Here is a 288,358-nt window from a genome sequence, read left to right as displayed (position 1 = left end):
GAACCACCAAAAAATGTCGTATTGATATATACCCCAGACATATCTTTAATAAAGATATCTTCTTAGTCATAATTTTCTATACATGTGCTTTCTTTTGTTCCTCTAAATGGTAAATTGGTAATCACACCAAATATGAATGTTTCTATAGTGCCCTGGGGAGTAGAAATTATACACACATCGTTGAAAATGTGATAACAAGGGTGAGAGCACAGCAGAAGCAATGACAGACACAGGGGAGAACACACTAAGCAAGAAGGCAACAACAACAGGGGTGCAATTAGAAAGCAGGACCAAAAGAGCAATTACAAGGCCTACATACCTTAAAGATTTCGTATGATAAGCTGGGGCAACAAATCGGATAGAATGATGCTGGTAGTATAGCAGGGGGACAAGCACAACAAATTCCTGATATTCTTTGTACACAAAAGGACAAATTTTGTTAAGTGAGAAAATCAGTATAAATAATACTATGTAATAATTCAGCATCATCAATTAAATATCAGTTTTTCTCTCTACTTATCTTTTTCCTTGGAGGTCCCTGGTTCCTCGAAAACCAATGCTCACAATTCTTTTATCATTTTGGTGCTCTCGTTGCACCCTCCTATGGCTGACACTTCACATCCTTCCAACAATTCTGATGACCTCAAGGAAGCCATCCTCTGTCTCACCCACCACCAACAGTCCCTCGACGAAACTATGCAAACAATGACCCTCCGTATTGATGACCTCCTCAGCCGTCTTCCCCCCTTCCTTCCACCTCATCAACCTTTTGCTTCCCTACCACCACCAACACCCCCACAACCTGCATCAAACCACAGAATCAAATTAGAGGTGCCTCGTTTTGATGGATCTGACCCTCTAGGTTGGATTTTTAAAATTAATCAGTTCTTTGAGTACCACGGTACTCCTAAACCTGAGCATTTGACGGTGGCCTCATTTTACATGGATGGCAGGGCGTTGGCCTGGTTTCAATGGATGACCGGCAACGGTCAATTCACGTTGTGGCCGGTCTTCCTCCAGGCACTTCAGACCCGTTTTGCCCACACCCAGTACGAGGACCCTACCGAAGCGCTGTTGAAGTTGACACAGAGAGGGACAGTTGCACAATACCTTTTTGAGTTCGAGGACCTCGCCAATAGGATTATTGGCCTCCCTGCGCCGTTTCTCCTCAGCTGCTTCATATCGGGGCTGACGCCAGAAATTCGTCACGAAGTCCAAGCCCACCAGCCTTTAACCTTGGTTCAAGCTGCGGGCCTAGCTCGACTTCAAGAGGAGAAGATCCTCGATACTCGATCGACACCACGGAGTCGAGCACCACCTCAGCCGCTATCACCTTTTCCTCCACCTCCTCGCGCGCCTCCACCACCTCCACACACCTCTCTTCCTCCACCTCCTGGTCGCCCAATGCCACCCACCGTCAAACGCTTGCCGCAAGAGGAGATAGCCTCGCGCAGGGAGCGCGGGCTTTGGTTCAACTGTGACGATAAGTTCCATAGAGGGCATCGCTGCGCCTCTAGGGCTTTTCTTCTCATCACTAAGGACGACAACCCCTCTCTGCCTCATATAGAAGCATATGACCCGCTCCCTGAACCGCTCGACCCAATGGACCCGTACCCGACCCAAATCAGTTTTAATTGCTTAGCGGGCCATGTGGCTCCAGAGACGCTAAGGTTCTTGGGCCTTGTTGGCGGTCAGGCGGTGGTGCTCCTGGTGGACGAAGGAAGCACCTATAACTTCATCCAACAACACCTGGTAACCCGCCTTGGTCTTTCTCCTTGCCCCACTACTCCGTTGAGGGTGATGGTTGGAAACGGACAACAGCTGGAGTGCACGTGCGTCTATGAAGCAATTTTAGTGGAAATTCAGGAGACCAAATTCATTGTTGACTTGCATGTCTTACCGATATCAGGCGCCAACGCTGTCCTTGGCGTGCAGTGGCTCAAGGCGCTTGGCCCTGTCCTCACGGACTACAATTCCTTAACTATGAAGTTCTTTCATGATGGCCGCTTTGTGGAGCTGAAGGGCGATACATAGTCTACTCTGAGTTCCATATCGGTGCCACAGCTTCGTTGGTGTATGCGAACACAGAGGGACAACATGTACTTCCACATCACGGTGCTCACGGATGATCCACCATCTACCCACGACCTTCCTCAACCAATTCAAGCCTTACTCCACAAATTCAGCCTATTATTCCAAAACCCCACACCACCTTCCTCCGTCGAGGGACACCGACCACCACATTCATCTTCTACCCAACACTGCCCCGGTGAATGTGAAGCCTTATCGTTATCCTCATTATCAGAAGCGAGAAATTAAGACTCAGGTGGAATCCATGCTCCAAAAAGGCCTCATACAGCCTAGCTGATAACTTCTAAATAATAGTGAATTAATAGTGGAAAATCGGTCTAAAATTAACTTAGAATTAATTATTTAGCAGTTATTTATGCTTTAATTTGGAAAGATTTAATTAATTTTGAATTTTGATTGCAGATGTGGAAAAGGAGGTACAACAAGCAAAAAGGAGCAGAAATAAAGGAAAAAAAGAAGAAGAAAATAAGAAAAAGGCCCAAGCCCAAGTTTGCACCTATAAATAAGAGGGTCAGCCTAGGAAAAAGAACACACTTCCTAGGAGCTCAGTTTTCAGACCTCTGGCACTCAGTTCTCTCCTTTTCCTTTTCTTATATTCCTATTTCTTTCTTTCACCCCTCCTCTCATTGTAAAGCCCTCATGACCATGAGTGGCTAATCCCCTAGCTAGGACCTGGCAGGCCTAAAAAGCCAATGATGTATGGAGCATTGCAAGAGTTATCAATAAAAAGAGGAATTCCCTCCAGGTTCTTTATTTATTTACCGTTCTTTCTTTTTACATCCTGTATCTCTGAACTTGCTTTCTGTTAGGGTTTAGTCCACTCGGGAGAGGGTAAAACCTAATTAGGGGTAAGGAATGAATACTTGAATCTGTTTTAAGGGATAGGCCACTCGGAAGAGGGTAACGCTTAAGAGAACACTAAAAGGAGGAAATTATCGGGTTATCTTTTAGAGGGTTTTTTCTTCCAGTATCTTTTATCTGCTTTTCTTTCTTGCTTATTCTGCATCTCGGACTTTGTTTCCTGTTAGTCTTTAGGCCACTCGGGAGAGGGTAAAGCCTAATTAGGGATAAGGAATGAATGCGTGAATCGGTTTTAAGGGTTAGGCCACTCGGGAGAGGGTAACGCTTAATAGAACAATAAAAGAAAGAAATCATTGGGTCAGCATGACTTAATGCCTCAATGCCCATGCTTTAGCAAACATCTAGAATGTAATCCTAATGCATCTTAGTTATTGAGTCTTCGCAAAGGGCATTTGGAAGATAGGTAATTAAGGTAGGCTTGTCATCATGAGGCATCAGGGACAAGTAAATGGATAGATGTGGGGCAGAATTAGTTCACTGGTATTGATAACAGACAAATCCAGAATCCATATATCTGGGCTAATTAGACTTGTCAGGTTTTAGCGATTTTAATATATAGGTTTTATTTCCTATTTTCATTGTTGGTTTTCCTTAGAAGTAGTTATTCCTTATTTTACTGTTGGGTTTTAGGAGTAAGTATTTAGATTTAGTAGATTTAGATTTTATTTATTTGAATTTCGTAGAAGTAGTTATCTTTATCGCAATTTAATATTTTATCTTCTAATCTTATCTTTAAATCTTTTATCTTATCTTATCTATTATCTTTATCTTTTATTTTAAATTTCAAATTTCTTTTATCTTATCTATTATCTTTATCTTTTATTTTAAATTTTAAATTTCTTATCCCTTGCTAGATTTAGATTATATTTACTAAATTTACAATTTACAAACTAAAAAGTACTTCACATAAGTGCAACAAAATCCCTGTGGTACGACACTCGGCTTACCGAGAAATTATTACTACGAGCGATTTGGTACACTTGCCAAAGAGCTAACACTAGCCATAGCCCGTTCTCATTCCCAGTACTATTAGTCAAAAAGCACGATGGATCATGAAGGTTTTGCGTTAACTATAGGGCCTTCAATGCCCTCACCGTCCGCGACAGGTTTCCCATCCAAACTATAGACGAGCTCTTGGATGAGCTCGGTGGAGCCCGTTAATTCTCGAAGCTGGACTTGCTCCAAGGCTACCACCAAATCAGAATGCATTCTGACGACATTCCGAAGACGGCCTTTCGAACTCATCATGGCCACTATGAGTTTGGAGTAATGCCTTTTAGACTCGCAGCGCCCCTTCCTCATTTCAAGCTACGATAAACACCCTATTCAGGCCCTACCTTCGTCGTTTTATCATCGTCTTCTTCGATGATATTTTGATCTATAGTGGCACCTTCGAAGAACACCTCTTTCGCCTTGAAACAACCTTTCAGGTATTACTTGACAACCATTTTGTCTTAAAGCTAACCAAGTTCTTCTTTGCCCAACCTCAGGTGGAATACCTTGGGCATGTGGTGTCGCATCAAGGGGTGCAGTCAGTGGATGCCAAGGTGGTCGTGATCCAGCATTGGCCTGTTCCAAAATCCACGAAGGCCGTGCGTAGCTTCTTGGGCCTCGCGGGGTTCTACCGCCACTTTATCAAGGGATATGCCACTATTGTAGCACCCTTGGTCAAGCTCACTACCCTTGACCATTTTCAGTGGACCACGGAGGCGCAAACAACATTTGAACAGTTGAAGCAAGCCTTGTCTGATGCTCCAGTCCTTGCCCTACCAAACTTCGAGCTGCCTTTCACGGTGGAAACGAAAGATTCAGGGGTGGGCATGGGTGCAGTTCTGTCGAAGAGGGGACATCCAATTACTTTTTTTAGCAAGCCGTTGAGCCTGAGACTGTTGCAGGCGTCCACTTATGTGCACGAACTCTTCGTGATTACCTCTGCCGTTAAGAAATGACGCCAACACTTATTGGGTCATCGTTTCACCATTGTTATCGACCACCGGAGTCTCAAGGAACTCCTCACGCAGGTCGTTCAGACCCCAGAGCAACACAAGTACCTGGCACGTTTAATGGGGTACGATTATCAGATTCATTATCGTGCCAGCAACTGCAATCTAGCAGCAGATGCTCTATCCAGGCTCCCAAAACAGGACACCTCGACATTGTTGACGCTCTCAGTCCCTTGCCTCACCTTCATTGACAAGCTCTGTCGTCAGCTCGAAGATTGCCAATATTACTTACAATACCGGCAGGCCATCAACAGTTCGCCGGAATTACACCCAAACTCCGAGATTGTCCATAACTTAATCATTCACAAAGGACACATTTGGTTAACTCGCGGCCTACCAATGATCCCCACCCTGTTAACTGAATACCACTCCACCCCGACGGGAGGACACATGGGAGTTGCAAAAACGATAGTTCGGGTGTCAGAAAATTTCTTTTGGCCTGGTCTCCGTGACGATGTGACCCAATTTGTTGCTCAATGCCTTGAATGTTAGCAAACCAAATACGAAACCAAAAGAATGGCGGACCTGTTATGTCCTCTCCCTGTACCTCACTGTCCTTGGGAGGATCTTTCGATTGACTTCATCACCGGTCTCCCTCCTTACCATGGCAACTCAGTTATTTTGGTAGTGGTAGATCGATTCTCTAAGGGCATCCATATGGGCATGCTACCTCCCTCCCACACTGCACATACAGTAGCTTCCTTATTCATGGACATCGTAGGGAAGATTCATGGTCTTCCACACAGCTTAGTTTCTGACAGGGACACCCTGTTCATCAGCAAGTTCTGGCAAGAACTGTTTTATCTTAGCGGCACCTAATTGCGCATGAGTTCAGCATACCATCCACAAACTGATGGTCAAACGGAGGTGCTGAATAGGGTCATCGAGCAATACCTTCGTGTCTTCGTGCACAAGAAACCACGAACGTGGGGTAAGCTCCTCATTTGGGTTGAGTGGTCTCATAACACAACTTGGAATGTCGGCACGGGATCCACCCCTTTTGAAATCACCTTCGGCCGTAAACTGTTCAATGTTCCTGAGTACATTGCAGGCTCTTCTAAGATTGACGCGGTTGACGACATGCTGACTAACAGAGAGGAAGTGTTTCAATCTATTCGTAAGAGGCTCCTGAAGGCTCAGACCAAGATGAAGCATTTCGCTGATGTTAAACGGCGTGAAGTGAGCTACGAAGTGGGCGATTAGGTCCTTCTCAAACAGAGACCCCACAGGCAATCTTCAGCGCGAGGATCATAGGAACTGCGAGGCAAGCTTACCAAGCGATTTTATGGACCCTTCCGTATAATGGAGCGTGTTGGTCCTGTTGCCTATCGCCTTCAACTTCCCGATAAGGCCCGCATCCACCCTGTTTTCCACTGCTCAGTGTTAAAACCATTTCGAGGATCTCCAGACTCCCAGGAAGTAGCTCCATTGCCCAATGAATTCACCCAGAATCAACCAATTATTTCTCCTCTGGCCATTCTGAGCTATCACAAGTCTTTTTCATCAGCGGGCTCCTGGGAAGTTCTTGTTCAGTGGCATAGGTTGTCCCCTGATGATACCACATGGGAAGATTGGGACCAGTTGCAAAAGGATTATCACCTTGAGGACAAGGTGATTCTGCAAGGGCCAAGGAGTGATAGCAAGGGTGAGAACACAACAGAAGCAATGACAGACACATGGGAGAACACACTAAGCAAGAAGGCAACAACAACAGGGGTGCAATTAGAAAGCAGGACCAAAAGAGTAATTACAAGACCCACATACCTTAAAGATTTCGTATGATGCAGTAGGGGCAACAAATTAGATAGAATGATGTTGGTAGTATAGCAAGGGGACAAGCACAACAAATTCTTGATATTCTTTGTACACAAAAGGACAAATTCTGTTAGTGAGAAAATCAGTATAAATAATACTATGTAATAATTCAACATCATCAATGAAATATCAACTTTTCTCTCTATTTATCTTTTTTCTTGGAGGTCCCTGGTTCCTTGAAAATCAGTGCTCACAATTCTTCTATCAAAATGCATGCTCACGTGTTAGGACAACACACCCACATTCATCTCACCTCTTCATGATTTCATTTGAATCAATTCCCTTTTTTTTCCTTCCATTAATTAGGGATTCTCATAATCAACCTTGATGAACTTATCTATTCCAAGATCATTAATTCTTTCTTTTAGACCGAAAGATAATTAGAGCTAGTAGCTAGCTAGGTACATCGTAGATTTATTAGCTAGTTGAAATAGCAGCCGTTGCTGACAAATGGCAATGGCATTTTCCTTCAAATGTGGGCTCACGTGTTAGGACAACACACCCACATTCATCTCACCTCTTCATAATTTCTATGCTAGCTATATATTGCACCCCAGTGTTACAGCACATGCAAATTCTAGCGTTGAACTTACCCCTTTTATAGTTGCCCCTGAATATAATTAGTCAGATTAATCATTTTGTGGTTATGATTTCCTTACTAACTTTCCCCATTCACATTTCACATATTTATTTTCTAGTAATTAATTTATTATACAAAGCAAAAGCAATTATTTAGACTATCTATAAACAAAACATGTTATTCTAAAGTCACTTTTCAATTAACCCATTCAGACATGAAACTGATTTTATTGCAAATTCCAACCTGGCCCTTATTTCTCTTATGACCAATTTGGCAAATATATATATATATATATATATATATATATATATATATATATATATATATATATATATATATATATATATTTGCTTTCCCTGGCTTCCGCGCCAGCATATCATCTTGAGCTATCACATACTAAAGCAAGCCAAGGTACGCAAGTGTTTATCGTCCTAATGAATTATGTGTTTTGTGTGCATTTACAATTGCTATGATTTTTTAATATGTAATTAAGAAAAAGAAATTTTTACTAAACTTGAGTATAAGAGGTACTTAATTCTATACATATACATTAACTCATGGTTTTTGCACCCATGTGAATACAAGATGGAGTGCTATCAAACATACTTTGTTAGCACATTTTTCACCTTTGATTGAAATTTATTATAAATTAAGAAGAATAATTCACTAAATGAGAAGTTAGATTGATTATAATTTATGATTTTAAATGAATTTTAGAGTGCATTCAAAAATGGATATTGCTAACATATTATATATACAAGATATAGGATTCAAATTCTACTGTGAGAAGAAAAAAGAAGAAACCTGCTTCTCTCTCTCTACCTTATAACTAACGGTTCACGTTAACTTGACCACCATGAACCACCTAAGTTACTTCTCCACCCTAGACATCGTCATGTCACAATGGAAAACAAAAATTTCTCATTCGTTTCTCTCAAACAATTGAGCCATGTTGTGTTGTGTTTTTGAAGAATTTCAAAAGGTTAATGCTCACATTGTTTGGTTTAGCTTAATTAATTAATTACCTTCAAATATTTATATATCTATAAGTTTTAACAAATTTCAAACAAGCAACGTAATATAAATGGACTCATATGTGGGAAATCGAGCATAATAAGCCTGATGTAGTGAAAATCGTTCTATTCTCCCAGCATGTGGAATAATTAATGGGCCTCATGGATTTTTTTTTAATTATTTTCATAAATTAAATTTTAATTTTGATTTGAACCTCATCCGAAACCATTTAATTTTAATACTACTCTTCTTTATCTTGGTCTTATTTTCGCCTTTCAAAAAAAAATCTTGGTCTTATAAAAGATTCTTTATGATCCCGAAGGAGGATATATTCTTCCAACACAAAGAAAAAGCAAATCCACTATTAAATAATTGTGGCTTTTATTTTGTGTGCGGGTCCTAAGCTTTATTTAGGCGGCTATATATGCTTCTCGTCGAAGAAATTGACCAAGCTAGAATTTCCTCTTTTGCTAATATTGTGTTCAATCAAGAAAATTCTGTAAAATTTCTGGCTTTGCAAAGCTCAATATAGCACATATAATCTGCACAATAAATTGACCACATTACGAGAGAGGAAACACTAGTGGGGAAAGTGGTGATAATCTTAAATAATTTATTTCATATTGAAAAAAAAAACTTCATTTTTCAGAAGTTTGATTAGAATTAAGCTTCCCCTTCCCATTAATTTCAAACCCCATCATAAATCATATATAAACATTATAATAAAGATATCTCATGATGTTTATCTTTTTTTTTGACATTTTTATCTGTAATTTTTATTAAGTAATTGCCACATAGTTATATAGTATGTTTGAAAAAACCTTCCAACCCATGTGAATGTACGTTCAACACAAAAAACACCAAGAAATCTTTCTTTAAACGTACGTTGAAACTGTCCCAAAAAAAAAAAAAAAGGTACGTTGAACCTCCACTAGTATTTCTAAACATTGGCTTAACTATTCACTGTCGTATTATATTTTACCTCCTTTTTTTTCTCTCTCTCTCTCCTTCTTTACTTTTATTTTATTATATATACAATATATACACTAAAATATAAATATTTCGTTTTGGTGTACATTTTTTTTAATATTTTTATCTCTTTTTTATTATGTAACTAGCACAGCATTAACTGTTCACTCATGTTTTATTTAATCTCCTTGATTTTCCTCTCTTCTTTTCATTTTATTTATAAAAAGACATTACGTGCGTGCATGCCTCTCCTTTCCCCTAGTATCATATATAAATAAATTATATTATATTGTTTTATTAATTAATTATACAATTGTTTAGGCAATTAATTTAAGCAATTGCTTAGGCAATCTAAACAAAACATATTATTGTAAATTCACTTTTCAATAAACATATTCCAACATGAAACTGATTTTACCATCATCAATGATTAAATTGCTATTTTGACAACTAATTAATCCAAAACACATCTGAATTTTTAGAAAATTCCCACTTTTCCCTTATTTCTTAGCTTTTTGAACGATTTTGCAACTATATATATTTGCCTTTCCTGTCATCAGAAAAACACATTTCGGCATGCAGTTGGTTTTCTCACCTATCATATATACCATAGCAAGGGAAAGGTACATTTACATATTTACTTGTTATATAATATAATGAAAAAAAGAAAGAAAAATATCAGATAATTAGATTTAATAATTTACTCTTGATTATGGAAGCATTATTTTTATTTAGCATTTACTTGAGTCTTAATGACTTCTAGTCAAGTTATATCTAAGTTTAATATGGTTCTCAATGTCTAATCTCTTCTTTAGGTATCATTATTAAAAATATATGTAGTTGTACTGATTCTATTTTCTAGCCGTACTTGTAACTTGATGTAATTTGGTTGAACGACATAAGAAAATGAAATTTAATAAGCCATGTATGCATGCAATTACTGATCTAAGATGGAAGTATATATATATATATATATATATATATATATTTGTTAATTCGGTTGAAGCATATAGGTAGGAGAGATCGATCAGTTACTATGAACGTTGAAAGCGAGAGGAAAGATGAACAAGAGGTGAAAGGGTGGAGAAAAGCTTTAAAAAGTGTAGGGAATTGGCTGGCACATAAGGATAAGGATGAATGGTTGAAGGACATGAGGGGAATGCTGAGTTTGGTGTCTACGGTGATCGCAACAATGACCTTTCAAAGTGCTTTAAATCCACCAGGTGGAGTTAGACCCGGAAACGAGAGTGGAGTTGTTCAATGCCCAGTAAACAAAGCAGATAATAATCCATGTCCCGGAGAATCTATCCTAGCTGTTGTTTACCCTGATGAATATGAAAAATTCCTCATTTGGAACACAACATGTTTCATTTCATCTTTAGCAGTGTGTGTCTTGCTTGTAGGTGGGTTCCCTCTCAAACACAGATTCTTCACCTGGCTTTTGTCAATAGGGATGTGCATCACCATCTCCAGCCTCACTCTTACCTACATGTATGGTGCGGGAATGGTCACCCCGGATACCCTTTGGAAATCAACCGCATCATCCTTGTTTGAAAAAGTTATTTATATTTGGATTTCACTGCTAGGACTCGTCGCATTTGTCCTTTGCCTACGCCTAATTGTTTGGATTGTCTTTGCCTGCATGTAATTAAACCATGAAATCCAATATCCCATGCCATACTTTTAGTACTCAAGAGGTGTGATTTCAATAGGAAACGAGAATGTAACTCATGCTATTCTCTCTATTCTTGTATCATTTTGGTGTAAGCATGTGTGGTAGGCGTGTATAATCTTTGTGATTCTCAAGTCTTTATATATTATGGGATATATTTCTATAATAATCTCCTGTGTTTCGCATTTGCATCAACTTTATCCATTCGGAGTATACTAGCTTAGAAATAGCAAAAGCTATGAAAAGTAAATAATAATAGGCCGAGGATATGGTCATACATATGGCCTAAAATAAATTGGGCTGACTTTTTATTTAACCTAAAATTCAACGGTTCAGCCCGCCCTTGTCTATGGGAGTATGGCTAAGATGGAGCATAGAATAATGACCCCACTCCCTAGTGCAATAATGAAGTATAGATGGGTAACATTTTATGAAATGAATAAATGAGCTTGCTTACAAGTAACAGTTTATGCAGTAAAAGAAAAACTAGTAATAGTTTATGATTCACAACACCACCCAATAACGTCATGTTGCTGACTTTGTCGTGAAAGAGATGGGGTAACGTCATTTTTGTAACTTTTGCTTGTGAGTGAGTGTGTATAATAACGTCATGTTTGATTACTTCTTAAATATGTTTGAGATTAAAATTTTATCTAGAAATTCAATTTTGAAGAAGTAATAGATAAGTGTTTAAATTTTTTAAAAAATAACTTGAAAATAATTTCTTTTATTTAATTTTTTTAAGAAGAAGATAGGATTTATTTCTTAAAAAAACAAAAAATAACTTATTTGAAATACAATTAGTTATTATTGTTTTTGAAAAACACTTATTCAAAAAAATAAACAAATTAACCTATATTTGAGATACTTTTGTAAACTCAATTTCCAAACTTAATTAAATTTGATTCAAACTAAAGTTTTAAATTTTAATCTAAACATACACTTATTTATTTCTCAAGATTATAAATTCACCCACATACTTGATAATATTATAAAACGCAAATGCTTTAAGGGTTTTTTTTTTTTTGAAAGGCAAATAAATACCATGAGCAAATGCTTTAAGGTATTACTTTTCGCAAGATTTTAAGGTATTTTATCTCCTTTTGTCTAATTTATTTTCTATTTATTAAAAAAAATAAAAGCAGTAGTAAACGAAAATCAAAACAAAGTAGGGTAACCGAGCTAAAAAAAACCACTAGCAAAAAAGGAATTTGTTCTAGGCAAATTAAATGATTATCAAGTGTTTCTGGCCCAAATTCTCACTCTTGTGCAAATAAATAAAATAAAACAAAAACCCAATAGCTAATAGTTAATACAGTTTCAAATCACTAGTGATTTTTCTTGGGTAAAAAGGTCATTACTTCAGTAAAATGGCCAACAATTAATTTCGGCTCTACCAGTAGTTCCTCTGCACCTTCATCAGATCAAATAAATGAATCGAGATGCCTATAAATTCAGGGGAATTTGTCAAGCAATTATACATATACTTGGAGAGTTGGAGGAGCAAAAAGGAGAAAGTTGAGCAACAGAAATATCTGTGGGAAAGGTATAATTTGGTAAAACCAACCACCGAAACTCGATCAACTATATGTTGTTGCTCTTCTTTTTATTCTGATACATGTAATATAATTTGTCAGTCATGTATTCTGAACCTCTAAGAACGCTTATCTCGAACATTGGTTGCTTAATGAATTGTTTATTGTTATATTTTTTTTTATTTAAGATAATTTACATATCATATTAGTTGCTTAAAATTAAGCTCTAGTTATTTGTGAGCAACAAAATATTTTCTTATCATTTAAGGATCATTTAATAGTTACTTAAAACTAGGGTTGGACAAACTGATTTGGGTTCATATAGACCTTATTTTTTAGAGTCCTTCCGGCTTTTTAGCCTGATATATTTAATCCATGGGTTTTACCCACGGACCTTGCAGGTCCCACGGGCTTTTTATAATTTAATATAAAAATATAGAATACTAATAAATAAGAGATAAAAATTGAGTTCGAGTTTACTGTTGCCGGTAAGAGGTAAGAGTGGGAGATGATGTTTATCCCGAAGACTGATTTCCATCCTTATTACAAGAAGTAGAAGCACGGTGTTGATGCACCATTTTTTACAATGCACATCGGCTCATGAAGTTATAGTGTAGGTCATATTAATGAGCATTTTTTTGTCTAATCTTTCTTTTGTTATGCTGTTAATAACTGTAGGGAAAGGATAATTATCAAGGCATATTTTGAAGAAATGGTTAATAAATGCGATAAGCTTATTCTTTGGCTGGACTGTGATCGTGCTTAAAATATTTAATATTTTTAGCTCATGAATTCATTGACAACATACTATATATGCAAGTCCTTTAATCATGAACCTTTCCTTCTAAACATTCGTTAGACGCCACCAATTTATACAGAAGCCCTTTCAAAGCACAAAGATTCCTGGGCCGAAGCCGCCACAAGAAACAAGATCCTTCATCAGCAGAAAAAGGAGGATCAAATGTTTTCTTACTTGAGACAACAAAACTAGTCTATGCTCATCCTTCACAAAATGCTAGCTAGTTCTATTCACTTCGCCCAAAGAACTATAAAACCGTTTGCCTTATTCATTCCAAAAAAAAGTATATCACTTTAAAAGTTGTCTTTTTATATGCTCCAGCCTCCAGCATTGTTGAGACCGAAATGGTTGTTGTTGTGCTCATAGTTATCGCCAACCATATCATGACACGGCTACACCAATGTAACAACAAAATACCCATTTCACCATTTCTGTTAATTCTTCTAAAAAGTCCATCCCACAAAAGAGGAAATGGAACTCTACCCTGGGCTTCTCATAGCTGGAACACTGGTAATTTCTTTCACATTTTTCACTCTCACCAAGCTCGGATGGTGCATTACCAATCACACGTGATCTCTTCCCCCAACAGGCTTATCTTTTGATGACAAGTTCTCTCCTTGCAGGAGTTTAGAGTCTCATTCGATTACCTTCCACTACAAGGCTGCAGAAGGCACAAACCAGACTGAATGTGTTATCTGCTTGACAAGTTTTGAAGAAGAGGACAGTGTATGGAAGCTTCACACTTGCAGGCACATCTTCCACACCTCTTGCATTTATAAGTGGCTTGCCTCTCATTTTGGATGCCCACTGTGCCGCACTCAGATTGACAAAGTGAATTCACCAAATAGTAGAGTGGCTTTGGAATCAAATGATCATGGTCATTGTTAACTCGTGAATCTGAATTTCCTTGATCGTTACAACCTTTCAAAACCAAAACTTCTCTCCTTTTCCTCACATATATCATCTGTGAATGATAAGATTTAAAACTTCCGACAATGAACTCATTTATGTTCTGGTATTTATTTCTTTCTAGGATCATTTTGTTATCCCCTTTAAAAATTGTTTGGGGGTGAAGTGGTAAACTATTCATGGGCTAGTTTTGCATTATTTGAATATTTATGCAAAACTAACCCTTGAGGTATTTAGCATTAGTGTATATACATTTGAATAGTTCTATGTAACGAAAAGGATTTCATATGAATTATATTATTAATGCAAAATTGAACTTTTGATAAGTTGCAATGAACAATCGTATAAGGAAATTTGACAACACACTTTAACTTAAAATCTCAAATCTTAGATTTATGGATCTTCTCCTCACTTATATGATGCTCAACTTTTTTCACTTTTACTCGATTTGAGACTTTACTTCCCACTTGTACTCTAAATTCTTCCTTACATGTTGATTCAGCTTGAGCAACCCTGTTAATTTTTGCTGCTGGTGCGCTGACAGAGGTTGTAGCAGGTGCATTCAGAAGCTGCATATTGAACAAAAGAAATATGTATCATCATTGTCATTATTATTATTATTTACTTCTTCACCTAGGGGAACAATAAATTTGTTCATATATAATTAGCTCTTTTCTCTTAACAAGAATGATAAGTTACCTCTGAGTTGACGTCAATTCCAATCTCATCAAGAACCTATTCACAAGCTCTTCCGTCTCTTCATCATATTCCAAAGCATCATCAATGGCATCTCCCATTAACTCAGACACGACTTCCATCTTCTCATTCTGCCTTTCAAACTCAAGCATTATCCTCTGTCCTTTTCACGGAAACATGATTCCCTTAGCAAAAGGGAGTGCAAAAAAAAAAAAAAAAAAATACTCAGCCAAAATATTATTCCGTTATGTATTTTATGTTATTTTATGAATGAAACGTGTTTTTATTGTGTCATTTTTTTATATTCCTTTTTACACAATAAATTCGTATTTTTGTTATTTAATTTCCCCCCTACAAAACAAGATAATTATGATTCGGTTGAATTATTAAACAATGGAATCTTATTTTCTTTATTTTTTTATTTTTTATTTTCTATCAAACAGAAATATAATTCTGTTGTCCAAATCCCCTCTCTCCTCCCCTTCCTCTTCCCCTACAGACAACACAAGTGACGCGCGGATCTAACATAAGGAATAATTAGTCTTTTCGGTAGTGAATCAATGTTTAAATCTTAATTGATAGAGATATTTGTATTCAATATTTGATTGTCTCAAAAAAAGATTGTTTATGAATGAAAATACACGGGAAACAAAAAAACTTCTCTTATTAATGTCACCAAACCGAAGACATTGTGCTTGATCATTTACATAACGTTGGAACCCCTCATTCTAGAATGGAAATGAGTCAAGTTGAATTAAATTTGATTTAGTTAGAATTGATTTGATTAAAGTTGATTTAACTCAACTTGACTCAAATTTGACATGAATTTTTTCAATCTAATTCAAGTTTGTGAATAAATCTATTCAATTGATTAACTCAATTCAATTTAAAATTATTATTATTATTGTAGTACATATTTTTATCTCTTTGAAACAAATAAAATTGATATGAAATTAAATATATGAATTTAATAATATACAACTTAAAAAGTTAACAATACATATAATATTAAATGATTGAACTCGTTTGATTGATGAACTAATGACTAATTATAGATAACTAAAAAATCATTATTGACTATCACATGGTCTGTAAGAAAATAAATATTTAGTACACAAATTTTTGCTTAAAAATAAGATAAAGTTACTAATGATTTTGTTGTCAATAAGTTGGTCCCTAAATTTTTGCACCAAAGTGTGCAAAATATACCAACATGATAGTTTAGATGATGAAAATAATTTTCAAAACAACAAGTAACTGATAGATAAAATCATCAAAAATTCATCAATTTTCATCGAATCCTTAGTTGTTGGTAAAAATTCATCGCAAATACATGAATTTCTTGTAGTGAGAGAAGTCCAATATAATTTAAGTGCATAACAATAGAAGCATAAAAAACAAAAAAAAAATATTCAAGTATAATTATTAAAAAAGGGAGGGAATACATCTAACAATACAAAGATACTATTATGAATTATCATCAAAGAACTTAACAATAAAAATATATCTTTAATCTCTAAAGATTGGGCTCTATACTTTCCTTCCTCACTTTATGTCATTGACAAATTATTGACAATGAAGTGGATATGATAATCAAACACCGATCATATAGAAATTGAGATCCGTAAAATGAACTAAAACCTAAAATATTTAGAAATAAGATCTTTAAATAATCTACGCAACACATACCTTTTGACGAAGCATTTTCAGTCTAAGAAAAGCGAAACCCTACCGATTAGCTACCATAAACTCTATTAAGCATGCGAAACCATTAATGAAGCGAATGCTAATTAACTTTTGTTGCTGTCAATTAATATGTCCATTTCGATTGTTATCTCAAACTTTCCATCAGCATGTTACATTGAGATGATTTTAATGAATAAATGGGAGCTTCATGGTTGCTTTTATTTTCAAGACTGTTCAAAATTCAACTTTGTGTACTCAGTATATAGTTATTGATAACGGACAACTTGTCACTAATTAATATTTGAGAATAAAAAAATCGAGCATATATGAATTTGAACAGCTAAAATTTCATTTCAGGGTCTAAAGTTGATCATATATATTCAATTTGGAGTAAGACAGCCATTTACTAATTTACTAAGATAATGAAAATTTATCACAATTGTTAGTTTAAACGACACAATCTTAAAGGCATGGAAAACCAAAAATATCTTCTTTTTCGTGATTGCTTGCCTGTACTTTAATACTTTAGTATACATATATGCTGAAAGTGTAAAAATTAATTATTTACAGTCCAGTTATAAAATGTTATATATAGTAAGATTGCTAAATTTTATAATAATAAATTTAAATTTATATCAAAATTAATTATTAATTGATTAATAGTATAATAAAATTGTAGTGATGGTGCATAACAATTAAACCCTACCTATATAAAACTTCCTTTCTATTCTTCTATGTCCAAGGATAAAAAGAAAAATTCATTTATTTTGCATTAGCAAGTTGTGATAGTGGTGGTCTTTTTAGTGAAAGACCTTTTGATGTTCAACAATGGTAGGGGATCACTAGCAAGGACCTGACATTTAAGTTAGTATATGTCGAGTTAAGAGGCACTAGTAATGAATGAGCTAGTCGGAGAATGCATATCTTGCTATCATTGATCCAGAAATTTTAGAATTCCATTAACTTATTTTTAACAATAAATATTGTTGAATATTGATTATTTCATTTTTCGGAATATTTGAATTAGTGATTGCCGACAACTATGCAGTTTAAATGGTTTTTCATTATTTTCCGCGTGGCTATAACTTTGGGTTATGCTTCCCACTCTTCGGACGTTGGGCCGTCTTGTTGTTTTAGCTTCATGGGCCACTACAGGTGGTGCCTTGGTCCAAAACACTTTCAAATGAAAATTTTGATTTCAAGAAGAAAGAAAAAAAAATGCGATGAAGGTAATTAAAAATCAAGGAAATAGGGTATACTCTTGTATGGTAAACATATATACTGCATAGAGTGATTATATTTTGACAACCAAAAATTTTAAATACTTAATTAATAACTCTTTTTTGCTATCTTTTTCTCCTGAAAAATATTTTTTGGACAATCTTAAATTATATATAACTTGAGAGAGAAAAGAAGAAATGAGGGATGTGTAACTAATTTGATAGATGATGTAATGTGATAAAAAGAAGAGAAAAAAAGTTATAAATCGAGTTTAAATTTTTTTTATTCTCAACATATAATCAAATATATAGATATCATGGAATTGAAGTATGGAACTCCTTTCATGCGGGATCAGTTTCTGCACTATTCACAATTCAACTTTTTTATGAAGTTGAATGTACATCTTTAGCTAATAGCCTAGAGTACTGACGGGACAGTTATATTGGGGAGGTGGGGTGAGTGAGAGATAGTATCAAAGTACGTTAATAGCCTAGTTTTGGAGTTTTCTCATAGGGACAAGTTGGATATTTGAATCGATGAGTTCTTATTTCTAACCCAGCCTTCGGTTAAAAGTAGAAGATGATAATAAAGATAAAAAAAAAAAAGGGTTGAATTGCACATAGTGCATAAATAGTTTTGAGTTATAACACATCATAGTTATTGATTCATATGGATATAAAAACATCAAATCAAACTGTCTCGTACCTAGCATTTTGAATTGTAATTTTCTCCAAATCCATCCCCATGTGTTCAATATAAAGTCAAATTCCTTAATTAGGAAGAGAAATTGGCCATTGAAGTCATATTTGATTTGATGAGAAGTACTGTTTAGTTAAAAAAAAATTATGCACAAATTGGTGTATATTCAAATGGGTGGGTGACTACTATTTTTTTGGTCAAATTCAGGTAGGTGACTATTTCATTGATTCATTAATAAATTAAACAAGACAAACTAAGGAATAATCAAACAGAAAACAGTCACCTCATTCACATATTTAGTTTAATCCCATATACTATGAACCACCCAAAAATGTCGTATTGATATATACCCCAGACAGATTTTTAATAAAGATACCTTCTTAGTCATAATTTTCTATACATGTGCTTTCTTTTGTTCCTCTCAATGGTAAATTGGTAATCACACCGAATATGAATGTTTCTATAGTGCCTTGGGGAGTAGAAATTATACACACATCGTTGAAAATGCATGCTCACGTGTTAGGACAACACACCCAGATTCATCTCACCTCTTCATGATTTTCATTAGAATCAATTCCCTTTTTTTTTTCCTTCCATTAATTAGGGATTCTCATAGTCAACCTTGATGAACTTATCTACTCCAAGATCATTAATTCTTTCTTTTAGACCGAAAGATAATTATAGCTAGTAGCTAGCTAGGTACATCGTAGACTTATTAGCTAGTTGAAATAGCAGCCGTTGCTGGCAAATGGCAATGGCATTTTCCTTCAAATGTGGGCTTCAACAACCTGTCTTTGTCATACTATTTACCATCGGTCATGTTAGCCTACGTAGAATTCTTGGCCATCTCAATCTCTATGACTCTTATCCCTTAGCTAGGTCTTCCTAGATCCGGGTCATATAGTAGAACTTTTAATTTAAATATTAAAATTAGAACCCCATTAATTAATTTCTATGCTAGCTATATATTGCACCCTAGTGTTACAGCACATGCAAATTACTAGTAACAATTAATTTTCCTTGCACATAATTATTATAATTTTTTGCACTCTCGAACTTGATTGAGTGTCGCTCTCAAATGTGTGCATGTCCGAAAATGATTAAATATGTACTACTATCTTAAATTTTAATTTATAAGTATATATATGGGAGTGGTTGGCAACGAATTAAGCACTTTTACTGTGTCAGAGTAATATCTAATACAATGTGTGCAGGAGATGAACTTTGACTCTTGGAGCCGTTTTCAAATGATTTGATTTCAACCAACAATAATGAATGATTAGAGAATGTCAGAATGGCCCACTTTTAGGAATCTACAGCACTGACTAGAATTTAACCACTTCGCTTACGGAGGTCAGGTGCAATGTGCATGTGATTGATGATCTGCTGCTGCATGCAAAACGAAATTGTACATGTACAGTACTCAACTCACCAGTTTCTCAAAAGTAATTTCTTTGATTGTGTGTGTTTGGTCCCCTCCTCTACCCCCAATTTATTTCTTTAACTATTGAGCCCAATTAATCACCCTCCTTCCAATAATTCATTTTTTTTCACCATTTGATGAACTTCAATCAATCACATGTCAACGAATAGTAGTAATTCTTCAATCAACACTGTAGCTAGATCAACTACATGTACAGTGTAGAGGTTAAGTACAGTATAGGTAGTCATTTTTCCACGACGTGTCCAACCTTGCATGATATGATGAGCATGTTTAATTTGTTTATTATCAATATCACAATGACATATATGTGAATGATCAAAAAGCTAGAAAGTAGTCCTAGCTATTAAATTCAATTGTAAGGTACCATGCCTTGTTTCACTATGGAGAAATAATGTGCACCCCTTTTCCCATGGATGGGGCTTATGTTTGGCCAAGCTTCATCAAACTTACGTTTCACAGATTTCTTTCAAGGACAGAAGATATACGTACGTAGTCGATCGACACACATTGTGTGGTGTGTATTGGTTAGGCAAGCTAATGCTAATAGGCTAATAGGAGGCATTGGTGGATTGTCCCTTCCTCAAATCCATAATAACTATTATAACAAGTCACCATTATCCCATTACTACTTACTCTTAGCTATGACAAGTTTTGTGCTTTTAAGTATCATTCGATAAAATGAAAAAAAAAATGAAGTAAAATAAGATAAAAGTTTTAAATTAAAGTAAAAGGCAAAAATGTAAATTCCACTACATAGTACTGTTTATTTACTTTCTTTTTCGTTCTCTTTCACTACAAACGAACGGAATCTTATTTTCTTTGAAAATTATAGCACAAGTTATGTGAATTTCTTTTTCAAGTTATCTAGATATGTGCTCTGAGATGATTAGGAAAATCATATTCTAGGTAAGGATTTAACAGCTGTGAAAAAAGAAATGAACTGTCGTATATTCCTAATGTTTATATACTTTTAAATTGACAGTATATATTGTGCGTGATGAGTTGAGAAGGCAAGTTGATGTTACACGAAACTTATATATATATATATATATATATATATATATATATATATATATATATATATATATATATATAAAGAGTTGTCAGATGCAGGGAAGATAAAGAAATGCAGCACAAATTGAAGATTGTCTTTTATAGAAAAACGTACGCTAGTTTAGAAATGGTATAGAGGTAGGAAGAAGTGCTAATGCTAAGAAGTTGTTTAAAGACTATATTCCTTTGCTTTCTTGTTGAAACATAAATAAAAAATATATTGTTCTTTTTACAGCTATAATTAATCTTCCTTTAAATTCTCATTAAACATTTTCCTCCTCTTCACTAAATCTTGAATCATGATTTTTTTTTTCTTTTTTTTCCTTTTCTCAAATTTAGATACTATGTAATAATTTAATAAAAATATATACATGAATAATTATGTTACATCTCTAACATAAAAAATCAGAGATTTGATGCATAACTAGTTGTTTTGTATTAAAACTTGAATTTTTATTAGAATAATAATTAATCAACAAAGAAGATAGAATCAAACTCTATAATGTTTTCACTCATAAAAAAAACTCTAGAATGTTTGGTCATAAAAAATTGTAATTCAACATCATGAACGATATGATGTGGCATCCCACTTAGGCCACACAACCAAGAAACAACTGAAACTTTTTTTTTAACAAAAAAACAGAAAAAGAAAAGTCAATACATTAGATAAAATGCAAGATTAGTGACCATACTGCCCATACATTTTGATAATTTCGCGTATACATATTAGTAGGTGTTATTATATGCATAAAAAATGTGCACAAATAATATAAATATATAATATACAATATATATATTATTATCAATTGATAAATTTTCACAGTAAATTTATTAGTTTTTATAATATTTTTCTTAAACAATTAATACATCAATAATAATTTTTAACTGATTAATACTACTAATTAAAATTCTTTAATATTTCATTAACAATGCACGTTTATTAAACTCTTACTGTATTTCTTCTTTAGTTGAATTTAGCAATATTTCTAACTCTACTAAACTGAACTATATAGCTATAAACCCAAATCACAAACCATCCTTTATAATTAAAAATAAAATCACGAACCAACCCAACATCAATTAAGCGTAGTTTATATTAAATCATCAAATCATCAACCAATAAGTAGTTGGTATGAATTATCTTGAACTTCGTTCCCTTAAACAAAATTTCGAATTCAAGTCACAGTAAGATTTTCTGATAAAAATTAATTCGGTGGATACTCTACACTAATATTATGATATGGAAAAAAACCATCATCAAACCGTCACTTTATTAAAATTAATGCAGCCAATCTCATTTTAGATCAATAATAACTGGTATACTCCACATACAGATTAAATATTTTACAATTCAGGCTTTTAATGGAAGGAGTAACGTAAGAATTGAGACATATATAGTCTTGTCCTTTCCTTTTTGCTTTCTCTTTGCTTTTGCCAAGTTCTACAGATGGAGAAAGATCGATCGAGCAAACAGAAAAGAACAAAAGAAAGGGGTAAAAAACTGACCAAAATGAAGATTGTAAATAACGAGATCGAATTCTCTATGATTAGTACATACCACATGTTAGAACTGTAATTAACTAATCTAGTAATCTGATCTTGATTATAAGTAAAAAAAAAAGATATATTTTATATTTATTATGAAAATTAGTTAATTATATTAAATTATGTTATTTTTAATTCAAAAATAAATATTTTTCTAAATTATTTTCATTGAATTTGATATTAAATATAAAAAAATATTTAATCTTATTAAAGGAAGAATATTTTTGAGAGAATCTTATTAAATAAATATATATAAATAATGTTAAGATTTAATTATATTTGAGATAAAAAAATTACTTATATTTAAGATCAGAGAAACTACAATTTTCTTACATGATCATTTTACTTGTTCTCGAGAAGTAACCATGTCTGTTTTGTCTTTAATATAAAAGATAAAATGGATGTACTAACATGAAAGGCACAGTTCATACCCCGAATGAAACTTGAACTTTCACATCCCCTCAGCGGTGGAAAGTGACATCATTTTTTTACACTAACGTGGCTCAATGTATAATTATCCTTCATTGGTTGGACGAGGAACACGTTATATGGTCCCTCTTACAGAATTTAAAGATGTGAACTGCATGCAATGTTGCAATTCTATGCTGAACATTATTGCTATTTGGATCTCTGCTGAAGTGGAAAACTAGAAGAACAAAGACTGCAGATTCTAGTTAGCAACAATTTTCAAGATTCTGATGTCTGAAGTATACTGAACAACTGCACAATAAATCACCATGTTATTGTCGATTGAGAAAGATGTCTTGTCTTATTGAGGTTAACTGCGTCATTAGTTGTGCCATCATTGTCATCAGGGACTGCATGCATTGATTGCATAACATATTCAATTTAATTACGCTTCCTTCTAGTTATCTTTACACGATTACCTGATTTAATTTATGGTTTAGTTCTAAAAATTACTGTAATTTGTGACAATATCAAACTTCTTTTTTGGTAAAAGAATATTGGGAGAATGTTCACCATTATGTATGCATGGTTATAAAAATCACAAACATAAAAAAAAAATCTGTTATATATGATTACATATTATATATTAACAAGCAGGTTAACATGAAAATGAACCTAATGACTTCAAGGAAACAAAAGGCGATCTAAAATTAAGCTAGTATAAGTATTGTTTTCTAGAAATTGTAACCATGCACATTCATATAAACAACCTTGATTTTGAGATTATTAATATAAAATCTCTGCTGTTCTCTGCATAGTATGGGACACCAAATGATTGAGCATTAAGTAATGTATAGAGATTCCAAATCCAAACTTTATTGGAATGCAGTAAGGCTTGATGTATAAGAATCAAACAAGCTCAATTCCCAACACATATTACCAAGTTTTCAGATTAAAAAATGAAACATCAGAAAAAGAGGCTAAGAAAAATGAAGCAGGAAACTTGGTCTTCACACAAGTTAACTAGTTTCTTTAACTTGTTATGGCAAACCCAAGTAAAAAGTATAAAATAAATAGTTAAGAGAAAATAATATAAAAATGATATTATTCATATATATATATATATATATATATGTATGTTAACTTAATTATATTTTGTATACCTATATATACTTTAAATCGACCCCATAAATTTATACATATGATCATTATTTTTGAAATCTAGCTAGATGCTTTTTATAAGCTAGGAATCTGCCATACTCCTATAGACACTCTCCCACTCCCACACAAGTCTCTGTCTCTCCAAAGAGAAAAATTAAAGCTGCTACCAATTAAGTATTTCAAGACAAGCAATCTTCTTGGGATCACCAAAAATTTGTTCACTTTCTCTTTTTTCTATTTTCCGTATAGATAAACACAGTGATTCACACATCCAAATCCACGATACCCCTTGTATATATTTTTCCCTTTTACTTTCTTTTACTATTTACTAAAGCTGCTACACTTCACTCTCATCACCTCTTCGAAAACCCTGCCGATTTCACTTTACTAATACCATTCCATTCCAAATTCAAAAGAACCAAAACCATATACCCAGTCATAATTTTAAATTGTGATCGTAGTTGCGGTTATAATTGTGTTGTAGTGAACCAAATTAAAAAATCTTTATATTGTGGACAATAATTACAGAAAAATATGGTTATAATTGTGATTGCAGTACAATTGCTGAGAGCTGAGTAAAAATTTCTTCACATTACGGTCACAATTACTATTGCATACAACTATTTAAAATCATGTCACCCTTCAATTCCTAGCTTCTCCACATCAACCCATATCAAAGTCAAATAAGGCACTTGCGGCACCAAACATGGTGATGGTGACACACGTGGGAATCTCTCACATGTGTCAACACTTGAGTGGTGTTTCTTACCAGGCAGAAGGGGAGCAACCCTAATCAAAGTGGAAGGGTCCCCTACACACTACCCTTTCACAACTTTAAATCAATTAATGTAAACACACACATATATATATATATATATATATATACTAATCTATGAACTAAAACTTAATGTGGTTCATACAGGTGGTGTGAGTATATGTAACTATATTCTTCATTATTTAGCTTATAATAAAATAATTTCTAATATATTATATACAAAAATTATAATCCCTAACCACTTATATGTTGAAAGATGTATTAAACGATATACATACATGAGAATGAATGATGAATTATAGAAGTAGGCGTGTATGGATGAGAATGAGTGATGAATATAATCAATATATTCATTATATTTCACATTATATTGATATTTCAGTGTTGTTTGCTTTACTTTGCAGAGAGAGAGAGTTTCTCAAGGGGATCAGTGAAGGAAGAGCACACGTGTGCATGCGCGACAGTTATGGGACATGTGGGGCCAATTCATCACGTGTGGGTGCAAAGGGAAGAAAAGCAAAAAAGAAGCTCAAGGGTACAATGTCTATGTGGTGTGGTCTAAAGCTGTCTTTCAACTTCTGAATCCAATTTGTATGTGACTCATTTTTTCGTATACCTACCTAGCTAGTTAAGTGTGCAAGTGTGAATTTAATCAACACTAAATATGTGAAATTATGAATTAAGAAAAAAATTATCCTCTCCAAATATATAAAAATTATATATGGTTGGTAATTGGTATGCAGGCTTCGCAAAACTTTGAATAAATGACGACATTCAACCTATATATTCTAAATATCTTTTAACTTTGGGTGCGCCCTAGTTCCACGGGCTATGCTTCACTTATTTCCCACACACTGATATTGGACAAGCACAAGCCAATGAACAATCAATATTCCAGAACAAAACAAGAAAAAGAAACAATGAAAACATTATTAGAGAGACACGACCAAGGGAGAGAGTTCGTTCACTAAAAAAGCTAATTCAACTTGTTCTACCTTTTAAAGATTAACAGCGTGTAAAAATTAAAATTTTAGGAAACAGTTTAATTGGTAGTCTTAACTAATTAATTGATTAGATCGGTAGTACTAAAAACCCTTTGAAAAAAAAGAAAATAACGAATTGGTGACCAAATTTCACTCATAGATTTTTTAAAAAGTATATATATATATAGATGATTTTATATCTAATTTTAATTATTTCAATAGTGAATAATGAATGGCAAACTGTTTTGGACAAAAATGGTTTGCGCGCATGCATTCATGTGTATGTCCATATATGGGTTGCAAACATATTTTGTGTTGGTAACATATTCTTATATTACATGCATGCATACCTTACACATATATGCATGCATGCTTAGATGAGCGGATCCAGGAAACTTCGCTTCTCATTATGAGTTCCATGAAATATATTCTTATCAACAAAGAAAAAGGTTGTAAAGATATGCTGATTTGTGCTTCTCATCATAATTTTAGTGTAGAGAAGGAACGGAATAAAAAAAGGGAATACTTTTCTTTCTTTTTTTTAATTAATAAAAAAAAAAGGAAGATTTGATTTGTAAATCCTGATCGATCCAACTTTTTTGTCATCCCATAACCGTTGAATACCCGCACCTTTGGATATCAGAGCATAGACGCAATATTAATTATTTGAATGAAACAATAAACAAGAAATATTAACTTGTTGACGTCAAACGGAATAAAAAACTATATAGAACTTGATTATTATTTTTTGTTCATTTTGATCAACAAAGCACTATTTTTCGCATTTATTGCTTCGAGAAATAATTTGTTTAAATATATATGATCATGAAACCGACATGTAATTAACTTACACTATACATATTTTTTTTGTTTTTAATAAACAGTTTGTGCTTACTTTTGGTCTTATTAAAAATTGTTTCGATCAATTATCAAATTTAAATAATATTCGAATAATTCAATTTTAATTTTAATATATTACTTATTTGTGTCCGATCACAATCACTTCACTTGATTAAATAATTTGTACGTGCAAAAGTAGCACACCTATATATATAATAATGCATGTCGCCGTTGATTAGAAGGAATATGGTAGTAGAAAATTAAAAAGGAAAGCGTGCATAAAAACAAAGTTGACAGCCCAAACAAATGAGTAAGCTCGTCACAACCAGTTATTTAAATTATTTTTTTTCAACTGATTAGTAGCTACTAATTATTGAGAAGATTATCTTACAGTTAGAGATGACAAATAATCCGTTAATCTAGCATCTTCTAAAAGACAATGGAACAAAGCGAAGCAAATTTATTTGACCCTATTTGTGCCCTTTTGTTTGGACAGTGATGAATTAAACCACTTGCTTGTATAGAGAATATGTAAGCATGGTTGGTGATGTACCTTTAATAGCCACATAAGTTGGTAAAGTCTTATCTTACCATTCCTTTATTTTACGCATAAGTGGTTTGTGCATGGTGGGTAAGTGGCATACACAACACAGCAAAGGAATGCCACAGTAGTAGTACGTACTCATTACCATTGTTGACAGCACGAATCTATCTGTAGTGTTGGATGTTGGATTATGTGCTTAGCTTAGACGGACAAATGTTAGCTCGGGGTATTGAATCGAATCATTTATCCCTGCTTTTTTTAATATTATTTAGTTTAAATTTTGTTATATAAAAATTTTATAATAATTAATTAAAAATTTAAATAATTTAAGAATGGAAAATTAGAATTTTTTTATAAAAAATAAAAATAAAAATGATAGCTTAACACAACTCTCAAATTAAATTGGGGTATACTGTAAAAGTATTTAAAAACATTTAAAGAAACCAAAATTTACTAATGACGGTGGAGGTAAATAGTAACGGCTTGTATCTTTTAAGTAAGTAGTTCAATATTTGAATTTGATTGATTATTGAATATAAAATAAAATATGTTAAAGAGAAAAATATCTATTTTATATGTGTTTATAATTTTTGACGAATATTTGTCATTACTTTTGAGCAAAATAATAGGTTGGAATAATAATTTATTAAACGTGACATGTTTTATTATGATTGTTATGTTAAAAGTTATAAAATTGATTTATGATTAAAGAGAAAAGGAAGGAGAAAATTCATCCTACTAACAAATTAACAATTAATATTAACTCTCTCATAAAAAATAATTATTTTGTTAAACTAACAATTTTATAGTCAATGTTATACCTATTTCCAATTTTATGTCTAAATTTTATTATACTTTCTCGGATGATCAATTTCAACCCTTAACTAGTAACTCCCCTAAAAAATCCCTTAACTAGTAATTGTATAAATTAATTGTAATTTATAATAAATTTTAACTTAAATATAATAATTTTACCATCAAGTGTCTCAATCAATCCATGATGTAAAATTATTCTAATTTAACCAATGATTTTGAGGTTTTTATAGACTTAATTATTGTCTGACTTAATACTAATAAACATATATAAGTCAAAATTATTCATGGATTTTGTTTGTAACTATTTATTTTTTTAATCATGATTGATTTTTGGGCATTCATTAATTTTTATACAAGAACTTTCAAATCAAATTGTTGTTGTATATCATTAAGTACGTAGATGAATTGAAATAAAATTATATCTTTTGATTCAATCTCTGACCTCAAGTTTAAATATATATATATATATATATATATATATATATATATATATATATATATATATATATATATATATATATATATATATATATATATATGTGTGATCCAGCTCAAATCATAGAAGATATATGTAGTATGTGCTAAAAGAAATTATTTTGTATTCATTATTTGGAATACAAATTTTTCCAAATAATCTTCTAATAGTAATAATCTTGTATTGTAATTTATTGCTCGTAGAAGAAATAATTTAAAGACACGGGGAGTAATAGTTAAAAGTTATTCATTTTAACAGAATTTTCAACAAAGATTATAAAAAAGAAAAAAAAGAAGTAAAAATGAAATCTATATATAGAAATTAATAACGATATGATTCTGTTCTTTTAAAAACCTTTTCTTTTCTACCATCTTTATTTTCCCTCTCCTCCCCTCCCAAATCACCTAATCCTCTTTTAATTTGTTTCCCTATTGTTTTAGGCTTTTGTCTTTTAGATATGGTTTTGAGGATTTCCTTTGCTTTTCCCTCTTGCGCGTGCCAAACTATCACTAAATGATTAGTTAAATCTTATATCTGTTTTATGTTTTGTCTTCACCGTTTTGTATTAAGTTTCAACAACATTCAAAATAATATTGTTTTAAGTTTTGCTACGGTTTCTGACCTACAAGCTTTTTGTTTTCTTCCTTTTCTTGATGAAAGAGTTAATTTCAGCATAACCATGTTGATTGATGTGTATTATGGCAAAATCTAACAGTCTTGTCCTCAACCCCTAAATATTGAACATGATCATAAGATCTTAAAGTAATGCAATGAAAGAGCTAGACATAAGATATACAATATAAGAGATTAAAGAAGCTTAGATAAAATATTATAAATTTAATCATTTTGACAGATCCTGTTTTTTACACTAATCTTTAAGTAGAAAAGAAAGAAAGAAAGAATCTTACCATACAGCGTTTATGAGCTTCGACCCACCACACTTGGACAAATATATTATCTTTTGGTTCGTTTTACCATTTTAATTTAGCTCATTATTTTTTTAGAGTATAACTAATAGTAGCAATAAAGTTTAACCTAAGATATTGTGTAAGCTATCTAACTTCCTTATGCCGACTTTAGTAGATATGAATTTAGTTTAATAGGTTGCCTATATATTTTTTTTTATCTTGCCAAATTCAATTAATTTCACAATCCAACTCCATCTTTTTTCCTATTCCTATTGATATAACTGAATGGATAAGGGAAGAAAAGAAAAAACCTAATAGTTTTCTTCTCTTACAAATAATTAACATTAATTTAATTTGAGAAATTGTTTATGAATTTTTAAAATATCATCCAAATACAAATTGATTATATATATATATATAAAAGTTTGTTTAATTTTATATAATAACTAACCAAAGAATCATATCTATCATGATTTTTTATTAGTTAATAATTAAAATATATATACTAACACTATGCAAAAAAAATAAACTCATTTAATTTACCCATACCATAATCTATATATAAAAAAAAAGGTAAAAGAAAACCTTCCCACTTGCGTCTACTTTATAAAGTTTCAACAAAATCACATGTAAGACTTTCCTTCAAACTGAAAATTAACTTCTGATGCATGATAAAACTCCCCAAATCATAAAGATAGTTTTAATTCCATATAAAGAAAAAAAAAACAAAAAAAAAGAGTTGCATAGTTGATTAAATTATAGGGGAATTAGGAAGATTGCTGTCATTATTTGAAACCAAAGGAATCGTCAGCACTTGGGATGAGTAGGTGGTTTCACACCCACTATCCGGTATATATTATGATTGCTGTACTCCCCCACTTCACCAACCATATGAAAACAGTAACAGTTATGGTGTTTAAATTTGAAACAAATCATTTTTATTAGATTGCAAAGTGATTTTTTAAGCCAATAATTATACAGTTGCATGCCAAATTCCCTTTTCTAATCAATTTTTTAAAAGTGTGTTTGGATGAGGAAATTTAAAATTTTAAGAATGTCAAATACCTCAATTGAAATTCTTTTATTTTCAAAATTGTGTGAATAAAAAAATTAAAATTGTGAGGGTGAAAAAAAATAAATGCAAAGAGAAGAAAATATATGATTGATGTGCTTCCAAAGAAAAGAATATTGATGCGGCATGGGGAGTGGTAGCGACGGCTGCAATTTTACGTACCCCTATGCATGCACCCGATCGACGCTCTACGAGCTCAGACGGTGTTTCTTGAAGAAGAGGATCATCGACGTGAAGGATTTCGGGAATGCTCAGGTGAAAGATAAGATGAAGGTTATAAAGGAAATATACAAACATTTTGAAATCAAGAAGAGAATTTCAATTTCCCATCTTTTAGAAGGAAATTAAAATTTCACATTTTTAGTTTTTTAAAATTCTTTTAAATTTCCTAAAATTTAAATTTTTTATAAAAAATATTCAAATAATAAATTTTATATTAAAAAAATTTAAATTCTGTAATAATTTACTTTTCTCAGTTAAAATTCTCTATCCAAACGCAATCTATCGTTTTGTCAATTGCGGTTAGGGCATCACATGTCCACGCCACGCCCTACAAAGCCATTCTTCGCCTATGACGCTTTAAAGCATAGCATATATAGCCTTAATTTTCTTTTCCTACCGTCCAAGATAGCTAGCTAGCTTTGAAAGTCTAGATTTTTTTTTTGCCTTAAAAATTTGTTAGTTAAGGCCATTCAACTTAATTAGCATATCACACTGTTATGATTTAGTGTTCCTCCAAAGTTTGCGTTTTCATTAACCTAATTGTTTTTGTTTTCTAAATTGACTTATTAGATGACACTTTTTAAGCTATTTTTTTTGTTATCATTTTATTGATATAAAAATTTATTATTTTTATCAATATCAATATCCGTTGAAAAATTATCTTTAGTGTGATTTTTTAGTTTTAATCACATTTTTTTCATAAGACTCGAAATTAAAACATTATTTAAATGAATCAAATCTAATACTACTCACTATTTTGATGGTCTTTTCAACTTAATTTAATTTGAAGAATAAAGGAAGAGATAAATTAATTTTTATATTGGACAAAAAAGTAAGATAAAGAGAAGGAATGCCATTACATTTGATTGCAGAAGAACAAGTTAGAGAAAAATTAACATAAAGAAAAGTAAATGAGATTTTGGACAACGAATTTGAACATTCTTGTTTTTTTTTTTTTTCAAGTTTCCCTTATTTAAGATAATGTGAGAATCCCCATAAAGTTTTTTTTTTTCATTTTTGTTCTTTTTTCCACCTCATAGTATGTATTTTACGTAGTCTTTTTTGACATCATAGAAGGTACATAATGTTTATGATGAACAAGGAACATTTAAAGGGGAAAAGATTAAATTTGGTTTGAGATCTTATTTCATTGAAGAGGATGAGACAAAAAATAAATAGAAAAAGCAGAAATGAAAACACGTATGAAACAAAAGAAAAACATAGAGAAAGGAGTTTGAGATATTGGAGTGATTTGGGGTTGAAGGTAAGATATCAATAGCAATATTCAGCGGTTTGCATTAGCCTTTCAAATAATTCAAGGACAACCTCTTGGCTTAGAAGCCAACTAATTTGACATCAAGGTTTTAGAGAATCCAAGAAGAGATCTTTTGTCCACATCTTTGGAGACCATGCCTTATATCTCTACCCTTTTTTTTTCCATTAAACCCATCATTTGAGCTCTTTTTTGTTGCCTCTAAAATTAGCAATGCTTCCATTGAAAATTTTCACCTAGTAATTTTATCCCCCAAAAAAATCATTTGAGAAGATTAACTAAAATAATTTCAAAATTTTAAAAGAGAAGAAAATAAAATAAAGGATCCCATATTCCCATTAGATTAATTAACATAGCCACTTTTTGACTATTGCTCCCACACATGAGATGCATGAAGATAGTGTTAATTTCAAGCAAAAGGGGCCCCCACACATATGAGAGAAAGCAAAAGCCCTCTTTTCTCTTGCCACGAATAAGTGTAGAAATTCTGCCTTTGCTTTCAACTTCATCTTCATCTTCTTCCCCTTCTTTAATTGCTTTTTCACCCCTTTTCCACATTTCTCGTGCTCAATGATATTGCATGAAGTAAACATTTTAACCATAAAATCAGACACGAAATCATGAAGAAATACTAAAAAAACAAGAAGAAAAACATAATAGAGAAATTAAGAAAATAGAATTAGATTAAGGTCCCAATAAAACCAAAAAAAAAAAAAGGAGAAATCTTATTATCTGATGTAAACCCCGACACCATTTAATTCTAATTAAAAAGTAACCCCGCTTTTGCCCCCCTCAAAATTACAGAATGAAACCATTGGCAATGGCTCTATTGGTATTGAAATGGGTAGTTTCGTACACAGGCAACTCTTCCCTATACCTCTCAATCCCAATAGCTGATAGATTATCCAACTCAAAAAGATCAGAACTTGCACAACTAGCCACATCATCATCATCTTCTTCTTCTTCATCTTCATAATGCATGACATCATCAAACTCCACTTCACTCTTTTTCTGATAATTCTTCAACAAGTCTCTTGCTAACTCCTCCACCCTGCGACTCTCCTGCATGACATGCAGCCTAAGTTCCTCACTTCTGTTCTTTCCACGGGAATCCACCAAACTCTCTTCACCTTCATGAAGATTCTTGTGACCACAAGGCCTGCAATCTTCATCCACTATCACACTCACAGGACAAAACCTCACAGACCTTTTTGCACCTGATCTTGAAGAAGGGGTTTTGCTCAAACAAGACCTTGAAAAAGAAGATGCTGATGAACAAGTGGAACCAGGTTGTTGTTGTGCTGCTGATACTGATTTAGTATCAGCAACACGATCTGTCGCAATCGGGATCAGGACGGGACGATAAGTAGATGTTGTTGTTGTTGAAACCTTTGCTTTCTTGGCATTTCCAGTTGAAGTGAAGAGAGAGTTGAGGAAGCTAGCAAGTTTTGCACCAGGTGAAATTGGTTGCTTTGCTTTCTTCAACTCACCATAGAGGATTTTCAAGGCTTTGGACTTGGTTTTGCCAAAACCGTTCTCATGCTTTGGCTTTTGGCTTTGGGAAGAGTGGCTCCTGAAGTTGTGACTGTGGAGTGAAGCATCGAAGTTGGTTTTGGTTTTGGTTTTATCAGAAACACTGGTTTTAATTGGCTTTGGCCTTTGCACTCCATAATAGAAGGACTCTGACTCTGAAGAAGAGAACCCTCCAACAGAGCTAGACTCAGAGGAGGTTGAGCTTGAATACATGGAGAGTGTGTTTGAAATTGAATTGCTTCGCGTTCTTCTTTCAAATTCCGTCAGTGAGTTTCTCCCCATGAGAACCTTCTCGCTGGCTCTCTTCTCCATCCAATTCTCCACCTTCCTGGCCCTGCGAGAGTTGTGCTTCTCAGCTTCGGGTTTTTCTTCTCTGAAACAATTGCCCTGTTTCTGCTTCCTCATGGTTTCTCTGTAGAAGATGAGTTGGGCTTCTTCCTTCTCCTCCGTTGGATCTTCGTCGATGGAACGGTAGATAACGTCAAGAAGAGTGGAAGAGAATGAAGGGTTTTCTCTGTGGTGCTGTTTTCTTGAGGGTTTATTGTCCCACTTGTCCATTCTGTTTTTCTTTATAGAGAACAGAGGAGAAAAAACAGAGAGGGGGTGAAACAGGGGATTTTGGATGGTATCAATTACTTGGCCTTTGTTGTCTGCTTCAAATAGTGGAAGTGTGAAAAGCTCCAGTAAGGAGAATTATGAGGAGAAAGAAATGATTGTGAGAAAGGACAAGACCATGGCTATATTTCCAAAAAACAAAAGACTGTATGTAGGAGTGGTGTGTTTGGAAATCACTGTGGGAGGACATAAGAGGAAAGAGGAAGAAAGAAAGGAGACATGAGTATTGATGAGTGCTTGATGCTTTAGAGAGAGACAGTAATGAAAGCCAAATTCCACGCCTCAGAGGAGAAGAGAGAACAAAGGATGTCCGAGACAGAGAGTTTTGGAGAGTGGTTTCTTTTCAATGCTCTTATAAGTAGGATTCGGGAAGAGTATAGCTTGCCAGCCTGTCAATAATGATGTGGAATTTATTTCACTTATTTTAAAATTTTAATATTCATGCATTAATAATATATTATAATTCAATCACAAATCAATCATATTAGGATGGAAAAAAATAATAACTTAGAAGAGAAAAAGAATAAATAATCAAAAACATTAATTTAAAATAGAGAAAAATGATCATATATGAGTTGTGATTGAGTGGTTGTTTATAACTCTTTATACTTTCAATGTATGACCCTATTTCTGTATTTTAAATCAATGTTTTTTATTATTCAATTCAACTTCTCGTTCTTTCTCCCTAAGTTTTTTTGTTTTTTTATTTTTTTCCCTTCGTTGCATGAATTGACATTAGATCCTTACTTTTTCTTTATATAAGAAAAGAAAAGGAAAATGTATAGTTCAGTAGGACCATGCAAAGCAGATATTGATCCTAGATGTTTTTGATCCTGCAAAGAAGATTCCACTCTTGCTTGATAAAAAAATTATTGATATATCAGTCTTAATTTGGATGTGGATATGCAGCTTCCTCCTTTCAATGTACAAACAAATGTGAATTAGTGGAGCTTAAACTTGGTTGTAAAATCTTGATTATTACCATCTTTAAATTGGTGTCTTTTATGATTAAAAGGGGTAGTGTTTTTGGTCATTGATTAGAGATAGAAAAATGAGGGCTATGAACATGTGTGGAGCACTTCCAACATAAGGTATTATACTGTATTATGAGGCATTGCCATTATACTCCTCTTTGCACAGTCAACTAATGCGGCTACTGAACTAAACTTTGGGCTTTAAGTGTTCATTTATTTTTCTGGATTCTATTAATGCCCGTGACTTCTTCAAATTAAAGCTGTTCTCCTTTTGCCTATTTTAATGAACTGCAGTGTGGTATATATAGCTTTGGAAAGAGAATTTACTGGTGTGAAATATATAGAAAATATGAAAAGGGAATTTTTTTTATTGATTTGCAAAGGTTACACAGGGATGTTATAAGTATTTATAACAGTGCAGCAGATAGTTTGTTACAACTGAATCAGTAAAAGGTAAAGAGATTTGAATTTAATCTATCCTAACAAAATCATAATTTATCAGCAGAATTTGAATTACAAAATGATAACAGCAAACATTTGAATTTTAGTTGGAACTGACCCTTTTATTTTTTAATAGAGAAAAAATTAAAGGAAGAAAAATTAAGAGCTTGATTGATTCACTTCTCATTTAAAAATTATCTTATTTTTTATTTAGCAATCAACTTCTCATCTAAATTTATTAAGTTTTAAAATTATTACCAAAACAAGTGTTTTAAAAAAGAGTTTAACAACTTCAGTGTAAGCTTTTACACTATTAAACCAATCAAAAATCACTATTAATGTGATTTTTAGAATAATTATTAGAAAAATTAATAAACATCGAATATAAAATTATCTTATGTATGACCTATTATCTCTTTAAAAAACTAAAAAGAGAAACGGTTGAAAAATATTTTTTTTTAATCCTCATTTTCGATGTTTTATCTTAGTTACCAGGAGAATTTTTTTAGAAAACAAGCATGTGCTCATGAGATATACGGCTTCAAATGTATTGAGAAGATATATAAATTAAAAAAAAAACGGAAAATAATAAATAAATAAGGCATAAAAAATATTTTTAAATTTTACTCTTTTTTTTAACAAAACAAAAAAAATATATACGCTGATAATCATATATTTTTCCCTTTTCTTATTTCGTCTTTCCCTCGTTAACCAAACTTATTAAAATTTCTTTACAGAAATTAAATTGCTTCAATGCAAACATCCACAACTCTTACCATATTTAAAATAAAAGGAAAAAATGGCTTAATTTTACAATATTAGTAAACAAATAAAAATATCATTATCATATATTTGTTGGATTTATTCATTTAGGAGGGGGGGAAATATCTAACACAGAAATGGGGTGGCTAGAAATAATAATATTGCATGAGTAATGTAGAGAGGTATATGCATTTTGAATCCAGGCCATGAATTAAAAGCATAAGTGCTATGCTTGAATTATAAAAGCAGGATCAATAGCAATCTATCGTTGCCCCTGTCACTTATGGAAGCTGACTTGATTGACAATGCAAAAGAAATATATAAACACAAAAAATGGTCCTTCAGTCCTTTCAATTGTCAAACTTTCCTCACCTACGTGTCTACACTTGCGACTTGTTTGTAGGGGTGCAACATACAAGAGACATAGTTAGTGGGAGCATTCTCTGCTTATTTCCACAATCATTGCTCTCGTCAGAAGGAAACAGATTGAAACAATTTTGAAATCAACAATTAAGAAATCCCCAAGATATTTTTTTTATTAATTAACACTAGAAAAGGATCAGAATATACAAAGAGATGAAAAGATCAACAACAACACATATTGACACAAATAATACTGATTCTTATTCCTTAACTAAAAGGAATTCAAAATTTGAATCATGATTTTAAATATAAAATCTATTATATTGAAAGAAAAATATTTATTTTATGTATATTTATGATGTGAAATGAAAATTAATATTTACTTTTGAAGTTATTTCATACTAACATCGTGTTAAGGAAAAAAAAAACAGATGAAAAATGAGATTAATTAAGTTGATAAGGTTATCATGTTAAGGAAAAAAAAATGAAAAATGGGATTAATTAAGTTGATAAGGTATTGACAAAGGCACCAAAAAAAAAAAAAACGACCTGTGAGTTGAGATGTTCTTAATTCTACTATTCTTTTTTGGTCTTACCTCACTCTTTCTCTTTCCTTCTGCCTTCCCTTCGGTCTCAAGAAAATATTTCATAATGAAACGTACCAGCTAGGCTGATAATATAATAACACATCCACCAAGTGTCGTCCATAATTATATATATAAAAAAGCAACTAATGCACAACCCATATAACAATCATGGGGTGTTATGATGATACACGAGTCTCAACTCTCACGTTTCATGTGTAAGAAATTAATATATAATTTAGTACGTATGAAGTACTTGGGCTAGTTAGAAAAATGATTTTCAAATTACAACAATTTTATATCATGCAAAACAAATTCGAGATTCCATTATCATGTCACTCGTATGCACACTACTATTAACCATTTATGAGAAATTGATGAGTAATCAGTCCAAAATTCCATTCTTAAGAATGAAGTTTAATTCAAGTATGAGTTGGTTTTCTAGAAAGAGTGAGTCAAATGATATCTTGCTTGAGTGAAACAATAGTTCATTGGTAAACTTGACTTTTTCACCAATTTATAAAGAATTTTCAAACTAATTACTTACAAAAAATTATTTATTGCTTTGAGGCAAATTTTCCATATGATAAAAAAAAGTTATTATTTTATTATTTTTCATCTCTGCAACAAGTAAAATACACCAAAAAAAAAATTGTAATAATAAGTACACATTTGTTAATTAATAATTATTAAATAAAATTTGCCTCTTGCACATACGTGGAACTTGCTCGACATGCGACATAACCAAAGTGTAATATGTCTAATTAATGCAAAACCAAAAAAGTTAACTATGGCATACATGACTTACAAACAAGTGTAATCCACCACAAGCATATTCTTCCACGTTAAATGCCAACATTTAGGTCCCCAATTGTCACCTAACACTATACTATTACATGGCTTGTGGTGAAGGTAGGTTGCAGAACATTAATAAACATGTGGTACGTACAAAGAGAAGTTATAGTGTTTTCTTCCATTGTTTCCATTTATGTAAATGACTCTCACATATGTAAGGGACAAAACTTGTTTAGTATTTAATACATTTTGCTTGTTGCAGTGTTTTTAATTTTTGGCATGTTTCGCATGTTATAAAAATAACAAAATAAAATAGTAATCAGTCATCATATGACAAAAACTATCCCAAACTAGTAAATGTTTTTTCGGTGATTAATTTGGAAAAATGTCTTAAATTGATGATGAAAAATAAGACAATATAATTTTCAAGTAAAAAAATGGTGTTTACTTTTTTAGTGGATACAAATTGAGCAGACAAGAAACACTAAGCCTCTTTTCTCTTCTTAATGTATGATCAACATAGAGAGTAAAATGGCGTTCATTATTATCTCCAATATCCGTTGACCTTGCAGTGCAATAAGCTTGTTGAGTAAAACCTATTATTTTCACTCATACTTTCATCATATAGCTAAGCACTTCAATTTGGCGTTTCCTCCTAAACCAAATTTAGCTCAAAACGTGCTCTACTTATTACTTCTGTAATATCTCAAAACTTAAGCAAGATGAGTTTTATTCCCCTGTAATTATAAGGAGAAAAAGCTATGTTTCTATCTTTCTATTACGGTGAGAAGCTAAATCATCAAGAACTTTTCACAATAGTATATAAATCGGAATTGAATTCACAATCGCATATTTTAATTATTTGAGTTCTTCTTCAGTCTGAACAAAATATGTTAGTTGTGTTTTTGTTTATTTATATATGTGTATGAGTATGAACCATCAAAACAAAAAGGTCGATCAATAATAAAGATGAGTTACTCACCAATAAGGAGTACATGTGTTACATTATATATTAATTCAGATATCAACTTCTACAAATGTTAATAAAAAGTAATTATATATATATTTATAAACAAATTTTTATTTCTTACAAATTTCATCATAGGATTAAAAATTTATATCATGCATATCATATTTATCAAATTTTTATAACAATATCTAAGGACGTTGTAAAATATTGTGTTTTAAAATTAACGCTTAAAAATATATGTTGTTAATAAAAAAGGGTTTATTTCAATTCTGATACTTATAAAAGTTAGTCCTTATCATTAATCAGATTTACTTTGTTAAATGATAACGTGTCGAAAGAATTATTTATAAAATTGAATATGTCATGTATCTTAGCTATTAGAGGTGTGGAGATGTTGTCCTTCATACTAATATACAATTATGTAAAGCTTTGCAACTTCTCATAGATTTTTGTATACGAATAATTAGAATATTCTTCATACTCCTAACAATATATATATATATATATATATACACACTAAAACTAAAGTTGACCAAAATTAGTTTATAATTAATATGATTTTTGTAATTATATATATGTTTGTGATATAATAACTAAGATTAATTACTCATCTTACTTTCAAATAAATCAATATTAATCTTAATACGTATTCATGTTGTTGCTAACTACTCTAATAGAGAATCTATATAGTAATCTTATGAAAAAGGTTGAGGATTGCTTTCATATCATGGGGTTAGCAAACGAAAGTAAATATTGTGAGGGTTAAGATTCCATTTAGATCATCGCCAATGACCACAATATGGGGACCCAAAGCCAAGTCATATGCCACATATTGACGTGGCCTATATAGCCCCCAATTAAGAAAAAGTTACTTGCATTGTGCCCCATGTTTCCATTGTCATCATCCTTCCTAAGAACGTATAAAAGTTTATTCCTTATGGATGTACGCTTCAGTCTCCACCAATATATAATCCCTTTCGAATAGACATATCACTACTAGGGCATGCTATAGCATTAAACCGTTAAAAAGTTATAATTATGCTAGCTGGTGGATGATGCTATATATGTAGCTAGATTCTTAACTATTCGTTAAATATAATTTAAAATGCATTTGCAGCATTATATAAAAAAAAAAGTATTACAAATAAAATTCACGTATAGAGTTAAGGATTATTCCACACATTAGTTAGTTATATTTTTTATTTCTTGATCCACGTATAATTTTTTTTACTGTGCTATACGATATCATTAATTGATGTTTATCAATATGAAAGCTGTCATTTCACATAATGCGTTTGTTTTTTGCCTTTCCGAAACTTTTGTTTTTAGCACATTGTCGAAATAGTTATTGTCCTAAAAATCTTTGTTTTCAAGCAACTATTAGTCCCACGCTAAGCACACTTTGTCTTTGAAACGCAAAAGGAGAGAAGGCCGTGAGATAGAAATAAAAAGATAACATGAAAGTTCGTAAGGTTTGCTAATACAGATTTAAGTATAAATAATGATATAACCTACACAGAAATCTAATTCTAAGTAATTTTGAACACTCGATCTGTGCAAGAGGACATTTAGGATGCTGCTAATTCAGTTCCTCGTGTTAGACATATAAATAGATAGATAAATAAAATTAACTAAATATGCAGAAATGTAAGATGATGTTCAATAAAATCGACCAAAAAAAAACATTATAACAATAATGTGGGTTTATTTCAATCAATTTACCACGGAGATCATAGATTGTTTCCTATAGATCATATATACTTGTGATTTCTTTAAAAAATAATTTCCATCAATTTCCCTCCTATATTTGGTTCCGTAAATTATTATTTAGCCAGGGTACACATTGATTCGACACTTTTTAGTGCTTATTTTTTTTTTGCATATTGCTCAAGTCGGTCGAGTAATCAAGATCATTATGAGTTATAAATTAGGGTCTTTCTGTATGTATTCAGTGAAGTTAATCACATACATGGAATCCAAGATAATTAATTAAGTTCAAATTAATAATCATACGTTCATGCTTCCAGTAGTTTTCTCTTAGTACTATAACACCTCGACTAACAATTTATTTCTCATATATACGTTTGTATTAGAAAATGCTTAATTTTTACTCATTTTTCAAGGGCTAGTTGAATACGGAACATATTAACATGATTATCATCCTTTCAAAAAGTGAAATCAGTCAAATCCAAATGGACAATTTTATTTTAATATGAGAGCCGCTAATTTATGTTCTAGTTGAATAATTGACTTGTATTAATGTAAAGCATCATTGATACCCTTCAATATGACAAAGTCAAATTGAATATGAAAGTTCATTTCCCTAGGCTAATTTGTTTCAACTGTCAATAGGTTAATTGCAAGATATTTGTAAGATAACCATTTTCAAAAATTGCTGAAAACATGATTCTCCATGTATATTAATCATGCTACGATGTTAGACCACCTTGTCTACCACACATGCACAAGAATGAACCAATGGTGGTTTCCACGAGATCGATGGAGATGTAAAATTCGCATGATATGTTCTTTTCCCTTTTGGAAAAAGAAAGAGAGAGAGATGCATATGTGACACCTCTCTACACTACAAATTAACACACACTTTGCAAAGTTGGTTGGTAGCCATTTTGCAAAGGCAGGCCATGCCTCCATTCCATCATTATAACTTGGTTTGAAACCGTGGGTCACCCCCACAAACCTTAGCTTTGGCCCATTTTGATCGTTTCCGCAATACAAACCACTTATGATAAATAATAAATCAGCAAGACTGCGCCTAGCTTCATGCCTATCCGTTTAACTATTGCTGCACGGTTTTCATATTAAATCATTCTAAATCATTGAATATATATTCCATGCTTCTTCATACATATATCGTTTTTCTTTGGTATCTATTATTTATCCCACTAAAGAGTTCTATCTATATATACATGTGTCAAGTAAATATGTAAATATAAAGATATTTTTCTCTATATATCTTCGCCAAACTTTGGTATATACAAGAGTTTGAGTGAGAAACCTTCACATCCATATGCTTTGCTTGTGTTTAGGCTCTAATATATGTTATAGCTTTGACTAATTTATCTAACTCAAACAAAATGCGTTGTATTATGAGACAAAGCGCTCATTAGTTGCTGATTATTAGGAAGCAAAAGCAAAATATATTAACAAAAATGAGGTTATATGATTTCACTAGGGAGGGAAACCCTATTCTGTGGGTGCTCAGTTTCATTGAAAGGTGAGATATATTTTTAATTTTGACCTGATAAAAATCACGATTTTACCTTTCAAAATGCAATTTACATAGGTCGGGTCAATAACTAAATTATTTGGTAATAAATAAGCCGTAAATTACTAATTAACTTCATATATTGATAGTACTTATGTATGAATGAATGATGGCACATGCAGTATTATATTCGTTGAAGTAATTTTTATATACTTACGTACCACTTGTTGCTTATGTTTATTTTCACATATAACTACTATTTAGTTGGTACCTTAATATAAAGGGTCTTGATCCTATAATTAATGATATGGTGCTAGCTAGTAGTTTTGTAGAAGTAGGAGACAATGTTATGTTTATACTGCCAGACGCTAGCCATCAACTCCTATTGATCTAAAAGAAAAGCAATTTAGTTTTGTTTAAAGAAGATCAAGTTTGGGTCTAACAAATAAAAAAAATAGAGTATAAAATTCTCTTTGCTGGATTTTAAAAAAAGTTTTAAAAAATATGGTTAGACATTAGTTTAAGGGGTTTTATGAGTTTTAGAGGAGGCTTGTATAAATATAATGTTTCAACAAGGGAGTTTGTAAACTTTACACGTAAGAAGGTGAAATTTAGAGAGATATAGATTTTTTACTTTCATGAAGTTATAAGATTAATTTGGTGATTAAAAAAAATAAGAGAAGAGAAATAAATTATAGATTCAAATTTTTTTCACTAATATTTTTTAATAAAAAACTAACCACTAGCATTGGTTGATAAAAAATAAAAAATATAGATTGAGGTTGCTTCATTAGCAAGTTGAAAGGTGATTTAGTTTAGGTTGAAAATGGTTGTTCAATTCATTCCTCTAGCTTGGGAGTTGTTAGAGGTTGTTGGAATGTTGGCCATTATAGTGTTGTATTATATACTTTTAAGTAAGAAAGAAAGTAGAAAAAATAAATGAATTTTCCAATAGCATTCTCTCCTTTTTTCAAAAAAAAAAGTTGAAAAGGGAAGAAAAAAACAATTTTAAATTTTTCTTTGGTTAGATGAAACAAAAGAGAGTGAAGGGTGGGTGCTTTGTTCTCTTTTGCAGATGTGACGATAGAAGCATAGCATAGCTTAGCTTAGCCGTGCCGTTGTCATGGCATGGGGGGGTTCACATTCACAATCACACTTTAAATTTGTAGTATGTAGCTGGTGCCTCGGGATTGCTGTAGCTTTTCTTTTTGTATTATCAACACACACTTTTGTTCAAAGTCTGAAATCTCAGGGTCACTACAACCGTGTTCATAGGGACAACTTACCCTTCTTTATAGACCCGTCCCAAGGGTAGTAGGACCAATGCATGTTCACACACACACTCCACAAACTAGTTAACTTATACACTAAATTTTCCAAATCATTCTTTACCTAAGCTAGCCTTTTTTGCTCTTTGATTCCTCCAACAAACTCCCTATAATATTCATTATTATAAGGCTAATTGGAATTTTAAGGGATTTAGCTTGGCATAGCACCGTATCTTGCTTTTTAGATTTCACGGGTTGTACACTCCCTTCAGTCCCTTGTCACGTTACAACTTTCACTGTCCGTGAAAACATTTTTTTTACAATTATTTCTAAAGCACTCATGGTTACGTAAGAAATTTATTAAATCAATTTAATTACAACTTTAAATATGAAATTCAAAGTTATTGATAACTTATGTGTATAAGTATATCTTGTAATTAAGTCAATAAAAATTATCAAATTTTATCTTTTTTATTGTTTTTTTTTGTGTGAATGATTAAAATTTTGACATCATCTAAGTTTTTGTCCATTAAGTGTTTAAACGGATGAATTTATACTATTTTATGTTATATTTGATGCAGAAACATAGAATAAAGCTTAGAAGGAAAGTTGAAGATCTAGAGATTCTCACTCAGCGCACAATACACGTCTAGAGCGACGCAGTTGCTCAGTTGACAACACTCGCTTAGCACAAAGAAGACACATGGAGAAGTCTGATATCACGTGAAGACGCGCTTAACGTGAGTTCTGCACTTAGCGTGTGACCACTTACTCCTCGCTTAGTGAGAGTAGCGTGCTTAACACGAGATCACTAAAAATAACAGAATAAAGTTGTGTTTTAAAAGGAAGAAGAAATGGGGAATATTCATTCATTCAGTCTTGGATAAAATTATTGAAGATCCCACAGAGAGCCAAGGCTAAGGTTTGTGCGGGAAGAAGGGAAATCAACCATTAGGAGCCATTTTGTCCCTCTATCTCTATTCTTCTTCACCTTCTTCATGTTTGTGGTTTGATCACCCATATTCATGTATGTGTTTTAGGGTTTAGGCATTGGGAAGTGTTTATCTCTTAAAAACTGGAGAAGAACATTTAAATAATTCATCTCTAGGAATAGAATGATTTTATTTAACCTGTTGTATGCATCTTCGTTAATAATGCAATTTAACTAGTTTATTCTCTTAAGGAATTAAGAGAGAAATTAGATAAATTAGACTTTTTCATATGAGAAATCATGGTTAAAGTATATGAGTAGATGTAGATGATGATTGAATTAATATTAAATAGAGAAAAATTATTGACATTGCATCAAGAGTAATTTAGTAAGCTAAACCCCAACATATTTGTATTCTGAATTAACCATCGCTTCATCGTTCTGAGTGTTTGTTTTTCTTTTCTTGCACATGTTAGATAACTAGTTTAATTTTATGTCAATTTACTTTTAATTTTCCATCTCTCAAATCTTTAAATCAATTTATTAATTACTTAAAAATTGGATAAATACAATTTCAAATACAAACAAAGTCCTTGTGAACTCGACATTCGAACTTCTATTTTACTTTATTACTTAGGACAATTTGGTACACTTGTCAAATGAGTTAACAGATATCAAATAAAAAATGATACTCTAAAGCATCCAACTATAATGAAATACGCAATCAACCAACCTTTATCCAATGAATCATTAGATAATAACTTTGTTATCCCATATATACAATTTTATGGCAAACTTTTAATCACACTGATGAAGAAGTAACATTAATGTATGTATGCAGTTAAAAAAACATTAATAATATATGTATTAACTTTCAAATGTAATTCCTTATAAAGAGACAAAAATTTAAGTATAATTAAGTCTTAAATTAAAATTAATTTTATATTCAACCCAAATAACAAAATTTGTAAGGATATCTTAGAATTCTCACAAATTTTTAAGATGATAATTGTTACCGACAAACTTTTAATCACAATGAATAAATAAAATTAATGTATGTCTTAAGTTTCAAATGTAGTTATTTGTAAAAAAGACAAAAACTTTTAAATGTGATTAAGTTAAACTGAAATTAATTTTATAACCAATTCAAGTAACAAGTTTGGGAAAATATCTTAAAATTCTCCCCAGTCAAAGACTCCAATTATAATAATTATAAAAAAATCAAATGTAGTTTATTTCTTCTATGCCCAAGTAATATTTGTTGCTTTTGCATTGAAAGAAAAGGTTGTTTGTATTAACAAAAAGCTAACAAAATTATCCTTATAATTCAATATCATATCATAATTTAAAAGTAGTTTATTTTTACGTTTCTTTTCAAAATCAATGATAAGTGTTCCAACATAAATCTGGTTCAAACTCGAGCCTAATGCACACATAATCTCCTCACTGTTTTGAAATAGTAGTATAAGACCTGTTAATAACCAGCGCCACATAAACGTCGGCAATATAGAGGGCTTAACTCCACTACAATATAATCAAACATGTACAGTTTCATGTACTAGCCAAAAGGAAAATTATAATCCTACATTAGAAAATTTACAAATACATTATTTCCTTTACTTTCGGTACATACATTTTTTTCCCGTAATATATATGATATTATAGAAACTTACAAAATAGTATTAAAGGACTTACAAAAACTTATGTATATGTTTTACTGCTTGAAATTTATTTTACATACCACTGTTAAAGCTTTAAATTCTTAAATCTAAATAGTAAATAACACTACTCATTTTCTTGGACATCGCTATCAGCTTATCAATCTTCATTAGTTTACACTCAACAAAAGTGTTTCTACCTTTAACTTCAATTTTCTTTCCTTATTCACTCAAGATTCAAATCCATAAATCCATAGTTGCCGCTAAGTTTTTTCAAGTGACATTCTTGTTAATTTTACTTGACATGGACAGGAAGACGTTTTTATAAGTAACTTGTGAGTAATTGATATCAGTTAAAAAATACAGCATATCCTATCAGTTAAAGCTTTTCAGCATTATCTGAAGGAATTTTCAGAAAATGACTGAGATTTCAACTTTTGAAGCCAAAAACTCTATTTCCCACACCTACTGCAAACAATGGAGACTAAAATTTAATGCCTCATTGCATTTGTAAAACGAAAAAACAAAAAAAGCATAAGTCATTCATTTCACAATGAAAACTGGCACTTTTCTTCTATACCTACTTTCAGTCAGTCCCTTGTACACAGGTTAAATTCACTTTCCTTTTTTCTGTTATCCCATTTCAGAAATTTGTTGTCCAGTTGATGTGGCCCAATTGAGGCTGCTGATATGCACCAACCTGTGCTCCAGGAGCAGCTGCAGCCACCCCAACTCCAACATTGTTGCCAATGGCTGGTGGTCCTAAATGGTGAGGACTAGCCATGGCTGCCGGCTGTGGAGGGGTGTGGTACATGCCGGGGAACTGCATGTGAGAAGACTGAGCTGTGGCTCCATTGAAGGAAGCATGACCAGTGTGTGATGGCATGTAAGCCGCATGAGGTGTTTGCCCTGGCATGTTATAGTATGGAGTAGATTGCATGCCAGGATGGTCCCTTGGATTCTGTAACCAAATTTCTGATGTCTCAGCCTGTGAATTAGGGGAGTAAATAAGAAAATTGGATCTTAGTTTTGTAATAGAAAGCGATCATGAAGAAAAAGGTGATTAGGAAGAAACAAATTATCTGATTGGTGATATATAATATGCAGAGATTTATTTATGACATGAGGATCAACTTAGTAAACTTTACTAATCTTTTCCTAATATTCTATTTCCTACTAGAGTTCATGCGTTACACAAATCCCAAGAGTTGTACTACATTCCTTGCTTTCTTGCAACTGCAACTGTTAAAAGCTACACTTTTTTTTTCTTGTGAACTAACAGGTATAAATGATTTTTTTACCATTAAAAAATGAAAGGGTTACAAGTTATATCCTTTTGGCACCTTCGGCACATAATACCAATTCTAGCAAAATAAGCTACCAGAGATAACTAAAATGAAGCACATAATTAGCTCAAGCACTAGGTCAAAATGAGATAGTTGCCAAGGAAATTAACCAGGAAAGCTATATTAACAGTCCCATTTCTGAATAATGCTGTTATAATCAAGATATTGGTAAGGGGGGAACACACGCCCCTTGGTGAAGTCCCTATTTTGAATGAGAATGAAGTGAGAGAGAAATGGGCAGTAATGTTGGGTGCTTGCTAGGTTTAAATAATTTAATTAGCTTGTAGCCTATGGCTTTTTTGGTTAATGCTTCTTTTGTTGACAATCAAACAATATGTTCTTGAACACTACCAAAAGCACATTACCTGAGGATTTGGGACATAAAGATTATCTTTGTACTTGACTCGAGATGAATCTTCTAAAGCCGTTGCACCCCCAACCACACCAGGAGTAATCATGGCATATCCAGTTGGGTTAGCAAAATTTCCAAACCCTGTAGGACTTCCAGCAGGAACAGGCTTGAACTGTTGAACTCCATATTTGAGATTGTTGGCATTAAGATGTGAACCACCTCCAGGCATTAACAAGTAACTGCTGCCATTTGTTGGGTGAGGATAGGGAGGATTACTTGAATATCCAGGCATGGCCATGGGTGGAACATAGACCGGGGACAGAAACTGACGATATGGCATAAGATTAGCGAAGTGTGAAACATGAACTTGTGGATACATCTGTGGCACAGGAGGTTGCTGTTGTTGCACCATGGCAATTGTGGAAGCAGGAGTGTTGGTTGGATGGGAGATCAAAGCCTGCATTCACCCAATAATGTGTCAAGAAAGTAAGAATTTATGAGTTTATTAAAAAGGTGAAAAGACCAAAAAAATACAATGTGAATAAGTGCTGTCCAAAAAATACAATGTGAATAAGTGCTGTCAAAAAAATACAATGCAAGAGAGAACTGTGCCCACTGTGTATAATGTCAAAGTATTGTATCCATCCACAAAAAGTAAAGCAGAAACACTAAGAAATACTCTTCCAAATGTTCTTTACAAAACGGACCATCAATAGAAAAGGTTTCAAAGAATGTCAAAAGTTGTTTTCTCAATCAAATTAAAAACAAGTCCAACTGAGTAAACTGTTTTAATAGACTTGTGCATTTTAATAATAACCCTTGTGTAATTAAACTTTATCACTCTGCAGATATTGATATGGATAAACAAGAAATACTCATTAAAACTCAACTGGTAAACTCCAACGTTCACTATTGAAACATTGGATCAAGGAAAAAAGTACCCTTCCATGCATAAATGATTTCAAATATGCTATTAGCATATAAATTTATTATACCTCCTGAGGAGATGACAAACCCTGCCCTCGTACTGTTTCATCAATTGTGGGTCTGAAGTAAGGAATGTCATAACCAGCTGGAGAATCGTAAGCCTGTTTGGAATTTAAAAGTGAGGATGGAAAGACAAGGCACAAAACAAATACATATTTTATTTTTATAACATCAAGTAACACTAACACTTCAACAAAGATGTCTAATATGTTTAATTTCATACACATTATCAGTGTTACCAATGGCGGATGGCTGAAATTCCACCATATAAACACACCATTGTGCCTTATGGCACCGCCATGGCAGGCCTCCCTTCACAAATTGCCTATGGCCATTGGCATGGCCTTATTATACAATAGACAAATGGTGTAACCGATTCAAGTATATAGGATAATTCTATTTGGCAATCATTGCACTGACACAATCATTAGGTGACAATTTCTGAATTTTAATTAAAAAACCTGCCAGGTATGTGCCTGTATGGTTTGCGTGGTAAGTGACATTGATCATATGTTTTGCAGAATCTGCACTGACTAGTGAATATCTATGGTTTCAACATTGTGCAGATTCTTCACAACATATAATGATCGATGGGACTTGCCAATTGAACCATACAGGCACAATACCTGACCAGAGGTTTTGTTATGCAACCCCTCATTGCCAAGGCCATACTACCATGAATTGCACAACTTAACTTAGCATAGACCATAAGGAAAAGTTCAACAGCATATAACCTAAGACAGATTTCGTAGGATTCACTAACCGCAAAGCCTGGCATATCATGAGAATCTTGTTGCTGCTGTTCTGAAGGTGCATAGGATGGACTACTATCACGAACTAATCCAATATTGGCATAATTGTCCAGATTCTTAGTGTTTGAAGAGTCTTTGTTGTCAGGCAATTGTTGCTCAGAAGTAGCACCAGATACTGGAGAGTCTGACCCCAAACTTCTAATGTGTTCATCCCGCAAGTCCACCTGTTTGCTCCCAGAAACATCATCAGTGGACAACTCTGGAGCAGGTACTGTCAAGCTGACATCAAATGTTCAATAACATTACATCTTGTTTTATGGGAAACGCATACTAACTATTATGTACTTGTTAGCTGTGTGTGAACAGAACATAATATATGTCTGAAGAAATATTTTCTAAACCATATGAAAATGTCACATCCAAAATAATATCAAACTTACAAAGAAATTCAGTAAATAAGTATGAATTGCATAGCTATCACCGCCAAGGCCAAAATATTAACTCTTCAACATAAAATAAACAGGCAAGACAAGAATGCCAACCTTGCAGTCAATTCCTCATTTGATTTTTCAGAAGCTCCTATAATGTGATACTTAGATTGAGGCCTTGAAGAATCAAGTTCAGTCCCAATGGTACCAAATGTAAGCCGACAGCGATCAGTCTCTGGAACTCGAATATGCTGTGCTATAATCACATTTTGGTTCTCATATATATTTACTTGGGAAAGTTTATCTTGAAGCTCTACAGTATTTGATTCTATATCTCCAGAATTTTCTGCTGGAGGTGAAGCAGCAGCAGCAGCCTTTTTTGGGGTTCCTATTACTCCAGGACTATTATTACAGTTTGGCTTCTGGCTTGATTTAGGCTTCCATTCTTTATTTTGCTGAGAAACTGCATCAAAACTCATCAAATTTCTAGGCATGGATATAAATGGCAAACAATAAAAAAGAAATCTACATAAAAATTATCTCATCTCATTGATGTGAATAAGGAAATTAATAGTTTTACAATTATAAGTTCTTCAATCAAATAAAAATACAAAGATAAAAGCATAAAATGGGTCACTATATACATTTCAATAAGCAAAGATCTCTGACACGGGTAAAAAAACACAGCTTAAACAAATGCACAACAAGTTATCCCACTCAATTGTTTTGGATTACTAACATAAACCTTCGTTTTGACTGAAATATAAAATGCTTGATATACCTTACCCTTGAAAATTTAGATTAAAATCATAATTTGGTAGTGCCATTTCAAAGATATATACCTCTTTGATGTCCCACAAGTTGTTGATGTGGCCTATTATTATGCTGGTTGTTCAGCGACGGTCTGCTAACTGGCATACCAGATAATGAAGGTTCAGTTACATTAGTTTGACTAAATTGTTCAGTCTTTGAGACAGCCCCAACTGATTGAAAAGAATCTGCAGATGTACCATCTTTACCCACAACATGAGGGCTACTAGGAGCAAATGATTGCTTTGCTTTGTTGTCTGAAGACTGTCGCCGAACACCAACAAACCCAACTTCACGCCTAATGGCTCCAACAACACCTGGTGATCTAGAATCAGGAGAGGGCACATGAACTGGATCTGTTGAAGAGGAATACACCCCAACAGCAGAACTGGTTGATGCCACCAAGGCAGAATTTTGATGGACGCTGTTAGGCTTAATTGGTTGCACCCGTCCTGCTGCATTTGAAATCATGCCTTGCTTATCCTTATCCTCATATACAATTTTTCTGTCAATGGTTTTTGGCGCGTATCTAGCATGTGAATCAGAAGGACCATTTGAAGCTTGAGACGAATTCCTAGAGCCAGATGACCTATGATTGGTGGAAATTGATGAGCTGTAACAAAGATAATTACAATATTCAATTATCTAAAACTATCAATACATCAAAACAGTGATCTATTATCAGACAAAATTCCTCATGCTATGATGATGATGCTATCTGATCCACATACAGAGTAGAAACAATCCATTTTCTGTTTTATGGAGGAAACAGAGCAAGACTCTGTTTTTAATGTAGTATAATACTTTCAAAATCTTTAAAGTATTTCTTTAGAAAGACATGTGCATTTCGGTGCCTCTCACTTCAAAGTTATAAACCACCAGTACCTTAATGGCACCCCTTTCACATTGGACTACATTGGATAGAAATAGTGAAATACAATTAACAAATTTAAATTTAGTCTATTATTATCTTATCAAGATGGGTTTACTCTTCTCACCATTTGATTCATTTCTATCTCATTCTGTTAAACATAAACACTTAACTTTCTATATGTGGCAGCAAACCTTGCATCAGTTTACATGTATCTAACCTTGGGATTCATGTCATGTGTATTAGTTAAGCAATCTTCTACTAATTGTTTTCAGGGCTCAGGTATGCAGACTTTCTTATGACCTCTCACACAGAAGTTCTCAACAAAAAAACATAACCCAAATTTATTTGTCAGGCTAGAAAGCAAGGGATATATGCACAACTACTGACACTGGATATGCAAAGGGGCAAAGGGCAATCATTCAAACCTTTTAAATCCATAAAAACTAAAATTCAGAGCATACCCCTTATCAGATATGTTTACATTTAACTGCTCAGTGACAGATGTTGAGTGCTGCTGTGAAAGAGGCGTTACTTCTTTATATATATGATTTACTCTGTTGTCTCTAACAACACGAAACTCTCTGCTGATGCCTGAATAGTAAGAAAGAATTTAAAGATCAGTACACATGATAACGACCATACAAGACAAGTGATCCATTTAGTTATTCTGAAAACATGCACAAAACAAGTTATCCATTTAGTTAGTTGAAACCACATACAAACAAATGAAGGTTTGAAACATAAAACCACAAATTATTCATCAGGAGTAAATTTTTCAGATGGATTGATGACTAAAGTATCACTGATCAATTGGTTTCATATAACATTAGAAGAAGAAGCCCCCCTCCCATATGAACAAAAGAGAAAAGCAGCATAAAAACCACAGCCACCAAAGTGAAAAAGCAACTATTAAGTATTAAGTGAATTGGAAGTGCAACATAATTTAAATTAAATCGGGGATATTCCCCACAGCTATGTTTACTATCAGGTTATCACAACAAGAATAAAAACTATTGACAAATTTATTGGGAGTAAAAATGAATGCTCATTCTAAACAAGATGTTAATCAGGGCACCACACTTTTAACTATCAAAACAAGCATATTACCAGGAAAAGTACTGCGAGAATAGTTTGTTCTTCGAACATTGCGTTCAGAATGGGTGTGAAATTTCATTCCTTGACCACTATTATTCTCAGATGGCCTTCGTGAGTCAGCTGAAGGCTGACCCCTGTTCCCAACATTCTGAGTCTGCAATAACAGATGCATGTTAATAAATTACTGATAAGAAAACCACTACTCTGTAACATAATAATCATGCATTTAATAAGTCATCCACAAAGATACAAGAAGTGATACCTCCTTCTTCCGGTCTCTCCTTCTCTTCACCTCGTGAAATGGATCTGAATAATAAAAAAACAATGAACATTAGGAGATTTTTTTGCTTAATTTTCTTTCAAAGGACAAGCAAATTGACAAGAGAAAAGCATGCATCAATTGCAGAATCACATACCATGGTTTAAAACAATGTGATTCAGAAACATATCTTAATTTAGATCACCTAAATATTGCAATGCACATCAATGAGCATTCATATGCAATAACTATTTATGCACATCAATGAAAAACACTATATTAAAAAAATTACATTAGACCATGTAAATTCCAGGACTCTAGGAAAAATTAAGCTGAATATTCCGCTCCCAAACCATTCAGACACCAAACAACCCCACGATCTGACATTATTTTTACTCACATATAGTTATCAATTTTGGATAGCAGCACATCGCAGCTAACTCTGAAAATGTTATAGTGGACTAGCAGGATGGCCACTATTTTAAAAATAGGTTTTTGAAGCCTATATCATGGTAGTGCTGCTAAAATCACATATATAATTAGGTCTCACAACAGATACAAAACTTTATGGATTCACCATGTAAACTGGTATGAAGCTGATCAAACATCACCCTGCCTAACTGCTTCGGGCCTTCTGACCATTTCATTGAATATTAACAACTATTTTTGGTTCTCCTCTCTGCTCAGAATGCAGAAGGGAATGGAAATGAAATGATAACTAGGTAGAAACTAAACTTACACCAATGGAGGGGTAGAGCCAGTGGCACAAACGGAAAATTTTATAGACAAATTATTCAGCTTTATTCTTTCCCTCTAAATTCTCAAACAAAATACAAAAAGGCAAGGGTTTTAATGATTGCTCTAAAATTTCACTTTGATGATGAAATCACAAATTTGCTAGTATTGATCAGCTCAAAATATTATGATAGTGGCAAACTCAAAACCACCAATTTCAGCTCCCAGCCTAAATAAAGAAAACAAAACCAAAAAATATGAACAAATGCAATCATACAAGGTTTAAAAATGCTTCGGAACCACAATTTCGGTCACAACATTTTTGTAGTCTCCACAACCACAATTGAAGGCCACATTTGTCCGCAGTTTTCCATAATATCAAGGATAAACGCAATTTAAAACATTGCAATCATGCAGAAACAGCAAAGAAAAGAGAGAGAAAAATACACAATCACAGAAATATTGATTTTTCAGACCAAACTAAGATCCACAAAGAGGCACAACCTAGTCCACCACAAAAAAATCAAGTCAACAAAAACCATTGCAAACTCTTAGCATCTCTATTCTCATACAGGTAAATTAAACACCAAAATGCAGCCCACACATGAATTACACTAACACCAACCAACCTCATGAAACATTCTCCACCAATCCATAACCTCACACAAGAGGGGGATACAATACAAATGAGAGAGACAAAAAACAAAAAACCCCATTATTAATCAAAAACCAAACCAACAACATTCAAAACCCAAAAAATCAAAACAATATTTAAGAGTATGGGGAAAGAACAAAACATGGCCCCACCAAGGCAGGCACGAACCTTGGTTGAGCAATTTCTGAGTGGTTTCGTTAGGATCCATGTTGGCTTCCTTAAGGGCGACATAGATATCGGCATCAGAATGGTTCCCCACGATTTCCTTGATGGATTGAATGGTTTTGCGCACTCTTGCAGAGAGCAAGTGAGTGGTACCAGTGCCACCACCCTCCGTTTTGGAACCAGGGACCATTGCACCCAAAACCCCAAAAGGAACGCGACCCACAAGACAAAACACAACCACAGCGCCGAAAAAACAAAACTTGAGGCCAACACTGCAGGGAAAAAAAGATGGGTACTTTGGTAGGGTTTTGTTCTTCCCAATCGAAACAGAGAGAGAGAGAGAGAGAGAAGAGAGAAAGAAAAGGAAGCGGCTTTGGAGCGACAGTGAGGGTTTTGAAAACGTTTGACAATGACTTTTTAGTTTTGAGGGGAAAAAAAGAAATTTAAAAAAAAAAACTTAAATCCTAGTAGATTGCTTCCTTCATGTGTTGTGTTAGTAGATTGCTTCCTTCATGTGTTGTGTTGTGCCCTAGCTTAGTATTGTGTTGTCGTCGACTAAACTACGGTTGTGCCCTTTGCTTAAACCAAAAATTGCGAATCATTTCTAAAGGATTCACCAATAATATGAAAACCAACACGTGGTTATTCATGGTGATAGAGTATATCCATTTGGCCATTATAAATTTTGTAAGAGTAAAAAAAATTACTATTAAATAAACTAGTAATCTTATTTGTGTAATGTATATAATAAATAGTTATTTTTATATGATTGAAATTATAATAAATAATTTTGCATGTATAAATTATATTATATTAATAATTTGTTTGTTTTATGATGTATTCTTTTTTATTCTTGTGTGTAATAAAAAAAGATGTGTGTTTTTTTTCATATGAAAGAAAGAGATAAGTGATTAAATAAAGTGTATGAATAAAAATAATAATTTGAGATTATTTAAAATAAATATTCTTTTTTCAATCACTTTATCATGTATTTTTTTCTCCTTTTATCTTTATCTTTTTTCATTGTTTCTTCTTTTAATTTCCAATAATATGAAAACATATATTCTTCTTAAGTGATTTCTTAACAATTATTATTAGGTGAGTAATATAATCCATTTATATTTAATACATTTTCATAACATAATTAATTAATAGAAAATTTCCTATAAATATAAGTAAATATGACCAGTTTTACCCTATTTAATGATATGTTTCTTAAAATATTCTTTATTTATTTGTGATTTTATCTTTAAATACTCATTTTTATTCATGATATTAAAATTCAATGAAGAATATTTAAAAAATAATCTTGTTTTTTAATGAGATTGATAAAATTAAATGATTTTTCTACAGGATAAAATTAAATGATATTAACTAACTTTTTAATCAACTTGGAATTAATTAATTTTCCTTATACTTGAGTCTAGAAGAAGGTTTCATTTTTATTATATATTGGTCATGAAGTTTCTTTGTGACATGTAAAATTGATGAGTAACATCTATAATCTTGGGGTCTTAAAAAATGTTTGATTGGTTTTTTTGTTTAAATATATTTTCTATTAAGATTACTAATATAATTATATATTTTTAGAAGCATTTGAATATTTCATATCAAACTGATGATTATATGAATTTTTTTCTTAGTTGCCTCCCTTAAACCTTAAACCTAACTTTCTCTTTGTACACGATAATTTGAGATTAAATAATAATATAAAATTGATTTAAATGGTCAATGCAGGATTTATTTTTATCAAAATTATTATCTAACTACTAAGGGGATCTAATTGATTGAATAGGATGCATGAGTGGTATAAATTCATTATACCGTGTTCAATTCATATGGATGAAAAAGAAATATTGTCTAACTAGTATCCAACTTCACTCCTTGTGTATGGACCGCTAAAAGAAACAAAATTTGTGCCTCAAAACTTATTTACCCACATAATGCATTCTATTTAAATATCAAAAATAAATTAAAGTTTAAATGCAATTTTAATATTATATTTTGCTTAATCTATAATTTTGGTCTCTCTATTTTAAAATAAATATATTTGATATCTTTGTTTTAAAAATTACACAATTTTAGTCTCATATTTCAAAATAGAGACACTTGGTTCTCTTATTTTAGAAAATTGATAACTTTAGTCAAATTTTTAGTTTTGCTTATGTTTTATTTTTTGTATTTTGATCATGTTGAACTATGGGTCGAGCATATTCATTTACAATATTATAAAAATGATTTAATTAATTATAATGTAAGAAATAAAATGTAGATAAAATTAAAGATTGACCAAAATTGTAGATTTTTTTTAAACATAGGAATCAAAATTATGAATTTTCTAAAATAGAATAATCAAATGTCTTTATTTTGAGATGAAGACTAAAATCATAGATTTAAAGGGACCAATGTCTCTATTTAAAAAAAAAAACCAAAATTATATATTAAATAAAATAAGAAAACCGAAATTGCATTTAAACCATAAATTAATAATACTACATAACCGGTGCAAATGTGAATAGGAGCAAACAGTTCTTCCAATCTTAACTAGATAGACATAAAATTCTATTTGATGTGTATCCTCTGTTTGTTACCTAAGTGGGTACACCGTACACCTTGTGCTGCACTTGGTGTTTTTTTTTTTTTATTTTGGTAAAGTTCACTTAGTGAAATTAATAAATTAATTTTCTTTTACAAAAATAGATAGGTATAATTAACGAAAAATAGGTGGCTAATTTATGATTCACATTACATATAACTACTTAAACCAAATGATTTTAACCTACCTTCTTTATTTTCCCGCTTGCTTCACTATAAAATTAAGCTCTCACGTGTGTTAAATTCTGTTTGAATAAGCACTTTAGTATTTACCAAACATTTCCAAAATCTTGAATTTCAAAGCCAGAGGGTCCAGAGAAAAGGGAGAGGAAAAATGTATGGTTAGTTTGGGTGAGGAAAAATAAGTTCTTCCTGTGATATACCACCCAAAAGCAAAAAACTTGGACCTCACATCTAGGATTTTCTTTTTAAGACTGATACTTAGTTTATCACGTTATCAATCTTCCTAAATTCCTTTAAAATGGTCATCATGATAATGCATTTTGGCACTCAAAGATTAATGCCAGAAGGAAATAGCAATTGCCTTGCACATGCTCCCCTATATAAACTTGTGTTAGCCTTTGAGCTTACATTTTCTAAGCTTTAGAAACATGCACTTAGTTACCAAGTTTCCAGTGATTCGTTTTGTGCAGGGTTTTTTCAATCTACAGCAACAGCATTGTATTTTCAGCTTAATCATTTCGACAGAACCAAACTTGTTATCTCAATAGGAATAGTTCAAAATTAATACAAAGATGGAAAACATTTGAATTACAATGGAAGGAACAAGTTAACTAAAACTAAAATATCACTATCATATTTTAGTATTTCCCAACACCACCTGCATTTCTCCACGTCTAAAGTGAACTACAATTACTAAGTTGAAAGTTGCAGTTACATGCAAATTATCCACCAGAAAGAAGGTAACTGGATCTAGAATGCACGACACTGTTGTAAAGCTTTCAAGCTGTACTGTGTTAGCCTGCTGAAGCAGTTTATCTGTGTAAAGGCTCTTCTATAGTCACAGTCATCACAAGTATTGTTCTTGTATCCTAGCACGATTCTCTTCCCACCACAATCTCGCATGCATTTCTCCAAACCTTTCTCGGCTGTGTAAAAGAATGAAGAGAGAAATTTTTGAATTAAATGAATGTGATTATTTAAGATAAAAATCAATCTTGATGACTTAGCAATCCAACTGTTAAGACTCATGAGTCAGGTATCAAAGGGATAATTCAAAAACTTAGTTCACAAGGAGCTACATCCAAAACAGGCTTCATTTTTTATTCTCTCCATAAAGCTTAAAAGCATAATAAAAGTAGATCCTATAATCAAATCACTAAATGCAAATCAAAATACCAAAAAAAAAAGAGCTTAATAGGAAGGCACTACCACTATAAAAAAATTTACATTGTCAACAAATCAGAAATCATCTTCTCCGATATCACTTTTAACATACACGATGATGTGTGATTGGATAACAATGTAAAAGATCTTAACATTGTTAGTGTATGGATGATTTATTCTAGAAAAATGTCAAATCAAGGAACATGAGCAAGTTTTCATACAATACAACTTGTTTAGATAATTAGTAACAGAATTAAAAAGCTGTTGCATTAAAACTAAAAGTAATTTATTATCCACATTAATGACTTCTTTGTACCTGAACCGGACACGCCTGAGTTCTCTGGTTCCACCTGGCAGTGCTCTGATAGTGATGTATACTCCTGGTTCATCCTGTTCAACCCATTCAGTTTCCATATCACTAGCATTGCTGATTGAAAACTCGCCCGAGTGATCTTCTCCAGATGAACTAGTCCTCACAGAAGCATCAAGGGATGATCTTTCGGTCTTTGGTGCACTAATGTTGGAAAGATTAGGTGTCGATGTCAGACCACTTGTTTCATAGCAAGGGTGTGGTTGTATTTGGTGGCGATCCAGTGAATCTGATGAGGAGTAGCCCATTCCTGTTGGATGGTGAAAATGTCGGGGTGCACGTTCTTTGCTGAGTGGAGGAGTGGCAGGACTGTCCCTAGCAGATTCAATCTTTGAGCTCTGAAAAAGGAAAGGAAAGTTATATAAAGACCAAATAAAATATATCCATGCAGCAAATGTACGGAAACAGAAGATTATAAATGAACTAATCATGTAAATACAAAAGATAACATCCTACTCCCGTAGTTAATTAATAGGTTACCCATTAATTAGGAAGCAGGTCCTTACACACTTCTTGCTCATTCAAGAACTAGGTTTTTAACTCAAATATCTCAAGTTCAGACCTCAAGTATGAGTTAGAAGGAATTTGTGATTGATTGCTAAACATAACATCTAAGCTGAATGAGTTCCTAGGATAAAGAAGTTTTAATCATGTAACTCTTAACAACAAATTACAAAAACTGTATGTTCACCTCATCTTCAGATCTAGGTGGGGTTGGAAGAGGAACTGCTTGCTGATTGAACCTCTGAACATTGTACAACTCCATGACCTTGTCATAATTCTCTGCCCACCACCTCTGAGCTTGCCATTTATTAAACATTTCACGACTGATCAAATATATCAAATAAAATAATTAGCACAATCATCAACGGGCTAAAAACAAAAGAAATGAGACACCACACTAGTATATTTCCCATATTTAATTATTTTTTAGCTGTATAATATTGACTGGCACAAAAATATAACAGGGAACTCCAATTGCTACTCTGGGACTAGACAACTGATATTCGAGGACAAAAAAAACTTGCTGGTTATAGTAGTGTAGAAACATTTCAAAATGTCTACAAAGAGCCCCCACCCCCTACTTCAAATGAAGAGCTGCTAGTGCTACAGTAGGGGGTACAGAAATCATTTACCTGTGGATATTTTACAGAGAATAAAAAATAATAAATCCAACATAAAATTTGGATAGATATTTCGAAAGTGAGTCCAATAAGGCAATTGCTTCAGGTTGCTACCACACTAAGAAAATAAAAAAGCAGGTTGATTTTAGTAGAGGAAAAAGTTTTGTCCCCGCAGCATCTATATTGTTCAAATTAGAATTCCATATCTCTTAACTGATTCAAGATTCATGGTCTTCTTGATTGTTTCCAATTCAATTCTGACTTCTGATACTAGCTAAGGAGAAACCCAAACTTTCATGAAAGACAGATGATCCTGACAAAAGGACACTTAACTCCCAACAAAAAGGATTTGTTGTTAACTTAGTTAAAGTAATGAAACTATTATCAAATATCAATAAAGTAGAATTTCTTATTCATAAACTATTAATGATTGAATGGTTCCTTCTAATATTCCTTTTATAATTATTGTATTTAAATTTAGAACAGAAAGGGGGAATGTGATGACAAACTTGCTTGTGTTTCATAAAATGAATATTACTCTAGCAGTGGCACAAAACCAAGCCTGGCCTTTTTCTTTGCATAGGTTCCTTCCTTTTCTTTTTTCTTTTTTTCCTTTTCCTTTTTCTCTTTTGTGGGCTGAGAAGGAAGAGGAGGGAGGGAGTGCATTTGAATGATCAGGCCAGAAGATAAAAATCCTTTTTGTTTTTGTCCCAGCCAAGCCAAGCCAAGCATGAATTTTACTGACAATGGAACAAAGAGGCACAATAGAAACAAACAAGATAGATCCTGTCAATCTAGAATCTGGACAGCCTTTGAAAAGCATTTGATCACTCCCAAACAAACATGTACTTAGTTTTTCCAGATCAAAGAATAATAAGGGAGAGGGTTTTAAACCACAACAAAGGACAAAGTCACATTTGTTAAAAGGCCAGTTGCCTCTACCGCATGACAAAGGCATGTGCTCTCACACTCCTCCAAATGTGCAAAATCTCAAAACACACACAAGAGGATTATTAGCAGTAGTAATAGTACCTGAACCGTATTCTCTTGAGATCATTCCCTCCCTGAGTCAATGAAACAAAAGTAATAAGCACACCAGGCTCAACTTGTGCAATCCACTCCTTAGGCTCATCCTCCTCCATGAACACCACTGACTCAGTTCTTCCACTCACTGATGCTGGTGTTCCTTCTCCACTTGAAAGCCCTTTCACCCTACCCCCATTTTCCACTTCCTTCCCCCACATCCTTGGGGTTGAATTGGAGCTCCCAGTTCTGCGGTAGGCCCAGTTGAACCTTGCTGAATCTGACCCAATATCTGAGTCTGCATACTTCCTATTCCTGTTACCATTTGAAGATCCTGAACATGGCCTGCAGCTCTTATATGCCCCAGAAGCCTTCACTGCCATGTCCTTGATCTGAAAAACAAAAACCACCCTTTTTTCTCACCATAGTTCCCTCTTTAAGTAAAGCAAATCATTAAAAGTTAAAACACAACACAAAAACCATAAATTGAATCCTTTTAGTACTCTTGGCATTATTACTATTAGGCTATTAGCTTCCAAGAATGTAGAGTCACATAATTTGAAGATTTGGTAATGAGACAAATCAGGAATATAAGGCAAATGGTCAGTCAATTTACCTGAGAAGTTAGAGCCTTGATGGCTTGCTTGGTGCTGGGTGTGTGAACAGAAACAGCTTCTTCCTCTTCTTCTTGGCGAAGAGATCCATTGTTGAGTTGCTTGGTACACGCTATGCAAGTCAACATTTTTTTCTCAATGACAAAAAGATAAACCGAGTTGAAGTGTCACACTACCAGAAGAAAGGATGAGACTTTGCAACAATCAAACAAATTGAAGATCTGGGGGCCAACTTGATCCACTCCCAGAAACTCAAAAACCAAAAAGCTTCATTCATTGAATGTGCTCCTCTCTGAACAATCACAAACCAAGTCAAACAGAGAAAGTGAGAGAATGAAGACACGAAATCATAAACATTTCATCTCTCAAGAGTCAATAGAGGGGAGCTAGAGATTGAAGGTTTGGAATAGAGATGTAAAGGGACATGTTTCAAGGCGATTTATGAGATCAAAACTCATTTTCTTTTTTCTCATTTTTTTAATATCGAAGTTGGAGTGAACTTTGATACTCTCTCTCTGTCTCTGAGTCAGAGGAGGGAGAGATACTAACATAACATAAGACACACATACATACACACTACACACACACATCAAAGACAAAGAAAGAGTGCAAGTTAAAAGAATGAGAACCCACCACACCACCCTTGGTTCCTTTTCAGGGCCATTGAGATTTGAGCTCCCTATAACTATGAATGTAGCTCTACAACGTGAGACTGTGGTGGCTTATGTGTCCCTCTATAACGTGTGATAGTGCATATATATAGAGAGAGAGAGATCATAAAAAAAGTGGTGTGTGCATGCGCCACCCTATTCTCTCCGATGAGAGAAAAAAGTTGAAAATGGGAACCAGTTCTTCGTAGTTGTTGTGTCATGTGTGTGCTTTGTGTAGAGACTCAGAAAAAAAAATGGGACATTGTGCGAGATGTTCTTTTAGTAAATAATATAACATTATATAGAATTTTCATTAATTTTACTCATAATTAATTTTTATCAGAAAATTATTTTCAATCAAATTTGTTATTTTAATCATGTTTTGTTTGTCACAAGACTTAAATTGAAAATTACAAGACTAAATTTAGTATCATTCGGAACAATGAGTTGTCTGAAAGTTACTTTAAACTTGCCCCACGTAATGAAAATCACATATGCTATTATTCTCTACAAAAGTTGTCTCAGTTTCTTTTCTTCTTTTTTCATCCTTTGTTTTTTACTTTTGTAAAAGATGTAGATGTAGATTATTTTTTCATAATGACACATATCATGTTTTATAACAAGAAATAGCAGTATCAAGCCACATGATTATCTGTCATTATAATTTCTAACAAAAAAGCCATCATTATATAGGTTAAATATTTTTTATATATTAATTATTTAATTATATAAATTAAAATGATTGTATTGAAGGTAATATTATAATTATAACAAAAATATTTTAAAGATAATAGACTTCGTTAGGTCTTAAAATAAAATACAGTTGATTTGAATTTAAAAATAATAGCATACTTATAATAAACAACACTTAATATAGTTTAATTTAAATTTAGAAAATAAGATAAAGAGTGAGTTAATTGGCAAAGGGATGGGAAGAATGAGAATCTCACTCTTTAGAATGAGTGCTCAAATTTATAATATAAAACTAAATTCTTTGTACTGATTTAAATCAGGTAATTAATAATTAGGACTTAGTTTACCATGCCCCCAAGGCTGATGCTATTTGCACCTCCTATTTTAACAATTTATTTTAATTGCATTTTCTTATACTACGTTTTACTATCACTTCACCCTTCCAAATACTTCCCTCCCTACTCACATCAGTTCTCCCTTATTTCTGGAAAGTCCTTGCCTCTCCTTTAATTTCCTCTCATTTTCAGTCTTTGTCCTTCGTCCCCTCTAATGCCACTACCTCTTTTTTTTTTCCAGTTATCAAAGGGTTTATAATATATATATATATATATATATATATATATATATATATATATATATATATATATATATATATATATATATATATATATATATATATATATATATATATCGATGCATTTTTTATATAATCTAGAAACAAATTTTTGGAATTACTTTTACCCTTTTCTAAAACAAAAATTCATAATGGAGTTTCTTTTATGTTCCAAAATTATATTTCTAGAATATATAGAAAGGAACTTTATTAAGGAATTTTGTTTTAGGAAGCATATATGACAGCAATTTTACATTTTTGGAATGATTGAAAATTATGCAAAAGTGTTACGCATGCTGAATTTTGTTTGATGATGCATTTATGTTTATATAAGCATATATATATTAGGTCTATTGAAACATTAAAATCCTTCATCCATTGGTATATCCTTGAATTTACGGTGCAGGTTATCTATGAGAAATTAACCTGACATACTACATATCAAAATCCCCTGGTGCTTTTGCACCAATGAGTGCAAAAATTGGGGCACATTATTTTTTTAAAATCAATTGACTCTTTGAACTAGTAGTCATTGATGTATGAAGTGTGTTAAGTGTTACAAAGTGTTTATATATATAATGCATGTCAACAACAAAAAATGATTTATAAGGATCTTATTTATATGTTTTGGCTCTCAACGGTCAAGAAATATGATATGAACGCATGATGTTGATTTGTTTAGGATCGAGAAACTAGAATCTTAATATTTGTCTCAAGTCTCAACTCGTGTAACTCTTGATAATTGTCGATAATTACCTATCTTGAAGTACTCGGATTCTTGTCTAGAATTTTGTTTCTTTCTCAACACAAGTCATTGTTAATTGACTTCTTTCATATACTTAACTCATATTCATCATCATTTCAGTCTCAAAATGATTCAATCTTTAAATCTTGAGTAATATTTTTTCAGTATACATAACTCAAGACTTCAAGGCAGGACTTTTCGAGAAATCAAAATTTAACCATGCAATTTCAAAATGATGTTTCCAACACTAATAGAAATTCTAAATGAACTCAACACTTTCATAATTTTATCATATTCACCAATCACCACTTATAATTCACTTTTAAATATCCTCTCATTATTTCTAGCTCTTTTCCCTATTTATTTCATTCTTACGCGTTTCTTAATTGTCTAGATTAAACAAAGCGTATGTAAAGTAGCCTAAGCTAGTGTCATTCGAATAATAGTGTTACTTGAATATGAGATTACGTTGACTGTACACATGAGTGGCATATGACAGACTGGAGGGAATACGATATTACTTTGACTATACACTGAGTGGCACATGAACATGACAGATTGGAATTAGCTTAATTATTAACAAAGACACGAACATCTTAGTACATCATTAATTTCCTTTGCCTTGAAATAATGAAATGATGAGATAGGGTAAAACCAACATTGTTGAGCAACAAGTACTCCCAGGTTTGGATGTTTGTGTTATGAAGGGAACATAATTAATTGGCACTGGAATACGCAACACTACTCCTACTCCTATACTCTGCAGTTTCCACCACACTATAGGATCACAATGTCAAACATATACTCCTTTATCCTTAATTATAAGATTTTTTTTCAAAAATTTATTTATTTTTTTTAAGATTATCTTCTAATTTTTAGACGTATTAATTATTTTTTTTATATATTTTTATTTTATAATTCTTTCTCCAAACATTAATAAAAATAAATAAATAAATAGAAAGAATAAAAAGGTAATTTTAAAATAATATAAATAATTGAAAATTTTAATATGAAAATAAATTTTCTTAAAAAGTGTAATTTAATTAAAATAATTTTATAATTAGAGACAGATGAACTATATCAATTCCACGACCATCACTTTAAACATAGCTAAAATTTTTAATTTGGATCATAATATTAATTTTTAGAAGGAAAAAAATGTTTTTAATCTTTATACTTTTATAAAATTCTTGGTTTTAGTATATGTACTTCATCATTCAATATTTTGATTTCAGAACTTTTAAATATGTTTTTACTCTTTGAATTTCAATAAATAATGATTCTCAAGAGACCAGTGCTTATTTTTTAATTTTCAGCGATCAAAATATTGGATTGTGAAATAGCTAGAAATATTAAAATTAAGAATTTTATAATGTATATAGGAACTATTTTTTTTTCCTTTTTAGAAATACCTTTATAAGTGTATCGTCCGATCAATATTATAACATTATAGCCATGATTAGGAAAATACGAATGTATATTGTCTTTTTGATGTCATGTTCGCGAACTGCAACAAAAAAAATTGTAAAGAGTTGTAGCTGCTACGTACAATTACTTTCTTTCACGTGATTTGTTGTATAAAGTTATTGAATCATTTTTAACTTTATTTTCAACATATTTATAATGACACTAACCACGTACAATTTCTTCTAAACTGTGAACTTGTGAGCATTATTTATTTTCACTTTAGTAATCTAGCAGAAGATTAATATCCAAGCTAGCTATTATGACAATTAAAATGATTATCCATTTTCTCAAAATTACAAATTCCTTCTTTAGAAAATTTCATTTAAGTTTCTTGAGACAGCTTGATTTTTCTCTTTTTTGGTATATAGTCCATCGATATTTTTCGGTGAAGGTAATTATATTTAAATTAGATAGTATTATTATGATAAAATTATTTTTTTGGTATTTAAAACAATTATATATATAACAATTTAGTCTTCTAGTCAAATGCAACGTCAAGATTGTATAATAGTATCAAAACATCGATTCTTTCCCCTCTAAATCTGATTATCTCAACTTAATTATAACATTCAAGTATTTTGCAATATTTTTTTACGGTCTATTTGTTAAGCCAAAAAGTACACTTTAACTAATACCTCATTAATTAAATTTATAAAATTGAATGATTTCAACGTTATTAAAAATTCATAGTGATCTTACTTTATAATGTGTGCCAAAGTACAGTGGCAATAGGTAGAGTTTCTCCACGTGCTGGCACCCGGCAACCATGGCCACTCGTGCACCTGTTCCATCTCTCCTTTTCCTCTTAGATCTGAATTCTAAAGCTATAATATTTAATTACTTTTCAGCTGATTTCTATTTTCATTAATTCATAACTTTTTACCAGAAATTGTTTGGTTCACTTTTTACTCATATATTGCCTGCGTTGAGTTTCAATTACACTTCATTTCAATAAACTATATAATATAACCGAAAGGCAAGCTTTATTTTTTTAAAAAAAAATGAAGAAAACATTATCTATCGCATAATTCCAGGGGAACAAGAAAGAGGTTTGGTTGCTGTAAAAAAAAAAAAAAAAGAGGTTAGGTTAAGGTAGAGATGATAAACAAGACGTTTGTTTAGTTTCAGGAAACATTAATTATTTCATTATTAATAATTATAAAAATAATCTTATTATTGTAAATATTTGTAAAAAAATAATAAAATTAACATTTTTTTCTATAAATTCTCAAAATAGTGTGTGATAGAATAAGAAATATAGATATTGATTATTGGATATTATGAATGATTAAGAATATTAAAATACATATATAATTGAATTATGTGAGTTTTTTTAAAATAAAAAACAAGTCACGTAATTCTTTTAAGTGATTATAAGACTTTAAATTTTAATGGGAAAAAAAGATTTGAGAAGAAAGAACATAATTTATATGTTGACGGGAAGAAGACACAGATTATAAGGAACTGCTCTAATTGTGAATTTATGTGATTGCAGTGTTTGTATAATAAGTACGAGTAACATAATATCATATTCAAGATCTAATTGATGATGACAGCCCTAGCAAAATTGTTTGAATTGGACCTTTAGTTAGATGCTAGATAATTGTCTTATTAGCCTTGTAGCCGTTGAACTTAAAAAATAAAAATGTCCAGAGTCACGGGTAGAATAATTGAAGTCAGGCAATTTGTTCTATAACAATAATATTTATAATACATTTGTGTGATACTTCTTTTTATCTATCTTTTTTCTATTTTTATGTTTTTTATTATATCAATATCATTTTTTTAATGCAATATACCGCATAGATTGACCCAGGATTCAGTCAATCCAGAATACCTGCTTGTGTGTCTGCCACACTTTTGTCCATTTCTTCCACAGTCGAAACATCAAATTTTCAAAGATACCAAAAACTTCCTTTTCTGATTATTTTTTCTCCTATTTCGTTTCATGACACAGTTTTGACTCAATTCCAGTTTGCATAAATTTGGTAACTCTGTTAGGCCATTCAATGACCATAAAAGTAAGGATTAAGGAATACAAATTAGTAAGAAGTTCGTTCATTCTTGTAGTTTATGAAGTATAAAAGTGGTGTAGGAATTTTTTTATGCATGTATAAATATATTTTTTTGGCAATATTTGTACCACACATATTTGCAACGGTGAGGGCAAGATACTATAAATGTTGTACTTGTTGAAAAAGTGAATAATCGTAAAACAATGTTGCAAATCAAACTCTACAATAACATTGCAAAATTTGAGAGACCAGGCAAATCTATGCCCCATAAGAATACAAAAGAGCTTTGTATCCTAAATCTGAGGCAACATGGAGAATTGAAAGATGCTAGGCTATCAAATATGAATAGGAACTGCAACAGCCACCCATAGTGCCTAACTGTTATCCGTTTCATGTGTTCAAATATCTGTTTGTGTTCGTCCGTTAATCCCTGAATACCTGTATATGTAATTAATTTGTAGTATTAATTTGTTAGATATTTTAAAAGTTTAAATCTCATTAATTAGTTAGTTTTGTTAATTAATTTTAAATTTATGCTATCATGTGTTAGAGGTTTTATTATCCATTAATGCTTTTATTAATGATTTTTAGTTTTTGGATTTATTTAAATTGTATTTGTCTTTTTTAAAAGGAAATTGTATTTGTTAAACCCTTTCAGCTATACGTTAACTTGTTTTTCTAATCGCGATCTCTCTATTTTCTTCTCTCAAATTATAAGTTCTTAGATCATTAACAGTTAGGAGGGAGTATGTTAAATCTTGAAATACTTTTACACCATGTAGATAAATTCTTAATCATAGTGCTTGTGAAGTCTAACTATCTCATACATCGATCTCTAGGTTTATAATAAAAGAAATGAGAATTATTACATCATGTACATCGATTTTTTTGGTGAAAGTCTGGGCTAACCGTCCAAACTAGAAACTTCTATAAAAAGAAATATCAGCCGAGTTTGCCAAAATTGGCAAATAAAAAAATCAAACAAAAATTCAAAAATATGACAATCACTACTAATAATTAACCCATGCTTATATTCTAAAATAAAGAAAAAAGAAACTCAAAGAAAAAGACGAAAGGAATACTTCTGATTACTCAAATCAATCATAAATACATATTAAGAGTTCTAATACTATGTAAAACTCTGATATAAACATATTTTAAAACATAAAAAAAAAGAAGCTAAAAAATAAAGACAAAAAAAATGGTTCTCATTACTCAATTCAATCATGAATAAATTATATACAAAAGTTAGTTTATAACAAACTAACTGACAAGCTAAGAAAATAAAAGTTAGATGACAGAGAAGGCTAACAGAGTTATAACTACTCTGGCTAAAACGAGAGAGAAGGCTAATAAAAGCATCTGCGTATCGCTTCTCTGATAATATGAGAAAAGGTGACTTGAGTTCTGGAATTTGTCAACATTTTGATCTATGAATTCTTAGTACACTTATTAACGGACATACGAGAATAGATAAGAAGGTACTTGTGCTAGCATGTACATGGAACTTAAATTATTTCAATGCCCTTGATTATATATATAAACATAAGTTGTCCCAAAAATTAACTACAGACTAATTAAAAGTTTATTCAAATTTTATGCTTCAAAAATATAACAAAGTGATAAAGTGTTGTACGTACTCTAGTTGTAAAAGCCGTGAGTGATCAAACTCTGCTTGCACCCAACATCACAGGCAACGAAAGATAAACCTAACTCTCTCTCTTTCTATCTTTATTTTTTTCTCTCTTTTAATTTTAAAGAGCTGAAAAGAACCATCAACGGTTACTACGAACATTGTATGACAAAGTTTGCCTTTGCCTCTACTAAAATTAGAGAGTCACTACTCATTCCTTTTAACAGAACAATGCCAACTTGCTATGCATATTAAAATAGGCTTGCCTTCAGCTTACATCAAAAAATTATTTGGTTTAATTTTTTCTTCGGTTCTTTTCAAGAAGCTGGGAGGAATATGTAAAGTGAAATATACACTTTTCTTGAACAGTGGAAAACTCTTTTTGTTTCTTTCCATAAGCAACATTATACGGCCGGGAAGAGAGAAATTCTAGATTCCATATTTGAAAATCTTTAAGCAAGAAATCTTACCTCTTAAGGAATTCTAAAACACTAAATTTTGATTTTCTTCATAAAGTAGTTTGGATTCTTGAATATAAAATATGACTTGATTACACTAGTGCAATATATACATTTTGTTAAGTCATACAACTTTTAATCAAATCAAATTTTGTGAATGAAAAAAATCTTATAAAAAAGAGAAATCATATTAAAGATATTTAATTTTTGTCAATAAAAATAGATAATTAATCAAGTTTTTCACAAAGATTAGTTATTCGTAGATAAAACCAGTAAACACTGTGATGGTGATAAAAAAAAGTCATATATAAAACACAATATATAACAATATTTTTTATGAAAAATAAAAGTGATAAAATGAAAAAATACCATCAATATAATCGGACATGACACTAATAATATGGTAACATACCTAGAAAATTAATACGTATGTCTAAACCGCAAATAATTTTACTCGATTACAATTATCATTTAACTAATCTCTGAATTAATAGATCTCGGATCTCTCTAATAAAGATTGCCAACCAAATAAGATTTTAATTATTTAAGGAGAAATAGAGCTCAGATTTATAAAAAAAAAGAAAAAAAAGAATTAACTTTTTAAATCTTTAACCACTTATGACAATTAATGACCATTGACCCAAAGTAAAGTAACATAAAACCAAGGCAATTAAGCTCCCAGCTGAACATCCCGCGAGTCTTTTGTCCCTAAAGCAAAGCAACAAACCTTGTCATGTGGCGCTCAATAGTTATAGTACATATATATTTAATTTGTTAGCTCTTTCTAAACATATGTTGATGAAGAAAGAGATCGAAACCTCTTATTCTGTTTTAGGAATTGATATAATATTAGCCACTATAGTCTATAGCTCCATCCATATGAAAGTTTTATCAGTCATGATAAATAAATAAATAAATAAGGTAGAGAATATTAATTAATTAGTAGGGGTAGGAACTGTACTATGTATTTTGCTACGTGTCCCTGATTAACAAAGGAATGTAATTAAGTTGAACTAAGTTATGCTAATTAGTGCTTATTGTTTGATGATCTGCAGATGAAAATATTACGATGTGCATTTTAATACAAATCTAACGAAGAAAAAAGAAATAAACTTTAAAACAAAGATTGTATCCGTTGGTAAAATTATTTTAGCCTAAAATACATGTAATTTTATAACTGCAAACCAAACATATATTGTTTAAATCATTAGAATTTAACTTAGTATGTACTGTACGTATTAATATAATTTGTGATGTATCCGTAAATACACTTTAACAGAATACTCCATTATACATTATGGTGAAACAGACACGTACATTTTTATTATGTCCGTTAAGCAATTACGTTTGCATGTAATTTAATTCCACCAAAATCTTTTTCTGCTTCAAAAGTCAGAAGAGTTGAAATAAAAATTTATGACACACAATGTACAACATGGAAAAATTAATGTATAGAAGCGTAATAAATATTTGTTCATATTTGCTATGATAGTTCAGAGTGGTTCAAACACTATCTCTTGGTACGTAAATCACGTATATAAGGGTTAAAGGTGACGGTGGATTCAAGGAGCCTTCCCATCTGATGAATAGAGTGAGGTCCACCTAGTTCCGTAAAGGAGACATTATCATATGAATGATTTCAATGGCATTAATTTATTGGAGTTAATGTTCATCAATAGTGAAGAAGATATGATGTCATATGTCAGTGGACCGATAAACAAAGTTGATAAACATCACTCATATTTCATATTTCAAAAGAATGTTTCAGAATTTTATTAGTGAATAATTTATAAATATTTTTACATGTACTTAATAAGTTTTTTTAGTCTTTTCTTATTTTAAATAATCCTTTTGAGATTTAATTTATCTAAATTTTTTTAGAATAAAAATAATCATGTGGGTGTACCATGAGTCACATGCTTGCAAATGAAAAGATAGGACGTGATTGGCTTTGGTACTATGTTTCAAGAATTTAGAGCATATGAAGACTTGTTGGATGAGATAGCAAAACAATGATGGTACTTTGGGTGCTTCAATCATTCTATCTGGCCTGTAAGGGAACGATGTGGGCAGAAGGGAATGGTGAATTGGACATTAACTGGTTTTAGACATAATGTTCATAACTCTTTTTAGGTGGGTTGATGAAATTGAAAGGTAAAGACGTGGAAGAAACAATAATAATAATAATAATAATTGCTAAACGAAAAAAATAAAGGAAAACTTTTTCTTTCTTCTTATTTGGTTATATAAGAAGTGAACGAAAAAAAAGGTTATAAAATGACATAATATCTTAAAGACTTTAAATTCATATAAGTATACTTTTTTTCATTTGTTTCAATCCATATTTCCATATTTAAAATTAAAAAATTACTTTTTAACGTAAGATTTGCATTATTTTTTTTTCTTCTCTCTTGTTTTATAAAACTCGATCCAAACAATTGAAGATAACTTTCATCCTACCGTTTTCCTTCCTTGTTCCTTGTTTGGGGCAAAGGATGGAAATACTTTTGAGTAAATGCAAATAAATTGGTGGTGTTTAATATGTCAGATTTAGAGCGAGGTTGATTAATTTTGACTCTGATGAGACATAATTTATTATTTCTCATTTATTTTTACTCCTGTTATAATTTTATAGCTTGTTTTCAGAAATGTATTTTATTTTTTTACGTTGAGAAATGTATAACTATTATTTTATAGAAACCAGCTCTATTTTATGTAGACATGACAATGGGGCGGGGGCGGGTATGGGTATTGTCTCCCCAATTCCTTATCCCGACTCCCCAACATATTCTCATATCCGTACCCGATACCTGACGGGTATAAGTTTATTGTCCCATCCCCATACCTGTCGGGTATTCGGTATCCCCGACCCCGTCTCATACACCATTCAAATTAGAAAAATATTTTTTTTGTAAAAAAAATATTAAAAATTTGATTTTTAAAAAAAAATTTGATTGTTAAACATTTATTTTTAACTACTTATATATCAATAAATTTATTATAGTGTGTATGTCTACAAAAATAGTTAAGAAAATAATATTAAATTATGTGAAAATTCTAAAATAAAATTAATTAGTAATAAAAATTCTATGCCTTTTGATTAAATTATGCAAAAATTCTAAAGATTTTAAGTGGCAGGGCGGGTTCGAGTTCGGGGTCGGGACGGGTCTAATAATCTCATACCCGTACCCGTACCCGACTTTTGGTTACCGGGGAAAATCCGAACCCGAACCCATACCCGATCAACTCGGATATTACCCGTTAAAGTCGGGACGGATTCAGGCGGGTATCCACGTGTATAAGTTGTCTAATTTTATGATGTTACCAAATGCATGTGCCAAACTAATTAATCCCCCATTAAAATAATGAAATGATCTGTATATTTTTTCACAAGTGTGTTCCGTGGGTTTGAAAATCTCATCTGACCAAAAAGGTCTACTGAGCTTGTAATGTGAATCATATCTTGTGTATAATGATTGTAAAGTAACTTATCATAAAGAATACAACTTTATAAAGGTAGAATAAAGACCTTATTCTATTTTATTTATTTATCGATTTCATGAAAATATCTTTTAAGAGGTTTTTCTTTTCAGGTGGAACTTAATTTATCTGTACTTTATAAAGCATGTTTTAATGATTTGTGTAGAAAATATCGTAAAGAAACTAAAGGTAAGAAAATGAAGCATGATGAACTTTCAGCTGATATAATCAAAACTCAAATCATAATGGTTTCCTTGATAAATAAGCTATCTGAAATCTATCCAGAAAAAAAAAAAAAAAACTATCTGAAATCATTAGCGGTCTTTTTATTTACGTCTTAACATGCAACTCATTTTATAATACACTATTTTTAACATATATATTATTCATTTTTTTTTTACTGAATTTATTAAAATTTATTAAAAATTACAAAATCAAGTGAGATATTTATTAAATAAGAATAAAACTCATAAAATTTGTAACATTTAATAAATTCTAATCAACAATAAAGAAAGCGTTAAAAAAATATGTTAAAAAGTGAATTGTTAATATTGTTCTTTTTATCTTTTACTTTTTTTTTCTGAAAACATTTGCACTCAGTCTGTGAGAGATGTTTTCATAAAGTGGGCCGTGTCTGAAAGGGCCCTTTACTTTTCGAGCCCACGGCCTTGTTGCATTATTAATTGAAAATTTCATCTTGTGCAACTTTTTAACTATTTGCAATTGCACTATTCTTTATTTCTTTAAATAAAAAATATTTCTCTTAAAAATCAATTAAAAAAATAATTTATGAATAATAAAATGTTCAAGTATTTTTATATCTTCTGGAATCTTATTTTCGAAACCTGTTTAAAACAATATTCTGGAAAATAATTTTATAAATGTATTAAATATTTTCTGGAAATTTAATTTTGGAATATTTTATAATTATTTTCTGCCTTTTAATTCCAATGTACATTTAAAAATTTTCTAAAATTAAATTTTGCATTCTTTTAATAAATTTTAAAATTAAATTTTTGAAAAAATGTTGATCATTTTGCAAAAATTAATTTCGAAATATTTTCTAAATCACTTCTGAAATTTCAATTTTAGAGTACATGTACTGATACTTTAGAATTAAGTTTCTGAAAGAATTTTAATACTTTTAAAAATTAAAATTTTGAAAGAAACTTTAATGAACCTATCTTTTTTAGTTTAAAGAAAAAATAGGAGTAGTGTGTGGATAAAAAGCAAACGGTAACAATCGTATTGGTCGTTTGCTGGAGAAACTCTAAAAATTAAAAATAGCTTTGTTATATGGCGAATTCTAGGATGCGAAAGTGAAATTACTTTCGCACCTGACGTAAGTTTGGGTAAAAAAAAAATGTATCGCGTCCGTTGTAACACCCTAAAATGTTATTAATTATAAATCAATGTTGGATTGTGTTTAGCTTGTTGTTTGAATATATGTTTGACTTGAATGATTTGAAATATGACTTGAATTAGTCATGTGTGAATTTCTTGATGTGGATGTTGAGTTATTTGGAGTTTTGTTGAACAAAGTTGAAATTATGAGATTTTAGATTTTTGTCTAAACCTAGTCCAGTAAAATTGCAATCCCGAATTTGTTAATCGTTGGATCATCTTCAAATTTTGTCTGGAGCTTCTTAAGACATGTTTCCACAGTTTGACCACTGGGATTTTGAAAATAACAACTTTTGGTCTCTCGCTAAGCGTGAATGACGCGCTAAGCGCAATTCCAATCGAGAGGAAATTGCGTTGAGCGCCCAGAGGTGCGCTAAGTCCAATTCCAACCATAGTTTCCCTAAGTGAGGTGTTGTGTGGACACGCTTAGGCTATTTCCTTGGTTGATGGTACGTACCACATTGCATCTGAGAGTTGAGGTTAGGTGCATGCATCATTCTGAGCAATATTGATTGAATACATGGATGGACGATGAATAATTGTTGAATGTGGATGATGAATAATTGTTGAATGTGGGTGTTAAATAATGAATGTTCTGTAAGCTCATGATGTTTGCCTATGTTTTCTTGCTAATTGTGATTATTTGGATTTAGCATTGATTTTTTTTATAATGAACTCACTCTTGCAATTTTGTATCGTGTGGTTGATACCTGTGATGATCGCGAATCTTGTTCGTGGGAGCAGAATGACAACAGTAGGGTGCAGGAAGTGAGATTTTGTTGAGGAGCCACCAAACCGACGTGATGACGTTGAAATTATTTTGGGAGAGAGTTGTGTTTTGTTAATCAACTCCTCCATAATTGGTTCCATGATTCTTTTGTTGAATTAAAGATGTAAATCACATTTAAATTATATGTATGGACAAGTTTAATTTCTATTATGTGAATGATGTGTACTGAGTTACTATACTAATATATATGTATCCACTTAAGTATTGTGTGTTGTTTGGTGAACGTATGAAAAAACAAAAATTAGTTTCATTTTTTTATAAGTAAATTAACGGAGTTTTTATTTAAAATTTGAAACAATCGTGGTTTAAAATGATGATATCGTAATGACGAGACGGGTCAATCTCTTAGTGATTGCAACTTGCAAGGTCAATCTCTCATGCCATCATATAGTGTTCAATGTGGTTCATGCATTTCCTGCCAAAAGGATCTTTTTCGCGGCTAATATGTCACCCATATAAAGGCCATAGTAAATGAGAACAACAACCTTCAAAATCATTTCATCAAATAATGTTTTTCTTTTTTTAATTTCCCCTATAAAATAACTTTCAATAAATATAAATCAAATAAAGAATACGTTCAAACAGATCCAGGTTCATATATACATATGGGCGAAACCATGGTTATAAATATAGAAAGTACTATAAATATTTTAGAGGGAATTGAATGCCGTAGATCATTCTCACCACTTACACCATTAATTAATTGAGGAATGCCAAATTAAATATTACTATAAACTATAGTTTCATTAAGCAACTTAAAAGCAAAATGGAATCTTTCCACATTATTTCGTTCAAGGTTTGCGTCTATTATGAAAAAAAAGAGACCCACTAAGAAAAAAGCATACCCCAGATTTTAACGTAATTTATTATCAACAACAGTTTTAATATCTCTCTTAAAAAAACCACTCACTTTCTTTTTTATTTGACTTTCTCATCTGTCTTTAATAAACTAAGCAAATTAAATTAAATTGAATTAATAAACTAAGATTAATATATACATGAGTATATATAATAATAAAACTCTGTTACAATATATAAAATTTAATATTTTATTCAAAAAATAAAACAGACACGGACAGATTGATATTTTTTCCGCTAATGTACATAAGGTCCTTTTTCACTCAAAACACGTGATATTATTCAGAAAAACACAAATATTCATGATTTTTTTATTTATATTCACTCTGTATGTTTTAAAAATCATAATTTACAATGACAAAAAAATACAAATGTTTTAAGATAAAATATGTTTAATAATTATTATTATTTTTCAAATTACTCCTTAAACAGTTTATTTGTGAATTCAAACCGCAACTAGCTCTTTGTCGTTCCCTTGACAAATGTATTAATGCAGCAGACACAATAATTGATATTGGTAGGAGTACAGTTATCATGAATCGAACCAATCAAATTGAGCCACGTTGTCAAATTCGTTTTTAATTTTACTCATTCTCAGAAAACACATCCAATCCAATACCCGCACCTTCTTCCAAAATTCTTGATAAGCTTCTCCTTGTTTCTCGAGGAAATCACAGAGAAAAAAAAAAAGACACAGCTTCCACCAGATCAGTTTCCGTTCAGTGGTTCAGAGATGCTACAACCAATCAATAGTCATCATCTTCAGAAAAAAAAACCACCTTTTTTTTTCTAAAAGGAAAAAAAATTCCGAGCTCAACGAGCTACCCAAAGCGATTTTGATTCGCGGGCTTTTCATTTCTGTATAAATCTTCAATCTTCGAGGAAAATAACGCTACCCCATCTGTTTATAATCATATGGGGCACAAGTGAACGAAAAAGAAACTGTCGAGAAAATTGAGGTTTGAAGCTTGTAAGTTGTAACGTGTCCTAGAATATTATTATGTCTTTGCTTCGACGGAGAAAAGGGTCGGAACCGGGAAAGGGTCCGAGCCATAGTTCGGAACCGAAGGTTCTAAGCGAAGAGGAGACAGAAGATGATAAGAATAAGAAAAATAAGAAGAAGAAGAACAACAAATGGTCGTGCTTCGATAGCTGTTGTTGGGGGGTGGGGTGCATTTGCACTTTGTGGTGGTTTCTTCTGTTTCTGTATCAGATGATGCCTTCTTCGATTCCCCAGTATGTGACTGAGGCCTTCACTGGGCCCATGCCGGACCCACCGGGCCTCAAGCTCAAGAAGGAAGGGCTCAAGGTGAAGCACCCTGTGGTTTTTGTGCCAGGGATTGTCACTGGTGGGCTTGAACTGTGGGAGGGTCACCAGTGTGCTGAAGGGTTGTTCAGGAAACGCTTGTGGGGTGGTACTTTTGGAGAAGTCTATAAAAGGTATCAAACTATGAACTACAAACAATCTTGCTTCTGCTTGTTTTTTGTTTGTTGCCTTAGTTTGAATATTTGTTGGTGATGTTTGCATATGGCTTGTTTTTGTCATGCTAGTAGGTAAGTTGCTTATGGTGCTGGTATGTTGTTTTTTCTGTTTTCGGTTGATAATGATGAAAGCTTGTGCTTGTTACTGTTCATTGAGTTTAATTTCTCTTATATTTACACTGTCAACCAATCAGAAACCATAGTTGATATGACTTTTAAGGTGGCTATTGAGTCAAACAAACTTACTATACATGATAGTTAACGATTAGATGACAATGTAAAAACCCTTTACACGGTTAGTGGATAGACTATTTACTCTTATTGATTACCTTAATTTGATTTCATGGCTGATGTTTGGATGTGGCTTTTTTTTTGTCATGCTACTAGGTAAGTATTTTAATGGTGTTGGTTTGCTTTGATTCTGTTTTTGGTTGATGATGATGAGGATAGTGATTGGTTGTAGCAGATTGAATGGTCTTAAATAGGCAACTTTGATGATGTTTGGAGGGTGAGGTGTTTTGGTGAATACGTCATTCTAGTTTCGGGTTGTTGGATGGATTTGTCATTTGTCAACTTGTTTCCATGTTGCTGAAGTCATTGCAAGCCGTTAATTAAAAGGGAACTTCCCTTTTGTGGTCTTATTTTGGTTCACGATGAGATTGCTTGAGACGGTTGAGTTTTGCGCTTGAGTTATTTTGTTTGTGCTTTTGTTACTGTTTGAATTAACTTGTACGAAAGTTTGTTTTCAGAAATTGTCTTTATTTGAATAGTGTGTGGTCTGATCATTATTTTACTGTAAAACTTTGACTCTGATCAAGAAGTCCTCAAGCACTGTGCCTATGCCCCTATTAACATTCATTTGGAAAGAAAAAGATTTAATTGGCGAGTTTTAAGGTCCATCTTGAACTTGTTTAAATGTGAGTCTTGCTTGATTGGAAAAATTTTAGTCGCGTTTCTGTCTCAATTTTGTGAATAGAACTGTGGAAAGACTATTCAGCTTGAAAGTATACTGTGTCAATTTTAGTCGCTTTTCTTATTGACATTAATTCATTACTTTCGCAAAACAAATAATTTCTCAAGTATTCATCGATTGATGGATGAAGCAACAACCTGTCATCGGTATGGTCAAACATTGAATTTCTGATATAGGAATTTCCAGTATTCTTGAACTGCAGCACTGAAACATTCGAAATTCCTTACATAATTTATTCTTATTAAAAATAACAGTAATCTTTTGACTTGAATTGGTACAGAAGTACAATTATTGGTTGAGGCTTTTATTTCACGCATACCACAATGAAACACATTTCAATTTTTCTTACCCCTGGTTAATTTAATGTACCGAATTTATACATCAAAGAGAAGATAACTTTCGAAGTAAAAATGATTATCCTAAACACCGTATGATAAAGTGTATAAGATTGTTCACCATTACTTAGGTTTTTGGAAATGTCAAACCTTAGCACTATGGTAAGTTTGTTGCCTTGTAACTTGGAGGTCATGGGTTCAAATCCTGCAAACAGCCTCTCCTTAGGTAGGAACCTCATGCATTGGACTGCCATTTTTGTTGCTTTGGTGTGAGCATAGATACTGCTGAATTCTTTGAGATGCCACTTCTCACTTATCCCATTTTTAACTTGCAATCTTAACTTATGCTTGTAACTACGTTCCTGAAGGCCTAGAAATGGTGGGATAAGGATTTATGTGTTGTTTCTTGATGGATGTTTTGCAGACCTTCATGCTGGGTGGATCACATGTCACTGGACAATGAAACAGGATTGGATCCACCAGGCATAAGAGTTAGGCCTGTCTCTGGACTTGTAGCTGCTGATTACTTTGCTGCAGGATACTTCGTTTGGGCAGTCCTAATTGCTAACTTGGCACGCATTGGTTATGAAGAAAAAACTATGTACATGGCTGCATATGATTGGAGAATAGCATTTCAGAACACTGAGGTATATATTCTTTAACTGGTTTTACCTAGAGTTCTTATGCCTCATGTCCCTCACCTAAAGAAGTACGTTGATTATTCATCTATAATAATAAGATACAAACAAAGTAGTACATATATATTTGTTGAACAATTGCTGAATCTTTTTTTTTTCCACCTAATTGTTAAATTAATTGATCAGGTGAGGGATCAAACACTAAGTCGGATAAAAAGCAACATAGAACTTATGGTTGCTACTAATGGTGGAAATAAGGCAGTTATTATTCCACATTCAATGGGGGTCTTGTACTTCCTACATTTTATGAAATGGGTTGAAGCACCAGCTCCAATGGGTGGTGGGGGAGGACCAGATTGGTGCTCCAAATATATAAAGGCAGTTGTAAACATTGGTGGACCATTTTTAGGTGTTCCCAAGGCTATAGCAGGGCTATTCTCAGCTGAGGCCAGGGATATTGCTGTTGCCAGGTAATTTTACTTATTGGTCATGTTAATTGCTAAGTAGCAAATTGGTGATTACTTAATGAGTTTAGCCTAATTCAACAATATTATATTAAAAAGAAAATTTAATTTTTATGCACTGACCGTGTAAAAAATATCACACTGTCAAGTGTCAACTAATTATTAATCATAGTTGGGATCATTTTTAAGATAATTATCATAAAAGTTAACAAACTTATCATATATGTTAGTTTGTGAATGACTATAATGTATAAATATCCTTTATACTATTAGGGCATCCACTATTTACTCAAAAATAAATTTGTCAGTCACTCTGTACTATACTACCTGTTTGCTCCAATTGTTTAAATAAGCTGTTTTATTATAATACCTATTAAGATATTTCTTCTCCTTAAAATTTCTTTTCATTACAGATTTTGCGAAGTAAATAGTCTTGTTCAACATTTTCTGCTTCACTTAACTATTTATTTGCATGAGAGAAAGCAAATTCAGATTGCATCTGGCACTAATGCTATAGCAATATTTTTCTTTGTTCGGCTCACTGTTCAATATCTTAGACTCAAACTAAATTTGGTTCTTTCGTGTCATATATCCAGGACGATAGCTCCAGGATTTTTAGATAACGATCTGTTTCGCATTCAAACCTTGCAACATGTAATGAAGATGACCCGTACTTGGGACTCAACAATGTCAATGATACCAAGAGGAGGAGATACTATATGGGGTGGTCTTGATTGGTCACCAGAAGAAGGCTATCACCCTAGCCAGAGGAAGCATAGCAGTGACTATACTCAGTTAACAGACCAAGAGACAAATCAAACAAATGTTGTCAACTATGGAAGAATGATATCATTTGGCAGAGATGTGGCCGAGGCACACTCCTCTAAGATTGAGATGGCTGACTTTCGGGTGAGCCTATTTTAACCATGCATCTTGAAATTTCTCTAGTATTGTATGCTTGTTCCTTCTTTTACCAAATATCTTATTCAGTTTTTTTGAATCCCTTATGTTTATACTCTATAGCTTATACTGAGTTTCATGTTAATAGGGTGCCATCAAGGGTCGCAGTGTTGCAAATACCACCTGTCGTGATGTGTGGACTGAATACCATGAAATGGGATTTGAGGGAGTGAGAGCAGTTGCTGAACATAAAGTTTACACAGCTGGCTCTATCGTAGAACTCCTTCAATTTGTTGCTCCAAAGATGATGGCTCGTGGTAGTGCTCATTTCTCTTATGAAATTGCTGACAATTTGGATGACCCTAAATATAATCACTACAAGTATTGGTCAAACCCTTTGGAAACAAAGTAAGCAATTTTCGGTTCCTTACTTATGTAAGTTAATTTGAAAAAGGGTAAAAATTTGAAGCAGTTCCATATGGGCCATTTGTGTTGTTCTCCAATCAAAATTGAACTTTTACCTTAGTAATCTTAGTGAATGTCTATGTGGATTACCGAGGTGAAACTCCCATTCTGATTGGAAAATAACACCGAAAACACTTATGGAACTGCATCGAAGTTTAGTCCTTTGAATCTTGTTACACATTTCTGAATGTGATGCTTTGGTGGAAGTGCTCCAAAATAGTTTAGCTCCTACAATGTGGAATTCTAGAGCTGGTATATTGGCTGTCAATGTATTGGACTATTGATCACTTCTCATATGTTGTATTTTGTGTACTCTATTTGGTTCCTTACTTTTGCTACTCTAAAATAACTGCAGACTACCAAATGCTCCTGATATGGAAATCTTCTCTATGTATGGAGTTGGCTTACCAACTGAAAGATCTTATATTTACAAGTTAACTCCCTTTGCCGAGTGTTACATTCCTTTTGAAATTGACACCACGCAAGATGGTGGAAGTGATGAAGATAGTTGTCTGCAAGGTGGAGTCTACACTGTTGATGGGGATGAGACTGTGCCAGTTCTAAGTTCAGGCTTCATGTGTGCTAAAGGCTGGCGCGGAAAAACAAGATTCAACCCGTCTGGTATGCGCACCTACGTTAGAGAATATGATCATTCTCCTCCAGCCAACCTTCTAGAGGGAAGGGGCACACAAAGTGGTGCTCATGTTGACATCATGGGAAACTTTGCATTGATTGAGGATGTTATAAGAGTGGCTGCTGGAGCCAAAGGAGAAGATCTAGGAGGTGATAAAGTGTATTCTGATATCTTCAAGTGGTCTGAGAAAATCAAGTTACCCCTATGAATGAAGCACAATGTAATTCCGCAGTTCCACTCAGACACACTTCTCTTGAACCCCTTTAAGGATCAGATCAGACTATATATAATTTTTTGCAGTATATTTTCACTGCCACCAGAGTTCTATGAGTTGCTGGTTCTGCTGATCAAAGTCCAGTTCCATGGAGGGGTGAACTACGCGAATTGGTTATATTGGAAGAGCTTGCATTGAACATTTTTGTTATTAAAGTAAGGATTTTATTTGTCATCTCTAAGAAACCTGACCGGGGGCATTATTCTTAATAAGTTCAGCTGGTTTAGTTATGATATGGCTGAGGTGTACAACTTAAAGCATGTGTAGGTAGGTGGTCCTTTCATTTTTTGCCATTATGGGGCTATGTTTAGATAATTTTTTTCAATAAACACTTATCAAAAAGTGACATAATCTTTTTTTTATAAATTAAAATTATCTTATGCATATATTGAAATCAACTTTCAAAGAAATTAAATGAGAGTATACATAAAATATCTTATCTATAAAAGTTAATTTTAGCTTATAAAAAAATATTTTTATTTTTGCTATAAATGTTTATAAAGAAGTTTGTCTAAAAATAGTCCCATAACATTTTGTATTTACAAAATAAAACTTATCATCTCATCTTAAAAGTATAGGATTTAGTTCAACTTAATCTTATAAAACTCACTTGTAAAATAAGATGTCACTCAGTTATATATCCTATCTTTTGATATTATATTTAGTTAACATAAGATTTATATTTTTTCTAATATTTAAAGAGATTAGCTTTCACCGAATGCTTTTTATTATAAAATAGTTTAACTCAAACATTTAATATTTTTTTGTAAATCGTTGTCTAAAGATAAAAAATTTTATTTATAAAGTGATTAATGATTTATCTGTCATTATATAGTAAATATTAATTAAAGTTGTTTTTTTAGAGAAATAGTTAATGCTCAGCCATAACTTGAATTGAAGTACCATCCCACCCTCTAAATTATGATTACCAAAGAAAAAAAAAACTTGATGTAATCACTTTCTTAAGTTATCTGCAATGATGCATTATTGTCTTTATCTTGTTGTCGCCACCTCATCAATCATCATGCATGCTACCCACCCATGACCCGTAACTCATGACATGGCCTTCACTAGCAACTTTATGCCATTGTTGTTATTGTGTGAATTAAATTTTCATTTTACATAATTTGATGTAATTTTATCTATGACTATTCTCAATTAGAATTATAAAGATATAAAAAAAGGGATTTAACTTAAAATTATAATTTAACGCTCTAATTATTTGCGTAACTTAAGCATATGAATTATAATTTCAAATAAATTTAATTAACAGTACTTGCGTAACTTAAAGTCAGTGATCGTTCCTTTTTTTTTAAAAAAATAAAGTCAGGGATCGAGATAAATTTCCGTTACATTTGAAGAAACTATGGTTAAATTAAAAAAAAATGGTTATTATATTTAACGTTATTTAGTGTTTTATTTATCATTTTTTAAATTGGTTATTTTATATTTCTCGTTAGACAATCTTTATATTTTTTGAGCATATTGGTGTAATTTTAATAATCTATTTCAAGTTTTTTTTAATATAGGTTAATTCATCTTTACAATGTCACATCATATTTAAACAATTCTATATTTACTCTAATGGTATAATTTTAAACAACTTTTAAATTATCTCTTTAAATAATTCTGAAATAATAAAAAAATTAATTTTTACTCATAAATAATCATTGCTTATATAAGTAATCAAAATTTAATCTTAAACAATTCAATATACCATAAATCACCAATAATATTAAAAAAAATTAAACAATAATATCTAAAAATAGGTAATATGTCAAGCAATTAACTTTAAAAATACTCTTGATGATTTAATTGTGTTAAATTGATTTTTAATAACATTTTTCGTTTTAATCTCTGTACTAGATAAAGTTGTTCTTATATTATGATCCTCTAGATCTCTACCTTTAAGTCTTTATAAAAAGGTACACTAATAATATTTTAACATTGAAAAACGATTAAAGACTAATTTGTAAACATTTTTTTTATGTCAAAACGATAATGCATAATTTTTTTAAAAAACAGAGACATAAATCAAAATCCAAAATTTCCCGAAAACTAATAAACTATTGAATAGTTTTATTTTTTTCATAACATTTTCTTATCAATCTTCCTACCTCTTTTATATCATAAGTATATAACGAATCTACTTTTTTTATTTAATATTCTTTTTTATAAAATATAATAAAAAAATTGTAGAAGAATATAGATTTATTCTTTTAAAAATTAGCATTGAGAAACACGAGGGAGTAGAATGCTAGAATTTAGCAACATGTATTATCTGGCATAATTAAATATCTCGAATTCAACTATATATGAAAATATAAAAATGTAATATCAGGTAATTTTTATTATATTTATGACCTTGTTTATTTCGAACATTAATTGATTCCTAAACTTATACATAAATGAATCTAACAAAATAAGTTTAATGTCTTAAATCCTTCATAGAAATATTCAATTTTTTTTGTTAAAAAATAAAAAAAAATTATCATTTTTTTGAAAATACTAACTTATGAACTAAATAATAAGATGAAAGTTAGGAGCGAATTTAAAATAAAAAATTATTCTAGAAAAAAAAATGCTAGAATTTAACTTGATTTCTAATAAATTATCAATTTTAAGAAACAATTAATGATCGGAATTTACAATTATCTCCAATCGTTCATTTTTTCAGAAAAAAATAAAAAAAATCAGTGTGTGAATTGTTAAGTTCTTTCAAGCGTTCGTTCTTTTCAATTTTTGTTGGCCTTTGAAAACCGAAGAAGAAGAAGCACTGTGATTCTGATTCTCTCTCCGTCGTTGCAACTGGTGCCTCCGTCGTTTTCATCCCTAACCCCACACCTTCGACGCCCTATTATGATATGATCGCAGGTATCCTTTTTCTCTTTTTTTATAATTCCATTAAACCTACGAACACGACTTCGTTTATTTCGTCTATGAATTCAATTTCAAAATCAAGCCACGGTAGCATCGTGCATTTGTTGTTCCTCAATGCACGGGGTAAAAATTTAATTGATTACTTAGTTTTTAATTGATGAGAGAAATTGATCAAGCTAGAGGAAACGTGAAAACATAGCTTCATCACGAAGAAGAAATGATGACAATAAAATTTTATAGTTGAAGCCTTATCTAGCGTATCTCTGCTCCCTTAGGCTTTGTAGTCAACTGCTGCTGGTGGTGTTTGAAATTTTGAAGACCTTGTTGCTGGTAGTGGGTGATATATATTGAGGTTCTAATTTCCATGCTTTGTTTTAGGTTTAGAAACGGGGGAATGGGTTTATGTGTTTTGAATGTTGATTTTGCTCGGACTAGATTGAGTTGTAACAAAGTAAAAGGGGTTTGGAATGGGAGGAATAAAATGGTGTGTGTTCAATGTGAGTGGGACTTTGGATGATTTGGATTAATATAAATACAAATACAGTTCTTTTGCTGCCTTGAAAGATTTTGGGGATGTTGGTTCTGTTGCTTATGAAGATGGGGCAGCAGAATTTGATGTTGCAGATAGGAAGAGGAGAATGAGGGCTGAACAGCAAGTCTTGGGAAGTAAACAAGAGACTGGAGGGAACAGAAAATTTACTTTTTAAGCATTAATAAAAATTACCAATCACATTGCATTGACAGAACCCATGTTGTAAATTTGAAAAAGGTTGACCTCCTTGCTTCATAAGACTAAATTAAATTCATGTGAAATACAGTTTAAGATCTTTTTAAGAATCTTGAATGTAAAAGTACTTGGCACGGTGTTGTAGGTCCATCTTAATAAATTTATTTGAAATCACCAAAATTTGTAGGTCCAACTTCTTATTTAATGAGATCCATTCATGGTATTGTAGTTCTCAATAAATGTTAACCAATAATAGAGTGTTAGAAAGAATATGTTAGAGAATGTGTTGCTAGTACTCCTCTCATGCCTCATATTATAGACTCTACAGCTCTTGACCAATTATAACCAGTTCATCACTGCATGAATGTTGACTGTGAATAGACAAATAGTAGAATCATTTGCTGTGAAGCCCACATATTCCAAAAATGAAATAGTTTCAGTGTTGTACTCATATCCAATACCAACATGCCTACGACTACAATTCTCTGCTAGATATGCATCCAAAGGAGTATCCTCCAATTTTCTTGTTTATATATATATTTTTTAAAAAATTATTGACTAATATACGAGATACAAGTCCAAACTTTAATATTACTAAAATTACATATGAGTCGATCCTTTTCTTTGTATCCTTAAAGCTATAGTAAAAATAGACAAATACAGAGTAAAGACTAATTTTGAATAAGACTAACGATGCTTTTGTGACATTCAAACATATATTGGGAAAAAATCTGTAATTCATATGCCATGTTTATAGTGGAGGGAAGATATTGTGGTAAGGGCAAGGGAATGATATGTAACTATTTTTGTTTTATTAGTGTGATACTTACTAGTATATTTTCTTTTATGTTTTGCAAATTGTGACTATCATCCCCTGATATAATCATGCATCAATGAAAAATGATCCATATCTCTTCAACAATGTGCATTTGTGTAAAGAATTATTTTTTTAATCCATGTTAACATATTTAGGCTGTATGATATCTTGAATGTTGAAGGTGTCGTATCATACTTGTGTCATATAAAGTATCTGGGTTTCATAGATCCTTTGAGGTTATTTCATTTTATATGCTTCTACTCTGTAATGTCTAAAGTCTTTGGAGATTATTGTTTTATGAGTATATATGTATATACCCTTTCTTTGCCATCTTTTATAGAATGAAATCTTGTAAATTGACTTTCTACGTGTTCTAGATTAGTGGGCAAGGGCTGTGGGTGAGGATGAATTTGCAACAAATTGGGCAGCCTAAATCATCTAATGGATATGGTCATCAGAAATCTGAAAAAGAAGGGGCAACTAAGTCTGATAATAAGCTCCCATCTGTAAAGTCAAATTCTAGCAGCAGATTAGCAGGTACAGGTGAACTTCAGATCTGACTTAAATATTTTCTATTTTACTTTACGACTTTGCTGATATTTATTATTACAGGAGTAGTGACTGGCAATAAAGGTGGTGGTTATGGGAGTCCTTCACATGATCGATTAGTATATTTAACAACATGCCTTATTGGGCAGCATGTGGAAGTCCAGGTGAAAAATGGATCTATATACTCTGGAATATTTCATGCAACAAATTCTGACAAAGATTTTGGTATGTTCTGTTATGCTTGTGTAATTGATTTGATGATATTGAGGGCAATAATATTTTTTGTATTGTAGTGCTTAATTGATTCCAGCTTCCAGTTTTCATTATTATATTTATGGATCTTACAGAATTTGACATTTTTTACTGCTTATGTCATCATTACTGTTCTCTTAGGAATCATTTTGAAAATGGCTCGCTTGACAAAGGCTGCCTCTTTGCAAGGACAGGGATCTGGTGTAGAATTTGTCAGCGAAGCTCCTTCTAAGACTTTAATTATACCTGCCAACGACCTTGCACAAGTTATAGCAAAGGTTTGCTACTTTTCATTTATTTGCATTGTACTGGGAAAATCATGATAGTAATTCCACTTTAAATTCTACTATGTTGTATAAATCAAACAAACAAAAAAAAGATGATGTATAGTAATGAATGGTGTTGGGAAAGTTTTAGTTCAGGAGTAGGTGAAATTGCATTGAAAACAGTGTCAATTTTTTTCCTGATGATATTTTTCATGCATCATTTTGGCAGGATGTTGCTGTTTCCAGAGATGGCCTACCTAGTGAATCTCACTATGATATGCATCACGAAATCATGGTTGATTCAGTAATATCTCAATCCTGTCATGTTGAGACAGGGAGAGAATTACAGCGATGGGTACCTGATGAAGATGATCAACAATGCCCTGAACTGGAAAATATCTTTGATGGCCCTTGGAATAGGTGGTTTTATATTTCTCTTGTTATTCCTAAATTTTTCTTTCATGAATGATAGGATTGTTTTTAGTGGATCCCAAACATATCACAAGCTTTATAGCACTAGGCTGCATTTTTTAGAAATAATTTTTTTTTCTTTTCTTGAAGCCTTGACACCCAGATGCATGCCTATCAGCCTCTTATGTTATTCTTTAAACTTAGAAGTTGGCTGAGAAACTATAGTATGAACCTTGTCTTGTTTACATTTGGAAGTTTATAAAAAAATATGATGTAAGATGCAAATAATAGATTTCTCAATGACATCTTTCCCCTATTTTTTATAACAGATCTTTCTCCCCCTTTTTAAAATTATAAAATGGGATATTGGGTATAGTGGAAAAAATGAAAGTAGGCACAAAGAAAGTCATACTCCCTATATAATGGTGTTTCATTAGTCATGATGGAGTAGAATTGCCTGTGGACAATGATTCTGCAAATTTACTTCCCTGTTTCGTTTACTTTCTGATCACATATTTCTTGTTCATCTCTGTGGCTTTTTGGAACTAGGTTTTTTGTTAGGGACATTTCAGTTCACTATGATTCTAAAATCTTTTTGCTTGGGACCCTCTTTTTCAGTGAAATTTTTCCTTGAGTAATGACTTCAGCAAAACATGACTAATCTCTCTTTAGAGGAAGATAATAGACTTATTGATTACTGGACTAGTATAATAGCTAGGATGAGATCTTTGGTGAAATCAGAAATGCCTATGGGATGTTCCTGTAACAAGTGAAGAAAAAGTAATAAATATTGTTTCTTTGTAATGATGAATAGAATTCTTTGGAGCAGCTTAATAATAATTTTTATTTTTATTTATTTATACATGTTTCCTAGGTTTTCTATTTTTCTCCATTTAACTTGGGTGACATTACTTTCATTTCTGTCATGTGGTTGAACTGTTCCTCTTGAAGCCTTCTAATACATTATTCTTAGAACGTGGGTTTGGGCCTAACTCAACCCTAAAAGCTAGCTCATAAGGTGAGGATTACCTCCCACGTATATACTTTATCCTGGCATTATCTCTAGTCCTCATAAGGTGAGGATTACCTCCCACGTATATACTTTATCCTGGCATTATCTCTAGTCAATGTTGGACTTGGGTTTTTCCCTATAATTATGATTACTTGCCAAGAAAAAGTAAAAAATGGATCTCTATTATATTCTCAGTGCTGAAGTCTAGGAGCCGTTATGGAAGCTAGGAAATGCTCCTTGTGGAATTATTGAAAGAATAAAAAAAAAACTTCGTACCCCATTGCCCAGAGGCTCTTCGCTATGCGAAGGTATGGGGGAGGGATGTTGTACGCAGCCTTACCCTTGCATATGCAAAGAGGCTGTTTCCGGATTCGAACCCATGACCAACAAGTCACCAAGGCACAACTTTACCGCTGCACCAGGGCTCGCCCTCGGAATTATTGAAAGAATATTGGCATAAAATCTGGTTATGAATTATTCTGACATTCCAAAACTGAAATAGGGGATTTTGTGCTAGGTCTTTACTTATTAAGATGAGGCTTAATGGAATATATGACATTGCTACTACCATTATTTATATCCAGGTTTTTGTCATTTGTTTCTTATTGCAGTTCTTAATAGCTCCTCTGTTTTTGTTTTACGTTGACAATTATTTTTTTATTTTTCTAGGGGATGGGATCAGTTTGAAACAAATGAAATGTTGTTCGGTGTAAAAAGCACATTCAACGAGGATTTCTATACAACAAAGCTTGAAATAGGGCCCCAGACTAGAGAGTTGGAAAAGCAAGCTTTAAGAATAGCAAGAGAAATTGAGGGTGAGGAAACACAAGATCTTCATCTAGCAGAGGTCAGTGTGGCTTCAGTGGCTTTTTCTCCCTTTGTGAATTTCTTAACATTTTATTTAATTGTCTATTTGAATTCATTCAAACTCTGTTTTTCTCAACAGGAAAGAGGCCTTTACCATAACTTTGATATTGATGAAGAAACCAGATTCTCTTCAGTCTATAGGGGTAAAGGTGTTGATGATAGTGGATATGATGAAAATGAGGACAGGCTCTTGGATTCACATAATTCTGAAACTTTTGATAATATTTATGGTTTAGTCAATAAGAGCCCAGGTGAAGCAAGTGGTCGGAAAGGCAGTAATGGAGCTCAAACGTGGTCAAATTTCTCCTCTGTGGTACCTCCTCAACCAATTATTTGATAAGTGTTGTGTTTTAGTAAGTCTATACCATTTGTCACTTTGGATGTCACTAGCTTGTCCTTTCTTGTGACTGAATACTACCATATTGTGTTTATGCATTCTGTTTTTAGTAACAATTTCTTTTGGATCTGCCGGCATGCAGCATTTTTCAGCTACATGAGGGCACCACTCTGTACTGTTGTTTCAATATTCTAGTTCAATTTTGTGATTCTACAATTTGAAATTATTATTAGAGTATGAGTGTTATAATGGGAAGATGTGTTAGCTGTTTGGGAGGCTAACCATGTTGCTGGGTCAATGATATATTTGTGTCATGGTTTTTTATAGTGGTTATTTGAACTCTATTTTTTTCCCCTCCTGGTCTTCAAGTTATGAGTGAGACAACTGGAAGACATTTGCTTCTCAGTACTTTTAGTTCAGTTTTCCATCTAGAAGTACTCATTCTCTTTATGAGGGTTATCATTGTAATCCATCTTCTAGCACAAGAGAGAACTCATGTAGAATGTTGAGAGTGAGAGAGAGAAGAAATGCGTATGCTGAAAACTGTGTCTCAATATTATAATAAATACAAAGATATAATTTTCTTAATCACCACATTTACATGATACACTGAACCTATACATACACCCGGAAACCGTCCTAGTTTTAAGGCGGGAACACCGTTTAGCAGTATCCTAGTGTTGTCAATATTGTGTCTTTACTTGGAGGATCACATGATCCTGACTGTATTGAGGATTGTTAAACTGAAAGATTCGGGTGACAAACCCGGTAAATTTGCCAGAACAAGCCTTGCTGTGATGGGTTGAAAGACCCACAACTTCCATTTGAGAGATCTGGAATCCGTAAATCTCTTTTGTCTTGACCTCTCTGAATCACTCAACCTTTCTCTTCTAGTCTTCTCTCTCTCAAACACCTGACCTCTCTGTCTCTTACCTCAACTTCCCTCTCTCTCTTGGATCACAGATCACTATGGTGTGGATCTTGTTTCTTTCTTTTTCTTTTTTTTTTTGGTTTCTGAAATCCATGAACAACGGGTTTGTTCTGGGCCATCATTTGAAATTCAATCATTGTTGTTAAATGGTGGCACCATGACTGCCATGGCAGACTTTTCACTAACTGCTATAGGCCTGCATTCTCGGCCCACAACGTGTTTATATGGTGGAATTTTGGCCTTCCACCAGATTCCACCATGGATAACACTGAATTCAACCTCTTTTTGTCTTCTCTTTCTACCCCCTTTTTCTTCCTTTCCATAATCACTATTGAATGTAAATTTTAGTAATACAATGCAATAACTATGAAATAAATACCTAAATTCTTAATTGATTTTTAGTGGTATTATTACATGTTTTAATTGCTTATATTATTGTATTTTCTTTGTTCAAATACCCTTTTATATTTTTTATACTATTTGTATTTCAATCGCATTGATTTATGATTTTTCATCCCCACCACCCCACCCCAAACCTAAGAGTTTTGGTTTTGATAAACTCAGTATATCCAAATCCCAAACTGGGTATGTGTTAGTATCTTAAATTCCAGCCCCCTGGGTTGATGTTTTCAATGTAGCAACTCTGCAGTGGATAAAACTACTTGTGCTGATAGTATTGGTAAAATATTACCAGTAAGCAGGAAACATTTGATTAACTTCAAAAGTGATGAACTGATGATATTTTCATGAACAATTTCTGCTTGAAAGTGTGCTAAATGTTGAGTCTCATTCTGTTTTTGAAGTTAGTTCAGCTTTAACATCTAAACATATTACAAAATTTATAAATTGTGTCCAAAACAACATAAGCAGAAGTTCCTTTTTATCCATGCTTTTGCTTTCTCCTTCCTCCTTCCTGATAAAGTAATTACGTTATTTCCTAAATTCAGCTTAATATTTAATTTAGTTTCATGCACAGAATCACTCAGAGTTATCTCAGTCAAGTTCTGGTGTGGATTTATGTCGCTCTGGTTCTAAAGATCATGCTAAGCAGTTATCATCTGAACTCCCTGCCCTGAGTTGCTCATTTTCAGATGGAGAAAGCAGGTATTTGTTGATTTTTTTCTTTTCTCAGTTTTCTGTATATAATTACTTGTTTCATTGTAATTGTTTGTATTCCCTTTGCCCAAAGGTGGCCTTTTGGAACATAAAAACATAAATATCAACATCATTATTCATTCTCAAATCCAACTGACAGGATTCAGCTGAACTCAGTTAATAACCTACATGGAGTCAATGATAATACTGTGGAAGAAAATTGGATAGTGAGTTGAAATTTCAGAGTTACAACTCTCATATCTGCTCTAATATCTCACATGAAATTGCTATAAAATCTTAAATCTCATTTTTTCTCATTTCCTTTCTTTTTTACTGTTAATTGATGCAGCAAGCTGAGGATGTTCAACTTTTAAAATCTGAGGGTTTGTGGAATTTCTTTCTCAGCTCCCTGAATTGATTACATCTAAAGCACTGTGCCTGAAATTAATGTGAATGAAACTAAACCAATTTCATTTAAGCGATTATTCTGTTTATTATAAATGAAGTATTGAAGCTAACTGTCAGTACTTGATAGTAGTTCTGAATGGAAGCTCTCACCTGCAGTTCAAATTTCATTTCAGTGATTGATTTTTTTGTTATGTATTATATTTATCTGATCTTTGCAATTTGTAGTGCAGATTTACAGTCATCACTTAAGTTGAAGAAAGATGGCTCTGATGAAGGGGGTTTATCTACTAATGTGGCCTTGTGTGCCCCTTCTACTCGTATTTTATCAAAGACTCCTAAAGAAACTGGGTCAGTTGGGGAATCAAAGTCTGTAATTTCACGTGGAAGACTAGGTAGATCATTGGGTTCTGATTATGTGGCAGCAACCTCTGGTCCTGGTCTATCACCAAGTTCTTCAGTTGGTTCACTGTCTTCGGAAAAATCAACTCTGAATCCCAATGCCAAGGTGTGAAAGTACAAGATTGACTTTTAAAATAGGAAATAGCACCTACAAATGATGGCCTTTTATTTTAAGGTAGACACAAATTTTGTTTTTTATATTACCAGCATTTCTCAGAGCTTCCCCTTTTTTTGTTTTTCCTTTGTTGTTGTCAGGAGTTCAGGCTCAACCCTAATGCAAAGAGTTTTATTCCGTCTCAATCACATGCTAGGCCCCGCTCCCCCATGTCTGATGGTTCCTTCTATTTCCCAGCTACTGTATCCACCATACCAAATATGCCAGCCATGTCCATGGGTATTGGAGTAAGTATTTAATGGAATGATATTCTCAATCTCCAACAAGGAAATTATGTATTATGCTATTGTAGTTTGCTTCTTCATATTTCACCCCTGTTCTTTCATAAAGCTTTCTTCTATGCCATTATTGTATAAGATTTATATTGATTGCCACTAGTTCTAACAATATTTCTGTCTGCTGAATTGAACTGATATTGAATGGATTGGGGCTTTTAATGTACTTTTCAATTTTTATTGGGCTTCCAACTTATGTTATATTAACCTGGGATTTGTGAATTTCTGATGAGTTTTGGGATGTGAAAAAAGTTGAATGATAGTAATTGCTTGCTTGCTTGTCTTGTTTCATATCTCTGTAGACCATGCTTTGAGACTAACTTTGCTGCTGGGTAAGCAAACCATACTATTTAACTTTATGGTTAAGTGCCAAATTGGCCTAGCTTTCCATAGAACACTATGTAGAATTATTAGTAAGGTCTAAATGTTGTACCCAGAAACCTCTGACATGCTTCTGATTGATTATGTTGCTTATGTTCTGCAGGTTGGGACTACTTTTGCAGGGCCACAACCAGTCGTATATAATCCACAAGCGGCACAAATGCCATCCCAACCATATTTTCATCCAAATGGACCACAGGTGGGATTTCACTTGTAATATCGCATTCGTGACTCTGAATATTGATACTTCAGAAAGTTATTTAATTTTATTATCAATCTATTTGCAGTATGGACAACTTCTTGGTCATCCTAGGCAAGTTTTATACATGCCAAGTTACCTCCCTGTAAGGACTCATGTTTTGCTCATAATTTTTAGTTTTTATTCTTTTTGCTTGTTTTTTATTCGGAAAATGTTTCTAGTTAATTTCCGTTTTCCATTACTCTGGTTCAAAGAAGACTTAACTTGTATATGCTTTAGTTTTATGCATCATTGTGTTGCTGTCTTTAACATTGTGACAAAGACATGATAAAATCACTTATCTCAATAATTTAATGTATGCTTATGTATCATGGATGTTAGACATCCTTCCTTGTAAGAGCCATGGGGCAGGACTTTTCTTCATTTTAGGAATTTGATCTGGACTTGAACAAACTAAGCTACACCCCATATTTCCATGATAACTTCTATGGTCAATATTTTGGGAACTCAATCTTCGAATTCGATTTTTTTTTAACAGGAGATGCCATATAAGGGACGGGATCATTGACCACTTATAGTTGAATGCATTCTTGACAACTTCTCTCTGCTTGAAAAGAATGAACTGAGTGGATGGCTTGAAGAGTTTCAAATGACAAGAATATCTTCGGCTTATGGGAGGATTTCGATAAAAAAAAAAATTATAATTTCTAGGCAAGTTGGCTTATTATTGGATATAAGTTAATTAATCTTATATTCACTCATACATCTTTTGGGATTTCTCAGTTTTCGGTTATGTAATAGCAGTAGCTTAACTCAGATTGGCATTCCCCCCCTTAGGAGGAGGAGGAGGACGGCTACTACTATTATTATTATTATTATTATTATTATTATTATTATTATTATTATTATTATGCAATATTTACTTTAAAGTTGTGTCTTCCCTATTTTAATTACTACCACTATTTTGACCTTTAGTCATGTCTACAATCATCAGGTTATGAGTTAGATACAAGTATATTTTGTATGTGTCATTGTGTGATGAATTAAACAAGTGTGAACTTGGAATCAATACTTTTTTTTCTTTATTTTTTTCTCTCTTTAGAACTTAGGCATCTTTGAGTGTCGAATCACCACGGCTACCCTACTATTACATGAATTATTTATATTAAAATAGATTAAAATGAAGTATATATATATATATATATATATATATATATATATATATATATATATATATATATCTTATTTTATTTTATTTGTGAATCTTCAACTTTTATTTGGTACATCTTTCAATTTGGATCATAAAGTACAACGACTAACTTCAATGGGTACATGCATCTGCCGATAAAATAAATTATTTTTTATTCTATTTGCTTATTAAAGAGACATGGATAAATAATAATCCAAATTTATGGGTACCTATAATTTAAAATTACTTAAATAATTTTAATTATATATAAGTTAAGTTGTTCTTATATAATTTTAGTATATAAAAATTTAAATTATTTATTTTCAGTATAAATATATGTTTTAAAATATGTTTCAAATTTGTTAGTTTTTAATTTAATTTTTTTTTATTTTAATTTTTTAACATATATATATATATACACACACACTTACAAACATACACACTCATGCACATATGCATGCACAGACATAAAGACATATATATAAATATATATTTTAAAAAAAGGATTACAAATATATTAAAAAATTATATTAATATAAGAATTTATAAATTATAAGCTTAAGACCCATGCATGGCACAGGTTATTACACTGGTTTTAGTTTTATAAAATACTATACTTATTTTCACTTTTCAGTCTTAACATGTAAATAATACTTTATTTTAATGTTTTTTTACTTCATTTTTTATGTTATTCTATATTAAGCTAATAAATATTAAAGTTAATAATATTTTATAAAACTAAGAATAAAATTTCAGTAAAAAAACTAAGAATTAAAATTAAAATATATTTTGTAAATTAAAAAGTATTTCATTCGTCCCATAATAGTTGTTATCTTACATTGTTTTATATAGACTAAGAAAGAATAATAAACAGGTGAAAACGATTAATAATTTTATATCAACATTAATATAATTATAGATTTTATAGTCAATCATTAATCTTATTATTATAAATTATATATATAAGTGTAAAAAAAATTAATGTTATACTAAAAAGGTAAAATGATCATTATTTTGAGATATATTTTTAGATTATAATTACAATGAAACAAAGAGATTGTCTTATAAAGTCAAAGATATTGTAATTGATAGTATAAGTTTGGATTAATTTTAAAAAAAAAATTGGATTTAAAGCTGAGAGATTAAATTTACTAAAAAAACAAAACAAATTTACTAAATTGTATATCTTATAAACAGGGTGCAAGCAGTAATTTGTTTTTTTTTTTTTTTGGTTGGTTTGGGACTGGTTTAGGAAGACTCGGCCTAACTCGCAATTATGCATTAGGGGATTGGAAAACCCTAGTTATCTCATGCAAAAAACAACGCAATCAAAGGGGAAACCACCACGAAGGGTGGCGCGTCGCCTCCAGCACCGCTAGTGCAGGGCCTGACGATACAAGACCACCACAGGGCGACAGTGGTGTGACAGTGACGACAGTGTAAAGGTTTCACAGTGGTGCAAATAAGAAAGAAAGAAAAAACGAAGGTGATAAGGGCCCCTAGCGCCACTGGATAATGACGAATGGTGGCGGCAACATGGACAAAGGCACCACGCCCTTGTGGGAGTTGACAAGAGGAAAAAAACAAAAACACATCATGAACGAAAATGACTAAGAAGAGGCATTTGAACAACGAAACGAATATAAAAGAATAAGAAAATAACAATGTTCGTCTATGCATGTCTCGCCAACGACTAAGGCGCTCACTGGCAAGATGATATGAAAAAAAAAGAAAGAAGGAACGGGAGAGAAGAAAAGGAAAAAGGAGAGCTAAAAAAAAAAGAGCGAGGAAGAGTCAAGGAATGGAACAAAGGATACCTTGAAAGCCCTCTCTCTTCTCTAATGGTGGAGTCAAGTGTCGCCCTATGCCGATGCCAAGTAGCGCTACTGGCGTAGGGCCCAAGGGCGTGAAGCTACCACATGATAACGACGAATGGTGGCGGCAACATGGACAAAGGCACCGTGCCCTTGTGGGAGTTGACAAGAGGAAAAAAATGAAAACACATCATGAACAAAAATGACTAAGAAGATGCATTTGAACAATGAAACAAAATAAAGAATAAGAAAATAATAACGTTTGTCTATGCATGTCTCGCTGGCAGCCAAGACGCTCACCGGCAAGATGATACGAAAAAAAAGAAAGAAGGAATGAAAGGAATGAGAGAGAAGAAGAGAAAAAAGGAGAGCTAAAAAAAAATAAAAATAAAAGAGCAAGGAAGAGTAATGAATGGAACGAGGGATACCTTGAGACCGACTCTCTTCCCTAACGATGATGTTAAGTGTTCTCATGATCCCATTTTTGTAATTAGTGCAGAGACCTTTCTCCTTTGAATTGAGCTCTCCTCTTCATCTAATGGACTCTCAAGGAGAACCCAATAGATCACACAAATGTGTTTTTATATTTTTATTTTACTCTTAGTGTTATTTTTTTTCTCATTCATATTATTTTTTTCATGTTTTGATTTCTTTTTTTAATACTTTTTTTGTCTTTTTTTTTGTTTTTACTGTTCTTTTTTTCTGTCTTTTCTTTCTGTTTTTTTAACTGTTCCTTCTTTTTTTGTTTCTTTCTTTTTCTTTTGTTTTTTTTTTTTGTTTTTTTCTTGTTATTTTTTTTTCTTTTATTTATTCTTTTTCAAGGGTATCATATCATCCAACATCTTTCTTCTCTCTGGATTTTTCTCCATCATTTCAGGGCTTTCTTTCTTCTCTTTTCCCTCCCATATTCCATTCTCCTCAAAATATCTCTCTATTTTCCTCTCTACCCCAACAAAATTTCAAAAATTTCCCCTCCTCTCTCCTTTTCACGTCACTTACCACAACTGGAATGCTCCAGTTTCTTAAGGTAAGATCACATTCCTGGGGTCTTCAAAAGTTTGCATCTTTTCGTTTCTGGGTCTGTCTCTTTCATCCTTCAATTGTGGTTAGTTTAATTTTAATTGCAGAATTGAATCAAACTTTTTTTTTTTTTTTTTATGTGGGTTTGTGTTATTTTATTGGAAGGGAAGACTTATTGTGGTATTGCCTTGGCATTTGGGATTCCCACTACTATGGTTGTTAGGTGCTTGTTTTGTGTTGTGTTGTGTTGTGTTGTGTTGTGTTGTGTTGTGTCCTGCTATGTACCATCTTGATTTCATTGGTAACAGTAAAAGGAAAAGGTTTTTCCACCAAACAAAAATCAAATCCCTCACTCTCACCCAAACTTCTTCTTCTTCCTCTCCCACTCAATTTCAATTTTTTCAATGGCAGCAGCAACAACAAGTTCCGAGTCTTAATTAGATAGAGAGAAATTGAAGTCGAAATCAAAGAATACGACGACTGAAGATGTTGAAGACGAAGCCATTCCAAGGCGCGAACGTGTTCATGTCGCGAAACCTCGTGCCGCCGGAAGTCTTCGACAAGCTACACGACGCGGTCAAAGATAACGGCGCCCAAATCCACCTCTGCTGCGACCCTTCCCGAAACGGCCCCAACGATTACCACATTATTTCTTCCAGCAAACACGTAATTGATAACTCCTCACCCACTTCCACTCTCGTTTAATCGTTTTCCCTCTTTTTCTCGCTTGTTTTTCTTCTGATTCCTTCCTTTCTCCGTTTTGCAGGAAAAGTTCGATGACCTCAAATCCAAGGGCTGTAAATTGCTCGGTAATTTTCCGTTTTCCAATTCGCGATAACAATGCGCGTTTGAAATTGCTTTCTGTTGTTGATTGAAACAGTCTCTATTCTAATGTCTGTGTTAGACAATTCCAGTTCTAGGTTTCAGTGATAGTATGCGAGAAATTCCACAATGTTCTCTGTTCATCTTCACATGACATGTAATTCAGTGTTATTAATTCTTTCTCATTTCCACAAAAAAAATATTTCTCATAAATTGTAAAATTTAAATGTGTTATGTAAAAATTGGTTGGGACTATGAATAGGTGATAGTTTAGGATCACCTAATAATATCTAGATGGTATACACACACTCTATAAGTGTGCCTTTGCGTTGGTTTGAGTAAATGATCACTTTGGTCCCTAAATTTGTCCATAATTAAAAAAAAAACATGTGACTAAAGTGATAATATTAGCATATATTTAGGCACTAAAAAAAGGACAGTAAGTAGTTAAAATTAGGGACTCTTTTGACATCTCAAGGACTTATTTAACATTTCTATAGTTTCAGGGACAATACGACTGTGTCTACCACTTTTAGGGACCAAAGTGACCATTTGCATGAAATTGAAATTGGTGTTGTTTGAGTTTTGTTTCTTTGTTATTGTTGAACAGGTCCTATATGTGTTCTTTCATGTGCCAAAGGAGGAAGGCCTCTTCCTAAACAAGGCTTTACTTGTTGCCTTGCCATGGACGGAGTCAAAGTACTTGCATCTGGCTTTGACACGGATGAGAAGGTATTTTCATTGTTGTCCATGTTTGCATGTTCCTGTATTTTCATTACGAGTAAATTTCCATTTTTGTTCACATGACTGTAAGCACTATTTACTTACCCTGACTTTACAAAACTCTCAATTCAGTCCCTGAATTTGTAAAATTTCTATTTTGGTCCCCATGACTGTAAGCACTATTTACTTACTCTGACTTTATAAAACTCTTAATTAAGTCCTTGAATTTGTTAAATGTTTCAAAATTTGTTTCTCTTTTGTCCTTTTTCGCTGGCATTAGGGATTGAAATGAATGAAATTTTACAGCATTTTATGGAGTCAGGGACCAGAGGGAAAGTTTCGTAAAGTGAGGGACTAAAGTGAATAACACTTACAATCTTAACAAAAAAGTGAGAGGTCTACTCAATTGGATATCAGCAGCAGGTTGTGATCATATTCAAGGTAGTCAAACTCGAGAGTCTATGTAGACTCGTGGAGCTTCCGTAAACTCGACTCATAAACTCCTAAGAGTTTACTTAATATAAAATAATAATCTATAAAAAGCAGGTTGCAGGTTCACTCATAGAATCGGAGGAGTTTACGAGTTTATGAGGTATCATTTGGCTCACTAAGCTATTTAATGAGATTTAAGAAAATGTCAAATGAGTGTAGAAAGAACACTTTGGTTTCTATATTTAAGAACAAGAGAGATATTCAAAATTGTATAAATTACAGAGGAATAAAAAGTCATACTACAAAATTATGGGAAAAATGTTATTGAGCATAAATTAAGAGAAGAGATTGCATAGAGAATCAATTTGGCTTTAAGTCAAGAAGGCCTACAGCATAAGTTATTTATCTTTTATGAGGCTTGATGGAAAGGCATCAAAGCAAAGAAAGAGACTTACATATGGTATTTATTGACTTGGAAAAAAATATGATTAAATGTAAGAGAAGTGTTGTGGAAGACTTAGGAAAAGGTGTTTGCATAACCTATATTCGGGCTATACAAGACATGTATGATGGGGTAACTATTAGTGTGAAAACTTCAGGAAGCAAGACTAAGGACTTTCCTATAAGGATAGAATTACATTAGGGCTTAGCCTTGAGGCTTTACTTGTCTACTCTAGTCTTCAATGTGCTTTTTTTTTGCTCAGCCAAAATATATATTATATTCATAAAATAGTACCAGAGGTACTAATCAAACAGATGATAGAATACAATTCATTGGTAGTTAGCAACAAGCATTGTGATTATGCAAGCTGAAAACTACCACTGATAGATGAGATTACAGAAAAGAAGCCTATATTCCTATGTTCTTGTCCAACAAAAGCCATCTTTGAGATTTGAGGACCACTGGTTGAAGTGAGGTGTGAAATTTTTTTCAAAGCATCTTAGCCATGACCATAATAAAAATACTGCGTCATCCATTATTTTCTGGGCATTGAATGAGCCATTGGAGAAAATGATACTGTTTCGGTGCTTCCACATAGTGTACGTCAGCGCTAACCACCATTGCTGCCATCTTTTCGCATGTAATCCTTCGAAGACTCCATAGAAATGCTGAAGAAAAGGCAGACTTGGTTGATGTGGGAAAACCCCCACAAGATTCACCCAAGCCATTGATTCCCACCATAGAGGGATAATTTTCCTGCAATAAAAGAATAAATGACTTGCGCTCTCATCCTCCAATCTGCAGAAAGGGCATAAGTAATCTTGTAACTCTACCCGCTTCTTTTTCAAATTGTCCCTGGTTGGTAATCTATCTTTGATTAGCCTCCAAACAAACATGGCCACTTTTGGTGGTACCTTGAGCTTCCATAATTCCTTGAATCCTCCATCCTGACCCTCTGTTGGTATGCCTTCTGAAATGACTCTATATCCTAGCTGAATAGCAGCCGCTTGGTTCTGCCACCCAAATCCAGTGGTCTTGCAAATCTGATCTGATTGTTGTCCCTTCGATATCTTGCAAGAAAGCAATTGCTAGTTCAATCTCGTTATCAAATAATGGACTCCTCCATTGAAATTGCCATTCCCAACCTTCTTCATTAAAGACTCCTAATTGCTGGATGAGTTGATGTTGCTGAGTCGATATGGTGTACAATCTTGGGTACTTTTCTGATAGCTTGGCCTCTCCAGTTAACCACCTGTCCTCCCAAAATTTAATCTTGTCTCCGCGCCCAACCTTCCACACAGTCGATCTGCCCAGCTGCTGCCCCTGTTGGGTGAGCTGATTTATTGTCTTGAGGTCCCTCCACCATAAGGATTCCGAATTAGCCCTTGGTGCTGCATCTAGATTCCTCCATCCTCCATACTTTGATTCAAGTATTTTTGTCCATGTCTCCCCCTGATTCTGTACCATATCCCATTTCCACTTTCCCAACAAAGATATATTGAACGAGGTGATATCTTTTACTCCCAATCCACCTTCTTCCTTTGGCCAGCAAACCTTATCCCATCGGACCCAAGCAATCTTTTTTTGATCAGCCACACCTCCCCATAGGAAATTCCTCTGTAATTTAAGGAGCTTGTGAGCCACCTGTCTGGGAACCCTGAAAAAGAGAAAAAATAGATGGGAATGGATGTTAGCACTGAATTTATGAGAGTCACTCTCCCTCCAAAAGACAAATGTCTTTGCTTCCATCTCGCTAATTTTCTCTCGCATTTAGTGATTATAGGTTCCCAAGTCTGACATCTTCTGGGATTGGCTCCAATAGGAATGCCTAGATATGAGAACGGGAAAGACATCAAGCTACAATTGAGGTAATTGGAAGCATCATGAGTCCACCGGTCCGACACACCAAAGGCCCCGTAACTACTTTTGGCAAAATTTATCTTTAGCCCCGATACTAGCTCAAAAGCACGAAGCATTGCTTTGATAGCTCTTACATTCTCCATAGTTGCCTCTCCCAAGAATATAGTATCATCTGCATACTGGAGCAGGCTAACTTCAACCTTATTTGAACCCACTAAAAATCCCCTGTAGAGCCCTCTGTCAATAGCTTTTGACATTAAACCGCTCAATCCCTCGGCTACAATGTTGAATAGGAGAGGTGATAATGGGTCTCCTTGCCTGAGCCCTTTCTGTGGTAAGAATTCAATGTGCTTAATAGGGACATACATAAGATTATCCTTAGAGAGAGAAACAACTTAGAGAGAGAGTGGCTGAGAGAGAGAGAAACAACTTAGAGAGAGAGTGGCTGAGAGAGAGAGACCTCGTAGAGAGAGAGTTTGCGAGAGAGAGCCTGTCCTAGTGAGCGTGAGGGAGAGAGAGAGAGGAAGAGAGAGTGGGAGAGCGATACGGAGAGATAGCAGAAAAGAGATATCGAGAGAGAGAAGCCGTGGTAGGGCCAGAGTCAACCATAGAGTGAGAGTCAATAGTTCACCCTCACACAGATGGCGCGATTATGGAAGGAGGAGAGACGTGTTCGAAGTAAACACTACCTGCATAGACGTAGAACAGCAACGTGAGATTCAAACCAACCAACTTCAGGGCACATGGACTCAAGTCAAGGGTAGGAGAAAGGCTCGATCGAAGCCCCATTCGGCACAAGGAAAGGATACAGTTGGTCATCCTGCTATTTACCAGAACACATCTCGAGGAAGGCGATCAACATCATCATGGAGGGACAGACCAGACATCACATCTTTCTATTTTTCTCATTTTCCTGACCATGTTCACGAAAAGGACCTTTGGAAGATTTTCCAGGAGTGGGGTAAAGTGTGGGAGGTGTTTATACCTATGAAGAGGAACAAACAAGGCCATAGGTACGGCTTCGTACGGTTCAAGGCGGTAGAAGACGATGAACGATTGGAGAGAAGACTTGATAACAATTTATACATAAAGGGGATGAAGTTGTTCGTCAACAAACCAAGATTCCAGAGAGGAGGCCACAGGGCAGATGATACTCAAGCAGGGAATCAAGGTAGAGCAGGAGTTAAGCTCTTGGAGCACGCTATATCGGAGCAGAAGAAACACCATAGCACTCTTCCGCCAAAGGTAAAATCATATGCGGAAGTGGTGAGACATCAGGGCACGCAGGAAGGAAAGGAGCTACCGGGGCTCACGATAGGGACCGCTGTAGAGTCCATTTTTATCCAAACGAAGAAGGAGCAAAAAGAATGGCTTGACAACGTTTGGGTGGGACGTCTAAAAAATAAGGGAATGTTCGAAAGGGTGGAGGAGGAGGTGCAGGGGTTGGGTGGTATGAATGTGAAATCAGCATATTGGGGAGATGATATGGTCATTCTTCATGATATGGACGATGACACGGCAGCCAAAATCAACCAACAAGAGACCGATAACGGAGGGACTCCTTTCTCTTCTATTCAGAAATGGACGCCGGAGTTGGCGACATCGTACCGTCTAACCTGGCTTCTCATTTGGGGCGTTCCCCTGCAAGCTTGGGAAACAGACCATTTCGCATCCATGGTGGAGACATGTGGGGAACTAGTGGAGCTAGACGCAGCAACGGAGGACAAGGTGAGGATGGACGTTGCACGGGTTTTGGTTCGCACGAAGAAGAAGCCTTTCATAGCTCAATCGGTGAACGCTGTAGTGGACGGAATTCGGCACCGCCTGGAGATTCGTGAGGACATGGATTCCGGATGGAGAAGAACGGCGCGTTTTGAACCTAAGGAGGGCTTTCCGCCGTCTCCTTTCTCGACGGACTATGAGGTCTCTGAAGCAGAACCAAACATCCTCGTCCCTCGTGGAGCTTCCCCTGACCGACGTTCTGATGATTACTCCGGAGATTGCTCCACCCAGTGGCTCTCGCCTGGTACGGTGGAAACGGGTCGGAGACGCCGGGACCACGGTTCCCGACGGTGGCGGAAACTCGGTAATTCCAACAGCGGTGATGACGTGGCGTCGGGCAGAAGGCACGTGACAGTACATGCTCCTGTGGAACTGTCACCTAGGAGAGAGGACCAGCAACTTTGCAACGACCATTTTTCTAGGAAGTTACATGTTAAGGGTATGACTGACCCTAAGCCTTCCTGCCCTAACCCAAATCAGACACCATTTGCGGAAAGTGTAGAGGCTGAAAAGGTCAAAGATGCATCAGGGCTAGGAAGTATACATCGGGTTTTGGAGGGATATCCCTCGGTCATGAATTCCGAGGAATACCCAGTGGGTAAACATGATTTAAATCTACCAGGTCTGTTTGAAAGGGCTAATAGCTCCCAAGGCTTGGAGGGGGACGGGGTACAGAAGGTTTTGGGCTTGGAATATAGTGGCCCAAGTATAAATGGCGGTAAAACTAGTTCTGTTTTCAAAGTGTATAGGAGAAAAAAGGAGGGTGTATCAGCGAATTCCAAGGCCCAGTTAAAGCTGAATCCAGTTTTTAACAACACTGGAAATGTAGTTGAACCAGAGAAGATGGGTACAGCTAGTAATATTAATCATAACAACGTAGGGGGCATGTCTCGGGCTTTAGATTCAGTCCTTTTGACCCCCAATCAGGAGCGCTCTTCTCATAGCCCTATTTCACCAAGTAGTTTCAACACTGAATTTTATGGAGTGGAGGAAGATGCTCACTGGGAGATAGCTAGAGACTTGGGATTATCATTTGCGGAGGTCACTACAAACATGAACAAGAAGAAGAAGGCAGAGGGTAACAGCAGTAAGGCAGATGCAGTAACAGCAGAGATGGGAAAGCAGCAGCATGACCCATGAATATTTTATCTATTAATTCGAGAGGTTTGGGAAGTGGAGTCAAGAGGTCAACCATTCGGAAGTTAACTCTGGCCAACAAAGTTGATATCCTCTGTATTCAAGAAACTAAAATGGACTCTATTGATAAAAAACTTTGCCAATACCTGTGGGGGGACAGCCATGTATCTTGGGAATATCTCCCCTCTAACAATGCAGCTGGAGGTCTCTTATGTATTTGGAATAACGAATCCTATGTGGTGGATAGAAGGGTGGTTGGAAATGGTTTTATTTTGCTGGAAGGAAGGTGGGTTAAGGAAGATAAGAAGGTTATTATTACCAATGTCTACGCCCCCTGTGATTTACAAAGGAAGAGAAACCAATGGGAAGAACTTCTTCAGCTAAAATCCTCCTATCCTGATGATTTATGGTGCATCTTAGGTGACTTCAACTCGATAAGATACCATCATGAGAGAGTGAGTTCTTCTCAGACAGAGGGCAACTCTCCTGGCATGGCTGAGTTCAATTCCTGGATTTCAGACATGGCCATGGAGGAGGTCAGATCTATTGGCAGAAACTTCACCTGGTACAGACCTAATGGGAGTGTAATGAGTAAGCTGGACAGGTTCTTCTTATCTGATAATTGGCTGGATCAATGGCCTGATACCACTCAATTTGTGCTGGATAGGGACTTTTCAGATCATTGCCCTATCCTTTTGAGATCCAAAATCATTGATTGGGGGCCTAAGCCTTTCAAGATCATGGACTGGTGGTTGCAAGATAAGGGTTTCCAGGATATGGTGGTTTCCAAGTGGAATAATTATCATCCTAATGGATGGGGAGGGTATGCTCTCAAGCAAAAGGTGAAATTCATTAAAGATTGCATTCGTCAGTGGAGTTACTCCAATGGTATTATCTCTGAAAAGAAGATTCAGGATCTCAAGAAAGAGCTGAATGATTTGGAGGCTGGTATTAATGATAGAATTCTGACTCCAGCTGAAGCGGAAATAAAGAAATCTCTTCAGGAGCAGCTGTGGAATGCAGCAAATGCCTATGAATCCATGTTGAGGCAAAAGGCTAGAGTGAATTGGATAAAAGAAGGGGATAGAAATTCTGCTTATTTTCATAAAATAATCAACTACAGAAGGAGACACAACGCTATCCAAGGTTTGACAATAGATGGGATGTGGATCCAAGAGCCTAGTAGTGTTAAAAATGAAGCTTTTAACCATTTTAAAGAAAGATTTTCTGAGCAGAATCTTAACAGGCCAACCTTAGATGGTGTCCAGCTACCTTCTCTTGATCAAGGAGAGAATGAAACCCTTGTGGCCCGATTCACAGAAGCAGAAATTACAGCAGCTGTGTGGGAGTGTGGAGGAGATAAAAGCCCCGGCCCGGATGGCCTTAATTTCAACTTTATCAAGCAGTTTTGGAAGACCTTGAAGCCTGACTTCATGCGGTTCTTGGATGAGTTCTACATCAATGGATCTTTCCCAAAAGGAAGCAATGCCTCCTTTATAGCTCTTATCCCCAAGCGAAATGATCCCCAATCTCTCAATGATTATAGACCAATCTCTCTCATTGGTTGTGTCTATAAAGTTGTTTCCAAGCTTTTGGCTAATAGATTGACCCTCGTTCTACCTCATCTTATTGATGAAAGACAAACAGCCTTCATCAAAGGAAGACATATTCTGCATGGAGTCATGATTGCTAATGAAGTCATAGCTGAAGCTAAAACAAGAAATAAACCCTGTATGTTCTTTAAGGTTGATTTTGAAAAAGCTTATGACTCGGTCTCTTGGGGTTTCCTTAATTATATGATGATGAGGTTGGGTTTCTGTGAAAGGTGGAGAAAATGGATTCATGGATGTCTATCTAGTGCATCAATATCCATCTTAATTAATGGCAGCCCCACTAGAGAGTTTGTCCCCGAGAGAGGCCTAAGGCAGGGGGATCCCCTTGCCCCTTTTCTCTTCAACCTGGTAGCAGAAGGCCTTACAGGTCTAATGAGGACAGCCATATCTAAGAATTTATTCACCAGTTATCAAGTGGGAAGCAAGCAGGAGGATGTCAATATCCTGCAGTATGCAGATGACACTCTGTTTTTTGGAGCTGCAAATTCGGCCAATGTTAGAGTCCTAAAGTCTGTTCTGAGATGCTTTGAGATGGCTTCAGGTCTCAAGATCAACTACTCTAAGAGTCAGTTTGGGTGTTTGGGTAAAACAGAAGCTTGGTGTAGACACGCAGCTCAATTTCTAAACTGCAGTCAGATGGCCATTCCTTTTTCCTACCTGGGAATTCCAGTGGGGTCAAATCCCAAAAGCTGGAGTGTTTGGCAACCAATCATCAACAAGTTGGAGTCCAAATTGGCATCTTGGAAGCACAGGTGTCTATCAATGGGGGGCAGAATAACCCTCATTAATTCTGTCCTGACTGCATTGCCTATCTACTTGCTGTCTTTTTTCAGAATACCCAAAAAAGTAGTCCATAAGATTGTTTCTATTCAGAGAAACTTTCTTTGGGGTGGTGACAATGATACAACCAAGATACCTTGGGTTAAATGGGACATTGTCTGTCTTCCTAAGAGCAGAGGGGGGCTAGGAATTAAAGACTTGAACAAGTTTAATATAGCCTTACTTGGCAAATGGGGCTGGAACCTGGTGAATAATCAGCATCAGCTTTGGGCAAGAATCTTATTGTCCAAATATGGAGGTTGGCATGCTTTACTATATGATAAAAACAGTGCTCACATCTCTCCTTGGTGGAGAGACTTAAAATCAGTCTTCCAGCAGCAACATCATAATATCTTAACCAGTAACTTAAGGTGGAAGGTGGGTAAAGGGGACAAGGTTAAGTTCTGGCTGGATAAGTGGAGGGGGGACGATTACACCCTCAAAGACAAGTACCCGGCTTTGTACCAAATCAGTCTTCACCAAGACTCTACTATCAACCTAATGGGCCAATTTGCGGATAACAGGTGGGAATGGAGAATTCTATGGAGGAGAAATTTTTTTGATCATGAGATTGATATGATGGCTGCCTTCATGGAGGACATTGCTGATGTTCAGATCCACTTTTCTAGTATGGATTGTCTTGAATGGAGGGCTGATTCTACTGGGTCTTATTCTACAAAATCAGCACACAGCCTCTTGATGGGTGATGGTACTTCTGCTGCTGAAGACAGTGCTTACAGGAGTTTGTGGAATCTGAAAATTCCTCCAAGAGCAAGTGCATTCTCTTGGAGGCTCTTAAAAAACAGATTGCCCACTAAGGCTAATCTAAGAAGGAGGCAGGTAGATTTACCATCTGATAGATGCCCTTTATGTGATGTAGAGGAGGAAACAGTTGGCCATATTATGTTTTCTTGTTCAGCAACTAGGAGCCTTTGGTGGGAGGTTTTAAATTGGGTTAGTAGAGTGGGCCCTTTCCCCACTGACCCTATAAATCATTTTATTCAATTCTCTCACTGGAACAGCAAGAGACATATAGTCAAGAGATGGGAAGTACTTTGGATAGCTCTATCCATGACTATTTGGAAACATAGGAATTCAGTGGTTTTCAATAACCAGATTTTCAGTCCCGAAAAAGTCATGGACGAAGCTCTGTTTCACTCTTGGTCTTGGCTAAAATGCATGGACAAAGACTTTGATATGCATTTCAACCAGTGGTCTTCTAACTTGAAGGAGCAGCTGTCTTAGGGGGGTTATGTCTGTATTGTTTTTGCTTTGTGTCTATCTTTATGCCGGTTGGGTTAGGCAACTTGCCTTATATTTTTGTATCCTATTTCCAGTACACCTAGTACTGAGTTATATATAATAATATATGATTTTTGCTGTGCAAAAAAAAAAAAACATAAGATTATCCTTGACTGTGTGCATGTAGCAGATGATATAGTTTCAATTGAGGAATCAAGGGAAGAGGTTAACTTTAAATTTGAGCTTTGGAGGTAGACTTTGGAACCAAAGAGTTTTTCCTTAAGTAGGAGCTAGACGAAGTATATGCATTGCAATTTTAGCAAGAAACAAGAAGAAAATGACTTGGAAATAAATATGGGAGAAGATGTCATACCTTAGCGTTCTAAGTGTAAATATATGGGATCAAAATTACAAAAATGATGGGGAAATTAATAAAGATGAAGCACATATGATACGAGCTGGATGGTTAAAATGGAGAAAGATGTCAAGGATTATGCGATTGTAAAGTACCTACCAAACTCAAAGTAATCTTTTATTGTACTACTATATGTGCAGCTATATTCTATGATAGTGAATGCTGTGTTTTAAAGGGACAACAAAAGAAAAAGGTGGGAGTAATAGAAATGAGAATATGAAGATGGATGTGTGACCACACAATAAAGGACATGATATGAAATGCTTATATATGAGAAGATATTGGTATGACCAAAAGATGACAAAATCGGTTAAAGTGGTTTGAACATGTGCAAAGAAGGTTACTAGAAGCTCTACTGAGGAGAGTAGATTTTATTGTTTTATCCTTGTGAAAAGGGGGAGAGGGAAACCAAGGACATTGGAGAAAATTGTAAAGAGGGATCTCATGGCGAATAATATTCCTGAAAATTTGTTCTTTAGTTGAGCTCAATGGCATCATGCAATCTATGTAGCCGACCTCACTTAGTGAGATGCGAATTTTTGTTGTTTGTTGTCTTCTCCTATACTCCTTCGTTTTTTTAATCTCAATTGTCAGTGTTTAATGTATGTGATCCTGCAGGTTAAGATAGAAGAGTTAGTGGCTGAAATGGGAGGAGTTCTACACACTAAAGCATCATTGGATTTGAACTTTGTCGTTGTGAAAAATGTTTTAGCTGCGAAGTACAAGGTCCGGTAACTCAAGCATATTCTTAATTATCACACACACAGACACATAGATTATGTTATGTAAATATTTTTGCAAGCAGGAAGCTCTTTCTTTTCTGTCTTATTGCTGCATTTTATTCATATTACCGATTAGCTTATGTGTTATATTCTATCTTGCATCTTATTATCCCCTCCCTTAATGAATCACAGTACCACTCACAGAAGTTCAGAACCAGGGAATTTGTATGCAGTTGTGCATGCTAAAGTTAATTGAAAGAGTTATCTCATTGCTTGACATTTGTAACACAGTATTTGGTCCAAAAAGAGGAAGCTTCTGAACTTGGACATATTTGGTGTTAATTGACTTTGTTAATGGCTAACAATTTAGAAAGTAGTATTTATTTATTCTATTCAGGATCATAGTCGTGTCTAATTTAGAACAATTTGGTATGATTACTTAGTAATTACATTCAAAGTTAGTCAATGTCATATCAAGGCCCTTATTATTTATTGGATGGGTTACTGCTTAAACCAGGAGCAATGTACTTGGACTGCAGAAGTGAGGAAGTTGTACTGAACATTTGTTAGGTTACTCAGCTATTGTAGATTGAGGTGATAGGCAAAACAATTTAATCTCAGATGTAGCACAGAAACAAATCAACAAACTGATAACAATACCATTCAAATTTGTGGTTGTGTTTAAAAACCTAAAAAGACTGATTTTTGTGTCCTCTTAGCAGTATATTTTATTTGATTGGCTGCAATACATTTGAGGCCCATTATTGGAGGGTTCAAAGTTTTTATATATTCAAGCTGATGCATAGTTTGTTGATCCTTCTCGCTGTAATGATTCAACTGATTTTCTTTTCCTTAGTCATGGCTCAGTATTCAAGGAAGTTTGATATATCTATTTGGATTGGAATAAATTTCTGTTTGGCATTCATTTTTTTGTGATTTGAATAGTTTAGCTTCCAAACTGTTGGTGGCTAATATGGTTCTTAATAGAGCTCACATATTCTGTTTCATGGTCTATCTCATTGAGTTGAGTTCGGCTACATCTCCGTACTGCATCTAGATGGCCATTTGATTGTGGAAATGTGCAGATACTAAAAACTCATCTGCCTTCTCTAATTATTCAACCTGTTAGCTCTGATTGTGTGATAATTCAGCAAACTGGTTACACTGTCATATTCAATCTTTGTGGAGGTTTTAATTGTCAATATGTTTGATTGTTTATGCTATACTATCTAATATACATTGCTTTATGTCTGGCAGTGGGCTTTGAATATATTGAAGAAACCAATAGTCACTTATGAATGGTTAAAACAATGCTCAGATGAGCATCGTGTTGTTCCTCAAGAGTCATACAAGGTCCTTCCTTTCTCTGGGTTAAAGATTTGTGTTACTGGAATCCCAGCAGGTTGAAATTTAGCTATCTGTTAGTATTGGTCATTGTAGAATGCTTCTTTTTTGGATGCTAATGTGCTTGAGATTTTTTTCAGATAATCGTAAGGAGATGGAGAAGCTTATTTTACAAAATGGTGGAAAATACTCCGCAGAATTGACAAAGAAGTGCACACATTTGATTTCTGAGATATCCTTCTGATAGTTCTTATAAATGATCGTGTATCTATTGGACATGCAAATATTCATTTATTATTTGAGTAGAGAACACATTTTCATTGTTTTTTAGCAAGCATTTTGCCAAATCTTCAATGTCAACAACATTTATGTGTTTCCTAATTTTTCTTTATGGACTATTTGGTTCAAAGGAGGAGAGGGAAGGGGAGGGGAAGGGAAGAGAAGGGATTTTGATTAGACATTATGTTTGATTGAGAGGAGGGGAGGTAGTCAATTCCTTGTTTGGTTCACAAGGGGAGGGGAGGGTTTTAAAAATAAATTTACCTTTGTATCCTTATAATTTTAAATGTCATTTAATTTGAAATGTTTTAAATCCCCTTCCCCTTCCTTCCAAATCCCTCCAATATTGGAGGGGAACAAAACTTAGATGTGGAGGGATTTTGCTCCCCTCCATTCCCCTCCCCACCTTTCCTAAATATTGAACCAAACAACCATTATTTAAAAAAATCCCTCCCCTTCCTTCTCCTCTCCTCCATTTCCCTCGAACCAAAATTATGTTAAGGTCATTTTTATTGTTGGATCATCAGCTTCTTGCTACGGAGTCTCAACACCGTGCTATTACTTTCCTTTTTTTGTGCTAATGACTATCAGCCAATCATAAATTATTCATAATTTCGAGTAATAATCTGGATACCCCCTCTAAAATAAAAAACTCGATAAAATTGTACTTCATTACACTTCATGCACTTTTTGATACTGTGTAATGCGACACATATTATTGCTTATTGATAATCAGTTTACAAGATTGCCCTAGTGCTTTCATTAGTTCCAATGCATTGATCATATTTGACCATGCCTCCCATTGTATTGACAAATTTCTAAAGACATTTCGGTTTAAAAGATAAGAACTGAGACTCATTTAGACAAGAATAATATTCTGATATTTGTTTCTTGTTATTCTTAATCTGTTAGAATGTATGACATTTATTTATTTTTATTTTCTAACAATCTGCAGTGAATCTTTGTATTGCTTTTTTCTACACTAGGTGGAATTTTGTTTCAACTGTATTAGTTAGCCTTTTGATAAGACAAATTCCTGTATGTTAAATATTTCTATGAATTAGCATGCTGTATTTTGCTTGTTTCCGTGTCTCCTATTGCACTACCTTATGGGCTTAGATGCCCTACTTTGCTTGCAATTGTGTAAAGGTTTGAAAGGTTGCTCTTTTCTTTTTCTGTATGAGATCCTCTTTGCCTGAATAATTTAGTATTTGAACTCAATATATGTTATTATGGTTTAGAAATGGTGGATATTTGTGTTCTTGACTGTTCTTACGCTCCTGAAGGTGACAAATATAAGGTGGCAAAACGATGGGGCCACATTCATATTGTGACAAGGAAATGGTTTGATCAATCTATTGCTCGAAAAGGTAACTTCTATGTTTTAATGATGTCTGTTGCAACAACTTTCAGGTTTGAAACTAAATAGTAGGACATCACATGTTAGAATATAATGTTACTATTGTGTTAGTGGTCTCTTAGAATTTGGGTTTGGACAAACTCAACCCCAAAAATTTTGCTCAAAATGTGAGGGTTACCCCTCTTCTCTTATATACACTGTTTTGACCATGCCACTAGTCATTGTGGGATACCCAACACCCCTCTCATGCCGAGGATTGAACATCTCAAGTGTGAAATTTGCAAAACTAGACATTTGAGTGTGGTCTAATACCTGGTGGCCTCATTGGGCCAACAACAGCTACTACAATAGACTCTGATACCCTTTTAAAATTTGAATTTGGGCCTAACTCAACTCCAAAAAGCTAGCTCAAGTTGTAAGGATTACCCTTCACTTTTATACACAATTTTAGCCATATCACTAGTCAATGTGAAATCTCCAACATGGTCTTATTATATCTCTCTAGAGTTATTAGGGTGCTCTTGTACAGGTTGTAATGCACTTGAACCATATTTCATTTTGGTCCTTCAGTTCAGTGATATATGTCATGTCACAATGGTACTCTGAAGATAATTAATGCCATCAGTTTTGTCTTTAAAGGGCCAATTTGATTTCATATTTAATGGTAAATTTGATGTTGTGCATTGGAGGACCAATTTGATGTACTTATAAATGGAGGACCAATGTGATGCCAGTAATATCTTAGGAGGACTAAATGAATTTTTACTCTGTTCGTAGGAGTTTAAATTTAGTGTTTGTAACAGTATACAATTATTTAGACCCGTATTAAATATATTATCTTCTTTCTCCTTTCCATTATTTAGACCGGTATTTGACCATCAGTTTTCATTTGTTTGTAGCATGTCTGAATGAGGAGTTGTTCGCTGTTCAGCATGGATCTGTATCTTCGCATAAAGTAACTAGGGACTTAACAATGCAACATAGCCAAGAAAAGGATTTCGGGAAATTGCACTCTGCGGCATCCTCAGGTGCTACAGATTCAAATGTGCAAGTTTTTTCTTGTGCTGAGTTTATGGATAGAGATCTCGAAGCTACACAGTCAGAACACATGTCTTCAGTTTCAAATGTTCCTTTATTTGCTAAGGAGGCAGATTCTGAACCTCTTCCATTGCAGACCTGCAGTGAATTGAACTTTGATGGTGCTGTTGCTAATGATTCTGAATCTGATGATAATGACCTGTACTTGTCAGAGTGCAGAATATTACTAGTTGGTTTTGAAGCATGTGAAATGCGGAAACTAGTTAATATGGTGCGTAAAGGTGGTGGCTCCCGGTATATGTCTTTTAATGACAAATTGACACACATAGTAATTGGGAATCCTACTGAAATGTAAGTCCAGTCTGATGTTAAGAAGAATCCTTATGGATGCATTTCATGTTTGTGTATCTCGATAGTTTCCTGAATTTATGTTTTAGATTGTTACCAGTATCAATCTTAAATGTTTTGGCAAACCTTTTTCTTTTCTTTAGTATTTAACATGGTTGTTTGTTTTTTTAAGGGAAAAGAAGGATGTGAGGAGTCTTGCTGCTTTAGGTGTAATTTATGTTGTTAAAACTGCATGGCTTGAAGATTGTGACCGTGAAAAGAAACAAGTCCCTGTTCTTAGGAGACACATTGCATATGATCTACTTTATCCAAAAGGTCTGCTATTATGATGTTCATGTTCACTTTTGTAGTATGTCTATTTTCTCTTAATCATGTTGAGCTGGAGAACACTTTTTAGTTAATCTATTAGATTTTTCTTGAATAATTTGTAAACTTGATTTTATGGAATTCATGCTTTATTTGTTCTCTGATTTCTTAAACTCAGCAAAAGGAGCAGTAACAGGCAGTATGTCTATGGATCACGCTAAAATCTCCAGCTTTCATCAAAGATTGCATCAGGTGGACTTTGAAATTGTAAAGCCAGAATCTTTGGAGAAAAGAAAAGAAGAGAAAAAAGATATGGGTATAAATGGTCACTCTTTCAGTGAAGCAATAGGCAGAACGATGCTGCAAAATCAACTTCCTGATAATAAATTGAGCTCACAAAGGATGACCCAACATAACTCCAGTGTTCAATACACGAAGTCAGCAAATGTTTTTAGAGGGAAACTATTTTGTTTCTCAAATTTATATCCTGAAGAAAAGGCAAGTCATTAGGATCTTAATAGATTTAATATAATTTTGCTGTAGAATTGTGAGTTAGGGATCAATGCCCAGGAAGTTTGAAAGACAGAAGTAGGATAAGAGGAATCTTGAATGTTCTGATTGATAAAAAACTATTTAGTTGGTGAACTTTGGGATTGATATAGACTTCATCTCAAAATTATTTCAAAATAGAAAAATCACCGGCATACATGGACAAAGTATATTTAAGTTTTTAGACATCAATATGCCACAACCTTATTCTATCAAAACCTGGAACTTAATCAGTATTAGAGATGTAATATAAAAACCATTCATTAATGTTTAATTTTAGTTTTGATTGCTTTTTTCAGAGAGGTGAGGTTGTTCAATGGATAACTCAAGGGGGAGGAGAGATAATAAGTGGGCAAACAAAACAGAGTACGTACTATACTATTGAGTGTCACGGTGTAACACCCACGTTGACACGTGATTCCAAGAGTTTGTATATTTCTAGTCATTGGATACGATCTTGTTTGGAGGTAAGCCTTATTAGTCACAAATGTATATTTCCCTTTTCAGCTTTATTTTTCAACGTTTTTATCTTCTGCAATTGTCAGGTGCTTGTTTGGCTATAAATCTTGATTTATATATTTAATAAATAAGATGAGTTGATGGGGAAAAGCCAAAACTGTCTTGGCCCAAGTGTTCCAAGTTATTATCTCAGAAGTTCTATTAACAAGAATAAAATAATGATGGAAAGTGGTAAAAGTTGGTTCCATTTTTACATGGCTGCAAACACTTAATACTTGGATCATATGCTATCAAAGCTCACAATCTTCATCGTTTAGTCGTTTCTCCTCAAATTCCACTGCGATTCCTTACTGAAGAGGATCGCAATCTCGATCATGTTAATCTGCAGTATCAAGTGTGGGAGAAACAAGATCAATTTCTGCCCGTATGGTCGCAATCATCTCTTTCAAGCTCTATGCTAGCTCGTGTTCTTGGATCTATTCATTCCTGTTGAAAGGGTTTACTGTAATGTGTTGTGTGCTTGGATGACCACACTTAGTCTTTATTTATAATAAGCAAATAGAATCAGTATTGATTACATAGGATCAATCTATTAATGAGTAATAATGACTAAATCCCTAATTGCTATCTAATAATAAATAGGAGAATAAAATATAATCTAATACTCCCCTAAAGTTGGAGCATATATGTCATATGAACCAAGCTTGTTACAAAAGTGGTAAACCCAAGAGAAAAGAAAGGCAGTTCTGGCTGTGTGATCGTGCTGGATAAATGATGGCTTGACAGCAGCCAACAGAGGCCCACAGGTAATGGGTACTGTTCACTTGTGAAAAGAGCACGCACTGAGGCAAAAAAAGTAAAGAGAGAGCACACCTTGAGGTGGAAAGGTACTCACGTGCTGATGTGGTGTGAGTGCGTGAGATGCACGTGTGTAGAGTGGGATAACCTCAGTGCTGTTAATCTAGCTCATAACATTCCTCTGGTGCTGTGAGATAACCTCAGTGCTGTTAATCTAGCTCATAACCCTGTCCTTCATGCAAGGACTAAGCACATGGAGCTTGATGTTTTCTTTGTTTGCGAGAAGGTTGTTGCCAAACAATTAGTTGTTCAACATATTCCTGGCCAGGATCAGTGGGCAGATATACTTACTAAGCCCTTGCCACCTGCTAGGTTCTCTTTTGTTCATGCCAAACTCAATGTGGCTGAGCTCCCTTTGGTTTCTCAGCCTTCTTGAGTTGCGGAGGGGGGTGAGAGTGTATAACTCCTTTCACTGTTTTGTAATTACCTATTGCTAACTGTAGTAGCTAAACTCTGGTTAAGTATAACTGCCTTGGTCTTGTAGTTATGACAAACTCCTAACTGAGCCTCTGTAGTATATATAGGTTTTGTAAACAGAGATTCAGTGTCTTTGTATTTTCTCAGTTTCATAATAAACATTTTCAGTTTCTCAACAACAGATAATGGCAAAAAATTAATATAGTAATGTTTACATCATCATCAGCATCATCATAATTATAATAATTACTCTTTTATCCCCTTGTAGTTTCACACTTTGGCCCAATTTTGGATTATCTTTATACTTATGAGAAGTTTTCATTTAAGTATTTGATTCCTAACTTATAAAAGACCCTTGGATTGAAAGTTTATAAGTATTGAAGGAGAAGTTAGATGGGGGAGCTTCTGAAAAAGTTGAGGTCTATAAGTTGATTTAACTTATGTGAGAAGTTGAATTCATTTTACCTCCTTGATTCATTTTATTTGCTTCTCCTGTTGGTGTAAGTGTTTGTTAAGAATTTTATCCAAAAGATCTCTTTATCAACTTACCTCCCTATTGTATCACTAAACTCCCTTGTCCCTTATTTTTGCTTGATTGATATGCTTATTAACCTTGCAAGTTTAACCATGGTTTTTCACTTTAACCTAAACTTTAGGAGGGTTTACGGGTTGAAAAAGTATAGTGGTTAAAAGTTGAGAAAATGGAAAACTACAAAGGGATGAAGTGTAATTTACTTTAACAGCGATAACAATAATAATAATAATATAGTGATAATGATTCCTTTTCTGTTGAAAGCTGGATTCTTTGAGAATATATGCTGGTTTACATACTTATACTGTGATTATGGTGTTTTTGTTCAAGGCTGGATCCTTGCTGGATGTTGACAGTCACATTCTTTATTCTCCACTTCCCTGCCGTGTTCCCTTGCCTGGGTTTGAAAGCTTCCGGTTTTGCTTTTCACAGTATGACGAGAAAGACAGAAATCTCCTAAGAAACTTGTGCTTTCATCTTGGAGCTAAATATGGGGAGAAGTTGACTAAGAAGGTTACCCATTTGTTGTGTAAATTCACCAATGGGCCCAAGTATGAGGCTGCTTGTAAATGGGGGATTCAATCGGTTACATCTGAATGGATATTTGAATGTGTCAAACAGGTAATGTATTTTGATGGTGACTGAGTACTGGGCAGTGTGAGCTTCAGTGTATATTTATGCATATTCATTATGCATGCATGTCTACATGTATTTTCTATGTTATGTATGTTTGACTAAGAAAAGTCCTTATCAATATGCAACTTTTTTTTTTTCCAGAATGGAGTTGTGGCCATTGATCAGTTTTTACCAAAAGAAGTCACTGCTCAAGACCGAGATGCAGGAATTTGCACTGTGAGTCAATTTCCTACCCAGGCTGTTCAAATGATAAGTGACTTGCCCTCCCAGTTGTCTAGTCAATCACAAACTTTGAGAGGCACGACAAATAAAAATGTCAGTTGTGGAGTTGATAATCATGAGACCAGTTTTAGGATACCAAGTAATTATAGCAAAAAGGCAAGGCTTGTGGAGGAACCTTGCCTATCCAATAAGAAGCCTTCAGCTTCAAATTCAGGTATTCATGCTGATGACAAGAATTTTTCCAAAGACAATATGCTTATAGATGCCGGGGAGGCTTTTCATGCTGTTCCAGATGTTGCTGCTGCAATTGAGGACTTGTTAGAGCAGACTAGTAAGGTAAAAGCAGATTTTTTGTTAATGGCATGTTGATATATATATATATATATATATATATATATATATATTTTATTAAATTGGTTTTACTCCACTATGTCCGAAGCATTCCTGCTTAACTTTCTCTTTTTCTTTGGTATAAAGATGCATGATCAGAGGTCCCCAGCACAGACTGGGTGTGAGAGAAGTGTATCCTTAAGTGTGATCAATTCTATTGGGGTTGTGTTTTGTTTTATAATTTTCTTAATTTATTTTTCTGAGTAGTAGTGATCCTTGATGATAGAATAGATTTACCCATCTGATCGCTCAGTCCTTAGTGAAGATAATTCCAATCCTCATACTGTCTTTGGATTATCTAAACACTGGTTAAACAGGTTAGCTCTCTATAGTTTGCTGTTTAAAATTTATCATACTGTTGTCATCTCTCCACATAATCTTCGTTTGTCAAAATTAGATTTTTGATATCAAAAGGCCTTTAAAAGACCTATTTGATCAGTTTATATAGTTCAGCATTTCATGAATTCATTATGTGATGACCGCAGAACTTTTTGCCTTTATAGTTGCAGAATGTTGCATTGTGAAATCCATATTCTCAAAAATAATTTAAAAATTTGAAACAAGCAAACTCTAAATAGGAAAAAATTGCCTTAGTAACAATTAGCAATCGGCATCACCTATATGTTATCATCAACGAATTCATCTTAAAAATATTCTCTCTGTTTATTTTTATCTGTTTTTTGCATAATATATAATTGAAGAGAAATGAAAGATAGAAGAGATTTATTCAATGCTTTTAAATTGTGGTGACTAAGTTATTATTGATTTGAATACTTAAACTTAATGACTTTATTTGTCTATTGTAGGAATCAATTTGTTTCAGTCATTTTAGTGAAATATTTTTATTTTGAAGAATCACTTTTAAAAAGAAACCACTGTATTTGTTTAAGCTTTTACAAAAATAAAATTGGAAAAATTTATTATTTATGATTTGGTTTAATACCTTTTTTATTCCTATACAAAATCCGTTTTTCAATTTGCTCTTTATATAAAACAGATTTATAATCAAATCCCAGTGTTTTTTTTTTGGAAAGCAAAACTATAATATATTAATTAAATTAGTACCAGAGGTACTACAAAATACATAAGTAGAGTCCTGTGAATCATAAGAAAAACCGCCCTACACAAACAGTACCCTACTAGGGGTCACACTAGCTAAAAGCTATAGACATTCCTGAAGACCAGCAGTGGAAAGGGGTCTTGAAGTCTTTTTCCCATCCCCTCAGCCAAGTCCATAAAAGAAATAAGATGCTATCTGTCAACTTAGAGATTTCAAAGGAGTGATTATGGAAGATCATATCATTCCTGAGTCTCCAAATTGAGAATGTAGCTGCTACCCACCACATTTTCCATCTCTTGTTAGAAGCCTTTGAAGCTGCTGCAGAATAATGTTGGAGGAAATTATCCATTGGGCTGCAGTGGATAACCTTGTCTTCCTTGACCCAAGAGAAGAATTCCCACCACATAGGCATAATCTTATCACATTTGAAGAAAAGATGGGATGCAGTTTCAGGTTGACTATGGCAGAAAGGGCAGAGGTCATTTTCAACCTGAATTTGTCTCTTGAGCAGGTTATCCTTGGTAGGGAGTCTGTCCCATAACAACCTCCAAGCAAAAGAGAGAGCCTTAGGAGGAATTTTTATCTTCCAGAGTTGCTGGAACCCCTCATACTGACCTTGATCATCCAGCTCAGGTTGAAGAACTTGGTAAGTAGATTTAGTTGTGAACTCTCCATTAGCTTCAGCTCTCCAAATCCAGGTGTCCTTCAGGTTAATATTTAGGCTAGATGCATGGATTTGATCAATGAACTTAGACGCTAACTGCAGTTCATTGTCAAAGAGATTCCTTCTCCAAGACAAGTTCCAAACCCAACCATTCTCAGACCAAGATCCCATCTCTGCTACCCTGATATCTCTTTGGGAAGACACTCTAAATAGCTCAGGAAATTGATCTTTGAGGGGGATTCCCTCAACACCCCAAGGATCTTCCCAAAAGAGAAATTGGTCACCTCTGCCCAGCTTCCAACAAATTTGATTATCAGCAGCAAACATACTCTGCCCAGTGTTGATTATACAATGGAGCATATCATTATATACTATGGGTAATAAATAAAAAAAATAATTACAGATATTCTAGTTTCTTGATTACCATAATGTTGGGAAGTCCCACATAGCCTACCTCAATTTTTAGGGTGAAACTTAAATATCTGTTGAACCACTTCACTTAATGTCAATTGGTTTTAAGATGAAATCTAGTATGGTATTAGAGCCTATGGCCCATCTAGGTTCTCCTATTTTGAAAGGCTCGCATGTTCTGGTATCCATATGTGGAGGAGGGCTGTGCAAAAACCGGTTTGGAAAAAAACCGAACCGAACTGGTTTTCAAACTGGTTTAACTAGTTTTGTTTTTAACCCAAATCTGCGAACTGGTTTTCAAACTGGTTTGAAACTGAACTGGTTTAGAAAACCAGTTTTGAACTGAACTAGTTTCGAACCAGTTTATAATTCTTTTCAGAACCGAACCGGTTCTGAAGTGGTTTTAAATTAGTTTAAAACTGGTTTTAATAGTATTTCAAATACTCATTTTCAAATAACCAGACTAAACTCTGTTTATACCTGAACCTAGTCCAAATTTGAACACATTCTTCTAAGAGGAATAAAATATAAAATGACATACACCAAATTTCATCCTTAAAGGACCAAGAGTATATTATATAGCCAGATTCAGTAGATATAGACTTGTATGTAGCCAGCTTTTGGTTCCTATCGAGATTGTGTTAAGTCTGATATCTGAAACCAATTGTATGGACTATCACAATTATGTAATCTTTGTACCTCTGGTACTCGTCTATATATATATATATTATCTTTGCTGATAAGAAAAATAAAAAATATAGCCAGATTCAGTTAAAACCTCAAATAAACAAACATAATTTTGGCTTTCTAAATTTAAAACTTGCCTAGCATTCCAATGACAGAAACAATAAAGGAAAAAAAATCAATATTCAAAATGAAGAACAATAGTAACAATCTTTTAGATATATAACACACTTATCTTAAATTCAAAGTGAATACATTCATGCCTTAATTATATAGTGAAAACTCACTTATCTTAGCTGAAAAAACAGAAAAAAAAAATGTTAAAGTCTTGCCTGAAAATGCTGCAACTAGGCCTTGGAGTAGGGTGCTACCTAGTCAAAGGGGGAACTTATGCTGGCTCAGCCATATTGATCCTAGTCACAATGTGTTCTGTAAATGGTCCAGCTTTCGCAACATTAAAATCCAGCCAAGCAAATCAGCATCAACATACAAAAGTACACAAAAAAAGTGTAACTGTCTGATAACATAGAATAACAAAGGTTCTATATAAGCTGAAATTCAAACACACTATATCATGAACCGATTATCCTAAAATGATAATAAACTGGGTGAGAAAACATAAATGACTTTACATTACATATTTAACGTGTCTATTTATGCAAGAAACCTTTAGACTTAAAAGTAAACTTTTTCGAGAAAAATGAAGACAATAAAAAGCAAACTTGATATAAAGGGATTAACATGTAGATGAAGATGTCGGAAGAAGCAAGAAAAAATGTGGTATGACTATTCTATTTCTACATATTGTCCAAGGGAAATTTGATGGATGGTAGAGATATCACTGTAAGGATGATCTGATTATAATGAAAGAAAAAAGACCATCTAGACCCCTATCTTGTTTTTATTTATTTATTATTATTAAATATGTTTTTAGTCATTTTAAATGAAGTAATATTTATTTTTTGTCTCTAAAAAATAAAATCATTTATTTTTTTTGTAAAGGACAAAGACTGATACGTTTTCATAAAGAGAGACAAAAAATATAATTTATTTTTGAAAGATAAAAAAATGAACTTTGTTTGAAACAAAAAAATATATCTTTTGTTCGATACAATATGAATGAAAGAGGATGCATAAGGTGTAGAAGTAACATTTTGTTTTCTCACCCAGTTTATTACTATTTTAAGATAATTGATTCATGATATAGTGTGTTTGAATTTCAGCATCAACAAACAAATAGCATAGGCTGACAAATTATATTGTACATAAAAAAGGAAAATTGGAAAGAGAAAAAGATTTACAAAATAACAAGATAATGCACGCTGCACAGCAAGTTAAAAATATCACGAATAGCCCTGCAATTATCATAAATGCCACTATCACTAGAGCAAGGAAGTATTGCTATTCCACTCCAGTCACATCATGCTATCAAAGACATTAACTCAGACTAATTGGTATATACTTTATGATTACGTTAAGTAGAACAGTGATGAATTTATAAAAAAGAACAACAAATGAAACAAATGCTATAGTTCTGAGATGGTGACCCTTTCTCAAATTAGTGATCTCAAATTACATGTGAAGATTAAAGACCAGCTGTCAAACACAATATAATGAAATAGCAATGAGGGTCGACATTGATTAATTTTGCATTTTGACAGCTCTGGGAAGCACAATTTTGGCATGGAAGACAACTAATAATATTACTATTGCTGGTGCCTTTTGGTTATATAATGATGTTTAAACAGAAGGTATCCACCTTCTCCAAACTTAACAAAAGATAAGGAATCAAGACAGTACAGTTAAAGGCAGAGATACACTATGTATATAGCCTAAGTACATACTGTAAAGGAAATTGTGCATCGACATGCAAATTTGACTTATCTTATGGACAAACCATCAATTTTGATTAATAAATATGTTTTGCATTTTTTTAAAAAATGCAAATTTTGACTAGCACCAGTACTGCTACATCAAACAAATTTCTGCTCCAAATACCTAACAAACCTCTCAGAAAATCCCATAAGCAATCAGTGGAGGGGAACTCACTCATTCACAGAATCGTGGACAAAACAAAATCCACAATTTGAATTCAAGACCCCATGGATGAAATACATAAGAGAGGGAAAGGGATACTCACAGCCCTCAAATCAAAGTTAAGACTGAAGACCTTGTTTTCCTGTTACTCTGTTAGGCCGCTAGTGTTGGAAGGTCTCTGCATCCACTCTGCATGAATAATCATTTTATTTTGTGGATGATGGTCAATTAAATATTTCATATGCTATCATTTTATGAACTTTTTACACTTCAAATGAATTGATGCATGATCTACGACTGCAACATGGTGACATTGGTTTATCACAATGAAACCAAGTAGAATTTGGTATTTTAATAGTTTTTAAAAAAACCAAATTATCGTTGTTAAAGGCTAAAGTGAAAGGCCTACTCACCAAGCAAGAGAGTAAGAAATAAAGCAAACCCCCAAACCCACAAATATCACTCAAAACCTGCCTCTTTTTCCTATATTGTTACAGAGTCACTCTAAGGAAAAGCAAATTAATCAGTTCTGTCAGAGTGTTATGCACATTTTAGCAACAGAGAAAGAGAACATGCCTGCGGTGACCGGCGAGAGCACCTATAACCTCATCAGTGGACACGAACGTTCCGGTGAAGGTTCCGAGAAACAAACAGTATCTCAGCATTTCCTTCAGATCCGCCACAATCGCTTCGCCATTCGAACTTCAAAACCACAATTCCCTTCCTAAACAAATGAAGCTGCACAGCAAAAGGATCGTAGGATGATGAGAATGTGCAATGCAGTTCAAGTTCAAATGTTATCTATCCAAAGCTAATGATCCATAAAGATAACAGTGTTGTTAGATTACATTACGTGATCTTTTATTTATTATTGATAGAAATCAGTGATTATATTCCCTATTAATCAGTAATTGATTGATCATGTAATCAATATTGATTCTGTTTCTCTATTATAAATAAGGATCAAATGTGGTCATCTAAGACACACAATATTATAGTAAAACACTGTTATAAGTATAAACTATACCAGATTGCATATCATTTTTCACCTTTCTCAAAATCAGTACTGAGCTTATATTCTTTTAGAAGTGGAAGAAAAGATGATAATGGGGAGGCTTCTCAAGACAGAAGAGCAGGAATATATGATGGTTTTAGTGAAACACAGACAGAATCTCAGGTTATATATATCAGACATTGGCTACTCCCTTTACTGTTCAATTTTTGCAAGTACTTTGTCTTGATTGTGACTTCTGTTTTGTTTAAACATTTGTTGTTAGATACCCATCTCCCGCTGGATTTGCACTGGCTGTTGACTAATTACTATTTCTGAGTATACTTGGTGAATGTCATTTACTTTTGTCATAATGCAGGTTGTTAGTTATGAAGAAGATTTATCAGGAAGGCAAATGCTTATAGATAGAGTCCGAACTCGAAGTAGCTTGCAGTGAATGGAAACACAAACAGAATCTCAGGTTTTATATCTTTTGGACATTGGCAAGGTAACTCTTACTGTTCGATTTATCCAAGTACTTTGTCTTGATTGTGACTTCTGTTTTGTTTAACATTTATTGTTAGATACCTATCTCTCCCTGGGACACGAATTAGTTAACTTTCGCACTGGCTGTTGACTAATGACTATAAGAATACTTAGTGAATGCCATTTACTTTTGTCATAATGCAGGTTGTTGGTTATGAAGAAGATTTATCAGGAATGCAAAGTCCGATGGCAAATGCTTATAGAGTCCGAACTCGAAGTAGCTTGCAGTGAATAGGAACAAGAATCTGTCATGTCCTGATTTCAGAAACAAAAGAAAAAGAAAAAATCAACCTTGGTCAGCTAATGAAGGGAACATCGGCTGCTGCTTACTATATAGAAGGTCAATATTAATTATATTTGTCGTACCGTTGGAACAAGTTGAGTCTGATCAAATAAGTAACACCCTTAATTCCGTAGTGTAATAGTGTTTTACAGTAATATTGTATTGTCTTATCAGACCACATGAAATACTCTTATTTATAATAAAGAAGGTTTACAAAATACGAAAACTAAATAAGGAAAATAATTTCATACTAAACTGTTATAATTAAAATATATCAAATCATATATTTCATACTCTCCCTTGAGAGCTTATGTTATAAGAACAAAACTTATTAGAAATGTGGTAAATCCAACAAAATGAAAATAAAGACGGTTGCAGTTGTGTGGTTGCACTAAAAAACATTGGTGGCAACCAATAAAGGCCCTTAGATGCGACGCGTATTGTTCACTCGCCAGAGATGTGTCACGCGTCGTGTGCATGAACTTCTTTCATCAAAAAAGGTCCTTGCGTGTGGTCGTTGTGGCAGTGTTTTGAGTTGGTTGTGCATGCGGATAACATGATATTCTTGAAAGCTTGTTGATGCAAACCAATAAGAGGGTGGTGTACAAATGTGTTTGTGTGAGGGATGTTGGCGAACATCATTGTGGAAGTGGATTTTGAAATAGCCAGCCAAATGAAGGTGTTGAGAGGGGTGTTTGGTTTCAAACTGAGCCAAACAGTCTAAAGGTCAGCCAGAAGTAGGGAATGGTAGCGGAGGAGCTGCCGAATAATGGGTCTCACCGAAAACGACGTCACATGTGAATTTTTGAAGAGCACGTGGGTTACACGCGTTGGAGAGAGGAGGCGCGAGCAAAGGAGTTATGCATCGTGACTCTATTTTAGACATCATTAGCAAAAGGGATGGGTGGCGATGGCCAAACGGCGGATGCAAGTGTTGCAGGTACTTATTCACCCGAAAAAGAAAAAAGATGTGCATGGAGGCACATGCAGCAATGGCTGCCCGATGACCAACGTGGAGGTCATTGATGGTAGGATGCCAAGTAGAGAGGTCCATCGGAAACTTGATAAAGAATGATAGAAGAAAGGTAGCGAGCAAAAGTTCCCAATGAGAGACAATTTTTCCTTTTTCCCTCAACCTAACTCTGATATCATGTAACCGTGTTTTAGTGTAATGTTGTGTTGTCTTTTCAAACCACATCAAATACTCTTATTTATAATTAGTGAGGTTTACAAAATAAGAATTAAATAATGAGTAATAAGGAAAATAGTCTCATAGTTATAATTAAAACATATCAAATCATATATTTCACACATAGAATTAGGAGGTTGGAAAAGTGTAACGAAAATGATGGGTGTTCTAATTAGATTTATTGTATCTAAAACTAATAAATAAACTCAGTTGATTAAGAAAAATATAGTTATTACTATTTTAGTGGGAAGGGGCAGAAAGAAAGGGGATAACCATATGCTAAGTTGTGTAAGTTAGTAATTTTTGTTCGCATGACTGATCTAATTGGATAATTAAAATGCTCTTCATGAATCCGAAATCACATGACACCTTTAATGAAACAGTTAATAGATTCTCAAGATTCATTTTTTCAGGCTAAATTATCTTTTTAATCCCTTTTTCAGAATATTTATTTTTAGTCCTTGAATTATTTATTATATTTTTAGTCCAATTTTTTTCCATCCTTATTTTTAGTGCATGAACTTTTTTTATCCATGGACTAAAAGTATGGATGAAAAAAATTAAGGGAGTAAAAATAAAAATGATAAAAAAATTGAGGGACTAAAAATAAATAAAAAAAGTTCTAGGACTGAAAACAAAAAAATAAAAAGTTTAACAACTAAAAATATAATAAATCATTTTTGTATACTATTGATTGGGGCAGTTTTTATTGTTACTTTTTATTAACATTGAGGTTGTTAAGAAACCACTTCAAGAATTTAAATCAATGTTAATGTTGTAGCTCACGAACAGTTAGAGCGGAGATTAAAAGAGGGATTCTATTTGTAGATCCCATTTTTCTCTTCGCACTGTTTCCATTTTATTTTTGTAATTTTTTTTTCTAAAAAACAATCTTGATATAACTATTTTAAATCGAGATTTAAGTACTCTTAAAATATTGAGGAACCACATAAAAGTCTTATGATAACCAATAAATTAAATCCAAAAGTTACACTTTAATGTTTTAGAAAGTTAATTAATTAGTTTCTTTATATTCAAAAATGTTTTTTCTAATTACACATATTCTTCTCTTTTTTTATAAATTTTTCCCCAAAATTCTATTACTAAAATTAGGGGATTTCCTCGAATACATGATATATATATACTTACTTGAAGCTACTATCTTTTATAGTTCTCACTTTCCTCCAATTTATACCCTGTCAAGTTTCAACTCGTATAATGTACAATGTACATTACTCTAGTCATTTTATAATTTTTCTCACAATTTCTCTTAAATCATACTTTACTAGAAGATTTATGTCTCTTAAACCATACTTTACTTTCCTACATTTTTGCCCTATGGTTCCTAATTCCAATTTAAATGCAATATAACAAGCGTAGTTCAAGTTCGTGGTCGCCTACCCTCGAAACACATCTTTGTCATACTTGAACCTAAATTCACAATGCCAAATTAAAGTTTAGATAGCAACAATGTTATTTGTGTCCAAAATTCATGAGTTTTGTTGAAGACTAATTTTTGTTAAAGAACTTTATTAACCACCTTTAATGAAATATTATTTTTCAATCACATTTTTTTCATTCACAAGACTTCAATTCAATATTTTACTTAAAAAAATTAAGTCTAATTTCACTTATATACTAGTATTTGAAAATGTAAACATATTTTGCAAAAAAAAAAAATAGGCACATAATTTTATTAAATATGATACTATGAATACATTAAGCAAATAATATAATTTTAACAAATCTCAACAAGTAAAAAGATACATAATAATTTATGTCACTCAAAAAATTACATGCAACAAATATTATACATAAGGTCACTTTAAAAAGAATATATACACACACAATATGAATATATAACTTTTTTATATAATTTTATTTCTTAAAAATTCTCTTTATTTTCCTCAAATGAATCACACCAATGGTATCAGCCAACAATAAGGAAGCTAGTGAACGAGGACAATGATCCCAAGAGAGGAAGTTATCATCATGGGAAGTGCCAAATTTCGCAAGTCAGTCCGCGCAGGAATTGGCCTCACGAAAAATGTGTTGCAGTTTGCATTCCAATCCAATTCCAATAGTTTGTGAATTGAAAGGATGAGAGTAAAACACGGATGAATTGGATCTGGTTAGAAAAAAAATGGAAAAGATGTGAAGTCCCAAATTAAATAAAAGAACAATTATAACTATACTCGGAGTTTGACACATAGATTAACAATGTAAAATTAAATATACAACAAGCACAAAGGAAAAACAAAATGTAGAGAAGAAGTTTTATAATAGTCTGAGTTAAAGGGCATAAGAGTTATTCTTGAAGAAAAAATGTTCTCACCGCATAGGTAGAAGAATTTGATTGTATTTCTCTTCTAATATACGATAACATGTTAGTCTCAATTATTTATATTTAAAGGATCTTCAAACCATTTTGAACACCAATTATCTTTATCTAAAAATATAATTTTTTTTAAGAACAAGAAGATAATAAATATAGAGGAAAATAATATTGTTTGTAGTGCCTAAAAAAAATATTTTTCCTCCTTGTGTGTATTGACTAAAGGAGAGAGATATATAGACATAAATCTTATATGCAACAACACAAAAAACTCTAAGTAAAAGTGTCACACCCTTTTGAACAATGGAAGGCAACTTGTAGAAAAAAAACTTGACAAACCAAAGTTACAACTAACTACTAAGGCATAACATAAAAAACTTGTAACATTACTTAAAAAAACATTGACCCATTAAAAAATACTTTATAGTTTTGTGGAATGGTAGTGCATCTATAATAAGGTAAGGCAGACAGACTTCTATTTGCTGATGGTTGATACCTTACTGTTGTCTTTGGCAATATTTTTGTTTCTTGTTTATGTAAATACTCTGGGAATTAACCATTTATGAATTGGAGCTTTCAAATTTGGCATTTTTTTTATGTCAAAAGTCTTAAAAAGGAAAGAACTCCTTTTCATTCAACCCCTCTCTTTTCTTTTTCTCTTTTTATCTTATCTTTTAATACCCTATTTTCTTTTCAATTTTTTAAAGGTTCACATGCTTTTTATCTTTCTATTGTTTTGTTGATTCAAGTTGTTTTTTGTTGGATTGCTTTGTAAAGACTATGAACTTGTTAATGATTCCTAGACTCATGCTTTTCAAAGAAATTTGTTAACTTTCTTATTATTGGCATGCCTTTATTATTGAATAAAACCAAAATTTTGGTGCTCCAATTTCATTTTAGACTCATGCTTCTTTCTTATTATTGGCATATTATGCATTTGTTTGCATAAAAGAAGCACCTGACTTTCGATAGGGTAATTTAGCTGTCGCTTAACACAGGATGATAAGTTGATTCAAGATTTGAAAAGATTAACCAGTATTTTTTTTAATCTCTATACCAAGTCCTTACAAGTATCTTATAGGAGCTTTTGCATGGCACTTCAGATGATCTGATTTCTATGCTTTCTAGTCTGTTTACAGGAAGTAATGTTTTTCTCTTCCATACATCTCTTTTTCAATACAGAACCGTGAGTTCATTTTCTGACCATACACATGCTTAGCACTAGCTGACTTGTCTTGTTTGTTTGTGCATGTATAAATTTAACATGTTCATTAATAGTTTGATATGTTTACATCATTTCAAATTCTCAAAATTCTTGCAGTTGCTTTGCATAGTTTGGTTGCTATTAATAATTGCAACAACAATCTGATAAGTATATGCCTCTTTGGGAAATAGTTGTTGATTGAGAAAAGGCTGTAGACTAATCCTGATTTTCAGAAATTCAGATCAGTGTATTATTTTTGCGACTCTAAGCAAGCCTTGATCCATAGTGGAAAACAATGAAGAACTTATGTGAGAAAGACTCTGGTCCTACCCATTTAACATATTATGCTCTTGGACGCACATCATGGGGAACTTCCTCTGAATCTGATGTGCAACAATCATCCATGTCCAAAAGTTTGAGCTTGAAAATAAGTGTTCTTCCGCAACAATGCCATAAGACCAAGCTGTTGAATTTTCAGTATCAAGATCGAGATTCATCTTCAACTCAATCATCCGGCCAGTCTTATCCAGAAGTTGGTTCAGCACAATCAGGTATTTGTAATAAAATCTTGTCTATATCTGTGTATCTGACTGTGCTTATTGCTTCATTTTTTTTGTTTCTATATCTGTATATCTTTTCTATTGTGAAGCTGCTACTGGAGTACTCTGGAATCTTTATGGTAAAGAAAAAAAAATGAAGTAATACAAATTTGTGATTAAGATGACATTGTGAAGTGATAGTAGTATCTTACATTAGACTGTGCTTGTAGTATAATAATGATACTGTGATAGCCATACCTGTAATGACATCATTTTTTTCTTTTCAGAAATTGGAGTTCATTTTAGTCCTCAGAATGTTTAATCAGTATCAGAAAACACGTGTTACTTCCTAATGAATATTTATGAATATATTCTTTAGGTCAAATTTCAGTGCAGTGTAGCAATTGTTCTGCTTGTTCAACACTTAACACAACTGGGGGAAAGAGTGTGGAAGGTGTCATCAGCTCAACTGTGGGGATTCAGGATTATACCTTCCCTCTTTCACAACTGTGTTACAACCAATCACTTGTGAGTAGATACGTGATTGTGTCTTAGTGGACTGAGATTATTTGCAAATCTTTTTCCTTATTATTTTACTTTTCAGGCTCATACTGCATTCCACTTTGCCGAGCCGTGCTTTATTGGCCTAGTAGCTGCTCCATATGCGCCACAGCCTAATGTAAGATAATAGAGTCTATTCATTTTTTTTCTCACTATTTTGTATTTTTGTCGGCTTGTCTCCAGCATAGTGAGTTAAAGTTTTATCATAAAAACAAATTGCTAAAAAATAACTGTATGACAGACTCATGGCATCAGATTATGCTTTATCTGGGAAGTACTTTGGTTAGATCTGGTATAACGAGGTCTTCACTTTGTAATTGCTCCATGTTGTGTGTTCTGACTAAGTTTGGTATAATGCTACTTTTTTTATCCTGATTTTGTTGAGAATAGGGTAAAGGTCTTTATGGAAAAGCCTGCTGCTCTTGTTATGTGTCGTTTTATTTTGATTGGAATAAATTCTGTGCAAAGCTTTCTGAGAGGCTTTCGGATAGATGTTATTGTGGTTGAATCCTGTTGATGCCTTTTTTTTATTTTATTTTACTTGAATAGTCCATAGTTCATACTCTCTCAAGATGTTCAGTTTATACATCCTTGGGAATCTTTTTAGTCACCCGTCTTTGCTTTATTAATTTTTACTATTTGTTGTGCGACTGATAGCTTGCCAACCTTACAGATTCTCTTAGTTCGTTAAGTATATTTTATGAAGAATCTTTTTTATTTAAAAATGTGTCTTAGCTTTTCCTTTGCACCTCCTTCGTTCTTATTCTTCCATTACTTTTATTATTTATTAAAATACTTTTTCTTATGGTGGGGTACTTGTTCCTTATCTTTGACTCAAGATATTCTTTATTATAAACTCAATAATCAGAGATGCAATCTTCACAAGACAGCATGGTTATTCTTGGAAAAAAGAATTTGGGCTCTCTTTAGATAATAGGGCCACACAAATACAATTGAAGCTTCAAGTATTTGGATTCTCATATGATGTGTTGGTTCTCTAATATAACTAATGACCTAAAGAATTTACATAATGCCTTGACAATTAAAGTGAGTTGCACGTTTGTAACACCAAGACTATATTCTGAAGCATATGCTATCAAAACCTGGGCAGATTAATGATGCTCAGCTAGTAGGAATGAGTCCTGCTCGAATTCCTCTGCCACCTGATCTTATTGAGGGGCCTATGTATGTGAATGCAAAGCAGTACCATGCTATTCTGAGACGCAGGCAGTATCGTGCAAAACTTGAAGCACAGAACAAACTCATCAAAGAACGGAAAGTAAGTGCATTTTTTTGTTTCCAAGAAATGCTAGCTAGCTTATTGATTGAAATTTATTACAAAGTACAAAATAAATTTAAATTTAAATTTAAATTTTAAACCAATAATAGAAAGAGTGTTAAAATGAATGTGTTGCTAGGCATTCTTGTTTTGTTTCCTCTCCCCTCTAAGGTCAATTTCTCTTAACAACACTATCATCGTTGTTCTGCAGCCATATCTTCACGAGTCCCGCCATCTACATGCACTGAAGAGAGCTAGAGGTTCCGGTGGACGCTTTTTGAATGCCAAAAAGCTCACTTCAGCGAACCATGGTGATTCTATAACAACATGTTCTGATGTCTTCCAGCAACATGAGTCAGACTTTAGGTTATGTGGTTACCCTTCTCGTATTGGAAGAAGCGTGCAGGGTTACTCGGTGGAAATCAACATCATCTATCAGTCCTTATGTGACAAACTTTTTTGGCACACTAGCAAGTGTTCCATAGGGAAGTCATCCTTGGCTCATTTACATTATTATGTCTGACTAATATGTTCATGTTAGTTAATTGTTTTGGAACAAAGATATAGACCTTTGCTAGATTTCAATTTTCCTATATTGTATATTTGGGCAAAGTAGCACATTTAACTGACTAGTCACAAACAATATTTCTTTTTTTGTTGATGTTACATTGGAAATTGTCTTTTTTGAGAACTAAGGTTTTGGTTGTGGTGTATGTTTTTATCTTTGCACACTGATGCTGTATTAATCTTGAGAGAAGATAGTGCCTTGGCTGCTGTTGTTGGTGTCTTTGCTAAAATAATTTGTGTTGGGTCTTTGTCGTTTTTTGCTTCGGCTTATTATACGGTTGATAAAGCCTCCACAACATTTTGGTGGATAGGTGTTATGAATAGAAGTTGCCACTTGTGTGAAGGTGCCAATATCAAAAGCATCTTCTGCTTTGCTAAATATCACTCCTCAATCGTGCCTTGCTTCACTTCCATGCCAACCCTTCTCCCTACCAACAATTTGATCACTTTATTTTTATGAAAATTATTTTCATATCTTATTAGAGAATAATTGAAAACAATATCGAATTAGAGGAAAAATTTTCCCCATTTTTTTTTAGTTTACTCGACACAGTCACGTTTATTCGTTCCGGCCTTTTTTAACAAATAAAATATTCACCTTAATTTTGAAGTATATAAACATAAGTTTATAAATATTCACCTTACTATATATGACAAGCTGGAATTGTGTCATTGCTGTCATGTGTCTAATATTTTTTTTTTTTGGTGAATTAAAATAAAGTCACTTGTCTAATATAACGCCAATAGAAAAATAATATGTTTCACATATTTATGGTGATTATCTTTTTGACGCACAACTGGAAACATTTTCTTTGGTAAAAAAATTAATTGCCGCGTATTTATGTAAAATAACTTAGTTTTTGAAAAATATTTTATAAATGATTCAATTTTTGTACTATCAATAAAATAATTTAAAAATTGACATAGATTTTTTTACTATTGAGTGATTGACATTATAACGTAAAAATGATTTGGGCATAACTATGCTTGGCGATTGGATTTGGTGTTGGGGACATTTTTTATTTTCAATTTTTTTTGCATAATTATATCTTTTATCTTTGATTTTTTTTTTTTGGTGAAATTTATGTTTTGCATATTTATTTATCCTATTTACTTTCAACTTTTTGAAAAACTTGTATCTTACTCCTTGTGTTGACAAGACATGCTGAAATAAGAATCCAAGTCGAGAGGAAGATTCATAAAAAAATGAGATAAAATTTGTCAAAAAGTGAAAAAAATATAATTAAGCCCTTTTTTTTTCTTTTGTCTAATTAAAAATTATTTCATCCTTCTGTCTTCATTACATTGAATAATGATATAACGCTTTGTTTTTGTGTATGTATAAATGACACCCAAAAACAATCAAATTGTTTTTGTTTTTTTCTAAGAATTTTTTTTAGACAAGCAAGAATTTATTTATTATTCCTCTAAAAAAATAACTTATTTATTATGTTCTATCTATCAATGTAGCAAAATTTCACACGATTAATTAATTAAAAATCAATATTAAAATTAATCTTAAGATAATTACAATAAAAATCGAGAATATAGTTTGAAAACTATATATAATAACAACACATTTCAATTAAATTTTTTTTATATATAAAAGAATCACATTCTAGATTTTGAAAAAAATATAGGATTCTGACATTGTTATTACATGTCTAATATAAAAAAAATTATGGTGATTTTTTTCCTCGTGCAATCGTGCACTTTTTTTTTTAATGTTAATTGTCTAATTAAAAGTTGTTGCATCCAACTGGCTAACTTACATTGAATGCTAATATAACAATCTAACTGTCTTGTAGTTTTTTAAGAGTTTAATTGTTATGGATTGTTAGTGTAAATTGAGTGTAAACAATTTACACGGTAAAATAATTTAATATTATTGTAGAAATGATATTTTGAAATAGTTATTGTAAATCTCCATTAACTTTTTTTAAGGAAAAATATCATAAACTTATTATATATATATATATATATATATATATATATATATAATATGTAATTAGACGACAAAACAATTCAATTAAATTCTTTTTAAATGAAATAATCACCTTATAGATTTTGTTAAAAGATAGGATAGTAACATTGCTATCACATGTCTAACATAACGCCAAAAAAAAATTAATAATGAAGTTTTATATATTTATGGTGATTTTTCCCCTTGTATACAACCCTTTTTATTCTAACTCTCTAATTAAAAGCTATAAGTACATTATGTATTAATATAATGATTTTGTTCTCCTAACAAAGGTTGATTCGATTGGTAACAAATAAACTTATCTCACAAGAATGTGAATTCATTTTTTTTTGTCAATTATAAAAAATTTGTTGATGAATAATTTATAAATACGTTTATAAGGTTGATGAATAATATGTAAGTTTGTCAATATATGATTTGTTCTGACCATGGTCCTGAGACCAAATTCACTAAAATCTTTTTTGTTAAAAAAATATTATGTCGTGTTTGCTAAAGGATACTTAAAAATAATTAAATTATTTTTGTAAGAATTTAATTTTCATGCACTTCATCATACAAAAATTTGACTCAATTAATTAAAAAATATTATTAAAATAACTTTAAAAATAATTATCATAAATGTAAATAAATTTATTATATATAATAATTTGGAATTGATTAACAATGTATTTCAATTCAATTGTTTTTTTTAATGAAATAACCATCTTTAGATTTCTAAAAAAACAAAGGATTGTGTCATTGTTATCACGTATCTAATCTAATAGTATATAACAACAAAAAGAAAATAATATTTTCTCCTTTTTTGGTAGAAAAGCTGATTACTGTTTATTGTATAAAACAATAAATTTTATTTTTACAATTCTATTTTGAGTGTTTGAAAAACATTTTATGAATTGCTCTAAACAGAGCGTTTTTTATAAACGATTAGATTTTTTGCTATAAAAAATTTCAATAAATTTTTGACGTGGACGTTTTAACATTGATATTATAACATAAAAGTAATTTGGTATAATTATGCAATGGTGAAAAGTGTCGTAAGAATAAGATTAAGAAATCAGCAAAAAAGAGAGAATAGGATTAAGAAATAACTATCAAGTATCAACTATCCTACGCATTCGCACGTAAATTTTTTTTAACTAAAACTTATTCAGCAAAATAAAAACTTAAGTAAAACTTTAAAATATAAATTTAACTTATTTAAAACTGTAAAATAATATATATGATTAACTTAAGCGTATGAAAATAATAATTTAAAACTTAGAAAATAAAACTATAAATTATTATTTTCAAAAAAATTTATAAGTATAAATAATTGATATAAAAAAATATAAAAGTAAGCAATTTTAAAATGTTAAGAGCTAAAATGAACAACGTGAAAGAAATAAAATTGAAAATACCGAACAACAACAAAACTAAGGTTGATTTACTTGTTGCTGGATAATATGTAAATTTTTTTTAAGCACTTAACTGTCATGTCACCGGTTAGTCTCCAGATCGACTTAACTAAACTTTTAGTTGTATATTAAAAAAAAAAAGGAGTTGATATATTTGTATGAAGTATAATTTTTTTTTTTTAATTTGATGGTGTTTTTGACCACGCCGGCGCAATGATATATCCTCTTGATTTTATTTGCTTTTTTTTTTTATTCTTCTTTTTGAGTACTCGAGATTTTATTTCCAATTTTTCGAGTTTCGACCAAAAATATTAATTGAAAAATTATAATTGTAAATAAAGAAGGAGAAATAAAAAGGAAGAGTTTTTCGCTGTTGTTGTTGTTGTTGTTTGTTGTTGCATTTTTTGCACTTGCAAAATTTTGGTTGCAGAGGCAGAGAGAGGAGGCAACGCCACACCGCACCACTCTCACTCTGCAACACCCGAATCTCGTTTCACCTAAACGACCTCGTTTTTGCGTTCTTTTCCCTTTTCTTCTTCTGATTTAGGTTTCAGAGAGAAGAAGAAGGAGCAGCAATGGACTCTCGCACGTATAATCCTCGCACCGTCGAAGAGGTTTTTAGGGATTTCAAGGGCCGAAGAGCTGGTCTCATCAAAGCCCTAACCACCGGTAAAAAACAATCTTTTTTTTTTCTTTTTGTGAAATGATTTTCAATTTCTGTGTTTTTCACCGTTTTTCTAGTCAAGTAATGTGCTTTGCATGCAAATTTCGTGATTTTTGGTTCTAGTTTTCGGTTTTATTTAATGGGTCGGTGAAAAATTTTCGTGTGGGGTTTTAGCTTCGTGTACGCGTCGCTGTTATTGTCGTTGACGCGTGACAAGTGTTGGGGAGAAGTTTCGGTTTTAAAATGTTGAGAGCTTCTTACGTTTTTTTGAACTTTAAATTTGGGGGTGAAAGTTTTCGGTTTTGTGTGCCATGTGTAAATTTTGATTTTTTCGAGTATTTTTTTTTTTTTTTTTTTATGTTTGCGTTGAAGCTAGCTAGTGTGAATGTGTTTGGTTTTTAAAATCTGTATGAATTGTTTTCAGTGGTTAATTATCAATTGGTTTGATTCGTGTGACAATTCATGGCTTGCTTACTGGCATTTTAATGTGGTTTGAGGAAGAGGCTTTGAAACTACCATAGTGGCTGTGTGTGTGGTTTATGAGTTTTGTATGATTTGTGCTTTGTAAGCAATTTTCACGTGTTTCTTCCTTTCAGTGTGCTTAACTCGGGTTTGCTTAGCACATAATGTGGGGGGTTTTGTGATATTTTTGTCCGTTTCTTTTATTTCCTGATTATTAGGCTTTGTTTGTTTACTGTTTTCAAAAACAGTTTTGTGTTTTATAAAATTTGGTTTTGTCTCCTGAGCACATTTGAAAGTTTTTGTCCCTCCTTGAGCACATTTCTGTTTTCTAAACGTTTTCCCCTGAGCATTTGAAGAAAATAGAAGAGGATGAGAAAACAACTTCCAACTGTTTTTGGTTTTTAAAACACTGGTTTTGGAAACAACTTTTGAAACTTATTACATATTGGATGAGAAATAGATTGTTGAGTACTGTGAAATTGTTTTAAAAATCAGTTTTTATAAGAAAAATTGAGAAGAAAATCTAACAGGCCCTTAATATCTATATTCATTTTCAACGCTTGAATGCGACATTCAGCCTTCTGTATTTGTTTATCTTTTACAATTTATATGCTAGAAGGTTTTGGAAGCTTTTCCATACTCATGCGCTTTTTCTTCTTGGTAATGCTGTTGCAGATGTTGAAGATTTCTACAACCAATGTGATCCTGGTTAGTTATACTTTCTTTTCATGTAGTCTTTGTGTGCCACAACACTTGTGTTTTTGAATAGCCAATTGGCTTTTAATTTATTGTAAGGATGGATTCAATTGTGGTTTCTGTAAAAATTAACTAATAAATAATCCTTCTGTTGATTTACTATTATGTTTGAAGGATTTTGTGCTCTGAATGTTGGTCTAACTATTATTGCTTTTTGGGGTTTGTGCTTGGTTCCTTGAGTATTTTACCGTTTCTCGCCTTTAATATATATAATGCAGTCAATTTATATGAGGGTATCATTTTAAAACTCTTCCAAGTTACCTGTTCTTTTGATTAATTTTCACTTCTTCTGGTTCTTACATCAAGGAACATTATTTAAAGCTAGCTTATAATCATGCTTTTTTTTTCCTTGTATTAATTCCTTTGTGATGTCTTGTTGAATTGTGGCTTAGTTATGTGTTTCAATTGGAACTTATCTGTTCTTTGTCTTTTAATTAAGTAGTTTCAAATAATGATTTTTTTTTGGGAGGGGGGGATTGTATGTATTCCATGTGATAATCAAAGTTAGTTTTCAAGAATGTTCTAAAGTTCGACTATAGTATACAAAATACAATGGCAGAATGACAATAGGGATTAACATGATGCAATGTTTTTCCTATAAAGCCTTTGAGTGGTTATTTTATTATTGAAATGTGATTATCAAATCTGGTTGTTGACTGAACTTAAGGGGAATGCATTTACATTGTCAACTTGTCATGCTCATATTACTGTCAAATGTCATTCTCCTATGGACATTCTTGTATGCAGAGTTAGGTTAAATTAAATTGAATGCCTGTCGCTTCTCAGTCTCTTAGTGGTAAATTTTTGTTAATTTTTCCTTGGAAAGAGATATTATTTTGCAGCTCTTTTAACTGCGAAGAAAAATACTGTAGAGAAAGGATTAAGAATTTTTAGAGGGATTGAAAGGCTTCCTGTTTGTTTTAGATATTATATTTGGTGCTTGTGTTTTACAAATCAATTCCCTTCATTCTTTCAGAGAAGGAGAATTTGTGCTTGTATGGCTTTCCCAGTGAGCAGTGGGAAGTAAATTTACCTGCTGAAGAAGTACCACCAGAGCTTCCTGAGCCCGTACTGGGCATTAACTTTGCTAGGGATGGCATGCAAGAAAAAGACTGGCTATCTTTAGTTGCTGTTCATAGTGATGCATGGTTGCTTGCTATTGCATTCTATTTTGGAGCCAGATTTGGGTTTGATAAAGCTGACAGGTATTTCATACTCTGACCATAAATCTTATCTGAAGTTAACTTAAGTTGGTGGAAAATCACAAAGCAGTTGGATCCTGCTTGTCTGATTTATGTATCTCATTGGTTTACTTCTTTTCTTCACGTGTCTCATTCTCTCTTGATTTGAATATGTAATGCAGGAAACGGCTTTTCAACATGATCAATGAACTGCCAACAATATTTGAAGTTGTTACTGGTGCAGCAAAAAAGCAAGTTAAGGAGAAGTCTTCAGTTTCAAACCACAGTGGCAGCAAGTCTAAGTCCAGCTCTAAGGCAGTAATAATATCTTCTCACACCTGTGCATGACATATAAATATATTTATTAACTTCCAAACTTTTGTGTTCCTTACATGTATAAATGATCTATTTGGATTTTGTACTCATAACTACCCCCCTCATTCCTGTAAGAAGTGGGGAGATGAAAAGGGGGGATAAAATGTCCGAATTCTGAGCATGGTTACTTGGTTTTGTAATAGTTGTTTTGAAATCTAGATTTTTGTGAATTTCATTGCTTGAATTTCTGGATGTGGTAGTGCTACAACATTGACGTTTTCAAAGTCTGTTGAAGGTCATGGTTTAAATGGAATGCATTGTAATGTATGACAATCTGGCTCATATTATGCATGGTGTCAATGTGTCATATTGTGGTTCTTTTACTCAGCTAGTTTGCTTTCTCATCTAAATTGTGTGTTGTCTTTTGCAGCAGCGGGCTCCAGAATCTCAGAGTAGACAGTCAAAGCCATTGCAACCAAAAGATGAGGATGAAGAACTGGACGATCAAGATGATGATGAACATGGAGAGACCTTGTGTGGGGCATGTGGTGAGCACTATGGCACTGATGAATTCTGGATTTGCTGTGACATCTGCGAGAAGTGGTTCCATGGTAAATGTGTGAAGATCACCCCTGCTAGGGCAGAGCATATCAAGCAATACAAGTGCCCATCTTGCAGTAACAAGAGAGCTCGGCCCTGATTGACATGAGCCAAGTTCCATCATTGACAATCATTGTTGGACCCTGTTATTCTGCTTTTCTTCCTAGATGTTGCAGTTAATGGATAGTTTCTGTTTGACTTGTGTAGGTTTCTTTTTCTAGTCTGTAGGATTCTGCTGTGTTGGTTTCGTTAGTATCAGCTGCAATTCAGTTGATGCCTTCTTGGATTTGATCAATTTGTAGTTTATGCATTGTTGACTTGGGAAAGTGAAGTCTTTTCCTTAATGTCACTCTAAAACTAGGTTAATGAAACAAATTTATTTGAAATGGATGTCTAGTTATGTCATTGTTGCTAGTTTGCTACCCTCCCCCAACACCAAAGGTGAAGTTCTTGGGCATAAAGTTTTTGCATGCTGGATATGTACATTCTCATTTCTAACTAGAGAATTTCTACATTGTTGGGTCGGCTTGGAAGTTCTTATTCCCATAATGGAGTTGATCATATTTTGAGCTTTGCATTGGGTAAAAAAGTGGCTAAGCTAATGTTTGCGGGATACAATTCTTTCTATTTTATTTAGTTAATGAGTGCATGCTTCATATCTTACAAAGCTTGAATAGTTCATGTGAGACCATTTGCCAAAGGATTAATGCTCACGAGACCAGCATTTTCGGAAATGTGACTCAAAATATTTGATGGATTCAAGTTAAATAGAAATTCAACTTTTAACAAACACACCCTTAAGTCAGGATGTTATTTTTTTGTGACAATTATTGTTTGGTATTAATTGGCAGTTATTGTTTAGTGTTAATAGAGTGCAATTGTTATTTGGTATTATTAGGGAGTTATTTTTTAGGTGACAATCGTTGTTTAATAGTATATGGTGTAGAGGAAGTTAAAGATGAGATAAAGGTAGTCTTTTATAAGTTGAAGGAGAAGCTTGTATTTATGAATGTGTACTCGAACCTTGCCTGTGAACCAAATTAAAGGGAATTGCTTTGCGCACCAATATTGTCATTCTGTAAAGTTGATAGGGATTGCAAATTTGTAAGCATATTACGGATTGATAATTTGTAATGGTTTATGGATTATCAATCCATAAGTGACCCATACGATTTAAAAAAAAAATTACGAATTAATTTAAAATTAATTATCCTTGCAAATCGAACTTGTGACTTTCAGATTATTAGCAAAATTCATATATGTAAAAAAATGTATTATTAAATTAAAATTAATTATAATAAGACTAAAAAATACATTAGATTTATGTTAATAATATGTTTTTTTATACATAAATTTTTATTTACAATTTATATATGTAAACAAATTAATCATTACATCAAAATTAATTTCACAAAATTTATTATGTAAATTTATATGTCCATTAGAAATTTTAGTGTTATATATAATGATAATAATTATTTTATAACATAATTGACTTATTAATTTAGTTGGTTAGAACATGGTAGTAATAATCTAGAAGTCACATATTCAATTTTTGTATGAACCATTAATTTTAAACTAATTTGTAGAATATATCTTTTAATTTTTTTTTTAAAAAAAATTGTACAAATTGTCAATCTATATTGGTACGGATAATATTAGAATTTTCCATCTTGTTAGTTTGGTATTTTTGTGCATTTAAATTCTTGGGTCCAACACATTAGGCCTATTTGTGATAGATCCAAAACAATTAAGTTACTAAAAGACAAAATCTAAAATGATCAGAAAACTTATAACAAAAATTGACTTGATTCTATTAAATGTTTCGGTGCACTAAACATCTCATCGAAGAAAGGATTTTTTTATTTTATTTTATACAATAGTCGTAGCGAGATTCAATCTTAAAAGATCTTACGTAAATTATTCAAACTCTCTCATGGATACGTTGATCCAAACCAATCCTTTTTAAGTATACCTTCACTAGAAAAAAATGGTTTAAAGAAATGAATACTTTTTTTTTAATTATTTTGTCGCCTAAGTAATTTGACACTATTGATTCACATCACCTCTGAAGTATGAGAAAAATGTCCCATTTTTTTTTCACAAGAATTTAACAAACCTATATTTGAAGCAAATTTGGTACTCGATTGTATACTCTCTTATGTTCATAGTATACTCCATTTTTTACAAGAATTTGACACTATTTGGTAGCTTTCTCTTATTTTTATTTTAAAAGAATTTTCAAATAAAGAAAATATAACCATACAAAATCAGATGTCATTGCTATAGTGGAATAACAACTTGATTACCCTCAATTAATTCCACTATCCTCAAAGTTGACATCCCTTTCTCTAATCATATTTTAAAGAGATTACACTTGCTAATTGCTATAGACAGCAGAAGTAAAGGATCCACTTTCTATCACTCCTTCTGATGTTCTGGAACACTGACCAATATTCCCATATTGATTACTATAAGTTTAGTTTAAGCTCATCCAGTATAAGGTATTTCCGGCTAGAGAGTATCAGATTAAATCTTCACATCCATGGCAGAAAGTTTATCAGCACAACACATGCTTCTATATTTACATGTGAATGAATCGATAATTCACACGACAAGAGAAGTTTCTCTTCTTGTTTGAACTTTGCGAGCTCAAAGTCTCAAAGTAATACAATAAATTTTAGAAAGAGGCAGAAAAAAGAGAAAGAGATATGTGAGTAGGAAAAAGAAAACAGAGAAAATGGATTGTAACTTAGGCAGTGATATAAGAAAGTTGAACATGAATAACATTATTCTATAAATACTAGGATATGCTGGCAAAAAGTCTGAAACTATGTGCTCATAACCCAAGAAAAAGAAAATTCACAATATGCTATTAAGAAATGTGAAAATTAACTACTTCCCAAATAAAGTTACATACAATATGGCAAATGATATAAACATTTAAATCCAAACAAGCACACAAATACATAATCATGATACCTATTTTAACTTTCTTCTGGTGTCCAAGATGAAAAGGTTGCAGTATACACATGTAGATCCAAGCTCAAATATTTGTTAAAGTTCTGCCAAACTAAAGTATCACCGATTATTTAATGCTACATAAACCTCAATCAGTCATTAACATATGTAAGCTATCTAATTACATTACTAATACAATGTAAACTTAACATCATTTTATTTTCTTTTCTGATAAAAGAAGAATGTTTTATTAGAGAATAAGTAGAAAAATTACAAGGGGAAATACAAATTGGCATTGCATGATTTCACACACGGGAAAGTCAACCTAGGAACCTATCTTATTCTAATCAGAGAGAATACAAGTGTCTTCTTAATTGCACAAGAATAAAAGTAGCCAATACTGCTCAGACCCTACTACCTCTACTAAAAAATGTGATTATGTAAAATCAAATTTGTGGGGGAATCACTTTAATTGCAAAAGCTTAACGTGATTACTCCATAAATGTTGAAAACAAAAATAAGTCATAAAAAATGGTCATCACTTGTTCTACATTTCACAAACATGAAATCCCAGAAACAAAAATTGAAACTTTCCACTTGATTGGTGGGGGAAAAGTAAAATTAGGACTCGCCTTTGTCTTTTTGCTCATCTGGGTCTTGAGTTTCTGAAGAAAAAACGCAGCCTCTTCTATGCAATTTGGTTATGGCAAACCCTAGAAAGAAAAAAGGGGTGCATTGGGATTTTTGAGTTGTTAGGTTAGCATGATCCAACGGTTAGTGTCAATGTATAATGTAATTCAAGTTTTTGACGGCTGTGATTAAAAAGATTGAATATTATTTTCAGGGATTATTAATTATTAAGGAAATATGATTCATTAATATTCAATGGTAAGAAATGCGTTATCCTTTCTAGCGGGAAGAAACGGTTTGAGTGAGTGTGACACTGCCAACAATGGTGTTGGCATATGCTGCCATGCTTTCTTCCACTTTACCGTTTCAAAAGTCTGTTCCTTTGACTTCTCAACGTTCAGGAACAGCATTTGGTTCCTCTTTCCAATTCAATAGAGAGAATGGTACTGTTGTTACACCTCTTGTCGTGTGTCATGCTAAGAAGAAACTCAGTTTTATGGAGCAAATTCTCGATTACATTGAAGGTGGCTATTTTTAAGCATACCTCATCTTTTTTTTTTGTTCTTAATCTTATAATCAATTTTCCTTTCAAAGTTCGGTTGCGGTTGTGATTTCGTCACTATCTTTGATATTGTAAAAAATTGCACTAAATTTGACTGATGAGGCCATAATTGCCTTTGCAATGTGATTAGGACGCTCTAAAATTGTTGATGATGTGGCTGCAATCATGGTCGCGGACTGATCTTGTTTCCACCTTTTTGTTTTCCTTGTTGTGCTCATTGCCTTTGATTTTCTGTTCATTTTCAGGGGGTCCTAAATTAAGGAAGTGGTATGGTGCACCTGATATCCTTGAAAAAGATGGTACTGCAATAGAAGATAATGAGGATGATTATCCGGGTGAGCAAATATGGCATAGTGATCCATAAATGGCAATGCTTATATTTGTATGGGAATCTTATTATCATTTGTTTTTAGCATTGGTGATTTTGTTTTGACACAAATGTTTCAAAACAGAAGATGAAGTCAGGGATGCAGTGCTGGTAACAGATGGAGATAGTGAGATGGGTCAGGTCTGCTAGCCTTTTTTTTTGTCAACTTTATTGCAAGCCCAAAGCCTTGGCTTGATAACTTGATGCATCAGAGTCTTGAAATTCTGATTTCATATTTTTGTTATAGATAGATATAACAGATAAGAATTACAATTAAGTGAGGGGAAAAAGGAAGGGCCATGCAGTGTCCAATTCTAAACTGGCCCCCGAAACAACTATGAAGTATTCCAATATAAGCAGAAAAAATGTAAAATGATAAATTTATTAAATGTCTGCCGTTGAATTGTAATTGTACTTATCTTGACTCATAGATGATTGATCCAATTTAATTTGGCAATACATCATCTTATATCTTTATTGTCAACAAGTCACCTCAAATTCTTAATGTGTTTGTATTCATAACCATGATTGATTTACATTATCAAATGAATTCTGACTTTTTAGCCTTATTTTCTGGCTTATGTAGATGGTGATATTGTCATTGATTGTGAAAAAAGCTCGAGTAAAGACACTGGTTAAGGATAAAAGGGTTGCACTTGAAGCCTTTGGAAGTTATGTTGAGGTGGGTGAAGTTAGTTTGCAAAACCACTAGCAGATAGAAACTGTTTATTGTTGGTTTGTAGTTCTGTCCATTTTTTAGTTTCTTATTATTGATCACATGATGCTTGTTGCAAAGTCAATGGCAGGAGATACAAGTGACAAACGATTTGTCAAGAAAGCTCTGAGAGGAGTTCGCACAATCATATGCCCAAATGTATGCACACCTTGTCATGCCTCTCTAAACAATCTTGCTTTACTTCACAGAGGTTACAAATGTCTAGAGTAAGCTCAATGAATCAAAGTTCAGAAGAGATGGAACAAACAAATCAAATCCCCATAAACCAGATTTGCTAAAATTTCATAGCTTTTTTCAATAGAGTTGAGTTTTCTGTCAAGGCTATATTCTCTATGAGGAAATAAGTGAAGCTTCTCTTGTGATGTGCCTTTCAAATATAAGCTGCCATAAGTCTTTGCTATTCAATGGTTGATTTCATTGTAAAATCCCAGTTCACTTTAGCAAAATTAAACTTAGCAACTCAACACTCTTTTTAGCTTATGAGAGGAAGACATTATTGACTCTTGTTAATATGGAGAGTGAATTTCCCAGATCTGATTTTTATGGAATGACCAACAAAGAATCATTTTCCACTTTCCCGATCAAATTAACAGACATAGAAAACGTATATAAGCATGTCTACTGCTGTTGTTTATTTGCAAAGGAGGGGATAGTCTTTTTTATATAAATCATAGTCCAAGTAAAACATTTTCTTTTAATTGAAATAGTTTTTACCTGTCCTTGACTTTGTATCTTTCTATTTTCCCCCTATTTTGGACTATAATGAGAATTGAACTTCAAACAATTTTTCTGAAGAAATGTTTGAATCATTTCATTCTTTTCCAGGAGGGATTTCTTTCTAGCGTTGGTAGCCTTCAAGGGGTACAACATGTAATCGTCTTATCTCGGGTACTTCCACCCCCCATCCCAATTACATTTTTTTTCACCGCAAACACAATCTTCCTTTTGTTTTAACAAAGTTGCAGTTGTCAGTTTATGGTGGTCAAAGTGGCTTTCAATCCATGATGAAAAGCAATGCAAAGAAATTGGCTGAACAAGATGAATCAGTATTGAAAACCTCAGGAATTCCTTACACCATAATTAGGACCGGTGCATTACAAGATACACCTGGTGGGAAGCAAGGCTTTACCTTTGATGAGGTACAAACTAAAGGCCTTAATTTCTTCTTTTTGAGAAAACAAAACAAGTTTAATGATCAATCCACCTTAGAGTCTTAGACATTCTTAAGTGCATTTGCTATTGCTTACTGAATTTCGGAATCATTGTCAAATAGACACACTGCTTGGATTTTCATTTATCACTTCAACTTGAAATCTCCTAAACAAAAGCTGGTGCTGACTATTTATAATATCATAGCCAGCACTACTAATTCCATTTGATTTTCATTACAACAGGGTTGTGCAGCTAGTGGAAGTATTAGCAAAGAAGATGCTGCCTTTGTTTGTGTAGCAGCTTTTGATTGTGTCCCACAAACTGGATTCATTTTTGAGGTGGCCAATGGGGATAACAAAGTTTCAGATTGGAAAGAATGTTTGGCCACATTGATGGAGAAAGCAAGTCAAAAACTTCAGTGACTATTGACAGGGAATGTGTGTCCTCCCTATTGAATTCTTGATGTGCAGAATGGTCTCAAATGGGTTTGTTTTTCATGAGAGGAAGGAAAGCCTTGTGTTTTTCCTTACCTTAAAGTGGTCAAAATTGCTGCTTTCAGGCTGTAACCGCATATTTTGATAACCATTGTTGATTAGAAGGCAAGAAATTCATGCTTTCTCTAATAGTAAGTGCTTTCATCCTATTGGATCCCTTAGCTAGTAGATTTAAGATAAGTAAGCACATGCATGATATAAGGGTTTGTATTGATTTTTACACACTTTTCTTGCATGGTTTTGTGCTCATAGGTTGTGTTCAATCCTTATAATTTGCACCTCTAGAAGTGATTAATCAAGTTGTGTTAATAATTTGTGTCAAACTTAAACGAGTTGAAATAGAACAGGGATAAAAAAAAATCTATCCAGAGATGCAACACAAAATGAAAACAAAACTGGGGCAGGGGACCATAAATTCATGTAAACTACTGTGTGTATGTTTGGGTTGCTGTCCAAATGTGGTGGCATTCCAATGGACTTCTAATGCATTATGGTGTATTTTGAGTACTCTTACCAATTTTCACACATTTCAATGCATCCAAATGGTTAAATTTCTCTCTTGTTGGATGGAAATCAACATATGTTGAACAGAGAAGTATAACCATACACACTATATATAAATGTGGATTTAATTTGTTGCCAGCACGAATTCTGAGACCGTTGAACTGAGAAGTATAACCATACACACTCTATATAAGTAAGGCCTAGGTTTTTTTTGCAAAAAATGTAATTTTCTGGCCACATTTTAAGCAAACATAGCTTATGTCCCAAGAGAAAGCTCAAGTCTTTAGCCTTTATTAGAAACAACGTTGGTGGTGTCTTTTGAGTTACTATTCTGACCTCAATGTGAACTATATCTATCACCAAATAGCTACAACTTTCATTTTCATTGTCTTCAATCACCTATGAATGATACCAATCTTTATTGGTATATATAACTACAGCTTTAAATATATTTTTGTTCCTTTTAGTTTATCTTAATTTCAGTTTGTTTTACTTTAAATTAAGCTTTTAGTTTTATAACAAGGGAGTCCAGCTTTAAATAACCTTAGATCAGGGTTTATTTATTAGTTGCGGATAGCACAATAAAATAGCAGTAGAAAATAGATTCATTTCTGTATCAAGACTTTGGTTTCTACCAAGACTACTATAAGTCTGATTTGAAACCAATTCTTTGCTTTCTTAATCTGTAACCTTTGTATCTCTGGTACGCAGATCAATACATACTTATCTTTGCTGATAAAAAAAAAAGGAGTCTAGCTCAATTAGTTGAATAGGATGTGTGAATGTTATAAATTTTTTGATACCGTGTTCAATTTTTAATCCCCACAGATAATTTTTTTTCCTAATTTTATAAGTTTAAGTTTTAGTCTTTTTGTATGAGTTTAATAGATATGCAGTAACAATATAAAAATTGTTATATTGTTAACTAATTATAAATAATATTAATATAATTTTTAAGATATTTATTATAAAAGTCAATAATTTTATCATGCATAATAATTTTGTAATTATAGTAAAAAACCTTTATAATTTGAGTTGGTTTTGCTCTCTAATTTTATTCTATTTAGTTTTTGATTCCTCTATTGATCCAAATGATTGTGCCTTATAGAGTAGGTGTTTTGACATATACTACTTGAAGCAGAGGCTAAAATAATTTTTTCTTTAAATTGATAGAGATTAAAATCAAAATTGAAGTAAATTATATGAATAAAAATATATTTAAACATAATTTTATCAGTAAATTATATAACCATGTATATTTTTATATAAATATTAAATTTTATAGTATACTTTTTAAAAATATTTTCTTGGGATATCCTTATCCCTTAGATTCCCCCCTGTAATAACATCTATTTATATTTTTTTTTTTTTTTTCTTTTAGTCTTAAAATCTAATAGTAGAAATTTAAAATTAGACATTAGCAATACTAAGAAACACACTCAAATCTAAAACTATTTTAAGAAGCCAGACATATTAAAATAGACAAGAATATATCATATTAATTTCTTAAAGGAGGAGGATATAATACTCCTATATAAGAGGAAGACCAATTATGATATGAGCAATGCTTAAAGGAGGATAATGTAATTTATATTATGAGTTTTGAATATTATAACATTTTTCTTACTAAAACACGCTAAACAAATTACACTTGTTTATTTAAATGCATTTTATATTTTAGTGCACTATCCATTTCTTTGTACATTATTGGTATGAATTTCATTTAGTTTATTCAGGGTTTACCTACCCACCTCCCTATCACTATATTTTCTTTTTACTAGTCCATGATGACTAATTTTTTAAGACAGCTTTTTAAAATGATACTTAAAATATCTTTTTTGGACAAGTGGCACGTACATATGATGGTTGTTTCAATTAGTTATCTTGTAAGATACATGGATTCTCCTCCTAAAGAATCTACCAGTTTATTATATTCCAAAATTTATAAACAACTAGATAGAAATCAAAGACTCAGTCAGAAGCGGAATCCAAAACAAGGATCAAAACAACAATACAAACTCGTTTGAGCATTATCTCATATTTAATGTTAAATTAATTTATAAATGGAAGATATTTACAGTATAATTTTTTAACACTTCATGTGGATAGAAAAGTGTGCTGATTTATAATGAAAACTTGTGGGGCTAAACCTCAATAAAATAATAACTTAAATCTGTTCAAGATTCTATAGAATACAAAGACTTGTGCAAAGATGCAATGGGGCTGCTATGTAAATTTATTAGGCAGTGGGTAAATGAGGAATTTTAATTTTCAGAAATGGACCAATTCCCTGGCCCACCACTTAACATGTTGGTAATACTAGCCCCACCATTGTATTAAAGTTATCCACTGTAAACCAAACCTAGATAGATACAAATAAATTAAATACATGAAAGTTGTTCCCACTTCCTAATAACTAGCCTAGATCTACTCCTTAGAAAATGAGTATAAAAATACATAGAAGATTCTCGGATGTTAATGTGACTGCTATACTCAACTCAACTAACTCAACACTTTTTTTCTTTTTTGTTTGAAAAGTCTTGAGTAGATCACATGGTAGACAAGACTCAAGTTGAAAACCACAAAGCTACGTAATGTTTGAAAGCCACATGATTCTTTGCATTTCAGAGTTGCAAAGTCAGCTAGTTCATGATATTCAATTTGAAAACCAGAGTGACTCATGATTATCAAATCAAACTCTCCAATGTAAACATGAAGCCTATGCATAATCTCAAAGGTGATTAAGAAATATAGAATAAATGTGTTAGAAGTAAGTAAATTTTTATTTATATAATAACCTGCAATGACTTACATTGATCAAACAGTCATTGTAGCAAGCCATACGTGAAGAAACAACATTGACAAGTGAAGAAAAGAACAGAAAAAACAGACAAATAAGGGAGGAAAGAAGAACCTCCTCTTCTCTTTGTTTAACCTTTATTTTTTTCTTTTTGCTGTCATAAACCTATCCTTCATCATGTCAAAACCTCTTGATTCTTCGCAGAGAGCCGTTTGAGGAGCTCATAAGTTGTGATCATTGTTGTTGCAGACATTGACATAGAAGCCCATCTAGGTCCCAATCCTCTATAACAAGCCATCCAACCACCTTCCCTAACCAGACTCCTCACTGTCTGCATAGCTGTGGGTCCACGACGGCCATTCTCATCACCATCCAGGACCTGCAGTCTTGTCTTGATGGTATCCAGTGGCATGGTGATCAAAGCAGACATGCCACCAGCCACTGCTGCACTGACTCCCTGAACTGCCATCACAGTCTTTGTATCAGGCTTCAGTGCACTATCATTTCCCTTGCACAAGTAGTACCCAACTCCACCCCAAACCATCCTTTGTGCAACAGAATATGAAGCCCACCAAACTGCATTTGAAGGGGCATAGGTCAAAATTGATATCCCAAAACCCCTATACAAGCCCCTAAGACCATCACTGCTCAAGATCTTCCTGAAGGCATCAATCCCGTTGATGTACCGAAGAGCTGAAGCCTTAGAATTTCCCGAATCACAAACACCTTGAACCATCAGCCTCTGGCTCACGACATCAACAGGGGTCCACACAAGCTGAGCTGCCATGGCTGCACTCAAGCCAGCAGCTGCATTGGCAACTGCAGCAGCAGTTGGTTCAGCAAGACCAAACCTAACAGTGGCAGTTCCCACATTGCTCTTGGTAACCTCTAATGCAGCCATGTAAAGAGCCCTAGCAGGGATTGTGCCCATCAAAGAAGTCCCGAACCCGCGGTACAATGCTCTAAAACCCTCACCCCTAATCAAGGAAAATGCAGTGTTGATGCAAGAAACTTGGGACTGAGCCACTTGCTGCCTAGTCTTCAACACAACAACAGGGTAAAGAGCTGCAGAAACCCCAGAGAAAAGAGCAGCACCAAGGAAGAAAAACTTGGATTTATCAAGCATTTGCCAATCAATCTCACCCGGAACATGAACCTCTTCACTAGATTCATCATCCTCTGCCACACTCATGCTCATTTCCCCCACTTTCTCAACCAAGGTTTTAAATTGTGATCGCGGTTTTTATCGTGTTCCTTGATATTAAGGAAAATTGCAGACAAATGTGACCGATGTGGTCACAATTACGGTCATAGACACTCCAAAAACCTTGACTTTACGGCAAAAATCCTGTTTTTCAAAACCTTGTTCTCTACCACCCCCCAAAAAAACCCAGAATTAAAATCTGAACTTTCCTACAAAAACACCCTCAGACCATCACCATCTACAACCCTAACTGTACAAACTTTGCAAACCCAGCAAAGAAAATTGGAAAATAAAGGAAATATAAAAAAAATCAAAAAAGAAAAGAAACGAAATTCTAGCTGTACAATTCGCAAATTACAATCGAGTGTTACGAAATTGGAAGGGAAATATCACAGGGTTTATGGGAACGAAGTGAGTGGTATTTTTTTCCTCTTGTGGAACCAGGTTTTGGATCGAACGTGTGACACGATGAATAGATCTAGCATTTCTAAATTAACAAAGGGGGTGTTGCAGACGATTCATACCGGAAAAGTGATCAAAATCGGCGCCAGCGATTGAAAGTTTGAAGCTTGCCGCAAAATTGGAGGCACCCATCGGCATCAGAGAGGCATATATAGATAAAAAGTTCAGAGCATCATCGATAAAGAGTGTTGTGTGTGTGAGAGAGAGAGGGGTGACCGGAATGAGAGGTGGATTTGTAGGCGGGAGAAGGAGGGAGGGACAGACACGTGTCGGTCACGGATTAGGGGCTGTGTGTATGTGTACGTTTGTTTGTTAGGGCGTTTTTGTTTTTGTTTTCGTTGTTGGTTTGTCAGATGGAGTGTTGTCCGAGAAAGTTAGTGACGTGGCAATCCTTATCCAGTGTTGGCTCGAGATTGGTTCTCCTGTGACGCGTACCACAGTATCATGTGACTTGTTTGTTTTGTTCAGTATAATAATAATATTAATGTCTGATCCTGCTTTTGTTGTCACATGATGTAGGAATAAAATGATGACTAGTGTGTGTATCATCTGGGTAGTCTTTAATAAGTTTTCATAGTACTTAGGTATAATTTTGTATTGATGTGAAGATTAAGAACCGTTTTAAATGGTGGAGATTTGTGCAGTTTGTAAATTAATTAATGATCTTGATAAAAATTACATATGACAGGTGAACGGAGATTCTTATTAAGGACTAATTGTACTATATAGTGTGATATGCAAAGATGAATGGATAAGGCTCTAAGTGAAACAGTGAAAGATTGAGATCCGGATACAATGCATAGTGGACCAAAAAGGGGAAGAAATATAGGGACTAGGCAATTTGCATATTAAGATCTTGGCTGAGCATTGATTACAAATGTGTGAGGATTTTGACTTTTCTTTTTATAATAATAATAATAATAATATATGGAATATATTTACTTAATTATTTGAGATTTTCATGTAAATATATTAGAATATTATATGTGATTTTAATGGTAAGGTCTCTTATTAAAAGTTGTGGATTTTTATTTAAATTATTTTCAATTTTACTAATTTTAAATTATATATTCTATTGCTTCATCAAACTCTTTAGACATGTCAACGTCAGTTTTTTTATAATTTATTATAGTAATTTACAATTTTTACATAATTTTTTCTTCTTTAACTCAATTTCTTTTAAAAACGTGATGCATGACACAAAACCAAACACGCAATAAAGATTACCAAAAAAAAGTAAGATAAAAAACATAAAATAAATAATTATATAGTATTTAACAGTTTACACATGTTTTTTTTTATGGTGAATATTTCCTCATAAAACAAGAGGGTAAGAACGTAGCTGGTGATGAGGATCATGATCGTGCCCAACAGAGGCCAGTAGACATCTCTGGGCAACAAAGGGCAGTTACAAGCGAGAGAATCATAGCTATAGATGAAAGGAAAGGATACATATATATATATATATATATATATATATATATATATATATAGTGCTACATTAAAGGAAGTAGCTATATTGCTTTGGTTTAGCATTATCAACATCCTCGAGAGCTTGAGCTTCTTGGTCATTTCTGGTGAATGCAAATTAACATTATTATTTGTGTTTTTAAAAGGCCGATGCAAAACAACATAAATGGTACTAATCATCATGAAGGGAACCAGCATCCACAGGAGCACCATTCACATCTTTATTCGGGAGACTCATTCATGGTACGTACGTAGCTTAATTAATTTATTATTTCTTGGCCTTTGTTGTTTTTCTCGCCCCTACTTTACCAGAAACACTTTAATTTAGCTAAACGAAACTGATTTTTACTATTAACTCATTTATTGACTTTACTTAATTTCTTGTCCTTCGGACTCTACCTGATCAACACATGCAGAGTACTATATCATAACTTCGTCACCAGCCCTTTAATTTTCAGTTGTGTAGTTACAAAATGAACGATATGGTTGATATATAAATATTAATTTAAAACAACTAGCTTCATTTAGATCCACATGAAATTAATTTAGGGAGTTGAGCACATTAATCTACCTTCCATCTAATTTGTCTATAAAACAATTTGTTTGTCATTTTATACCAGGCGTATATTCATCCTCTGCCACACTCATGCTCATTTCCCCCACTTTCTCCACCAAAGGTTTTAAATTGGGATCGTAGTTTTATTATGTTACTTAAATATTAAGAAAATTATAGATAAATGTCAGGGACATTACAATTACAGTCACATATAGACCGGCCAAATTAAAAAACTGATTTAATATATGGTTAGTGTGAATAAATCTAATTTATCTTATATCTAACGGGGATTATATTATGTCATAAGATCTCCACGAGCAACGTACTTGAACTATTTTCACCCATGTTGTTAAGTATTTTTTCCTCTTTGTATCATATTTTTTCATAAAATTATTTATTCTTTTTAAATACTATTATAAATGCATTCTCAAATAAAAAGCTTAAGATACATATTTTGAAGAGAACACAAGACCAAAATGTAAATAGAGGAGAGAGTCTATACGTGAAAAAAAGGCTTTAAGAAAAAGATTTGATACGTTGATGTAAATTATAAGGAGAATTTGTGAACTTTTTTTGTACTCGTCCGTAATATATCAGAGCACAAAGACAGAGAAATGGATCCTTATCAATTAGAATCAGGATGGTTTAGTTTGCAGAGGAAGATTGTCCTAAAGTTCAAGTCTTCAAGCTGTACGCGCATCAATTTCTGCGTTCTAAGAGATAGCGACTACACTACACTAACGTGATGTGCTAGAATTTTTTGGTTTTGTTATGACACATTCTTATCCCGTCTGCCATATTAGTTATAAATGTTTGGCATGATTGTGAAACTAGTTAAGTCTATTGTTTCTTTTAACATAACCAAGGTATCTATAACACATCTTATAACCTAATCAAAATCTTAATATATGTTAACTGCTTTCTATTAACTTTATTTTCTTGATCTTGGTACTCCACCTTCAATATAAATGCGTTTCAAATTGGTTGAATTGACACATTGGCATGAGAATTGAACATCCAATCGGTTTCAATCACTAATTGGATAGGATATTCATATGATCCGATTTGACTTAATGCCACTAGACATCCAACGTGATGGATCATGCATTTTTTAGTTTTTTTAGTTGAACAACATCGTTTATATTATAAAATTTAATTTATACTTTACACTTTGTTTATAGATTTGTTTGATTTTTCTTTTACCAAGAATAACATCACCTTGAATTATGAGATGATAAAATTTTTGTCGCTTTTAATTTTTTCTTGACTAATTTATGTGTGTATGTGAGCATACTAGATTATGTTTGTTAGTGCACAATAATGATAGTTTTAATAAATAAATTATAATAATATATTTTAAATTCTAACTTAAGGTTGTGTATATTTAATTTTGAAAAAATATGTTGTGTACTCAAAATTTTAAACAAGTTCATATATAATTAATGTTTCTAAATATGTTAAATTTAGTTAAACTTTAAATCTTAAGTGTATAAGTTTATATGTTATGAAATTATTTAGTTTTTTTTAATATCAATTAATAACTCACTAGATTGATCCATGATCCAATGTGAGTCGATCACTCAGCTTATAACTATGATACAAGTTATATATATATATATATATATATATATATATATATATATATATATATATATATATATATATATATAAACTTTTTGGTCGCCAGCCTACTACAGTTGTGCATAGTTACAAAATGAACAATAATGGTTGATAAATATTAATTTAATTTAAAACAGCTAGCTTCACTTAGATATATCCGCATGGTATTTAGGAAGCTGAGTACAGTCATGCGTCTAATTTGTCTATAAACACGATTTATTTGTCATTTTGATACATAGCCTACTTCACCTAATTAAGTGCATGTCGGTTTTATATGCTATTAGACGTATATCAATCAAAAGTTATATATATAATTTGTATTTTTACATCATTTTTCTTTCTTTGATTAAATTTCTTTTAAAATGGTGGATATATGACACAAAACCAAACACACAATAAAGATTACCGTGATAAAATTTTCCAGGTGTAGCGGTTAGGGCTTAGGATTTTCTTCCAACAAGAAATGACCCAAAAGGACCTCAGTCCCAGACACCACAGGTTGTTGCTTCTTGCACTTCCACTATTATTTCTTGTATTTCTCATTGCATTATGAAGTCCATTCTAAAATATATATTGTATTTTGGAATGAGCTTTTCATAATGCAAGTGCAGGAAATAATAGCGGGAGTGCAATAAGTTTTGCCCCACACCAGAACAACCAAGCTGGCATAATACAAGGTGGGGTTCCACAGTTACTTCCTGCACCCCCGGGATTGCTTCATGCAACAAGATGAAATGTCTATTTACCTTCTAGATTGGCCAATTTGTAATGTAAAAAGGTGTAACCAATCCGGAATGTAATTTTACATTCTGGATTAGAGAGTCCAAAAAGTTAAAAAGGTGCAGGAAGTGGTTTTTGAGTTGCAGAAAGCAACTAATTACAAGTTGTTATTATATATGAGCAATTCACCACATAACCAATCTGTTACTATGACTCTATGAGGGACTCAGGGTATCTGTGTCTGATTTGCCAAACACAAAATTCGCCACAATGTAGTACCAGAATCTATTCAAATTAGAATAGCAATATAGCTAAATAACTAGTTCATGTTAGCAATGTAAGAATATAGAGAAAAAGGGAAGAGGAAGAAGAGAGATGAAAGGGCTAAAGCTCTATTTCAATAATAATGCCAATCTGAATATGCAATAGTAAAAGGGGAAAATACAAACACAAGTAATAAGACTAAACTACTTTCAAGAAGAGTAAAAATAAGAAAGAAAAAACATAAAATAACTTGTTATCTAACAGTTCAAATATGTTTCAGTAGCTAGGCTGTAACACAAATGTTAGGTGTCGATCATTTGGGCTCTAAGCACCAAGCTAAGACTGAAGCAGGTGAGGATGATGATGCCCAGCGACAAAAGTGTTAGCAACACAGGTGCTTATAAGAATGCAGGTGCTGATAGCAACTCAGAGAATGGAAATAACAGCAGCAATGCAGAGCCACACGAAGGAAGGCCCAAAAGGAACATCTCAAAACCCAATTACTTGAAGGATTATGACACTTAGCACTAGCTCTAGGGGACAAGTTGTAACGGAATAACACTACACTGGGGGACATAACGGCATATAGGCCATAAGCCCATAACATATTTTGTTAGAGAATTGCAGGGAACAATTCTATTAGGATAATTGTGCTTGATGATTCCTTCAAACAGTTATTAGCTTGTATAAATAACTCATGAATGAGAGGGAGGAAATAAACAATTTGAATTTCAGTACAATTTTCATAGTTTATGGAGGTTACCTTGACCTCGAATCCAAGGCCCCCTATTCCCTTTGCTCGTAACAAAAAGCAAGAAGAAAAATGGTTTATTCATATTCAGATTCAGAAGGGGTCCAAATGCAAGAAAGGGAATAGCAACTAAAGATGTATTTATACATACAACGTTACATTTATAGAAGAATCTATATTGGTCTGGTTTAGCAACATCCATGAAAGCTTGGACATTTCCACTCTCATTTAGCGGCAAAAAATCCACCTGGGGGATGCATAATATTTTCCAAGGCTCCAAAAATCATCATCATAGCAACCACACACAGGCGGCCACTATCAATCATCGTAGCTCATGTCTTCTTCCTTCAAGAGAATTAATTAACAATGTCAGATCGTACTGCTTAAAGAAATTATAAACAAGGTAAAATTATCATATCATTGACAAACTAATAAAAAAAAGGAGCTAGCATAAAGTATAATCTTGAATAGGGGTCATGTTTAAGTGAATATAAGGAATTATAAGGTTGGTTGACAGTAAAAGGAGAAAGGAAATCCCTCATGTCCTTTTTATAAGAAACAAAGTTTTAGTATATTTTGCAGTAAAATTTGCTTTTTATATATATATAAAAAATAAGAATGAAGGTAGTAATGCTTAAACCAACCAAACAGGTTTTAGATTCATTCCAATCAAATCATAATAGTTTAATAACTATCAAATTCCAAAATCCAAAAATACGGAATGGTATATATAGTATGCGTTTGCTGATCACGCAACATAGATGTGATTTTCTACGATTTGATGGAAGCATCTGGTTATAACTTATGCGATATTCCAACTATGACGTGTTTTGTTCCATCTGCAACTCGTTTCCAAACATAGGGTACAGTAGTAACAAGTTAATGTAATGGCGAGGTAACCTTCATTTAGGAACATTTTCAGTCAATGCATGTGTACTTTAAAGCCTTTGAGGGACAAGAAAATTAACCTCTACAATCTATAGTAAATCGACAGACACAATTGACTCAACCTAAAGTTTGACCCATGGGTAGATAGATATTTAATTAATGCTAATGATTAATGGTCCTATCCCTATAAAACCAAAGAAATTATAAAATAATTATGCATATTTATGCTTGCATAACTGTTCTAATTTGATTTTTAATTTTGTGTTTGGGTTGAGATTTTTGGTTAACGTGTTCATTTTGTGAACTCATGCTAGTGATTATACATTTTATTATAAGTGTTATTCTTAAAGCATGAGAAAAAATTACTAGTTTGAGGAGACTTAAAAATATAATTTTCTTAGTTGCATTTATTTTAATTTCGTTAGTACTTTAGAATAAGATGTTAGATGTCAATACGCTCGTTGTATTTTTAGCATTCATTTAGTTTTGATGTCCATATTTTGAGGATAATATTTTCTTTTGTAAAGACTCGTTTATTTAACTTATTTTATTACACAGGAGACATTTTCATATTATTATAATTTTGAGATTTCATAATTTTTTTTGATATATTTTATTATAGATTATTATTGTAACGAATGGTGTTACATTGCCCCCACCCTGCATAGCCTGTAGGTTTAGTGGGCCAATCCGCATTACACAAAAACAATTAAAAAAACAAAAAATTAAATTTTAAAATTTAACCCATTTTAAAAACAAACTATAAAATGTCTAATAAAAAAATATATTTGCCCAAAATGATAACATAATTTACATCTTAAGTCACTTGAAAAATATTTTTTTTTACATTATATTTACTTAACCTATAATTCTATACTAAATCAAAATATTTTATCATGATTCATCAATCATTGAATCATATATAAATGACTTAAACTCTATATATATATTTTTTAATTTTATTTTTACTCAGTTTATATCCTTATTTATTAGTATTCTATATTTTTATATTAAATTATAAAAAACCCGTGGGACCTACGAGGTCCGTGGGTAAAACCCATGGATTAAACAGATCAGACTAAAAAACAGGAAGAACTCTAAAAAATAAGGTCTATATGAACCCAAATCAGTTTGTCCAACTCTAGTTTTAAGTAACTATTAAATGAACCTTAAATGATAAGAAAATTTTTTGTTGCTCACAAATAACTAGAGCTTAATTTTAAGCAACTAATACGATATTTAAATTATCTTAAATAAAAAAAATAATATATAACAATAAACAATTCATTAAGCAACCAATGTTCGAGATAAGCGTTCTTAGAGGTTCAGAATACATGACTGACAAATTATATTACATGTCTCAATAAAAAGAAGAGCAACAACATATAGTTGATCGAGTTTCGGTGGTTGGTTTTACCAAATTATACCTTTCCCACAGATATTTCTGTTGCTCAACTTTCTCCTTTTTGATCCTCCAACTCTCCAAGTATATGTATAATTGCTTGACAAATTCCCCTGAATTTATAGGCATCTCGATTCATTTATTTGATCTGATGAAGGTGCAGAGGAACTACTGGTAGAGCCGAAATTAATTGTTGGCCATTTTACTGAAGTAATGACCTTTTTACCGAAGAAAAATCACTTGTGATTTGAAACTGTATTAACTATTAACTATTGGGTTTTTGTTTTATTTTATTTATTTGCACAAGAGTGAGAATTTGGGCTAGAAACACTTGATAATCATTTGCCTAGAACAAATTCCTTTTTTGCTAGTGGTTTTTTTTTAGCCGGTTACCCTACTCTGTTTTGATTTTCGTTTACTACTGCTTTTATTTTTTTAATAAATAGAAAATAAATGGGACAAAAGGAGATAAAATACCTTAAAATCTTGCGAAAGGTAATACCTTAAAGCATTTGCTTATGGTATTTATTTGCCTTTCAAAAAAAAAAACCCTTAAAGCATTTGCGTTTTTAATATTATCAAGTATGTGGGTGAATTTATAATCTTGAGAAATAAATAAGTGTATGTTTAGATTAAAATTTACAAACTTTAGTTTGAATCAAATTTAAGTTTGGAAATTGAGTTTACAAAAGTATCTCAAATATAGGTTAATTTGTTTATTTTTTTTGAATAAGTGTTTTTCAAAATAAATAATAACTAATTTTATTTAAAATAAGTCATTTTTTGTCTTTTTAAAAAATAAATCCTATCTTCTTCTTAAAAAAGTTTAAATAAAAGAAATTATTTTCAAGTTATTTTTTTAAAAATTTAAACTCTTATCTATTACTTCTTCGAAATTGAATTTCTAGATAAAATTTTAATCTCAAACATAACTTTAAGAAGTAATCAAACATGATTCCAAATTCATTTTCCTCTTTAACTTACTTTTCGATCACCCACCTAAATTCCAAACACACCCTAAATATGATCCGAATTTAAATGTGCGGAGGAGACTGCTTGTAGTTATTATACACACTCACTCACAAGCAAAAGTTACAAAAATGACGTTACCCCATCTCTTTCACGACAAAGTCAGCAACATGACGTTATTGGTGGTGTTGTGAATCATAAACTATTACTAGTTTTTCTTTTACTGCATAAACTGTTACTTGTAAGCAAGCTCATTTACTCATTTCATAAAATGTTACCCTTCTATACTTTATTCTATGCTCCATCTTAGCCATACTCCCATAGACAAGGGCGGGCTGAGTCGTGTTTTATGGACTGCACGTGATATCTTTATCTTTTATTATTTTAGTTATTGAATAAGTCTTTTTAATCAAAGTAGTGCTTGCTAAACTTTAGAAGAAAGTATTTCTATTTAGCTTTTCTGTTTTTTTGGCGACAAGCATTATAAATATATTGTGTTGGTAGCTGAATAAAATAACCTCTTACGATTCTGTTTCTCTCTTCAAAATATTTACATATTATTCTCTCTATTTTTTAACATTGCCTTTATTCATTAAAACGTACAATTGGTATCGTGAGCTTTATTCTTACGGAACCTGTACCATGGAAGGTGAAACAAGTTTTTCCCACATTACTCTTCCAATCTTTGATGGAGAGAATTATGATCTTTGGGAAGTGAAAATGCAATCTTATATGGAGTCTTTGGATTTGTGGGATGTTGTGGAAGAGGATTATGAAGTATATCCACTGCCTGAAAATCCCACCATGGCCCAAATTAAAAATCACAAGGAAAAAAAGATGAAAAAGGCAAAGGCGAGGTCATGTTTGTTCACTGGTGTTTCACAAATGATATTCACCAGAATCATGACTCTCAAAACACCCAAAGTAATTTGGGATTATCTGAAAGAGGAATATGCTGGAGATGATAGAATATGAAGCATGCGAGTGCTTAATTTAAGGAGGGAATTTGAGCTTCAAAGGATGAAAGAGTCAGAGACAATAAAAGAATACTCAAACAAATTGTTGGGTATTGGCAGTAAGATAAAGTTGTTGGGGAGTGATTTTGCTGATTTGAGAATTATAAAGAAAATTTTGCTAACGGTGCCAGAGAGGTATGAAGCATCTATAGCTTCGTTGGAGAACACAAAGGATCTGTCAAAAATCACATTGGCAGAAGTGCTACATGCCCTGCAAGCTTAAGAGTAACGAAGGTTGATGATCATGTTGTCAAGGTGCTTTTTGTGGAAGCAATGCCTTCCAAGATTATTTTGATGATGCCAAAGAATCAAGAGTTAAGCAAGTCCCAAAGAATCAGGAGTCAAAAAGCTTCAAGAATCAAGTTTCAAAGAATCAAGATTCAAGAATAATCAAGTTTCAAGATTCAATCAAGTTTCAAGAATCAAGATTCAAGAATAATCAAGATCAAAAGGAAAAACTTTGCAAGGAAGATGGAACGAAGAAGATAGATCAAGCATATTTCAGAAGCATGATTAGGTGTTTGATGTATCTTACAACAACTCGACCTGATATTTTAATTGCTGTAAGCATTTTATCTCGATTTATGAATTGTGCAAGTGAAATGCATCTCAAGGTTGCAAAAAGGGTGATAAGATATGTCGAAGGCACTAGCAATTTTGGCATCAAGTTCAAGAGAGCTGAAGAGTTCAAGTTAACAGGTTTCTCAGATAGTGATTGAGGTGACTCTATTGATGATATGAAAAGTATTTTAGGGTACTGTTTTAGCTTTGGATCAGGTGCTTTCTCATGGAGCTCAAAAAAACAAGATATAATTGCTCAGTCTACAGCTGAAGCCGAATTTATTGTTGCTGCCGTTGCTGTTAACCAAGTTTTGTGGCTTAAAAAAATCTTGATTGATCTTAACATGGAGCAGAAGGAGAGTACACAGATTTTTGTTGACAATGAAACTGCCATAGCCATTTCCCATAATCCTGTTTTTCATGGAAAAACTAAACATTTTAATATCAAGTTGTTCTTTGTAAGAGAAGTGCAGAGAGATGGAATTGTTGTTCTTGTTTACTACAAAACAAAAAACCAGGGTGCAGACTTATTCACCAAGCCACTACTAGTTAGCAAGTTCAAGTTTCTAAGAAAGAAATTAGGACTTTGCAGATCCGACATCTTTATCTTTTATTATTTCAGTTATTGAATAAGTCTTCTTAGTCAAAGTAGTGGTTACTAAACTTTAGAAAAATATATTTCTGTTTTGTTTTTCTATTTTTTTTTGCTGCAAGCATTATAAATATATTGTGTTGGTAGCTGAATAAAATAACCTCTTAGGATTCTGTTTCTCTTCAAAATATTTACATATTATTCTCTCTGTTTTTTAACATTGTCTTTATTCATTAAAACCTACAATGACCATATCCTCGGCCTATTATTATTTACTTTTCGGCCTTTTCGGTATATATACTCCGAATGGATAAAGTTGATGCAAATGCGAAACACAGGAGATTATTATAGAAATATATCCCATAATATATAAAGACTTGAGAATCACAAAGATTATACACGCCTACCACACATGCTTACACCAAAATGATACAAGAATAGAGAGAATAGCATGAGTTACATTCTCGTTTCCTATTGAAATCACACCTCTTGAATACTAAAAGTATGGCATGGGATATTGGATTTCAAGGTTTAATTACCTGCAGGCAAAGACAATCCAAACAATTAGGCGTAGGCAAAGGACAAATGCGACGAGTCCTAGCAGTGAAATCCAAATATAAATAACTTTATTAAACATGGAGTTGGTTGTATTCCAAAGGGGATCCGGGGTGACCATTCCCGCACCAGTCATGTAGGTAAGAGTGAGGCTGGAGATGGTGATGCACATCCCTATTGACAAAAGCCAGGTGAAGAATCTGTGATTGAGAGGGAACCCACTTACAAGCAAGAGACACACTGCTAAAGATGAAATGAAACATGTTGTGTTCCAAATGAGGAATATTTTATATTCATCAGGGTAAAGAACAGCTAGGATAGATTCTCCGGGACATGGATTATTATCTGCACTGTTTTCTGGACATTGAACAACTCCACTCTCGTTTCCGGGTCTAACTCCACCTGGTGGATTTAAAGCACTTTGAAAGGTCATTGTTGCGATCACCGTAGACACCAAACTCAGCACTCCCCTCATGTCCTTCAACCATTCATCCTTATCCTTATGTGCCAGCCAATTCCCTACACTTTTTAAAGCTTTTCTCCACCCTTTCACCTCTTGTTCATCTTTCCTCTCGCTTTCAACGTTCATAGTAACTGATCGATCTCTCCTACCTATATGCTTCAACCAAATTAACAAATATATATATATATATACTTCCATCTTAGATCTGTAATTGCATGCATACATGGCTTATTAAATTTCATTTTCTTATGTCGTTCAACCAAATTACATCAAGTTACAAGTACGGCTAGAAAATAGAATCAGTACAACTACATATATTTTTAATAATGATACCTAAAGAGATTAGACATTGAGAACCATATTAAACTTAGATATAACTTGACTAGAAGTCATTAAGACTCAAGTAAATGCTAAATAAAAATAATGCTTCCATAATCAAGAGTAAATTATTAAATCTAATTATCTGATATTTTTCTTTCTTTTTTTCATTATATTATATAACAAGTAAATATGTAAATGTACCTTTCCCTTGCTATGGTATATATGATAGGTGAGAAAACCAACTGCATGCCGAAATGTGTTTTTCTGAAGACAGGAAAGGCAAATATATATAGTTGCAAAATCGTTCAAAAAGCTAAGAAATAAGGGAAAAGTGGGAATTTTCTAAAAATTCAGATGTGTTTTGGATTAATTAGTTGTCAAAAGAGCAATTTAATCATTGATGATGGTAAAATCAGTTTCATGTTGGAATATGTTTATTGAAAAGTGAATTTACAATAATATGTTTTGTTTAGTTGCCTAAACAATTGCTTAAATTAATTGCCTAAACAATTGTATAATTAATTAATAAAACAATATGATATAATTTATTTATATATGATACTAGGGAAAAGGAGAGGCATGCACGCACGTAATGTCTTTTTATAAAAAAGAGATAAAAATATTCAACAAAAAATGTACACCAAAACGAAATATTTATATATTAGTATATATATTGTATATACAATAAAATAAAAGTAAAGAAGAAGAGAGAGAGAAAAAAATGAGGTAAAATATAACACGACAGTGAATAGTTAAGCCAATGTTTAGAAATACTAGTGGAGGTTCAACGTACGTTTTTTTTTTGGACAGTTTCAACGTACGTTTAAAGAAGGATTTCTTGGTGTTTTTTGTGTTGAACGTACATTCACATGGGTTGGAAGGTTTTTCCAAACACACTATATAACTATGTGGCAGTTACTTAATAAAAATTACAGATAAAAATGTAAAAAAAAAGATAAACATCATGAGATATCTTTATTATAATATATATATATATATATATATATATATATATATATATATATATATATATATATATATATATATATATATATGATTTATGATGGGATTTGAAATTAATGGGAAGGGGAAGCTTAATTCTAATCAAACTTCTGAAAAGTGCTGGAAAAGCTATTGGTAATGTGGTCAATTTATTGTGCAGAGTATATGTGCTATATTGAGCTTTGCAAAGCCAGAAATTTTACAGAATTTTCTTGATTGACCACAATATTAGCAAAAGAGAAAATTCTAGCTTGGTCAATTTCTTCGACGAGAAGCATATATAGCCGCCTAAATAAAGCTTAGGACCCGCACACAAAATAAAAAGCCACAATTATTTAATAGTGGATTTGCTTTTTCTTTGTGTTGGAAGAATATATCCTCCTTCGGGATCTTAAAGAATCTTTTATATATCAAGAAGACAAGAACAAACAAAAAGTTGTCAATAATTTTAGTTTAAAAAGAACACCACAAAGTTCATGAAGTAACTTCTAGATTATTATACCTATACGTAAAATGAAAAAAATAGCAAAAAAAACTTGATGATTTATATACAAATTGAAATAGAACACTTGATGATTTTAAAATATTGATCCATGCTTCCTCAAAACGAGTTGAGTTAGTTCCGCTCTTGTTGTAAACTTGAAACTTGCAAGTAAATTATTAGTCAAATATAATACAACTTTGAAACAAACACTTCAGAGGCGAATCAATTGTTCTTTGACAAGTACTGCACATGCACAATTATTCCAATATACTAGAATTATACATACAAGAACAATCATCTTTTTTAAACCAACAAACTTGGAAGGCTTTGCAACCGCTTATTCCAACAAAAGCAAAGCGTGAAAAGCCCCAGCCATGCATAGCACAAAACTACAAATATTCGAAAGCACAAAATATATACTTCCAACAAGCCATTTTTGAAACGGGATACGATCTTAGGGGGAATTACGCTCATTTTTGGAATTACGCACAAAATATATATCATGATATTTGCCATTATATTTCGGGCTAATGATAGGAAAGATGGCCACGCAGGTACCATCTCAGAGTACTAGAATGCAGGCTAGCAGCAATTTTTTTTTGGGATAAGCAAAATAGTAAGGGAATTTCTTCCCATATATACCAACTTTACATTTATATTTAAAAAAAAAAAAAAAAACTAACTTGTAGTATAGGTGGATTATTTCTAACGTACGGCTACACGGAGACACTGATTAAGATTTCCGGTGGTTAATGTTAGACTAACAATGAATTGAATTAGATCAATTTAGATTTCCGATTTAGATACAATGAATATGGTCATTATTATAATGTGTTGACTTTATATGTGTTTTCAAGATAGGTTGTAGGATTATATTAAAAAAAAATGTTGTGAGAATATTTTGAAGTACCATCAAAGAGTTAAAGTTTCTAATTACAATTATTACATAAAAAATAGCTTAAAAGCACGCTGGTAGTTAAATGTTGAAAGCCAAAAATTATTAAATTAGTTTATTAAATTATAAGTATTTGATAAAATTATTTAATTTGTTGAGGTAATTGATAAATATAAAATAAAAAAATAAACATATTTATGTGATATTTTTATATAATTTTTTTTATTGATAATATATATTTAATTTGAGGTACTTATAATTTGAGAACTGCTAATTGTTACGAAATAATACTTGCACTACCAATGTATGTGTGCACTATTTTAGCAAAAACAAGGTGTGATCAATTGGTTTTGATGGAAATCATGGGAGACTAAAGATAAAAAATTCATCAATTACAACCATTCATCTCTATTCGTGCAGTCAATTCTCGTGTATTTTAGCATTTAATTTCCTTATATTCAGTTTTTTTTAATTAATTTTAATTAAACTCTTACCATTTTTTATTTAGATAAATTATTTTAGTTTCATTTTTTATCCCAATTATTATATTCTTTTCATATTATGTAATCTATTATTAATCTTATTTTATATCTTAAAATAGTTTCAAATTAAATCAAACTTGAAATAAATTAAAAATAACACATACTTAAGTAGATTTCATATATTTTCTTTGTATAAGCATTAGCAATCATTAAAATGTCTTGAAGTATAATGTTAAAATAATAGAATAAAGAATGTAAATAATGTAATGGTTAAAACAAATAATACAATATAAAAATATCTAAATAATAATATAATAAAACAAACTTTTCATCTATCACTATAAATAACAAACGTGTCCAACCATGCACTATGAAGGGTCTTTAATTATTGATAGTGCCCTCAAAGTTGAATAAAAAAGATGAAGTCCAATAATAAAATCAATGGCAAGCCTACACACCCTCCCCCAAAATCTGTAAATGTACCTTTCCCTTGCTATGGTATATATGATAGGTGAGAAAACCAACTGCATGCCGAAATGTGTTTTTCTGAAGACAGGAAAGGCGAATATATATAGTTGCAAAATCGTTCAAAAAGCTAAGAAATAAGGGAAAAGTGGGAATTTTCTAAAATTCAGATGTGTTTTGGATTAATTAGTTGTCAAAAGAGAAATTTAATCATTGATGATGGTAAAATCAGTTTCATGTTGGAATATGTTTATTGAAAAGTGAATTTACAACAAAATATGTTTTGTTTAGTTGCCTAAACAATTGCTTAAATTAATTGCCTAAACAATTGTATAATTAATTAATAAAACAATATGATATAATTTATTTATATATGATACTAGGGAAAAGGAGAGGCATGCACGCACGTAATGTCTTTTTATAAATAAAATGAAAAGAAGAGAGGAAAATCAAGGAGATTAAATAAAACATGAGTGAACAGTTAATGCTGTGCTAGTTGCATAATAAAAAAGAGATAAAAATATTCAACAAAAAATGTACACCAAAACGAAATATTTATATATTAGTATATATATTGTATATACAATAAAATAAAAGTAAAGAAGAAGAGAGAGAGAGAGAAAAAAATGAGGTAAAATATAATACGACAGTGAATAGTTAAGCCAATGGTTAGAAATACTAGTGGAGTTTCAACGTACGTTTTTTTTTTGGACAGTTTCAACGTACGTTTTTTTTTTGGACAGTTTCAACGTACGTTTAAAGAAGGATTTCTTGGTGTTTTTTGTGTTGAACGTACATTCACATGGGTTGGAAGGTTTTTCCAAACACACTATATAACTATGTGGCAGTTACTTAATAAAAATTACAGATAAAAATGCCAAAAAAAAAGATAAACATCATGAGATATCTTTATTATAATATATATATATATATATATATGATTTATGATGGGGTTTGAAATTAATGGGAAGGGGAAGCTTAATTCTAATCAAACTTCTGAAAAATGCTGGAAAAGCTATTGGTAATGTGGTCAATTTATTGTGCAGAGTATATGTGCTATATTGAGCTTTGCAAAGCCAGAAATTTTACAGAATTTTCTTGATTGACCACAATATTAGCAAAAGAGAAAATTCTAGCTTGGTCAATTTCTTCGACGAGAAAGCATAGCCGCCTAAATAAAGCTTAGGACCCGCACACAAAATAAAAAGCCACAATTATTTAATAGTGGATTTGCTTTTTCTTTGTGTTGGAAGAATATATCCTCCTTCGGGATCTTAAAGAATCTTTTTTAGTTTAAACCTTATTGTCATTTTTGTTTTTAAAAAGAACACCACAAAGTTCATGAAGTAACTTCTAGATTATTATACCTATACGTAAAATGAAAAAAATAGCAAAAAAAAACTTGATGATTTATATACAAATTGAAATAGAACACTTGATGATTTTAAAATGTTGAGTTTATATCTTAAAATAGTTTCAAATTAAATCAAACTTGAAATAAATTAAAAATAACACATACTTAAGTAGATTTCATATATTTTCTTTATATAAGCATCAGCAATCATTAAAATGTCTTGAAATATAATGTTAAAATAATAGAATAAAGAATGTAAATAATGTAATGGTTAAAACAAATAATACAATATAAAAATATCTAAATAATAATATAATAAAACAAACTTTTCATCTATCACTATAAATAACAAACGTGTCCAACCATGCACTATGAAGGGTCTTTAATTATTGATAGTGCCCTCAAAGTTGAATAAAAAAGATGAAGTCCAATAATAAAATCAATGGCAAGCCTAGCATGAATCTTTGCTCTCTTTGAGTACCAAGCAAGGAAAACTAAATCCTTCCTCCTCATGATCACTGTCTCCTTGTCCGCCGCAACCAACGCCAAATGCAAGTCGCACCCCTTCTATAATGAAAGTGGCAGATCCATGGCAACAACTGCTAGGAAAATATTCATCCACTGCAAAAAGAAAATTTCATGGTGCCTGTTTGAACGAAGAAGATGAGGATTTTTTGGGATTTTTTTTTAATAAACGTCATGTGCCACTCGTATGAAGTGTAATAAGAGTAACCTTTAGAGGATCTGTGTAATTTTCTCGTAAACAAAAAGGTGAGCTCATGCTAAGATTCAAGTCAAGAAAAAACGAACGTCTATTTAATTTAACCCAGTTAATAATTTAAAAACGAACGGTTCTAAAAAGGCATTTTCAGCGTCAAAAGAATGAAAAAGGTTTTATGACACATATTAGATCGGTCCCAACAAACTTCCAATGAAGGACCAAGGGGATTAATTTGACCTCCAAAACCCCCCAATCACATGACCAGAAGCGGAAGATGGATTATCAAAACCAGCCACACACAACAAAATGGGGTAGCAAAATTCAAGGTGCAAATAGATTAATCAATTGCCAAACTAGATAAACCATACAAAATGATACATAATTCTGGAGGATATCTTCTAAAATATGGTAGACATATGCATAAAGCATAAGCAAGCATTTAAATTAAACCCGTCAGATTTGAGCGGAGGTACTGTTTATTGATACTGTTGTGACACTCTGACAGTATTGGTTCTTACAGGATACTCTCACGTTTGGCTATGGTATCTTTATATATATGCAATATTCCCTTGTATATACAAAGATTCTAGAGCTGTTGGGTAGATCTTGGAGGTCATTTTGTTAGTGTTTTGGAGATGTCAGATGCATGCATAAGTTGAAGGCTATATATGTATCGGGTTTTTTCGGGGGAGTCATACGTTCTTGGTTTTTTCATGTAATATGGCACAACTTATGCTTCTATTTAATATACATATTATATTTGCCTAAAAATAAAAACTGTGGTAGTTGATTGTGAAAATCGACACAAGCTTGATACTTTTTTCAATTGCTAGCATATGAAATATTTCTGTCCTGTTATCTTTGTTTTCTAAAGTAATATATTGCAGTTTGTTTTTTGAGGAATTGTGTATGCACCATTGCCTCGAGAGATATATATGACTTACCCAATAGCTACTTTGACAATCATAAGACTATCATCTTTGTAATTAAAGCATGAGCCTAACCAAATTCATACTGCTCCAGAAGCAAGTGTTTTAAGGTTCTAGAATCAAATACACAATTATGAGAATAAAACAATTGAAATTATGAATCCTAGGTTTTTTTTTTTTTTTTATCAAAAAATGTTAGTTATTAATTGTTAGATTTTTGTTAGCGGTGAAATTAAATTTGTGACTTCTTCCTCCCTTCAACTTTTTTACCACCCATGTCCTCCAGAAAAATGTTAGCTCAAATGCATTCTAGACAAGCAAAACAAAGCATCAAGTCATCACTACAATGCTTTTGTTTCATGTGAAGTGTCATTCGAGATATAATTGCTTGAAGCTTTGTTCCAACAACCCAAATCACTTTCGAGTTAATCAATTATTAGTCTTTTTTTTCATCCAAACTGAAAATTAAAACACACACGCTATTGGCAGTGAACTGATGGCATCTGCTCACTACGTCGTGAAACAAAAGATGCCCAAAATGAAGTTAGCAATTACGTTCAATAAGAATTTGAGTGCAAATTAAATAATGAATTCTGGACTTCTACTAGTCCGCCAGTGCTATACAATGAGACCTTGCCAGCTTAATCATCCTTTACACACATCATTTTTTAGACATCATATCATTTACAATAGAAATAAAATTAAACAGCTAGTAAAAAGAAAAAGAAGGAAGTAGTCATAAATTAAAGTATTGCATTTACTGGTGTATATGTCTACTTTAGTGTAGATCTGTTAATTTTGAGTTTTGACAATATATTAAGAAAAAAGTGCAAGTTTTTACATGTATGTTTCCTTTTGGAATCAAGATGGTGTGCTTCGAGGGAGTTTAAAAGAACAAAGATAACAACTTGGCTACCAATTTTGAAAATCAACCAACTGCAACTCTAGTTCATGACAATGAGCTAGAACGAATCTTAAGGAACCTTTTGGATCTCCAACAGAACACACAAAATAACATTATAATTCAATGCCAATATGAATTATGCATGAAAATCCCTTGATAAAGTAGGAAGTACAAAACTACAAAATTAACTACCATATGAATCGTACATTGAAAGAGAAAATTATTTTATTTATTACATTTGATTATTGCATATAACAACCAACGTAAAGCAATCCGCAAGTAAGAAAAGCTTGACATGCTGCGATGGATATATATATATATATATATAGACGAGCTGAATAGAACAAGATTGGATCTCACCGTTTACGTTTGTCACTGCATTTAATCAGAATCCAAACAAACAGGCGTAGGAAAAGGACAAGAGTGACGAGTCCTAGCAGTGTAATCCAAATATAAATAACTTTACTAAACATGGTGTTGGTTGTACTCCAAATGAGATATGGGGTGACCATTTCTGCACCAACCATGTAGGTAAGAGTGAGGCTGGTGATGGTGAGGCACATCCCTATTGACAAAAGCCACGTGAAGAATCGGTGATTCAGAGGGAACCCACTCACAAGCAAGAGACAAACAGCTAAGGATGAAACGAAGCATATAGTGTTCCATAAGAGGAATTTGAAATATTTGTCTGGGAAAACAACAGCAAGGATGGCTTCTCCTGGACATGGATTCTTCCCATCTAACATGTCTTCTGATCTTGGACATAACACATGTCCACTCTCTTTTGCTGGCCTAACACCACCTGGTGGATTAATAGCAGTTTGAAAGGTCAAAGTTGAGATTAGTGTTGCTGCCAAACTCGGGTTCCCCCTCATGTCCTTCAACCATTCATCCTTATTCTTGTTTGCCAGCCAATTACCTACATTTTCTATAACTTTTCTCCACCCTTTCATCTCTTCTGTTTTGGACTCACTTTTATCGTTCATCATCGTAACTGATCGATCGATCTCTTTTGCCTTCAAGGAAATTAACAAACACTTGCATGTCAGATATGTACTGCACTTGAAATAATTAAATAGTTCATGCAGTGTTCGTTATCTTACAATGATTAAATTTTATTTTGTTACGTATCAAGTTTCATTGCTTAATTAATTGTTAGTTGTAACTGCTTCTAACAGATTATGACAGATAAGATGTATGTTTACTTAGTTACTTAGAAAGGTTGGATCATATATATCCTCTGTATATATAGGACTTGTACCTTTGTCTTGATCATTAATCTCATAGTCAATTTGTCAATTTAGAGGAATAAAGTTTGTGGGACTCCAAAGAACAAAACAAATTTCAGCTCTAGTGAGAGTAGCATATTATAATGCACCAACTACAGACCTATAGAGAGAAGGATCATGAAAAACATCAGCACCATGTTTAGACAATTTGTAGTTAGAAACCATGGGAGAAGAGATCGAATGAGCTTCAGCCATGTGAGTTTTGTGAAGCAAATCACAATGTATTTACTCTGGGTCATTAAGATAGCATTGTTGGACAGATATTTGATTTCCAGACCCAAGAAATAATCTAGATGACCAAGCTGTTTGAGAGAAAAAGCAGTATTCAATCTGTTTATGAGCTGCTGAATCAAAGTGGCTGAGCTACCGGTGAGAATTATATCATTCACATATAACAACAGATAAACAACATTCACTTGATGTCGATAGATAAATAAGGAAGAATCAGAGGATGACAAACAGGTTGAATAAGAATCATGAGTTTTTGTGGAATAGGGGCAACAAAAGGTGGAGAAAAGTTAGGACTTAGGCTAAAATAAGAATCAAGAATTTTTGTGGAATTAGAGGAAGAAGGAAAAAAATCAGTATAAGGAAATCTCAACTCATTAAATAAAAAATCCTTAGATATGTAAATTCTACCGAAGGATGACAAACACTTGTAACCCTTGTGAGACAAGGAATAACCCAGAAACAAACACTCTTGAGACCGAAAATTGAGCTTGTGTGTATGATATGGTCTTAGTAAAGGAAAACATGCACACCCAAAAGTTCGAAGAAAATGATAATCGGGCTCTTTATTAAAAAAAGTAACAAAAGGAACAACAAACTTGAGAGAAGCAATGGGAAGCCTGTTAATAAGATAAACAGTTGTAGTAAAGGCATAATCCCAAAATTGCAAGGGTAAAGAAGCATGATGCAACAAGTTTAAACCCAAATCAACTATGTGTCTATATTTTCTCTCAACCACACCATTTTGGTGATGAGTATGGGGACAAATAAGTCTGTGAGAAATACAAAAGGAGGCTAGAAGTCTAGAGAAAGGTCTGTATTCACCTCCCCAATCTGACTGAATACTCTTGATTTTGGTGTTAAGTTGTAACTCAACCATGGACTTAAAGTTTTGAAAAACATAAATGGTTTCAGCCTTGGACTTTATAGGAAATATCCATGTATACCTAGAGAAAACATCAATGAAGGAAACATAATATGTATAGCCAGCATAAGAGGTAACATGGGAGGGTCCCCACAGGTCAGTGAAAATGAGTTCTAAAGGTGAATAAACAGAAGTTGAGCTGTGAGAGGGTAACCTATGAGCTTTACCTATACAACAAGAGGAACAAAACTCTGTGATGTTTTTATTCAATTGAGAAATATTACATTGTTTGAGAACAATTTTCATTACATGCTCATTAGGATGTCCTAACCTAGCATGTCAAAGATTAGCACTACTGAAAGAGGTAACATTAGAATTTGAAACAATATTAGAAGTATTATTGACAGTAGCAGCTGAAGTAGGAAACTCATCATTTGGAACAAATGCAGAAGTGGACATCAGCAGAGAAAGATTGCCTTGAAGCTTGAGGTTGTGAAAAGAACATAGGCCATCATCACCAACCATTCCTTGTAGGAGAATTTTATTGGTCTCCTGAGATTTCACAAGACACAAATGAGGATGAAACTCAAAGAAAACAAAGTTGTCTTTAGCAAATTGACTCACACTTAACAGACTTTTCGAAATTGAAGGAACATGTAACAACTTATGAAGCTTAAAGGTTATGGCAGTATCATTAGGAGAAACAAAAACTGAGGAACCAGTGTTGGAGATACTTAAACCTTCATCGTTGCCTATGAAAATCTGCTTAGGTCCATCAAAATGAGTAAATTGTTTAATATTTTGAGAATCACCAGTAACATGAAAACTGGCTCCAGAATCTGGTATCCAAGTGGAGCCAGATGCACCATTACCATGAAAGGAGGAGTTTATGAGCATGGCGCTGGGCTGACTGGGACCAGGAACAGTGGACTTAGCATTGGGATTAACCCAAGTATTGGAGGATCTGGTTGAACCAGTAGAATAGGGGATAGGTTGCAGCGTGGTGGGATAAAAAAAGGTTAGGGACTCATGTGACTGAAAACCAATATCAGTTCTGAAATGACAGACATTGGCAATGTGCCTATACTTTAGACGGATTTGGCATTGTAAATTGGCAAACCGGCCACCTCCATGGCCTCTGCCGGAACCACCGCTACCACGTCCAGAATTTCGATCAGAAAAGGTGTCGCGACCACCACGGTCATACGAGCCTCGAGAGCCACCAAAATCACTATTTTTATAAGTGTTTGGTTGCGCATAACCTTGGGTGTAGTTCAACGGCACAGAACTGACCAATTGAGCATCTCGATTGTATCGTATAAGCCTGGTTTCATGACCATAGAGAAGAGCTTCGATTTTTGCAATTGATGGAGCGCGCTTCTTACAATCAATGATAGAAATTACCGGTGCATCATCAGACAGTAATCCTTCAAGGAGCGCATCAACATACTCCTCATGTCGCACCTACACCAGCCAGTTCATCTACATATCCTTTGATATTGCGCAAATATTCATCAATCGATTTTCCATCAAGAGTGACTGCACGCATCGCAGTGCAGAGTTGACGCGCACGAGATTTAGTGTGGAGATTGAAATATTCATGGACTTTGTCCCAAACCTGAGAGGAATAGTTGGAACCTAGAACTCTTGATGACACAGACTTCGAAAGTGTAGACCGTAGCTAAACAAGAAGCGTTTGGTCTTGAACTTCCCAGATTTCATACTCTGGATTGACGCGATCAGCAATACGATCATCATCGGTGAGATAACGAGGCGAAACGACTAGATTAACGAAAAATTGTTGCAGCTTGTGCGATTTGATCACTGGTTCGACGTGTTGTCGCCAGTGGAGATAATTCGAATCATCAAGCTTCTCTGCAATGAGATTTGACGAAAGCAGAAGCCATGAAAACACATAACAGGACCTTGAAGAAACACAAAATTACGAAAAAATGGCTCTGATACCATTTTTGATAAACTGAGAGAAAAGTAGAGGAGATAACAGAGAAAAAAGAGAAGAACAAAGTTGATTTTATTGATCTGAAAAACTGATTAAAGATAGTTACCGTCCAAATATTTATAAACCTATATACAACAAAACTAACTAATTCTAATAGAAAGCCAACTAACTCTAAGAGGAAAGCTAACTAACTTTAACAGAAAGTTAACTAAGTGATCCTATTGAGGTGTAGTTAGAAAAATCCTTGAACTTCCTAAATTACTAACTATCACGAAATGGGTATTGTTAGCAAAAGCTAACCGCCCTTACAGACAAAATAGCACAAATCAATTTGTGAGGGAAAAGTGAGGGACTTGCATAGGAAAAAATTACCGAGCTGCAACAGTAAGAAGAGTGGTCACAAATTAGTGAGACAAATATCCATTTGGGGTCATCTATTTTTGCGAGGGAGGTCATTAGATTAGAGAGGAAACAGTGAGGGAATTCTTTCCACGCTAATTAGTGACAAAATATTTCTTTGCAAATCCGCCACAAACTATATTGGCAAGCGAGAGAAAATTCTTTCGATAATCAGCAAAATTCTTATAGTTATGTTTGTGGGTTCATGATTGATCGCAGTTTGTGATCTTGTACATACAACTTCAACTATACTAATCTTATGTTGTAATTTGACTGGTTTATTCAACTCTTAGTCAATTCAATTAGAAATATAAAAGTGTTATAATTTAATCTTTTCATCACTTATTCCTTTTCTTCCGTACACTAATACACAATAAATTAAATTAAAGGAAAGTGATACACATGTACAACATTATATTTTGGTTGAAGTATAATTTCTCTCAATATATACCGGAGATCGCTAACATAGTCACACCCTTTTTTTGGCTGGAGTATATTAACAATATACACCTAATTTTTAGGAAAAAGTACCCCAGCATCTCTTTTATTTTAATTGATCCATGTCAGGGTGTTTCAGAAATTTAATATTCATCTATTTTTTAAAACTTAAAATTCCTAATTTCTCTGTCCTCTCTCCTTTCCGGTTTCAAGGCCATTCAATTTTAATCTCTGAACAAAATTTCCAGTCAGCTTCTATGGTGGTTCAATCTCCTTGTGCTTGAAATTCAAAAGTTATTCTTTTTCAAATACAATTTTAATTAAATCATTCACATTTACTTTCTCAAGCTGAATCATAAAATGCAATTCGTTTAAAATATCCCTTTCTCAATCTCCTTGTGCGCTGGGGACATTGGTATATAGTATAATATTGAGAGTTTAAAATAATCAAATCTATATATACCACATGACACCGACATTGAAAGACAAAGTTTTTATTTATATATACGATTATTGCATAACGTTCTGGGATGGATTATAAGGCTTAGATCATTCCTCGAGCTACATCTATATATAACGCCTCAAAGTCAACAATCCAATGACTGAACTTTTTTCTTTATAAACAAAAGGATTTCATTTATAATAAAATAAGCACTTTAGCATAACATGTTACAAGTACTTGCACTTTAATCCAAGCCAGAAAAGAAAGGAGAAGCACCTGAATAAACACACACACAATAAACACCAGAATAAAGAATAATTACACACCCAATGATTAATTGATGCAAACGTGAAGCACAAAAGATTATTACAGAAACATCTCACAATAAACACCTGAGAAGTACGAAAGAAGAAACCATTGACGGTGATGGTCCTCGATTAGATGATTGAATATCTAATCGTTTACGTTTGTCGTCGATCCATTTAGTGACAATCCAAACAATTAGCAGTGCAATCCAAATATAAATAACTTTTCTGAACATGGTGTCGGTTTTATCCCAAAGGGAAGTTGGGGTGATCATTAGCGTACCAAACATCTAATGATCAAATGAAACATGCTGTGTTCGAAACAAGGAATCTTTTATAATCGTCTTGGTAAACAACAGCTAGAACAGATTCTCCAGCTAGACTGGACATTGGACAATTCCAGTCTCATTTGCATACCAAACACTACTGAAAGGTCAGACTTGCGATAACAGTAGCCACCAAACTCAACATTCCCCTCATGTCCTTCAACCATTCATCTCTATCCTTATCTGCCATCCAATTCCCTACACTTTTTAAGACTTTTCTCCACCCTTTCACCTCTTCTCTTTGAGACTGATCACTTTCAACGTTCATCGTATCTGACCAGTGTAATTGATTCATTTAATTGCACGTATGAATGGAGTAATATATATATTAATTATATATAAAGATAAAATCATAAATGTTAAAAGCATTCAATTTTAATATATCTATTCAAATAAATTACATATCGTTAAAATATATTTTTCATCATAAAATTAAAAATGTTTATATTTTATCTCATCCAAATTTTTAATTTAATATATATTTCATGCTTGTAAAATTAAAATTGTCAAATTTTGACTGGAACCTGTCCAAACCCACATAATATAATTTGTGATGATTTTTTTTATAATTTATGAAGGTTAAAAATTGTTACAAATATTTATTCTATAATTTGTATTTTTATAGTTTTTAAATCCCAAAAATTTTCATCTAGGTTTAAATTTATCTAAATCTAATTCTGAATCAAAATTTGTCATATTTTAATTTTATATGAAACATACTAATTATTTTGAAGAAACAAAATTTGAACATTTCTAATTTTATGAGAATAAAAAAATATATTTTAACATATAATTAAAAAGACAAAAAATGATAAGTAATGAGTTCGAGTATATAAAATGGCAAAAACAAAGATATATACTAGCTAAAATTCAATATATTTACTTGTAGGTTTGCCATTAATGCGTGTCATTAGAATAGGAAAATAATATTCTTAGACACCTAGTGAAATTAAAATATGTATTATAGATGATATAATATGAATTAAAGAGAAATATAGAAAAAAAATAATGGATGTTGTTTAGGTGTGTGTTTTAAAATAATAATAAAAAGTCTACATATCATTGCTCCATTGCAATACTCTCAACAGTCATTATGTACGTACAGTAAGTTTAGCAGATCCAGACTTAAGTTATGGCGTTATATATACATTAGTTATATAATGTCCCGGTCTGAACTTATAATTTGTTAACTTTACGTACATATGAATTTTGCATGAAGCTCATAACGAGTATAATTCATAATTAAGAAGTAAATACACAAACAATACCTAATTGATTAGGACAGTAAAATCTTACGTACCTTTATTCGTTTGCTTTAGTATGATAGCTCAATGCTATTTGCCTTTTGCGGCGGAAGCCAAGTGGGTGTCTGAGTGATATGTCTTTGAAGCAAGCAAATATATATATATATACTTGCAAAAGCATAATTCTAGCGTTAAAACAAGTACTTTTTTGGTTAATCTAATTTATTCCCCACAAAGATAAAGCAGAGAAGAATCTTTCACAAAGTGCAAATACACAATTACTCCAATATATTATCCAGGAACAATCATCTTTTAAACCAAGTTATTATTCAAAGAAAAATAAAACGTGAAAAGCCTCGAACAAAGTAAATGGTAAGTATTCGAAAGCACAACATTTATGCCTCGAACAAGCAAGTTTTGGAATGGGATAATATCTTTTTCTTTTTCTAATCAAAAGGGCCAAGCAGAAGGAAGACTGCAGGGCCAATCAGAACGGGATATGATCATTGCTAACTTTACGTACATATGAATTTTGCATCAAGCTCATATCTAGCTAGTAGAGTTAATTCTTAAGAATTAAATGCACACATGATACATAATTCATTAGGACCATAAAATCTTAGGCACCTTCGTTTGCTTTAAGTATGATGCTACTTGTCTTTTGCGGCTGAAGCCTAATGGCTATCTGACAGGTGTGCCTTTGAAGCAAAAGAAGGACAGATATATACTTGCAAAATTGGTCACTAGCTAATAAGAAAAAAGGTTAAGGTAGGAATAATCTATAAATTCAGATAGTGGGACAGTCGCTGCTGAGGGATATGATGATGTTAGAAATTAATGTGAAGGGGAAAAGTTAGTCAAGAAATCAAACCTACAAAATGATTAATCAGACTAATTGAAGTCAGAATTCTGAAAAATAAGTCTTTTTTTTATTATTATCCATTTTATCCACTAATTTTTTCAAAAATATCTAATCATTTTACAAAATAAATTTTATGAATTTTCTTTTTAATCTTTTTGAACCACGCCGGAAGTTCCTCACCAAGAAAATAACGAAAAATATAAGATTAAAATACATTTTTTCATTCTTGTAAATATATCAAAGTTTTTTTTTATTCATACAAAATTTTTTATTTGTTTTTCGTTCCTAAAATTATAATGTTATTTTTCAATCTAGAGTTAGATCTCGATAATTCTGGATTTATCCAAACCTAGGTGGTATTTTATTATTTAAAATTTTATAATGTAATTTTTTATTAAAAACCACAAATTACTAAAAAAAATGCAATAATCAAAAACACAATTTCTGGCCATTAACATCTACCTCAAATTGCAAAAAAAAAAAAAAAAAAAATAGTATCGTATCAAACCTCTCTTCCCTCATCGATAAGGTTGTCTCATATCAAAGAAATCATTAAAAAGCTTAACATAACAAGAGAAATAGTCAAAAATTTAAATGCATAATTATAAAATCAGACTTCCACTTCACCTTGGTGGAAGATTAAATAAGGTAAAACCAAAATTATAAATTAAAGAAAAAAAAAAAAGGAGAACATGGGTGAAGAGAAGAAATGTATGTAAATATATGAATACATGATTTTGATGATGCTAAAGAAGAATTAAACAAGATTGTTTCAAAGGATAAACATTACTTCAAGATTAATACAAGGTTGTTTCAACAAACAAAGCATTGCTTCAAGATTAACTCAAGATCAAGTTTTGCCTCAAAACAAAGTGTTTCCAAGGCATTCAAGGCTCTGATAATCGATTACCAGACAGTGTAATCGATTACTAGAAGACAATTTTGAAAAATAACTGTTAAAAAAGATTTTGAATTTGAATTTTGAACCTGTAATCGATTACCAGATGTTTGTAATCGATTACTAGCAATGAAACTCTTGAAATTCAAATTCAAAGTCATGATCCTTCAAAATATAGTTGTGTAATCGATTACCTGTAATCGATTACCAGTGAAAATTCAGAAAAAAAAAAAAAACTTTTTGAAAAGACACATCTCTTCAAACCATTTTGAATAGGCACGAAGGGCCTATATATATATGTGTGTGTGTCTGATTTCAAAAAGCAAGAGAGATATTCCAAGAGAACTTCATTGTAAAATGCTCTCTCAACAACTCTTGGGCAAACACTTGTAAATCTATTGAAAGTTCATCTAGAAACTTCAAATTGTATTATCCACTCTAAAGGAGAGTAATCTTTCTATTCTTATGAGAAAGTCAATTGTAATTAAGAGACTGGTTGTCTCTTGAATTGTGAGTTTCCTGAATATAAGGGAAAAGGATTCATTGGGTGTCGAGAAGTTGTAAATTTTTTTTTTTACAAAGTTAGTGAAAATCTCAAGTGAGTTGCTTGAAGACTGTACGTAGATCGAACCAGTATAAATCGAGTTTGAATTTCTCTCTTTCCTTATCTCATTTATGTTATTGCTCCTTATCTCATTTATGTTATTGCAATCAATTTTGTCTTCATATTTAAAGAACATTATTAAATTGATTGTTACTTCTTCTTCTACATTCTAAGTCTATTAAAAGTTTATTGGTGGGAAATTTTGAAACTTAATTCTCCCCCCTCTTAAATTATTGAGGCCACTTGTCCAACAATGTAAAATAAAAAAAACACACATAACACGTAAAGAGACAAATCACGCACATATTAATTACAGTGTGTCACAAATCATGCTTAGAGCAATGGTTCAATGGTTCATTGTTGAATAAAATTAAAACGAAATTCAATTGTGAGTAAGTCTAATTCTGCACACCCAGCGAAATTACTGGTACACCCAGCAATTTCCCAAATTTCCCATTTTATCCTTTCGTAAAAGGATACGGATAAGCTAATCTGTAAACTTTATAAATCAGCTGAAGTGATTTTTTTTGTTTTTTTTTTCAAAAAAATGTTTTTTTAATTTATTAATATATTAAATTTTTTAATAGTAAATATTTTTTATTTATAAAAAAGCGTACGAATTAAATAATTCGTATGAGTTATATCAAAATTAATTGTCACAATTTATTATTTAAATTTACATACGTATTAAATATACATTAGAAAATTTAATGTTATATATAACAACATTATTTATTTTATAATATAATTGACCTATAGCTCAATTGGTTAGATCGTCGTGTTAATAATTTAAAAGTCAGATCCGATTCTTTTCAAAACAATATAACTTTACATGAACAAAAATAGTAACCAAAATCGATAATGTGTGGTCAATATAACATGCAAACTATTTAGGAGGGAAAAAGAAGAAAAAGAAGCATTCAACTAAATACGCATTAATTGAGTTTCATGTATCCAATATCGTTTTATACATTGTGTTTGGAAGAGATGAATGAAAAGAAATGAAAGTATGAGGAGTGAAAGAGAGATGAAACAGATAAAAGTTGGATTGTTTTGTATACATAAAAAATAGGTGAAAAAATATTCATTATAGAAAAAGATTCATGGAATGCACAGCTAACATGATATTCTTAATCAAAGAAGAAGCATCTGTACACTGTACAATTGGGTCTACTATATATATGAAATAGGGAGCAGATTCTCTCCCAAAATGGAACTTGCACGATAAAAGTCCTCAACCAGTTGAATGTTGCATAAGCTCCATCCACTGAAATAAGCACAACAAAAAATATAACACACTTTGTTAACCAAGATCTTTATATTTATATTTCTGCCTCAGAAAGGGGGAAGGGACTCCAACTAACCTGTCTCAATAAGTTTGCAAGAGTCCTAGGCAGTGCTTCAATGTTCCTCAGAACAATGTAGTAGGGAAATGGAAAGGAATCCATGTACTTGAAAATTTTCGTCTGTCCACCCTCAACAGACGCTTCCTGCAGTCCAGAACGTCATGTTAAGTGAGAAGTTGCATATAATACTCACATTTTTTATATAAAAAAAAACATTTGAGCATAAATTTAAAAAACCATCCAGCCTCCATTTTCGCTAATAGGTGTCAATGTATTGCAGTCAGCACTTTCTCTCTACAGTTGCTTTTTTAATGACAAATAATAATAAAAATAAAGTGGACACAGTTTAGTTACTTTTTACTTTTCTACCGTGCAATTGCACGGTGCTGATCTAGTTGTTTAAATACCTTGAGATCCATAATTGACTCCTGAGAATTATCCAGAAGCAAGAAAGCAACCATTCGATTACCAGTTGACACATCTCTAACACACTGCTTTAATTTCTTCTGGAAAAATTAAAATTGAAGATGAGTGAACAAAGGCCAGTACCGATGACTAAAAGGATAAATAGAAAAAAAAAAAGCAATTTTTTATCAAGTACCTTTTCAACAAACCGACCATCTGCAATTATTAAAACTAGCTGCTGAAGGGGGTTATGTCCAGATGGAAGTCGAGCTTTTGCAACTGCAGTATCTAGCTTGTTAGTCAAGTACTTCAACAGGTCAACAACTGGCTCATCCGCAATAGTATTTTCTTGCTTGAATGTCAAATTGGAGATCATCTGCTCCTCAGCCAAAACAAACAATTAGATCCTCTCGAACATATTCCAGAAATGAATAATGATGTCGATGAAAGAAAAACCAATTATAAGTTAAATTGTTAATCCTGCTAACCTTAACACCAGACTCTCCAGTAAAGGGCCTGTCAAAGTCGTGCAATAATTTTATGTTTCCCTTCGTTCCAAAACTAGCAACAGCCAAGCTGCCCATTTCCAATTGCGAAACAGCACGACATACTGTAACCAATGCCTCAATAGCAACGTCACCACAGCCATTCTCTGACATACTATGTGAATCATCAACAGCTATAACAACTTGGTAATCACGTTTGTTGGGTCTGGTTCGTCTCAGCCATATTCTATCTTTACTATAATCACTTGCTATGTAAGGAATTACCTGTTTTTTTTTTTAAGAAAAAGATGGTAAGCTAAGCACCAATATTTCATCAGCAAATGTTACATTTTACAAGGTCTATCACTTTATAAGAATAAATGATCTACCTTTTTCATATTTATCCTTTTGCCAGTTCTATAATCCCCTTGAAGCTTGCTGGCCACAGTGGGCTCCATTACAAGGCGCAATTGCTCAGTCAACTCATGAGACAATTTTGTTGTGCTAAGCTCGAATCTTCTCCAAAGAGCAGTAGCATTATCTTTCACATGATCAGGTACATCAAAAGGTTCTTGGCATTTACCCAAGTCTTTGTCATGCTGAAAAGGCTGGCTTATATTATCATTGTTCTCACTCAAGTATGAATTCCCAAAAGAAACCAAATCTTCCAAACGATTTTCTAGATCAATATTCATACTAGCAATAGGATACACTGATCCATCTTCTCGTGACTTCTCCATAGTTGAGGTATTCACTTTCTCCCTTTTTTCATTTTGGGGGATCAATGAAGAATTATTTACAGAATTCATTTCAGATTTTTCCTTCTCAAACTGCAATTTTGCATCTTCTCCAGCAAGACATTCTTTATCAAGCTTATCACAATCAATGTTTCTATCAACTTGCTCAAGTGTTGCAGGTCCCAGAGCCTGAGTTGTTCCCTTTTCAAATTCAGAAACATAGCCATACTCATCAGCATTTTCATCTTCCATCTCACCCTGCATCTCATTGTTATCTTCTGGAACATCACCAGATACATTAACTCTTTCTTTCTTATATTCAAGTGCATCACCTATACTTCGACGAGGATTAGTATGCTTCTCCTGAATAAATGAATGATCGGTCCATGGATGATGAGATTTGGGTTGATTTTCTCCAAATCCCCCACTATTTGATGAGTTGGGCATCTCAACATCCATATCAGACATACTGCTAGAAGGCAAGCCTCCCAACAGAGTAGAGTCAAAGTCATGATGACTATTAGACACATTCGACTCTGCTGCTACATTTTCAGAACCAGATGTCTGCCAATCAACTTTGGACTGTGATGCTAATTCAGCAGGGGAAACTTGTTCATTATTCAACTCCGACAATCTTGATACATCTTTCTTTGGTTCTGTGGAATTCAAGTCTGCATTCTCTTGATCATCTTTTCCTGAGTTCACGTCAACTTCAGTATTTGCCTCTTCCATAACTTCATCAGGAGAGCAAGTCTCTTCATCTCGATTCCCTTCATTTCTGTTCTCAGCTAAATCAACTTGCTCATCCGGTTCTCCATCTTCCATGAGATCTGCATCTTCATTTACGTCCAAATCCATAACTGTGTCAGAAGTTTGATCCAGCACATCAGGCTTCAACCCAGTGGGATCTGAATATGCTGTGTCTTTGTCCATAGTCACCTCATCAGCATTCTCTCCATCACCTATTTCATCTGGGGTTACAGTTTCATCATCCTGAGCATCACCTTCATCACAATTACCATCCCCAGGTTCATTAGTTGTAGAGTCATCCTTGGCTCTTAACTCTCTATTCCCTCCATCTCTGTCCTTGACCGAAGGTCCAGATTCATACTTTTCTCTTGTATCATTGGGGGTTTCATCTTCATTCTCATCACAAACTTTCTCACCCACTGCTTCACTGTCTGGTCCAGCAGGTCCCATTTCAGACTCAAGTTCCTCATTTTCACCATCAATATCATCATCTTCTCCAGAGTCCTCACTAAGGCTCATTGCATCAGCCTCAAAATCCTGTTCCATCTCAATCCCTGTATTATTACTGCTTGGCACTTCATTAGAGTCATCTTGCTTTTCATTTTGCTGAACCATTGACACAAGGAAAGAAATCAGATAACTGAAGAATCTTACCAAATCAGAAAAATATATACGCTAAAAAGCTAACCTGTTCCCGTGCTCCCAGCAGCTGATCTTCATCAGTAATCTGATCACTTACATCCTTTAATCCGACACCCTCTCCCATGCCTGTCCCACTTGCATCTCCAGATGTATTGAGGGTTCCATCTTCCTCCTGGTTTTCAGGAGATATTCCAAAACCTTTTGAAAATAAAGAAGCTAAAATATTTGCAATCACATGCGTTGTTACTGATACCTGCAAATTGACATAATATACAATTAGATCATCCAACTTAATCTAGAAAGAGATGTTGTCTAAATAGAGAATGTGTCAATTACATGATACACAGGTTATCATGGAGGGAAAAGGAGCATATACACAGAATGAGGAGAGTATTGAGCTTACTGATTTGTGCATGGCTAAGAAATTTTTCATGAGTTCATCACCAAAGTTTAGTAACTGATCCATGAGCAAATGTAGATTTCTAAAATGGGCTTCTACATGCAAATAACTGTTGTTGTTATCATCACAACAATTCACCAACTTCTCCTACAGAGCAAAGGTATGATCAATTTAGTTATCTAGCAAGAGTATCAAGTACTAAGATAACTTGCTAAGAAACAAAACTTACCCCAAAAGAAATTGCTTTGAAAAGATTCTGACATAATATGTCCAAGCTAAGATTTGTAACAAATGACTCAAATAGCGATTCCCATGAAACAATTTTTACCATGGACTCGTCAACCATAGGAATATTGCTTGGCAAACATAAATTCTGCAATACAGTTGCAAGATGCTGACAAGTAGACATAAGGGCTTCATTGAACCTGGCATTAAGCTCCACAGAGTTTCTTTCACAAAATATATCTTCAGATAAATCTACTTGATTGGAGTTTCCCTTTATTGCCATTGTAAACTCTTCCTCAACTAATTTTGCCTGAAGAGTAAATGTTTTTGTTAGAATATGTTTCTTTTTATTGAGTTGTAGGGCCTTAAGCCCATCTATCTTAGGCCCATTTATTGTATTATATACTTTACCCAATCAAAGAGAAAGATAATTTTTCTTTTTCTATCACCAAATACAACAGATTTTAAATCTCAAATTTCTCTTTCAAAATACTAGGTTTCTCAAGGATAAGCCAAAAGATTAAGTACCTTATCAGCTATTTCTTGAAAATGCTGAATCAGAACTTTTCTGGCAGTGCTTCTATCCAAATCATGCTCCTGTAGTTCAAGAAAACGATCCTTAAAATCCCTAATGGTCTTGAAATTTTCAGAAACCAGCTGCTCAATTTCTTGAGTAACAATGCAAAGATGCGAGGAATAAGTCACTGCGGTGACAGCTTTGGTTCTCCCAATTAGGTAACAATCCAATGATTCCTGAAATAATGTTTCATGAATCAAAAGGGAGTAGATACTACTGCAAATTTAGAGATATTTACAACCAAATACCAATATATGCACCTTCGATTTACAGAACAATGGCAAAAATTCTTCAATGGAAGCAATCATCTGCCTGGCTAATGGTCTTGCTCTATGACAAGTGTTTAAATGGCTATTTTCTAATATCCTTAGTAAAAGCAATTCTTCTTGTGATGTAGAACACAGAGTGTCAAATAATTGCTGCGTGATCAATAAAAGAAAGTATTCATATGGAAACCTAAACACTAGCAAAAATAGAAATCTAAATAAATTTTAATAATGATGCTTACTTTTTGTTGCCACAAACACTTGTAAGAAGCAAATTGTTTTGGAATAATAGAGCACATATGATTTATATTGTTATCAGTGGAGGAGGAAAGTGAAAACAATTTTCCCAGAGTAGATACACATTCTCTAAAGCATTTCAACTGCTTGTCAAATGCAGTGGCAGCAGTGAGTTGCTTCTGTTGTATCTGTACGAGCTGGTTGAGGAAAGAACTAGAACTGTCAACCTACAGAAACCAAAGCTATTAAAATTCCATATGATTCAGAAAGCACACAGAAACAGGTGGGTAGGTCTGATACTCACTTCCTACCACTGAAACTATTACAAAAGAAATGCAGTAGAGATGATAAATTCACTGATTATATAAATAATCCCTTCCATTGTGAAGAAAAGTAGCAGGGTGACAAATACTATATAAAAAGATGCACAGAGGGAAAATAAGAAAAAAGTAAAACAATGCAAGAAAACCAAATGAAGATTAAAAGGTCAAAAAAAACACAATGATCATTAAATTACAAATTTTATAAAAACAATAATCATTGATACATAGGTTCTCAAATATTGAGTGGATTTACATTACCGATAATTTTAAAAAGACATTTCACCTGTTCAAGAGTTATATCTTTGTGTGGATTGAGGCATGTCTGCTGCAAAAGCAGGACAGACACAACACTCTTGAAGTAATAATCAATGGCTGTTTTCCACTCCATAAGAAAACTTTCTTCTGGACTATTCTTATTTTCAACTTCAGGAATTCCCGAGGTTACACATGATAATCTACTATTTGTTAGCAGTAAATATGGAATGTTCCCAGAAAGCTGAAGGAACCACCAAGATTTATGCTGGTCCTGCATATTTGTTCAAATAAAAGGGTAAAAATGAAAAGGGGAATTTTATTAGATATATTTAATAAGTAATCTGGACATTCATGAAAACAAATGGCTATGTTTCATACTGCTGTATATGCCGACTTGTGTCGAGACAACCCATTGCTTTCTAAGAGCTTAAGAAGCTCAGACAAAGCCCTCCTCTTCCCTTGACCCTTTTTTTCCTCTTTCCAAAGATCACCATAGTCAACCGCTGTAGTATATATTTTTTCAATCGTATGCCACACAGCTTTCCACCCTTTCAGGTAAATTGTATGCTGGGAATCACCACAAGGTCTAAATATGCTTTGAATTTCTGCATAGATTAACTATGTTTCAAATTTCCAAACCAGAAAACAACCATACAAAAAGCTAAAACACCAAAAAGATAAGGATAAGAAAACAAGAGGAGCAGGTGAGAACCTTCAACACTTTTCTTAAGCAGCAAGTTCTGCAAAGCACTGTCTACTCCCTTGATGCAGTTGTCAAACCACGTGAACCTACATCAAGAAGACATGTCAACTCAAAAATTACAAAAGATTGCAATATACTGTACACCCATCAGCTTATGATAACCTGTTTTCACCGAAAAATGTCAAATCAAAAGCACCATCAACCAATCCCTTATTCAGAACATCATAAATGGGCTGATGACCATGAAAAGATTGCACTTTTGCTCCTCTTTGTGCAACTTCTTGGCTAAAGAAAATAGACACGGGTTCTTGCAGAATATCCTTCACCAATCAGAAAAGAGATCAACATATGAATATCATAACTCAAGAAGTATTTACAATTTATGGTGAATAAAGCGGAGAAAATGTGGAGATGCTGGAGAGCAGAGGTGAAAAACTAAAACTTTGTCCGAATGAAAGACTAAGAAGTAAGAGCAAACAAATTGCTCGTGTAAGACCTGTCCCCCTTTCAGATACAGAAATGCTCTACAACTTCATAATTGATTTATAGGTGTTGGAAGATCCACCAAAGACCCAAACAAGTTTTAACTTATTTTATTTTGGTTTCAAATAGTAGAACATTGTATTAACATAAGATAATTGCACCAAGGAAACTAGACAAAAGAGACAACAGGAAAAAAGGCATTAGCTCAAAAGTGTTCCTGCATACCTCATCATATCAAACAAATCCTTTAGAAAGCTATTATTTTTAATCCACAAAAAAACTGTAGTGCCAATCTACTCAAACCCATACCCCATCACAAGGGACATAAGATACAGGTCCACTACTGCACAGCCTTAATATTCCTCCAAGAAGAAAATAACTTAAACAGAAGCACATTAAAGGCCAAAAAGCTTGCATGTACTAAGCCAGCTCAAGTAGTAGAAAAAAAATATCTACAGCTGACATTCAGTAAAAACATTGCTTACTATTTCTTCCTTCTTACCATTTTATTCATCAGGCAACCAGGGGGAGGGTGGAGCCAATTCATGACTACACACCAGTATATCAACTGAGGTCCATCAGTGATCAGGATGAACATTTAATCAAACCAATCATTTAATTAAGTTTATTAAAATGGTTAACTATTTCAAGTGGGTATACAATTTTAAAATCGAGGGAAAATCAAAACCCTAGAAAAAAGCCAATGAAGTATATGACAACATATGTTAAAACAGAGGTTACATTTGAAAAATATGTAGCAATTATTAAATTTACTTGAATGTTGTAATAAGCTAACTTGATTATTTTCCTAGTGGTCAATAGTTCAGATATAAAATTATAGCAGCAAGAAGGATCAGTAAAAAACAGGAAAAAGATGCTCATGTTCAAATCAGCTGTTGCATAATCAAATAGACAGCCTGAAACTTACAGTATACTTTTGTATAAGCTTCTTCAGCTTCTGCCGACCCTTTTTCAAGCTTTCAATTGATAAATAACTCTTGCCATGCACCCACCGACATAGTTTCACTAGTTTGCTAAGTTCAATCTCGACCTCTTTCCTACTAGCATCAATGCACTTCAATACTCTGCAGTCAGTCACATAATTACACCAACAGACAACAAGGCCAGGGAAATAATAGACAGTAAATCAATGGAACAATAGGTGAAAAGAACTTACATTGGTAAGAACTGCGCATAAAATCCAAAGATATTGTATAAGAAGGTTGATTGTTCCGACTGACTAGAACTGTTTAAAATGAGAAAAAGCCTTCAGATTTAAACTTTAAAATGAGGCTGAATTTTCTTCTCTTTTATTTTCGAGAAAACTTAACTGCAAGGGAAACAAATTATACCTGGAATTAATTTTCAAGCATGCACTGATATGATTTTGACCAAGGAACGCAAAGAGAATCTGAAGACGTTTCCTAAATTCCCCAATACTGGATGTTTGAATGAATTCCTCAAGGCTGCAAAATACCAAAGTAAAAACAGAAGTAACTCCACAAAACCAGGTCAAAAAATCTAAGATAAAACTACAAAGGCTGAATTTAGTCTGTAACATGCCTTTGAATAATTGATATATCACATGAGCTGTGTTGAAGAACAGAGTACAGAGGAAACCACAACTGCAACAAAAACAAGAAACAAATAAGCAATATTCTTTTAAAGAACAAAAATAATATTGAGAACAAAACTTTTGCCTATTTCCAAAATAACTGAACAACATCCCTCAAAGAAGATTAAAAAGATGGGAGTTGTAGATACTATTTTTGAGAAAAGGAATAATATTGAAAAGAGATAAGACAATCAAAATCACAGTAAAGGACATATAGTCAAAATTATCAACCCTCCATCATATATGGAGTGCTGAACTCTAAAAACACTAGCAGTATAGCAGATAGTTGAATGGCCATTATACAGAAGCTTTAGATACAAGATAAATAATTTATGAATTTATATATTTATATTATAAAAATATAAATATAAATAATTTATTCATAATTAAGAAATTCACAATTGAAAATAAAAAGTCACGGTCTAAATTAATAATACCCCCAATTAGACTGAATAGGGAACGGTAATGAACAGTGATAGATTGAATAGACTTCTAAATGATTGGATTAATGGATTCCAATTATATTAAATGCTAACTGATTTTTCTTTTTTGAGACGATATCTAGTTCTTGTACTACATTTATACAATACAACCTATGCACTTGCAGATTGACAATACTTGGCGAGTATTTAGGTCCTCAAAAATTACAACAAATTCTCTACTTTGACTAAGACTAACATAACAAAAAATACTAAAAAAAACCTCGCCACTTACTTCCCCCGCGTTATTCTCGTACTGGTCCATCACCTCATCAAGCAAAGCCGGCCAAGAGTCCAGTTCTATCTTTTGCCATGATGACAACAGATCATAAACAGATTTGAATTGATCTACAATTCATTTCAACAAAAAAATTAGTGAAATACAAAGTACACAATTGCAGCTTCAACACTCGAAATAAAAAACATACTTGAGAAGGAGAACTTTGAACCATTTTCTTGCATAACTTCAGCTTTGTGCAGTAAAAACTGCAACCCTGAAAAGGCCTACAGAGGAGAGAAGAGTTAAAACTAGACCCTAAAGTCACAAATGAATTCTTTCAATTTTAATAAGCATAAGCATATATTATAAAAGGAAAACTGTGCGAAGGGCATATAATTAAAAAAAAAAAACATTTCCAATTCCTTACAGATAAATGGATCACAATCAAAAAGCTTTCAGTGGGCATGTGATTGAAGGAAAGTGAAACGAAACACACATTGATAACACTTAAGGACTGATCAACACTAGGGGTTTAAGGACTAAAAATAACAAAAACACTGTTTAGGATTTGTTAGCAAACCTTGAAGAATTGATATTAAAAGGAAAATCGTACCACATCATATAACCAATTGATTAGTAGTAGAATAAAAAAATTTACAATTCAATACAGAAAAATTCGCTGATAAAAAAAAATACAGAAAAATTCAAACATGTAAAGTTTTTGATAGGTACAGTGTTGAAGGAAAGTAGGATTATAGATATGCGTGACCTTAACCCTAAAACATCTTTATATTGAATTACAAATAAAATCACATCAAACTCAATGCAAATAAAATATCTATAAATAACAGTTTGAGGACAGAAATAACACTAACAGTCTTTCCACCAAACCAATCTAAAGGCATATATAGGATTGTCTCATTATCTGTAATCCGTACATATGAAACCAATTTGTACAGAGAACAGAATTCTAATAAGTCCTTTGATCACTACCTTTGCTAAAGGGGTATCCGACGGGAGAGTCAAGAGCATGTCAATTATATCCAAAAAATTCTGAAGATCATTATGATCCTCCCACTCATTTAGAACGGAAAGAATCTGCTGTTGGAGAGGTGCAAGTACTTTCAACATTTGTGCCATCTCAGAAGCATTTGAATCCTTGACTCCAGAAATATAATACACAGGTCATGATTTTATTATAAAAACAGAAAGGTAAAAAAATCAAAGGCTCCAAAATATAAAAAATTAGACAACACCTTGTAAAAATTGTATCTGGTAGCAGACTTGTGAGACAAAAGATACTTCTTTCTGTAGTCTAAACAGAGATAAAATAAGTGCTCTGGCATGAGTTTAGCATCTAAACTAGGCAAATGTGTAGAGTGGACACCTGAGAAAACAAAAATTAAGAATGGAAAATGTGACATGAAGTTACAAGCAAATAGCAATGACCAGCTGAAATCCTTTCTTTTAAAAAAAATGTATTGATTAGTACCTCTGATTAAATTGATACCCAAAGTATATGAGTCAATAAAGGAATGCAACCGATCTTCATCAGAAACTTCGAAAATTCCAGGCTGAACCAAAAAGAAGTGTTATAACTACAGGGAATGGAAAAAAGTGCAAATTCATAACAAAAGCACTATTAATGGCTGTTAAACATGCAAAAAATAATATTGAATAGATGACCTAAAACAACAACAACAACAACAACGCCTTATCCCACTAGGTGGGGTCGGCTACATGGATCAACTTCCGCCATAATGTTCTATCAAGTACCATACTTCTATCCAAATCATTGTGATTTAATAGATGACCTAGAAAATATACTATCATTAATTACAGAAAATAAATCCAAGCTTTTGTAATGAAACTAAATTACCTATAAATAGGCCATGCTACTGTCTGAAATATTAAGAAAGGAAAAGATCGAGGAAGAGTGTAATAGAAAATCAAGGAAAACTGTGAATTCTCCAATCAAGTGTAATATCTGCTAGATATAAAACCATTCATGTGCTTTTACCCAACAGCTTAAGCTTTATGGAATAATTGATAAATAATAATCACACAATATTAGGTCACTTGTTCTTTCATTGCAGCAAAATCATTCCATTATGGTGGGAATCAATGTCTTGGGTGAATATCATGGGCCCTCTCCCACAATCCCCAAAGCATCATTTTCTCCAACATATTTATGGAGTGGTTGAGGGTGTATGGGTCAACAGATGGAAGTGTTGGTGGTTAGCTTTGACATGGTCTATATGGCAGCAGCGGAATAAGATACTTTTCTCCAACGATACACAAAATCATGGACGATGCAGCCTTCTTACTTTAGTCTTCGCTTCGTAACCTAGAGAAGGACTTCGGGACAAGTTACAATCATTGGTCCAGCAATCTCAGATTAGGTTTTATCCGTTAGGGATGGTTGACACATTATAGCAATGGTTTTAAATATGTAATCTAGTGTTCTACTCACTGGTTCCTATTCAGACTTCACCAAGTCTGATTCGGAACCTTGTGTCTGGTAACCTTAAGTGTAAACTTTGTACCTTTGGTACTCAATTAATACAATCATATACTTTTTGCCGAGCAAAAAAAAGAGGCTCTATAAATATGTGGTCTAAAGTTTGATCTATGTTGTCCTTAGGCTTCAAGCCCCAAATTGCTATCGTGGGAGATGACAAATTAAATATAAGGCTTAATTGCAAATTTGGTCCCCCTATTTATCTCAACTCACGAATTTGGTCCCCCTGTAATTTAATTCATCAATTGAGTCCCCCATTTTTTTTGCAATCCGGTAATTTTAGACCTCAATCCCGAATTTAGACGTTGACTGTTAATTTTTTACGTTGACCGCGTACTTTTATTGGATGTTGATTAGGTGCACGAAATTCAGTCTCCAATAAAAGCACAACACATGGCGTGGCGGTCAACGTAAAAAATTAACAGTCAACATCCAAATTCGGGGTTGGGGACTAAAATTACCGGATTGCAAAAAAATGGGAGACTTAATTGGTGAATTAAATTACAGGGGGACCAAATTCGTGAGCTGAGATAAATAAGGGGACTAAATTTATAATTAAGACTAAATATAAAACTATTTATGTGCTTTCATTCAATTCTTTAGCTTGGGATAATTGATTCAATAACATATTATAGAATAAGGCTTCAGCTCAAAAAATTCTCAAACACTCCTCCAATTTCAATAAATCTATTTTGAATACAGATAATTTTACTAAGACCAACGTCAATCCGGGTGATTCAATTCATTTAATCCCTACACAATGAAGGTATGAATCTGAGTTAACCAAATACACACCGAAAGAGTAACCAATTAAGCTGAACTCGTAACCAGCTATCAACAAAACACATGCTAACCAAGATTATATCAGCTAGGAAACTTCGCATAAAAATCTTTTAACTCCAAATTGCAAACCATATTATAACTTGAATTTATGAATAAGAAACAAAGACTCACAGTCTGGACTAGATCACTAGATCCAAATAACCGATTGTGAATGAGAACCACATGGCTGAGGAATGGGATAGACTCTTCCAGCTGCTTCGGTTTTTCATCCTGAGAGGGTACAATCTGATTGAATAAACATTCAGACAGGATGGAATCAACAACAACAAAAAAATTAACATTCAAATTTCATACAAGGATTACTTTGTCAGAAGATTTTTCCTTCCATTCCAAAAATGTTTCAGGTGCAACTGAATTTGCAAGAGGTGGTAATTCAACTTCAATAACACTCTCAATTTCGAAAGCTCGAGGTTTAAACTTGTACTGTTGAGAATTAAAATCACTCTCTGACTTTACATCATCCTTCTTATTCAACCAAAGCTTGGCAAACACGTTGAAAATCTTGTGCATGAGCTGAAGTAGAAGATATAGAATATTGTAAGCAAAAAATAATTTCAATCAATACAAAAATGAATTGGTTGACCCAAAAGCCAAAATAAGGAAACTGACCATATAAGATTTATCATCAATTATTTTTGCATTAGCTGTACAATGTGCAATTTGAACAAGAATGTTCCAATAGACAGAAGCTCTATAGTGCACCCCAGATACCTGTTTTTGATGACTCAGATACAAACAAATAAATAAAACTAATCGATTTTTCAAATTATACAATCCAAAATATTGTTTGAGAACTGGAATTTGGAATTTAATCCAACAAAATATATACCTTCTGATCAGCAGCAACACCACTTGAAAGAGTAACAAGCCTTACCATCAAATCCACATCCACCAAATAAAAGCCTGTAGCAGAATCTAGCCTGTATGAAGGACGCATGTCCAACCCAATGTCATGCTTGACAGAAATGAACATGCATGAAGCAGCACGAGGGAAGCGCATAAGTGTGTATATCATTTCCTGTCAAGCTCATGATGTCAGTTCCTAAACAAATATAAAATAAAATCAAGCATGACAACACTCATGAAATAACATACCATAATCACGTTGATGTCTTCCTGCCCAAGTTCATTCAAACATTTTTTTTCCCAGGTACTAGACAAAACCAGCGACAATCCAAATTTCATCTCATACACAGCAACTTGAATTGGTTGAATAATGTCGCTATATGCAGCATACTCATCCATCAATTGATGAATAAATGAAGTAGCTGTTTCCTGGAATTCAAAAACAAAAAGAAAAATAAATGAGAGAAGGATAATGACTTCAACTAATAAAATCTTACAAAGGAGAGCTCCCAGAAAAAGACGAGGTCATAATTTCCAGATTAGCCAATGAAAAATGAATTGTTCAATTTAATTGTCTATATTGAATAGAAAAGGATTATATCATATTTTATTATGATACTTTTTCTCTGCAGAGAGACTTTCCTCACCTTGAAGCAGTAAATAGTTCAAGGGATCATCTGAGTAACTGGGAGGTGTGCGATTTCATATCAATCACAAAAAAGGGACTGCTTCGGTATAGCTTTTTAGCTGTCAGGAATATTACCTTACACAAATAAGGATTGAGCATAGATATTTCCTCACAATTCAAATTTTTTAAGATGTCAGGTAACCTAGCAAAAATACCGGACTCAAAGATAAAGGGTGGGATGCAAGATTTGCAGTTCAATTATATCTTTAGGCCTAGAAATTTTAACCCATAATGGTATGACTTTAGCATTCCTTTGGTTCTTCTAAATTCATGGATGGTTCATTAATCATATTTTAGTATATGTGTTGGGATCATGCCTTGTTCCTACTTTTCCCTGTAATGCTCATCTTTGTTGAAAACATGTAATAAATAGCTAAGACAATGTCATAATGTTGTATCCTAGATCACTTCTATACTCTATAGACAAACAATCGCCTCTAAATCCTCACGGTTTTACCTATAGTTTTCATGATCTCCCTTTATCCCCTGTATCCTCTATCTGATTCCCTCTCCTTACCAAACCTTCTACAAGTCTTCTCTATGTATGCCCAAAATATCTAATGGGAACTTCTACCATCTTTTCTATATAGATGCAACCCCAAATTTCTCTCTCAAGTCTCGACCTTAGTCTACAAAAAGGTCACCACTAAGTCTATTAAGAACCTATAAATAAGAAATTAAGAATGTCCTCCAAAACCTATGTACTCAAGAAGAACAAGCTTTTCTATTCTGTATATTCTATCTAGATTATTTTTTCTCTCTCTTCCATAACCTAAATTCAACAGTTAATTCTATATATTATTCTTCTATACCAGACAAAGAACATGGACTTTAGATTTCTCTAGGACATACTCCAACAAATCATTGGTCGTGGTTTTGTTTGTGTTGTCTCTTTAAACTTGACACCTGCAGCTATATATTCTCATATGGCCACATAGCTAGAGATTGTTGTTAAGACTTGTTAGTAAATTTAATAAATGTTAGATTAGCAGAGAGCATGTCCTCAAATGTCAATCTATATGTTTTAGAAATGGTGAAAAGGGGGAAAACAGTAAGACAGATTAAAACAGTTTGTGAATAGAAAGGAATATCAGATTTTGCAAAAATTATTTATACTGCCTCGGGCATGGCATTAGCGAAGTTATCTTAGCCTCCTTGTGATGTCCAGCAAAAAGTTTACTTTAAAGGGGTTTTTGTTGGTAAGAAGAGAGATGAATGATATTTCCTTACCCTTGACTAGGCTGTACTTTTAATTTTATCTGTCCTCTTTTATGAGCATATCTTATTCCTATCAAGTTGGTTCTCTTGTATTGTTAATAAATTCTATAACTTTTCGATAAAAACTACAATATGCATTTATCATTAATTAAAATATTCAGCATTTTATTGAGAACTAAAAATATTCTAAGGATTGCAATATTTACATTTTATATTGGCATTTAAATAAAAAGCACATATAAATTATTAAAATCAGGAATGCTAGCAACACTCTCTTTCTTACATCTAAATCAGGAGAGTCAGTGACCCACAAAAATTCCTGATTTCCAATAAATTTCAGTCAACCATATAGAAAGTGTTAGAAAGAGTGTCTAAGAGTGTGTCACTAGCATTCCTCCACCAAAATTTATTCGACCTTTTTTTCATATATAAGTAAGTAGTTATACCTGCCAGCTGCAAGCATCGTCAACAAACTCTTGTAATTCCTTAGCAGTACCCCTACTTTTCACCAACACTTCCAAAGCATCGTGTTGTTTAAGAAAGTCCATACAAACATCAATTAACTTCTTGTATTTCGATGGTTCAGCACGAAACACAATCTAAGTCCAAGACAACCAACACCAGTTTTCATCATTCAATTGAAAAGGATGACAACACCAAAGCACAGATAGATATCAAATATAAATTACTTTCCACACACACAAAAAGAGACAGAAGGGGGGGATAATATTAAGTTGAAAATGATAATGAAATAGAGATGGTAACACCAGCATACACTGCAAGGCTTATCAGAGTGATGCCAACCAAAAAAGAAGATCAGTTAAAAACAATTAAACAAACCTGCCACTTAAATTGTTTTAGGTTTAAAATATATTAATTAATGATCAAGTTTTGTAGTACGCAACCAGAGTTCAACTATAATTACAGCAAAACAAATTGCTGCGCAATACAGCCAATAATAATATTTTGTTTAAAGAGGCTACCTTTTGTAAAAGAAGAGATCCGATAAGAAAAAAGGGTTCCATTAAAGAGAACCATATGCATGCCTACAATAGACAAATTGAAATCGCCAATTTCCATTACTATATGCTATTGCATCACCCGTTACTAGATTCACTGCATTTTCTTTTTTTTTTTTTGCTCAGCAACTGCATTTCTATATGCTATTGTACGGAACAGAATGTTGGGCGGTCAAGAGCCAACATGAGACTAAAGTAGGTGTAGCGGAGATGAGGATGTTGCGGTGGATGTGTGGTAAGACTCGACAGGATAAAATTAGAAATGGAGCTATTAGAGAGAGGGTTGGAGTAGCGCCTATTGTAGAGAAGATGGTGGAAAATAGACTTAGGTGGTTTGGGCATGTAGAGAGAAGACCGGTAGACTCTGTAGTGAGGAGAGTAGACCAGATGGAGAGAAGGCAAATAATTCGAGGCAGAGAAAGACCCAAAAAGACTATAAGAGAGGTTATCAAGAAGGATCTCGAACTTAATGATTTGGATAGAAGTATGGTACTTGATAGAACATTATGGCGAAAGTTGATCCATGTAGCCGACCCCACCTAGTGGGATAAGGCGTTGTTGTTGTTGTTGTTGCTCAGCAACTGCATTTTCTTTTTTTTAATCCGCAAAAATATATTATATATTAGATTAAAACCAGTTCAAGTCGTACTGTGATATTTACAATCACCAATGAAGTCTCCCGTGTGGAGGTTTGGTTCCCTAATACAAAACTAATGATATTTACATTGGTTCCCTAATACAAAACTAATGATATTTACATTGGTGATCCCTGTCTGTGAAACTATTTTCCACTAATTACAAAACCCTTTTCTGATATGACGACCATTGATGAAAAGGATTGTCGAATCCTTTCTCCAAGTTCTGCAATCAGCTCCAGCAAAAGAAAATGGTGTCATCCAGTATCTTACTACATTTTCTTTCTTAGCAAGAAGAATTATAAAGTACCCCCTCTAGTCCCTTTTATCAGAAACAATTAACTAATTCTTCAAAACCAATAAAAGTAGGTAAACTAGTTATTTTAATTAATAATATAAAAAATTTAAATCATATTCCAAAAGTACCCATAAAAAGTAGTGGTGATATTTAATGACACTAAGGATTGATGCTTTTTCCACCAATCAATGTGCTTATATTGTTAATAGTCAATAAATGCATCCACTTGCATAGAGAATGAATGAGCAGCTTTCATAATAAATTAAGTGTATAAAAAAGACAATTAGCAAGTAATACATTATAAAGTGGGTCCATGTTTCTTGTAATTCGGAGCGGAGGGAGTATTATACTTATTAAAAACTCAATGCACTACAGACAAAAAGAAAAACTAACAGCAATAATGAAGGTATACAAAAAATAATGACTCTGTACACCATGATTGACATCATTCTGTAATAAATTTCACATGATAGGTGTCTTATTTATGTATTCACATTCTATGGTCAGATGTAGGTATCTCAGGAAACTAATTTGACCTGTAAAGTGTATTTCTAGTACCTCTGGTACTCATTAATATATATATCTTATCTTTGCTGATAAAAAAAAAATGAAAGTCAATGATTACATATAGAACATGCAAACAATATAAGCAAAAGAATGGAAACATAAGAATCTAGAAACCTTTCTCTGTAGCTTTCGACACTCTGCCTGAAGCTTTTCCAGCCTTTGTGCTTTTCTTTTGTCAGCCTCTTGTGTCAAAACCTGTCCAGCAAGATAACCACACTCTTTCCTTACCTGGAAAAAATTTAGTAAATAGAAATTAATTCACCCTCAGTATACAAAATTGTTCCAATTAGGAACTACAATTCATAATAGATTATCATACTAGTAGTTGAAGCAATAAGATATTAAGCAAAGAGGAGTTCAATCATGAGAAAACAAAGGGAAAAGTATCAATTGAATTAAAGATCTTTATAGAATACCTGAATTTCAAGTTCAAGTGATGATATTGTTTCCACAAGCTGAGAGTACTTGCAATAGTACTTCATGGCAGGATCAATGTCCTTACAGCTAAGCAAGAGATTAATGCGTAATGCTCCAACGTGAGCCCATGCACAACCAATAGTATAATTGAAATCTAAGACAGGAAATTTTAAAATTAAAAAATAAGTGAGAACATTAATAAACAGAAGTATAATGATACCTATATAATAGTAATTAATGCTGCCAGGTCAAAGCTATAATAAAGAATTAAAAATGCAGCAGAATTATAGAATATTATGAAGAGTTTTGTACTTTTATCTTACCCAACTTTTATGGCCACATATAAAATCACATGCAGTCAGTCATTATGCGTGTCTATTAAAGGGGGCAATAAGAAGCAAATAGTTACCAGCAGTATTAGACTGAAGATACAGCTCTCTAAGCAGTGGCACTATGAACTTCTGCACTGAGTTTTTCAACCTGTGGTGTCTTGATGAAGCAACGAGAGAGCTCAGCAAATCAATGCTTTCTTCCTAGATTCAGATAACAGGGGAATGACAATAAGAAAACAGAACTTTGGGAATCATAACCATTCAAATAGAATGCACAAAGCTTGGCCATTGTTTATTGTGACCATGTTTTTCTTTCTTTATTGTGTATTTCTTTTTAAACTATAACAATTCATGTTGAGAAATTTTTATTTTCCAGTACATTATACTTATGAGAAGTCTATCACTGAACATTTCAAAATAAAGCCTAAAAAGGTATTCTAAAATGATTTCAAAGAAAATATCTAGGGTTATAGTGTCTTAACTTTGTTTGCTATTCCAAAACAACGAAATCAGAAAACAGCCATAACAAGTGCCCAAAAAAAAAAGAGAGACATACCGTAAGTACATTCTTCTCAGAAAAAAAAATATATTTGATTCTAGCAAATTGATCCGCCTCAAAAGATTTTCTATGTGCATAAATAATCTGCATTTAAGCATGGCATAAGATGGAATCAGTTTAACAGATACATTATAAGGCACGACTGACTGAGTAATAGAAGGAAAGCAATAGTTTTACCTGCTGGAAAAGACAGCGAGCAGCAGATAAAAGAAAATCAGGCAGATGTGTTCCATGATGAGAACAATGCCACAAATTGAACGAGGTAACTCTAGACTTGAGACATTGCACCCAAAACTCCTTGATAGCATGTGTGCTTTGCCTGAAAATATTTTCCAAAGAAGGATGAGATTCTCAACCGCAAGATGCACAATATCTGCAAGTGTTAACAAATAATCATTTACAGCAAAACAACCACATAATACTAGCACTCTTTTATTTATTTCTGTCCTTTTTAAAAACCTAAATCAATATTAATTACTATCTTTTCAACCAAGTCCGTACCTCTACCTAATTCTTAAATATTTTACAGACTTGTTAAAAAGGAGAGACAAATATCAGTAGTCATATAAATGAGGAAATTAATGACATTTCTTTACTGTCTTTTTCTTAGAATGTGTGTTTGGGCCTAACTCGACCCAAAAAGCTAGCTCATAGGGTGAGAATTGCCCCCCACATATAATCTATCTTGGCACTATCTCTAGCCAATGTGGGACTAGGAATTTTCCCAAAACACCCCTTCACACCCAGCACTTTTGGGCTTAGTGTGTAAATGAAATGGCGGGTGGCTCGTTTAATGGATCTAGGATAGACTCTGATACCATTTAAAAATGTGGGTTTGAGCCAAACTCAACCCAAAAGCTAGCTCATAGGGTGAGAATTGTCTCCCACTTAAATACTCTATCTTGGCATTATCTCTATGTGGGACTTGGGTTTCTCCCAATACTTTTAAAGTGGATAGATAAAAGGATATTGATAAAGCATTTATTATTATATTTATTTACCTCTTTTCCTAATTTCCTAAAATTAGGTTTTGGAAATTAAGATATACATACTCAATTATGTTGAACATTTCCTTATGCAATGCAGAATTTCTTCCCCATGTCATGTATATATTAACAAACAACATATGCCATAGATAGCTTATGGGTAATGAAGCCCCAATATTAACTTTTGTATTGACTAATGACCTTAGGTTATTTAAAGCTCCAATAACTCAATATCAATAGTAAAACAAGAATTTAGTAATGAAATCATAAAATCAACTCACGTCATCTGAAACACAGCTAATGCACTGAAAGGCTCAACGAGCATGTGGGGTAGTTCAATTTCATCAGAGCCATCAATCTTCACAGATTTAGGGAAATATACCCAAATAGATTCATGCCACTTAAACCACATCTCCAGAATAAAGCTTGCAATTTTCAAATTTACTGCATCACAACACCCCCCCCCCCCAAAAAAAAAAAAAACAAGAAAATAAATTAAGTTAAATCCATGTGTGAGCCTATTAACCAAGAAAAAAGATAATTGGACACATTCAAGCCTTTACACCAACCTGAATCCACTGATGCCCATGCATTCAGGGTCCACAATATCTTTTGGTGTGGCAAAAACATTTGTGGAGGCCTTGATGAGAAACTCAATGAAAATTTCAAAGCAAAGTCCAACAGATTGGATACACATCCCACAGCCTATTATTAGAATCAAAAGCATGGGAAATTAAGTTTAAAGCAATCCAGTATGCGTCCAGATTATTTGAAGCATAATATACAAAGTGTAACTTCTCTCCCCTACTATAAGGAAATATTTTTAACAATAAAACAATTCATAAAAGGCAATCTTAAGTAAGCAATGAAACATGCACAGCCAAACCAGGGTGCAGCTATACAGAAAATCTGGGGGAAAAAATAAACAGCTAATTGTGGTCAGCATTACTTGGTGTAACTCTTCAAGATCATCCAAATGAATTGATGTGAGTTTCTGTAATAACTTCATGTCCCAGAATAAACTGGTATAATCTACCGGAAGAAACGTATCCTGCCAAGCCTCAAATACAGATTTTTCACACAACATTACAGGTGTAAATGAACAACAAGCAGCTGAATTTTCAGCAAAAGCTGAAAGGTCTTTGGATCCTGTATTCAACTGCAACTTGTGCTTTTCATGTTCAAACCTTCTTGATAGTATCTGTCGAACAAATTTAAGATTAACAATCAAATGACGAATGTGCAATCTTATAGATTTCAATACTATCATGCAAGGGACAAACCTGATGCATCTCCTTCAACTTCTCAACAATATGAATACCATCCTCATGATTCCATTTTGCCATTAAAAAGGATGAGTTTGAGACATCTATGCAAATATAGAATAAAAAACAAAATAATATGTATCTAAAGATAAGCCACAAAAACAATAAACCAAAAGTAAATATGATGATGTTCATCACCGTCAACCAGGAATAAAACCAGAAACCTACATGCAATATATTTCTTGATGTAAATTCTTGATCATATCATCCATTGATTTTTATTGTACAGCAATAAAGGAAAAAAGGAAATTAAAGAAAAATTCTAGAAACTTCGACTTATGCAAAGAGCAAGTAGTAACAATAAAATTCAACCTAAAAGGAAGAGCAGGAAAGTAGATGGACAGTATGGGAAGAAAAAGTAAAAAATCTTAGTCTTATAAACCAAAGTTTTGAAACTACATCAGGGAAAGGAGGAATTCTTGATTCATACTGAGAGACTTTCCAAGATCTGTATCATGATTCATAAGTAAATTCTTGAAGACATCACATATGCTAAAAAAACACAGTTGTTTAATTTGAAAGTTCTATTCCAAAGACCTGCATTTACTATTGATGTTAAAATGTGTAGTGATGCAGACCATATCACTCCACAGTAATTATTTAAACATTCTCATGAACATAAAAATGAGAGACACGGTGAACAATGCTCCCACCTACTGGGGTTTCTGGAGGGTAAAGCACTCAGCCCTACTCTTGCAAGCAAACGGACTATTTCAAGTATCTGAACCCATGACCAGGACGTCACAAGGATGCAACTTCACTGTTGCTCCAAGCCTCACCCACAATAATATCAATGATGCAGACATATAAATTTACACTACCAGACAATTTTCCAATGCCCAAAGAAATACTTGACAAGATAAATACAGCTCAAATTGACCTAATGATATCATCATTTCATCTTTAAACTAGACAGGGGAATAGACCAAAGGATAACACCTGATGCTCATATCCAAATAATTCGTACTTGCAATGTGAGAGAATCCTATTGCCTATGTAGAAATGTTACAAGGGAAAGAGGAATGCCAACAATATACCTTGTGTCACGAGGAAGCGAAGATCATGATCAAATGATGCAACAACATCAGTAAGATGGCTGCTCAAAATTCCTGAATATTCTCAATAGAAAATAAAAAATGAATGAAAATCAAACAAAATAAGAAGTACAAAAATCCTTCCATCTTAAGAATAATTGACCACTTACTGCTTAATGATGCCCAACAAGTGGTTACTTACAGCAACTTACTGAGTTGATTAACCACTTAAGCAAGGAATATCTTGACCAAGAATTGTGCATTCAAAATTTTCTAAAAACAAAAAACAAAAAAAAAAGAATTTAAAATAGTCTACCTTGATAACAGGATCCTGTCTTTCTTGGCCAAATTGTTTCAACAAATTTTAAAAGCTGGTGCTGTTGATCAAGTAAATCAGAAGAAGAGGGCAAAAATGGGTGACCACCATGAATCCACAGCAAAGATTTTTCTGAATTTACTGAAAAAGAAAACTCCTCAATTTTTTGGCTCTCCATCTGTACAAGGAGTAAATATAATTAACTGTCTGAAAATATAAAAAAATGTGAAATATGGATATTTTGGTGACACCAAAGAAAAAATGCGTGAAGAAAACAAGAGTGCAATCATCCTGATTTAAAACAAGTTAAGCTTACAAGGTACTTTAATTAAATCTAAAATCCATAAATCCTTAGCTTACCAAAAAATTATCTACAGCTTCTGGACACATATCTATAAACTTCCGAGCATCCTTCACCAAACAATGCCAAGAAATCATCATGTGATCAAACTCTGAAGAAATGAAGTAATGCCAAAATAAAGCATGGTCCTCAATAAGGTTAGAGTATAACTGTAGTTTATAGTCAAATGATTGGTCCTCTATTAGCTTTGGAGTTGAAATGACAAATTTGTTAAGTATTTCATCTTGCAAAAAGTAAAGAGACTTCAAAAGTCGAATGAAGCAACTGGTTTTTTCACCAAAACTGTGCTGGCTCTCAATACTGACTTCTTCATCAAAATTATGCTGGCTCTCAATATTCCGTTGCTGGTAAGTTAATCTTAGTGGATCAAAGCAACTAATGGCATTACAAAGATACTTAATTTTGCTATTTGATGGAGCCAAATCAACTAAATCAAGTGACAGCAAGGGCATTAACTTCAAATCAGCATCTAGTTTGTCACGGCATGAAATATACTCCCAAATAGGATGCTTGATCATCTGTTCTATCAGTATGACAAAGTTACTAAAGAACTGGCAGAAGGGCTGCATTTGAGAACTAAACCACTTGAACCTGAGAAGATAGAACTTAAAATCACTTTCAGTAGCTTGTTCAATTGTCCAATTGGCTGCAAAGAATAGCATCCTATTGGTCAATTCTGAGTCATATTTGCACTCCCTCCCATAGTCTGAAATCATCACATTTGAAGCCTTAGGAAACATAAGTTCACGTAAAGTCATCATATCCATCAAATATGCCCTCACATGATCACTGGGAGTCTGCACACAAGCTGTTGAGTGCCTCTTACGAGCAATTCGATATTGATGAGACGCAATCTGAGTTCCCAGGAATTCCAGATACATACAGTTCTGTTTGATAGAAGCTTCTTTAGAGTAATATACATAATCCCTTACACTTAGTGGCAATGGCCATCCTCCAGGCAAAGCCAAAGGACACGCTGTCAAATCATCATACCCAGCCAAATTAGTTGCCGACAAATATTTAGTTTTGGCGAAATCGATTATTTTTTCTCCCTCAACACCCAATGAGGAGAGATATATATGCTCCCAACTTATTTTTAGACTCCAAATAGGACAACAACCATTCTTCAGAAGCTGCAGAAACAGGTGAACCCAATGTGAGAGTTCAAGATAAGTAATGTGCTCATTAAGCTCTGAACCTTTATTTTTAGCATAAGTGTGGGCTCTAGCCATTGAATCAACCAATTGAGCAATCGGAATACCCGATAAAACAAGAAACCTCCTAACATCTTTGAATTCAACATCCTCATCATTGTACCCACTTCTATCATCTAACCAATACGGCTGCAGCATAAATATTTCAACTCCCCTATTACGCATTGCTCGAGAAACTTCACCATAGTGGGGATTAACTGTGAGGAATATGCGGAAATTAGGGTGTGGATGAATAACCAATGGGTTTCCATCAACGATTCCACGCTCATTGACCGTGATTGATCCACAAGGTTCCACCAATGAGTTAATCCTATCAAGAACCTAGCAACAAAAACAAGTAAAAAATAATTATGTAGTATCAAATTACAGACTTGCATTGCCCAATAACTTCAGGGGGAAAAAAACATTAGATCAATCCAAGTGCTAAAATACAATGAATATGCAGATCTTACATGCCAAATTTCAGAAAAATTAAACAAGAACAACCATATTATCCAATGGCTTATATTCTAGTTTATTTGGGGGAAAACTATAGATCCAGGAATAAAAGTTGGATAATGTGAAGTTTAATGAGCCAGATGTTTTTGACACAAACTTGTATTTGCACACATGCTCATCACGCATTCAGAGAAGGGGAGAACAAAGAGAGATTAGTCAGTTAGTGCAGTTTATACATAGTGAGTACAAACTACAGAGAATAAATACGACTTGGTTCAGGCATAATAAGCTTTTAAAAGCATGAACTGGCACAACATTATTCAATATATGCATCATATACCGTGGGGTTACATAGATTTGCATTCTCCAAGACTATCCATTCCCCTTGCTCAATAGCCTTGATCAACAATCCTGTAACCCATTCAAATTTGGTTGAAACAACATCTGCTTTCATCTTCAAAACTGTCTTCATGGCCAAATCAAGTTCATGGAATGAGTAAGATACAGGTACAGAATTCTTTTGTATCTGCAACTTTAGTTGTCCAATGAGAAAACATAGATTTTCAAAACAATTTGCAGCTGAAGATGACAAGCAGTCAAATTTCAACCCAGAAAGGAAAGCCATCCATCTGATATAAAAATCTGTTTCCCTGAAAATTGCTTCATTTGAAGTCTCCAGTTGCAAACTGATGTACTCATTAACATAGCACTCAAATTGAGCAACAACTTTGGAAAAATTACGCAAGGCGTCATACTGTTCAAAAGATCCTAATAATTCAGATATATCAGTTGCAGATGAAAGATTTACTTCATTTAGCACATTGCCCGTTAGGTTAGCAAGTAATCTTATCAATGAAGTTTTTCCAGAGCATGATGGCCCAGTCAAGATACATAACCATTGACGCTCAACACATCGAGCAGCAGATTCCAAACTTTGACGGATTTCAGGAAGCATCAGGAGCTGTTTGCTTGAGGACGTAGTTAATTGGACGTGATTCCTCTTGATAGTAACATTCCCCACAATTAAATGGTGTGAATTGAGTTGAATGCGAGGATATGGATTTATAAACGGTGTCACCTCAAATACCTCCTTGAAAACTCGTAAGACTTCCTTTCGATCAGCTGCCAAACGCATTCTCTGAATATAAACAATGTTCAAGAAGGAGTATAATCCAGAGTACTTTGGTGCACCTAAATTGAATATAAAGGAAATATCAGCATGAAAAAGGAAATGACTGTCCATGGGAAATTAGAAATAAAATGAAGAAACCAGGAAAAACAGCATTATCAAATTAAAAGTGAAAGGAACATGGATGACAGAACCTTCAATTATCTCACAAGACCGAAATACATCACGAAGATTGAACTCCCATGGGAAGCCATCTTTGGCAAACTTTTGATTTACTGTGGTGTCTTCATGCATCCTTTTATTGAATAAGAGTAACTTTGTGAGTAAAGTTCTAGGTATAGTCGAAAATTTTGATTCACAAATGGATAGGTAGTCTTCCTCAACTAACTCGTCAACATACACCTGTAGTCAACAACCAAAAAACACAGATTTGATAAATCTTGCATATTGAGTACAAAAGAAAAATATTTGCCTGACAATATTTATCATAGACAATAGAGGAAAAATACTCTGAAAAAGGACACCTTTACTAGACAGAGCAGAACAGAAAGCTAATTAGAGTCCCTTAAGGTAAATACACGATTCTAACTACTACATAGAGGATTTTGGATTTTGGACATTGGATTCCTCAGTTCATGGGCTCAAAATAAATACAAAAATAACATACTACCAGCATACCTTGGTAAATCTATTAAGAAATGACTTTGGAAGGCCTTTTCGGCCACCACCTTGATGTGATGGATTCTGACAAGCAAAAACTCTAAATGATGGTGGGCATTTATAAGTATTACCCAACTCTGGTATAAACACCTCAGCTCTGTGGTCCAGAATAGCATTCAAACCCTGATACGAAGAACTTTGTTACAGCAAAGAGACATAGAAAGAGGAAACAAAGAAAGCAGCAATAAATAAGGTTTATAAAGGAAAATAAATGAGAACAAATGCAGATTAAGATTCATGAGAGAAATACTTCTAAAACAGATTGTGGAGCAAGATTAATCTCATCCAGCAAAACCCAGCAGCCTTCCTTCAGGGCCTGCAGAAATAAGTTGGAAATTAAATACATATCAAAAGTTGAGATTAACATGATATGTTAATGTTAAGATTACATATTCTGTTATTATGATTAGATGGTAATTAGTGATTTAGTCATTATAACTCGTTATTAGATTGATCCTATGTAATCAATATTCATCCTATTTACTCATTATAAATAAAGATTGTGTGGTCATACACAACACTACAATAAAACACTGTTATATGGCATCAGAGCTACGTTATTCTTGACAGAGTTTTAAAGAAAGTAGGTCCCCGGTGGACCTTTCTGCTCGCTGCCCATCTTCCAGCGACCCTTTCTTCTTTTCCAATGACCTTTCTGGTGACGGCCACCACCACCATCACGCATCAAACAATTTTATTTTCTTTTCTTCAGCATGTGTTTTTCTGTTCGCATGAACAATATCACGAAGCACTACGGGCTTCCGTTCACCACCGCCAAGTCTTCCTTTCTCCGGTGCGACCACCCACACGGAATCACCCACCTCCGGCGACCAAAACACCATCTGACCAACAGTCCAGCAACCACAACATCAGGCTTCTCTTCCTCCAGTGATCCTTGACCAGTCCCCTGTTTGGCTCTTTTTCCATGGCTGCCAAGCCATGTTTATCCGGCACAACCACACGACTAAAACCGCCTTCCATTTCTATCAGGTTGACCACATTTATAACAAGCTAGATTCATATGACGTATATGCTCGAGCTTGAAGGGGAGTATTAAGATTACATATTATGTTATTATGATTAGATAGTCATTACTAATTTAGTCATTATTACTCGTTATTAGATTGATCCTATTTATGTATTATAAATAAAGGTTGTGTGGTCATACACAACACTACAATAAAAGACTGTTATAGTTACGTCATAAGACAAATCAACCTGCAATAGTATCCCATCAGACCAAGAAAACTTCATTCCCTCATCACTTTCAACAGGTAAATCAGACCCTAACAGATCCATCATATCAGTCTGCACCAAAAATATGCTTTAAGTAAGAACTTTGCAGTGACAAAAAGTTAAACAAAATATTACAGTAAAACACAAGTGCTACAAGATAAAGATCAACTAAAAACATATTACTGACCTGCTCAGAAAAATTTATTCGTACGACTCTATGCCCAGAACGTTTTCCCAAGGCAATGATTAAACTAGTTTTCCCAACACCTGGGCTACCTTCCAGTAAAACTGCAAAAGAACAATCATTTAAAACTAAGAAATCTAATAATTTAAATGCGAAATTTCTGAGATAATTAAAAGATATCCAAAGAATGAAGAAACATACCAGGTTTTGGAAGCTGCATAGCCCGCAAAACTCTCAGAGCATTCCTGCAAGTAGTAGGCGCCTTGAATTCAAACCCACCATCCTCACAAATGCCAATACCTATAGGTATAAAGCAAAGTAAAAAAATAAACACAAGAGACAACCAGCAAGGCAGTACTCAGAGAGTAAAAATTATTGTAAAGGAGAACACTAAAAAGCAGGAAGAAAGTGAATCCTATTAAAAATCCTAAATGCAAATAAATAAACAAAACAATTATTCAATAGCTCATAACATGTCTCCATCCTTTAGAGCTATTTTAGGGGGCAAATCCAATTGCTAGATGATAGTGTGTCAAACGTAGAAATAATATTTACACAAAACTAAGTCAGATAAAAGAATGCGGCATCACATTATTACCTTTATTGATATAGAATGGATCAATGCCAAATAAATCATCACTATGTGACACATCCATATCGGTGCCAAATTCACCCCAACCATAATTTCCAATTCTTGAAAGCTCTGAATTACTTTCATCAACCTGTAAGAATAATTTAGTCAACATGTCCGACACATCATTAAAATTACAAATATGAGCATTCCACTCAAACAAATTACACAATAAAATTATAAATATAGAAACACTTATAAGTACTGCCCCACACTCAGGACATAACTGAACCTTGCCTCAAAAAAGAAATTTAAACAAATTTATTAGATACATGTGCATTATATATGCATTTTGTATTTCCTGATAATTTACAATAGCTGTTGTAACAGATTAGCTTTCTGTCAACAGTTATAACTAACTGCTAGTCAGCAGATAGTTATATAGACTGCTCAAATAAATACTAATACCCATTCTAAGGGAATACAGTGACTCTTCTCAACCATTTGGCTCTCTGATCTCTCTCACTGACAAAATCGTGCAATATTTCTATCAAACTTATTCAACACAAGACTGGTTTGTGTGTTAATGAATTTCAGGAGGAATTGTGGTAAAACACTGTAAACAGCCGACAGCAGGTAAACACAATAATTAAGCTATTTGGAAGAGTAATAATCGTCAATGCTCCAATTTCCAACATTGAGCATAATGATGAATAACGAGGGGAGAACATACCCCTAGCTTTTGTAGAAGGATGGATAAACATCTCTCCCTTAGCTCAGCAGCATCCCTTTTTGAAAGTCCTGTCCCTGATAAAAGTTGAGCAACTGTCAGTAAACATACAGTAAGGTCTAATTCATTTCTGGGATGTGTTTGAACAGTGTTTCTGCTTCAAGCACTTTGGGAGCTCATAATTGAAGCTTTACATGATAGAAAACTAATGTTGTTATATTGGAGAAAGTTCCCTTTATTGCGCTCACTCTTAGTCCGTTTTTACTAGCAGCCTCATTGGGGGCTCGATGGTGGTTTAGTCCCACATTGATTAGAGATATGGCTTAATAATAGCTTATAAAAGCTTGGGCAATCCTCACCTTACATGTTGGTCTTGTGGGGTTGAGTTAGGCCTTAACCCCAAATTCTAACATGTAATATAACATCATTCATGTCTACTCACCTAACATCTTTACGCTTTAAGAATAGTTGGTTCATGACATAATACAATAATATAAATTCATCTCAATTACCACCATAAATTCATCTCAATTCATGACTCTCTTCTTTTCCCCATTCTTAAGAAATCATTTTTTCCCTTGTTACATTTCTTATCAATTATCAACGAAATTCACACATCCAATGATTAAAATTCAGCAAAAAGATCAAAACCTTAAACAACAACAACTGATTGAAAAATTTAAAAGATTATAAACAAATAATGGATGAGATTTGATATTGAAAGGTGTTGATAGAAGATGATTTCCAGAGGAGAAACCACCAAACACGTTGGTGTGGTTGAGATATTCAATAAGAAAACAAAACACCAGAGAGAGAAAAAAAAAATAAGAGGGAATTATTGGCTGGAAACAAAAAAAATAAGATGTGAATGAATCACATAACCTGCAACGAGTGAAAGATAAAGATTTTCAAGAACTAGAAACAAGTTTCGAGAAAAACACAGAGATGGCATAATGGACGTTCACAGCAACTCAGCACCCACAACGCCGCAGCGGCCACCGATCTGGTCGAACTAAGAATGACTGGAAGGAGAACGTGAGGGATCTCAACACCACTCTAACACAAAATCAGCAATCTCGAGGCTCACGCTATGGACTGAATCAGAGCCCTTAGCAAACATTTTTCTCACTACAGGATCTAGTTTGGGTTGGGTTTGGTTTCGGGATCTAATTTTGGCTTCTTGATCATAAATAGTTTACCATTGATGTTGGTTTGCGATGTTTTTTTTTTTGGAAGGCAAAGATATAATATATTATAGAATAACTAGTACCAGAGGTACTACAAAATACAGAAAAGGGGTCCTGACAATTCAGGAGATACAACACCCTGCACAAATGAAAACCCTACTAACATAGACTTTAGCTAAAAGCTATAGACATATTCGAAGACCAGCTATAATAAGGAATCTGGAAATTCCTTTCCCAACCCCTCAACCAGGTCCATAAAAGGAATAGAGTGCTATCTGTCAGCCTATTGATATCAAAAGTTTGATTCTGAAAAATGATATCATTTCTGAGCCTCCAAATTGAAACTGTAGCTGCTATCCACCACATTGTCCTTCTTGTGTTAGAAACCTTTGAAGTTGCTGAGGAGAAGTGCTGGATAAAATTATCCAAAGGCCTACAGTGAAACACCTTGTCTTCCTTTACCCAAGAAAGGTATTCCCACCATATAGGCATAGTTTTGCCACAGGTGAAAAATAGATGGTTGGTTTGCAATGTTGATTTTGGGGATTTTGGGATTTTTGTTCCAATTACTGGTTTGGTGATGGTGACGCTGGGATTGATGACCATTTAAGTATCGAGGAGATGATCAGATGAAAAGGGATATCAGTGAGGGGAAAATAGTTTTTAGGGGTTTTTAGCCACCGGAATTTGTTTAAATGTTTCAGACACTTTCAGAAAGCCAGAAAATGGACTGTCGTAAAAAGCAACTAAATAATTATAAAATTGATGCCACCTCATCACATAACAACAACTTTTAACAGCAGAGACTAAAAACACGGACGGACGAAAAGATCAAGGACTAAGACCGGTCAACTTTTTGTTCAAGGACTAAAAGTAAAAACTTTAAAAAGTTCAGGAACTAAAAACATAGTTAATTAGGCTCAAACATAGAATGTAATTAATTGTTAAACCCAAACACAAAAAAATCCGAAATTATTCTTGGGCAGAAACACAACATTTTTTAACACATGTCCAACCCTCAGAGCATAATAAAGCCCCAAGTGGCAAAGAGCCCACAACGAGGTGCCAATCCTTCTTAACATGTTTGTTTCATCAATTTGGGCTTGGGTTCTTTTACCCAGGAAATATCAGCAGGTAATTAATATATAATAAAAAAACAGATATTATATAAGAAAAGATAGAAGTTGAATAAATGAAAATCATTAACAAACAGATGATACCTAGATTTAACCCATCGAGCAAAACAAGAAAGACTCCATGAAGAAGTGCACGTTTAGGTCCTAAGCTTTCTTCCATTGCAATCAAAAAGTCAACCCAAGAAATGAGATCTCTCACCGTAAGCATTCTCCCTGGATGCAATTTATTGTACCACTGAAAAGCATAGGAGTAATAAATACAGCAGCAAAGAATAGGAGTAATAAATACCAAATGACTAATAATATAATAGATCAAAGAAGTAATCAGTACAGCAGCAAGTAGCACATAACAGTTGAATAGTACTATTCAAATGTAGCTACATGCTAAAATAATACAAAGCAAGAACCTAAATACACCAAAGAATTAATCAGTACAGCAGCAAGTAGCACATAACAGTTGAATAGTATTATTCAAATGTAGCTAGATGCTAAAATAATACAAAGCAAGAACCTAAATACACGAAAGACTTTTTTTTACTTTTGCGGAATGTGGAGACCAATATAAAGATAGAGAAGAGAAGTACATAGAAGACGCACAGAAAAACCTCATAAAACCACAAAAGCAAATTCATCAAACCCTTTTCAAATTTACAAGACGAATTTCAACAAAAATTACAGATACCCACGAACAAGCCAAAACACAACTCTAACCAAAAGCAATGTGAAAGAATATTAAAAGAAAATCTGATGGAAAACCTAGAATAAACTATTAATCTGTAGGAATTAACAGATGTTGGATGCAAACCTTTGTTATGGGGATACATAAACCTATTTTACCCAAGATACATTTTATTCCATGTCCATTTTAGTTATGTTTTTTTATAGATTGAGTATAATTTATTACTATTTTATTAGCATTTATTTGCTTGTTTTCATGGAAGCCTCTGTTGTATATTAGAGAATTCAGATCAATGGAAAGATATTAATACCTCAAAATACCTTTCCCAATTCATGGTATCTGAGCAATGTATTGGGCCTCATACCCCACCATTAATAATGGCCGAAATCACCATGGTGAGGTATGGTATGGTTGGTAGATAACCATGTCCCTTAAACATGTGATTAGGAGTTCGACCTCCAAGTCAATGTGTAAGGAAGAGCAACTTCAGGAAAAGTCAACCTCTTACATGGATCTAAGTACCCAGAGGAATTAGTTTCTAGATCTCGGCTAGGGGTAACCCAAATTCACTAAAAAAATACCCGACAATCTATATCCGAATTCACCAAATGGGCCAGAATCCAAAATAGAGATGACAAACATGATAACTTAAAAACTATAACCCAAAATATGATACCAACCCAATTTCTTCTCTAAACCCCAGCATCATATTTTAGAAATCATCAACATAAGTCATCGGTAACTAATACCAAGGTAGGATGCTTGAAACAATAACATAACATTTGGCCTTCACTCTCTCCTACCATGGATCCTTGCCCTATCTTGAGGCTCAACGTGACCAACCTCGCCCTCAAAATTCTCGTTGCTTCACACACTTCGTTGTTCATCCTTCTTCTTCTCCATGCTTTTGCAAAATCAACCTCAAGAATTTTCCTTTTCAATCTGTCGTCGTTCCTTTCATTCCTCTGGAAAGCCACTTCCTCAACTCGTGCAATTCCATTTGAATGTAAAAGTCGAACCCGATTTGGGTTTCCAAGAGTATAACTGTCTCTTATATGTGAGTGTGGTGTGTTGCGCGTGTTAACAATGTGGTTATTCTGTTTCGTACAGTTGGGGGGTGGGGGGGGTTAACCCTGGAAAATGTAAGAGTAGCCAGTTATAGAACCAATGAGCAAGTGACAAGTAAATAGCGATGTGACATGTAGGTATTGAAATCAACCAAACCTACATCCAAGCCAAAAAGTAACAGATTTCAATTTTGCAAGGACAGCTTCCGAACATTTTGATATTTATAGGACAAAAAACATATTTTAGCCTGAATTTTTTTTGTTTTTACTGATGCTCAAGAAATATGTTTTTAATTTGGATTTGCGGAATTGTAATTATTTATTTAATATGTTACTTTTATGATTTTTATACATTTTTAAATTCATATCTTACATGTATCATATCCTATATATTGTTTAAATAATCGTATCAACATATTAGATACATATCGTATTTGTGCCATCATAGGGTAGAATATAAGAACATGGCCCAAGGAATCTAACGTAATTTGGATACAGTTTACATCGTGCACAGGTTATTTGAAGACTTGAATATTATTATAGAAGGGCCTACTATACAAACAAAAAATCATCCATCAGTAATATCAACAGTTGAGGGCACAGCATGATTGAATTAAAGATGTGAGAATCAATAGGAGTTTTACTAAACAAGAGATGGCAAATAGTGGAATTAGCTTTACTGAAGATGTAGATTCTCTTTGATTGAGTGTTTGAATATAAAATTATCAAGTTGGTGTTGGGCAACCCTCACCACACAAGTCGATTTTGTATGATTAAGTTACACCCAAACCCAAATTTTAAGATAATGATAGATAGTATTAGAGCCTATCCTAAATCCCTTAAAGGGTCACCTACCATATTATCAAGTATCAACACACAAACCCAATAGTGTTGGGCATGAGGGAGTGAGTTCGGGAAAATCCAAGTCCTGCATTGCCTAGAGATAGTATCAATATAAAGTATATAAGTGGGAGACAACAATCACCTCACAAGTCGGTTTTATAGGATTGACTAGGACCTAAACCTAAATTCTAAGAATTTGCAATCATTGATATCCATTCTCCAACTTGAAAATGAATTCTGAATCAAATCTGTGTGCCTGTGTCACCCTCGGTGATGTGGCAACATCAAACCTATTTCGGCTAAATTGTTATAATTTTCACTAGATAAGTTGTTGTACTGGTCTAGACTACTGTGTAAAATTGCCATATTCAAAGGTAGTGTGTCTGGAAGAGAGACTGGAGAGGAAGAAGCACCGTTAATTCATAATAGATAAGCAAAGGCTCCTTGAATCAGCTTTTGGAGAAGATCCATTTTTTGGTTTTTTTCATTCATTATTAAACTTCTATTTTTCTTTAGCTTCTCCATACTTGCATTTTGCTAGGCCATTTCTCTTAAGAGGAAGAGAAGCCTTAAAAAGCAAGGGCAAATAGTACCTTAATTAATGAACCAGATCCCCATATTACACTAATGAAGACAATGGTTTGCTTATGATAGGAAACAAGTGCACAGAATGCCAGCAGCTCTGCAGTAGTGAATATTTAATGACTTCAATAGTAAATCTTTGTATAATATACCTCAAAAAAACTTATCATGGCATTAACAAGTGAGAGTCTTTCTTCATTCGTGGGGCCTGAGTTGCCTACAACTTTAAACTTGGAAATTCTGGAAAGAAAAAATATCAAATAAACAGGATATAAAATTCACATTTATCTAAACACTGATAATCTAATATGGAAAAGTAAAGGTACCTTTTTAGAGCAATGTCCCGAAGCTCATGTAGATCATTAACAGGGGAAACCCATATCTCTGTAAAGCGATTGCGTAGTGCTGGAGATAACTCCTTCTTACCATAATCACCACCAGGGTTCATTGTTGCAATAACAAAAAAATTTGAATGTGCAGTAACCTTCTCCAGATCAGACCCTCCTTTCTCAGCCAAAGACTGCAACCACAAAAAGTAAACACTCAATAGCAGTAAAAAATGGTAGAAGATGACAAGCAATTATGAAGAAAAATGTCACTAGCAATCTTAGAATGTAGGTTTGAGGCCTAACTCAACCCCAAAAGCAAGCTCATAGAGGAGGGTTGTCCTCCACTTATATAGTCTATCTTGGCACTATCTCTAGCTAATATGGGACTTGGATTTTTCCAATTACACCCCCTCACGCCCAGCACTTTTGGGCTTGATGCGTGAATAACATGGTGGATGGCCCTTTCAATGGATCTAGTATAAGCTCTGATACCATCTTAGAATGTGAATTTGACCTAATTCAACCCCAAAAGCTAGCTCACAAGGGAGGGTTGCCCTCCACTTATATACTTTATCTTGACAGGGAATCAAGAGATGAGAACACAGACAGGGTATTTCAAGAGTATGGAAGCTAAAAATACCAAGTAAAGCTGTGTTTTTCGCTTGGAGATTAATACGTGATAGACTGCCCACTAAATCTAACTTGTCTAGAAGGGATGTGGACATCCCTGACAAATTATGCCCATTCTGTAGGGAAAAGGATGAGGAGGCAGCCCATCTGTTCTTCAGCTGCCACAAAATTATACCACTCTAGTGGGAATCCTTAGCTTGGATAAACATAGTGGGAGTGTTCTCGCAGAATCCAAGACAGAACTTCATGCAGCACTCAAATCACAGAGATGGCTCATTTGGTGGGTGTCCCTAACATAGTGTGTATGGAATCATAGAAACAGAATGGTCTTTTCAAACAACAGCTTCAACACCAACAAACTGATGGAGGACGCTATATTTTTCTGCTGGACTTGGCTGAGGAACCTTGAGAAAAGATTTGATACACCTTTTAACTTTTGGTCAAGCAATATCAGAGAAGGTCTCTTTTTGTAATTAGTGGGAACAAGGTTTAAGTGCTGGGATGATCTATGTAACTTATACCGTCAGAGTTTGGGTTCCTTAATTCACGATGAGTTGTTTTGTATTAGGGAACCAAATCTCCACAATGGGTGATTCATGCTTGTAAATATAACAGTACCCCTGGTACTGCTTTCATATTAATATATATTTTACTTTTTGCAGATCAAAAAAAAAACTTCATCTTGCCACTATCTCTAGCCAATGTGGGACTTGAGTTTTTTCCAATAAGAAATAATAAGTAAGCATGATATTTGCGACAAATTAATTGTGTTTCTAGATCACATCGAAAATTTCTTATAGTGTGCTCAATATTTTATCTTTTAACGAGGTTCTTTAGAACAGGTAAACAAGTTATTTAGATCTCTAGTTTTAACACTTTAATCTACCTTTGTTTTTGTTTCATAGGGGGATACATTATCCTACTGTTCTTTTATAACATTCCTACTACTCAGCAATATTTCTTATCAATCCAGCTCAAGAGATCTCCAACTTCTCAGTACATATGTCCACCAACTGAAGAAAGGCCCGCCTCCTGATTCCTTCCAATACCTCTTTTAAGCAAGAAAAATAAGAAGCGAGTCCTGGCACAGCAGTAAAGTTGTGTCTTGGTGACCGGTTGGTCATGGGTTCGAATCCAAAAAAAGTCAGGGTAAGGCTACATACAAAGACCCTCCCCATTCCTTCGTAGCAAGGAGACTTTGGGCACTGGGTACATTAGGTTCTTTTTATGTAACACATTCACACTATTTAAAAACACACGCACAGTTATCACTAGATTTTTAGAAAGAGTAATGATTTCATCATTTCATGGGTTATAAACCTAGGTCTAAAACAGGCTTAAGCAGAAAGTTAAATGTGTCGATATAGATAATAAACTTACTAGCATCCTTTCTGGCTCCAACACACTATTCAATCTCTCAAGTACACTATCATCAGCCAAGGATATTTCATCCACAAGAAAAAGGTCACCATCTCTCATTGCTTTTATAAGAGGACCATCCTGCCACACAAATATGCTCTGCCACTTTTGATGCAAGCCATTGAGGTCCAATTTTATTTGCTCAAGAACATTAAGATCTTCTCCACTGACATCCGGACTAAAAACTTGACCTTCTTTACAATTCCTTATCATACCATTCAGCAGATCAAGAGTTGAAGAAGCATGATTTATGTCAGAAGAAACGGACTGCATTGGAAAATGACAAATCAAAATTGGCTTTATCTGAATAACATTGATTAGCATAAAACGTAAAGAGTGAAGCAAAGAACTCAAGTGTAGATACAAAAGCTGGCTGAATGCAGCAAAATAAGGTTATGAATATATGCATAAAACTGAACTTACAAATTTTGCATAACTAAAATGGATAAAAAGACAAAGAACACTCACAAAGTCCTTAGAAAAGTATGTATAAGCCTTTAGTTTCTTCAACTTTTCAACAATTTCTTTGTAATTAGAAATCAGTGTAGATCGCTCTCGAATAGGACGGAATCCCTGGGAAACATTTTCTAGTTAAACCTTCAGCTAATAATTGTAATATATGCATTACTCTTTCAAGTCCTCACAAGAATGATTAAAAGACAAAGTATAAGAAAACTGACCCCAATAAAATCAGATGTTTCTGTATATTGATGGCAATTCAAAGTATGTAATTTTAACTGCAAACAAGCACTTAATAACTGACACACAGTAGTCTTCCCTCCACCTGTTTCCCCAACAAGCAGTACAGGCTCACGTAAATTATAACAGCGTTCCACAAGGAAATATAACCTCTGCATACTTTTGGTCAAGAGCACACTGAAATATATATATATATATATATACATATACATATACATATATAGTTAATAAAAAAAAGCAATAAGTGATAGGTATTGAATCAAGGATTGTGGATCAAATTGAAAAGGCAATAACGAGCTCATACCTTTCAAGACTCTCTGAACCACCTAAACCAACATTGAAATTGCAAGAAGAGTGACCTCTAAATGATATCTGAAATACAGTTAAAAATATTTGATGAAGATATAATAATGTTCAACCTTCTTCAATTATGAGGTATTGTACAGGCAACAATCTTAAGAGAGAGAATAATTTCCAGACTAATACCCAAGAATTCAATCCCAAAAATCAGAAATTATCACACAGATATCATCAACACAATATACATATAAGTACAAACAAAAGTTCTGAGTTTGAGCCCAAATTATATGACAAAGAGAAAGGAAATGAAAATACGGAGTAATATTTGATAGAACTTCATCACAATTAGCTTGAAACAACTTAAATCCAAGATAAAATAACAGAGTAACCTTCCATATTTTCCATATAAAGCATATATTGATTACTCAGATAATATCCAAAAGTCATAAAGCATATGAGAAAGCCAGGACAGCACACAGTAAACAGCAACTATTATCCACTGGCTATCCACAGATGTGCAGAAAATGAGAAAACACAAAGAAACGACCATACCTGATCATGTAAATTTTTTTTGTTTAGTGTAACCCCAAGATGCTTCTTCAGAACTTTTTGAACAACGGACTTTTCATCCTCATTCCGTAGCCTTTCTGCCAAAAGATAATAGCCATCTTTGGCCAAATCTTCATAAGAGTTACCAAATCTCTGAAAACGATCAGCCCAGCGAAACAAGTCTCGAGGTGTCATAAATCCATGTTTACCAGCAAAGACTCTGCTACTCTGTCTGTGCAACCGAAGATCCTTCATCACTTCAACCATTTTCTCGGCATGACCTATGTAGATTTGACATCTCTCAGACAATATTGTGCTGAGCTCACCATCTGGAATTTCACCAACATGAATCTCTACAAAACGATTACGAAATGCCCGGGACAACATTTTGCGGCCTCCATAAAGTGTAGGTGGATTTTGAGTGGCAAAAAGCATAAAGTTTGGATCTGCTTTAATTCTTTCTTGCAGTTCAGGAACATAAAGCTCTCTGTTGTCATCAAGTAATCGGTTCAACGCCTCCAGCACATCAGATGGAGCCAAATTAAGCTCGTCCAGTACAATCCAATAACCATTTCTTACAGCTTTAACTAAAACGCCTTCATTAAAAACAAGCTTTCCACTAGTGTCAGTTATATAAGAACCTAGATACTCTTGCAAGTCAGTGTATTCATGATTATTTATTCTTACAAAATCATGACCAGTTATTGCAGCAAGATATCGAACAAGGCTAGTTTTTCCACTAGACGTGGGTCCCTGTAAGAGGACAGGATATCTCATTAGAACAGCTCGTGCCAAATTGCCAAGATGCTCCTGCACAGACTTAGTTTGAACATAATTCCCGGAATATCCATTAGATTTGGAGGTATCTAAATAGTGGGAAAAATGTACATGTGGAGGCATCTTCCCTTCTAACAAAAGAGATGATATTTTTTGCCTCATTATTTCAGCACTGGATCCATCCAACAATGAAACAAAAAACATACTAAACCCATCATATAATGCCTTCTGAATTTTAAATTTTCTCTCTGCCTTCCGTGTATACTCCAGAGCACGATAAAGGGACCTTAAACTGTATTGAGGCTTCTGGTTAGTACCATCCTGCAATCTCTCTTCAGATTCCTTTTTCGCTTCTTTATAGAAACACACAATTTTATTCACCAACTGCTGATCCATATAGGCACTACTAATGAACTGACTAATAAACAGACTTAAATCGTCATCATCCAAAACATCATCAACAAAATACTCAGTAAATCTACTCCTCAAAGAAAAGGGCAAATCCCTCTTCCCTGCATCTGTTGCTGGATTCATGCAAGCAAATATACGGAATTTTGGATGACGATGTATATAATCCATATCACCTCTTTCAGCTAAACACAGCACACCATGTTCCCCTTCTAGAACACCAATAATTCTTTGCAAGGTTTCCGGAGGAGCCAAATTCACCTCATCAAGCAAAACCCAGTCACCATTTCTAAGAGCGGTCACAAAACTTCCTTCTACAAAAGAAAACATCATCGCTGAAGAACGATTACTTTGACAGACACTATGCAATTTAATACAAAATCTCTCCCACTCTTGGATTAATTTTTCTTCTAATGGCCTTTTACGCTTTTTGGAAGATCCAGGTTGTATAAGCTTAACTGACTTCCCAACTGCTATTTGCAATCTTTTCAGCAGAGCTTCCCCATTCTTATCAATTAAAAACTTTTGTCGATGATCTTCTAAATAATTTTGCATTCTAGTAATAAAGCCATCATTATTCTGAACAGCAGAAAAGCATTACAGCCATTAGCAAGAACTTCTCACAAAATATAAATAAAAAAAAATAGAAATACCTCTTTAGGAAATGTCTTGGTAAAGAGAGACAGAAACTCGCCATAAAGGGACACATACACAGACTGAGCATCCATAGGCTTAAAACCCCCTAGTAAGTCAGCAACATCACTTTGCTGACTCAGGTTCTGGAGAAGAAACCACCATAATGTGTCATTCAAACACATTTGTAACACAATTATAAATAACAGAAAATAATAGAGAAATATGCAACATACCAAAACAGTAAGCTTTTGATCAAGCCTTAAAGCCAAATTTTGAACAATTGTAGTCTTCCCAGTACCGGTTTCTCCAACCAAGAGGACAGGTTCATTATACTTGACAGAGCAAGCAATGCGCTCCAAAACATGCATAGAACTGCGGATCTCGACAAAAGGTCTTTTATGTTGTTGCAACTGCATTTAAAACAAAACAGAAAAATACAAAGGAAACATGAAACCTTTTACCAAAATTGTATCATTGTTTAAACTTTAAATTGTCACTGACTATAATGAATACTAACATGTGGTTTAGAGTACTGGAGGGAAACTCGGCCTATTCTTAAATCTGTAAAAGAATCCTGTGCATTTAACATCCAAAAATGAGAGGCTAATTTAGCAAAATCACAAAGTAAAGATTCATACTTCACTAGATAAAACCTGAATTATAGGTTTGTCACAGGGATACAAGGTCTCAGCTGCAGAAACTGGTACTTTCCACAACCCTGCTATCTCTTTCATTACTGACAAACGGTTTTTAATTGAAGATGAAAAGGATGCAAATACGTCAACAGCCTGAGATACAAGACAATAGCTAAACATGTAGTTAAGTCTAGGAAAGATATTATAAGGAAACAAGGAGATAAAAAGAACTTAAAAATCAGACCTCTTTATACACACAAAAACATTGATTTTCTGATAAGCTACCATCAAAGCAAAAACCTAAACCTGCAATCCTTTTGCACCATTTAAGGAGATCCCTGCAATGGATAATCAAAAGCCACATCAATTAATTAAAATTGACAAATCAAGCACAGGCCAAATATTATTACTTTAAATACCTTAATGAGAACCTGCAGGGACAATAAACCGAAGCAGAACTTCCCAGGTGAAAACCCGCTATTTGAACCATGGAAATAGAGTTAACCCTTTCAAAGGTTTCTGCCAATATAATAAAGAATGAGCTCATATTAACTGCTTACAATAATACAAATACATGACTGAAACTACAAATTAAAAAAAAATATCATGTCAATACCTATTAGTTTGCCAACATGAAGCTCCAAATCCGGATGCCTCACTTTGATTATCTCTTGCAAGTCTTTATTATTCAGTGGCGGAATCATCACTCTTCTCCAAAGGACACTATGTGAATTTTGACCTTCCAGTACAAAAAAAGTTTTCATCTCATTTATAATCCAAAAAAGGACAATAGAATTTTATAGTACAACAGGAAAGTTTTCCTAATAGGTGAGGTAGCACATGGATCAAAAGATACCAATAGTCTCTACCAAAACCCTAATACAAGATCTTTTCTCCTTTAAAAACCCATGGTAAATGGAAACAATGATGGGACATTGAAACAAAGACACATGCATCCTGGGCAATCAAAGATGCAAAGCCCAAGCTAAGCTTACTCTCACTGTGACATGATACACTTTGTCCCCACATCGTGTCAAGGGCATTGCTCAAGATACACAGTCTACAAAAGAGAAAAAAAGCACTTGAAATGATCAAGTGCCTTCAAAGATGCACACATCATGTTTCAACCAACTATTTCAAAGAACTGAATTTATTGTACACTACCACAAAATGTTAGTTTATTTCTTATAACCTATGTTCATTTGAAAGTGTTAGATTTATATATGTAGTTTTTATATATTGTTTTTATATTTTGTTGTCTTTCCTCTCTTCTTTAGTCATCGGTCATAGAGAGACAGCTTTTATTTGAACTCTCAATATATAAATACATTTCAGTTGTGTGTGAGTGTGAGACACTCAAGTATTACAATTAAATATCTTAGTTTCAACTTGGTATCAAAGCGGGTTGATCTCACTCTGCCTGTCATCCGCTGCCAGCTGCCGTCTCCAGCCACTGGCCGCCGCCATATATTCCGGGAACACCGGATTTGGACCACCTCTCTCTGCAAGGCAGAACCCAAGTGGTTACGGGTTCTATTTAACTCCCACAGGCTCTCATGCAGCTTTTGTTCATCGCCTTGTAAGGCGCATGCAGTTCACTCCTTTTTCTATCATTCATTCAGACACTTGGGGTCCAAGTCGTGTTACATCTTTTGGGTTTAGATATTTTGTCAATTCATCGATGAATACTCTCGTTGTACTTGGGTATATTAAATCAAGAACCAGATTGGCAAAGTCATTAAAATTCTTCGAAGTGACAATGCTAAAGAATATTTTTCATCTACTCTTTCTTCCTTTTTATCCTCACATGGCATCTTACATCAATCCAATTGTCCTCACACACCACAAAAAAACGGAATAGCAGAAAAAAAAACAGACATTTAGTTGAGACAGCATGCACCTTATTGTGTAATGCGAATGTCCCTATTCACCATAAAGGTGATACTGTTCTCACTGCTTGTTTTTTAATAAATAGAATGTCCTGTTCAACACTTTATAACAAAATTCCTACTTCCACCATCCTTCCTCATGAACCTTTATATCATGTGTCTCCCCAGGACTTGACAAGCTCTCTGCAAGGGCAATCAAAGGTGTTCTTCTTGGGTACTCTCGTCTTCAAAAAGGGTACTAGTGTTATACTCCAGAAACTACAAAGTACTACATGTCTGTTGTTGTTACTTTCTTTGAAGAAACTCATTTCTTCTCATCCTCCAAGCAAGATATCAACTCAATTCAGAAGGTCTTACTTATCCCATCCTTCAACCCAGTAGTATTTCCTATACGTGAGAACTCCAACCAAGAACAAAATCATTCTCGCCCTCCAACCAACAGGGCAGTCAAGTTATCTTCACCACCTCCTTTGATATCTCAACACAGGACACAAGGAATTGATCCAACATTGCATGGAGAGTCTTCTAGTTCATGTTATTCTCCATTAGCTTCCCCTATGACGGATCCTTCATCATCCCTTCTTCATCATCACCTCCTCATGATGATGACTCAGGTTGTCCCATTACTCTTAAGAAAGGAATTTGGTCTACTCAAAATCCTCATCCTATTTACCTGAGTTATCATCGTTTATCTTCTTCACATTTCTCTTGTATTTCCACTTTGTCTTTTCTTACTATTCCCAAAAATGTTCATGAAGCACTTGATCATCCTGGATGGCGACAAGCCATGATTGTTGAAATGCAGGCTCTTGAACACAGCGACACATGGGAGTTGGTTCCTCTTCTTCCTGGGAAGAAGGTGGTTGGTTGTAGATGGGTATATGCTATTAAAGTTGGTCCTAATGGTGAAGTTGATCGTCTTAAGGCCCAATTAGTGGCTAAAGGATATACCCAGATATATGGTCTTGACTATGGTGACACTTTCTCTCCTGTGGCCAAAATCACTACTATTTTGCTCTTCTTTGCCATGGCTGCTATTGTCATTGGCCCGTACATCAGCTGAATATTAAAAATGTTTTCTTCATGGTGAACTAGATGAGAAGATTTACATGGAGCAACCTCTTGGGTTTCTTGCTCAAGGGGAATCTGATCTAGTTTGTAAACTTCGTTAGTCCCTCTACGGGCTCAAACAATCTCAACGAGCTTGGTTTGAAAAATTCAGTCATGTTATTAAGTGTTTTGAGATGAAACGATGTGAAGCAGATCATTTAGTTTTTTATTGTCAGACATCTCCTGGAAAATGTGTCTTTCTTGTTGTTTATGTAGATGATATAGTCATTACAGGAAATGATAATGCTAAAGATTACCCAACTAAAAGAATACTTGTTCGATCATTTTCAGACTGAAGACCTTTGGAGGCTTAGGTACTTTCATAGTATTGAAGGTATTGTGGTTTCACAAAGGAAGTATGCCCTTTGTATTTTAGAAGAAATAGGCATGACTAATTCTAGACCCATTGATAGTCCTATGGACCCGAATCAGAAGTTAATGGCAAACCAAGGTAAATATCCAAAAAGATACAGAGGACTAGTTGGAAAGCTCATTTATCTCACAATTACAAGACCCAATGTTGTTAATGGCGGATGGCGGTTCATAGCGGAAAGTCAAAAATCCGCCATAAAAATAAGGCGGATGACATAGCGGAAAATGACGAACGTTATGGCAGACAAAAAAATAATAAAAATATACGTATAAATATAACAAAAAAATAAAAAAAAACAATGGATTGCATCCAAATAATAGGAAAAAAAACGGGTGTCAAAAATAAAAAAGGGTGTCAAATAGAAAAAGGAAAAAAAAAAGCTACCCTCATCAAAAACGGGTGTCAAACAGAAAAAAGAAAAAGCCCTCAGCCCAAGAAAAAAGAAATCAGACAATTCTCAAATGCCTAGCTTTCTTCCTTCTTTGTTTAAGAGACCAGTTTACCGTCGTCGCGCATCAGAGCACTGCTGTCGCGGTTGACGTGCGTCGTGCGTCATGCGGCGGTCGCGTGCGTCGTCCATTGGTCGTCGGTCTCTCGCGTGCATCGTCTGTTGGTCTGCTGCCGTCGTGCTCGAGAACGTCGTCTGCTTTTGTCGTGTGCATCGCCGGCGCCTGCGCCGCCATTCGTCGCACTGGAGACTGCTGCTGGTCGTGCCGCTGAAGAGGAGAAACTCGGGTATGGGGTCAGCCCAACCCCTGTCGCGAACGTTTCCTAAAATAAAAAATCCGTTATTCTGCCATTCACGTGATTCAGCCATGGCTATGGCGGCCGCCATAGCGCCGCCATAAGCAACCCGCAACACCACCGCTATTTGGTGGCGTTTTTCCAAATTTCCGCGACGCCATTCCACCATGGCCGCTTTTTAATAACACTGACAAGACCAAACATCTCCTTTGCAATTAGTGTGGCTAGTCAATTCATGCAAGCTCCTCATGTTGATCATTGGAAGGCTATGATTCGCATTCTTAGGTATATTAAGAAGGCTCCAAGACAAGGATTGTTATATGAGAACAAAGGAAATACCCAAATCTTTGGATTTTGTGAAGCTGATTGGGCTAGAGATGCCCCATAGACAAAAGATCTAATACTGGATATTGTGTATCCATTGGGGGCAATATTACCTCTTGGAAGAGCAAGAAACAAAACATTGTTGTTCGGTCTAGTGCAAAAGTAGAATATAGGGCTATGACCACAACCACTTGTGAGTTAGTTTGGATCAATCAACTTCTTCAAGAGTTGAAGTTTTGTGAAGTCAAACAAATGAAGTTGTATTGTGTCAACCAGGCAGCTCTTCACATTGCTTCCAATCCAGTGTTTCATGAAAGAACCAAACATATAAAGAGTGACAGCCACTTTATTAGGGAGAAACTGTTGTCCAAGGAGATTAGTACTGAATTTGTCATTTCAAATTATCAGCTTGCAGATATTTTGACCAAATCTGAGAGGACCTTGAATCCAGTTCATATGTTCTAAACTTGGAGCATACAATCTATATGCTCCAGCTTGGGAGGCAATGTTAGATTTATATATGTAGTTTTATATTTTGTTGACTTTTCTCTTTGCTTTAGTCATCTGTCATAGAGAGACAGCTTGTATTTTAATTCTCAATATATAAATATGTTTCAGCTGTGTGTGAGACACTCAAGTATTATAATCAAATATCTTAGTCTCAACCGAAAGAATCCCGGCTAAAATACCCAAGATACCAAACTAGCATGGGTATTGGCAAAACAATATCATGTGAAAAAAAAATTGACAATGAAATAGAAAATTGAAAGAGGTAAAGTAAAAACCTGCACTCTCAGATGTGTCAAACTTAGAAACAGCAATAGTTGAAAACATTCTAAAACTTTCAGCCACCCTTACTACCTGCAAAATATGTAATACTTCAACCATTAGTGACAACAGAGGAATGGACAGGCTAATAGACACAAAATCAACTCATTTAATACTCTGCCAACATGTGCACACCACTTTCCCCATAAAATTCATATCTTATGATCTTTGGTTAACTGGGCGGCCATAAAAGATGGCAAAGGATTCAGCCTTCATCATGTATCAACCAGATCTCAATGATAATTTTAAAGGTAAAAGAAGAAATACAACAGCCTGATAACAAATTATGTTGTCTACGCAGCATTTTGGAGCATTTGAAAAAAATCCAGACATAATTATCAACTGAAGTTTCCTCCTCTACCCACTTTGGTGTGATTAGTTTAAATTCATGACCTCATTATTGCATTTGCCTGTTTGGATCTAGAAAATGTTTTTTATTTTCATACTACATGTTTTCACTTTATTTCCAATTTTCACAATCCTGTCTTCAAAAATATTTAAGATGTTTTATACAAACATTTGAAAGCAAGGTGGAATTTTTTGTAATTAAAAGGAAAAAAAGATAAAGTTTCCAAAAATGTTTGTCCTTAACTTTTCATTTTTTTTAAAGAATTATTAAGAAAGGAGCGATGAAAATGACAGACTATTGGGAAAAAACCCCTCAAGCTATCATTTTATGCCTTGTTCGATATGGTTTCCAGTTTTAAATTTTGAAATTTATAAAAACAAACCATTTTTTAGTTTTATAACTTTTAATTTCAAATTTGTGATTTTCCTATTTCAAATTCTAATACTAAATCACAAGTCCAAACCACATTTATTTTTACAATATACAAACCACTCATTAGTTCCTAATTCCAGCTCATTTAGTGATATGACTATGAGCGACAGTGGGAGCAACTAGTCACGAAAGTGAGGCGGTGTGAACTGTGATAATGAAAATAGTGGTGGAAACAGGCATGCAAGTGGTGGCAAGCAATGATAGCAATGGTGACAAGGAAATAATGACTTCTAAAACAATGCCTTCTAGACTAGCAAAAACAATATATAACAAATTGAACTCCAATAACTTGCAAATTAACCATGCCGGTTGCAAAGTAAAGTAACCACCTCCCCATGTCCTGTTGCAAATGAAACAGCCCCTTCCAATAAAGGCATTAATATGGAGTGTAAATCAGATGGTGCTTTGTTGATATCCTCAAAAACTATCCACAAACCATTCTGCACAGCCTGAGATAAAGAAAGTACACAAAAGTAAAATAAGAAACTTCCCTGCAATTATCCAGGAACATATAGCAAAAAAATATGCATCTGTTGATAATTAGACTATTAGATATGATAAAAACAGTCAAAACAAACCTGGGTAAGTGACCCAGGTTGCCATCTAAACTCCCCAGGCCTATCTGCACTGACATAAGCCCCAACTAATGTTCTACCATCTATTTGATCATCCATCTGGATAGATAGAACTGCAAAACAACATAAGAGAATAAACAATTATCAATGTGAACAACAACCAAAGAAGAAATTCAGTACATATTTGGCTGAACTTGTTTATTCAAAATAAGCTCTTATTTTTACCAGCTTCTTTAGAGAGAATTTGAATTAAGAATTATTTTTCCAAATTTAAGCATTACAAAACATGCACTTATTAAGACGCAGAGAAGCTATTAGTAAAGAGGATAAGGAATCCTCATAAACAAAACAACAACAACAACAAAGCCTTATCCCATTAGGTGAGGTTGGCTACATGGGTCACACAATGTCATTCGGCGCGGTTAATAACCAAAGTTTCAAAACAACTAAACATAAAACAATCATTAAAAAAAACTCTTAGAATTTGAATTCGATCCTAACTCAACCTCAAAAGCTAAGTTTGCACAGCTGGACATCTGTGGGTAGTCTGATAATGGTCCAATAGGCCTGTAAGCCCAACAACAATCATTAAGATATTTAGCATGAAGCAACCACCTCTAGAAATGTCATAACAATACAGCGGATAACGGGATAGCTGCTATTATGAGGATATATATATATATATGGTACATTTTTTAACCATCATAACTAGAGCTTTTGGCTCCTCGGTGGAACCCCAAGTACCCCACAAGCTTCAATCCTTTGGGCCAGCTGTGGAACTGATCCTCGGTCTACGACTTTGTCACACTTAAAGTTCTTCATCTCTCTCCAATGATGGATTATGCGGGAATCAAAACCCAGATTCTCTCCCACAAACTAAGTGTGCATGGGGAGGGTGGAGAGCCCTGGATGACACAAGGAGGACCAGATATTTCTCTTCTTGGTGGAAGGGTTTGTTGCAGCTAAATCATCAGCAGCACGTAACAATACTTAAAAACCAGACAGAGTGGAGGGTGGGGAGTGGTGATAAATTCAGATTCTGGGAAGATTCTTGGGTAGGTGCTGGAGTTTCATTAATGGTAAAATATCCTAGATTATACAATATCTCCAACCAGCAACACCAACTTATCTGCAATGTGGGGAGCCAAAAAGATGCAGAGTGGGAATGGAGCCTTAATTGGAGGAGATCTTTATTTGAAAATGAAATTGGGATGGCAGCTGAATTTCTAGAGGAGCTGGCTCAGGTAAAAATTCAACAAAACAGACCAGACTCATGGGTTTGGAAGGTTGACCCGAGTGGGAATTATTCTACAAAATCAGCATATCGATTATTGATGGAAGTGACAACGGGGGCTGAAGAAGATACGAATCTTGTGGAGTTATGTAATCTTAAAATCCCTCTTAAGCAGACAGTGTTCGCATGGAGGCTCATCAAAGACCGATTGCCAACTAGGACAAACTTAAGGACCAGACAAGTGGAGTTGAATGATTCAAGGTGCCCACTGTGCAACAGATTGGATGAAGATGCAACACACCTATTTTTCCACTGCACCAAGACCCTACCTCTGTGGTGGGAATCTCAGTCTTGGATAAATTCATCTGGCGCATTTCCTCATAATCCCAAACATCATTTCCTGCAACATGAAAATTGGTCTGCTGTTGGAGTTAGAGCTAGAAGATGGAAATGCTGGTGGGTAGCACTCACATGGACAATTTGGAAGCACCGAAACAGGGTAGTCTTTGACAATCAGCCTTTTGATGGAAGTAAGGTCATGGATGACGCATTATTTCTGCTATGGTCTTGGCTCAAGGTTACGGAGAAGGGTTTCACTATGCAATTCTGCTTTTGGTCTTCCCATCTCAAAGCAGTCTTCTAGAAGTAGGGAGTGTTTCATGAATGTCAAAGTTTTAAACTACATTTGCAGGGCATGTGTATTTCCTATATGGGTTCAGTCAGATCCTTAGTATTTTGAATCTGCTGAATACCCATCCTATACTGTACCATAGTACCTCTGGTACTCTTATATAATATATCATTACTTTTGCTGAGCAAAAAAAAAGTGTGCATGGCCAACTATTTCTTTTTTTGCTCAGCAAAAATATGAATATTATAAATATTGAAAAGTACCAGTGGTACTAAGGCTACAAGTGAGGATATATTTATGCAGCTGGGTGGTGATATTTTATAGCACCACACTGCATGCATGTATATTTGTTACATGAGTATCAAAATCAACCATCCCTCCTAGATACTAAAAGCTTCCTTTAGGTTAGAGGATCATTGATTGAAATGTAGTGCAAAGTCCTTCTCTGAGGATTTGAGCCACGACCAAAGCAGTAGAATTGCATCTTCCAGCAATTTACTATTATATAATTAAGTATTAACAAAGCAATTAAAGCAATATTGAGGGCATTTGAATTAGTATCGGGCCTCAAAATTAATTTTGCTAAAAGTAGTTTTGGTGCTTTTGGGGTGTCGGAGCAATGGACACTAGATGCAGCCAATTACCCCAATTGTAGCTTGATGTCTTTCCCTTTTACATATCTCAGCGTTTTGATTGGAGCAAATCCAAGAAGATGTCAGACATGGGACCCTATTATTAGCAAGTGTGAGAGAAAACTAGTGAAATGGAAACAAAGACACCTGTCTTTTTGGGGGAGAGTGACTCTCATTAAGTCAGTGCTAACATCCATTCCTATTTATTTTTTCTCTTTTTTCAAGGTTCCTAAAAGGGTGGTGGACAAGTTGGTGAGTCTACATTAGACTTTCCTATGGGGGGTGCGGTCGAGCAAAACAAAATAGCTTGGATCAAATGGGATACGATATGCCTACCAAAGGATCAGATGATGCAGAGCTCAACTTAATGGAAGGTGGGATGTGGAGACAAATTTCACTTTTGGGAGGACAAGTGGAGAGGAGGTGAGAGTACATTACTAGAGAAATATCCAAGACTGTATTTAATATCTTCTCAGCAAAATCAACTCATACAACAGATGGGAGCTTGTAAAGACACTGGGTGGGAATGGGATTTCAGGTGGAGGAAACCATTGTTCGACAATGAAGTAGATATGGCGGTTTCTTTCCTAAATGAAGTTGAGGGCCATAGAATCCAGCCTCATATTCCAGATCAATGGGTGTGGGTGGCTGATCCTCAGGGTCAACACTCGGCTAGGGGTGCATATAATTTGCTCACGAAGGCTGTAACACATAAGATCCAGGATGGAGTGTTCAAGGAACTGTGGAAGCTCAAGGTCCCATTTAAAATTGTTTTCTTCGCATGGCGGCTAATCAAAGATAGGCTACCAACCAGAGTAAACCTTCGGAGGAGGCAAATCGAGTTACATGACGTGTTCTGTCCTTTTTGTGGATCATCGGAGGAGAGCGCATCGAGTTACATGACCTCTTCTTTCAATGCAGCAAAATACTTCCACTGTGGTGGGAATCACCCTCCTTAATCCATCTTGACCTGGATTTCAGCCTTAGTAATGATTCATGGGCTTGGGCAGCTGTCCATAAAGATTCCTGCAACTGCTTTCTTTTGGAAATTTCCTGGTCAATTAGCTGTCTGTGCATTGTCTTCCTCTAGCTTATTTAATTCAGCTTCCAGATTCTGGACTTTTTTGAAGGTGTCTCCATATTGTTCCTTGTTCCATATTTTTAGTCTGTGCTTCAGCCTCTTAATTTTTTCCTTTAATACATATGCTCCCCACCCTGAGACTTGAACAGAATTCCAACACTGGTTCACTACTGCCTTGAATGATCTGTCTGCTAACCAACAATCTAGGATCCTAAAAGGTTTAGGACCCCAATCGACATTCTTAATTCTAAGTAGAATAGGGCAGTGGTCAGAAAAATTCCTTGGCAAGGTAAATTGCACACTTCCAGGCCATCTGTCCCTCCATTCATGGGATATTAAGAACCTGTCCAATCTGCTTCTAGACTCTCCATTTGGTCTAAACCAAGTAAACTGTCTGCCAAAAGAAGGAGCCTCCAGGACCTCCAAATCATGAATCCATTCATTGAATTCCTGTATACTATTGTCTCCATATAACCTTTCACATTTTCCAATTCTCTCTAAGGGATTCCTTATGCAGTTAAAGTCCCCAAGCACACACCACAATCTTTCTTGGGACGATTGTTTTAACTGTCTCACTGTATCCCATAATATTCTCTTGTTGTGTATGTCACAAAGAGAATGTATGGTAACAATACATACTTTCTGTGCTTCTCTGATGCATTCCCCTTCCAAAAAGATGAAGCCATTACCAACTACCTTATTTTGTTATTTGAATTTTGTTTCATTCCACATGCAAAGGATACCACCAGCTGAGTTGTTAGTAGGTTGCATCTCCCACATAACATCATCACTCCCCCATAAAGCCTGACATAGTGACTTATCAATTGTTTCTTTCTTAGTTTCTTGAATACACATCATATGGACATTCTCCTTGTTAATCAATCTCCTTATTGCAGCCCATTTTACTCCCCTCCCCAAACCTCTGACATTATATGAAGCTATATTCATGGATCATTTATCATGACCCCCAATCTCTCGGCTTCTATTCTGTCTCTGTCCTCCATACTTCTTATTTTTTCTATGATTCTACTTTGCTGATCCTCTTCTATATTCCCCACTGTCACCCACAATTGTTTAATCATTGCCCACATGTTGATTGCCTCTAGGGCCTATGCTGATCCTGGGTTTGCCTCCACACCGAAATCATTGTTGTTATCTCTTGTCCCACTGGTAGTAGCCTTGCTTCTGCCGTCTGCATGTGACTTATTTACCTGTTCCTGGTTGGTATTACCCTGCCCTTCCTTCCTTTGGTATTTCCTTTGAGACCAACTCCCACGAGAGTATACTTGCCATTTGCAGCCCACTTCTGCATTATTTTTAGGGGGTTGAGGCCCAGATTAATTGCAGGTTCATTTAGTAGACCAGGTGATAGGCCCAAGTTAGGCCCATATTGCAATGTCATCACCTGTTGTCCCATTCTATTTTCTATTCCATGTGCCTCGTCTACTGTATCTCTTTCCTAATAGACTTCCTTCCCTGTTGCTAGGCTTTTGTCTCCTGAACATTCACGTGACTGCTTAGGGAGCTCCTTCTGTACCCCGCTAGGCTCCCCCTTCTCTCTCTTTCTATTTTCGTGAAAGGCACAGACCTGAAGCTCCTGGTTGGTAAGATAACTTCCCAAAGGTGGACTTGGCTTAAAGCTACGGAGAAAGGCTTTAATATTCCTTTTAACCAGTGGTCTACCAATCTTCTGGAGTCCTTCGGTTAATTTGTAATCTATCTCTAATAGTGGGGCTTTTTGTTGGGTTTGTTTTTGGAAGGTGGCACATTGAGTGCTTTGTATCTGTTTCCCTCAGTACCTCTGGTACTGTAAGGTTTATATATTAATAATACTATAATTTTGCCTTCCAAAAAAAATAGGTGAGACATGTGATGCACGTGCCTCGATGTTTGAATTAACCGTTGCCTTGCCCTTCGCTCTGGTCATTACCCGATGATCTTCACAGTTATCCATCGGACATCCATCCCCCTTCGAACCTGTGGGTAATCCGGCCAATATCTTCTCCCTGACGCCTGCGCTTGGCATAGGCGTTGGTCCATCTCCGTGGCTCGTGCATGCTCGTGGTCTGCACCCGCAACACTTATCGGGTCCGAAATATCATCTCCTACGAGGCTGTCGACAGATTCTATTTCCTCCGACGAGTCTCCATAGCTGCTTCCTCTGATGTGGTTCTCACAAGCCATCGACCCACACTCCTCGACGACATGAACCTTGAAGGTTTCGCCGCTGATGTGGACTTCAATCACGTGCTTGATCATCGACGGCCATGGAGTCCTGATGAGGACTCGTGCCTTGTCCATTCTCCGTTTGGCTTCGACGTCATCACCTACATCCACCATGTCTCCCATAACCACGACAATCTGCCTGATACGATTCCTATCCCAAGCTGGAGGTGGAATACCCCAGTGAACCCACACCATTCTATTCTCCGTGCGTATATTTGGCTTCCATCTCTCCAACGAATAGAAGGGAGATGTGTTTCCTTGTGTTCCACCACTCATGACTCGTTCCGCTTCATCTTCAGTCAAGCCAGGTAAGAGGACTAAGTCATCCCCTAGATATTTAGGGGTTAAGTCCATTCCCAGCTCCTATCGCAACTCCTCCTCCAACCTTTCGAACATGGATAGGTTGTTCAGTCATCCAACCCACGCATCCTCTAGCCATTTAGTTTCTTCTGTCTTTACGTTTAGGTATACTGAAGACCTGTAGTTGTCATATCCATGGAACTGTTGCTTTTGGTCCTTTCTTCGTTGATGATTGGTGTTTTTCTTTCTCACAGCATCCGTGTAAGATATTGGTTTTGTCTGACATTGCTGTGTAGCTCTCTGAAATCGTGTTTGTATGACACCTCCTTTGTTCTGTGCTTGTCTTCCTGTGTTTGTCTCTCTCGATTATACTTTGGGATGTTGACATATAGCTTCATGCCTCCAATGACAATGCTGTCTAGCTGCCTTGCCAGCTGTTGGATATCTTGGACCCCTTTAAATCGAACAAAACCATATCTTCTTCCACTGTAATTTCGTCGATTGGGTATGAAGATTTCTCTTACATCACCCCATCTTTTGAATTGCTGCCATAGTTCCTTCTCCGTGATGTCGTCCGCAAACCTTGTAAAGTAAAACGAAGAGATGTCTTTCCGATCTCTCCAATTTACTACATCAACACTGTGCTGTACTCTTCCTCTGGTCTCGGCATAATCCCATCGAGGTTCCTTTCCAGAGCTCGCTCTGTTTCTCACCTCTCTCTCTCCTCTACTCGTAACTCTTATCCACCCAGTGTCTCTCTCCTCTCGCTTCTCTCTCTCTTCTCTCTCCTCTCTCTCCTCTCTCATCTCTCACTTGTAATTATCTTAATAGCCAAATTTTTACGATATTTGCTATATAGGATAAAAGCTAAATCTTTTGCATTTCTTATTTTAGATTTAGATAATATTTTCCTTATCTTCAGCACTATCTTGTATCCATATATTTGTGTACCCCTATTACAACATGAATAAATGAGAGAACACAATTTTTCATATCTTTTCAAGTTGGTATCACAGTCATATATCTCAACACTCCTATTAACAGTTGTATTTAAGTGCTCATGGAAGTTAATTCCAACAATGAATTTAAAAAAACTGGCACACTTGAACCAACACAGCCATAGTGTGATATAAACCAATCTTGGTTACCATCTTCCATCATGTAATGATTAGTTTACCATCTACCATCTTCCTATTAACAGAGAAGGATTTCTTAATGCAAGAAGATAGAATTTTAGAACAGATTTATGTAATATGCTAACTTATATCAGATTGGTTCCATGGGCATACAAAATGTCAAGGGAGCATATCTGAATGTAATATGTACTTCTAGTACCACTGGTACTCAGTAATATAATATTATTTTTGCAGAGCAAAAAAAAGTTTACCCACACACCAACCCACCCAGCCAATCCCCAATCAAAGAAAAAACAACTAAAAGATATGTTCCTTCAACTCTAATGCTCAATCAATTTACAGACAAGGGCAAAAAAAACATAATAAGTAAACAGTATATTAAGGCCTACCTTGGTTTCCACAATCCTGAGCCAGCTTGGCAATGAGAGCAGATTTTCCAGAACCAGAGGGACCATATAAAAGAACAGGCCACTTTTGACTCACTGCCAAAAGAACTCTATCATAACTTCTTTTCACAGCTGAGGTAAATACGAATGTATTACTTACTGATACATCATCCCTAAAATTACAGAAGATAACCCAAATGAAATAGGATATACGAATATCGGTAGGAGTTACCAAAGAGAAGCTACAGGAAATAAATCAAGGGAAAGCATAAAGAAGATCATTTAAGAAAGTTCAAGCACTATAAAAGTAAGCAAGTGAATAGTATTTAAAATTAAAATGTCAATACAAGTCAAAAACATCAGTTTCAAATCCAAATGGAATAAGCTATACCTAGTTGTAAGCCGTTGACTCTTAAAATGTGGTTGCAACTCATGCAGCTTTGGTGAACTAACAGGCTGATTATTCAAGCCAAATGATTTTAAACAGTTCTCATTCTTGAAATCCATTCTTCTATCTGGAGAACCAGACACATAGTCTGCTACTGGATTTGGATCAACATACCAACCAGCTTTCTCAAGTGACGTGTCCTGACAGAACTCTTCCCAACTGAATATGGCAAGTCGAAGATTGTCATTAAATATGCACTACATTTTAAGTACAACATACAGCTGAAAACAAGAAAACAATACTAACCGCAATAGACAAGAAAATGCCTCCTCGGCTCCAATATTCAAGTTTTCAGTGGCTTTATAACCTAATTTGAGCAGAACTCTTAATGTCTGCACCACACACCATGTAAGATCTGGTTTGTGTGGGTCTTTTACAAGATCTAAAAAACAAGACCAGTCCCAGAGCTTTGAGAAAATTTCAGGTTCCATTAGAAGGAGGCGGTATGATATTTGGGCAACATGAAGTTCACGGGTCTCGACCTGTAAAAACAAGGCATTACTTGGCAATACACAGAAGCAGTGTCTCAATTATTTCTCAAAAAATCTTTATATACTGACCGTAACTTGTTTCACTGAAAACCTTGCAAATGGAGAAGGAGCAAAATTGAAATAGCTTAATACAGAACTGCAACAAACAGCAAAGATTGCATGGTGTTACTGAAAAGGTAAATTAGAACAAAACAAACTAGACAAAAGCTCAGATCACTAATTTTTTTAACACGAATGCCATTTGTGAAAATTGGAAGATAAATACCACAAAACTTGGGACAATCCACTATATGCCTTATAATTGTGTAAAAAAATCAGGGAAAACAGTGATTTATAATGTAAATTTCCAAATCCAAAAAGAAAACTATTTATCAAAATGTTGCTGATATAATCACCCTTTCCTTGGAAATTCAGAATTGGAAAACATTTTTCTCGTTTGTATTTTTCTTTTTTACAAGTAGTTTTTTTTACTGGGACAAAATGGAAGAATTGATGCAAATTAACATAAACTGATAAACATTATCTCTACACATGAACATACTCTTCATTATTAAAGAGAATGATTAAATTGCAAAACAATAGGTTACATCCTCATAAGAAAAGGTGCAAGCAATGATATAGAGTTTACACTAAACCATTCACAGAAACAAAGAAAGTAACTACAAAAGGCACATTTTGGTTATTACAGTCTCCACAAGCTGTATAGAGGGGCTTTATGCAGTTCGGGATTAACTCACGGAGGGGGTATATTTTTTGTTGAATATCAGAGATGATCATGATCCCATTACTACACATAGCTTGCATCGAGGCGAGAAAGGAAAGGAGATTAGGTCTGTGACCTGGTTTTAGATTGTTGGATTGGATTTTAATTTTTCCCTCATACAATAAGTTTCATCGATTCAGGTATGTGTATATCGGAACAGAGGTGATCTGAAGGTATTGAAGTAACAACGAAGGATGGCACATGTTGGGGTGGGGGGCGAGGGGTGATCTTGATTTGTAAAAAGTACAGTATTATATGGCTTATGCAGTCAAGCTCCCGTACTAGTGCTCATTGGTTTTTGTTATACAGGGCATTAGTGGAAGGCAATTGTAAACTGGAATGCAGGGTTTGGACAGAAACTAGCATGTATAGCTTATAGAATTCACGGTTAAAGATTTTTTGTGAGGGTCTGATAGTTAGGCAAGAGAACTTATTAGATTACAGAACGATTACTGTAATTTGATGGTTTTGTAAGGGTCGGCGGTCAGGTACCCCTTGCCCTATTTTCTCTTCCTTAATGATATTTTCTTTGCATCCACCAAAAAAAATGATATTTTCTTTTCTAATCAAAAAACAAAAAAAAAAGACACATTTTGCATTCCTAGTTTTTTAAGATTTTTTTTTTTTTTTGCTCAGCAAAAATAGATATATTTATATATATGAGGAGTACCAGTGGTACTAAATATACATGATGGAATTATGTAGACAGCTAGTTCCTGTAGAGGGAACCTAGCTAGTCTCACTATAAGAAGTTACAATTGTCCTTCACATACTATCTCTTCCTAAATACAAAAACCTTCTCTTAGATTAGTGGACCATTGGTGAAAGTGCAGAGCAAAATCTTTCTCCTTAGATTTAAGCCATGTCCAAATTAGGAGTATCGCATTGTCCAGCACTTTGCTTCCATTGAAGGTTTCATTTAGAAAAACTATCCTATTTTTTAAGATAATAATTAACACTAATAACCATCTTTCTACCAGAATCATAAGAACATCACCAACGAAAGCACACAACAGAGAAAAAGAAATGAAGCATGAAGAAATAGATAGATAAGCTGCATAGAAGAAGTTATTGTAAACAAGGCTCAGGGAAGATATCAACCTCAGCAGAAAAGGACCCATGTCAAGAGCCCGACAGAAGGCTAGGCAAGCAAGCTCATGAAGATCCAGACCCCTTCCCTGCCCCCAACTATAAAACTCTATGACATTCACAACTCCATCCAAAACTCTGTCACGATCATCTTCAGCAGCAGTATCATCAGGAATAGACCTCAAATTTGGCACAAGACGAAGCAAAGCAACAGCTTTATCTACAATATGTCGAGCAATAGGTCGGAAACACCCCATCAACGGAATTGTATAACTGGGGTGCAGAAACACCCCTACTAACACATTAACAACTTCCTCTTCTGTCACCAAGTCTCCCTGTACACAAGAAAAAACACATAAATAAAAATAACAGGCAATACAAAAAGGATAGTGTTCTTTTTAAAAAAAAAAATTATTGAAGACTACAAAATCATGAAGGAGTGGGACCCACACAATTTTGTGGTTTTCAACAAGTTCTGGTAAAATAAAGAGTATCTTAGAAAATGTGTTGTTAGCATTTCTCACTCAAAAAGACTCCAATAAAAAGAGCATGTGTTAGGACGAAGGCATTTCAAAACTCGAGTGTTTGAAATGCAATTGAACTCTTCACATGCAAAAATTTTGTTTGGATGGTCATCAACAATTTTCGTGAAAAGCAAGTAAAGGAATGAAAATTTAAGAAGCAATACCATTCGTTCGAGCGATTCAAGCGGCGGAAAACACTGGAGCTTCGGGCAACGATCGAGGAACCTCCGAAGCGAAGAATGAAGGCTGAAACTACCGTCAATCGCCATTTGAAGCTGAAACACTTCTTGTCTATAAGCTGAACAGTGAAAGAGTATTGTATATATAAAAAGCAAAATATATTGAAGGAAAAAAATACTATCGACCTAAGAGAGCTAGTTTTTGCTTTCACTTCAAGTAGCAAAACGCAGTCAAAAAGCAACGAAAGAAAACAAAAAGTGATTAAGTTAATTAGAGAAGGTTATGGTTTTGATTGAATGTTCGTCGCAGTTCAAATCAACTCCACCGTTCGCAACTGAGTGAGTGGTGTGTGTGTGATGGTCTTCCGAGGCGAGTCTCAGTCTCCGTCTCCGAGAAAGCTCTCTGCTGTTGTTTGAATCGTGCGGGGTTTTAGGGTTTAAGAGCTTTATATATATACGTTCTCAGTGTGCCGACTTAGAGCTAGTATTTCATTATTAAAAAAAAACACTATATTAAAAGATAACTTTTGTCCAATTTGGTTCACAGTCGAAAACAATTTTTTTAGAGACAATTAATCTCTTGCTAGTGTCTGTGCATATCATTACTCACAAAGGGATTTTTATGCCAGAAAATAAATATTTCTTATCTCATCCATCAGAATTAAATATTAGTTGAAGGTTAGATTATTATTTATCTAAATAAAAAAAATATAGTTATAATATAGAGTTACATACAAATACGAAGAGTATTTTTTAGGTTAAAGTAATATATAAGATTTTGAACTATTTAAAATTTTGTAATTAAAATGTTTAATTTAAAAATTTGTGATTAGTTCGTTGATCATTTAAATTTTTGTGGTTTAATTTGTGAAATAGTTTAAAATTAAATATGACAAAGGAACAAGTTTCTTTTCTTGTTTTAGAAAAAAATATAACAATTTCAAATTTAAGATTAATATAGATGACTTTAACATTTTAAAATTCATTATCATCATTGGTAGGTTTTATTTAGAGGTATTCATCCTTTAAATAGAGACTCAAAAAAATCTAAAAGTATTCATAAAATTACTTAAACCGAAAAGCTAAATTAACACAATTAATTCAATTGAGATTTATTGATGATTTAAGTCAAATTCGATTCAACTTATTCAAACATGATATATATCACTTTAACAAAATTGATTTTTATTTTATCAAATCTATATTTTGGGTAAAGAATGGCAATTCACACTCTAGCATACTATTTGGAGGTAAATTATAATATTCTTATTAATTTTTTTTTATAATATGCATTTTTTAGCTAAAATAAGTGTAAAGGAAGACTCTTTTGTTACCCAAACCCCCAAATTCCAAATGCTAATTAAGTATTTTGATTAGTTTATAAGCTAGTTTGAATAAAATGATAAATGAGACAAGTATTTTTGATTTCTTATAAAATAGTTTATTTGTCAGACTTTTTTTCCTTTCATCCTTTTCTTCTCTAATAAACTCATCTTGTATGCGCTTCAAGGTCATCGATAAAGTTTTGTTAGTAATTTTAGTGGAACAATTTCATACAAACACGAAAGTGATATTGAGTTTGCTTTTTAGCTTTTAGCGTTAGATATAAACATACAAGTTTAGGTGTATACTATATTAGGGATAGTTTTATTCAGATTGAATAATATCATTATAAAACATATGAATTGATTATGATAAAATACAAAATAAAAATCTTTAACCTTTTTTATTTCAAAGTTGGGATATCAATTCCAAATAAATCTTTAAATTTAAAAAATGTATTACAAAAAAGGATTAATTATAAAATTTATGAATAAACTTTCAACATTTTGTGAATTTTATCACTTAAGTTTTATTTTCACGAATTTACCACTTAATTTTCATAATTTTACAGATTTTACCACAAAAGTTTTTTTTACGAGTTTTATCATTTAACTTTCAATATTTAACAAATTTTATCATCTAAAATTTCAATTTTTGTGCATTTTAGCATTATAGTAACAAAGCAATGTAATAAATCACTTTTTTATATATTATTGTTTATTGATGGTAACTACGACCCATGTTAAAAGTCAAAATTATTCATCTTTAATAGATAATTTTCAAAATCACCTAATTTGATATATAATTTTACAAAACCATTTAGTTTGATAAAAAAAATTCGTCTGTGGTGGTAGAGTGCAAAAGAATAAAAAGCTTGAGTGATAAATTTTGTAAAAAAAAAAATTGGGTGATAAATTTTGTGAAATAATTAAAGTTGAGTTAAACCATATAGTTTGATAAAAAAAAAAGTTTATCTATGATGATAAAATATGCAAAATTTGAAAACTTGAATAAAAATTAACGAAAAATAAAATTTAGATGATAAAATTTGTAAAATAATTAAAGATGAGTGATAAAATTTACAATTAAACCTATAAAAATATTTTTTTTAAAAAAATCACATACAATTTATGAATATATATTTTTATTTATGATATGTTTTTTTACTTATTTATATTGAAACAATTTTAAATATTTTCTATAATTTTAACCATATGCTATAATATACATCATCTATCTCCTATCCTTAATTCCTTACCTATACAAATCTAAGTTTTATTTATTTGGAAATAACTTAATTTTGATTAACAACAACCATAATTACTCAGAACTTAATCATACTTGATGTTTCACGGTCCTCGGTCCTTTCAATAGTATATCATAGGAGAATCAAATTTATACGAGAATCAAACTAAGTTCTTCCTCTATAAAACTGAACTACATGAAAAGAATACCAACCCAAAAGTTCAAAATTAAATCTCAATTTATTCTGTCAACTTGAAAAAAAAAAAAAGAAACAAAAGAAGAAAAAAATCAGGAACACGACGTCGGATGCAGAAGCCAGTGTATTGATTTTGTTACAGCAACTGAAGCGAGAAAAAAGCAAAGAGTTCCCACTCTGTACTATCCCTTACCGTTCCCAACAACATACGAACAACAACAACGCCATGTAGAGACACAACGGCTTCCTTTTTCTCCTTCGGAAACGCTTCTCTTTCTCACTTTCCTTTGCTTTTTAATTCAAAGGTAATTTTTTTATTTTTATGCATTTTTTTCCCTCGGGGGAGTGAGAGATGGAAAATTAGAAGATGGGTTTGAAGGAATTCCGTTGATGAAACATGGGTCCTCGCTGTTTTTAAATATGTATGTGATTTTTTAAATAAAGTTTTAATTTTTTTTTATTGTATTGATGGCTTTTGGGATACAGCATTAATCTTTATATATATATATATATATATATATATATATGTATGTATGTATGTATGTATGTATGTATGTTTTTGTAAATATAGTTTGAGCTAATAACTTTACTTGTAAGGCAGTGCTGATTTCAGTGTGGTTCTCTTCTCTTTATTCTTGCATTGATTCTGAAGTTTGTGCATAATTGTGCCTGACTTCTGATTTTGGTAATTGTCCACCCCACCACTCTTTTTTAGTGTCTAGAACTAGAATTTCAGTAATTGGGGAAATTGGGTGATGTGAGTGTTTTCTTGCTTTGCCTTGTAAGTGGTGGATCCTCTAGCTTGCATAAGGAAGTAAGGCTAAACCATATTTAGTGTTCATAAATCATAGTTGGGCATTGCTTGAATGCTTGGTTATGTTGAGGACCAATTGAAGTAACCACTCATAATTCATTTTCTGGTGTGTGTAATCTTTTTACTCACTGTAGATGAATTAGATGTTTTCTGATATTGAAAAAATAAATAGATGCTTTCATTGGTCAGCGATGTGTTAATTTGATCATCCCCTTTTTCTGAGATATGCTCTAGATCCTTTATCAAGTACCTTCAATCTGTGGATGGTCTACCTCTTAGATGTGGAATTGATAACTGATTATAATTTAGGAATGGAAAATCTTGGTCTGAAACTGTCCCCTCCACTCCGTGAAATTCGGGATTGAGATTTGAGAGTTCTTTATAAGGAGGGCAGCCTGTGTCTGACAGTACTTTTTAGTGAAATGCTGGAATTCCATATCATTTTGTTTTGAGTTATCATGTGAAAAGTGCAATTTGTGTAGTTTGTTTGGATGTCTGTTTATACTGTTGGAAACGACCTCTTATTTGTAGTGGTGTTACCAGGAGATTCCAAATTGATTTTGAATATTTTGATTTCTTGTGTAAGTTAAACACTGCTAGATTTTCTTCTATTTTAGTGGCCCCTGCTAGGTAGAATACTGGAATTGTGCTCTGAAAGTTTAACTTGCTATTGGCTGTTGCTGCCTTGATGGATGTATGATTTTGTATGCAAATGCCATACAAGAGGCATTAATATGGTGCTAGCCTTGTATTCAGAAACTCATAATATAATGATCTCATTATCTCATCATTAGTATTTATTGTCAGCTTTCTTTTTGTTGAGGGTTATATTACCATATATAATGCCTCAAAAACTATTGGATAACTGAGGTTGTTGTTTTAATGCCTCAAAAACTATTGAATCAATTACCCTAAAAAAAGTATGCAAATCCCGTGTTAATCTTAATTTGACGGATTCATTTTCATAGAAAGTAGGGAGGATACTGATGCTTTTTCTTATTTCAACTGAAATTGATAACAAATATGGAGAGAGAGAGAGAGAGGAGGTAAGGTTTTAACGGACTTATCTCAATTTCACAGATGATAAAGTAAACACGTAAAGATAAATAACAATATAAAGATAAGGATAAATCCAAACCTAGCCAGAGACTATCTCACTTATCTCAATCGCTCATTGCATATTTTTTTTTCCATGGAATGAGGTGTAGAAACTCTTTTTCATTATTTTCTAATGCTATTCTTATTTAGTATTCTTTTTTTTTTTTTTTTTTGGGTAGTGATCATGATCATTGGCAGATGACATCTACTTCTCATCTTGACTTTTTTTGTTTTATTTTCTTGTTTCTGTCTTGGTTTCAATTTATTCCCACCTCCTAAAAGTATTATGATGATATCCATGCTTTGTTGCTAAGGCTTTTTTGTAAAGAAAAACACTCAAATATGCAAGTATTCCTCTTTTATGTGTGAAAAATAGTAACTAAAGTTGAGTTTAATATACAAAGGGCTCTAGATGGATACAGCTGACCAAAGAAAAGGCGAGTATCCTCCTACTAGGGATACAGAGAACCCACTATTGGGAAAATTTGACAAGCCACTTCCATGTTTTGGCTGTGGCATTGGATGGTTCTCGTGAGTAATTTTGTACAGATTTACTCTTTCTCAATTTCTTCTGCCTGCATAGTTTGATGTTTGCATCTAGTCCCCTCCTTTTCTTTCCAGTCTTCTGCTAGGATTTGTTTGCCCACTAATGTGGTATTATGCTACAATTCTCTACTTTGGAAATTACTATCATAAGGATCCAAGAGAGCGGGCTGGGCTTGCTGCTTCTGCAATTGCTGTAAGTCTTGTACTTTAATTTAAGAAGTATATTCTGCTGTTTTGCATATTCTTCTACTTTGCAGAAGTATATTCTGCTGTTTCATTTGCCATATCTAATCTTATTTATGTTGTCATTGGAGTGATTGTTTTTTATTCTTGTTTTAATACATTGTTATTGGTGTTGCAGGCTCTACTTTTCACAATTGCCGCAGTGATAACAGTAGCTGTTATTTTCTTGTAATTTACCTTTCAACTAACCACCTATCTCTAGCTAAGGTGACAAAAAAATCACTTCTAATATCAGCCCCTACACGAGGAAGGCAAGCCTGATCCATCCACGGTAGATCAAACTCTTGTGATCATCAAGAAAAATAGGTACCAAAGCACCAAAGGTCTAAAGCTATTTCCATTCCATTATGTGGATGTAGAGCTGCTTTTTTCCCCCTTCTTGGAGTTGTGTATAGACAAGGATGATATAACTCGGATTTTATCAAAAAAGATGGTTCAGTTAACTTATTTTGGTGTGTATGTGTCTCGTGTTGGTAACTAGTTGCTATCATTAATTTATTAGAAAAAAAACAAGAAAGTGAAAATATAGTGCTGCTGGTATTTGATCATATGAAAGCCTGGTTTTATGTGCTGTTCTCCGCTTGAATCCAGGGTGAAGCTGGTGGTATCTGGTGCATGAGGAAGACCCCAAGTTGATGTCCTTTGGAACACTCCTCATATTGTTCACGTTCAAGTAGAAGTTGCATTTTTGCTAAGTACTTCAAGATGAGAAATGTTCAAAAGAACCAAAACAGGTGTAAAGTACTTGATGTGTCAACGCTTGGTCATGAATATTTGCAGTTGCTATCTAACAAGTTTAAGATAGCCTTTTAATTGCAATTGCATTTCAGCTATTTGTGATTCACCTAATAACTTTGGTATGACATGATTCTAAAATACGTGGAGAGCATCAAGAATCCCTCTCTCAAAGAACACACTTTTGTTTTGTCTTACTCTAATTTTGATTTTTTTTAAAATAATAGGTTAATGTATAATTGTGGTGGAGTAGTGGCTTTGGAGAATGCACTTTTTACTTTTGACTTATATTTTTAAAATTTCAACATAATTAATCGCTTATTTTACTCTCTAAATAAAATTGAAGGAAGTAAAAGTACATTTTATATTATATAATGAGAAAATAAGTTATAGTGTAAAATAAATTTATTTTGTCATTTAATTACAAATCATTCTATATGATAAGTTTGTTAATTTTATAATGACTACCTCAAAAGTCAAATTACTAGTGATTCCTAATCAATAGTAAGTAAAAGTTTATACATTGATAATGTCTAAGTCATTAAACTCATATATAATAATGTCTAAGTCATGTAGAAAGACCGCATTTGAGGTGTTTAAGTGTTTATAACATTCACGTTGGAATATTCACATTGTGTTTGATTTACTTGAACTAAACTTTATCTTCTTCTCACATAGAATTTATATTCAATGTACTCTCTAATGAAAGATGTCTTCTATCATACAAAACTTTTTTTGCCCTTAGATACATTTGTTACTCGATGGATGTCCAAGATACTATGATCTCAATAGTAGGAGATTGTCTTTTTCTTTTCTTTCTTATATCAACAAAAAAACTTTTTCCCCTCAAAAATCATTACCGAAACATTTGCTCACAAAAAATAGAATTAATATCACTATCAACATCAAACCTAAGACATAAGAATTAAAAAAATACAATGAAGATCTCTTCGGTCTCCATTCTAACACTATTGAACACTCCTATGATTTTATTTACATACAATTACACAGTATTAGAAATAATGACATCTGAACGAACAATATAATGACACATTGACACCTAAAAACACAACACAAACCCAACACTGATTTTCATTGACACCATTTTTTTTTTATTTTCATTCTTTTTTGTCTTCATCACTTACATCCTCCCCCTCCATCGTGAACGACAAAGTCTCCTACCTCACGATGGCTTCAGAAGACGTCTCTCATAGAGATGGAGGCGACACAAGGAAGTTGGTCGGAGTTCGTTCATTTTAGTTGGCATTACCTTACTCAGTCCGAAGTGTGTATCAAAGACGAAAAGGAAAGGGAAGGTTAGCGATAGAGAAACCTTAAAAAAAAAAAAAAGAACAATTATATGGTATTTTTTCCATCCTGCGCACCCTCATCCATCCAACTCTCCATTTCAATCACACAGCTCTAAAACGTTTTCACACCGTGCTTTGGGACCTATGATATGAAGGTCATGCACCGTTTTCAAGATGATACAATAAAAAAATGAATAAAATAACCTCAAAAGAAATAAAAATAGTAATTTCTGCCTAATTATTAATAAGAACTAAGAAGCTGATTTTTTTTAGCACAAGCAACAAAACTTTCAAGTTGTTGATACTTACAACAACAATATAACGCGCTTTCTCACAAGATGTCTATGGGTTCTTTTCAATCTTTGGTTTTTTGGTGTGAAAAGCTCTGTTTCTTTTACATGTCGTTTGTCTTGGTCTACATCTTAGTTGATGCAAATGCATCTGTCAATTGTCTTATGCGTATTACCAGCTACGTATGTTAATGGATTATGATTGTGCCATGTGGAGTTCAAACAAAGCTGCACGATCATGCAGTTCAAATTCATAAACTTATAAGCTTTTACGAATAAATAGCTCAAATCCTTTACACGTGTTTTTTTTGTATCCGTGCAAGATGACGATCTTATGTTAATATACGATGTCTCGATGATCAAGAATGCGAATCAAATAAACATCAATTTCAAATGAAGCAATAAGCAAAGGGAAATGGACTTGATGGTATTTGCATTCAATTCCCTTCCATTCCATGAATGAAGAAATTGTTACATGCATGATGTACAATTAGCACGATTCAAGGCATGCATTGAAATAGACAAAAGTTAATCCATAGGGTCAAGTCAAGCTCAATTACTCAGTTTCAAAATGCTCACATGCTCATTTTCACGTTCCAACCAGCATTTAACCCAACAAATCAAATCAAGCAAAGCAGAACAACGTTACCCAACACACAAAGCAAAAGTATCTCAAACAAACAAAGCTCACTTTCATTCATAAAGACACGCCGCACACCATATTATTATTATCGTTATACAAAATGGACCAACAAGAGGGTGACACGTGGACAATGCCACCGTTCTGTTACTGACCTCCTACGTTGCACTCGTTCGCTTCCAACATCTTCTTCAAACCTCGTACAGTTAAGAACAGCTGCGACTCCCTCAACCTCGTACTCGTTCTCTTCCCCATTGTTTGCGGCTTCTTCAGCAGAAGCAACACCAACACCACCTCCGAAACCCAAACCCCGCGCTCTCGCAGAACGTTTTCGAACCCTTCTACGCCACCATCAGCATGGTTCCAAAACGATTATTCTCAGATTCATAATCGATCGTTTAATAGGCTGAGGAGCTTTGATGAAAGGTTCCGGTTTTATGATAATACTTACCTTCTCCGGCACCGCCACAGGCATATGAGAACTGAGCCTGAAGAAGAAGAAAAGGAAATAGGAATTGATAATGTCCCCACTGCGCCGCCGCAGCAGGGAACGGAAGCTGTTTGAAGAAATGTCAAGCGAGCATATCAAGTGGAAACCGTGGAGGAGCATGAAAGGGAAGATTTAGATGCGAAGATTTCGCCACCGCCGCCGGCGACGAGAACGAAAGGTGTTCGACGGAATTTCAAGCGAACACATCAAGCGGAAACAATCGAGAAACATGAAGCAAATGATTTACCTGTGATGGATTCACAACCGCCGCCGGTGACAAGAACTAAAGGTGTTCGGAGAAATGCCAAGCGAACATATCAGCCGGAAACCATGGAGAAACGCGAAACAAACGATTTTGAAGCGCAGAATTCACAACCGCCGGCGTCACCACCGTGTCCTCCGCTACCGACGACTCGAACGAGAGGAGTTCGACGAAATGCGAAGCCGGAAGGAAATGATTCCGTTGTGAAAAGTTCACCACCACCGCCGCCACCTAAGGTTTTTCAGAACCTGTTTTCTTTGAAGAAAGGGAAACACAAAAACCGTCACATTGTTTGTGTGGCAACAATAACAAGAGCAAGCGTATCAAACAAGAGGGAGCATGGTTCTTCCTCTAATGTGATGATGGCTGGCAATGAGTCACCATTAAACCCTATTCCTCCACCGCCACCACTGCCGCCGTTCAAGTTGCCGGGGTGGAAGTTCCGGGTGCAGGGTGACTTTGTGAGGGTAGACAGATTGGTAGTTCACGTAGTGGATCACCTGATGATTTGGATGAAGTTAGTGTGGACACACCAACAACTAGTACTCATGATGAAACAAGAAGCCAAGTCAATAGTCCTTTTGCCAAAAATGGTGAAGATTCTGCAAGTGTGAGTGCACTCTCATTGTTCTGTCCTAGCCCTGATGTTGATACCAAGGCTCACCACTTCATTGAGAGCTTCAGGGCTGGTTTGAGGATGGCCAAGATGAACTTCAGGGCAGGGGATTGGGAGGTCCAATCTTGCCCCTTCACCAAACCATGAATGGAACTAGCTAGACCAAGTTGGAGTTACAAAGGAGATGCTTTGCTTAGTTTATCTAAACTTTTTTTTTTTAAAACAGTTTTTATGAGAGTTAATTGTTCACACACATACATAGGGTTTAAATTCATATAGAGGAATGGGAGGAGTGGTTCTTGTGTAAGAGAATTCTGACTAGTAGTTGTTGGAATGCTCTTTTTTTTTTGGGTGGAGTTGGTTTATGCATGCGACTTGTGTAAGATTTTCATTGTTATTCCAAGCTTTTGTACAAATGTTATTTAATTGATCAATGGATAGTTTACATAATTCATTTTGCATCTCGTTCACAATTGTGTGCCGCGGAAAGAATGTTACTTCTCAGAGATAAACTAGGCATTTGCTGCAAATTACTACAATAAACTAGAATTTGTCCACTGAATAGACTTGCCATTTTCACTAATACAACAATTACTAATAAGGAAGATAAACTTTGAGGAATACATGACAGCTTGGTTAACTATTTTGGACTGACCCAACTATTCTCAAACTGGTATTTACTCAAATATAGCAAGATATTAGGAATGCACAAGAGGCAGAGGTATAGACAGCCTAGTGGAAACGGTCTATGTTAATAGATTTGCTTAAAAGGTAACTTTTGTCAAAGCTATCATTTCCTGTGAGCTAATTGTTTGATCAAGTCTTGCAGAGAGTGCTCTTGCCTTACACTTCAAATCCATCTTGCTTTGATACGGATACGTTCAATGCTTAACTTCAAATGCATAACGATGGAATGGTTCATGTGACTGGCAAAAAATGCTTCTATCTCATCTGCTTTCTCATCACTATTAACCTGCCAGATCATGAAATTTAAGGAATGACAGGTTCAACTATGAAGGCTTATAGAAACTGTCACATCTCAACATTGGAATTGCCATCATATAGTATAAACTTAATTTACTCAGTTCTCATGTAGTGTTTACTAAAAAATATCAAAGTTAACAGCCACAACAACTCACAGGCTGCCTGCCGCAAATCTCACACAATCAGTTAATTTTTGTAGCTAAGTTGATCAATTCATCAGAATTCATAACCAAAATTTGACAAATATTGTTTTGGCTGAAATGAAAGAATCTGGCAATACAGTAATTGATTCACTAGTTCTAATCTTTCTTTTCCATTTGCTTACCAGTGGGACTATTTGGCTTATGAAATTGGTAAGTAAAAGTCCAGCACCATATTTGACCAATATTCTTTCCCAATTATCCTGCATTTGATGTCAAACCTTAATGAGTCCATGAAATCAAAATAGATAAGCACTGGTTTTAGATGAATCTCAGAAGTCAGAACTGCTTTACAATCTACCCTATAGACATTATAAGCTAAATATTAAGTACTTGTTGCTGTTATATATTTCCCACAGTTCAAATATGGTAAATTGGTAATGAAAGAACAAGAGCAACTAAGAACATGTTTCCAGCTACAGTGTATTGGGTAAGAAACTAAGAACTATATAACAGAAAATAAGAGAAAAGGAAGCACCATTTGTAGAACCCTCTTAGGTGCTCATTGAGAATCCCAGAAAACCCAATCCGCAACACTCCTCCACTCAGAGTTTCATCAAACAGCAAAACTAGTATCTCATTATCAGTATCCACAACAACATCACATGGAGTTTACTGCTGAAGAAATTAAGCCCAGAACAGAGCCACCAAAACCCACTACTCCAAATTCACTATGTGCTTAAACAAAAGATTTTGATCACTAAAAACTACTCACCTGTCCTTGAGAGTTAGTGAAGTGAGTGTTTTGGATGACTAGTTCCTCGGAGTTTCAGACAAGAAAGCTGGTGCTTTCATTGATCGTAAGACTAATTTGCATGGTGCCAGAAAAAGTACGTGCAGAGAGATCAGGTATTAAATGAAGTTCATATCTTTCTGGAATAGCAAAACTGGGTAACCTTGTATTGCCTTTGAATTGGTCTATGCTCTGCTGCTTCTGCTCCATTTTCCTCCTATGATCTTGCTCTTGCTTTCTCAATTATCATAATTTGAAAGTGAAGTCTACTTAAAAGTAAAACAAAAACATGACCATCTAAGTAGAAAGTGACAGAGATACTTCCTTGCAAGGGTGGGCATGGATTGGATTTTTAAATCCATATCCAACTAAATGGATTAGATTTAAAATCCAAATCCATATCTTGTAAAAAAAACAATTTGGATTTTTCAGATCCAAATTCTTAAAAAACTAATATAGAAAATGACAACAAAGTAGAAATAGAACAACTTCAGAAAAAATAACAAAAATGTTGCATTAAATATTAGTCAGTGGAATCAGTTATGAGAATACAAATGAATTATCATGTGATGATGAATATGTGATAACTCTGATAGAACATTAAATTAAAGGATGAGGTTTCCTGTCCAAAGTTTGTTGATGCAGGCTCCAAGCATAATAATATTCATCCCTACAACCCCCATCAAGGAGTAAAATATAACAACTTAATACTACTTGCTCAACTCATAAACCAATTGATACTAAACAAAACAGCAAAATCAAAGTCAAAGCTCTCCTGCTACATAATACCACACTAGAAATCATGTGCAATGAAAGCTGTCAAACAATGCTTCAGTAACTGATGTGAAGAGGGAAAAGTAAAACTGAAGCATGAAAACAAGCAGAAGAATAATCACACACCAAAGGACAAAGGACAACCATTAAAAGCCAAAAATAATGTTATATATACCTTGCAATATAGAGGACGCGAAGAGGAAAAAGTATAACTGAAGCATGAAAACAAGCAGAAGAATAAAACATTTAAAATTAGTATATTCATGAAAAAAAAAATCAGGAAGAATAAATATACTTTTAAATGATTTTAGCAATTTAAGGCATTTTTCCTACTCATTCACATAAGGATAATTTATTTTTGTAAATTATTATTATTTTTTATCTTATAAAACTTTTAAAATCAATTGAATGATTAATTTAACTTCCTATCTCTTTGACTCTTTCACTTTATCATTTTCAATATCTTTAGTTTTAATTTAAATTTTAATATATTTTAAAAATAAATTATCAATAATTAAAAATAACAATATATCACAACATAAATTATTTGTTATAAATTTAAAATATAATTCATATGTTGAAAAACATTTATTTATTACATATCTTAATTATGATATAATTTATGCATAAATTATGAATTTTAGTTGAATAATATAAATACTTATTTTATATAATGCACATGCTCAAATATTAGTAGTCTAGCAATATATATTACGTAAAAAAAAGAAATAGTCTAGTAATATATGTATTAGGGTTCAAACTATAGCATAGCAATTAAATAAAAAAGAAAACATTAAATTGACTTTCCGTACAAGTTCAAGGTTCACACAAATCATTGATAGGATCCCACTTAAAACCAAGGTGGCAGGCTCAAACTTTGTAGCTTGCCTGCCAATATCTGCGGAACTGGTTTTCACTTTTCCAGTTTCAAGATCCATTATTTAAAAACGGATTTGGAAAAAAATCTGATCCACTAAATTGGATTTAAATCAGATCAGACCGGTGAGGTTATGGTGGGTTTGGGCAAAATGGATTTTTTTTCACACAGTTAGATAATGACTAAGTCTACTACTCTATTGATTATGCCATAGTAGGATTTTTCAAACATTATGGAAAATTTTCAAACACGCGATTTCATTGATTTGACTCTGTGAAGAGGCATAGACTTATATTTTTGCTTCACAATCAGATAATCCAAACAAACAAAGAAACTTGCAATTTCGTGCTGGAATGTTTTTAGCTTCATTCTTTGCTACATATTCTGCCAACTTTAACTTTCTTAAGGATTTTGTAGTAACATTAAAATATTGGTTTATTAACTACAATTTAATTAAAATGCATGAAATATGTTATCATCAAAACATAAATTGTCATGTATGTTAAGTTTACTATTTTTTATTATAATTTCTTTAAAATACAAAAATAAATAAATAAAAATAATTTTTAAATAATTGATAATATAAAATTCTTTATATTAATAGTATATAAAAATTAAACTTGGTTAACAAAATTTGAGCTTAATATTCATACAAAATCAGAATTTATTTTAACAATGATTACTAAAATAATTATTACAAAAGGAATAAATTTACCATATATAACAATTTCTAATTTCTGATTTTTATAGTAACATCAATATATTGATTTTTTAGAGGATTAGTATATAACAAACACAGTATAATTTGTATTAATATATTTGAAAAGTTGATAACAATCATACCATATTTCTTGTAATTAGGAAAAAAATGTTCTTATTTTATTCTTATATAAAAGATCGGAGATGATAATTATTAATTTATTATATTTTTATATTACGTAGCAATGTGATTTAGGATATTTTTTGGTTAGATGTTTGAGCTAAAATTATTTTTTATTTAAAATATTACGCTCGTCTTTGAAATATTATTGTATTACATTTTTGTCCATTTTAACGTTCACTAACTTTTTTGGGATAGTATTTTTCATTGTCTTACTGTCAGTATCTTAGAAAACTAGTTTTGACCTTCTAATAACTTTGGATTTTAGAAGGAAAAAATGATGATAAAGTTACAAAGCTAAAAGTGAGGTAAGTAGGGCGTTAAAAAATAGTTGAGTGATATTATCAACCAATAAGAAATTATAATTACTTAAAAAATAATTGTTAATAAAATAAATAAACTTAACATACATCACAGTTATGATAAAGCATATATTATTTATTCAAGGAATATTCTATGTTTGATAAAATATAAATAAAAAAAACTGAAACCAACCGTGTTTTTAAAAGCCACATCTTTTAACACAAGGAGAACATATATTATGTTTGATTGACTTTGACTGCACTATTATTGTGATATAAAGCCATATACGGGCATTTTAATTGAAAAGACAATACTTAACTATCAAATCAAGGCTATCTATATAAACAAGAAAGTGAGGATGTCAACATGTTAGTTTATTAAATACACGTTCTTTCAAATATTTGCAGCATCTAACAAAAAAAATGTTGCATACTCATCTGTCTGTATCACGGGGCAGCATTCTATTGTGAGAGAACAATATTTTGGGTTTAAATTAAATGCCCCATCTACCCTCTCTTATTAAAAAAATTACAAATCTGCAAAATTTATTTTCAGCGATTAAATACTTCCATCAAAAATTGTTCAGGGATACAATCAACAAAACCCAAATGGGCCAAACAGAAATACCCAGGTGAACAAAATCTCATCCCCTGCCTAGAATGACTTGAAAGGAATTTAGTACGTCATGGGAGCCTTCTATTTATTCTTACAACAACATGGTCTCTGGATTTTCAATATAGCCTTTGAATGCTTTTAACCATTCGGCACCAATTGCACCTGAACACAACAAAGTGTATTGTTATCATGTTTTGCTACAAAATAAAGCTTAAAGTTTTGGTTACAAAAAAAAATAGACAATAAGCAGCAGATTAAGAATGATTACCATCTATAACACGATGATCACAGCTGAGGGTCACAGACATGAAGGAAGCAAACTTGAATTCTTCAGCACCCGAACCCGGAACGACCCTCCTCTCAGCTGCTCATGTAGTCAGCAATGCACGAAGATAAGAGAAAAGTGACTGCAATTAATAAACGAAATAAAAGGGAAAAATGACCAAACTGTTCTCACCAGATCCAACGGCAAGAATGCCTGCCTGAGGAGGATTGATGATTGCACAGAATTGTTTGACACCAAATGGCCCTCCCAGGTTAGTCACTGTAAATGTACCTCCCTGTAATGCAAGTCCACCCAAAAATTCATAAACCAGCCCAAGAGGTCGTTATTCACAGATGAATAAAGAATGGACATGAAACTCTAATTACCTCATATTCTTGGGGTTTCAAGCTGTTTTCTTTGGCTTTCTTTGCCAATTGTTTGACCTCTTCCCCTATTTTAGAGAGGCCTTTCTTGTCTGCATCCTGCATATATTATGAATACAAGATCAAATTTAGGACCTATGATTGGAACAAGGGGTGTTCATTAGTCTGGATCAATCCGACGAACCCGACAATCCAAACCAAACCAATTAGATTGGTTTGGATTTTTTTTCTTGTTCAGGTTGGACCTGAACCAAACCAATTGAAATCCGATGTTGATTGGTTCGGGTATCGGATTCAGACTTTCCAAATCCAAACCGACCCGAACCAAACCAACTATATACATTATTATTATTATTATTATTTTAATGCTTAACTGGCAATCTTTCCATTGTGTTTCACTTTAGTTTGCCTTTAGAATCACGGTTTGTGTTGGATAACTTCGTTTATTTCCTTTCTATTATTATATAAAGATGGGAGTTTTATGATTTAATCGATCAATCGTGTTATTTTCTATAATTTGTTATTATTTAGTTGGTATAAGTCAATTACATTCAAATATGTTGCTTACATTATTTTATGACAACATTATTTGTCAAAATTGGGACAAAACCATGTTATTTTTTAATTTTTTCAAAATTTATTTTTTTGGTCGGATATCTGATAACCTGAACCAAACCAACCCATTCATCACTGGGTTAGGTTGGTTTGGGTTAGCAAAAAAAATTCTGAAATCCAAGCCGATTAAAATCAATTGGTTCAGATTTTATTTTCTTCCAAATCCGAACCAAAGAGACCTGGGAACGCCCCTTATAAAGGCTGTAATTGTATTTGAAATATTAAAAAGAGGCCCTTGCTCACCCTGACAACTGGAACAAAGAGCCCATTATCTGTCTGCACAGCAACATTAATATTCACATTATGATACCTGCACAAAAATGAAATTAACAAATGTTACAATTAAAGTGATTCACAAATTTGATGGCAATACTACATTAAAAAATGTAGACTTACTGGCGAATATAATCATTTGCCCATGAACTGTTACATTGAGGAACTTTACGGAGAGCCAAAGCAGCAGCCTGAAATAAACAAGCATAAAACTTAGTTTCTTTTATTTATTTTTACAATGTTGGCAATGAGGTTGGAACTTATGACCAGATGCAAAGTATGCAAACTACCCAAGCGCCTGCACAAAACTTAGTTAACATTTATTTTAATTTATTTTTAGACGAGTTTTGAGCCATGATTGCAACTCAGATAACCGAAAACCCCCTTAGAGGTTGAGGGGTGATGATGTAACAGTATTAGGCTAAAATCAATTTCACTATACTGCATTCTGCATTTTCACTACCAATAAGAAGTTAAGAACAATTAGAATTGAGAATGGATTGAGCCTAACTCAACCACCAAAGCTAGATCAAAGTATTAGGACTAAGAGTAACTTTGAACTATTAGAATGAATTGAGAATGAATTAAGCCTTACAAGAAATATTAGGAGTACTTCGGTCATATAGTAATAGTTAGCTAATAGGGGATCTTAACACACACCGGTCATGCCCAGGATTGAAACATTTGGAGCATGAAGTTTGTGGGGCTGGACATTTGTTGATGGCCCAAGCTCTAAATTATATTAGAATTGAAAACCAATTAGCTTAACTCAACACAAAAAAACTAGTTCAAGGAAGGAGGATTTCCCATGTCATTATCAGGAATACTTTGGTCCCATACCTAGTCAATGTGAGATCTTAACCATAGCCATTCCTGAATTATATACCTGACTTTTCCGTTCACAATGGGGACACATATTACTGTAATGCTCTTTGAATCGTTTTAAGCTAAGATTCATGAAGTTCTAAGATGTGGCCAAATAGAATTGAAGAGTCTATGATCCATGATGTGGCCAAATAGAGACAACAGAGGTCCCTTAGAAGAAACTCTATCCAAGCAACACTTTGACATTTTGTTCTATGCTAACGACAGACAAGTGAAAAATCATTCAATATGATCTTCAGCAGTCATAGCATTCCTCATGCATATTCGTTAGATATGATGTCCTGCCCTACCATATTAACAACTAAAACTCAAGATAGAAGGAAGACAATCTGCAAATTACAAGAACAGATATCTTAAAGAGAAACATCCAATACCTTGATTACAAGGTCATTAACTGATATGCGAGAGCCACCAGAGGCTTCTTGCAATGAATTGAGTTGGGTCCGCAAGCTATAGATAAGGAGTTCACATTATCAGAAATAATATGTATGACTGGTAAACCTATCGAATATTTGATAATAGAGACTTACCTCATGAGTTTATCAACGCATGTATCTACTGTTAAATAGTAATGAGGGATAGTTTGTTTTGATAATAATAACCGTGAAGCTGTGACCTGTAAAAATATGTATAGTTTTGTTTAAAAAACATCACCCATGCTTACACAAGATACATTAAGATCAGAACATTACATTAAATTGACACACAGAAGGAGAAAATAAAATGTGCCAGCAATTATGAGCAAAAGTACCAAAAAGCATATAAAATTTCTGTTCACATGAAATTGGGAACACCATGTGTGACATGGTCCAAAAAATGGTCTTTGATTTTTGCTTGAAACAGAAGTGTCATCTAATAAAATTTCAGAAACATAAAAATTTCAGGACTTCTTCAATAAACTACCTTCCGTATCTGAGAGACAGGAATGTCGGTATAATCCAATGCTGCATCTGCTGCAACCTTGGCCTTGGAGGATGCCGAAACTTCTTTAGCACCAGAAGCTGCATCAGATGGTAAAAAAGGTTACACTATAATCAATTCAATCAGCCAAGTATGACAATACATCCTAGAGTGAGCAAGATAGACAGAGGAATTCTCAAGCATAACAATGAAGCATTTGTTTCCACTATAATAAGTACAGAATACAGACAAATATCTAGAAAGACAGAATTATACCCAAGTAATCATCAATGTCGGCCTTGACAATGAGCCCTTCAGGTCCTGTTCCTTTAATGCTAGAGAGAGGTACCTACATCAGTGAGGAAAATGGATTATCTAATGTCATAAAAATGACAGTCTATTTCATGTATTTTAGTATTAATAACTAATAACTAACATTTTTCTCTTCAGCCAATTTTCGAGCAAGGGGACTAGCAAATGTGCGATCTCCAGATGAAGGTGGTGCACTGGGTTTAGAAACCTTTGGCTCAGGTTCTCGGGCAGGCTCCTCTACCACCTCTTCTTTCTTTGGTGGAGGTGGGGCAGATGTTTCTTTGGCAGGGGGTTCACTTGGTTCAGATGCTGAAGGTTGGTAATCTTTGAATTTTGCAATATCCCCTTCATCTTCAACAGTTACGGCAATTACCTATGAAAGAAATTCTTCATGTTACCAATACTGATGATGCCTTTCATATGTCAATAAAGTTCAGCGTGTAAAGCCAAAATATTTTATTCTTGCAATTTCAAACTATGGAACAACGAACAAAAAGTCCTTTCCAAAGAAGAGAGGAGGGGAGAGCTAGAAGATATCAATACCTCACCAACTTTAATTTCTTTTGCCCCATCCCCACGGATTATCTTGGCCAGAAAACCTTCCTCCATACATTCCATTTCAACAGTGGCTTTATCCTTCATATGAAATATGAAATACATTTAGATGACAATGTTCACATAAGAATCTCAATAGTGGTATTTTACATGCCATGTTAACTCTGGTTCAAGAACCATACAGTTTCAACTTCACAGAGCACTTCACCAGGAGAGATTCTATCACCTTCTTTCTTCAACCATCTTGCAATGTTACCCTGCGTATCAGTGAGAATAATTTAGGAGAAATCATGACCCACTATACAGCAATCTCATAAGATTCAGAAAAGTAGGAACCTCTGTCATTGTAGGTGAGAGAGAAGGCATTCCAATTTCCTGGTGTGGGGGGAGATCTGAAATATATTCACAAATTTTGGTGATGAAATCAATAAGTACACTATTATTTATATTGATAGTCTCAAAACTTAATATTTTATAAAAAAGAAAAAGGAACGCTTAATAAGGACAGGTGAAGGACTTGTAACTTTTGGAAAGATACAATTCCTGTATCTAAAAAACTATATTATTAGGTAACAACCAATCAAGTGCATAGAATTTTCCATAATGGGCAGATACAAGGTTCCACACAACATGAATGATACACGGTTTTACATTTCTCAACTGTTGACAACTTAAAAAGAAAACTTCACATTTAGTCGTGCAATGTTAGAGAAATGTAAAACCCTTCATTCTTGTATCTCCACAGAAAAAAGCTAAGGTTTTAGGAGAGTTGAACTTCGACATGGTGTTAGAACACCTATTACCAAGTAGTTAGGAGTGTGATCTTTCCACTCTAGTCTTCATAAATAAGTTAAATGTAGCACAAGGTAAAGTTTGTCTGTGCACAGTGTATTGCCATGCTTTATGCTGAAAGAGTTCTTGTGTAAGGGGACACATAATAGATATAAAACCATTTTTGTACCTCGACTTAACAACTTTTAGGGGACTTGGTCCTCCCTAAACCATGCCATGGATTTCGGGATTATTAGCATATTGTAAAAAAAAACCATTAAGAAAAGCCTTGGCTCAATCCAAGGTCAAGGACACTGGTGAGTAGTTAGAAACTAGGGTCACCGATTTGCCCAGGTAGCTATACATTTGCAATTCTCTACTGAGCACATTTCCTATTCTATCTATAAATAACACTAGCAAAATAACTAACACTATAGGAGAAAAGACGTGGTGGGTGCAGCCTAATAGTACCTAATACACATCTTCCATTTCATTCAAATTCCAAAGTTTAATTTGCCAAACAGAGGAAGCCTCAGAGTTGTAGTATGCATTCCAAGCATCACATAGGTAACCCAATAAAAAAACTTGGAGAAAATAAAGTTAACAGCCCAAAAAGAATCATGAAGCGTACCTGAGGCTGACGCATAGCATCTCCTCGACAGTACCTGCAAACTTCTTTTGGAGGACATGGTTGATTGAAAATAAATTAGTGGCATTCCCCTTTAGAAGCAAGGAAAATACAAGAAAATAAAATTTAAAACTCTTTTAACATAAGAGTGACATACCGTGAAATCTCTCCATTGAACTCAGACCCGATAATGGAACCCCTTTTAATGGTAGCCATGAAGATGTTTCTCTTCTGCATGCCAAATGAATGTTTCTAAAAAAAATAAAAAAATAAAGAGAGAGAGAGAGAATTTGGGTCAGATGAAAATATGAAACACGCAAAAGGTGTAAAAAGCAATAGCACAGACAAGGAAAAGAAAAGGGAGATGGTTGAGACAGAATTTTTTTTATGATATATTGCATAATCAGCATGTAAATTTGCTCTTACATTAAAGCAGGAGGCTGGTTCAAAGACACTGCTTCTTGCTGAAGACTCGTGGAATTGAGTTTTCCACACATCTAAATAAATAACCAACCACAATTATAAACATAGAAAATAAAACTTAAGGAACACCATTCACCAGACACTCAAATCAAATAGTTCCCACACAACAGAACATGCCAATATCACAATAAAGGTAACCTCTCCCATGTCACCTCTATTATATACCCATTGGCAAATTTCTTTTTAGGCAAATGTTAGTGTGTTAGTTTTGATAGCAGAGGAGATCAAACCCACGAACTTTCCCCTCTTCCTTTGTCCCTTACCCATCCGACCCACCTTATATCTCCAACCCATTGGCAATGTACCTACAGCAAATCAAGCATCCCACACTATATACATTTCTAATTAGTACACACATACGAATCTTCACACGAATAATCGATTAGGTCAATCCAACACACAGTATTCCTAATATATCGAATTGAAATTAGCTCCGAATTCAGTTGCTGTTGAAATTTAAACAGGAAACGAAGCAGTTACCGCGGTTCCGGTTGAGGGATGAATGAGCATCGCCGGAAAACCAACGAACCAAAAGAGCGCGCTCGTGGTGCAGCAACTTGGAAGCATTTCTCATCTGAAAACGAATACACAGCATTAAATAAATAAACAAATAAAAAAAAAAAGTGTGTGTGTGTTTGAATCGTGAAATTGATTCACCTTGGAGGAGTGATTGAGTAAATGAGATGCCATGTTAATCGAACGAGAAATGAAGAGAGAGAGAGGGAAGAGTGTTTAGGGTTCGTTCGGTGGCAGATCCGATCAAGCAGATGAAAATGGCGTGCTATTGCTATGATGCTAGCAGCCTACCGCAGCATACCAACCCAGATTTTTCTTTTCTTAATAAATTCTTCTACCTTTACTTTTCTTCTTTGTTGTTTTTATTATTTTTGTTAATTAATAGGGAGATGCTAGGTGCACCCAGCATTATTGTTGGTGCACCCAGCATGTTATGTTAATGGACAAAAATATCCTTGGGTATTTTTTTAAAACAAAATGGCGATGCACCCACATTTCTCTTCTCCTTCTCTTTTTCGTCTGTGCATCTAGCACCTCCCCTTCCTTCTTTGACGCGACTCTTTTTCTTCTTGTTGCGCCTTCGTCATCTCTTCTTTGACGCTCTGCTTCTTGTTGTGTCGCCGTGTTCTTCTTTATCCATGTTTGGCCTGCGTTGCTTTAGAGCTTTGCTTTGACGGCATTGAGGATGTGCTCCATCGCTGACGTTGAGGTAAGGCTCTTCTCCCCATGGTTTTTTTTGCTACTTGTTTTTTGGTTTGTAATGTGTTTAAGTTGATCCACATAGGGATTCAGAAGATTCGCTTTAGGGTAGGTGACAGGGTTTAGCATACGGATCAAGTACAAGGTAGATGATCCGTAGTAGGATGTAGGTTTATGGATGAAATAAGCTAACACATACCAAGTTGATCCACAATACGTATACGGATCAACTTGATCCGTATGAGTATTTTCGATGAACTTCCTTCTTACGGATCAACTTAATCCGTAAGAGTCATACGGATCAAGTTGATCCATATGACTCTTACAAATTAAGTTGATTCGTAAGAGGAACCTCATCCAAAAGAATATTATGGATCAAGTTGATCCGTAAAATTGTATTTTAATTTAAAAAAATGGCAAATATGTTATAAATTATGAAAAATGGTTTTTATTAGGGTTTAAGGTTAGTTTTGAGTCTTTATTCTGAAGTAGAGTACGATTGAGTAATGAAAAAAGTTTGAAATTATGCGTTCATTATTTGATGAAGTTGATATTGGTTTGAAATTTGGTTTTGAGGCTTTTTGGTTTGTATTGTATATTGTATAATGTTTGAATTGTTTGAACATGTTGAGGCTTTTTGGTTTGGTTTTTAGGCTTTTTGGTTTGAATTGAAGTTGATATTAGTTTTGAGGCTTTTTGGTTTGTATTGTATATATTTAGGATGCAATAATTATGCAATTTTTTATTTGATGCGCAAGTACATTACATGTATGAGATACGTTACGTAATACAATCATTCGAATTTATATGATATAGTGCAAGATACATATCTAGATATGTATAAAAATTCATAAAACATAAGAAAGTTAGCACTGATTAGGGGTTATAGTTCAACACGATACCTTTAAGGCTTGCTTGTTTAAGAAGGAGGCAAGCATCTGCAGCTGCATGGAAGACTTGGTGTGACAACAACATTTGCAAGAACATAGATGTTTAGAACCCTCCTCCCAAAATCCTCTCCCATCAAATGTTCAAACTGAAATTCCAGAAAAAGATATCTCCTTTGATGGTCTTGTCTAACTAGTGATATGTGTTCACATATAACTATTTTTTTTATGTTAAATACTTAATTTGTGCCACCAAAAGATATCCCGATCCACGTCTTCATCCTTTAATCTGTGTCAATGAATATATTGATCCCGTTCAAGAAACTTCATTAGATGTTACATTTCAGTATCACTTCCTCTTATGGAACAAGAGTATGCACTTCTTGCATTGTATATTTGTTTGATAGTCATACAACTATTGACGTTGTGCTCCTTAAGAGTTAGCAGAATGTTTTTTGGTTTGACCATTGATTTCGTCATATTAGTAATAAGTATTTTTTCAGCTTTAGTCAATCGCCTAACATATGGATGTCCAACTAATAACTTAGCCAATTCATGATTATAAATCTTACACATCAACTTCACTATCGAGCCTTATCCTCCAACCACTGGCTTGCCACTAAATTATGGGTACTGCATATTCTATAAATACCAAACTGATATAGGTGCTTTATAACCACTAAATTACCTAGAGTAATGAGAGTATACATGTAAAGTGATATACATGCATATTAAAATTATCTGTACGTACACGGTTTCAAAAACACCAACTAAAAACCGAATTGAACCATTCAGTTATAAAAAAAAAGTGATATAATTTTTTTTTGGTTGATAATTTTTCTTCTTCTTTAGATCTGATCTGAACACCCCTAGTGTAGACTTTGGAAATCTATATTTTAAAAATGACAATAATTTTTTTTGTTGTTGTAAATGATTAGAAAGTATTATACAAATATTTTTATAAAAACGGCTTGGAATCTCATGGAAAATGTAAGAACTTTATTGATAAATAATATATAAATACTTTTATAGGCACGGGTTTATTCTTGCCTGTTACTATTCTTAACGAGTTTTCCCATTCATAATAACTCAATCCTGGAACTAATTACTTTTTTTGTTTAGCGAAAACTAACAATTAATTTACGGATGGTTTGTGTATAAGTAGCAAATGTGTAAAAATTATTGTTGATCACAAACTCATTTTTTAAGTTTTCTTTGTACACCTTTTTTAGAACTTGGACATGTTCCTTGGTTACCAAACTTGGGAGATAGGCAGGATGCATTCAATGTTTGTTTTGAATGGGATGAGAGTTTTGGAAATCCAGGAGCATTTTACATGCAATCTGAGTTCTTCCTTGTCAGTGTCACCTTGCCTTTGACTCGAAACATGTCACACCTTTGAAAATGACCATTCTCCTGTTTGTCAGGAAGAAACAAAAATTTGTAAACAAATCTTACTCACTATGTGTTAGTTTCCACTTTCGAAATAAGTAGAATATCGTCGTGATTTACTGACAATGTTATTTCTCTGTATTACTGTATATAACGGGTTGACATTTCGTGTTTATTTTTTTTTCTCTCTAAGAATGTTATTTCCTTTCATGCGTACTTTTTTTATATATAAAAATCCTTTCATGAAGAAATGGGTTGAAGAAAAATGAACTTCACGTAGTGAATTGGGCTAACAGTCTTCGGTCCTAAGTGATTTGGGCTATGTTCAAAACGTTGTGTACAATCATTATTTCACTTCTAGTCTGCTTGTGCTACTACAGTTTTATAATTTTATTAATATTCTCTCGAACAAGCCCTAAAAAATTTCCTATTTTTCGGGTCCTAAATTTTTTCGAATCTATGCTTTTAGTTTTTAATCTAAACTTCAACCGTGCAAAGTCCCTGGACTTTTCATTTACCACTTTTAAACTAATTTTCCTTTTTTCCCTAAACTTTTTTGAATTTATGTTTTTAGCTTTTAATCTAAATTTCAGTTGTCCAAAGTCCCTGGATTTTTTTTTTCATTATCACTTTTAGTTAGTACTATCAAGTAATAATATTAATAGATGACAAAAACAACAACGTTAATAACTTGTCAATGTCAATAATAATTCTAACGAGACAATTAATAACCTTCAAATGGTAACTTTTATTAACCAAATTATTTGATTGGAAAAATTTGTTAAATATATCAAGTTTATAAATGTGTGTATAAGGGGGACGGCAAGGCCCTGCTTATCCCTCTTAGATCCGTGCTTGTGTGTGAAATCATTAATTCCATCTTGGATAAGTATATTAATTCCATCTCGCTGGTGTAGGACAATTAGTATTATTTTTTTTTTCCTAAGATTTAAATGTATGCTGACACTAAAATATATTAATATACTTATCCAAGATGGAATTAATATACTTATCCAAGATGGAATTAAAGATGAAAAATAGAACGTACATTACAAAACAGTGAAATATTAAATTGTTTGAATTGAAATTAGAAGAAGAAAAGATAAAAAAAAAAAAAAATCTATACTCATTTGGATTGATAAAAAAAATAAAATATATATTATAAATTAAATGGAATCCTTCTCTGACCAGTTACGTCCCTCCAAGTTCTCCAAATTGCCATACTTATATATTTTGATTATTGAAAACTGTTGCGCTGCTCCTCTCTATTTCTAATATGCATTCTATTGGGTGGAAAATATATCATGAAATTGGTAGAACACACCCAACTTTTGTTTTTTGGTGTGGTGTTTCAAAAATGTCTTTGCATGCATAACCCTAAAATATGGAACAGCTGCGGGGAAACAAGAATAATCTTTATCAAACCATGAACACTTTGAATCAGCAAATTGAACGCAGCAGTAGCCATTATGTTGGGTCTTAAATTAATTAATTCCTCTTCTCTTAGTCATGAGATGATGTACGTTAAATTGGTTTTGTTTTAATTTGTCAATGCAGACTTCAATCGAGGGAATTGTAGTTATGTCACACTGATCTATTGTATATAATAGATAGTAGAATGAATTATTTTTTTTTAAAAAAAATTAGCGCATTCAAATTAACTGTTTTAAATACATTTTTACGATACACATATTATTTTAGTTAGAACTGTTATTTCAGATTTCAAGAAAAAATATCAAATAATTAATTTTTTATTATTTTTCTATTTAAAATATTTGATTATCCTATAAATTATCAATAAAAAAATTCTTTAAAAAAACCCAAGGAGTGGGGTATCTTCACATAGAGACAACGTAAGAAAACAAATGAATAAAAAAAAATCATGAATTTGATCTCTCTTAACAATTAATCATTAACATTTGTAAATAAATAAAAACATACATCAACCAAAACAAATAAAAATATATTTACGATATAATAAATAAACAAATGGCAAGCAGCAAAGCAAAGCTGACGTTGCCCAAAACTTACCTTTATCTCCGTCAGCTATAGCATTCTATTCCAAGTACAAGAGGGGACTCAAACTATGAGAACTGAAAAGTTTCCCAATTTTTGCAGCTTTCCATTTTTTATTTTATTTGACCCTTTGTTTCCTTGGATCCATGCACATTTTCTTCACATTAGATTATTTTTACCCACTTGCTCTGTAAGTTTGCCACGCATAAGACTCTTATTAAACTAATGATAAAAACATATTCAGAATGTTTTCTTCTCTTTTTATTTTATTCTTTAATTAACATTTTAAGAATATCTAATAATATTTAATAATGAAGTAGATGCCTCTCTTGAGCCAGGTATTTTAACTGTATTATATTTCGCATCAAACATCTAAATTTTTAAGGAGATGTTTAAACATGAATGTGTCTAGTTTAATAGACCGAATAAAATATATAAATTATTATAAATTTATTATACATTTTTTTTATGGATAAAAAATTACACATAACAAACATATAGATTAGTTTTTTTTAGTTTTAAGTTATGTTCAATTTCTCCAATTTTATAGATAAAAGTAAAAAAAAAAATGTGTCAAATTGAGTTAATTTTTTTAAAAAAATAACAATTGCTTACTATAGAAATATTAGTTAAGAAATAAAATAAAAAATATTTAAATTTGATAACCTATTGCATGTTTTTAGTTTTAATAAAAATATTTATTATTTCTTTAATTAATAACCTAAAAGGTAAAATATATTTGAAATCCATGTATAAAAGTGAATTTGTTTGATTTTTTGAATTAAATATCCTTGCATGGTTATATTTGGCAAAGAAAAGCTTGATTAAGGCGAAGATGGCATTTAAAAAAGGAAAGCAAGTGGGAACAGAAAGAAATAAAGATTGGCACTGAAATACCATTGATAGGACATGGTAAACTTAATTTTAGCAGAGGGGCACAGATTTAAGTAAGCCGTAGACCACTAATTTATTATCCTGATTCAAATACAGCGTAAGTGGGGCTGAAATTTCTCTGACACCATCATTTTCAAACGTGGCGTAATATATTGTAGCAACTTTCAACTTTTAGCAGATTTTTTTTTATTAGTCAGAACTTGTACATATATGCAACAAAATTGCCGAGGATATTTCTTAAAAAAAACAATAGAGGAAAAATGGAGAAGTCTCTGTCAAGAATCCTTTTTTTATAGGAAGACCAAACAAACAGAGTGTGATGTATAAATAGTAATTCTCACTGTGACTGTCCTCGCATAGCAGGCACTACAGTGAAATTAATAGAGCCCAATTTTTAGTTATTTACCAACATACCCATCGATGTTAACTGCACAAGTTTGTGAAATCATCACCATATATAGTGAATTATTTATGCATTAATTGTGATCTGAGTGATAATGGCAGTTGATTTGCTGAATTTAAAATTGTGTGGTCAGTAGATTTAATTATATCTGATGATTATCTGTACAAACGGGAATAGTATAATAAAGCAAGGGGGTCCAGATTGGATTGATGGCTGGCAAGTAATTTTCTTTTGTTTTTTTTTTTCTTTATAGTTGTGAATTGATTAGTCTTTTGAATTTTTTTAGTAGAAAATTTCTTGATTTAATACAAGAAAGTAGTAAAAGTGATAGGGGCACACACGCACCAAGTACTCTTTCTAAGTCTGGTCACCATAGTTGTGACAGGACAAAATTGTACACTTGGTAATAATACAACTCAAAGGGTGCAGAATTCGCTCTTCTTTCTGTAATTTAAAAAATAAAAATAGTACAACTTATTTCTCCAGCTGGAAAACATGATAAAAGTTTTAAACACACAACTAATGAGAAAAAAAGTGCTCTTAAATTTTAATAGGGGAAGCTGAATGTCTGCTTTGTCAAAAAGTGTTAGGTTTGTTCTGATGATTAGTTTTCTTTTTCATTCTTTTATTTTTCTGGAGATGGAGGAGTTAATGGAGCACTTATATAAAAGGGTTGGCATATAAATATTGGAATCATACATGAGAGACGAAATCTAAAATGTGCCCAGATAACTTTAGACTATTTTCAAGACCAGTGCCAAAAACAAAAATGAGAAAAACTTATATTATGACTATGACCAGTGCCAAAAACAAAAATGAGAAAAACTTATATTATGACTATGTTGGATAAAATTAATTAAAAAAACTAATTAAAAGTTAACAATTTAATTGAAAGTTGAATAACTAAATTATTAAATTATAAGTATTTAGTAAAATTAACTAATAAAATAGATGAAAAAGTATAAAATTATAGAAAAATAATAAAATTATGATTTATTTTAAAATATAATAAATGATTATATTAAGGATAAAAATGAAATAAATATAAAAAATCTAAAAACTATTATTTTAAAATACGTTAAAAACTAGTTGAAATAATTTATTGATGATATTATATAATGTCAAAACTTTAAAAACATTTTTTGAAATCATTGCATAATGGTCCTAACACGTGGCATGCGATTTGCCGTGCTGCTTTCAGTCAGGGCTTTGAATGGTTTCGACTAAGGTAGGAATTTATTATGTTTCATTCTCTAACCATGTCTTTAAATTGGCTAAAAAATTCATTTTAATTGCACCATATAATTTGTACTAATAATATAAACATTCCGAACAGGTCAGTAGTTTTTACATAATTATTATTAATTATTTATACATGTTTAAAGATGGCAATATTGATACAGTCATTCAGTAAAAGTTCAAATCATATTTGTATCAGTTTTTTTTTTTTTAAAAAAAATTGTGTAAAAGATATAAGTACGCAAATAATGTTGTTGAATCGTGATTTCAACTATTTCTCCATTTTAAGGTCGAATGATTTGGTTTCCTTTCAGTTTGTTTGGTCTATATATCGTAGGTTAAAGCATTCTACTTTTTAGCCATTGAATACAACATGGGCAGAAGATAAACTTTCGAGTAGATGGGATCAAAAGAATATAAAGGCTGACAGTAGAATAGAAAAATGAAATATGGATGGAGTGGGGGTAATTGTGTCATTGTGAATGGTCCACTAATAAAAATTGATGATGAGAATAAAAATTATATATGAAAGAGAAAGACATAAAAAACAAAGATTAATGTGGGTGAGCTGTGTTGTGGTGCATTAGATGCCTTTATCTTGTCTATTATGTATGGCTTCCCTTTTTAACCATCTCAGCAATTATTATTTTCTTACTCTCTCAGTTGACACTTGATGGACCAATCAATCTGCCACACTTGCACTTAATCAATGTGAATCTTTCATGATGCAATGGACTTTGAGGTTTCAAGTGGATGAATAGCAACAATTAGAATAACTCTGGAAGAGACCTAATGAAGAAGCTGACAGGTGGAGCTAGTAGTCCTGCTTCTTCATCCTCCCTAGCCATCCCCACCGCCAACCCTAAGCGATCCACCAAGGACAGGCACACCAAAGTCGACGGCCGCGGCCGCAGAATTCGAATGCCTGCCACCTGCGCCGCTAGGGTTTTCCAACTCACCAGAGAATTGGGCCATAAGTCCGACGGCGAGACCATCGAGTGGCTCCTCCAGCAGGCCGAGCCCGCCATCATCGCCGCCACCGGAACCGGTACCATCCCCGCCAATTTCTCCTCCCTCAACGTCTCCCTCCGTAGCAGCGGCTCCACTCTCTCGGCCCCGCCTTCCAAGTCTGCCCCGCACACCTTTCACGGCGCCCTCGCTCTCGCCCACCACCCTTACGAGGAAGCCTTTCAACACCCCGCCTTACTAGGCTTCCACCCTCACGCTCACCAACCGCAGCAGCTTCTCTCCGCCGATCACATCCCAGAATCCCTTCCCAGCGGCGCCGGTGACTCCGGCGACAACTACCTTAGAAAACGCTACCGAGAAGATCTCTTCAAAGACGATAACATCAACAACAACAATACCCAATCGCAGAACGAGAGCGGTGATGGTGATGGGTCTTCGCCTAAGTTACCGAAGCAGCAATCCGAAGCTGGTTCTGGGCTTCTTCGGCCCAGCAATTTGCTTCCCGCAACAGCGATGTGGGCCGTGGCACCCTCTCCCGCCAGTGGGCCCCCTGGTAGCACAATTTGGATGCTTCCCGTTACCGCGGGGGCTTCGTCTTCTGCTTCCTCGGAGACTCAGATGTGGCCGTTTCCTCAAAGTGTGAGTGGTTTCATGCCAAGGTTCAACCTTCCGGTTCCGGGTGCACTTGAATTCCAAGGCGCACGTGCGGGTTCGCTTCAGTTGGGGTCCATGTCAATGCCGCAGCAACAGCATCTGGGCCTCGCCATGTCCGACTCCAACTTGGGCATGTTGGCAGCACTTAATGCTTACACAAGGGCTAGTTTGAATGTTAATTCCGATCATCATCAACATCAGCATCAATCTCAACCAAGTGAGAGTGGAGAAGATGATCCTAATAGCTCCCAATGAACTTTATTTGGTTAGTTTTTTTCTTCCTGTTCATCTCTACTTTAAATATATATATATATATATATATATATATATATATATATATATATATATATATATATATATATATATATATATACCTCCATTTAAACTTGTATTTTTACATTGTAAGCAGGAACTAGAGTTTGATTATTTGATTTTTTTTTCCCTTCTCTCTTGCAGGTTGGAAGTTGAGTTGAATGAATTTGTGATTAGTGAGTGCTTTTGAAATATCTATGGATGCATGCTAGTTAGCTCACCACAGTACTTGAGTTGAGTTTCTAATTAGATGTTGCTCTAGTCACTGTTTTTTTGTACTTCTTCTCTTTCGAAGAAGTGCATTTTTCTTTAGCTTCATTTGGAGATCTTGGTATGTTTATTTATTTTACAGTTTGGTTTTGGTCCAAAGGGACTTAGCAGACAGAGAGAGTTTGTATAGGAGGAAATTTGGCTTTGGTATTTTTATTTTTATTTACTTTATTTGCTTCTTTTTTCTCTCTATGTATGACAGCATAAAAAACAATTCAAACAAAAGAATTTAAAGGGAAAGATTTGAATGCCTTCCTTCCATGTTGTTCATATATATTTTTTGTTTCTTATTTCAAATCTTTTCTACACATTTTTTTTTTTACTGAAGTCTTTTTTGGCTTCCTTTTAATGGTTATTTTTGTAAATTTTTAATGTTATTATTAAATTAAATATTCTCCTTTTAACGCTTTTATTGGGTGAAACGTTTAATGTTATTTATTAAATGAAATAGTTTTAAGATTTTCTCTTCCTCTTACCGCGGTAAAGTGTATAAACATTTCTGTTGCTGCTGCCGTTAGAATATAATTTAGAATCTAACAAATAACATTAAACGTTATTTGAAATGGCTTCTTACTAAAATTACTAAAAGAAAAAAAATATGCATTAGAATTTAGAATGGAGTAGCCAACTAAGCAAAATAGGATTGCCAGGTAAGAAAGGAGTGTGAGCCCAAAATATATAAATAGTAATTCTTGCTAGCTAGACCATACAAATCTCAGTTACTTGTATGTCTTTGAAGATAACTTCAGGGGGCATGTAAGAAGCAGGAAGGCATTATTTTCCATCACTTTCCTTCTCACTCTATCCTCTTTTTTTCCTTATTAAATTTTCATTTATGGTTATATGTATATTTTAAAAAAATCATTTTTTCTTTTATATCCTAACCATATTTTTATGTTTATTTGCTAATGACTAAAGACGAGAGATGATCATCAGAAAGTTATTAAGAAGAATTGTGCGAAGTCATAATTAGTATATTATACCCTCTCATATTCGTTGATTGTGCATACTTTAGGCAAGTGATAGGTTGCTTTGATTGTGCGAAGTCTATAATATTTAAATGAAATGTTCATGGGAGTATGAAAACCTGCTACATATATAATGTTATAGGTTATAATTGTGCATAAATTTGTAAGTCTAGCTAGGGCGAACACTATTGCACTGTTTTTACAGATCTTTGTAGGTTATAATTAATAATTGCATAAAATTTAACAAAATACTAAGATATTTAATTTGTTTGAATAAGTGGATGATTTGTCAAAGGAATGCGAAAAAGGGGAAGTAGAACATTCAATTGTGATGGGCAAAAGACAAAAAGAAAAGGAAGAAAATGGATCATAACTTAAAAATGGGGAAGAAAAATGAGGGTGCATAATTAAAGGATGGTAACGTTGTCTATAAGCCAGGACGGCAAGGAAAATGACTTGGTGTTGACTTGAACAGTCAATTTCAGATGACTCGCCTCTGTTCATTGCCCAATCATTCTTTCTTTTTATTCCCCATTTTCATCTTCTCACACTTTTAACCATTTACCTTTATTTGCTATATGTAGAACAGTGACGCTTTGGATTCCCAATTCATTATACACTGCGAAAGCAGTTTCTATATCTGGATTTGATATTTGATTATATTTTTCAATATGACAAAGCTAATTTCGGATGTAAATGCACACATCGAGGGAGAGAGAGATGGGAAACTAATTACTTTACGAGTAAGTTGTGGACACTTATTCTATTTAATAGTTATGTTTTTTTTTAGTAACTACTTAATAATGTTTTTTTGTACAGAAAACTACTTAAAAATGTTATAAAATATAAATTTAACATGTATAATATTATCTTAATGATCGTGTATTAAATTTTAGGTAAATTTAATTTAAATAAGAACTATCAATTGAACAATTAGATTAGTAAAATTTAGTATCTATAAAAAGTTATTGAACTAAATTGTAGAATAAGTGAATCCTCATTTCATATTGTGAATGTCTAAGTGGGTAAAGAAGATACTATTACTATTCACAAAAGGTGCTGTTTTATTTTTACATTGGTTTTCTCTTGCAAGCTGTCACAAAAAATTTTCAGAATTGATATTTCTGCTTCCTCTTAGAAATGGTAGTAGAAGGACATGATTTATATATACCGCAAACGGGTAATATTTTTTCTGACTAGTAAAGATCTAAGGGAAATTAAATTAGATATTCTATTATTCTAAAGCATAGTCATCTAAAAGACACAGATGATGCTACCTTCATGTGTGTCCTTTTTTTGGCATTCTAGAATAGGATCCCAACTAAATTAAACGCCAATATATGTTATATAACTAAAAGACCCAAGCAAGACATATTGGTCATTCCCTAATGTGTGGATATGGCATATTGTGATTCTAGGGGGGGAAACACCATAGGATACCCCTAGCTTATAATTTATTAGCAGACAAAACTAAACTTTCACCCACTTTACAAGAAAAAGTGACTTTTTTTTTATGAAAACAAAATTAAAAAAGGTGGAGCAAATGGGCTATGTTAATGACTTTGGCGTTGTTTGGATAATAGTTTTCCTTGTACCAAACCGCTATGAAAAGCACAAGTTTTGACCTGAGAATTAAATTAGTTTTGAAATACGTGTTTTGGGGGTTTTAATTTGTGTTTAAGGAAAGGACATAAAGAAACATGGAGGATAGATAATTGATCCTGAATAAAGAAAACGACGGCCAGGATGAACTGGGGTCACGGATGTATAGTGTATTGGATGGGGACCATCTCACCCAATAATAATGCAATGAAGATAAAGTACCACGCGCTTCACGTGCTACAATCATATGCCTGCCAATTGCCGCGCGTGGCCGTCAAATTATCGGACAATGATTCCCTTCCTTTAACATATAAAATAGGAACTGCTACTAGTATCAAAAAATTCTGTTATAATCATCCCATGTTTTCTAACTCACTCTTTTAAATACACTTATTATTATTGAAAACATCATTTTTTTTATCTCACTTCTTATTTAATTTAATTATTCTCTCCTAATTATATTTTAACAATATTGATATTGATCACGCATAAAAGCAAAAACAATGATTGCAATTCAAATATAGTACATAACGGAAAAACATTTTCAATGCCTATTAATTCAAATTTCACAGCCAAAAAATATTTTCATTATGTATTTTGCATTTAGCTTAATTAGACTTTAGTTATTCATTATTTAAGTTTTTGAAGTTTTTTCATAAAAAAATTTGCACATTTTCTTTTCTAACTTTAAAAACTTCAAAGACACAAAATAGTTTGGTGGTTGGGGAGGAGCATAATGGTTGAAGTGATAAGGAGGTCTTGAGTTCAAATCTCCATACTAATATAACATTAATTTTTAATATTTTTTGATAAAAAAATCAAAATTTTGGGTCTTGTCACTAAACCTTTTTACACATTTTATCACCAAAATTTGGTGTATTTTGCCACCTAATTTTCTAAACAAAAATGCTTAACTATAATATAGGAAGCAAAATGCATGAAAATTTGAAAATTAGATGACAAAATGTGCATAATTTTAAAAGTTAAGTGGTAAAATGTGTAAATTTATTTGTCTGGTGACAAAATTCACCAAAACATGAATGATAGGTGACTAAAGGTGCAATTAACCCTTTGTATTAGTAATACACAACACAAATAATTTATTTTTTATGTTATTAGGTGTAAATAAAATATACACAACGGGAATATATTTTCATTGTGTATCTCAACCAACGGAAATATATTTCTATCAAGAGTATTTCGGTAAAAATAGAAAATTTATTAAAAGGATGGAGGTGAACTTAGCAAATAGGTGACAGGAATAGCAAGTCCCTAAAAGTAAACACAAGTAACATCACTCACTATAGTGGTTTAAACCCATTAACGGGTGTATCATATTTAAAGAATAAGCACTGTGTTCCTTTGCAAGATTTTTTCTGTTACAAAGTATAAGAAAAAGAAAGTAAACATGAATTGTTTCAACCAAACTCAATCTCAAAAACAAGCTTTAAGATAATCTGTTTTCGGGTGTGTTTAGTTTAGAAGAGATAAAATGATATAATTTGAAAAAAAATAATATTTTTTTTCAAATATTATTTGTCAGTTCAAGTAGTATGTTTGATTTCTCTAAAGCAAAACCTCGGGTTTATGTGTCTGTACACACACAGACTGAAAAAATAAAAATAAAATGATATTGTGTATTGTTTGATTTAGAGAAATCAAACATTGTCATATAATTTGAAAAAATAAAAATAAAATGATATTGTGTATTGTTTGATTTAAGAAAAATAAGTAAGAAATAATATTTTTTGTATAGAAAATTGATTTTTATACCTAAACATTTGAATTTTTTTTTGCCTAAAAAATCAATTTTACTATAACTAAGAAAAGAAACATTTGTAACTTTACTCTCTCTCTCTCCAAAATCGCATGAATCAAATGTATCCAATCCATTTCCATCTTCAGTAACTTAATTCTCTCTTTGAAATCAAATACATTCAAGATGATCCATACAAACAAGAACACGAACTTTTCCTCTGTAATCTTGACCGTTAATGTGTTATGGCCTTCATACATTTCTTTTAGAATAAGTAGAGTTGTTATATTCTTTTAACCAATCCTCTTAACTATTAACCGAAGAAAATATAAAACTTAAAAAAAAATTTAATATTAAGTATATTTAAGTTTTTAGTTTGTTTTTTCTTTGTGTATACAAATAATTATAAAATATGATGATTTAAGATAATACATTATTTGTCGAACAAGTACAAGATAAGCATGACAAAAGCTCAATATGCACTATGCCATGTCAAAAAAAAATTTATTTTTATATTTAGACTACAAATAATTTCCTCTACTTAAAGCAATCTTGTCTGAGTTGAGAGCATTAACAAGAGAGTGACACAATAAATTTTTTCAGTCTGTGTGTGTACAGACACATAAACCCGAGGTTTTGCTTTAGAGAAATCAAACATACTACTTGAACTGACAAATAATCTCAAGCCCACCACTGCATTAAAGATTCACACCCTAGTAACTAGGATGGTAACTCAGTACGACGGCAGGGATATATGCACATACTATCAGCACACTTCACATTTCAATGAGCATGTCACTTTAAATATAATATATTTACGCGCAAAGAATCCACGTTGCATGTACACGAAATACAGCATAATGTCTATATAAATTATAATGTTACACAGTAATTTTCTCTGTAACGTGGTCCACACTTTGATGGATTTTGAATTTGGTCTGGCAGTGGTTAGTAGCTTTAACTTTCTGAAGTCACGTGTGCAACCAACCCATCCCATCAGCTTGTTACATAGAATTTGTCCTACAGCATTAAACAGGAAACAAACATAGCAAACGAAACAAATTAATCGTAAAAGAGAAAGGGAGTTCCAAATATTTACATAGTAAAGCACACTGCTAGCATAAAATAAATCAGTTTGTGTTCTCACTTGTCATCTGCTATGCCATGCCAGAATAACTGACTACGACAACCTTATTGTGCTTTTCTGTCTTGCACCTGGTCCCCTTTTTCCATGGGTAAAAGAGATAGCATCCACATCCTACACAAATACCAATCAAATTATGCGGTTAAAATGATACTAATAACTAAGTACCACTAGTGATAGCTCCCTACGTACTTCATAATACATCACGCAAGCTCATCAGCCATTATTATAAATTTGGGTGATCAAATAGTGATTGATTGAAAAATAAACTATCAGAAAGAAGTTGAGCATCAATGTTAACATTAACTATCACCATTCCATTACCCTTAATAGCATCCTAAGTCCTAACTTCACCAGCGAAACAGATATAAAGAGATAATTGACTACCCAAATTAAGCTTAAATGACAAATGAGATCGATTAGCCAATGTCTAAGATTACTGGTTAAAGGACTAAAGTACTTGATCATTCGCTAGAAACTCAGAATCATTTAGAACCATAACGATGTAACATTAAACAATTCCTTTTCCGATACTCTCCATAAGTATAAAATACAGAAGGACAGGAAGAGTTTAATATCTTCTCATAGTCAAATAATGATAACAACAATTTTAATAGAGTTCAATAAGCAATTTTCATCTATAGCACAGCACATTGGTGAATATTTCTATTAAACATAGAAGAACAAAAAACAACTTTAATATATATTTTCAACTTGAGAAGTCAATGTTTATCTAGAGGCAACAATAAACAGGAGGGTATGCTGAAGGAAATATAAGGTAACTAACAAGGATTTGACAACCTCAAACTTGTCAAATTAACACAGAAAAATGCATTTTGCATCATTCTTGAAACAACTAGCACTTAGAAGAGCAACTAGTGTCTTCACGTATCATATAAAGTCATTAGGCATTAATCACCACATGACTGCCCCCTTTTGGGCCACTTGCCTATTAGTTAAGTTTAGTAATGCAATGTCTAGAGCAAAGGGATAAGCAATGAAGAACTTACGACACTTTGTCTGCAACATAAAATATTGGAAGTCTTTCTACTCCGGCAGCTCTCCATCTGTGTTTTTCAAAGGATATTTCTTGCTCGGACTCTGACCCAGTTGCAGTTAGAACAAACTGAAATATACAATGTATGTTGCTAATTCACTATCATTGATTCATGATAAAGTTAACATGATATTTTAATTTTGAATGACAAAAGGAAATGCAAAAAAGCATTAAAAACACCAAAAAAAAAAAAAATTCAATGCAGGAGGAAGAAAGAAATAGAAGGGAAATAAACAACATGGTCACTCATACCAGTGGGAAAAGTATAGCCATAATCCCGTAACTCACAAGGGGAGAGAAAAAGAATATGGCCAGAACACAAGGGCTCCCTGTAAGGATATAAGTTACATATTAATGTCAAACATGAAGTGAATCAGAAGATAGAGCATTATATATAATATACAAATTGTGTTTCATGTTCAATATTCTTCAAAAAGATAGAATTTAGAATGAATTTTAAATTTCAACAGCCAAGGAGTCAATTTTACATATGAATTATATGGCATTCTGCTTAATAACTTTCACACTTCACAATGTTAAAATTCCCCAATCCTCATCCATATTCCCTTGGTTATCCTTCCACTAAAAACCCATAACTTTTTTGTCTCTTGCAAGTGTTACAGAGACTGATTAATGATTTACCTTTTACTAGAAAAAAACACACAAAAAAAGGAACTGTTTTTCCTCCAAAGGTTAGTATTACAAGTTGATTTGATCTCATAAAAAACTTCGTACCCCATTGCCCAGAGGCTCTTCGCTATGCGAAGGTATGGGGGAGGGATATTGTACGCAACCTTACCCTTGCATAAACTTTGTACCCCATTGCCCAGAGGCTCTTCGCTATGCGAAGGTATGGGGGAGGAATATTGTACAATAAAAAGATCAACCAATAAAAAGAATCAAAAAGCCACATGATCTAAACATATAAAATTCTCTAGTAGCTAAACAAACAGGTATACTTAATAAAGTTCAAGTAAATAAGTTAATAAAAATAACCTACCAAAACCAGCAAAAAATGGCCAGTAAGATTCAAAGTAGTCCAGCCTTCTGTCAAGAGCCACTTCATTGAAATTCCATTTGTACCTAATAAAAAAGCATATTTTTGAACAAGCATTCAACTGTTAAAGACATCAAGTAAAAAGCATACATGAAGTTATGGAGCACATACTCGAAGCAGTAATATGCATACATCCAGGAAAGGAGTAAGAAGTTGAGCAGCTTCCCTATGTATGGTATGAATCCTGTTGCATAGACCTGCATATAACATCAGAAATTGCTAGTGTAAGGATAAAATGACGGAAAATCAATTTCATTGCATATCAAGGCATGTATATATTACCCTATCAATTTGGAAACTGAAACTACAATGATTTTATTACCTCAAGAAAAAAAACACTCAAAAGGAGTATTGAATAGACCTGCTGTCCTATTCCAATCATGACCCTGAGTTAAGCAAACACACTAGCTGAACCTTTTAGCACTATTTACCCAGTAAGAATTAATAGCAATTAGAAAATGAGAAAAAAAATGAAGTAACTACTATTTAGAACTTTACCCTCCCAAGCCAGATGGTCCTTTTACATGATGAGCATTTTGTAAAGTTGGTGAGTTGTTTTGGCTTGAGCCTTTCTCTACAGTAAACTTAGATCTTCCCATTGCAGCATACCCATACTTCGCAATGTCGTTGTACCTAAAAACATTTGTTAGCAATTCTTATAGGAACAAATCCTATCTTTCAAAGGGAGACTAGTATATTCAGCAAGAAACAGGAAAAGCAAATATAAAAAATAGGAGCAAGAGCTCCCACCTATAGAGCAACCTCCTAGCCTTCCTCTTTCCTCTAAACTATCAAACTCACCCCTACACTTTCAGAACTCTTTCTAATTTGGTTTTGACCACAGAATAAAACTATAGGGCCTTAGCTTTTGGATCCTCAGTTCAATCAGCGGCCACCCTCAAAAGATGTATTGTCCTCAGGGCAGAAGTTTGGGAATTGACCACTGATGCCGGTCTCTTCCCAAGTGACCTCTTCTACTGATTTAGATTTCCAAAGGATCAACCACTCAGTCAGTTTTTCCTAGGACATTGGTATCATTGGAAGCCAAGACTGAGTCAAGCTTGACATAGACCGACAATTTAGGACTGATCCTTTTTGCCACTGAAATCTGCTTATGTGAGTAAAGTTTGACATAAACTCAATCACCAGCGGTGACTTCCCTCCTATTAGTATCAATACTGTTCCTCATAGTATGTTGTGCCCATGATATGATGTATTTCAGCTACTTAAGTGCCTCATATCTATCCCTCACTCAGCATCATAGCTACTATGTCTGCTAAAGTCTCACCAGTGAGACAGCGTGTACTAACTCTGAGGGAGGGAAACCATACACTGCTTCAACAAGAGTAGAACTGATAGTAGAGTGGCTAGTGGTATTGTACCCGTAGTTTTTTCCTATAACTAACCAGATCCCTCCCACACTCACACACTTTCAAAACTCTTGCTAAATGTGTAGGGCCTTGGCTTTGGATCCCTATTTCCATCAAATTCTCATTTAGATGACAAGTGAAACAACATACTAGTTCATGTCCACTTTACGTGTTAGTTTATTGGATATGGAAATCTAAATTTGAGAATACTGCACTTGTTATTGCAATGGGAAAATGATATTAGACTGAAGCATTTTCCTTTAGAGCCAAACACTATTAGGCATTATCGATGCATGTCGAAATTAAGTTGTTTTAGGTATTGAGGGAGGAAATTGAGAGAATGCCCTGGACTACTATGGGATTCATATAGCATTGGTTTTCTATAGTGGTCATAGCAGCCAAAATAGCGCTTTTTTGCATGCTATAGAGGCACTATCATGATATATGAATCAAAAACCCACTTTTACACCTGAAACAACGCTGTTTATTTTTTTTATTTTTTTTTGGATACAATTTTCTCACCCATTTTGTTGCTTCAGAAACATAATAGGATTTGAAACCCTTCTTCCTTGACCACACAAAAGTTATCCATTTTGGCAGTGATTGGACAAGTCACAAAGGATGATACCATTCCGATACCATGTTGAAATTATGGAACTTTAGGTTTTGAGGGAGGAAATCGACAGAAAAGAGACTTAAAATATTGAGAATTAGAATGATTACAATGTGACAGTATATTCTGGTAAAAGCTAAAGCACTAACCCTTATTTATACTAATCATAATCCTAACTAAATAAGGAAAAAAATCATGAGATATTAGGAAAGATGGTAACCAAACCTAAGACATAATGAGGAAATTAAAAAACTAACCATGAAGGATAATCTAGGATATCCTAAAATATGATCAAGATAACATTGGATAGTTTCATATATTCTAAAGATGTATTTAACACCAATGTTGGGAGTCAAACTATAATTTCCAACAAGAATTTCAGCCCAGAATTTAATTTGGATAGAAAAGGCAGTTTATAATATTTATTTGGGGAGGATTGTTTATATGGATATAGAATGGGACTGGAGGGCTATAATATTTTATACTTTTCGGTATTCTTTTGATATCTAGTCCTCTTAAAAGTACTTTGCTAATTTTACCTGGTTGAAGAAATTCCATTACTAAGTATAGAAGACATATACAAATATGAATTAACTTGACAGCAAACATGAACAATGAAGAACAGCCCAACACATACAGCATTAAAATAAAGATGCAGGAAAGAAGATAAAAAAGAAAACATTACCAAATTGTGCTAAGAACTATGCTAAACACGTATAATGGGTAAAACCAAAGCACCTGCAGGAAACAAAAAAAAAGGACAATCATTAAACACGTATCTAAAATGCATTTCATCAAAATGAAAAATTATGCAATACTGAAAATCCATGCGTGTTATAAAGGCAAACAAAATGAACTTGGAGAGCAATGCAACAAAGTACTTTTTACAGTCAATGTGCACTTTAAAAAATAGTATATTTCATACTTACATAAAAGAGCTGAATGAGTGCAAGACGTACGAAAGAATAAAATTTCAAAGTGCCACCTAAGTCACAGAGTTTATGAGAAACAAACTGTGAGCTTTGGTCAGGTAATATCCACCACAATGCAGGGATGACAACCGAGTTTAGGACGAATATACTGCACAAAAATTTAAAAGATGTTGAAATCATTAAACACGTAGATTTTAGATTCATGATTTGTTCAGGACAATCAATCCATGGATGACAAAAATATGTACAATCAGATTCCTTCGAGTCATTATGTCAAAAGTATACATAATCCAATTTCTTTGCCACAAAATTTCATTCACTGTGTTGAAATAAATTGAAGCTAGTTTCACTTCTCCTTCTGCAGACCCTGGCCCCTCCAAAACAATTGTTGGGTTAATCCCTAAAAAAGCTCCTATTTCTTCCATCCATACTTATAAAGAAGCTTGAAATTCATTGGAAAAGTGAAAGGAAAAAGCATAGCATACCTTCCTAAGAAGATGAAACCATTTAAGAGGAAACACTGACCAGTTCGCATCAATAGGTTGTTTGACCTCATACACAGAATAACAACGCGATGAAGGCAACACGCCTCAACCAAACCCTCCAACCATAGAAACCCACCCACCTTCACCTTCGCGCTCACTTCCATTCGCAATCGCAGAACTCTTCACTTCATCACCCACCTTTCCTACCAAGTTTCTTCTTTTTGTTGCTTTCAATCTTCGTGCACACTGACATATACTCTTTTTTCTTTTTCTGAAGAAAAATATTTTTTATCTATAACTATTAATATTCTCTAACCATTAATAAATAATAATGAAAATTATTTAATTTAATGTATATATTTTATTGGACAATTTTATTTTTAATTTTTTTAAATTACATTTTTTGTATTTAACTTTTATTTTTTTATTATTTTAAAAATTTAGAAAGACACCATCTTCTCCTAATATAATTATAATTGTAATCTATACTAAACATTTTGTGAGTTATTATATAACTTTTTAGTTATGGATAATTTTCTTAAAAAACGAATTTTCAAATTTAATTTAAAGATAAAGATAAAAATAATAAATTAAAAGAGATGATTTTGGGTTCATGCCCCGTTGAATAATAAAACATAGATAAAAGGTTAAAAAGATTAAGTATCCAGATAATTAAAAATAATAGTTAGTCAGTTGTGCCATGGGAAATATGACTCCAAAAGATATAAAAGAGAGGATTATTAAAAATACCTAATTTAGAAAATGAAGAATGAAAAAATTACTCATCGTGTTGTATATTTTAATTTATAATATAAAATATATTTTATGATTAGATTGTGTACACATTTGGTTTTAAGTTTTCGTCACTCGTCTGTTTATTTTGTTCGTAGACAAGTTAATCATGTTTTCTATTGCTTTGTAATGGAGTTTAAATTTTTTGCTAGTCCACAAGTTCATGATTTGATTCCAACTTGTATTCAAACTTTGATTATAATTGGAATGATATGAGATTGTTGTTTAAAAAAAAAAAAAATTGCGTACACGTGCAGGCTAATGAAATAACTACTTTTCACGTTACCGTATTTTTATTTATAATACAAAAATATATTTAAAATTGTCATGCATATTAATTTATAATTATATGACAATGTAAAAAATATTTAATTTAAATTCTTTTCTGCATTTTTTTGGGTTTATCATCATAAACTTATCTTTGTACTTGTTAATATATTCAGCTTTATATATGAATTGCTAATCATTTATGAATATTTTAAACTTGAAAAATATTTTCAGATGTTATAATCTTTAAAAAGATACTTAGGGTGAGTTTGATTTTGATTTTGTTTTAGTATTTAAAAACCATTTTATAATAGGTTTTAAAAAAATAATTTTATCTCTCTTGCAGTAAAAAAAATAACTGTCACAACTTTTGCATCCAAACAGAAAAAATCATTTAAAAATTTTGAGAAACTAAAATGCAACTTTTAATTTGAGAAACTAAAAAAGATATACTCTAAATTTATGATACCAAAAAAACTTATTTAAGTCTAACTTTTTTATCTATATGATATCATCTAATTTTCTTTATGTTTTTTAATCTATATGAAACAATTACTGGGATGTCTTACATGCATTTATGCCAATCCTATTAAGGATCGATAATTTATGCAGTTGGGCAGGCCAAGATAATCCTATTAAGCATACTTCTCTGATGTAACAAGTATTTTATTATTTACAACCCTGTTCACCATGGTAAAGCTATGATGCACGCGAAGATACTTACCAAGCGGGTAAAGGAAGAAATGGCTAGGGCCTGTGGATTTTGTTATACCATATATTTCCCAAAAAGATGCCAAGATCATGCGTAGTGCTGAATCTATAAAGCGACTAAAATTTAAAACAATCTATTAAACAATGCATTTGACCTGGAATCTACACATCCTGATTTCCATATTTAGCTCCAACATGCGCAAAATATTGTGGTCAGCTCGAGTTCAAATGGCAGCAGACACTGATAATAACATTGCAATGCTGTCCAGTTCAAAATTTGATGATGAATATTTTCATTTAACTGAGGTACACTATATATAATCAATGTGCAGAAAATTACATTAGCTTTTGTCTCCGGTATGGAGTGTAGATGGGCATGCAAGGCAAGATCAGAAAGCATAATCATCAGGAGGCCAAAAGAACAGTGATAGGAAACTCTCATCCTTCGACCCAGCTGTATCAGGTAAAAAATATGATGGGGAGGGAAATAATCAGTAAATTACAGACGACCTTGGCAAAATCCCTCCCCAGCGCCTCAAGCTCATTTAGAAATGCAAGATGTGATGCAAAGAATATATCATGGCAATCTCATGGATTCTTGCCGTCTAAGAGGAATGCCTTCACCACCATCAAAGCCATCCTCTTCTGAATGCTTAGGAAGTCTAATAGATAAAGATGTTTGTAAACCTGCACATGAAGATATATTAACAAAGTCATATCTGAAGACTTCAAGGCCCTACACGAAAAGTGCATGTGAGCACGAGAGTGTAATCTAAAGTTACATGAAATTGCTACTATAGTAGGATCACTAGATCATACCATCAGCCATATCCTTAGTTTTGTGAAGAAGAAAAGTTCCTGATAGAATGGTCACAAACCCACATATTTCTGTGATAACTTGTGTTGGACTTTGTCTATCCCAGTCCTGGCATCAAATTCAATTATCAATCAATGGTCAACCTTCAAAATATGGCAAAGAGGGGACAGACATTGAATGTGCAAGTAACCATTAAGCTGATGATTTGCACATCAGATTCAAGACATAGTGAGACGAAAATTAAAGATTTGCATCTCCATATGGTTGTTAAGGGAAAGAGCAAAAGAAGTTTCACACCCTATTGAATGTACTCGCAAACAGTTTTCACATCTAGATGTAAATGTCTCAGCAGACACTGGTTTATTCACAAAAACATTCACTTCTCACACTTCATTACAGAGGTATATGCAGGACCTACCAAGAGAATCTTGACTAGCAAATAAAAATAGGTTGACATAGTTATAGGCAACAACCAGCATACAAGTATCATTGAAAAGATTTTGTGGAAACACCAAAACAAAATTATATCAAGCATTTCCTTGACAAACACAGATTATACAATATACAATCTTAAAATTAAAGCAATTAAGCAGGCAGTGTCTAACTATACCAGTTAGGTAACAAAACTTACCTTAAACATAATAACACTAGCCACAATGGTAAATGTTGTGAACATAACATAATATATAGGAGATACCACTGCCGTATTAAAAGTATCCAGTGCCTGATTGCAAAAATGAAAAAAATATATTATCACATGAATTATAAAAAAGAAGGAACTTTTCATCAATCCCAAAAATATAAATGGAGGTGACAATATGTAAAAAGTAAATGCATAATATTAGTAAGTAGCAGAATCATGACAAATCGACATCCAGCACCAAGGAAACATATAGTTTTATCCTAATCCTGCAAATTCAAGTTTGAAGCCATAGAGAAAATGAACTTGTTCTCATAATAAACCACCCAGATACCTAAACCCGAGTTTGTCAAACATGAGAGTCTACATAAACTCGGGGAACATTTGTAGACTCGATTCGTATACTCGTAAATGTGTTACGTAATATAAAAAA

At 33.5% G+C, this 288,358-nt stretch overlaps 19 protein-coding genes and 1 pseudogene across 39 annotated transcripts in view; 10 read left to right on the top strand and 10 right to left on the bottom strand.

Moving 5' to 3' along the window:
* The first annotated feature begins 9,890 nt into the window (after nt 1-9,890).
* On the top strand, nt 9,891-11,174 carry LOC114390380. The gene is made up of 2 exons (XM_028351102.1): nt 9,891-9,956; nt 10,347-11,174. Exon 2 carries the CDS (start codon nt 10,370-10,372, stop codon nt 10,979-10,981), a length of 612 nt encoding a protein of 203 aa, XP_028206903.1. The 5' UTR covers nt 9,891-9,956; nt 10,347-10,369; the 3' UTR covers nt 10,982-11,174.
* A 21,560-nt stretch (nt 11,175-32,734) lies between these two features.
* On the bottom strand, nt 32,735-34,560 carry LOC114389402 (protein BIG GRAIN 1-like B). The gene has a single exon (XM_028350070.1). It carries the CDS (start codon nt 34,158-34,160, stop codon nt 32,868-32,870), a length of 1,293 nt encoding a protein of 430 aa, XP_028205871.1. The 5' UTR covers nt 34,161-34,560; the 3' UTR covers nt 32,735-32,867.
* Nucleotides 34,561-46,508: 11,948 nt separating this feature from the next.
* On the bottom strand, nt 46,509-55,104 carry LOC114390465. Of its 3 annotated transcripts, XM_028351204.1 has the most exons (11): nt 54,651-55,102; nt 53,096-53,139; nt 52,846-52,987; nt 52,200-52,329; nt 51,065-51,477; nt 50,897-50,965; nt 50,169-50,517; nt 49,638-49,905; nt 48,883-48,975; nt 47,901-48,344; nt 46,509-47,177 (listed from the first exon to the last, which is right to left on the bottom strand). In XM_028351204.1, exons 1-11 carry the CDS (start codon nt 54,835-54,837, stop codon nt 46,833-46,835), a joined length of 2,484 nt encoding a protein of 827 aa, XP_028207005.1. In that variant the 5' UTR covers nt 54,838-55,102; the 3' UTR covers nt 46,509-46,832. The 3 variants fall into 3 exon arrangements, with proteins under 3 accessions (XP_028207005.1, XP_028207004.1, XP_028207003.1); XM_028351203.1 differs by having other exon boundaries at nt 50,897-51,453; nt 54,651-55,104; XM_028351202.1 differs by having other exon boundaries at nt 50,897-51,477.
* Nucleotides 55,105-57,926: 2,822 nt separating this feature from the next.
* On the bottom strand, nt 57,927-62,618 carry LOC114389430 (protein Brevis radix-like 2). Its single transcript, XM_028350102.1, has 6 exons — nt 62,354-62,618; nt 61,723-62,012; nt 61,116-61,498; nt 59,651-59,786; nt 58,906-59,297; nt 57,927-58,351 (listed from the first exon to the last, which is right to left on the bottom strand). The coding sequence occupies exons 2-6, from the start codon at nt 61,846-61,848 to the stop codon at nt 58,273-58,275; spliced, it is 1,116 nt and encodes a 371-aa protein (XP_028205903.1). The 5' UTR covers nt 61,849-62,012; nt 62,354-62,618; the 3' UTR covers nt 57,927-58,272.
* Nucleotides 62,619-77,526: 14,908 nt separating this feature from the next.
* Nucleotides 77,527-83,033, top strand: LOC114390510 (phospholipid:diacylglycerol acyltransferase 1-like). Its single transcript, XM_028351251.1, has 6 exons — nt 77,527-77,966; nt 79,741-79,963; nt 80,141-80,424; nt 81,015-81,327; nt 81,467-81,726; nt 82,139-83,033. Exons 1-6 carry the CDS (start codon nt 77,527-77,529, stop codon nt 82,623-82,625), a joined length of 2,007 nt encoding a protein of 668 aa, XP_028207052.1. The 3' UTR covers nt 82,626-83,033.
* A 2,358-nt stretch (nt 83,034-85,391) lies between these two features.
* Nucleotides 85,392-95,601, top strand: LOC114390713 (polyadenylate-binding protein-interacting protein 3-like). Of its 6 annotated transcripts, none has more exons than XM_028351565.1 (15): nt 85,393-85,565; nt 87,493-87,658; nt 87,728-87,889; nt 88,058-88,194; nt 88,412-88,602; nt 90,275-90,452; nt 90,552-90,785; nt 92,705-92,844; nt 92,996-93,062; nt 93,185-93,218; nt 93,474-93,748; nt 93,898-94,044; nt 94,577-94,672; nt 94,761-94,817; nt 95,211-95,601. In XM_028351565.1, exons 2-15 carry the CDS (start codon nt 87,520-87,522, stop codon nt 95,238-95,240), a joined length of 1,887 nt encoding a protein of 628 aa, XP_028207366.1. In that variant the 5' UTR covers nt 85,393-85,565; nt 87,493-87,519; the 3' UTR covers nt 95,241-95,601. The 6 variants fall into 6 exon arrangements, with proteins under 6 accessions (XP_028207371.1, XP_028207366.1, XP_028207367.1 ...); XM_028351566.1 differs by having other exon boundaries at nt 87,498-87,658; nt 95,211-95,581; XM_028351567.1 differs by having other exon boundaries at nt 85,394-85,565; nt 87,493-87,652; nt 95,211-95,581.
* Nucleotides 95,602-98,511: 2,910 nt separating this feature from the next.
* LOC114389439 (DNA topoisomerase 2-binding protein 1-A) lies at nt 98,512-126,336 on the top strand. Of its 6 annotated transcripts, none has more exons than XM_028350114.1 (19): nt 98,512-98,702; nt 99,107-99,361; nt 99,462-99,504; nt 100,128-100,249; nt 110,601-110,708; nt 111,962-112,106; nt 112,189-112,280; nt 113,604-113,697; nt 114,587-115,076; nt 115,246-115,388; nt 115,558-115,877; nt 116,228-116,395; nt 118,525-118,815; nt 118,972-119,388; nt 119,530-119,574; nt 119,674-119,759; nt 125,388-125,475; nt 125,669-125,797; nt 125,980-126,336. In XM_028350114.1, exons 2-18 carry the CDS (start codon nt 99,182-99,184, stop codon nt 125,744-125,746), a joined length of 2,910 nt encoding a protein of 969 aa, XP_028205915.1. In that variant the 5' UTR covers nt 98,512-98,702; nt 99,107-99,181; the 3' UTR covers nt 125,747-125,797; nt 125,980-126,336. The 6 variants fall into 6 exon arrangements, with proteins under 6 accessions (XP_028205915.1, XP_028205917.1, XP_028205916.1 ...); XM_028350112.1 differs by having other exon boundaries at nt 98,513-98,702; nt 99,110-99,361; nt 125,385-125,475; XM_028350111.1 differs by having other exon boundaries at nt 98,513-98,702; nt 125,385-125,475.
* A 3,934-nt stretch (nt 126,337-130,270) lies between these two features.
* Nucleotides 130,271-134,022, top strand: LOC114390657 (nuclear transcription factor Y subunit A-3-like). Its single transcript, XM_028351471.1, has 5 exons — nt 130,271-131,397; nt 131,765-131,913; nt 131,990-132,064; nt 133,058-133,225; nt 133,437-134,022. The coding sequence occupies exons 1-5, from the start codon at nt 131,142-131,144 to the stop codon at nt 133,746-133,748; spliced, it is 960 nt and encodes a 319-aa protein (XP_028207272.1). The 5' UTR covers nt 130,271-131,141; the 3' UTR covers nt 133,749-134,022.
* Nucleotides 134,023-137,523: 3,501 nt separating this feature from the next.
* LOC114390658 (PHD finger protein ALFIN-LIKE 4-like) lies at nt 137,524-141,566 on the top strand. Of its 4 annotated transcripts, none has more exons than XM_028351475.1 (5): nt 137,524-137,839; nt 138,972-139,004; nt 140,029-140,257; nt 140,416-140,548; nt 140,982-141,566. In XM_028351475.1, the coding sequence occupies exons 1-5, from the start codon at nt 137,746-137,748 to the stop codon at nt 141,246-141,248; spliced, it is 756 nt and encodes a 251-aa protein (XP_028207276.1). In that variant the 5' UTR covers nt 137,524-137,745; the 3' UTR covers nt 141,249-141,566. The 4 variants fall into 4 exon arrangements, with proteins under 4 accessions (XP_028207276.1, XP_028207275.1, XP_028207274.1 ...); XM_028351474.1 differs by having other exon boundaries at nt 140,416-140,551; XM_028351473.1 differs by having other exon boundaries at nt 137,526-137,839; nt 140,979-141,566.
* Nucleotides 141,567-145,007: 3,441 nt separating this feature from the next.
* On the top strand, nt 145,008-148,313 carry LOC114389371. 2 transcript variants are annotated; one of them, XM_028350028.1, is made up of 8 exons: nt 145,008-145,263; nt 145,547-145,636; nt 145,757-145,809; nt 146,255-146,350; nt 146,465-146,542; nt 147,230-147,292; nt 147,370-147,543; nt 147,799-148,313. In XM_028350028.1, exons 1-8 carry the CDS (start codon nt 145,062-145,064, stop codon nt 147,976-147,978), a joined length of 936 nt encoding a protein of 311 aa, XP_028205829.1. In that variant the 5' UTR covers nt 145,008-145,061; the 3' UTR covers nt 147,979-148,313. The 2 variants fall into 2 exon arrangements, with proteins under 2 accessions (XP_028205829.1, XP_028205828.1); XM_028350027.1 differs by having other exon boundaries at nt 145,009-145,263; nt 145,754-145,809.
* Nucleotides 148,314-151,316: 3,003 nt separating this feature from the next.
* On the bottom strand, nt 151,317-153,241 carry LOC114390626 (solute carrier family 25 member 44-like). Its single transcript, XM_028351429.1, has one exon. It carries the CDS (start codon nt 152,550-152,552, stop codon nt 151,530-151,532), a length of 1,023 nt encoding a protein of 340 aa, XP_028207230.1. The 5' UTR covers nt 152,553-153,241; the 3' UTR covers nt 151,317-151,529.
* Nucleotides 153,242-164,171: 10,930 nt separating this feature from the next.
* Nucleotides 164,172-165,494, bottom strand: LOC114390180. The gene is made up of 2 exons (XM_028350877.1): nt 165,370-165,494; nt 164,172-164,996 (listed from the first exon to the last, which is right to left on the bottom strand). Exon 2 carries the CDS (start codon nt 164,971-164,973, stop codon nt 164,365-164,367), a length of 609 nt encoding a protein of 202 aa, XP_028206678.1. The 5' UTR covers nt 164,974-164,996; nt 165,370-165,494; the 3' UTR covers nt 164,172-164,364.
* Nucleotides 165,495-172,760: 7,266 nt separating this feature from the next.
* LOC114391042 lies at nt 172,761-173,416 on the bottom strand. The gene has a single exon (XM_028352043.1). The coding sequence runs from the start codon at nt 173,391-173,393 to the stop codon at nt 172,761-172,763; it is 633 nt and encodes a 210-aa protein (XP_028207844.1). The 5' UTR covers nt 173,394-173,416.
* Nucleotides 173,417-183,292: 9,876 nt separating this feature from the next.
* LOC114391129 (midasin-like) lies at nt 183,293-242,649 on the bottom strand. Its single transcript, XM_028352125.1, has 76 exons — nt 242,205-242,649; nt 241,529-241,851; nt 239,734-239,800; nt 239,420-239,655; nt 239,117-239,332; nt 238,729-238,898; nt 231,103-231,212; nt 230,854-230,973; nt 229,701-229,776; nt 225,092-225,214; nt 224,895-224,994; nt 224,720-224,813; nt 224,494-224,628; nt 224,358-224,414; nt 224,074-224,250; nt 223,858-223,983; nt 222,023-223,783; nt 221,475-221,542; nt 221,152-221,347; nt 220,940-221,044; nt 220,433-220,738; nt 218,420-218,613; nt 218,246-218,333; nt 215,007-215,157; nt 212,603-212,676; nt 211,897-212,020; nt 211,500-211,598; nt 211,302-211,402; nt 211,097-211,186; nt 210,129-210,194; nt 209,837-210,001; nt 209,353-209,560; nt 208,370-209,220; nt 206,377-207,912; nt 206,017-206,194; nt 205,704-205,775; nt 204,625-204,710; nt 204,291-204,542; nt 203,911-204,046; nt 203,623-203,785; nt 202,533-202,674; nt 202,353-202,439; nt 201,874-201,997; nt 201,464-201,618; nt 201,162-201,275; nt 198,975-199,127; nt 196,872-197,051; nt 196,606-196,794; nt 196,386-196,487; nt 196,080-196,289; nt 195,888-196,001; nt 193,905-193,986; nt 193,669-193,799; nt 193,406-193,570; nt 192,621-192,696; nt 192,428-192,540; nt 191,662-191,723; nt 191,451-191,564; nt 191,276-191,344; nt 191,027-191,183; nt 189,778-189,935; nt 189,625-189,701; nt 189,291-189,517; nt 188,941-189,183; nt 188,340-188,561; nt 188,092-188,250; nt 187,783-188,007; nt 187,259-187,564; nt 187,033-187,176; nt 186,676-186,882; nt 184,890-186,593; nt 184,504-184,785; nt 184,212-184,391; nt 184,018-184,116; nt 183,629-183,754; nt 183,293-183,531 (listed from the first exon to the last, which is right to left on the bottom strand). The coding sequence occupies exons 1-76, from the start codon at nt 242,307-242,309 to the stop codon at nt 183,499-183,501; spliced, it is 16,236 nt and encodes a 5,411-aa protein (XP_028207926.1). The 5' UTR covers nt 242,310-242,649; the 3' UTR covers nt 183,293-183,498.
* A 2,298-nt stretch (nt 242,650-244,947) lies between these two features.
* On the top strand, nt 244,948-248,596 carry LOC114389514 (60S ribosomal protein L18a-like protein). Of its 3 annotated transcripts, XR_003661788.1 has the most exons (5): nt 244,948-245,288; nt 247,300-247,426; nt 247,517-247,634; nt 247,803-247,990; nt 248,276-248,596. XR_003661788.1 is itself a non-coding variant. In XM_028350201.1 (4 exons), exons 2-4 carry the CDS (start codon nt 247,308-247,310, stop codon nt 247,854-247,856), a joined length of 291 nt encoding a protein of 96 aa, XP_028206002.1. In that variant the 5' UTR covers nt 244,948-245,288; nt 247,300-247,307; the 3' UTR covers nt 247,857-248,596. The 3 variants fall into 3 exon arrangements, 2 of the variants coding, with proteins under 2 accessions (XP_028206002.1, XP_028206003.1); XM_028350201.1 differs by having other exon boundaries at nt 247,803-248,596; XM_028350202.1 differs by lacking the exon at nt 244,948-245,288 and having other exon boundaries at nt 245,537-247,426; nt 247,803-248,596.
* A 2,770-nt stretch (nt 248,597-251,366) lies between these two features.
* Nucleotides 251,367-252,488, top strand: LOC114389316 (annotated as a pseudogene).
* A 4,631-nt stretch (nt 252,489-257,119) lies between these two features.
* LOC114390770 (dihydrolipoyllysine-residue acetyltransferase component 2 of pyruvate dehydrogenase complex, mitochondrial-like) lies at nt 257,120-264,324 on the bottom strand. Of its 2 annotated transcripts, none has more exons than XM_028351648.1 (19): nt 264,121-264,324; nt 263,944-264,037; nt 263,407-263,477; nt 263,138-263,232; nt 262,984-263,027; nt 261,918-261,973; nt 261,764-261,838; nt 261,570-261,662; nt 261,151-261,399; nt 260,991-261,063; nt 260,718-260,815; nt 260,345-260,430; nt 260,189-260,264; nt 259,053-259,120; nt 258,900-258,966; nt 258,045-258,140; nt 257,851-257,953; nt 257,662-257,757; nt 257,120-257,555 (listed from the first exon to the last, which is right to left on the bottom strand). In XM_028351648.1, exons 1-19 carry the CDS (start codon nt 264,151-264,153, stop codon nt 257,485-257,487), a joined length of 1,644 nt encoding a protein of 547 aa, XP_028207449.1. In that variant the 5' UTR covers nt 264,154-264,324; the 3' UTR covers nt 257,120-257,484. The 2 variants fall into 2 exon arrangements, with proteins under 2 accessions (XP_028207449.1, XP_028207450.1); XM_028351649.1 differs by having other exon boundaries at nt 262,984-263,024.
* Nucleotides 264,325-272,087: 7,763 nt separating this feature from the next.
* LOC114391186 (transcription factor TCP8-like) lies at nt 272,088-273,975 on the top strand. Its single transcript, XM_028352206.1, has 2 exons — nt 272,088-273,397; nt 273,589-273,975. The coding sequence occupies exon 1, from the start codon at nt 272,302-272,304 to the stop codon at nt 273,385-273,387; it is 1,086 nt and encodes a 361-aa protein (XP_028208007.1). The 5' UTR covers nt 272,088-272,301; the 3' UTR covers nt 273,388-273,397; nt 273,589-273,975.
* Nucleotides 273,976-278,633: 4,658 nt separating this feature from the next.
* Nucleotides 278,634-284,946, bottom strand: LOC114390991 (protein EI24 homolog). Of its 2 annotated transcripts, none has more exons than XM_028351968.1 (11): nt 284,699-284,946; nt 284,211-284,361; nt 283,967-284,019; nt 281,797-281,931; nt 281,621-281,684; nt 281,431-281,495; nt 281,242-281,324; nt 280,494-280,570; nt 280,195-280,310; nt 279,188-279,298; nt 278,634-279,060 (listed from the first exon to the last, which is right to left on the bottom strand). In XM_028351968.1, the coding sequence occupies exons 1-10, from the start codon at nt 284,860-284,862 to the stop codon at nt 279,232-279,234; spliced, it is 975 nt and encodes a 324-aa protein (XP_028207769.1). In that variant the 5' UTR covers nt 284,863-284,946; the 3' UTR covers nt 278,634-279,060; nt 279,188-279,231. The 2 variants fall into 2 exon arrangements, with proteins under 2 accessions (XP_028207769.1, XP_028207768.1); XM_028351967.1 differs by having other exon boundaries at nt 281,410-281,495; nt 284,699-284,944.
* Nucleotides 284,947-286,577: 1,631 nt separating this feature from the next.
* Nucleotides 286,578-288,358, bottom strand: part of LOC114390476 (probable magnesium transporter NIPA4) — a 6,711-nt gene continuing 4,930 nt past the window's right edge. Inside the window, exons 7-9 of the mRNA XM_028351218.1 lie at nt 287,917-288,009; nt 287,288-287,393; nt 286,578-287,155 (exon numbers count right to left, since the gene is read on the bottom strand). Coding sequence (XP_028207019.1) covers nt 287,046-287,155; nt 287,288-287,393; nt 287,917-288,009 — 309 coding nt within the window. The 3' untranslated portion in view covers nt 286,578-287,045. The remainder of the gene's footprint in view (nt 287,156-287,287; nt 287,394-287,916; nt 288,010-288,358) is intronic.

This window comes from Glycine soja, chromosome 16 (genome assembly GCF_004193775.1).
Source record: "Glycine soja cultivar W05 chromosome 16, ASM419377v2, whole genome shotgun sequence".
Taxonomy (NCBI): Eukaryota; Viridiplantae; Streptophyta; class Magnoliopsida; order Fabales; family Fabaceae; genus Glycine; species Glycine soja.
Note: the sequence above shows the minus strand (reverse complement) of the source record. Positions and strands in the feature narration are given on the sequence as shown.

What these genes read in the sequence shown, in the direction of transcription:
- LOC114390380 (XM_028351102.1), top strand. Translation starts at nt 10,370, where the DNA reads ATGAACGTTGAAAGCGAGAGGAAAGATGAACAAGAGGTGAAAGGGTGG.
- LOC114389402 (XM_028350070.1), bottom strand. Translation starts at nt 34,160, where the DNA reads ATGGACAAGTGGGACAATAAACCCTCAAGAAAACAGCACCACAGAGAA.
- LOC114390465 (XM_028351202.1), bottom strand. Translation starts at nt 54,837, where the DNA reads ATGGTCCCTGGTTCCAAAACGGAGGGTGGTGGCACTGGTACCACTCAC. An exon ending in AATGAGGAATTGACTGCAAG is followed by an intron (nt 49,906 to 50,168) that starts GTTGGCATTCTT and finishes ATTTGATGTCAG; the next exon opens with CTTGACAGTACCTGCTCCAG. An exon ending in ATGATATGCCAGGCTTTGCG is followed by an intron (nt 48,976 to 49,637) that starts GTTAGTGAATCC and finishes AATTCCAAACAG; the next exon opens with GCTTACGATTCTCCAGCTGG.
- LOC114389430 (XM_028350102.1), bottom strand. Translation starts at nt 61,848, where the DNA reads ATGTTGACTTGCATAGCGTGTACCAAGCAACTCAACAATGGATCTCTT. An exon ending in TCAAGGCTCTAACTTCTCAG is followed by an intron (nt 61,499 to 61,722) that starts GTAAATTGACTG and finishes TTTGTTTTTCAG; the next exon opens with ATCAAGGACATGGCAGTGAA. An exon ending in CTCAAGAGAATACGGTTCAG is followed by an intron (nt 59,787 to 61,115) that starts GTACTATTACTA and finishes ATATTTGATCAG; the next exon opens with TCGTGAAATGTTTAATAAAT.
- LOC114390510 (XM_028351251.1), top strand. Translation starts at nt 77,527, where the DNA reads ATGTCTTTGCTTCGACGGAGAAAAGGGTCGGAACCGGGAAAGGGTCCG. An exon ending in TTTGGAGAAGTCTATAAAAG is followed by an intron (nt 77,967 to 79,740) that starts GTATCAAACTAT and finishes GATGTTTTGCAG; the next exon opens with ACCTTCATGCTGGGTGGATC. An exon ending in TTGAGATGGCTGACTTTCGG is followed by an intron (nt 81,328 to 81,466) that starts GTGAGCCTATTT and finishes TCATGTTAATAG; the next exon opens with GGTGCCATCAAGGGTCGCAG.
- LOC114390713 (XM_028351565.1), top strand. Translation starts at nt 87,520, where the DNA reads ATGAATTTGCAACAAATTGGGCAGCCTAAATCATCTAATGGATATGGT. An exon ending in GGTCAAATTTCTCCTCTGTG is followed by an intron (nt 90,786 to 92,704) that starts GTACCTCCTCAA and finishes TATTTAATTTAG; the next exon opens with TTTCATGCACAGAATCACTC. An exon ending in TTCATCCAAATGGACCACAG is followed by an intron (nt 94,673 to 94,760) that starts GTGGGATTTCAC and finishes ATCTATTTGCAG; the next exon opens with TATGGACAACTTCTTGGTCA.
- LOC114389439 (XM_028350112.1), top strand. Translation starts at nt 99,182, where the DNA reads ATGTTGAAGACGAAGCCATTCCAAGGCGCGAACGTGTTCATGTCGCGA. An exon ending in TTATTTCTTCCAGCAAACAC is followed by an intron (nt 99,362 to 99,461) that starts GTAATTGATAAC and finishes TCCGTTTTGCAG; the next exon opens with GAAAAGTTCGATGACCTCAA. An exon ending in GCTTTGACACGGATGAGAAG is followed by an intron (nt 100,250 to 110,600) that starts GTATTTTCATTG and finishes GTGATCCTGCAG; the next exon opens with GTTAAGATAGAAGAGTTAGT.
- LOC114390657 (XM_028351471.1), top strand. Translation starts at nt 131,142, where the DNA reads ATGAAGAACTTATGTGAGAAAGACTCTGGTCCTACCCATTTAACATAT. An exon ending in CATATGCGCCACAGCCTAAT is followed by an intron (nt 132,065 to 133,057) that starts GTAAGATAATAG and finishes AAACCTGGGCAG; the next exon opens with ATTAATGATGCTCAGCTAGT. An exon ending in AACTCATCAAAGAACGGAAA is followed by an intron (nt 133,226 to 133,436) that starts GTAAGTGCATTT and finishes GTTGTTCTGCAG; the next exon opens with CCATATCTTCACGAGTCCCG.
- LOC114390658 (XM_028351472.1), top strand. Translation starts at nt 137,746, where the DNA reads ATGGACTCTCGCACGTATAATCCTCGCACCGTCGAAGAGGTTTTTAGG. An exon ending in CTACAACCAATGTGATCCTG is followed by an intron (nt 139,005 to 140,028) that starts GTTAGTTATACT and finishes TCATTCTTTCAG; the next exon opens with AGAAGGAGAATTTGTGCTTG. An exon ending in GGGTTTGATAAAGCTGACAG is followed by an intron (nt 140,258 to 140,415) that starts GTATTTCATACT and finishes TATGTAATGCAG; the next exon opens with GAAACGGCTTTTCAACATGA.
- LOC114389371 (XM_028350027.1), top strand. Translation starts at nt 145,062, where the DNA reads ATGGTGTTGGCATATGCTGCCATGCTTTCTTCCACTTTACCGTTTCAA. An exon ending in AATTCTCGATTACATTGAAG is followed by an intron (nt 145,264 to 145,546) that starts GTGGCTATTTTT and finishes GTTCATTTTCAG; the next exon opens with GGGGTCCTAAATTAAGGAAG. An exon ending in TAATGAGGATGATTATCCGG is followed by an intron (nt 145,637 to 145,753) that starts GTGAGCAAATAT and finishes GTTTCAAAACAG; the next exon opens with AAGATGAAGTCAGGGATGCA.
- LOC114390626 (XM_028351429.1), bottom strand. Translation starts at nt 152,552, where the DNA reads ATGAGCATGAGTGTGGCAGAGGATGATGAATCTAGTGAAGAGGTTCAT.
- LOC114390180 (XM_028350877.1), bottom strand. Translation starts at nt 164,973, where the DNA reads ATGAACGTTGAAAGCGAGAGGAAAGATGAACAAGAGGTGAAAGGGTGG.
- LOC114391042 (XM_028352043.1), bottom strand. Translation starts at nt 173,393, where the DNA reads ATGATGAACGATAAAAGTGAGTCCAAAACAGAAGAGATGAAAGGGTGG.
- LOC114391129 (XM_028352125.1), bottom strand. Translation starts at nt 242,309, where the DNA reads ATGGCGATTGACGGTAGTTTCAGCCTTCATTCTTCGCTTCGGAGGTTC. An exon ending in GATATATCAATTATTCAAAG is followed by an intron (nt 191,565 to 191,661) that starts GCATGTTACAGA and finishes GGTATTTTGCAG; the next exon opens with CCTTGAGGAATTCATTCAAA. An exon ending in AAGATATAACTCTTGAACAG is followed by an intron (nt 188,562 to 188,940) that starts GTGAAATGTCTT and finishes TGGTTTCTGTAG; the next exon opens with GTTGACAGTTCTAGTTCTTT.
- LOC114389514 (XM_028350201.1), top strand. Translation starts at nt 247,308, where the DNA reads ATGGATACAGCTGACCAAAGAAAAGGCGAGTATCCTCCTACTAGGGAT. An exon ending in TGTGGCATTGGATGGTTCTC is followed by an intron (nt 247,427 to 247,516) that starts GTGAGTAATTTT and finishes TTTTCTTTCCAG; the next exon opens with TCTTCTGCTAGGATTTGTTT. An exon ending in TTGCTGCTTCTGCAATTGCT is followed by an intron (nt 247,635 to 247,802) that starts GTAAGTCTTGTA and finishes TTGGTGTTGCAG; the next exon opens with GCTCTACTTTTCACAATTGC.
- LOC114390770 (XM_028351648.1), bottom strand. Translation starts at nt 264,153, where the DNA reads ATGGCATCTCATTTACTCAATCACTCCTCCAAG. An exon ending in TTCAATGGAGAGATTTCACG is followed by an intron (nt 263,028 to 263,137) that starts GTATGTCACTCT and finishes GTCCTCCAAAAG; the next exon opens with AAGTTTGCAGGTACTGTCGA. An exon ending in GCAAATGATTATATTCGCCA is followed by an intron (nt 258,967 to 259,052) that starts GTAAGTCTACAT and finishes ATTTTTGTGCAG; the next exon opens with GTATCATAATGTGAATATTA.
- LOC114391186 (XM_028352206.1), top strand. Translation starts at nt 272,302, where the DNA reads ATGAAGAAGCTGACAGGTGGAGCTAGTAGTCCTGCTTCTTCATCCTCC.
- LOC114390991 (XM_028351967.1), bottom strand. Translation starts at nt 284,862, where the DNA reads ATGGAAGTGAGCGCGAAGGTGAAGGTGGGTGGGTTTCTATGGTTGGAG. An exon ending in TATGCATATTACTGCTTCGA is followed by an intron (nt 281,325 to 281,409) that starts GTATGTGCTCCA and finishes CTTTTTTATTAG; the next exon opens with GTACAAATGGAATTTCAATG. An exon ending in TGGCTATACTTTTCCCACTG is followed by an intron (nt 280,311 to 280,493) that starts GTATGAGTGACC and finishes TGTATATTTCAG; the next exon opens with TTTGTTCTAACTGCAACTGG.